Source organism: Accipiter gentilis, chromosome 27 (assembly GCF_929443795.1).
Source record: "Accipiter gentilis chromosome 27, bAccGen1.1, whole genome shotgun sequence".
Lineage (NCBI taxonomy): Eukaryota > Metazoa > Chordata > Aves > Accipitriformes > Accipitridae > Astur > Astur gentilis.
This window is the reverse complement of record NC_064906.1, coordinates 17,960,254-18,248,611: the sequence shown is the minus strand read 5'-3', so window position 1 is coordinate 18,248,611 and position 288,358 is coordinate 17,960,254. Positions and strand designations below refer to the sequence as shown.

General features: G+C 42.3%; 2 protein-coding genes across 5 annotated transcripts; one reads left to right on the top strand and one right to left on the bottom strand.

The window, feature by feature from the left end:
* Positions 1–79,697: 79,697 nt before the first annotated feature.
* GALNT1 (polypeptide N-acetylgalactosaminyltransferase 1) lies at positions 79,698–169,129 on the bottom strand. 4 transcript variants are annotated; one of them, XM_049830397.1, is made up of 14 exons: positions 168,550–169,129; positions 143,616–143,782; positions 140,673–140,719; positions 127,034–127,263; positions 119,632–119,806; positions 105,110–105,276; positions 98,672–98,879; positions 95,559–95,729; positions 94,017–94,134; positions 92,930–93,110; positions 85,283–85,422; positions 84,047–84,145; positions 83,122–83,256; positions 79,698–80,587 (listed from the first exon to the last, which is right to left on the bottom strand). In XM_049830397.1, the coding sequence occupies exons 4-14, from the start codon at positions 127,170–127,172 to the stop codon at positions 80,441–80,443; spliced, it is 1,680 nt and encodes a 559-aa protein (XP_049686354.1). In that variant the 5' UTR covers positions 127,173–127,263; positions 140,673–140,719; positions 143,616–143,782; positions 168,550–169,129; the 3' UTR covers positions 79,698–80,440. The 4 variants fall into 4 exon arrangements, with proteins under 4 accessions (XP_049686354.1, XP_049686353.1, XP_049686352.1 ...); XM_049830396.1 differs by lacking the exon at positions 140,673–140,719; XM_049830395.1 differs by lacking the exon at positions 140,673–140,719 and having other exon boundaries at positions 127,034–127,176.
* A 23,939-nt stretch (positions 169,130–193,068) lies between these two features.
* On the top strand, positions 193,069–224,187 carry INO80C (INO80 complex subunit C). The gene is made up of 5 exons (XM_049830440.1): positions 193,069–193,274; positions 213,756–213,866; positions 216,827–216,938; positions 218,656–218,723; positions 223,411–224,187. The coding sequence occupies exons 1-5, from the start codon at positions 193,140–193,142 to the stop codon at positions 223,540–223,542; spliced, it is 558 nt and encodes a 185-aa protein (XP_049686397.1). The 5' UTR covers positions 193,069–193,139; the 3' UTR covers positions 223,543–224,187.
* The last annotated feature ends 64,171 nt before the right edge of the window (positions 224,188–288,358 follow it).

Here is a 288,358-nt window from a genome sequence, read left to right as displayed (position 1 = left end):
AATAATCGCATTTACCGAGATGTTTCTTGGAAGATGCCTGGGGCATTGGAAAAGGCAAAAAGCTGGAATGCCTCAGCTGCCTTGCACCCAGACTAGCCAAAGCAGGTATGGGGTCAGGGTTGCCGGCACTCCGGTGTATTCCAGAACTGCACAGCCCTTGTAGGAAGAGGTGGAGGTTGCTGACAGTTTTTATTCTTTCCCTGCGAGGTACTGTGAGCTTGTCTTCGTTTAACACACAGATCCTCAGATGCTGTAAATTGCTTGAGACCCTCCGGCTTTCACAGAACAACTCCAGTTTACAGCAAGTGAAAACTGAGATGAGTTTCCACGCTTTTCACAAAAGAGAAAGAAAATCGAGATCAACGGCTTGCCAAGTGGCAGACACTTAAAAAATGATAAAGCTTAGGATGTCTCTCTGTAAACATATTTATCCATCTGCTTTTATAGCTTATGTCGTACCTCTCGAACTATACATCTAGTGTTGTCCGCTAAGGCAGTCCTTGAAATGTCTTCTCCTTCTTGTCAAATCTCTCAGAGAGATGTTGCTCTAAATGTGTTCTACAGCTGTACAAGCTCCGTAACACAGGAGACCCCATCTTACTCAAACAGGTATCGGCGGAGTTGCTCATATTTCAGAAATGGGATCATCTAGTGAATGTAGACACCTTGGTCTTGTTTCCCTTGTTGACAGGTACCCTGACAGTTCATTAATCAGTCACTAATTTCCCTCCTGCCTATTTATAGTCCCAATCCTTAAGGGCATACGCTCTATCGTGTTGTGAGTTTGTCGGCCCTCCTACGCACTTCTTTATAACAAGCAGTAACATATCGGAAAGATCAGCCTGTGTCTGCCGAGTTTACGGTGATGGCTTTGGTATTAGCACGCAAAACGAGCGTTTTATACACAAGAATTATCTCGCACCTACCAGTGATGGGTTGCAATCACCGCATTGCTGTATGCTTCCCCTAGATGAATCCTCCCCAGCGACTTAATAACCAAGGCGATTGCCTCGAGCAATTAAAATCTCCAGGATCTATTCCAAACTCATTCTGTTGCCAAGTTAACAATACAGTAGCGAAAGTAATTTAGAAGTATTAAGTGTTCTTCACTTACTATTTTCCTTTGACTCTCGGGTTTCACAGCACTCTGAGGACACCTTGTCCCAACATAGGAGCTAGGACGACCAGCTGAAGGGAGGGGTGGAAGAGCTTTTCCCTCGTGGAAGCACCGAGGGGGACCCGGTGCCGGTGGGGAGCAGCCGCACGATTCCCTTGGCATCCTTCTGCCCTTTAGGGATGCGGCTTTCCGACTTCACGTTACAAGACTAAAACTAACGTAGCCTCATCCAGGCTCTGAGACTCAATCGGCATTTTTGGCTTGCGCACACAGGAGCTCACCCTTTTTAGGGAAAAATAACATGAATATCTAAAGTGCTTCATAGGTCTAAAGAAGGAAAATCTTCCCTCCAGGCGGGGAAAGTCCCTGTTCTCCTGCAAAACTGGAGCTGCTGACTGACACACAGGACCGTGGCTTCTGAGATATTTTCCCACAGCCTTGGAAGTAAAGCTGGCTTGCAAATAAAAAACGTGCCTCTCCATACAAAAATTCAAAAGGAACTTTTGAAATGGGGTGCAGTAAGAATGGTTTTGTTGAAATTTGCAAAGTTTGGGGGGAGGTTAATCAAAAACTGGGGAAAGTTTCAGTCTTCCTAAGAAATTGCCATCTTGTTTTGAAGTAAGATATCGCTGGGAAACGCATAAAAAAAAATAATTAAGTACGTCTGCATTTAAACACTTGAAAAAGTCACTTTAGTCAGGCAAGTTAACATGGAGACCTGCAAGCTGATTACGAAGGTAAGAATTAGAGGTATTCAGGCTTGCAATTTTTCAATTAAGTTTCCACATCACATGGACAAAAGGAGGACGTTAATTCTTTACATAAACATTATGCCACCTTCAGCCAGCTGTGGAAGCGGCTGGAAAATTCTCAAGCTTTTACAAAACTTTTATACAAAATATCATATTTAATAAGGAAAAAGGATGCACTCTTCTGTAACTCTGAACTTTCCAAGCTTTGCTGAGAAAAAAGCGTGTTCTGAAAGGCCAAATACACAGCTTTGTCAAATCAGTGAAATAAAAAAAAATAAAAATCTCTGAAATGTCTGCCACATCTATAAGTTAATTACATTTTTAACACTACCATGGCCTCCAGCCCTCACCCTTTTCCATCCATCTCACCTTCACCAGGTTTTAAAGGTGGTAAACATCTAGCTGGTCTGATTTAAGCTCAGTACTGTGGCATAGTATTTCCAGAAAAAATAATGACACAGTGAGTTCTGCTCACTTTTGCAAAGCACAGTGCTATTTTATTTTAGGGCAGTAGTAACATAAAGTGGACATGGGACACATATAAATAAAGACATAAGTTCACTTGTTTCTCTGTATTTACCCCCCGCTCTCAGTTTAATTTAATTTCTAAGTCACTATATGGCTTTGTTCTTTAGGCTGTTTGAACCAGAGCAAACAAGCACACATATTTTCCACCAGTGGGGCAAGATACTTGGACCATGCTATAGGAAGATAGGGAATGGGATATTAATTGCCATCCCCAACTCCCCTCCCAGTCATTTAAAAAAAACACAAGCTGTCTATTACACTCCTATAATTGAGATGAGTCTTCACCGAACGTTTCATGCACCAATCTAACACATCACAGTGTAATAGTCTTTGACATTGTCTTGTTTCTGTGGCTTTATGAAGGCTAGATTTACATTAATTTGCAATTAAAGGAAGGCCAACTTCATGCCAAATGTACACTTTTGAACCCCAGTCATGTCAGTTCTACAGCTGTTCAAATAAAGTTAAATATCCCTAATAATTGAAAAAGTGCTTTAAAAATATTCTAATGGCAAAATGTCTTCACTGTTGGCTTGGGACTAGTTAGACTATAAACGAGTTAATTAGTAAAAATCTTTGTAACAGAGAAGCGAAGCTGTGCAGTTGATCGCACAGATCATACATGTGAAACAAAACACCAAGAGCATCAACACTGACAGATTGAGTACTCCAGGGTAGGAACCAGCACTAACGGGATACCTGGATTTCCACGAGCTCAGCCAGCCCTCCACTTTTCCAGAACGCAGGGAGAATAGCTCGGTGAAGGGATACCTACAGCAGAAGAACGACTTGCGTTTGCTGAATGGATGAACAAACTCCCTGTCCAAAAGCAAATATGAAGTCCTGGAGTACTTCTGATACAGAGCCCAGCCTGTGGCTAGAAGAATCAGGGTTCTGATCAGAGAGAAGGGCTTGCTCTGGAGGGGGAGCCAGCATTTGCTGTCATTGCTCAGACCTTCCAGAAATAAGTCAATGTTTCCTCTCACAGAGTCTCCGGCCGAGGCACCCGTTTTTCATGGAGTCTCATGACTTGGAGTACAGCCGTTCTTTGCCTGAAATACCTTAAAGATAGCTTTTCGGTGTGTAGATGCTCAACATTTTTCTGCAGATACCTGTGCCAGAAATCATTAGACATGTTTTAATATCAGGCTAGACATGTTGACTCTTTCAGACCAAAGACTGAAGTGTTCAGAAATTTTTATCCGCATATAAAATATGGAGTAGTATGATGCCATCCACCTACAAAATCACAGCTGAGGACCTGGATGAAGGGCAGTTGCCCTCAGTAGCCAGAGGACAGAAACGAGGCTCAGAGTTATTCAGCTCCCTGGAAAAATAAACAGCCTTGTGCCGGTGTCCCATACACGTGTTAGATAAACATCAGCCAAAATTTAACTTGGGACACCTTCGATGTAGAAGGCTGTTGCGCAACAATGCTGGGAGAAAGAAAAAATTAAAAAAAAAAAAAAAAAAATCCTGAGGCAGTCCACTCAATGCTTCTTTCCTGATGGTTAAGTTTGCCCCACGGCTGCTCCTTACAGGAGTTCATCTCTCTGCCAAATGTTTCTGAAAACCTAGAGACTGCAGGTCATGAATACCTGATCTTTCAGTAAGAAAGGCATGAAAACACTGCTGGCAGCAGAAAGGTATAGGCAAGGACTAAAAGAAAAAAGCCAGTTTAGAGGTTTTCCAATCAGTCTCTCATACTTCATCAATCATCTGCTGAGAGGGCATTTGAGAGAGAGAGAGAGTCTATGTGCCCTTTGCCCTCCAATCCACTACTCAAATCCAGTATTGACATGAGCTGCTACCAAGGTAAGCGTGCACAATAGTTCGTTTAAGAAGAAATCAACCTGTACGGCTTCCTCCTGGCACCAGTCCCCTGCACAGAAATGGCTGCAAGGCACCTTCAATGAGCTCGAAAGATGCAAATGGCAAATAATCTTGGCTTCGGACAAACACTACGGAGACCTACGCGGTGAGCCCTGTGTGACCAATTCTGCCCAGCGCAGAGCCTTGTGTGCTGGGTGTGAGCACCAGCCCTTCCTACCAGAGCAAGAGCAGCGTGCGGCAACAGCTGATCGCAGTTGATATATTTGCTCCATCTACTAAGCACACGTCTGGAGTAAGCTCTTGCTCCATCACTTATGGAAAGAAATAGGATGGATGGTATTCATCTCCAGCACAACCGTACTGACACCAGTCAAGTTACACTGGGATACGCGGCTCCGTGTATTCATTCTTGGCACGAAAGATACCTTAGCAGCGCCAATGGTACCACGTACATAAACAAAAAGGGATGTAATGGAACACAAAGAAAATGTCATTTCCAATACCAGTTCATTTGTCCTGAAGCAGAAAAGAACAGCATAGCTGTGCCTACTCTCTAAGAAGGCAAGAAAGAGCTTCGACAACCAGCCTGAGGAGGAGTCCGTAATAATACATACAGTATTTCAAACAATTTGGCATTCTCTTTAGTGCCCCAAATGTGTCTATGGGTTAGGAATAAGCTACCCGTAAGCTTAAAAAACCCCAAAGCTAAACACAGAAATCTAGAAGGGTAAATTCATGTGGCTTTCCAAAACAGAGTATCAAGGTCAAGAAAAGCAAGACGCTGTTGCAACTTCTGCAGGTGAACGAGGTTTCTACATAACATACAAATTAAATGGGAACATTTAAGCAGATTAATTGAACAGTTCTAATCCAAACGTGTTACCAGGACAGAATCTAGCAAAGCTCCCATTTTGTTCTGTTGATGGCTTTCAAATCTGTACCGCAGAGGTGTGATAAAAAGACAGACAATGTTTTTTGACACCAGGACAAAGGCCACCATCAGCAGTCATCAAGGAAAACCCCTAACAAGGTGCACACTGCAGGCTTTGGCATGTTTTATGCTGTGGAACATTCCTGAAAGGTTAAATCTGCTCAAGCTGTAATGTGCACAGAGGAGCACTATCTGTAGAAGTAATTTACATCATAACACAACCTCAGGTAGATTGCTCACCCACAGAAACACACAGGTTCAAAAGCCTTCGAAGATCAGGACCCAATTCAGAGGTTTGATTACTCACTGAAATGCTAATGCTTGTAAAGAGAGTCTAACTCCAGTGTAACTATGCACTCTTCCCCTCCTGCTTCTCTGCCCCCCCCCCGGCTCCCAACACCTTTCCAGAATTTACAATAATTCTGATAACAGCAAGAGCTAATTTTGTCACTAGTAATTAGCCGTTGCAGAACAGAGAAGGCTGACCCTGAAATAATAATCACTCTTTCTAGCTTTTTTTGTTTAATGCATGCTGTGTTCAGTGTGTAAGCATAGATTTTCCCCTCTCATTTCTTTAATGCTTTAGCCTCGTAATGCTATTTAAACATTGATGTGTGTGAGGAGTCTTCATCACAGAACTCTTTATTGCCATTCAATTCAAATGAGACATTTATTTAACTATCCCCATGCAGTAAAATGGCTTCTGCTACCATTCAGTCAGTGCCGCAACCCCAAACCTGGAATAGTAAGAGAAGACTATGGTTTTACATTTTAATTCTGTCTGTAAAAGGTGCATGAATGCCAGGCTCTAGCATCACTTGAATGGGCCTGAGACACAGAGGCTATTTGTCAAACTTCTTGAAATCGCGAGGGCTACAGTGAAAGGAATACTTAGAAAAGTGTCAGAGGTATTTCTTAAAAGAGCCAAGGAGCGTTTCCATGTTCCTGAACTTGGTAGGTAAAAATCAAAAAAGCTACAGAAGAATGGTTAACCATATTTTGGGCATTGCCATTTTCTTTAAGAATAGAAGTTTTTGAAACTGACTACATCAGAGAAAAGAGATTTCATGCAATTAAGTATGAGTTCTTCAGTTTTTCTGAAGGGAAGGAAAGTAGGGACAAGGCTCTTCAGGAGCAGATCACCAGCGAGTCCTGCAGTACCACCCTGACATTCAGCCAGTCCCCCTCTCCTTTAGGTGATCCACAAAAAACAACAGAAAAAACTGCTCCAGCCTCAAAGGGAGGCATCTGAATAGTGCTTGGAGCAGGCTGGGGACCACTGAAGGACAAAAACTGTCTCAGTGAACATCTCAGCAGGGGATGTTTCATACATAGACGTGTGTTTTTTGGTGCTGACACAGCTTTGCTAGAGGAGGGAAAGAGCTCAGCCCTCACCCTACTCCCCCATCCGTACTCGGAGCAGGGCTGCATCCACCCTGGTGCAAGTGGCCCGTCTTCTGCTCAACAAGATCCAGCTGATCTATTCATGTCTTAAAAGTAAAGGCAGCTGCAGCAGGTCAGGTCTAAAGTCCATTTAGCCTAGTGCTTTATCTCCAACACTGGCCAAAAGCCATCACCTAGAAAAGACTACAGGGACTGGTCCCAAGATTTTCCCTGAGTGCCCTCCCACGCACCATACCTGGTTCTGGAATTTCCTGAGCCAGGCACGTTTCTAGGTGTTTAGATCTTCGTTGTGTCTCCCTGACACCTGTGTACCTTGTCGGCGTTACTCTCTCTTCTCTGTAAAAGAGGAGATCTCCCCCGAGGCAGGTTAGCATAGTTGTGCTGACTGACTTCACTCATTCTCCAGAGGCTGAAATGAGAAAGAACAAGTGCCTTGCTTATCAAATACTGCTCTAGGTTTGCTCCCATTCAAAAAAGAGTTTCCAGGAGTATCTAAAATGGGGGAAAACTGCTTCTCCTTCAAAAGAAGAACTCAAGCGAAGGATAAGGAGTTCCCAAGTGAAATGGCTTGTAAGGTAAACGTGTTAGGTAAATGCGGTGCCAGGTAGGATCAAGACAACCATCGTAGGGTGGGGGGGTTGCAGGAAGGGAAGCGCTGGTGGGAGTGGGAATGACTGCTAGCCATGAGATGGCAAGCAGTTCTGGAAAGAAATAGGTATGAAGTTCAGTTAGTCCTTGCTTACCGTGCTAAGTACTAAAGGGCCGCGCTACGATGAGCTGGAGGAGAGGACATGATATATGGAGTTGAGCTTTTCAACTTCGAAATAAACTAGCTCAGGGTCTTAATGAGCAGTCTGGAGAAGGTGAACAAGGGACAGTTTTTCAATTTCATAATATATCGCAATGAAAGAAGTAGGAGGAAACTGGGGAAATTATCAGGTGGCAGGTTTAAAAAGAGACACAAGAAATTGCTCTTTCACACATGTATACATAAGCTGTGAAACTCACTGATCTGAGACATTGCTGCTGCCAAAAATAAAACTGGGTTAAAAATAAAATGGTTAGACAAATAAAAACATCGGTTCAACAAGGGCTTTTAAACACGTGATGAAAATACATGAAGTCTGTGAACCACAGACCGCCAGAAGGTAGGACAAAATCAGGGGTAATATCACCCCTGTGCTCCCTCCCTTCTCACATGTTTTCCTTAAACCTCTGCCGCTAGGCATTATGGAGAGAAGACACTGAGGGAGATGAACTTTCAGACTGACCCCGAATGGCTGTTCTTATTCCCCAAATTCAATAGAGTTTTTCAGCAACCACTTGTAACAGCATTTGCTTCTGCTGTCACTGTTCTAATGGAGTGTGCCAAGATGTATGGAAATTAATTATCCTTTTTTATTTCTGGAATGTAGGCTGTGGGGATCTGACATTTAATGCATCAAATGCTCTGCATACATTCTATATCTGGTAAGTGCACTTCTCACAACTTCATCAACAAGTTGTGGTTCACAGTCCTGATACGATTATAACATTAATTCCTACTGTCAGAGTGTGTTTACTGCACCAGCTTCATGAAGATGGCTCAGAGCCACCAAGTGCAGAGAATTTCTGGTTCCTCTAATCAGTGACAAACCACAATCTAAACTCGGAGGAGAAAGCCCTACTTTTTCACTATCTCACATGTCAAGGGAAAAAATAACACATTCCTCTGAAATGACTGCGTTTAAGAAATCCTCCATCAGGATTTAATAATGGAAGATGATAATATCTTTATCTTTCTTTTGTGCTCTGGTCCCAAATCATTTGACAAATGTTATCTGGCAGGCTGGCACGATGGGGGAAAGTTGTATTTTTCTGTAGGCCAAGCTCTTTGCAAGCCAAAGCGCATTTGTTCTTCTCAGGGCACGTTTTTGTTCTGTCCCCATCCCCTGCCACTTCAGTGCCCCACAGCCACCCTCCACTGTGACCCCCCCAGGCCCCCCATCACACATGTCCCTTTCTGCCCTGCTCCTCACCGCTTCTCTTACTATTTGCCCATGACCGTGGCCCTTCCCCTGGCTGGGTCCCCTTTGCCCCTGCCCCATGCAAGCATACTTGGGCCACCCCTTCCCACACAAGGCCAGTGGGAGAACTGGGACAGAGCTGAGGTCAGGATGCTCAGGCCAGGCAGTCCAGGACATCATCCAGCACTAGCCACTGCCTCAGTCACAAGTCAACTGCAGCGCGTTACATGGGTTTGGGTGCCAGAGAGGACCAGGCGCGTTGCAAGATGCCTCTCCCTCCGTCAACCGTGGAAAATGCCTACCGTAACCACACCAGCCCGATGTGCCTCCTAAGCCTAGGCTGGACACCTGAATTTGAGCAACATATCAGAGGTTTTCTCTTCTCCCTCCTCCCTCCCTGTTCTATGAGGTTTGTATACCGTTGCCCTGCCTCCCCTTCCTTTTGGGGTATCCTCCAATTCTCTTCCTTTCTCTGCTGATGGCTCTGCAGCCCCCATTTTCCCCTAGCAAAATTATTTTTTCTTTTTGCCCACTGAGAGGGCATGCTATGCGTGTTATGATACATTATTCAATAGATCTTAGATAAGATGGGAGAAGCAGTCCAAGAATGTTAACCTCCCCCTTGTTTTTTGAACTCTGGAACAACTCAAGAGAGGCTTGAAGCAGTGTATGTCCTGAGAGGTTTAACCTCTTCCATTTTTTTTCACTTCGTGGTTTATCAGCCCCCCAAATTCTAGTTCTGCCCCTGAGCACCCAGATTGTCCCTGGAAATCCTGGAGTTAATCAGGTGCAACATTTAAAGCACGTGAGCACCACCACATCTCACAGGCTGGGCCACCTCACCCTAACAAGCCCTCGCTGGGGTGCTCCTAGAAGCAAGGTGCAATGAAAATAAGTCCAAGGGAAAAAAGTCAGTGCTCCATGGGGGCCCTCACTGAAGATGGGAACACAACCTAAAATGTCTTTTTTTCCAGGCCTATACTCAGTAAATGCCACCTGCTCCAGTTATTTTCAAAAGCTGGGCCATTTGCTGATGAAATAGCTACAGACATTTTGTGCACATTTCATATTTATCAGCAGGTTGCTAACAATGCAGAAACGAGCAGAACAGCAATTTGTAGCTGTGCTCTGATACTGCAGCCCTCCTCCTTTTGATTTATGATCTTTTTCTGTATGGATCTGTCTTAATGACACTCATTTATTGACAAAAGTCTGCCTTTTATAGACTTGGAATTATTTAGAGGTCAAAAGAATAATTCTTTTAATAATACAGTTTCTGCTTCCTCAGCAATAGTATTTATGAAACCATCTTTCTTTTGCTAGGTTATTTCCCTATCTTTAGAATAGCCCATTTCCCTTTTGCTCTGTTAGGCATATTTCAGCAGAAGCAAATGGATTATTCCCTCATCACACCTGATCGTTCCTCTTGACCTGATCTCTGAAAATAACAAAGTGATGCGCAAGAAGCCACTTAGAGTTTAACTGATAATCCTTGCTGGAACAACTTAAATGCCTCTATGCAAACACACGTAGCATGGGGAATAAACAAGAGGAGTTGAGACGTGCGCACGCCTGCAGGGGTATGGCCTTATTGGCGTCACAGAGACGTGGTGGGATGGCTGCTAGGACTGGAGGGTTGGAATGGAAGGATACAGGCTCTTTAGGAAGGACAGGCAGGGGAGACGAGGAGGGGGTGTCACCCTCCATGTAAATGACCAGCTGGACCAGCTGGGGATGGAGGAGGAGCTGACCGAGAGCCTATGGGTCAGGATTAAAGCAAGGGCAGGGACAAATGACATAGCAGGGGTCTGCTACAGGCCACCTGACCATGAAGACTGAGCAGATGAGGCCCTTTCAGACAGTTAGGAGCAGTCTCACGTTCACAAGCCCTGGTCCTCATGGGGGACTTCAACCACCCCACTATCTGTTGGAGGGACAACATGGCAGGGCAGAAGCAATCCAGGAGGTTCCTGAAATGCTTTGGTGATAACTTCCTTCTCCAAGTGGTAGAGGAGCCAAGGAGGGGAGGTGCTATGCTGGACCTTGTTCTCACCAACAAGGAGGGGCTGGTGGGGAATGTGAAGCTCAAGGGCAGCCTTGGCTGCAGTGACCATGAAATGGCGGAGTTCAAGATCCTTAGGGCAGCGAGGAGGATGCACAGCAAGCTCACTGCCTTGGGCTTCAGGAGAACAGACTGTAGCCTCTTGGGGGATCTGCATGGTAGTGTACCATGGGATAAAGCCCTGGAGGGAAGAGGGCCCTGAGAAAGCCCCTTCTCAGGGGGTCAATATTCAAGGATCACCTCCTCCAAGGTCAGAAGCAATGCATCTCAATGAAGAAGTCAGGCAAAAAGGCCAGGAGGCCCACGTGGATGAACAAGGAGCTCCTGGACAAACTCAAACACAAAAAGAAAGCCTACAGAAGGTGGAAGCAAGGACAGGTAGCCTGGGAGGAATACAGAGAAATTGTTTGAGCAGCCAGCGATCAGGTTAGGAAAGCTAAAGCCCTGAATTGAATCTGGCCAAGGAGATCAAGGGCAACAAGAAAAGCTTCTATAGGTATGTTGGTGATAAAAGGAAGACTAGGGAAAATGTGGGCCCTCTCCAGAAAGAAATGGGAGACCTGCTTACCTGGGACATGGAGAAGACTGAGGTATTCAACTACTTTTTTGCCTCAGTCTTCACTGGCGAGTGCTCCAGCCAGATTGCCCAAGCTGCAGAAGGCAAGGGCAGGGACTGCGAGAATGAATAGCCACCCACTGTGGGGGAAGATGGGGCTCAAGACCATCTAAGGAACCTGAAGGTGCACAAGTCCACGGGACATGATGAGATAGCGGATGAAGTGGCTCAGCCACTATCTGTCATGTTTGAGAAGTCGTGGCAGTCCAGTGAAGTTCCCAGTGACTGGAAAAGGGGAAACATAACCCCCATTTTTGGAAAGGGAAAAAAGGAAGAACCAGGGGACTACAGGCTAGTCAGTCTTACTTCGGTGCTCAGCAAAATCATGGAGGGGATTCTCCTAGAAACTACACTAAGGCACATGGAAAATAAGGAGGTGATTGGTGACAGCCAACATGGCTTCACTAAGGGGAAATCATGTCTGACAAATCTGGTGGCCTTCTACAACGGGGTTACAGTGTTGGTGGATAAGGGAAGAGCAACTGGTGTCATCTACCTGGACTTGTGCAAAGCGTTTGACACTGACCTGCACGATGTCCTTGTCTCTACATTGGAGAGACATGGATTTGATGGAAGGACCACTCAGTGGATAAGGAATTGGCTGGATGGTCGCACTCAAAGAGATGGTTCCGTGTCCAAGAGGAGAGCAGTGACGAGCGGCATTCCTCAGGGGTCGGTACCGGAACCAGTGCTGCTTAACGTCTTTGTTGGTGACACGGACAGTGGGATTGAGTGCACCCTCAGCAAGTTTGCTGATGACATTAAGGGGCCCCCAACATAAGAAACACATGGACCTGTTGAGGTGAGTCCAGGAAGGCCACAAAGATGATCAGAGGGCTGGAGCACCTCTCCTATGAAGACAGGCTGAGAGAGTTGGGGTTGTTCAGCCTGGAGAAGAGAAGGCTCCAGGGAGACCTTATGGCAGCCCTCTATTCCCAGAGAGGGACTTTTTACAAGGGCATGTAGTGATAGGACAAGGGGCAATGGCTTTAAACTGAAAGAGGGTAGAGTTAGATTAGATGTAAGGAAGAAGTTCTTCACTGTGAGGGTGGTGAGGCACTGGAACAGGTTGCCCAGAGAAGCTGTGGCTGCCCCAACCCTGGCAGTGTCCAAGGCCAGGTTGGATGGGGCTTGGAGCAACCTGGTCTGGTGGGAGGTGTCCCTGCCCATGGCAGGGGGGTTGGAACTAGATGATCTTTAAGGTCCCTTCCAACCAAAACCGTTCTGTGAATGTCATTTTTTACCTGCTCGGGAGCTGGAACGGCTTAGATTTTAAGTAAATCCTCCACAAGCCCTTGAAGACATCTGGAGTGTGCCCATACTGCAGTAAAGCGTTCCCATCTCGGCACAGAGACCTGGGCTGGCTGTCCTCAGAGCTTCAAATTACCAAGGCTGACTGCACCCACACTTGAAGAAAGCTCATTTCAAGCTAGCTCACACCATTATCCTTCAATACACAATACAGGTATGACCCAGAAGCATCAAGGTGAATGCTATCCCATGCCTGAGAAGTAGCAGAAATTTTATGTCAAAACATGTATTTTGTATTCCATGGGGAAAAGTACTTTTCCTTCATTTCAGTCAGTTCAGGTTTCATCTAGTCACTGGGCAGTTCTGGCCTTGGGGCAAGCCCCACGGGATGATAAATGCCGCGCTCAAATGGCACGGCCCAAGGTGAGTTCAGCTGCTGATGCTGACCCACCGCGCTCGCTCCGACCAAGGGCTTCACCTCTCCGGGCTGCCCCTTCCCCTCTCCTGCCTGTCCGCATCATGGACTCTTTGCACGAATACCCCATCCTCTACACGTTCACACTTGCAGGAGCTTGAGCTAGGAAACCTCACACCTAAATTTTATAGCAGCTAATGTCATCCCCATAATATTGTCATATAAAAAATAATACGACTGCCTAATAACAAACACTACATCACACTAAAGAGAATACTTCGATTGCTAGCAGAATAAAAAGAGGAAGGATTCCAAGGAAAATGAAAATCTAAAAAAATGCCAAGAGCCTCCATAAAGTCTAATAACCCAAAAGACAGAACTAGCCATCATGCATGCAGCAAACAAACCACCCCTGAAAATAGCATTTTTATGCCCAGCTTTAGACTAACAAAAACTCTCTCAAGCTATAGGTTATAATAGCTAAATTCTTACCATTCTCTAAGACCCTCATGGCTTCTACACAGACATCATTATTCCATCTGGAAGATTTTAATTTATCAAACAATAATACCTCTTTCAATCCCTATTTCAAGCCTATCGTATCAGAAGATAGACTTATACCAGCAGCCTCCATCTTTCAATAAATGAGCTGCTTAAAATTAAAGCTTTTGCAAAACGTATGTTTTAAAATAATCTGGATTCTTTTTTGGGCAGGTTTCGGGGGTGGCTGTTTTTCAGATAAAAATTTTGGTTTAGAAAAGAGACAGCAAAACAATAGCAGTAGTTAGCTCTCCCGCTCCCTTCCCAACCCAAACCAGTTTCCTTGTCTTCATAATTTCCCCTTTCCTTGGTTTTTGGGGGTTGTTTTTTTTGGTTGGTTGGTTCCAGCCCCCAAGGAAAATGAAAGAAGAAAGAATGGAGAAATCAGGAAAAAGTTGTAGTTGAAGTTTCCATTTGAAAACTTGTGATAAATATACTTGTGAAACAGTGATACGATCAAACTATCTTTCTTTTTGAACTTGCAGAATGAATGACCTCCGCTAAAAAACTGCAGCTTTTTTTTTTTGTTTCCATTTTTTACTATTTCTAACAACAGATTTTACAATAAATTTTAACTACCAGAGAGTCCAAAAACAGTCTGATGCAAGATCAAAATAGACTGCAACCTCTCCAGTTAGCCGCCGCTTTATGTTCACGGCACCCTTCACACCTGATTATTTTCATTTTTGTGCCAGGGCACAGTGCCAGCGGGGCTGCTCTGGGATGGGGGGGCTGAGCCAGGGTGACCCCATCGTGGGGTGCTATTCCCTGGGGTCTGAGCTGGGTGGGCAGAGCTGGGGGCAGGTGATGGGTTTCGGTGACAGCCCCAACACAACCGGGGATGAGCCAGGTCCAGCGGCCGGCCGGGGTCCAGCTAGGAGCCGTAGGAGGTTGGGTTGGAGTTGAAGCCTCCAGCAGCGTGGTCCGATGTCCATCCAGGAGAAATGGTCCAAGACCAGGCTGGAGACAAGGTGCCTACAGTGAGGGTCTGATGTAGGGCAGTGCTGGATGGGGCACCCTGACCTGAGCTGGAGCCCCCAGGCACGTACAGAGGGAGGTGGTTGTCCCCAGGGAGGCTGCCCCGGGGCCACCATGACCTAATTAGTGCCCTCAGGGCGCCTGGCATCTCACCCAAGGTGAGATCATGAAAAGATGTTATGATCCAGCTCATTAGCATGACTCATAGCGTTTCCTTTTGTTGCTTTCGCTGGAGAAAACTGGGGGGGAGAAATCCAAACTGGCTCCACCCTGGCCACAAAATGCAAAGCTTGGGCACGGAGCAAAATCTGGACTCCCCAGGGTTTCAGTACATTAAGACCAGGATTTAGGTTTAGGCCTATTTCTCTTTTATCTGTTGACTTTTCTTCAAGGGCTGTCCTGAGTCAGGAAAAAAAAACCCAAACCTGAAGAAACTCTCTGAAGTTACCTAACCTCAATCTGAATTCAGATCTAGTCACGCTGCTCTCTAATTTTTCTTCTCCATTCTCTGAAAACCCCTTCCTTTCCTCTTAAGGTGAAACAGTCTAACAAATGCATTGTTCGCTGATTCTTTTTTTTCTTTCTGTTAAACTCCACCACTTCACACCTGCCACCCTCTGACTGAATGGCCCTTCTTAGCCTAAAAGGTAGAAAAAGAATCAGAGAAAGAAAAGGACAAGAGGGGGGATGGATCTCAAGCATTACAGTGATGCTAATACAGCATGGAGCACAATCAGGACCTGCCAGGGAAGGGCTGATTAATAATGAGAGGAATATAAGTCTTAATTTCAAAGATGCACGTTATTTCCTGTACAGATTTAAAATTTAGGGCTCAAGGCTGTAGAGCCACAGTTAAGGGAGCAGAACAACCCGTAAAGCAGGCAGAGGTTATAGCTAGTTATTGACAGCACAATCATCGTATGCCATTATAAAGCAACTGAACACAGTCATAAAAACTCATCCGTCACATACCCAAGGCCACAGCCCCTGTGTTAGGATTATATTGAAGGTGAGATATGATGATACCGCAGTGTTTCCAATTTTTATTGACAACCCAGCCTTGAGGATTAGGAGGCGTCAGAATGCATCTGTGTATTCAGAGGAAGACAATGATATCCCCTGCTCTATCGCAGTTGTACTTAACAGCTTACTTGGACCGCGGTGTAGGTGAAAATGAGAAAAGCAAAGGAATGCCACATCAGAGTATCGGCAGCCCAAATAGGACCAGGCAGTCCAGAGTCGTCTGCCAGAGCATGGACCAGAAAACCAATTATTAACTACATGACAGTACGGTACGACCTCAATTCACAGTAGTAGGTACTGCACACGGGTGTAATACAAGCCGGCTTTGACCCACAGGGTTGGAAATACAAATATTAGAGGGCAAACAACAGGTGAACATAAAAGAGGTGGTGGAGTGCAATACAGCAGTAAGATAGCGTGGATCTAAACACTAAGGAGCACCAGAATATTTGCTGCCTGTGGGATTCCTGAGCATCACAAATATCAAAGCAAGGTTTAAGCAATTTCTTAAATGGGACCGAGGAGGAAAGCAGTTGCTCTGAAAGAAGTGGCTCTGGTCCAGATGATGTATCTCTGCTACTAACCGTTATCTACAACTATTCCTAAACCCATTTGATTTTTAGTATTTTTCAATTCTTGGTTCCCTCCAGAAGTATTTGCCATACTCAAAGGCTCATCCTCTGCTGGCATTTACTAGAGTACACCTCCAATAAGCCAGAGAGACCAGAGCCCACATTTACACAGCACCCATTCTCTCCAGAAACCACAACTGTCACATGCCCTTCGCAGAGAAATCAAAATACCGATTTAAATTACTTGCCCACAGCCATTAGCAGCACCGAGCACTGATCGGTGGGTCCTGCCGACCAGTTCAGAGTTAAAATCATTCAACCACACTCCCTCTTGGAGACTGGGGCTCAGCAATTATTTTCTGCTCACAATTACTCCAAGCCTCATGCTTCTTTACACATTATCATGGTCCACGTGGGCAGAGTGAGCTGCGACACTTTTCTCAGGGCTCTCATTGCTGAATAGGTTCGAGTAACACAACTCATTAGTTTTTGTCTGATGTCAGAGCTGATGAATGCCTTTTCCTCTTGAAAAATTGTAATGAGCAGAGAAAGCACAACAACATAAATCTACGGCGGTGACAGTGACTGTGGCCAGAATCAGGAACAGCTCACGATTAATCAAAGTCTGAATGAGCGTTTGGGACTGTTCCTCTGAAACTCGCTGCCCAGTGCTGGTGGAGATCTGTGCACTTCCCAGCTCCCATCACCATCCTCTGGTTATCCAACGAGATGAAAAATAACCTTATTGACTCCAAAGACCTCTCGGTGTCAGCAAAAAAAAAAAAAAAAAAAAAAAAAAAGCAAGTTTAACTGTGCATTGGGACATTAATTTTAAAAAGACTACTTCAAAGGCATGCAAGCACACTGCATGACCCAGAGCAGTCAGTTTTCTTCTGTTCTTTGAGGAAATTGCTAACCCAATTTCAATCCTGCAGATAAAAGTATTTTATGGTTCCAAAAAGTCTCTCTTTCAAGTAGGGTTTAAGCACAATCATGGGAAAGTCTGCATCTTATGTTTGTGACCACCGAATTCAGTCAGTGCCTGTTTCATCTCTAAGTTTGGGGAGAAAGAAAAAAAAAAGGAAAATTATTTAATCTTGTCAGTAACTTCCTTGTTAATCTCAAAATGGAGGCTGAATAAAGTAAATCCCCAATGAAACAAGGCCCTGAGATTTGGACGGAAAAGTCTAGCACAGGAACGAGGAAAGCAGCCGTTTCTGGCTAGAAAGCTGACTGCTGAGGCAACATTTCTGCAACTCTCCTAAAATGAAACAGCCTTCTCACAATAATTGTCTAGTGTGCAGTACATGAAACGCTGTGTTACGCATTAGCGATTTTTGAGGCCAGGTTGCTGCTGTAAGAAATCCACAGGCAGATCTGGGATGGAACAGAGAATGTAAACTAATTTTTTTTTTTTTTTTTCCTAAGGTTTTTGGGGCATTGCCCAGCTCCTGAGCTGGGACAGGGTCTGCCACATAGCAGGGGCAAGGGTGCCCGTTCTCCTCCTTGGAGATGTTCATTCCAGGAGGGAAGGTCAATTTTAGAGCCGCAGGGACAAGCGCGTTCCTGCCTAGATGATTTCCCCCTCCTTTTGTGATCCACAGCTGGCTTCAACCTCTCAGCAAAACGGTTCATGAGCTGGGGCATATCATGTGAACTGCGAAAGGGCACAATCGCTGGGAAAGACTCAATGTAGAGCAGCCCCCGAGGGCAGCAAGGGGTTATTAAAGCCTTGGGCCACACTCCTGGCCCAGATTATATTCTCCTCTGCTCTCGGATAAAGTAAAGCCAAAACTATTCATCCACTTGTCCCTAAGAAAATCTTCCTGGGGAGCAGAGGACAGGGCTGTACAAGCCGCCTTAGCAATCCCAGGGCTTTGCTTGTGTTTGCCACCTCCTTGGTGCAAGAAGCGAGAACCTCCGTAGCCACCAGCCTCTTGGGAAAGCCACACAGCACCAGTCAAGTCATTAGGGATTCTAGTTACTTGCATAATGGTGCGTAGGATTTTAATGTAACCTATTCACTGAGCATCCTGACAGATGGTATGGGATCGTAGCAGAAACTTCAAGAAGAGGTGAAAGCTGAGCAGCCATCCTTGCCCGCAAATGCATCAGTATTTCTATGACAGGTTAGCGGAGGATTCGGAAGGAACCGCTTTGCCTTTAAACCCTTCCCCTTCAAACAAGTGCCAGCTCCGTTTATAAAATTACACGTTGCTGCCTAAACCGGTCTGGACAATTCTGCTGCAATCCCATTATTAACTGGTGTTTCTCATTAGCCACTGCTGATTCACAGCTTTGTGCTGACAAAATAAAACGATCGCTGCGATGTTGATCATCATATTCGGAGTTTTGCTGAGATGGCCACATTGGAGATATTGGCTCCCATCAATACCTTCCTTTGCCTCTAAATTTCAATAGCACAGACTGCAAAGCAGTTGCCTGGAAAAAAACCCTGTTGTCACTATAGATGACTATCTGAAATTAATACTGGTTTTGCCTGGCAGTCAGACTCGCAACGCTCCCTAGGAACTCTCATGTACACATTTGTATGTCTGACAATTACACCAACCATACCATTTTTTAATATTTTTCTGAAGCTTTGTGAGCAAATCAGCCGACGCCAGCTCGAAGCTCTTCTTCCAACTTCTCTTGCCTCTGAAATGGCCAAAATACCTTCTAGAGCCAAAGCAAGTGCATCCCTGGCTCTAGCCTGCCCAGAGCGAACAACTGGGATGCTCTTTTGGAACCCACAGTTCAGAGCTCATCTGCACTTATGGAGGGATTTTGCTTTTTCAGTTTCCCTTTAACAACAGGCCAAATGTTTGCAACACGGGGAGCTTTATTTCCCCTGGGGAATTCACAGGCAAACCATCCAGGTTTGCTTTGTCGCTTGGAAGCAACTGGTTGCCCACGGGGCTACTGGTGAGCGGCCACCACTGCAGCCAGGACAGCCTGGGGGGGACACCACACGCCACCCTCCCCGGCTCCAAACGGCCATGTGGCAGAAAGACCCAGCCTGCGTGCTGTTAGTTCTCCTTTTCTGATGTTTTTCCTCCTTTGTGGACTCCTGTTTGAAACTATACCAAGACGGACCTATCTATAGCCCTGCTCTTCATATGCCATTCCCAGAACCGCCAGCGGACAACCAACTTGAAAAACCTGACTCAGGAAAACTTGGGATGGTGCCACCACATCCCCCACACCTTTATTCCTCAACCGGGTGTTTTCTTTCACTCCAAACGGGTCTTTTCACCCAACTGTCCCCTTCTGCAGAACGCTCCCTCCCTTATTTTCCTGCCCCCATGCCAACATAGCCGCTGGCACCATCCCAGTGCTCACCGTTTGCCCAGAGGCTGGCATCCCAGGGCTGACCGCCCGCATCCCCGCGCTGCCCACGAATACAGCGGGGTGCCACAGCTCGCAGGTGAGAGCGGTTTTTCACTCCGCTTCCCCCCCATTTACCTCGATTCCCTCATCTGTAAAACACAGATAACATTTCTCTAGCTCGCCGGAGACGACGATCGTATTATTTATATCCAGATTCACGTTCAGACTACGCAGCTATAAACACCTAGCAATATTACATAAATGTCATTATTGTAACTACTCACAAGAACGTGGGAGGATTTGTATAAGGGCACAAACAGGGACTTTCGGCGGAGGAGGAATGCATTTCTATTCTGCGTGGATCCGAACACAACATATATGGCAAAAATTAATCCTCGCGTGCCTTTTTTAGGTCCCTCCTGCCAACTATTGCAAGAAATAATTTCTGTTGGAAAGTTTAACGTTTGCGTTAGCCTTTGATTTGAATGAGAGACAGAAACAAGGTAGTGAGGAAGGCAAACGCGGCTCTGGTATTTGCCGCTCCTTGTTCCTAAAGTCTGCTCTAGCTTACAACAGGCAAATAGATGGATTCCCCCCCCCGCCTTCAGAAATCCCCTTCAATCCCTGTAAAACAGCAGCGGTGGCTGGTGAAGGCTTGAATCGCGGACCGACACCTGTCCCCGGTTTTGGGGCTTTCAGAGCTGCTCAGCCAGAGCTGGGTCAATAGAGACACCAGGTCGTGCCCAATTGACTCCAAAGGTTTTCTTCAGAGCCTCCAGAAAGACAGGAGTTGGTCTATTGGATCAACCCAACGGGGCATGCAGTCCAGGATCCCGTTTCCAATGGTGGACAATACCAGATGCTTCAGAGGTTAGATGCCGTTTAAGCCCCAGCGACTTCTTTGTACAACGAACTTGAATGGTGTGGAATTATATTGCAACATGCTGAGAAGAAAATTGAAGATATGGAAATTGCATTTTGTGGCTGAAATGCAATTCAGACCAAAGATATTACAAACTAGAGGGCTGCGAGAAATGGCTTGAAGGGCTGGAAAAGCAGAGCTGTGAAATCCTGTGCGGTAGTGTAGCCATCTAGTGATCATTTCGAGAAATCTCTCTTTTTCTTGGGGAAATGTGATGCAGCACATTGAGAGACAGGGAAGATGATGCTGTTTGAAATGAAGAAGTAACAGCGAAGATCTGAGCATAACAAGAAGCTGTACGTGTGGGGGTAACATTTACAAAGCTGGAAAACAAGATTACAAGAGGTTGGTGATTCTGAAGGATCAAAAGGTTTCGCTGCAGCATGCCTGCCACCTGCGAGAATATTTGCACAATACAAGGAATCGAAAAAACATCATCCAGAGAATGGATGCCAGAAGATATTCAGAAGTGCTTGCAAATTGCAAGTGAGCACCTGAAGAGTGAGACTCTGTAAGAAGGACCAAAATTCTCCACCTGGTTGCTCACGGAATGTCTGTTCAATCTCAGCTGGAAAAAGCACCCAACCAGAAACAAACACCTTTTCCCTGGATCTCAGGTGGAAGACTTTTTTCTTGTAGATGGAAAAAATAAGAGATTCCCCCAAATGCAAACTCTACCAGGGTATCAGGGGAAAAAGGTCTGTGCGTTTGACTGCTGCAGCAGGGATTATCACCATATTGATGCATTCAGGTCTAGGCAAAGCATGGCATAAATGCCGCTGAAATCAAAAGCACTGTGCTGCTTTACACCACGTGAAGAAGCAAAAAACCAGCAAGGCAAGTCCAGAACTAAGAACTGAGGACACTAAACCAGAACCAAGGTGAAATGGTCCCCTGTCTCGGCTCTGGCCGTGGCCTGCACCTTACCCCACCACAGCTTTCCTCCGAGCCATGTCCTGTCCCCGACGGATCTCTGGTAGCTGAAGATTAGTTTAAGCCCCGAAGCGAGAGGCTTAGGAGATCTGTCCACCCCTCAGTGTTTTTAACAATGGTCCTTCCGACCACTCTGGGTGTTCTTGATAGGCAGACATAAGGATATCAAGAGAACGCAGCGCGAGCTGCTGTAATTAGCATAATATAATTCAAACACACAGGCTTAATAAAGTATTTCAGTATCAACCTGTGGCAATCTGCTCCGTAGTTTAATTATAAGCAGGAAGAGAAAGAAAGTACTTTATTTTTTCAGTACTGAACTCCCCTTCCTTAGTCTTATCTTTCTTACTTCATGAAAGACGGAAAACAGAAGTGCTACCCCGTCTTACATCTGGGCCGTCCTTTATTATATTATACTTTTAATAAGTACCCTATTATTCATCTTCTTCCTAAGGGACATGCAGACCCTGTCCCATTTGTGCCAATTCCCCCACACCCTGAGGTCACCGTAAATGCCATTCCTTCTCTTGCTCTGCGCTTCAGTGTAACACACAGAGCAAACTTACCCGGGACTTGCTATCACCAGTTATACTGGTCCTGTACTGGTTACAATGCTGCTATACCAGACCTCTCCCTGTCGAGACAGCATCACTAGTCATCTGTGGGTTATGAGGATGCCCAGGTCCAGCTGCAGCTCTGATTTTTCGTGGCTTATTCCTAGACTACTCTGGGTTCAGGCCACATATAACAAAAGCACCGAAGTGAAAATAATTGTGCAGTTCCCACTGTACAGTCACAACATTCAGAAGATAGCTACAACCCACGGAGGTCTCCGCTGCTCAGCTTGTTGCTGCATCGTTTCTCTTTCTGTCCTGCCTCTAGTTCTTATGTTCTAGTAGAGACTTTGCGAAGGAAACCTCCTCAGCGGGTTGTGACAGGCACCGAAACTCCTGCCGGTTATTTGGGAGGGTTTGGACTTTCCGCTAGTCCGTAGCGGTTATAGCAACATCTGGGCCCAGTCTTACAAAAGAGGAGGAAAGTAGGTATTGCAGACAGAGTCTGGAGATAAAAAGAATAATTGCGTGTACAGTCACGCAGGCTTACTTAGAATTAGAGATAGGGACTGCATTTATCCACTGCTGAACAATAAAGCAGCTAGCGATGTGAAGCCCAAGATTAATTTCCATCCTCCTCCTCTGCCCAAGAGTTACATGAAATATGTGGAGCAAAAAATATGAACTAACAAAAGAAAAAACAATAACTGGGTATAATTCAAGCTTTAAGCCAATCTTTTACTTTTTCTTTGTAAATGCCTCCTGTTTCCTCAGAGTTTTCCTGGAAACATTGCTGTTCACGGACCTCTACAAACTGTCTCGCCAGTCCCGCACATGGCACTAGAAACAGGGAATAGGGCTCTTAATTTTCTCAGGACATATTCAAAAGCAGCTTTCAGCAACAAGATCCCAACAGGGGCCGGTGGGTTATCTACCACATGTCTTCTCTGCAGTTGCTATCTATCAGGAAGCAGCCCCTAATCCTGTAAGCGTGACCGAAATGCTCCACTTCTGGATGCGTGACCTTGAATCTGGCCGCATCAAAAAGGATTTCGCTCAGAAAAGTCCAGCCTTATCAAGTAATTCAGTTCAGCCAGTAGAACTAAACTGTCCTTATTATTTTTCACCTTTATGTCATCCACAAACTTTATTAGCAATGATTTTATACGTTCTTCCAAAAGACTGGGAAAGACGAAAGGAATTGAGCAAGAGGAGATCCCTGGGGGGGGCCTTGTGGGATACGCTTCTTTTGCAAGATGATTTCTCATTTACAATTACTATTGAAGATTTATCAGTAAGCCAGTTTTAATCCATTTGTGTGCTACATTTAGTTTACCCACTGCTAACCTTTAATTAGAATCTTCTGTGGCACCGAGTCCAACACCTTAGAGAAGTACATCACGTGAACATTTGCCATCATGACCCAAATTTGTAATCCCATCAAAAAGCTGTCTAAATTCCACAAGACATGTTTTCCACAAAACAATGTTGAAAAGGCATCAGTTGTCTTCCTGTTTCTCTTCTCTTCTAATTATGTCTAATTCTTTTTGGACCAAATTTAATGCTAGGCAAATCTGCCTTTAGTTACCTGTGGTTTCAAAGCATCTTTTAAAAAAATTAGTATGATTTTTTGTAATCCCAATGCCTCTCAAGTTCATGTATGCACACACACCCTTCTCTGGCGTGTCCTTCACAGTTTGCTCACCACCAATGTGCACTCTTCTTGGCTAAATCTTTTCTGAACTCCTGGGTGTGAGTTACTTGGTCATGTAAATTTTAAGATATTCAATGATAGCAATGGCTCTCTAGCATTTTCATTACCTGCTTTCAAAATGGAATTTCAGTATCACTGTGACTTCCAAATGTATGCTAAAGCACGTTTCCTTATCCATAATGAACACTCATTTAACAGTTCATTTTTTTCTGCGGTAGTACCAATTGTACCAAGTAACGAACCTATGTTTTCTTAAGGGATGGCTTTCGTTTCAGTACCTGAATTCTTATTGTCCTCAACCTTGTTGGCATATGTAGGTAGAAATGTTACTTACTCTGCACCAGTTTTGACTGAGGTGGCTGTATATAATCCAGACAATTCCACAACTGAAGTGAAAATCAAAGTCAAAACATACATGCTTCTTTTCAGCCTTCACAGTCATTTTTGCATTGCACTCAAAATACCTTGTATCCTAGTTATTTTCATTTCAAAGCACTGTATGCACTCCAGATATTTTGCTAGCGTCTCCACAGAAATGATGTCATCCTAGCAGGAAAATTAAGTGTACCTTTGCTATTTTATGGTAAGCAGCAAATTTATTTATTTGATTTGACTCGCTCATGGGAAACATTTTTCATTGAGAATATCCTCTAAGCATTAATTCTACTAAAATAACCATAAGGAACATCTGACACATGGCCCTATAAATAGTTGGGAGTAAATATTCATAGGATCACAGCATTACTCTAGCTAACCTGACAGCTGGGCTTGACTGTCATGCCATCCCCGGACCTTTCCCTTCCCTGCCCCCTGAAATCCCAACTTTACTCCCCAGACTCACCTGCGGATGCTATTAAGATTGACTTTAAACATTGGCATGTATAACCCCACGTTATAAGATGGTATGTACGGCTATCCAACACCCCAGATCGGAGAAGTGAAAACACCAGCAGATGCAGGAGGGCAGCGCAAGCTGATGTCAGCCAAACCGCAGTGAACCAGCGTGGCACAGCCACAGGGAGATGTGATGAGCAGCACAATGCACCGATACTACTTTTTTGGATTAACACTTTGGCTACGGGCAGCACTTTTGCTCCTCAGAGCGCACTAGGGTATGAAAAGGCAACCGACATTGCGTAGGAGTCACGTTATTGCCAACAACGAACTCGGCGAGAACGATTAGATGTGGAAAGTTGGCAAATGCTAATAATAATAATTAACCCCTTCCAATGAGGATCACTTCTTTTCCACTATTTTCTGCATCCTCTAAGGGACATTTTACAGGTTGGGGAACTGAAGGTTGTTTGTGTGTTTCCCAACCTGTTCGCAGATTCCACTGCCTTGAAAGGTAACTCGGGGAAATTCGGGTAACAAACTCCTGGTTACCAGTTTCTGGTCTGAGCCACGCTTCCCTGGTGAGAAATGAGGCACTCTGGTCAGCAAACCCATTTGTCAGTGGTGAGCGACTCAAGGTAATGTTTGTCACGGGCACAACTCTCCCTTTTCATCTCCAGCTTCTGGGCAGAAATATTAATCTCTTCTCTCTTCCCTTGACTGCTTCAAGCCCTTTTCTCAAGCTGTTCACCTTTAATATCTCTGTCTTGCCAGAGTAGGGCATGAAAACCCAAACGGTGCTGAACAGAAAGCATTACTTCTTTACTCCAGCTGCAATGACAGCTCAAAAACCAATCAGATCTGTTACATTGACCACGAGCACATCAATCACTGATTTTGTCAATTTATGATATTCCTTGTCTTGAGCTGCAATATATACAGTCCTGGGGAGCCAGGGTCGTTTGTTGCTGTACTGGGTGCTAGAGGTGGTCCTGAGTGGCAAATTCAGACGCAGACCCCCAGCTCCCCTGCAGCTGCAGGGATTTCGTTTCCAAGTTCTGGTTCAGGCATCTCTCCTATACAGTGGGAGACTAAACCCAGCAGGTTGTTAACAGCCACTCGGCTTTCTATATAATACACAAAATCCTTCCCCATTGCCCCATCAAAAAAGTGAGAAAGAAAAATCAATGTGATAATTTATCTACACTGCCAGAACACTCACTGCAAACACACACCACACGTAACCAAGTGAAGTAAAGACAGAGAGAGAACTTAACAGGGATAGAGAAACCCATATGCAGTTTAGTACGGTCTACGCTCCCGTTTCCCTCTGCTGGGCAAACCAACACGCCAACACCTCAGTCTGGCCATATTTCCTCACGAAGAGTGCTTTCTTTCAGAAAGCCAAACCTTCCTCCCCTCGTCCTCCGCTCTCCCGTTGCATTTGCCTTTCTCTTGATTCTCTGTGAGCTCGCCTGCATTCATTTCTTTCCCTGATTTGCCTTTTTTTAAAAAAGTCAACCTCTGAGCCTATGCGTATCTGTTAATCTAACCCATCTATCAACAGTTTCTGAGCCATCTCTTCAACCTATGCAGCCAGGGATTTTAGCCAGGCTTTTATCATTTTTATGTGCACTGCTGCCGCCCGCTGTCACAAGGTCACCCTTGGAAATGATACTATGCCTCAGTGGGTACTTTTTCACCTAATAAAATATACAGCACACTGTATATCAATCATATCGTCTAGGGACCAAATACTGAACAGTCAAAGAGGGGTAAATGTTTCCCTCCGGATCAATTTTTGACTGCATAGCAAGGGTAACCTCTTTGCCAACGAGACAGACAGAAAGTCCAGCATTAGACTACGGGGAGCCTCTCGAGTCATTTTGGAAGCACAGTCCCTCTTTGCTCTCACAAGTTCAAGGAATCAGACTCAAAGAGGTTACGAACAAAACGCGTGACAGACCCGACCATCCGAGCAAATTTTGCCGCTGTCACTCAGGGGCTATTTGGTTCATCAGCACCCCTTGCACACAGGGCAGCCTTCGGACAGACCCTTGCAGGGTTTGGAGCTGACGTTCACTGAGCTCAGGAGGGAAAATTCACCGAGTAGCACGTACCCGTTGCGACAGCCCACGCCGGGGAAATGCTCGGCGTTTTGGAGCTCCGGCTGCACAGCTCTGGAGTTGGCTCCCGCTTTTCATAAGCAAACAAGCAGCAGCTACGGGCAAACTTGCTTTAGTTGCTCTGTTGGTTGCAGAAACTCCCTGGACACAGAAAAGGCACCTGGTAGATGTACAGTCAGGTTTTCTGGTGACCTCCTTTTCTCCTAATTTAACACCTGTCTCTTCTTTCTTTTTGGCCATAATGCAGCTCTAAAAAGCCATTAAGACAGAAAAGAAAGAATGCCAGGAAGCTTTACCTCCCAGCTGATATAAATCACAGTGATATAAAATCTTTCAGAGTGACAGAATTAAAAAAAAAAAAAAAAAAAAAAAAAGTAGTCCAGGCCTGTGCAGCACTTTTGGTTCAAACTCAAGTGAAGGGCCGCATCAGGAGAAGAGTGGAGCTTTTGCTGCTGCCACTCACGCCATCGCATCACGGCTCACATCAGCATCAAGGACCAGGCAAGCCTGGTAACACGGCGCATTGGGTGAGCAGGTACAAGCCCAGCCCGGGGGTCCCACACAGCTCACCCACACCTGGGCAGCTATTTGTGCTAACCGAGTACACTCTAAATACGAGCCATCTTTCCAGCATCAACTCTGGACGTGTCGCCCAAATGCTGGCTGTGGGTGGTGGGGGCTCTGCTTGCCTGCCTATACCCAGCCCCGTTCAGCACCCACCCCGACCCTCCCATCCCTGCATCTTCACCACGAAGTCAAGAGCAGCTGGGAGTCCACAGACATGACTTCCCCACACACACACACATCACGCGCTCTCGCTGCCACTATTACTTTGCTACTCCAGGAAAGTAATGAGCTCCCTGCCTCCCAGAGCCAGCAGAATTCATTTACCCCCTTCCCAGCAGGACCAGCGCCTGCTAACAGCACGAGATGCTTCTCGCAAGCATTGTCAGCCAGCTCCATGCTGCTTTAAATGAAACACTTCCATTAATGCTACAGGTGGGCTCCAGCTACAAAGTTAGCCTCTGGATCTGAACGTGACTCAAATTTGGGAGCAGCTTGTTACAAAGAAGGGCCCAAGCTAACATGCCTTTCACCTAACTGGACACAAATCCCTTCCTCTCTATTTAAGGGAGAGGAAAGGTCTTTACAAGCAGGGAAGCCAAGTCCAGGTTCATTACAGCATGACTGCTCTGCAGTCAGACCCAGGGATCTCGCTAGCTCGATGTTGCTGAGGACCTTAGTATTCAATAAAGGTCTCTAAAGAGCACATATGGACCCTTCCCTTGGCGTAATCCAAGCAGGAGGTAGCCTAGGGCAGCAGCCTGACGAAGGCTGAAAAATCACTGCCTTAAGCTCAGTCAGCACCAGCAATTTGTTTTTCCATCTCCTTGAGGATGGCGAAATTCAGCCCTGCGAGAGTACGTCTGCTACGTCCCCTCCTCCCTGCTTGGCCCCAGCAATGGTTTGTCACGGTGCTTAGCCAAAACTTACTTACCACCTTCAGCGCTGCCGGCTAAGCAGGGGAGGAAGGAGGATGATCAGCAATTCCTTGCAACCGAGCAGCAGGTCGGAGAGCAGGGGAAGAGGCCTGGAGACTGGACGAGCTCCTGCTCACCACACTTTTCCATCCAGCAGCCTCCGCATCCCGGAGGATGCACAGCCAGGACTGCCGTGGGGAAAAGCCGAGGTCCACCTCATCTCCCTGATCTTCCCTCCACCACCAGAAGCCCACAGGCAGGCAACGTCCAAGGGCTGGACACACAGAGGCGTTGGAGTTGTTCCTCTTCTTCAGGTTGCTCTTAGTCTGGATCAGAAGGAGAAGGAGGTCTGAGTCCAAGTGGGAAACTGAGCAAGCGGCAGATGTTTCTCTCTGTTGAGGTACTAATAGCAAGGATGCAGACAAGAAAAGGCGTTTCTCTGCGCTGAAAAGAAATTACCTGTCTGACCTGCTGGCCAGACACAGCAGGGGTCATCTCCAGGAAACAGCACCGTTTTGCATGTTTCTGGCACAAAGCACAAATCATGACAAAAGTAAGAAAGCAAACAAAAAAGTCAGCCTTTTAGCCAGGCACTCAAGCAAGTAAGTCAGCATAATGCTTCAAATTCACCTCATGCAAGCATAAATTCACTTCTAAGGACAGAGTTAAATGGTTCCCATCTCACCACTGTTCCCCTCCAAATAATTAATTGAGTTTATTCAATGGATTTTCTATGAAAGACTTAAGAGTTATAAACTCTTTGGGGTAAGGAACACAGCTAAGTGTGCAAAGCAGCATGTAAATCCACAGTGCTATAATAAGCTTTCATTAATACAAACAAATCATTTGTCCCTCTCCCCCCAGATCTCACAAGACACAAACTACAGAAATGGCACAGGACAAGGCAGGTCACCTCCCTGGAATTTTATCAGTGTGTACCGAGCACCGCTGACTGATAACTTCAGCCCCTTACACCAGTCATTAGCCATCAGTCTCGTTCCAGTGAGCAGCTCTCCTCCGGCACCAGCACCGTGGCTCTGCATCCCCGAGCTGCAGCTCTCCTCTCCGCTTTCTCTCCTGTGACCCGAAACAAGAGGGGCTGGGACCTTAAATCAGCATCTCCCCTGTTTTTTCTCTCTGCCACCAGATCTTATTCTATCATCCTCTTCATCGCGTTACTTGAAGCGACTGCAGAGATTGCCCTAGCCAGGCATTAGCCAAGGCAAAAACACAGAGGGAAAGAGGTTAGGACCGGTAGACCTCACTCAGAGTTGCACTGGATCTCCATCTCCCAGGGCAGAAGAAACCACTGTAGACTGCATGCAGACCAAATATTTGCTAGTATTACAACATTTAAAATCTCCTGCTTCTCCCTTAAAGACCCTGGGGACCCCTTTGCCCCGCTCCCATACTGGCCCCTAGGAGCACTGTGAAGTGAGATTGAAGATGCTTGGGCGACTCCAAACCTGGTTTGGGGTCTGCCAGACTAGGGGAGGGAACCTGGACCAGGATTCACAGCTTTTCAGGAGAGCAACATCACCAGCACAGTTCTGGGCACTCAGGGGTAAATTTTCCTCATTTTCTCCTCCTGTTGAAATTGATACAATTTCCGCAAAGACTAAAACATTCAATGAGCCAGATCAGTTGTCATCTGGTGAGGGCACTCAGCTCGGAGGAGAAACCCTTATGTTCCAGACTTCATTCCAATAAACATTAAACTGCTTTATAGATCCTGGAAACCATTAACAGGAGAGATGGCATTTCTCCATCCCATGATACTGCCTGATTCATGGTGCTTGCTAGGGGAGTCTCCAGGGACATGAGGATGCAAATGACCTCCCGTGGAAGATGAGGTTAAACTGGGTTCTCCAAGCGCTCCAAGCCCCGGAGGAGGTGACTTCACATTCAGTTACGTGGGCTAGGAGGCAACCATAATCCACAACAGCCTGCAAGATGTGCCCAAACCCTGCATTTGCTGCATTTGCCTTGCTTTTGCCAAGGGATGCTCAGGATGCGCCTCGTACTTAGAACTCATGAGTATTTCTGAACGGTTTTTTAATTTGCATTCCGCAGAAATAGTCACAACTTTCTACTTTTCTTTCCATTTCGAAACAGAAGACATTTTAAACTATCTCCCAAGAGGTGGGATTGCTATAATCCGTAATGCTCTAATAGAAACGTGCCACTAATGCTCTTCACCTCGCGGATTATGATACGCTCTCACTGCCAGGGCGAGGGCGAACGCTCTCGGGGCAGACCGACGGCTGGGACCGATGCCTGTGGACGGGGCAGAGATGGGATCCGCAAGCACGGATCTGCACCCTCTGACAAGAAGGACGTGCTTCCGGGCCGTGGGAAATCATCTCCACGAATTCCCGTGCTGGCTGCCGGCCCCACGGCAAAGCGCGGCCGTAAGATTTGGCGGCTTCATGCGTCCCACGGGAATGATGCCTGCAAGGAGTTCTCCCCACTGCTGGCCCTCCTGCGCTAGTGGAAGCCCACGCCGTTCACGTGAAAGAAGAAGCCTCGCTGTATGGCTTATTTTAAAAGGGAGCCGTACGATGGGGCTATCGCCTGGTTGCTATTTCATTATCCCCCCCCCCCCAAAATGCCCAAACCCAAGAAGTTTCAACAAACTCAACAGAAGCCTCAGCTCTAAACCCTTTTACCAAGCCTTGCTGTGCAGTTACGCTTTCTCCCTCCGCAAAAAGCTAGGACCCTGTGCTACGGCATCACCTAATGCAGCCTAAATGCTTTTCGAGGGCTCGCTTTTTAAAGCACATTAGCCGCTTGCCCAGCCCTTGGCTTCCAGCAGAGGTTCCTCCTGAAGGCCAGCCTGGGATCTTCTGGGATCTGTCTTCAGTCACCCAGAGCTCCCTGATCCCATTAAAAAAAAATAATAACGATAATAATAAAAAAAATCCACTACTCTGTTGACATGTCAGAGGAGCGTCCCCAGTTTGATGTGATTTTCAGTTAAGGCACAGGAATAGGTGCTCAGGCAGCCTCCCCACCCCAAACCAGAGGCAGAGTATTTGTGCAGATGGGGAAAACCCAGCTCCCAGGCCTCCTAATCTCCAGAGGGGACCCACAGTTTCCAGAGAGGATCTGGAGCCTTTGTCTCCTCTCACCCAACTGGACCCAGTGCCACTCCTGCCCAGCCGCTCCTTGTTTTCAAGGCAGATGTTATTTTAATACAAAATCCGCTACAATTGATTTTGTGTCAGGACTGGAGGTATAGCAGGAGGGTGGGCTGTTCTGCTTTGCTTTGTTTCCTAAGAACAGTCTCTAGAATGAGCTGCAAATGGCAAGGATAACGACAACATACGTAGGGAATAGTAATACATACCATTTTCTATGCCCGGTGACGAGACATGAACTGAGAATGCACTGTATTTGCCTCAAATTTCTATTATTTTCAACTTCCCTCTTGACTGCTACTCTGATACTGTTTGTGAAAACTAATAACCAAGCACATGAGTTGATGCCCAAAAGGTTGGGATAGAATCTGGGAAAGGTGATAGTGTGCAGCTGAGACATCTGGCAGAGTAAGAAGGGGTCTAAATGGTGGGGGGTGGAGAAAAAAAAAAGGAAGGGAAAAACGGAATGGCTAGGAAAGAAAACCGCTTCATTTTAAGTAGCTGGCAAACACAGCAAGGGGAAAACAAACAATCAAACATAAGAGGGGATTTGTGGAGAGTTCAAAGTTTTAAAATATTCACCGAGAAGAAAATCACTCTAATTTTATAAGGTGAGACAGGGATTGCTCTCCACCTAAACTGGAAAAGTGGCACGCAAAGGGCTTCCAGTTTCGCCTAAAAATGAATTTTATGCCCCATTTACATTTTCATTATTTATGGAGTTTTTCTGATAAACCCTCCTGCTGGGAAGGAGATGACCACAGTCCCACATCTGTTTACCTTTGTTTACAGCTGGGAACACAGCCACGGATTTGTTCTGCTTCAGCGAGAAGGCAGACTGATTTGATTATTGCTTTCTAACTTACAAAAAGGTTGTTGCTAAGGGTCTCACTTAGGAAAGAAACGTCAGAAAGCTGGTTTTAACAAGTTATGGGAAAGGTGGGGATGAGAAAGCTAAGGGCCAAGATGACTCCTTCACCCTCTGGTCCCCAGGATGCCACCACGGAGCTTGGGCAGCCGAGATGAGACCAGGGCTGCTCTGAACAAGGCTCCGGGTCCCACCACTGCAAAAAAGTTTGCCCTGATTTCAGCAGAGCCGATACCCACACACGTCACTCGACACTCTCTGCGGTGTCTTGCTGCCTGCGGGGATGCTCCAGAGGTACGGCAACCTCTGATGGGAGGCCTTTCGGTGCACCTTTGTCCTTAAACACAGGTCTCTTCTCTAAATTATTCAGTCAGTTACGTGCCGTCCTTGTTTGCTCAGGCCTGTTTCTGTCATCCCGATTTGTGTGGGGTGGTTTCTGTTCCTGAAGGAAGCCCAGCGGCACACCCAGGAGCGACCCCAAACTGGAGCCGAGAAATTACAACTGGGATTTCTTTAGCTTTAAGAACAGTACGTGGTTTTTCCTAATGCGTCTTGGAAGCGACGCAGCCTCTCCAGTGAAGGCTTCTTTGAATAATCAGGAGAGAGAAGAGAGAAATTTCAAACACTCCCAGTTCAGCTGTCATCTGCTACGCTCTTACATCACCTGGACAAGCAGTAGATCAAAACCTGCTAAAGGGTTTCTGACAAACTTTTCAGAAAAGCTCCCGATTACATTGAGAAGCAGAGGCACTGATCCGCATCCCGCAGCTGGGGTTGACCGATTCTCGTCCGCTCCCCCTCCTCCTTGCCCGAGCCCTCTTCCACCCAGCTGTATTTTTCCTCCAGACCCTTGTGAAGGTCACGCATATAATACCAATTTACCGGAGGATGAAACGCTGCACCGGGAAAGGGCAGGTACAACCGGACCAGAGCAATTCCGAAACATCATCAAAGCTCGGTTCAGCTGTAATGGCAATTTTCCTGATGACCAAGTGGCTATGGTTAATTTGCTTTACGTTTGTTCATCTTGGCGTGATACAAGACTAATTTTAAATAGATCGCAGTAACAAGCAGTTTTTCTGTAAAAAATGGGATATTTACAACTCTAGCGGAATGATGCACTGAAAGAGGACTTGAGAGGTGGAGACACGGGAGGTGGTGTAGAGGAGCACAGGCATGGGGTGATAGCGCAAGGGGCACAGGCTGGCCCTGGAGACCCCACGGCTGTAAAAAACTCACCAACGGCCAGTTAAAGAAGTGCAGACCTGGAGCTGGACAAAATTGGTTCTAGGGGTAAGGCAGAGAACAAAGCCACTGTATCTAACAGACGTAAAAGGCAGCATAAATAGTAAATTTCAATGTAACGTGGAGCTGCAGACGATGAGAAAAGAGCAAGGTCTAAAAGGGTGTAGAGTCAAAAAGACAAACCAAACGTGGGGGGGGGGGAGAGAAAGAAGGAAGGAAAGAGGAGTGAGGAAGAAGAAACCATCGGCACCATGTTCCTCCTCGTGAAGGACTCCAGGTGCCGATGAGTGGCCCTGACACCCCCTCCACCACGACCAGAATGGAGCTACCAACCTGGGACCCAGAGGAGAGTTGAAGAATAAGCATAACACCAAGAAAAAGGTATAGAAATTAAGAAGGTATGTAAATAACAACTTGAACTGTATCATTGTTATTACTGAGGCTTTCTCTGTATAGAAGTATTCCTTCTTTTTCTGTAACCAGATCAGCACTAATAATAATTCTTGCATTAGACTGTTCAGATTTCAATTACACTAATAATAAACTCTTGTCTTGCTCTACAAGGTGTATTTGCTTTTCATCCACAAAAATCATGAGAGTGTAACAAGAAGGAGCAAGAATCACATACTAGATGCGGTCCTCACAGGGAGGGAAGACAGTTGAGAAAGACAGACCCACCAAGTCCACGCACCAAAAATATCCCATGCGGCACTTCACTGGCAGCTTGAGCTTTAGAAAGCTATAGGAGGGAAAAGAGAAACAAGAAAAAGAAGTTTTGAGTTCAGAGTAACAGCTGCAGCGATTACAGTACAAGCGTAGCTGTGGGCATGCCTTGGCACCACGTAACTTTGCCCCATGCACTGGGCAAATAAATGTTTTGTTTCTCTCACGATTTATGTCAACAAAACTTGGTGTCCAAATGCTACGTAAGCTAAAAACTTCGAAACTTTTCTGCAAAAAAATATAAACGTCTTTAGACCCTTGCAAAATCCTCAAATTTTGCCAAGTCTGACCCAAATTCACAAAGCAGCTTTGGCTGAACTGAGCCAAAAAGTAGAAAAGAAATGGTCACTAAAAAAACCCTCACATATTAGTCAAAGCTAAGGATAAGACAACCGGTGAGATACTAGGCAAGAGTTTAAAAGTGTGCAGGGCTTTGTCTGGGGATTTGGTATTGGGAGGGGAGATGTTGCTAGGGTTTTTTTGTTTGTTTAGAGAAAGCAGATGCTTTATCTATTTGAGGTTTTGGTTTTTTTTTAAACTAGGTGATGAAGAGCTCATGAGTTCCTCTAGGACATTTACTGTCCTAGAGTCTTACACAGGCTGCTCTGAACACTAAATATCTGCATGAATTCAAGGGGAGAACAAATGAAAAAAAAATCGTTATTAAATACACAGAATTAAATACGTGGTCTAATAAATACATTACTAAAGACACAGAAAACACATCTGGCACTACAACAAAAATGGTTGGAGAGTATTTGGGGGAAATACCTCATACGCTTGCCCTTCGCCGTTGCCTCGTCACCCAGCCGAGGCCATTGCCAGAGGTCATCGCGGGAGATGGGGGTCCTCGCGTCTTTGGTCTGACCCAGGACATCCACCCTTACATCGTACGCAACATCTTCAGCAGACTGGAACGGACCGCTACCCTACCTCACCGAGATGAGGTGCGAGAAATAAGGCCACACGGCAAACCTGTGGTAAACTGGATTACAAACGTCCTGTCCAAAGCCTACCCAAGGACCCACGATATCTTTCCTCTCTCAAAGCAGCACACAAAATGGACTTTGGGAAAGAAGAGTCTCCAGAAACACAGGAGGCACCAAAATCCTTAATGAGAATGAGCCAAGCATCGCTCTTAGAGCTATCCCACTGCAGTTTGTTCGCTCAAAGGTATTTACCGCCAGCCCCACGTCTTTGCACACCAGTTGCTGCTGCTCCTTCAGGCAGTTACTCACTTGTCTGCTCTCCAAACACTATTTATTACTGACTCGTTCCCAAGGTGATTCAATTAAGAAGTCAGAGAAGCAGCCACATTGCTCACAAGGCAGTAAGGAATTTCTTTTACGGTATAGTTTGCCATGTGTTCTTCTCTCCTGTATGTAAAGGGAATAATAGGCTGCAGTAAACTGCACTAGGCAATAAACATCTGTTACAATTATTTAAATGCCTCAGACTGGCTTCATTGTTTAATTGCCTGCAAAGAAAGCCATTCAATGCCCTTACATATTTTTTTCCCTGCCAGAAACACTATCCTTTAAACATAAGATAAAACATTTCAAAACGCAAACATTTCTTACGATCCTGCATTATAACTGCCATGCTGTAAAATATATCCCGGCTTCAGGTTTCCTATATTCAGCATCACTCCCTTTCTGCAGATGCACACAACTCAGCGGCCTTGAAAAGTACGGGGAGAGGAGAAAGAGGGGGAGGTCACCATTGCTTTCTCATCACCCCTTATTCCCTGCAAGAGAAAGAAAGAAATAACATATCATTGTAACAAACCACAGCTGGACAAAGGCAATGCATATAGAGAAAACGACACAAAATAAACAAACCCCCCAACACAAGTGGGATTAAATGGGAGAATCCAGGAACATGAGGTAAGGCCAAACCAAACCAAAACAAAAATCAAAATCAATGCCTTCACTCCGTGCTGACTCGATAGGTTTCATGGTCAGCAAATCCCTGGGTATCACGGAGGCTTCAAAAGCTGGGGAGAGAGCAAGGCTGGCAACCAAAGCATCAGCTATGAAGCTGCTGGCTGTCATTTACGCGGCAGCCTGCTCGAGGACCTGTGTCCATCCAAAGGCAGGGGAGAGGACCCTCGAGTGCCAGGTCACTGGTGGTGGATAAACCTGCGGCAAATCCATGATGCTGGTCCAGAGAGCGCAGGGGTGACAAGAAGAGAAATGGGGGTAGAGAGGAGACGAGTGCCAGGAGAGAAGGGCATGATTTTGTTTAGCGAGCTGTGTCTGTTTTAAAGTAGGATCTGTGCTTTTAATGCGATGTTAAGCTTATTTTATGGAAGTTACTACCATGCCATTACATTATACAACTATGTCTGAAAAGCTACTTATTAAAGCAGAAACTCGGTGACTAAGAAACATCAGAGCTAAAACCACCCACACAGCTTCCTCACTTCAGCTTCAAGTTAAAATACAGCCTTTAATTACATGATTGCGGACTATATTTTTATACAAAGCCCCTGTCTTCCTCAGTGAGTGGCTAAATATTTCTATTTATTTTTACCCTGCTACTATAATATGCATCCCTTACCCTTATTTACTTCACATCATCCAAATCCTGCCTCAGACAAAATTGGTGTTTTCCTCCCAGCTGTTCCCACTGCAGCATCTTATACTCCACAAATACCAAGGATTCCTTACAGTGTGGTTAGGATACCTAGGAATTACTTTCCTCATTTTACCAACAGAGGACCAAGAGATGGGGAAACTTAAGTATAGGCCTAGCAAAAGCATCTCCAAATTTTGAATAATGAGGCCGAGACCGTCGTTTTCCATATGATTGAGCTTTCTTATAGCTCATCATCTAGACAAAGCTGCCACCAACTGCCTCTGCAGTAAGCTCCTCTCTAAAAAAAAAAAAAAAAAAAAAAAAAAAAAAAGAAAAGTCCCATCTGCCTTACCTTGGACATGCAGAAAACAAGCAGCATGCACTTTGTGGTCAAGTTTCCAGTTTAAGAGATAGAAACCAAGGTTGTGGCTGAGCAAGATACAGAAGCTAGTTCTCCACAAAGGCGTCGAGCCTCCCCTCTGAGACCATTTTATGACTTTCTGTAGTATCCTGCCTCATTCATTATGCATTTCCAGACCTCTCCAGCAAGCAAAGCCAGAGTCCTCCAGACAACAAATGCCTTCGCTACACTGTCCTGCTCCGTTTCATTAGCTGCTTCTGCTGTTCTCCTGGGCACCTACTGAGGCAGCCATCTGCAGAAAAAATAACAGAACATGATATTTTAATTAAAGTCTACATTACTGTGCATACAAAGGACCAAGTTATATTATATTGCTCTGTCCTAACTCCCGGGAGTTAATATTTGAGCCCAAAGCATTCTTCCCATCCTCGTTTGTGCACAAGTAGGAGATCCTCAGCTTTTTAAAAAGACAGAAAACCAGGAGTCTGGCTAGGCAGAAACGTATTGGCACATGCGTGACCCCTCAACCTGCATGAAGCTGCTCTGCATAGAAAGGGTTTTGTACCGGAGCTAAGGGGGTACCTCCACCGCTGGACACTGCGTGTATTACCTGGTGTATAAAGAGAAGGAAATCACCCACACGCAGACGTTGGCGGTGGATTCAGATGCATTTGCTGTCAAGCACATGAGTCCAGGCAAGAAATGCCCTCGTGTTCAGGAAACGAGGCATATGCTTATGTATATGTGTAAATACATCTAAATAGATGCAATGATAGTTTTCAAGCGTATTAAAAAAACCTGCAGCGCTGGGCGGCACGGCTGCGTCTTAAATGACTACCACATGTAGTAAATTAAAACCATACGGCCCCGGGACTGCTGTGACCTTCCGTCCAGGTTCAGCGCTGTTGTAACTCTCACTGTTGTTCACATACACAGCTCCGATCCCTGCAGAAGACCTGTTCTTCAGCCATCAAGCTGTTGGCTTGGTTTCCCTATTGTGAACACTTCCATGGGAGAGGGGTGCTATCTGGAATATGCAGAAGGGAAAATGGGTGAAAAAAATTCTCCTGCTTTGATTGACTTTTCTAACAACTAAATTAATCAGAAAACAAACAAACAAACGAAGAGAACAATTCAGATTTTTTGTAAAAGATAAAAGCAATACCCGAACTGTTCTGCGAGCAGAAGAACTAATTAAACTTTATTTCCCATGGATTTGTGATGTGTCCCATAAACTTTCTTCTCCTCCTAGGTGCAATAACTCTTACTGCTTACTCTTGTTTGCCTTTGATAGCACCAAGAAAGGGAAACATCTGTGGCAGCCAATTTGAAAACACCTGTAAGTAGGTCAGCCAGCAAACACGCAGACTGAGGCACTGCCAGTGGCTGACAAGAAGATTCAGTAAGATCTGACACCTTCTTGTCTTTTTCCCATTGGCTGCCCCTAGAACATCAACAGGGACTTTGCTTTTGGGGGACTTTTACGTCCCTTTCAAATGAGATTGAAACCGCCCAACGGAAAGGACAGTTGGTCAGGGACACGCATCACATAAGCCTTGGGAGAACTGGCCAGCGGAGTTCCGTGAACCGTTCCGTCAGTTCAACACCGTATGTGGGTATCCACATGGCATAGCTGGGGAGATCCTTATATTGCAACTATTAACGTCATATAAAATTAATAAACCCAGGTTAATTCCCTTGTCTCCTCTCCTATAAGCTGAGCTCAGCACAACAAGCTTGAAAACAAAAACCCATAATGTTGGATTTGTGCTGTAATTGGAACTCATAATTTAGGACAACAGACCTTTTTCAGCGAGGCGGTCCTCAACATTCCGGATGGAATTGGCACAGGTCCTTTTACGATGCCCCATTTAAATATGCACAAAGGACATAGCATCGCTGTCTAGTCTGACTGCCTTTGCATCTCTCCTAGGCATCAGGATTTGCTTCTTTGCTTAATGGACCTCGTGCTTGTTATCCCATCCTTAAGAAGTCCTGGGCTTTCAAGGGGAACAGAGTAACACAGACTCCCTGCACGTTGCAGGACCTTGGCAGCCATGCAAGGACCATAATCAGAGCTTGTCTGTTGGTGCAATCAATAGCCCAAAAGCACACGTTAGAAACAGATTCAAATCAAAAGGAAAATAACTTGTCAACCAAAGCAAACTCTGTGAAAGCTACCGCTTTCGAAAACACAGAGGAATTACTGCTGTGCTCCCCATCTGGTAGAAACGATGAATCAATAGATATTCAATTTGCCCTGAAAAAGGAAAGAGAAGAGTTTCCAGCATGAACATGTCTATTATTTCATCAGATATTCTGTTTGCACATTTCAGATAGAAACTTGGCCAGAGCAGTCTGGGAGCTCTAAGTACTGTCAGTTTTGCTAGAGTGCATTTAGGCACAAAAAAAAAACCCGACCAAAAAAACAAACAACAAAAAACCCCAACAAAACAACGACAAAAAAACCCCAACAAAACACTGACAAAGCAGGATCCTAGTCAGCTAATTAAAACAGGTTGCCATGTTTAGAATAGCTGCAGTCCCCCAAATGAGCAAAACCTCATTCAGACAGACAGAGGCTCTAGACCAAATGTTGTTTTTCTTTCCCATCTGTTAAAAATAAAACCTGCAGAATGGCATGCCAGTTTATCAAAGTCCATCCCACTAGAATATTAATCAGTGCATTGTATTTGATATTTATCTGCCTATAAACATTGCTTAACATTTTGCCTGTCTTTGTGCATTTTCTGCTGTTGGAGGAACTCTGACTCTGCAGTCTCATCACTTTCTTGCAAAAATTATCTTTGCTACTACCAAACAAACACAGGGCTTTATAGCTTTTAAGCAATATGGTGTCTGCTCCTAGATGGAATACAGTTGAGGTTTCATCGATGTGGTTAAACTGACCATGAAGAGAGGGAAAGAAGGGTAAAAGCAAAAGAAAGCCAGCCACATCATATTCTGGAGAGAGCAAAACAGTTTTGTCTAGATATTCACCGGGAGAAAAGAGGGAAAAAACAACAGGGTGCATCCCGCTGGAGGGCAAAAGAAAAGGGAATTCAGAAAGGATAATACGGATCATTTAGGGAAATAGAATTTACTTACGAAGCAGCAGCAGAAGAAAGATGAGGTGAAAAGCTAGAGACAGCGGAGTGGCAACACGGAGAAGTGGAAGCGAGCTTGAATTTTTGGTAGCAGCGGGGGTCCTCGATGGTGCCAGATGTTGCCAAAGCATTGGGCAAAGACCAGTGTTTGGGGCAATAAATGCCAACTAAGCAAGAAACATAGTGCTCGGATCAATCCAAGCCAGAACAATTGGTGGTGCGAGCGGCACAGGGGACAGAGAGAGAGAGACAGATTGCAGAAACTTGGGAGGAAAAGCAAAACGTCTCAGTGAGGTTCCATGGTGGGTGTCAAATGAGGAACCATTTTTGCTCAGCGTGACCAAAACCTCAGCAATGAGGGGAGCAGATTTATCAGCGGCCACGAGTAGAGACGTCAGAGAAACGTGGAGACACCACGCTATTCCATGTTCATTCAGCCTGCTCCATCAAGTCCTGCTGGAGATGAAATGAAATGGTGGGAGAGGACAGAGTAGAGAGGGATCCAGGCCACACAGTTCTCAATACTTTGGCAGCACAGCTGAGATGGGATTTGTGCAGGATCCCCACCAGATCAGCCCTAACCCCCAGAAAGCTGCTTTTCTTCGAAACACAGCCCCTCCATCTGAGGAGTCTGGCTTAATTGCTGGTTTTCCCACCACATGATCACCTCCTCTAATGTACCTTTAATTAACGTGCTAACAGTTGTATCAAGAGAGCAAACTACAGTTAGGATAAGGACCAAATAGCCCATTTGCCTGCTTTACACACCTCCAAAACCCATGCACTAGAATTTCATATTTACACCATTGTACCATTCTGGGTCATATGCCACCCATAGAAAATTCACGAGGTAAAAGCAAACTAATGACCATCATTGAATTCTTATGAGAGTCAGTCATCTTACCTGAGCTGTTATTTCCTCGGTCAGGCATGGGCTGTCGAACACTCAAAGCTGGCTTGAAACCTGTATAACACCTGTAAATATTCAATCACAAGCATAAGATTCCCCACAACTTCCTCATCACGCTTCTCAAACGTTCATCACATAAATTAGTTGTAAGAAACAGCTGGGTCAGAATTTAAATGAGAAGGAATAAAGAGGCATCAAGTCAATGGTTTAAAAAACAAACAAACAACCCCCCAAAAAAATCAAACCAAAAAACCCCCACAAAACAAACCCCCCACAGCCTGGCTGCAACACAACAGGAAAGGGAAAAGAAAGTCATGGGATGAAACTTTTGGAAATGTCTATGGTTCCTTAACCATTGACAAATTCAGGAAGCCGAAGTTCGTTGTAAATCTGTGGGAGCTGGTCCCGCTAGACCACAGTCTTCCTCAGTGACCCCACTTACCACGCGCAGAGCAACGGTGCCCTTGCTTTGAAATCCAGAGAGACTGGCGAGGGGCTGCTTTTATGGAGAGAGTTTATTAATGAAGACGCGTGCTGCGGGCACCCATCGCCAGCCTGGCTGCTGCAGGTGCGTAAGAGGCGAGTTCTGAGGGGGGGCCGTGAAAGGTACCTAAGGAAAAGCGGTAGGTTTAAACCGAATTTTGCACCTCCCGTGCAAAACGCGCGCGCTCTGCAAACCGGGGAAGGTGGTGAAGCATCGCCGCAGGTCGCTGATGGACGCTTTTGACCTTGCCCAGTTAGGCGTAAAGTCCTGCGTGACTGGAAGGCAGGAGACCGGCATCCAAAGGACGAGCAGGGCAGCAGAGCCGGGTCCCCACGCCGAGCCTCTCCCTTCCCCACCCGTGTAGGGTGGGAGAGGAGGAAAGGAGGGCTCATCTCCACCGACCCACAACTGGGACCGTGCTAGTGCCTCGCTGCCCTGGGCTGCTCATCTCTCTTCTGCACCTCCCCAGGGAGGCATCGGGGTGCTACCGTTGTTGGCACCGTTGTGCTTCTGCCCAGAAAAACCTGAGCCCGATGCGCCGACCCAAGGAGGAAGACACATCTTTGGCCAACGGGTAGTCCCAGGAGGAGTTTGGAGGGTTTATATATAAGTGCTGCGCTAAGACGCACGTGCAGACTGATTAGCTTGCCCAGGGTCCAGCAGCCACGGTGGAGTTCATGGCCAACCCCACTCAGCCCGGGGCCGTGCAGGCACATGGAGCATCTATCAGGGTCAAGTGGGTCTGCAGCTCCACCTCAGCCTCTGAACACTTCTTCATGTTACACCGGCCGTCCTAGGAGCATCCCGCTCTCTTCCAGGGCCGAACGGTCTCAGAGCTTCCCCCAAAAACTGGGGGGAAGCTCATTGTATTTCATAGGGAATTTCAAATGCTGATAACGCTGATGCTCTCACAACACTGAGAGCCGTGACCCCCATTTTGGGCTGCATGGCCCTGCTGAGGGCTGGGAAGAACCTGGCTGAGATTTTGCAAGCGATATGGGGCCAGGAAGAAGGCGAGTTTCACCTGGTTACCTCACAAATGACTTTTTGTCACTAGTATTTAATCAGGATTTGCATACACTGAGCAGGCACATCACAGTACAGCATCTGAACGCCAGATGAGAAAAGCTGTATTTCATATAGCAGCCTTCCCGTTCCCATCAATAGCAACAAGAACGTATTGAAGAAGCCCACTTCAAACAAGTATAACTCTCAAGTTTCCTCTAACAAGAAAACCGTCATGAAAGAAGTGTCTTGTCTGTGAGAGACGGGAGCAAAATTCTGCAGGGATCTCCCTCCTTCTGCACCTCCCCAGGAGAAGGGAGGTCAGAGCTGGGGGTTTTCATAGCTAGATGGAAAGAAATTTGGTGAACCCCTGGGTTAGAGACAAGGTGATGTTTGCCCAGCCCAGCCCGGTCCTGTGTCAGAAGCAGAGCAGCAGCAGTTTTAATAAAAAGCACTAGATGGGAGTAAAACATCAAGCAAAGTCTGCTTGAGGAGCAGAAGGAAGGTTTCTCCTGATAGGGCAAGTGAGCAGAAGGTGCTGCTGTGAAGATGCGTCTTATTCTGATGCAGCTCCAGAGTAGTCTAAGTTAACTTAAAATAAATGTGTCTGGAAGTGCTGCAATAAAGTTTGCTGCACAGACAAATTAGCAGAGCTCCCCTGACATGATGCAGAAAGTTGCCCATCTGTCCAACATAGAGTTGCTGTAATTAGAGGGAAATAGTGGGGCTACTTCATAGACTAAATATTTTCCTTCCTTAGGTAAGCGCCTAGGTGATGGGGGGGCAGGGGTGCTGGTTCCCAAATGCAGGTGGTATCTATCATTTAGCTGGCAGCAGAAATTGTTTACCAGAAGTCATACACCTGGGCCAGGAGGCTAGAAAATCAACAACATAGGAATTTTGTAAGTTTTGCTTTAAAGGAAGAAACAGCATTTACAAAGCAGAGAGATGTTTACACACTTGCGGAATATTAGCAATGCAGCCTCCTCCTCCTCCAAGCCCATTACCAGGAGAGAGCAGCACTTTCTCTACCTAGAGACTAAATCAATTATTTTTTTAATGAATCCTCTCAGTTCCCATTTGCACAGAAGAGGCTGAGCTCATCCCCCAGATATGTAAACGCTGTTTGCAACACCCCCCTCTCTTTCGCCCTTCCTTTCTGCCCGTGTTCAGGAGGAAGGTGTGTTTCCCCAGTGCACGCAGCCGTCGTGAGGATACGAGAGAATGTCACATACCATACACATCACTACATTCAAAATCAGGCACCTGGGCTGAACACAGCAAGTGCTGGCAGGCAGACATTATTTCTGCTTTGATTTTCCCACACACACCTTAAAAAGAAAACCCACAATAACTCTAGGGCTGTTGATGTGACTACAGAGTTGAGGAGAAATACCCAGGACGCAGACCTTAGACAAATAAATCCCCCAAATCACAGCAGCTTAGCACTTCTCTCCATGTAGGTGCTCTTATCCAAACACTGAAGTCAATCAGGAACAAAACCCCACGACTTCTCCAAGCCTTGTACACTTCATGACCCAGGGGGACAAGGCAAAACGTCCTGCGGGTATTTCAGGTTCCTCACCCTTTTTCCTCAACGTTTCAGTGCAGAAAGGCTCTTCCCTGGGGTGCAAGGTTAAGCAGGATCTCCCATTAACGCTCCAGACGGACCCCCCCCTGATGAAAGGCTCCCAGGTCCCACCAGCACGATGTGCAGAGCTGTTCCACCCCTTCGGACACAGCCAGCCCCACCGTTGTTTCCGGAGAAGAAACATGACAGCGTTTACACTCGTGACTGACCCAAGCTGGGTTGCGTACGAACTATCTCAGAGGAAAAGGAGAATCCTCCCTCCGGCCCATCCCCTGCCTTTCAGATCCTCGTGAGCAAAAAAACCCAAGGCTAACCATGGGAGACATCTACAAAAAGCGGACAGAAAAGCAGTTTGGGGAACAGTGTTGTGACCCCACCGTGCACCAAGCCCCGCACAGACCTGGACTAGGACCCCTTGGGGCTCACCTTAAGCCCTGCCTTAGGAAAGACCCAGCTTCAGGGGAGGTGAGGGGCTTTGCCCATCCATGGCCAAGTCCACGTGGGTGCCAGGGTCGGTGCCCCGGTGTAATCCGTGCTGTTGGGAGCATCGAGGTCGTGGAGGATTTTTCCTCCTTCCCTACCTGCTGCCTTCTCTGCTCCTTGTTCCGCTCTCTCCCAGCACGCTCCCATCTCTTCCTCCCCTCCTCTCCGCTGACATTTCTCTTTCTCTCTCGCACCTCGTCTCCTTCCCTGCAGTTTATCCTCTGTAGCATCAGCCTTGGGTTGGCCTGGCAGTGCCATCGCCCCTGGAGAGGGCACCCCGCCGCACATCAAGCGGAGCACGATCCGTCATTGAGAGGCAACGTTGGGCTAAGGAGGGTGTGCGGGGGGAATACGGCAATAACTAACAGGAGGCAGAATTAAAAACGCTGTAATTAAATAAACCTTCAACATCGAAATGACATACGTCAAACAGGGCCAGTATGTTTTTATTAAATCAGAGCCAGCCTTTCCCAAAGAGACGGGCTGGTAGGTAATTCATTCTGGTAGTTTCCTCCGAGTTCAATTGCGTTCCACCAGTATAAAATATTTATTTAATTTCGCTGCGCATAAATGATGGGTCATACTAGCACAAACCAGAGGCACTAAAAGCTATATCCATTAACTGATGCTTTGTGGGGAGGGGGAGAATGCTACCACGTATCTTGCATTATCGTATAACGTAGGAAATAGAGAGGAAATGGCCTTTTCAGTTCTCCAAAGCATCCAATTTGACAATTCTCAGCAGTCTTGTCTCACGCAGAGATTAGAGCTAGGCAAATAAATTAAAGCAGTGTAATCAATGAATGCATTCCTTTTTCCTGTTTGTGAAGAGGGGAGGGAGGCTGGGGTACCGTCAGGCGGTCAGGTTAATGAATGCCTTCGCAGGCCAGAATTACTAAATGAGTATTTGTGCACACACACATACACCAACCTATTGATTACACATAACCCTATTTGCAAAGAAAAAACTCCTCCAAATAGTTTGTAGTTCTTATTAGACATTGGGCCTGTGAGGCTAACTGTGGGGACTGCAGTTAAAAATATCTGTACCAGCCTAACTTACCAAGTTTATTGATTTAACTGCACCACCATACGAACCTCTCTGCTGCAGGATATTGAACGTGCTTTACAGGTTAGTGTTCCTATCATTACATCAGATCAGCTGAACACAGACAACATTGTCCTACCCGTGATCTGCCCGGATGACCCATCTCCACGGATCACTTGAAATCCTAGCTAAAACCACAAGACAGGTCTCGGCTGCAAGACCAAACATTGCAATCAAAAATCATTATAAAAAAAAAAAAACACAGGGGAAAAAAAGCTAATAGGTGGAAATAGGGCTACAACCCAGGCAAAGATCACGGCTGAAGAGATGCTGGCGCGTTTGTAAATAAATTATATTTTGCAGCTTTGGCACCATTGCTTTGGCTTCCTCGATGAACAAGGTGAAATGGGGTTAACACGAACTTGGGTTTAGCGCAAACGTTCTTCCAAAAATAAGGCGATGGGAAGCACTTCTAGATCAGAGACCCAGGGCTGAGACCTTAAAGCTTTCTGCACCGCTCCAGGCTCCCGCAGGAGCAGGGTCTACAGTATCTTCTCATCAGGAACCTCAGAGGAGCACACAGAGCTGCTCAAGGGGCAGATTGCTCCAGCAGCAAAGGCTGTACCTATCCCAAAAACGCACACGTTAACCCAGATAGCCGGCAGACAGATTTCTTGCCGTAGCTGAACTATCTGATCCGGCTAGTCTGCGTGCCTACCGCCTGGGGAGTGCGGATTATCTCCTCTCTAATCTCCTCTCCCCTTTCCTTAACCTGCAGCCTGCTACCTGCAAACACAGAGTGTTTGGTCTAGCCTTAAACTGTTAGCTATTCGCATCAGGGCTTTACCTTTTATTTGCCCGCAAAGCCCCCGGCACATTTTGGCATGACATAAATAAAGGGAGAGTCTGTTCGATTTGCTGCTCCTTGTCGGCCGCAGCTTCCTCAGGTTACCTCTTTGTTTGGGAATAATGGCTCTTTTCATACCTTGGATAAATGCAGTCGATCCTCTTTTAGTATTTTCCCCGTGTCTGCACATTCACTTCATCTGTTTGTCCTGGGACGCTTCCAGCTACTTTCAGTGTCTTTTTTACAGCCGTTCACGGGCACGTCTTTCTTTCCTACGGCAAAACAGTGTAACGCAGAACCCACCGCCCCGGGCTCCCCACCACCACCACACCAGCCGTTTCGACAAGAATATTAAGCTGAATTAATTACCGGGACCATGCAAAGCTTCAATGCGCAAGTATGAACTCTGCTTTTGGGTTTGTAATAGCTTATAGTGTATGGCTAGAGGGAGCCAGTACAGTAGCACTTAAAACGGACCAGTTTTTATCCCAGCAGACACGATGCTCACAGGAACAAAGCTATCGGGAACAGTTTGGTCATGCACCATTTTTTTGGTTTTCCCCCTCTTCCAAACATTACAGCAACATCAAGGGTTATTTGCTATCGGTTGCCAAGCCCTCGGTTGTATTGCCACGCAGCCAGCTAGGAAAGAGTCCCACTGCAGGGTAATATTTGATGGTATGACTTTGTGTAACAGGGAAAAAAAAAAAAAAAAACCACAGTGCTTTTCAAGTGAATTCATAATGTTTGGGGTGAAAAAAATATGCAAGGATAAAGTAAAAAGGAAATCAAAAGCACACCACAGCGTGCAAACTCCTCCATTCAGTCGCTTCGAAACAGCGAGAACAGCTCATATTTGTACGAGTCGGAAAGTAAATTCTGCCAAACCCTTTCCCAGGAAATTATCCCAGGGAACGCTACTGAATTCAGAATAGCCGCAGCGCTGTTATTTAACTTAAACACGGAGCAGGTATTTTAGTTTGATTTTGCCCTTTGCATCTCAGATCAGCCAAAAAGCAGCCATCCCTGCAAGGGAAAGTAACAGAGCTTAGCGACACGGTAGAGAGCCCGGGGAAAACTTTGGTTAACTGTTCACAGACAAAGCTCTGCTCTAGGAAAAAGAGCTGTAAAATACCATTAGACCTTTACGACAGCAGGCAGCCTTTGATTAATAAGGTCTCATCCAAACGAATGTTAACTATTAGACCCATTAATAATTGAGACCGAGGATAAAAGCACAAATACACCCGGGGTCTGTCTCTGTGGGCTCCTTAAGTGGGGGGAGAAAAACAACAGAGACAGAGAATTGTGCGGCTGAAAGAGATACAGACCTACTCAGATAACGACAGCCCAAATCACCTCCCATAATCTGTCCACCCTCCTTCTGTGCTCGAGGGGCACGTGGCGGGGTGCAGGGACCCCTGCCCGGCCCCGCTTTGACACGGCAGCTGGGAATTTCAGCCTGGGCTCGGTCTGGGAATTACAGCCTGGGCTCAACCAAGCCAAGTGCTCTACCAGCCTTGCTTCGAGGCTGTAAGATACTCCGGCTGCTACGTAAACTAAGAGCAGCAGCTGAGAACGGAGTCTCACCCGCCCGTGGTCCTGCGCTTGTGCGCGCATTTTGTGGGAACCGTGCCCCGACACGACCCGATGGGGGGATGCCTTTAGAGATCATGGTTCACTGACTAGGAACAGCACCAAACCAAAAATAAAAAATAAAAAAAATCAAATATACAGTCAAAACCAGAATCGGGAGATATCAGCCAGAAATCTTAAAATCTTACTAAAGGACCTCATTCTCTAGAATTAGCAGCAAGAGAGTGGCTTTACTTTTTTTTTCTTCTTTTAAAGCTGGCAAGTGTCTCCCAGCTCTCTAGCGAAGATGTGTAGGTGAGGGAAAAACACAAGTGGGCTTAGCATTTTGTTGTTTAGCTGTGATGCTCCAGGGCAGGATTTTTCTTATGCTTACTGTGTATGAAGAATTATTTTAAGAAACACGTTGGGAAATTTCCATCAAAATCGCTACAGTTTATGGATAGAAACTGGCATATCTGTTTTATCAGGCCTTTAAAAATGTTTGCTGAGCTGAAGAGTTCCCTATGAAATCCCCTAAACATCACGACAGGCGCGTAACAATGTCTAGATTGTTATTAAAATATAGTATCTATTACTAATATATACATAATGTATTTGAGATTATATGTATAATATGATACTATATATACGTTTTATATATATAGCTATATTTCTGACAACTCCGTGTCTTACTGCAGTGCCTTGAGACACCTTTTCTTTCATATAGCCCCAGCAACTCAACCAAGCAAAACCCATATTACCCTCTTTTTTAAGTTGCTGGTTGCAGCAGATCTGAGGTGAGAAGGAGCACAGTGAGGCCACTGAGAAATTCCGTCTAATTGAAATCAGAGTGCTTTCCTTGTCTTCTTGACGAGTGATTCCTCCCCAGAGCTGTCGTCATCTCCTTTCAAGAGAAAGGAGGATTTTTTCACTTGGGTAAACCTCAAAGCAAATCCGGTCCCAGTCATCCTCCCCTCCCCAAACATACGGTGGGCTCAATGGCTCCTGTGGTCCTTACGTTCCTACGTGCAGAGAGCGATGAGGTGCTTTCAGGATGACTTATTTCCAGAGAAGAATGGCAGACAGGGAATCGGGAGGGGGGAAAAAAAGCAGATATTAGTAAACAACAGCAGAAATGGTGGTCAACGTTTCAAATTTTAGAAAAAAACCCCCCAACATTTGAACTGGGAAATCATTAATGGACGGCTGGACGTGGACAATCAAGTCCGCAGGTCACCAGCAAACAGCATGTAGAAGAAATTCAAGCCTATCTACGAGCCCTGCCAGGACACAGAGCATGTTTCCCCATGCTGGCATGGCTGTTACTTTCCAGGGACGGGACCTGAGCCGCTGCACTCATTTTCTCAGCAGTTATTTTCTTGGAACTCAGCAAAGTATTTCTTCCTTTTTTTTTTTCTTTTTTTTTTTTTTTTTTTTTTTAACTCCCCAACAAAAAAGCATGTGATGTTATTTAATGTGACAAGCCAGCTTTCCCATCATTTTAATTTCTTTCAAGGAGAAGCACCCCACACGGAAACACACAAAGTTACACAATAGTGTGCCAAAGGGTCTAAGTGGGGAGCGGGGAACTCTCAGAGTGTGTCTAAGAGGGTGACACGTAATGCAGGGGTTTTTCATCATTTTCTTTTATTTCCCCCTCTTTGCAAAGCTTCCAGTCAAGTGACATTTTGTTTCATATTCACATCATTTCCCAATTACAGTTCTTCCAAAATTCTTGTGAACAGCTGAATAATTCCTGGCGTGGCTTTGTAACAGCTCATTTCACTGCATTAGCTTCCACTATCTCTCCTCTTTAGAGGCTGAACCCGGAGATGGAGTTCAAACCTCCCTCTCTCTCGCACGCCTCCCTCTCCGCTTTTGCTTTTACCAAAGCAGGTTTCTCTTATATCAACTTCCATTTCACAACATTTCTATTACGACCTCGTTCAGCGTAATTCTCCCAACGTACGACAGCTAAAAAAAAAAGGCTAAACGAGATCCTAGTGATATAATTGCCCCAGCAGTTCGGCACTACTTACCTGATGCATTCCTGAGCAGGCAGGGCACTTACGAACGAGAAGGATCAAGAGCCGAAACGTGCCTGTGCTACGTTCACGACTCTCCAGCGCACTTTCGCAGCTGAAGGAGAGCAGTACATTCCAGGTAGGACATGCAGAAGCAATCAAAAAGGAGCAATCCATCTTTTACGCCTTTGAAAAGATGGATGCTTGTTGAACATCCCTCCTGCAAACATTTGTACTCACCGGCAACTTCATGGGTGTAACACAGCCCATTGAACACCACTGACAGTCCTCTCTCAGGTTAGGCTATTCACACGGGGAAGCTTTTTTCCCCAGGCGGAGCAATATAGAGTTTGTTAGCCCAGACCCATCCTAAATGGATGGTGCAGTCCTGGCTCTGCAGACCAAGTGCTTATCCATCTGGCTTCCCCCCTCTCCCTCCCCCCAAATTAAAATAGCTGTGCAAAAGCAGAGTGGAAACCGACACACACGCAGAGAAGCTCGTGATCGTTAGCGAGTTCACCCACAGTTACACCTGCCGAACACAGGTTTTGGTGGTAGCCAGCCACAAGCCTGAAGGATTTTTTCCACCGCACGTGAAGATCAATTCTGCACGCTGTGACACCATCGACACTCAGTGGGGCTGGAGGGGAGCTTCCTGAAACACCTGAGGCTTATTTAAGATAGCTTAATGCCTAGAAAGAGATCAAGGAAACAGAGATGGGTATTACCTCCACACATAGTCCCTTCATCTTATATCGTTAGTAAGGGATGCTGGGAAAGAGCCTCCTTGGGTATTGTCCCTCACAGCCTCACCTCTGCATCCACAAGCTGGTCTCAGCACTGAGGTTAACACCAGTTTTTTCGCCCTTCCCTTCCTCGCTACGCTCAGGGAACAAACTCCTACGCCCAGAACCCCTGTCCCAGCTCGCATCCGAGCTGAGAGGTTGAGATGTCCTTCCTTCCCCGGCCCAAAAGATGAGCAAAGTTTATCCTAAGGTCACCTTTGCAGCAAGAGGCGTATTTCTGAGAACATTCCTGACCACAGAGTCCCCACCGTGCTTTGCTTCTGCTGCACTGAGCCAAGAGCTTATAGATTTCCTGCTCTTAAAATACATTAACGTAATAAAAGTCAGAATTACGCAGCCTGGTATTTGTGATTTACAGCCCCAGGCCAAACACAACAAGTAAGAAATAAGGACATCCTGTGGCAATTCAAACAATCCAAGTCTGTTGTGCAAGGGGGTGAACTTTTTACCTGCAATGGAGGAAAGAAAGCTATTGTGTCCATTACAGCCAAAATAGGAGTAAGAGAAACGTCTGCAATACTTTTTTTCTGGTTTTTGAGTGAATAGATCAACATTACTAATGACTGGCCTCAGCAGCTGTCCTGTCTAATTACCAGCTGCCCTCGGACATTATCATCTAATATTAATACCACTGGAAACCCTTATTACATTCAGTTTATCATGATGTCACGTCTGGCTTCATGTCGTTCTTCTCCAAGCCTGCATGGTTAACCTAAACCAGTAACACTCCCTGCTTCCAGGCTGACCTGGCATTTTCAGAGCCTCTTCGCTCAGGATGGTTTTAAGAAAAACATCACAGGGCCAGCAAGGCACTGTAAACATTCAGTCTTTGCTCTACAATTAGCTTTATTCTGTCCAGAGTCTCTGTTTTTCCTCATACACATCAGTATTTAATCTTTATGCACAAGCACAACCCCAATGACCAGCTAAGGAAGCTGAATTTTAGTTTTAATGTGTTTTGACCTGAAGAAAAGTGCTTTTACCGGCACTGACTGAAAGACTTAGATGAACAACCAGTGGCACTCCAGCAGCTCACCTGTAGCACCCAAGACGAGCAACCCAGACACAGGACCTTTGTCTTTCAAGCCTACGTATCAGTGGCAGAGCCATGCTTTTCTGTTAGCCTCAACAAGCAAAAAAAAAAAGAGAGAATTGTCTTTTTGCGTTTAAACGAACAACCTTAACAATGCTTCTGAAGGGAGACCGAGGAGCAGTCCAATTCAGGAGAAAACTTAGGCTAAGGATGAGAACGCACTATGTGTTTGGGGTTCTGCAGTACCAAAACACCAGGAAAAAGTGCGTTGGGGTGCTAACTCAGGGTCTGCGTACTCTCCTTAGGCTTTGAATGTCACGTTGAGACCACAGAAAACCCAAATCCTGTACTGTTCTCTAGGTTAAACATGTGGCAGACGACAGGAGCTTGTTTTTTCTTGCTAGCACGCTTCAGCAGCCAGATACCCAGAGGAACACACCTGCAGGGGGAGGGGGGAGCCAGATCTTCCCTTTGAGGTTGAGATGCATTTTGGCTTCCCATTGGTATCAGCTTCTAGGAAATGAGTCCCGTTTCTACAAAGATGGATATAAACTGGGCGTTTTCCATAAGCCAGTTCCATAAGTCACTACTTACAAGCGTTTTCTCCCCTCCTGCCAGACCGCTGGGGAGATGGGCTCCACGTCCCTTCGTCGTGCTGGCAGCAGCTGCTGCGGCATCGCTTCGGAAACCGGCTCCTTCTACACCGGGGGTACAAACTGCGTGACCCCACTCTGTATTAAAGGGCCACATTAGTCACGGAAAGTGCTTCCAGGAAGGCTAATGACAGGAGATGGACCCAGGCACTGATGCTTTGCATATTAAGTGTCTCTTACTGCAAGGATCTTCCCTGCTCTTCAATTAAATAATATTCAGAGGAAGTACTGGTCACAAACCTTCTCCACCACCGTCCTTAATAGCTGGTAAAACAGTTGCTTTGACCCGTTGGTGACGTTGCACGACCGCAAAAGCAGTGGAAGAGCGGATGTGCACCAAGTCAGAAATGACCATGCACGCGAGCTTGAAGTTTTCTCACGGACATCTGCTTTGAGGTCCTTAGCTCCATCACAGTCACCTGCAAGAAAACCAGTAGTTATTACAGTGAAGAGAACCTAACTTGGGAGCCAAAATTATGGTCATGTCGCTAATATATGCAGGTCTCCTCTTACTCCGAAGGAGGGCAGACTCAAGTCCTGAGCCACCACGCACAAATTTGGGTACAAGTCTAATATAAATGAAAACATTGCCTTTTTAGCCTATCATTAAGCATACTAGCAAGCCTGAATCTGAACTAAGTTACCCCAATCTTAAAAGGGAATAACTTATAAGTGAACACTGAAGGATCCTATACTAAGGATGCTTCAAAATCACAAATAGAGTTACTGTACCTGGGACATATATATGCATGCATTCATCCAATGTGTAGCTGATCAACAACTGGAAGACCTTTTCCAACCGTTCCCCGGCTGTAAGTTTTGCTTTTTTCACTAAAATGGGAAAGGAAAGAAGAAAGAATCTGATTTTTCAGCTAGAGCACATGTATTTGTTTTTTCTTTTTCTCTTCAGTGCAAGCGGCAAGAAATAGGCTAATTACAGTTTCAAATATTTACACAGTTTTGATGGTGGTTTTTTTAAGTGGATTAAGCTATATCAGAATATACATGCCACAAGCAAGGAACAGCTGAGCACTTGGGCTAAATAAAGATCAAAGGGCATATGTGCTTCCTCTAACTGTTTTTTCTCGCATAGGATCTGTGTCTATAATATAAACAACATAAAGCATGGGAATTACAGAAAGGAAAGCGGGGAAGACAAATAGAAATTGTTTGATATCAAACCTCACACAGAAAACATAATAATCCTCCAGAAAACAGAAGGTAAGGTTTTTCACAACATTAACCACTATTTTCTGAAGCACGGTACCTAGACAAAAATCGCTGTCTGGCGGCAGAAGAAAACCAAACCGCGAAGCTGGTAGCTGCTGGGCAGTTCAAACCACCAAGTAAGGGTTTGAGTTGGGTGAAACTCAAATGGACTTGAAGAATATAAAGCTGCTGGGTCTCCAGCCAGCGCACGGCAGCAGCGCAGAGCCTGCGCCTGTAACGGGGCTCTCCTGACTCCGGCACGCCAGTTTTCTGCCCTGATTCACTCTCTCTTGCTGGTTGGGGGTCTTCCAAGCATCTCCAAGAGGATATCATAGTGTTTTTAATGTTATCACCTCTTGAATTAGCTGCAGGAGTTGAAGAAAAAAAAAAAATATTATTTTGCTTCTTCCAATGAGGTATGATTTTCTTTAAGTTTCTGAGCTGTGGTGCACGGTGAGGATGACTATTTCTTTTCTTGCAGAGCAAGCAGGAGCCCTAAACATCTCCGCAATTACTTCAGACCCCATTGCTGTTCTTTTACGTTAATTTCAGTCCATCAGAATTTTTTTCAGGTAAATGTTCTTGTTGCCGCCGGGTGCATTTTCTCAGGACCTTTGTGAAAAGCCTCACAGAACTGCGGTGCTCCTCAGCTGGCTGCTTACTCCCTTGGGATGCACGTGTAATGCCTCCCGTCAACAAAGCTGTTCTCGGTCCACTTGTGGAGAGGAATTGTTATTTTCTCATTTGAATGTTGAAGCAACACCAGGTGAGACAACAAAATACGCCAGATGGAGAGATCGAGACGGCACAGTCTCATTTAGAGGACTCCAAACCACATCAGGTTTTTTTGCCTCCTTTGGCTGTACGAGTCCCAGCTGTGTCTCGTTTGCTGGTGACAGAAGATGCCAGCAGTGAGAAGCGGGGCAAGATGCCAGCGGGGATCAGCTCTTTCACCCCCCTCCCCAAACCCAGGTGACTCTGACCAAGGCCAAGGTGGACCCAGCAGGTCTCAGGTGATGAAGAGCAGCAGATCCCTGAAGTCTCAAGCTCTCACCAACTTCCCTTCCCTGTCCCCCAAACCAGAGGGGCAAAGGAAGCACCTCTTCCCCCAAAAAAAACCCTGCAGGCATCTCTTCTGCTGCTATTCACACCACCAGTCCCTCGTATTAGGCCGGGACATGAAACTTCAAATAAGATCATGAAAAGCAGCAGTGTGCGTGCAGCACAGCTAAAGGTCACCGCTGCATGTGAATTCACTTTTAAAAATAATTAATTGAACAACAGCCTGACATTTACCCTGCAAAGGGATTTTTGAAAGTTTGCTTGCTGAAGCCCGATGTTCACAGGCTGCGATGTTTACTGCTGGGGGAGCGAAGGATCATTGTTATTCTAGAACAAATAAAAGAAAATGGATCAAATTCAACTCTGAGTAAAGGGGAAAAAAAAACCCCTATAGGCAAACGTTGCATTAGATTCGCTCAGCTTTGCTCTTTCTCCCTGCTTTGTTTCATGGGACCAGTGAATACCATTAAGGCTGAATAAACACTTCCAATGCAAAAAGTAATTTCCGCTTGCATGTAATGTCTTTCCTCAGGGCTGAAGTTTCACACCTTTTTCTACCTCAGAAATATTTTTATTAATGTTATTTGCAGAAATGAGACTCTGACTAATGGTCAGGCAGTCTTTTCGAAGATATAGAGGAAGAAGGAATAAAAGGAAGGAAATTGTACTATTCTCCTCCTCACATCTTTTTTTTAACTGGTAGCTCAGTTCCAAGCATCTCTTCCCTGTGTTTCACAGCTGGGCTGAGATGGGTGGCCTCATCAGCATTGGTTGTGAGGGGCCAACAACCTAAACCCATTCTTTTTACGCACTTGGCTTCTGCACGCCCACGGGCCGTCAATTTTCTTCTGACTATACGTGCCCTTTTAAGTCCTGGAAGGAAGAGGCCACAGACTCATTATCAATGACGTTGAACACAGTGGTTTGCTCACCCAGAAGCCTGTTCCATACAATTTTCGTTAAGTATTTTGTCTCACAGGGAAGCTAAAATGTGAATTTTCATTGCGGACAGGCTCCATTCCATTTTCAAAGCATCTGAAATTTGAATGGAGCGTATATCAGAGCATCTCATCCTCCCACCAGCTTTCTGTCCATTAAAAAAAAAAAATAATAAATTAAACAGGTCTTTCCTCCAGTCCCACAGCAACTTGGTTTCTTTAGTAGTGCTGTTTGGAAATCCACATACATCCCCTCTCCCGGGCCCTTCTTATCCACATACTTAGTGACACCCCCACGGGACCCAGGAGGCAAGTCGCGTAGGGTTTCCTTTGAAAAAAGGCACGCGGATTGCTTCCCACAGCCTGTGTTTATATCTACCTGCCCAATGCTCATATTCCTTAATATCGGCTCTATCATCCCACCACTGCTGGGAGTCAGACTCACTGCCCTGTGGTTCCCAGGACGCCCTCTAAAGCTTCATTTATAAGGAGAGTTTACAATTAGAGATTTCAACTCTCTGTTAAAGACACAAGCTTTTTATGCGCAACGATACCCATTTTAAGTTTTGGCAATGAAAATCTCATTCTGGTGTCAGTGTGTTCTTCTAGTCACAGCCAAGCCTGTGATTCTTGGCGTTATAAGCAACTGCAAGCAAAAGCTTTATTCTTCTTTACATATCGCATGTCTTGCCTAATCACCTGCTCTTTGTTGACTAACACACAGTTTAAAGGGAATCTCATGCACTAGCACATTGTAGCACCTGGCATTAGAATGCCTATGTAGAGAAAACATGTACATCTCCCAAATCACAATATAAGCTAAACATTTTTCTTTAAACAGTATACATTTTCTAACATACTGCATAATTCGATTTTGTATGACTTATCACATAAATCACAATTACAATCTGCTTTCTGAATACACATCAATATACACAGCATCATACTGCAGACTGTGTGCAATATAAAGATACCCAAGCCAGACTTTCCAGCTCTGCTACTGTATAGGTACTAGGGAAAGTAAGAAACCCGGCTACTGTGTCAGGGTGGTCCCTGCAGTCACATGAGACCGACTGGATAATTTACCTCATTAGTTTACAGCTAGCTCTGAAATTAATGGTGCAGCCCTAACAGGCCAAGCTTAAGAAGCAGGTAGACCTGCAGATTTATTACAAGGGCGTTTAGGTCAATTATTTTTAAAAAATCATTTTAATTTCCTAAAAGTACATTATGAAGCCGGTTAATCTCACGGCTGGCGGGCTGGATGTGGCCTGGCACCTCTTGTACGTCTTGGCTTTGGATCCCAGCTCTCCTATCTACTGGCCAGGGTTATTTACACTTGACCTCTGCGACAAATCTGGGAGCGATATCCAGCCATCAGGGCTGGGGTCCTTTACGGGCCACTTGTTTCTCAAGCGCAGCTCATGCACGGACACGTGCGGCACGTTTCCCAACATCCAGTGCTAACATTTTGCAATTCCTTTATCTACGCACTTCATCGGCAGAGTTCCTTCTGTTTACTAACTCCCATCAGTCAAGTCAAGCAAGTTTTCTGCTGCGTGTTTCTCCCCCCGGGTTGTTCTGCTGGTGCCGTTTCGAACGCCGACCGCATCTCAGCTCAGCAGAACAAAAAGCAGTATTGCTGTTGGGGTGCTCGAAGGGGTTCCCTTTCCAGGAGGGAGTTCACGGGCTCCTTGCAAACAGCGGTGCCAGCCACGTCTCTCCCTCTCTGCCTTAGCTGGGGGGATCCAGAGAACCCAACCAGCACACATTTCCAAAGGCGATGGTCCGTACAGAAGGTTACTAAAGAAAGAGAGCTCACTCGTGATTAGAAAAAAAGGCTCCGGACTAAAAGTAGATGAAGAGGTGGGAAGGAAACAGCAGGCCTTAGCGGTCAGTTTTGAAGACGGAGAAAAGTCAGCAGAGAGGTGTCCCAGAAATCAGTGCTGAGCCTGTTTCTAGCCACCGTCTCCCAGATGGGAGTGGACAGTCAAATATGGTTTTTGCATGATGCTGAGCTCTTTTTTCCTATGTCGATGGCAAAGGATTTCAGACGGAGCTGAGGAGAGCTGAGCAGGCAGAAAGGTGGCAGGTGAGCTTTGGTACCAATGTAAGCAAGAAAATGCACTTAGGGAAAAAGAGCCTACCTGAGCCGACACAATGGGAAGCCTGGAAGAAAAGGGATCTTGGAGTGATCATTGACAGCTCTCAGCAATTACTAACTCGGCATAGAGGAGCAGAAAGGAAGAAAACGCCAACATATGTTAGGCATCATCAGGAAGGGTAATGAGAACAAGACAGAAAGGAACAATTTGACACCGCGTAAGAAGTTGACAATGGTGTCAGCGGTGTGTGGCCTGGCTCTCTGCATCTCAGGAAGGACATAGTGAAATTAAAGAAAGTACAGAGAAGGGTAACTAAAGCGGTTAAGGGGACAGTGCGGTTGCCCAACAAAGAGATTGTAAGGGACTGGGACTCTTCAACTTGCACAGGATAAAGATGAGGAATATCATAAAATGAAATATCAATATAATGACATAATATCAAAGCTGGTGGCCATGCTGAATGGCAAACTGTTGTTCACCAGGTCTCATATTGCAGGAGCTAGAGGACCAGGAAACTGGCTGGCAACCAGCTTAAAAAAAAAGCTACAAGAAAACAATTCCTTATATAGAAGGTAGTGAACTTGTGGGACTTGCTGCCACAGGAGACTGTGGATGTCAGTAGTATCAGACAGTTAAAAAAAGGAATTAAACAAATTCACAGACAATATATAAATGGTTTCTGAAAGGACTGGGGAAAGCTGTATTCTGTATAAATTTTATGACACTGATTGTGGACGCTGGAGAACTACGAAGGGCATGGACCAACCCACATGGCAGGGCTTGCATAATCTCCTTAAGCAGCCCCTCCTGTTGCCATTAAAATCTAGGTAAATTTTGCAATCATCTTCAAATAAGGCCAGTATACCACAGAACCAGCGTAAACTCCCGTATATGATGAATGGGACTTGTTGGTAACCCAGTAGCTAAAGGCCGTGATGGATTAAAGTCTGCTTGGTGAGGGGGCTCACTCTCAGGCTCAGAAACTTCAGAGGACTTCTACAATTTTGACTGGATAAGCCAGTTCCATCATACACGGCACAGAGTGGACCTCATCAGATTTTAAGCAAAATACAAATGCAAACGTTACGACATATTGCTTACCAAAATACAAGAAATATGTTAACACTCCACAATGCACTTCGTTGTAATTGAATACTGCGGAGCCGCACATCTTTCTGTCGACATCCTAAAGATACAGTGTTTTGACCTTCAAATTTTAGGCCACAGACAAAACGACTCATCATTTGTGACAGAGCCATGAACAAACTGGATTCGTTGGGCTGCATCAAGGTTTATCTGAGCTTTTTGTTTTCTTGATTTAGAGGATTGTTTGAGAGCGTACCATAAGGACACTCTCGAGAGCAATGTTCCCATTTATAAGTATCTGCAAAATAACCCCTAACCTCTCTGCCTTTCTATCACATATTTTAAAAGCTGGAAATCCAGAGTACAACAAAAAAAACCTGCACACTCAGCTCTTCCCGCAAAATTCCAAGTCGTGTGATCCCTTATTCATCTGGTTTGAGTTGTGCCTGTCACAGAGAATGAGCAAAACTGAAGGAAGGGGCCATTTATGATGGTTTACTAAATCTCTCCTACGCCAGTTTTCAGTCGGAAGGGTAATAATGGTCGCAGTAAAGAGCCTAAATCATGCCCTGTATGTCAGCTGATAATGTCAAAGATAACACACGAGGGAAACATTGATCCTTGCAGCTAGTGGTGAGACAGAAGTCCCAGGTTACTGATGGGAAAAGGGATGTCTGGCAGCTAAAGGACACCGAGAAACACCGCAGGTAAAACCTCCAAGAACTTCTTGGTAACCCCATACCTAAGGGCCACGGTACGTTACGCTCTGCTCACTAAACTGTCTCAGTCGCAGACACTTAGTAGGCAACTCCGAGTCTTCTATAATTCGGGTAGGTTGACTGGAAACTGCTGGGTTTTGGGTTGCTATCCCAGAGCCTGTGAGAGTTGCAGGAATTTTCTGGGTCTAATTTATGTGTGCCAGCCTTCAACTTGCCACCAACATATGCTTGAAGGAATGTGCATGAGCATTGCATCTCAAAAATCAGAGCTAAAATTATACGCTTAATCCACTTACAAAGCCTGTTTCTCATTGCAACACAAGTACTCACCCCTGTGATTCTGCTAAATTGAGCGGCGTGTCCCAGTTAACATCTTGTACCACCACGTCTGTTTAGATTCCTATAGATTAACTTTAGTTTTGAGAGTTAGAGATAGCAATAGTTAGTTCTCAGCTACCTGAAACACTCATCACAGGTACTGTGTACACATAGAATTGTACTGACATGTGGCTGCAGAAGCAGTAACCTTTTAGCAAGACACACAGACACCTTTTACTCAACATGAACTTGTGACTTCCAAAAAAAACCAAACCCCAACCCCAACAAAATCCTTTGCTTCATTCCAACAATTTTTTTTGCATAAGTTAGTGTTAATGATTGGCTAAAAACCACCTCACCGCCTTACCACAATGATGCATTTGTGTGGGAGCAATATTACCATTCCTCTTTAAAGTTCAGATTACACAAACTCTCCCTTTACTCGGCAGCCAAGATACTTTCTGAGGAATTTCTTCGGAGATGAGTGAAGGAACAGGTCAAAACAAGCTGCTGCCCAGTGCCATCCTAGATAAACCCTGGTGTACGTACTTACCTAGAAACCTAGATAGAGAGGATCATATCGTGTCATCGTGGCTTTTTGATGTGGTTGCGCATTGCAGCATCCTGAACACTCACTCCCTATATTTCAAAGCCTCAGAAGCAGCGAGGCTGAGCCGCGACTTTCTATTCCTTTGATGGAAATTTGGATCCCTGGGTTTTGTTGGGGGTGAGGGGTGGGGGCGAAAGAGTGTGAATTGCTAAATTAAAAGAGAGTTACATCTGTGGTAACAGATATTTTCCATCCGCAAGCCAAGAGTCTTTTCATAATTTTTACTTCCTCGAACAGATTAGCTCTGATGAACAACTGCTTTTTAGAAGCCTGTGTTGCAACATCAACTCCTCCCAGCTTTTTGGTTATTCCTCTCCGCTTCATTTGCAAAACTATGAGCTCGTGTCTGGCGTTCGCTTCTAACCTCTGCTCCCTTCTTGCTCAGAGAAGAGATCCCGAATGCCTTCGTGCCCTCAGAGGTGCCTGGCTGAAGGTCAGCTCCGTAGCACACCTTCTTCCAGCACCAAACTGAGCAAGCTTCAAACTTTACAAAACTTTCTGCCTCTCCATCACACCGTACCAGGGCAGTTAGGTGTTATATATTCTCTTAATGCAATTTTGCCCACGTGAACTCTGAGTCTCTTTCCGATCACTATTTCCACAGATACAGCCTGCGCCTTCAGACACCGCTTACAAGATGGGGTATAAACGGAGAAACATAGTGGATGAAAGGAATAGCCTCCAAGAGCTGAAGGCAAGAAGCAAAGGAGCTGCACACACACAAGCCAACACTGCTCCTGACTTCATGAGTTTGTTTTGCTTTGTTTTTAACAGCAGCTAATCAGTAGAATACAGACACAAAAGATGCACAACGTGTCACTCTGTGTTCTCCTGTGCTCTGCCACCACCCAGCCCTCTGGAGAAACGGGACCCTTCCAAACCAAGTTCTGAACTACTTCAGCCCCAAAAAACCCTAGAATGCACTAATCCCACCCATGTATGACAATGGTCACTTTTACCCATAAACATGAGTGCCAGGCACAGATATCCACGGGATATATGGATACTATATTATTTCCAGTGTGCTGCACAGTACTGGTTTAGAAGACACGAACTTAAAGTCTGGCCTGTTTAAACAAGACTGAACTCAGAGTCTATCACTATACCTGTTCCCGATATATCTGCCCTTTTTTTCTATTCCTACAAGCACTTTTTCCTTGTTTGTTAAGCTTCCTTTCTCCTTTCATGCCTCCCGCCCTCTGAAGGACTTGCCCCAGTACTTGGCAGGCTACACCCAGGTGCATGTCCAGTCAAGTGAAGGAGCACCCAGGCAGGGTGAAGAATCTGCAACTCGCAGATTAAGGTCTGAGAAAGGAGGACAAAAAGAAAAACAGACAAAGAAGTGAGGTTTTTCCCCTGTAACTCACTGTTGCCAACATTCAAAGAACAAAAATAAGATTCATGGAGGCTGTTTGGGGAGGAGGAAAGGAAAGAAAACGTGGGGGCTGCACGTTAGCTAAAAGAAATGCACATTGATGGTCACGTACGTTCATACCCATGGTCTGCACGAAGCAGATGATGTGCGTTTGAGGCAACCACCCGCTTCACCTGTTGACATGTATTGACATGCATATACTCCTACTCGTGGACCTTGCCTTGATGGAGGCAATGTGATACAAACTGCATTTTAATAACACAACTGCACTTTGAAAAAACTATTGATAACTTTGCATGGTGGTGTTATTATTCAAAACGCTTGCCATCTCTGGAGACTTTCATTTAATATGAAACCAGAGCTGATTTTCAATGGAGTTCCTTCTTTTCACGAGGCCAATATGCCTTATCTAGTTAAAAGAAGCTCTACCTCCACAATTAGACATCTGATTTCATTATGACTTTGGAAAGCATCTAATTAAGGATCCTTCCTCTTTCCACATTTCTGCAGTCACACAATATCGAAGACACCAGGCGATGCTCTCATTTTAATTTTGTCCCCAGTAGCTTTCAACAACTGCTTCTTGAGCTGGAAGCCTTTCTGCTGAGCCCTGGCAACACCACCGTAATAATGGCAACGCGATATACGACACGTGGGCTTGTCTCTGGGACGTAACCAGAAAAAGCAAGTGCAGCTCCGGGGCTCCGGGCCACAATATGGAAGAAAAGGCCATCCAGGTCCAGTGCCTACGTCCAGTAGGCAGCACGTCTTCTGAAGTTGTGATATTGATGTAATCGGTCAGGAAAGGCAGCAAGGGAAAGATCTGATTTCAGTTCAATGCAGTAAAGGTCTGAACTTCGACACATGGACAAAGAGAACAAACACCGAGAAACTAATATCTGAACAAACCTCATTTAACCCAGGATTTTGCTCTTCTGATTTTTTAAGGACAAAGTTATAACGCCATTCCTGACTTGGCATTTGTTCCACAAAACAGAGGAAAACAAGAAGCGTTACGAGGTCCAAGACAAGCAAAATGTTAAGCCTGCAGACCATGCCTCCGCCTTCACTCCAGGGTGCTCCCACCTCCTGGCTCCTTAGATCCCACCAACAAACCGATTGCACGGTGGCAGCTGTAAATGCCAGACACCCCCATAGTTATCCCTTGGCAAGGCAACTCATTTACTGCAAGTTGCGCACAACCTAAAACGAAGCTCAGGGAACACAAATAGGAATCCAGCGCTGCAAATAGGTCTGTTTGTCTATAAAATCCTTTATTGTTGCTAGACGCCAGAAGACCCGTCAAGCTCCCCCACCTTTTTTTCTCCTTAGTGTCTCTGTGTAAAATACAGGAGCAGGTTTCCTTTCCAAACAGCGACGGTCTTTCAGAGCTCACCACTGATATCACACTGCCTTAAACTTTGAGAAATTACGTTCCTGCTTTCTATTCCTCAGGTACAACAACCCAAAATTTATTAATCCCTTATCTTCTTGAAAAAACTTAGCTCTATCTGCACAGACAAAAAAACCCAAAACCCAACTATCAAACTTGGTGGATAAATACACTCCTAGAGATAAAGGTCTGTGATGGGCGAGTTTCAGCTGCTGGAAGATACCCGTTGACCAGCGAAGCAGCCCAGACCCCAGGCAGAGAGCTGTTTGCTCCCTGGCCTGGCTGTCCCAGTGGTGCCCAGTTAGACTCCGCAGCACCCAGCTGCTGGTCACAAGCCAGGCCAGCTAGCCACAGAGGACAGCTGGCTCTTCAAAACAACGCACCTCACAGTGCCAAACGCATAAAATGTCACTGCTAAAATGACAGATGAATCAACTAGGCACGGAGCATTGATTAACAGTAAAAGAGCAAAGTAAATGACAAAAAGATTACGCTCGATCTGCTTGCGTGCATGTGTGTGGAGCAGCAGCCAAACATGAAGGTGCCCATTTAATCAGTGTAACATATACAAGAGGACTAATAAAGACCACAACTAAACACGTCAAATGCATTCAGTGAATACCCAGCAGTTTGCCTATTTGGATAGACTTCATTTTGCAGGCCATTTATCTACATCCCTTAAAATAACTTTACTTACAAGCATACAATCAATAAATATGGGCAGTGATTCAATTTTCTTTTTCTAAATGGAAAACACGGTCCACGTGACCCTAATCCCTCTGTAAAATACCCCACCAAAAATACCATATAGCCACACACTAAAATATTGTCATTATTTTTATATGTGCATATAGGCATATTTAATATGCACATAGAAGCTTATACTAAAGAAGTGTTCTCCAACCATTTGCCGCCATAACTACTCGTTAGGCTTTATTGCACACAAAAACAATTTTGGAACTTGCAAAATAAATCACGTTTCCACCATATTCATAGAACGAACCAACTCCTGTTAGAAAGCAGCAGCTGAACCCCTGCCTGGCAGGCAGAAATGCACTTTCTGGTACTTGGGTGCCCTGGGACCTGCTCGCTGGGCACCCAAGACATGTTTCCAAGCACCTTCTGGCCGGTGCAGTTCTCAAACGTCAGACCCTAAGAAGAACTGCTGTTAAGAATAGTTTGGGGTTACGCACACCTGGAAGAGCGAGAGAGTTGAATGCCACAGTATTGAGTATATAGAGTCCCTCTGGAATGGAAATATCTAAGCAGCGTTTCACCCCAATGAAGTGAGAATTTGCTGGCAGCGACGAGGAAGACCTCATTTGGCAAAGTGATGTAACACGGTACGTTTAGCAGCTGTCAGACGAGCCAGGCAGAGGAAGATAATAGCAAGGGTCCCTGATGAGATGGGCGCTACACCGCTGTTTTGAGTTTGTTGCTGATCTTGACCAGCCTCCCTGACACCGTCAGACCCTTAAAAGCAACCAGACTGCAGTGGGCACCCAAAGCAGCAGCCCTAGAGAGACTACCAGGAGACCTGTACTTACTCTTGGGGGTAACTCAAGTCAATTTCTGCAGGTTGCACACACCCTAAACCGACGTTGCAGTCGGGACCGTCTGCCTCCAAAATCCTGCAACAGAAAGTCATGCTGAGCTTAAAACCAGTCAAGCAAGCTGGGGTGCGCTCCACAGGTCAAGACAGTAGTACCACACTGAAGAAAAAAAGAGGCACGTAATGGATTGCCTTATTTTTGGCAAACACACAGTGGACAGAAACAATCGCCTCCAGCACTGCTAGCTAATTGACAATCCGTCCATAGCCTGCTGCAAAGCAAATGAGATTATTAACTTTCAATTGGACACTGTTACATAGTTACAAGTCAGTTGCCAGAATAACAATATTAAATGGAAAAAGAAGTTGCAAGGACTGAAAACTTGTCAGGGAGTCCAGGATTTGTTGTGAGGAGTCTGTCCTGTAAGAGGAGAAAGAAAACTTGACATGCTGGTGAGTGAACCAGCATCGATATTAAGGAAGAAAAAAATATTTCCAGCAGTTCTCAGGAAAAGAGTACCTTACCTTTACTGGATAAAGGATGGGAATACTTGCTCATAGCTGCAGCGCAGAAGCAGAATTCCAAGTGTTTAAGAATATAAACCCTGAAGGCCTGGTTATGACAACTACAAAATTACATCCCACAAAGCTTCACCCTCCAAATACTTACCTCCTAGGATGACCACTTGATTTGGCTGAAAACGTCAGGAAGCATAAAGAGCGACGAGTGGCACCTCAGGAAAAAGCCAAAGCAAACGCAAACCAAGGCAAGTTTCATATAACAGGAACTGTATTAAATATCGAAGCAGCAGCTGAAAATGGACGTTAGGCTGAACTGTGTCTAGTACAGCTAAATTTAGAGCAGACCTACAATATAACACGGTTTTCCGGTTAACAAAGTGGTTTTGTATCAAGAAGGGGGTGGCTGTGATGCCGAAAGCTGATATGACAGGAGATTGGGGTTTATGGATATGTAAGAGGTAGATAAAACTTCATAGAAAGCGCTCCGATTTCTGACTCTAGGTCTCGCCTCCACTTTCTGCAGCACAAACCCAGGTCTGCTGGGGACACCGGTGACTTCAGAGAGCAGCCAGCACACCAGCTTGCCGCTCCAGAGGAACGCGCGTCGGGAGACAAGAGGCAACGCCGGCCCCGGCGTCGGGGCTGAAGGATGCCAAGAGGAGCGGAGGACGTGACTCCCGCTGCCCTGGAAGGCCTCGGGGAACAGCCAAAGCAGATTAAACGAGTGCCTCAGGTCAGAGGAGTGCTTATAATAAACAGATAAGGATGTTTCAGTTGCAAGCCCAGGCAGCCACACGAAGCAGCTCACGACTTAGGTGAACACCAGGAGTAAACCCAGAGGCAGGCTCAGGAGCTGGTGTCCTACCGCAGCAGTCCGCAACGTCGGGTTTACTGGGAAAAAAGATGGATGTACTGGGAAAAGATGGATGTGCTGTGGGGACCACCGTCCTCAGGAGCCTGCCCACCCCTCCTTCAAAGCCCCGAGAGAACAATTTTGCTTACGCCTTACCTTTGCGTTGTACGATATTTTCTTCCTTATAAGAAAACACATGAGAGGGGGCAAGGAAGGAGAAAAGGGCCAGCTAACGCAGCCTGCCTCTTACAAGGAGACAATACTAATATAGTCCCTGCCAAACCCCTCACGCGAAACCGTCCGCAGTGGGATGGAAACATTGCCTGACGGAGCTCAGGAGGCTCACAGGGAGCAAACTGCTGGTATCAGCATAATGCAAATAGGTGAAGGAAAAGTTCACCGAAAGCGCTGCTCGGAAGAACAATACTGCAAGTTTAGTTGGTAGGTGGTGGTCAGGCTTTTACTGGGAAGTTAGCTACTCTGTGAGTGGCTCTTGAGACTGAAATGCCCCAAATATTCCCTTAATTGCTCTCTCTTTCTTTTTAGTCAGAAATAGATGCATAATATTAAAAAAAAAAAAACAAAACACAACAACAAACCAAACCAGAAACACACCCAAATAAGAACACGGCAATTGCACTCTACATTATTTCCATACGAAGCCTTAATTTCAAACAGACGATGATCATTACGTGAAGCAAACAAGAGTAAAAAATACTGAGCAATGGACTCCGAAACGTAATTATTTTCAACAACCTACTTAAATAGTAGCTACCACACTGAACGCACACACGGGTGGTTAAGAAAGCAGGACTGAAGGCTCGTGCTTCCCAACACAGCGTGGAGCGCGCCGGAGGCTGACGGCACGGCGCCTGCTCGGCTCCTGCCCCCTCGCTTTTCCCCTTTGAACTCTGGTCTCACCCAAAAAGCAGCTCGGGAGCTTTCTGCGACGAAAGCCTGATCTAACTTTAAAAAAGTCACCCTCGCGGTCTGAAACAGCTTCCCCACCGTAACTCTTCGACGCATGGCGGAGTTGTCAGAGGATGACATTTAGAGCCCAGAGAAACTTTTCCAGTAGAGCTGTGCGTCGGGAAAGGAGTCCTACTGTGTCATAGTAGAAAACCAATGTTCTCCTCCGAGGGCTTTTAGTCTTAGCTTACAGGTTCAGAGCAGTATTATTATTTCTAAGTTAAAAGCAGACCATGTTATCTTATTCAAATCCTCTTTGACTCTTCTTTCTCTCTCTCTTCAACATTCTTAGTTTATTGGAAGTAATCGAAAACTTACTTGCCTTCTTCAGCTGAGCAATATGAAAGATCAAGGCAGTTCTAGGCCAGTTCTTGACGTACAGCAAAATATAAATTCCCAGGAATGACTACTATTTTCATCCTGAAAAGCAGGGTGCAAATTACATAAGATTCTGTAAATTTCTTATTTAGTTTTAGAACTACCGAGACTTAAACTGCAATAGTGTACAGGACTGAAGTTCAGCTCTATGTAGCAAAACAGAAAAGCAAAGCAGCAGATGACTTTTTTAAAATCACAAGGAAGTTGTAGTTCTTGCATTCCTCCCCTCCCGCCCAAAAATAAAAAAATTAGAAAGACCATCACAGGTACTTTCAATTTACTTACCCAGACGAGCACAGGAGAGACCATTTATCAGCTGTGCAAATTAATAACTGGAGCCACTTCTACTCTTTAAATTAGGGCACTTACTGCCTGTCAAAGCAAAATCTGCAACCTAGATAGAAGTCATGGAGAACTGGCTTGAAAATTTTAACCATCGTGCTCTGCATCAAGATGTGGTGCCAGTTGCAGGCTGGTTTTACATGACCAGCTGGGAACAGTTTCAGTGTCATGCAGAAAGCTGTTTGATATGAGCTCGAAAGATTTGCTTTCTCATTCTTTATATTACTCCATTTTCTTGGAAAGGGACTGGAGCCGAGTAGTTTGGATGGGGGGTAATTCTGTGCTTACTCCAGCACTTTAAGGCAGCTCTGACAAAGTCTGACAGGACAGCTGGTAATTACTGCTAACCCCACAAGACACTAAAATTTCAGATCACAGAACTCACAACGTTATTAGGCACAGGGAAGAGGTTTTTTATTTCTTTCGTACGATGGCTGCCTCCGCTTTTATGGCTGCCTCTGGCCTTGCAGTTATACTCATAGTAACTGATGCTCCTGGCTTTAACAACAAAAAAAGGATTGCCAAAAATCGGCCCAATACAAACACTTCGAATCCGTTTAAAAACAACTGTAGGATGGTTTTCTCTAAGATTTGATCACCTGCTGCTATGCAAAAGATTATGCTTGCAATGCCCAGACGTTTTCGGGAAGGTTTTCATTACACAGGTGAAAAAAAGCGCACATCTCGGGAGAAACTCACAATGCAAGTCGCAAGCGAGGAGATTGCCAAAGCAAAAATCCTGGTGCAGGTTTGCTCTTCGCAGGTACTACTAGCTGGACAAAACCCATGCTGATGGCTAACAGCCACCAGCAAAATCACTAGCATCCTTCACAGCACCAAACCAAAAGGGCGCTTTTTTTAATTTTCTTTTTTTTCCCACCTTTAAAACATTGTCAAAATCAAAATGCTCGCAGGTACTCGATACGCCATCTGAAACCAGAGCCGGCATCAACCTATTTCGTCTTTGCCACCAGCTTTAAGCTGTCACTTTGAAAAGGATTGCACGTTACGGGTGGGTGAAGCAGAAGCCATTTAGGTCCCTCGTGGGAGACGGCGAGGACGGCAGGAGCCGGGGCCGGTGTTAGCACCGGTTTAGCTGTGTCTGCCCCAGCGGTTCAGTCGAAAAGGCAGTCAAATGAAACCACGAATACGGATCTCCCCTCTGAATGGGGCTCTGGCTTTAGATATACGATACTTTCGCAACGGGGAGGGAGAGCAGAGGGGAGATAATGTCAGCGAGATATACCCAGTGTGGGGAAGGTTTTGAAATTTAATGGTGCCTTTGGTCCCTGGTTTGAGATCAGAAAGAGAAGGGTGGGCGGTTGCTCTGATTTGGTGAGAGAAAAACCACATGAAGCAACTCCCCGTAACAGCATCAGCGGCGGGAGGCAGAATTGCAAGAATAATTACAGCCGAGGGAAGCGCAGAGCGATGGAAGGGCAGCAACGCGCCACACCTGCTTACCTTCTGCTCTGCCCCAAGATTAAGCCTCTGGTGTAACTACAGAGTTACATTTTTGGTATTCATGGGGGGAAGGAAGAATGAAAAGACGTGTTGCCGTGCCAGAAAATGGGAGTAGACCCAAAAAGGAAAAAAGGGAGCTCTTTTAGCTGTCATCACCTTCAAAATATTTCGCCAATTCTTTGCAATGCGATGTGTTGCGTATTCTTTAAGGGTAAACATTTCAAAATATTCAGCTATGGAAGTGTTTTGTGTTTTTTTTTTTTCCTTTTAAAAATTGCTTTATGTATTATTTTTTTCTTCCTATGAACTACTCAGGCTGACAGCTGCAGAATCCTGCCTAGCTAGGCTTTCTGTGCAATTCAGTGGAGACATTTAAGACTAAATGCAGTATCTTAGATTCTCTACTTCTCTGTACCTGCACCCTCCCTTCCCACAAAAAGGGAATCTAACCGTTGTTTTTCCTTTGACTGTTAAGCAAACCCTTCTTTTCTTTGAAAACTAACCTATTCTACGCACGAGGGGGAAAAGGGGAGAGAAAAACGAGCACTATCTTTTCCATGAGAAGCGAAGGATCGCTTTTGTGGGCTATCCCTTTTGGGAATGAAAATCAAACAGGGTGTGGAGCAACGACGATGGCCATCCTGACACAACCACCACTGTTGCGCTTCAGAGAAAGCCCCTCTTACCAAAATTCCAGTCCTGGGGCTGGTGCTGCTTTGACCCTTAGAAAGACAATTCCCCAGCCTTGGCATGCCCACCTCTTTTAGGACATCCAGAAATCCCTCGGCCTGCCCACCTCTTTCAGGACATCCAGAAATCCCTCCTGTGAAGCAGACCCAAGCGATGCCACGAGAGCGACAAGAAATCACGGCGAGCCAACCTTCAGCGGGATGCTGCTTCGGTTCACAGCGTTTCATCTTGGTTTCCAGTTTTCATCGCGTTTCAACAGACCTCTCGATAACGTGCCTCGGTGCCTACCACAACACCCTGGAGCCCAGATCCCCGGGCTTTGCTCAGGAGCTGCAGCCCAAAGCAAAAATGCCCCGCACGTCTCTGCGGTGGCAACGCGCAGAGCTGGCCTTTCTCACGGAGGTGACAGGCATCAGTTACCTGCCCGTAAGAACCATGTGAGCTCAGTCACCCGTTTCAGAGGAAGGATCATAAAATAAGAGGTTTAAGTTTAGCTAAAACTTGTGAAGACATCTCTTATCCAGTAGTGATCCAGGTACCATTTTTGGCTCTCCTAACTTAAAAGAAAAAGAATTTGTTTTTCCTAGGACTCAGCTATATGTATTTATTCCAAGTTACTTGAACCAACAGAATGACTCCTGGGAAAGCATAACTTGCCCCTGTGCTGACCCTAACCATTTCCCATTTAGAGTGGTTGCATACGCAGCAAAAACTGGTTAAGACACACTACCTTGGACTTTAAAGGAAAAAATCCTGCTTTCAGAAGCAGTAGAAATTAATCTTTGAGAAATTAATCAGAGAAGTAATGTATTCAATTGTTCATTAGGGGTTTTTTACTATCCCCCTAACTGTGAAAAATTATTAAAGGATAGTATGTTCACTAGCGGGGCTGGCTTTTTTAGCTGGGGTTTTTTTTTTTTTTTTTTAGTTATTTATTTTTTGATGTGCCAGCAAGGAACAATTCTGTTCCAAATCACATTTACCCCATCACCTTTTAATCCAAACCCCATCAGGTAGAATATGAGCTCCTATTCCTTCTCTCCTTGATTATATACAGCTGTATTAGATCTTTTTTAGCTAGTTAACATTCCTAGTCCAGGCACATCCTAAAAACACTAAGCTGAAATTCAGAGTCATCAAGCTACATCCACAGGAAACAGGAACAATCACTTCATTAGCCTTTTGCAACAACTTAATTTTCAATGAGCTTCATGCTCTGAATGATCAAGATAGTCAGATGTCAAGGCTCACTCCATCGGTTTAAAGAAATCACGCACAAGTTTGCATTAAAGCGAGATTACCTCTAATCGGAGTTCTCCGAGTTGCAGTCTACTTGCCTGTTTGCATCTTGGTTATACATATACCACAATTCTTTATCTGTAGTATCCATAGTGGGGAAAGTAACTCTTCGTATTTGGGGTACAGATGTGCCCAGCACCATCTAAGTTCCTTCTCAGCCACTTGACTGATGGCCACAAACTGTAAGGACTCTTACGGAAAGGAGGGAGGAAAATGAGCACAGACATATGAATTAATTCCAGTTGTGGGTTTTTAACTATTCTGTTATCAAAAGAAAGATGCGTGAAGTCACCTATAGTGTTAACATGAAGGGTCCGACACATCGATAACTACTTGTCAGAGGGTTTCTTCTCACAAACAGCAACTTCACAAACACCTTACCGACACCCCCTTAGCCCTAGGTGCTCACATCATCCACTTGAGAAGTGGCAGGCAAAATGCTTACTAGAACCCCAACTGTAGTGAAATACTCTGCGCAGGAGAAGGACACGGTGTATACACAGAAGCGACCATTCCCCTGGCTTTGTCAAGGAATACTACGGACAACCGAGTGGGCTCGTCTAAAGAACCTCAACACCGTTGGCAAAAACAAAACCGTCTGTGGGAATACTGTGAAGCACAGCTTTTGAGGCGAGCAGTTTCATGAAAAACTCAGGTACCTTTATATCACGATTAAAGTGGACCCCAGATTTCTACAGGAAGAAATTTAAGCTGAACTACCATTCTCAAAAAAGCTTGGGTAAAGGTTGGTGCAGGGTAGGGGAGTTATTATCCATAAGTGCTTTTGTTTTCTCTGTGTTTCTGGCAGAATTTGTCCTTCTTGCAGGCATCTTCACAGACAAGTTCCATCAGGGGACAGGTAGGATTCATCTAACTTCCTTATGGAGCTGTAATATTAGGGAATAGTGAACACAGCAAAGGACAGTAAACAGAAAAACCCCAAACCCGCAAAACAAAACCAAAACCCTTTACAACACGGTGTCTGCAAAACTGAAGGACAAACCAGTTTCCTCCAGTTCCCACTGCTCTAACCAGCAATATTAAGGACTGCAAGAACAAGTCTGAGAATCATACGTAGGTATACGCCACGTAATCCTTTTTGACGCAGATGAAAATACATCTCTTTGAAAAATGAAGGAAACTTGTACATCAGCCTTTCCGGTCCTAGAGCCAGAATCACATCTAATGGACCTCTTTTTTAATTTCCCACACATCACTGACAGGATGAGAACAATTAACGTGTCTTGTTGATGTCCAAGTCAAACACACAATTAACAGGCAGACTCAAATGGCCCCATGTCTGGAAGAAAGTCCATTACGCATTCCTTTGATATTTCGTACACAAAATATGGGAACTCGAACCAATTCAGCCTGCGCACCGCAATATTCAGAGTAAGCAGTAAATGAGCCACAAGCAGATCTGCGGCTCAGTGCACCAACATATCAGCGGTCAACTGCTTCTACACCAAACCACAACATTTTGCTGTGTTGTGGATATTATACCAGCTGGTTACATCACATTGTCAGCTGCACGTAACATCCCAGCAGATACCGATGAAACACCATGGAAGAGGCATCGCTTCTGCACTGTTCAGAATAACGTGGCCTCCTCCTCCCTTTACGAGCCAAGAAGCTGGTTCTCCTCTAAGCAAATGCTTTATACGGACGCACTTTTAACTAGCTATCGAGACAAAAAAAAAAAAAAAAAAAAATCAGAGGCTGCCAGCTTACTGAGTATCAAATCAGTTCAACCATCAAAAAAGAAAACATTTCAGTCTGTAGTTCGTGTCCTTCGAAATGAAACCATCCATCCATCCAAGCGGTTGCAAGCCAGGTCTGCAATCCTCACGTACCTGTTGTGGGATTAGGTGAAGGGAGGATGGGATTTTGGGGAACCTGAAGAAAAGAATTCATTTCTTTTTAGTGATGTCAGTGATTACTTAAGATCACTCTGACATTTGTCATAAAACTGACTGCAGGAACTGAGTTCATGAATTATATACTCAAGTGGCCTCTGAAGCTTTCAGGAGGCTGGAAGATCACTGATCCAACTGGACTGAAGCATCGGAGAAACAAAGCACGTCTTGGGGGACTGATCTCGACACATTCAAGAGACCCAGTGTCTGGCAAGTCCTCAGCCAGAAAAAACCCAGACCTTTGGGGTCTGGTTTCTACAAAACCCATGACTCAGAAGAAGATACAATTTCCTCCAAGACGTGTTTCAGCACTGTTGCATGGGGCTGAAACGCATTTTTTCAAGACAAGAGTACGATGCAGAAAAGTGGAAACGGCACACAATGCCTCCCAGCAGTCCAGAGCCATGAAAAGGAACAAGAACAATGAAGGAAGAATTTCATTGCACCAGGGACCTGACCGAACAGGCTTGAGATGGCACCGACTGCATCTCGCGTACCAAACGCGACTAAGCATGCCTACAACAGATAATACAGAAGAAAGTCTCTCAAGTGATAGCGTGGGCACACTCCTGCTGTGGGGCTGAACTTCAGTTACAATTGGTTGAAGTGGTTTAATGTGCTTTGTCTAAACCACTTCACATAAATACGCATATATGCGCAATCTGTAATTAAATAATTCTGTGCTTTTTCTTTTAGCAATTCGCATTCAAGATCATGAAAAATTCAGGCCAGATCAGAAGAATGATTGGCTTTGACTACAAAGGGTAATTTTGAGAGCTACTACATTCAAGCAAGCCATAAATATGGGTAATAGAGAGTTGTTTCCCGTGGTTTTCAGCATCTGGGAATGAGAGAAGGTTTTGGGGTTTGAGACTTCTCTCCAGTTTATTCACCATATTAGCACAGCCACATCTGAATGGAATTACATGTGCAACTTGATCTCACTGCCTCAAGGATACTTTTCGTTTTTCATTTCACATCGGGAGAGGTTCTTTACCCTGGTAATGGAAATGACACTTTCCACTCCCAGCACTTCCCTGACTTAAAAGACTACAGGAAAAATTGCAAGCGAAGGGTTCATTGGCATTCAACAGGCTATCACTTACCATATTACAGCAATCACTATAGTGACAGCTGTTATATCCCAAGATCCTCGAATACCTACCATCAGAATTGGCCATTTGCGCTGTGTCCATCTAACTGGCATAGATCTGAAACTACCGCTTTTGCTAATCTCGTTAGCTACCTGAAAGCATTTTCAGACCAAAAAGATCCATTAGAGACCGGGATACCCTGATCAATCAATTCACGTACATCAAGCCCATGACAGAAGACGGCAGCTAGAAAATTCTTCCCGTTTTCACTGAACTCGAAACAACACTTCTGCTCTGAAACAATCCAGATCTCCTCATCGTGCAGCCAAGGCAACTACAAAACTTATTCTCAAATTCTTTGGTCTGAATATTTCCAATGCTGAAGCCGCCGCAGCAATGAAGGCTGGGCTCCTTTCCCGCTTCCTGTGGGCTGGACACGGACCCAACAGTTTTTCTTGGACCACTTAACAGGATAGGTGCCTCCCTTTGCCAAAGTCAAGTTTGTAGGGAAGGCATATTTCTAGAATTTAGAGGAAGCAGTGGTGAGGTCTCTTAAAACACTGGTTTAACCTCCTTTCTATTAGCAGTTACCTTTCGGTATGCAAGCTACCCGTGGCCAACTGGTTATAGTCCCAGAAACAGGGATGTGACATAGCAGGGTATCTGAACTACGGTAAAGATTTATGATCAACTTTGAAATGCAGAGCGAAGGGATGAGAGGCGACAGACAAGTTGCAGGAAAGGAAGTTCCCATTAGTTACTGGGATGTGTGTGCCTAAGCCTTCACCACGAGAGGTGTCACACACTAACAAGTTGGCCAGAAGGTTGTATCCTTCAGGATACTGAGAACTTGACTGGACAAGGCTCTGAGCAACCCGAGCTAACTTTGAAGTCAGCCCTGCTTTTGCAGGGCTTTGGACCAGATGACCTGCAGAGGTCTGTTCCAACCCGAGAGGAAAGCAAAAGTGGGAATGTCAGAAGCTTGTGACTGAACCAGAATCGTTAAGTACTGAGAAAGAAGCCCAAGTTATTTGAGATACCAAAATAACCAAAGCTAGGTGATTAAACAGCATACAAGGAAAGAAATGAAAAATCTATAAATTCAACTTAATGCAAAATGGAATGAAAAATTAATCTATGGTCCTGTGTTATAAGCAAAATGTTCAGAAGACTAAAATGTCACTGAGGATCACTTCATGAAAACATTTACTTAATGCACTATTAGAATGCATAATGGCTAACACAGAAATAATGCACATCTCTAATGGCAATATATGAACTCATCAGTACCTTAAAGACCATAATCCAATCTTTGCAAGAATGAAAAAATAAAAAGAAGACTCAGAGAAAGGTGATAAATATGAGGCAGAACTCTGCAAGAGGTGAGACAAAAAGCTTTTTTGAAGAATACCAATACAACGCATGAATAATATCAAGGTTATTTGGGAACTCCTAAAGACATCCATCTACTGAAAGAAAGGTAATGCATTTAAAACTGAACAAAAGGAAGTTGTTCTGCATGTCTTACTAGTTGCTTCAGAGGCAGAGGCAAGGAAACCAGTAACGCTCATTTCAGAGGAAGGTTACTATCTACGCCCTGAACCGGCGCTACGGCAATTACTTAGTTTACTGTCTGTCAGAACTAGCAGCTTGCTTTCATCTCTGAGTTCCATTTTGATATGGAGTAGCATCACCTGGCTGAACGGCTCGGCACGGTAAGGATCGGTTGACGCTGCATGAAATGCAAGCAGAATGCTACAAACGCCATCTCCGAGATTCAAAAAGAAAAGAAGCAAACTTAGTTTTCATCCCACTATCACAAATTCTAGTCTCTAGATAACCTATTTAGCTGTGCGCCAATTTTGGTTTGTACCTTACAAACTTTTATTATGCAAAAAGTACTATTTTGTTATTCAAAGTACCGCGCACCATACGCATCACCTTCACGTAACGTCACAACTATGTTCTAGTTGAACAATTCTCAATTATTAGAGTGTTTAGAGTAAGACACAAAGTTGGGACCTATTTGCTTTAAGGTGATGGTAAGAAATGTTCTTACAGATCCGAGAGCAAACAGCACTCTGACATTGCCCAAGTTTGATCCCTTTACACTGACACATTCCTGCCTTACCCTAAATCTCTACTGCTACAATTAAGTTCGGATAAGATGCAAGGCTCCTAAGCTATTAAAATCTATTCTGTAACGCTTAACTTTTCCCACGTTTCTTCTTTTGAAAGCATGGAGGAACTGTTAATGTAGCAAAGGAACCCTTTGAGTAACTATTTCTCAGTCAATTTTCTAAAGCATACTTGCATCTCCTTACTTACCTTGAAGGGGAAATGTAGCAGAATAAATCTGCCAAGGTTTTGCTCATCTCTCTGAATGCGTTATATTACTTGAACAAATAGAGCAATTAAGAGGCATTCTGCAGAGTAAAAATTAGACAGATTATCTTACTTTTGCTGCTAGCTTGTAACGTAGATTCTCTCTTTCGCTTACAGTACATATCTCAGGTTAGGACCACTGCTGTGATAAAATGAAAAGCGACTGCTAAGCCCTTTTGTATAGTACTACCATGAAAATAAAGCTACTAAAACACAACTTGATTTCATACTGATAAAACAAACTGGCAGATTGAAACAAAAACATTCACAGTTGTATGTACACACAGATACAACTGGTTTGAGACTTTCAGTATCTAAACAGACTGGAGATGACCTAATGAGACCTGGCACAGTGTAGTTACCCAAAGTTTGGACCATAATATGTAATACACTTCAACTCAGTTAAAAGGCGCTGGTGTTTCTCAATAAATATCTTTGCACAGGCAAACGAGAAGAGATGGAGACCAGAACGCTGTCTTCAGAGCATGCACAGGAAATTTATGCTAAACACACTGAGCACAGGACCGAAGAAGGATAAAAAGAGTTTACCAATTCTCTTCAAAACACAACTACTGATTTTTTCTTTCCACTTACCCTGTGTCTATTTGCTATCAATGTCAAATAAACCAGCAGTGGACTTCCCCCCCCACACCCCCTTCTGATCTGAACAAAGCAGCCATAAACGCAGCGGCACTGGAGAGCAGAGCGGCATTTCTACCAGAAATCATTCATCTGCCTAACAACACAGGTATGTTACACACTAAGAAAAAACACAAGGGGTTGGGGTTTTTTTTTCAGAACGGGTTAAATGAAAATAGCTGCAGAGGTTCTAAAAATTCCGCCTGAAGACTCCAGCATGAGAAGACAGATTAGATGGAAAGGAATTAAGTATGCCTGCCACTCTGAGAGCATCAACTAATACTCCCGTTGAAAGCTGGGACACGGAAGCACTATGCCTGTAAAGTGGAGGAGCACCACTGGGAGACCACAGCTAAATAGTCACGGGGTCTGCAGGCACGCTCCAGTCCGCTGCTTGCCCGCCCCTATTCAGCAGGGGAAGAGGGCTACCTTTGCAGGTAAGGATCGGGAAGGTACGGGCTGGAAATCAGATTTGCTGCTTCTGAAGCTGACAACCTGCCACGTGCATTTTTAGTTGTGCGAGGATTTTGACTGCAGTTTTACGTGATATAAAATGACTTCTTGAATTAACAAGGGTAAAATGATAGTGACCCTGAGGCCTGCCTACAGGTTCAGTTACATTACAAGCCACGGCACTTAAGTTTTTTTACGGTTATTGCTGTGATATCCTGTTAAGAGTTAAAAATATCAAGTGAAAATGTATTCCTTTTTACGTGTTCAGTGATGTGCCACATATAATTATGAAATCTGAAACACTAAATTAAGAAATTTTGAAAACTTACAGGACTTTTTGCACTGCACTTCTGATGCTCCTGCTTCTCATTCCACAAAAGGTTACTCACCTCCGATTTAGAGCCTCTTTGCTGGCAATGTTTTTAAAGGGATGCATTTTGAGTTTGGGAAATTGTTGCTCAACCAATACATAACCTCATTTTTACACACCACCACTCCCCCAAGAAGTGCTAGTTTGCTAAGGTAAACTAAAGTAATATTCAAACATGACCCAAACCATCATTCACTGGTACACGGCAGAAAACTGGAAAGAGTATTTTGGTGGCTAATATGCAGTATCAGACAACCACAAACTGTACCTCAGAAACAGTATAAAAGCTGGAGGGACCACAGAGTATCTAAGAAGCAAGAAAATCTATCACTTACAAATGATGACACTGTCACCCATCCCATCCTCTTCACTGACCGTACAAAAGGAATAAGTCTTCTCACATAACCACTAAAGCAGGTTTGGTTTTGTTTTGTTTTTTTTTTTTAAAGTCATCTTGGCACACTTCAATATCTTTCTGATAAATGTACCATACCATTACTTTCATAAATCTACTTTGACCTCATGAGGTTTGCAAGGCTATCCCAAAAGAGGGGTCAATGAAAGACAGTTACGTATTTAGATGCTTCATCTGATACTAATCCCACACCATCTCATCCTACGTATTTTTAAAGTAGCAACATCACACAGCAATTTGTTAACATTTCCTCCGCTTTGTCTATGAACATTCTTGTATAGTGCTGCAGAAATAACGGAGATAACACTGGCTAAAGCAACGTGGAAGAGCAAATCTGAAATGGCCATAACAGCCAAATATAATTCCACACAACTTTTGCATGAGTCTAGGTTTAATTTGCTTTACAGGACAGTTGGCCAAACAATGACATTTATCATAAAAATATCCTCTCCATTAAGCAAATCTCATTTTTCTTTCCAAAAGAAAATTCAATGTATACTCTGAGCGTTCAGTGGCTCATTTTCAAGATCAGCCCACACAGATTTTTCTTAACAAAACAAAGCAATTCAGTTAAAAAATGCAGACCAATGTAATGACATAGTCATATTGCTTTTGGCTATGTTAACTTTAAAAACCATGCCAATTTAGCTATTTTTCTTTAGGTTTTATTAGAAAAAAGCAGCAGATCAACATTACAATTCAGAGTCTAATCTAAATATGCACTTGACAATGAAGCACATCTGAATATGAAAAGGATTCCAGAAAACCTTCAGTTTTGCCAATCTCCTGCTACCCAATTCATGTATCTTTTCTTCTGGCTTTCTGATGACTGAAATCAAACAAGGAACAGAAGATTTATTGCTATGAAAACAAAACCGTAGTACAGTAGCATGAGTCTTGGGCGCTAAGTGTATTCCATCAAGTTAACTTAATTTCAAAGTGTACTTAAACCTTTTGTTTGGCCATGAAAGTCCATAAGCTGCCTGACCCAAGAAGAAACTGAAACGGCAGGCCTGGACAAAAAAAAAAAAAAGTTAGACAGCATGTTAACCTCCAGTTTTCAGACAGTAATAAAAAGATACAATTCCAACAGCCAAGAAATTAAAATAAAATTAAAAAAAAAAGAAAAAAGTTGATCTGACATTCAAGAGCTAAGTTTATTCTTATGCTCGTTTTGTTTGCGCCCAAAACAATTTTAGACTCACCAGAAAAAAAGAGTATTTATGGACTATCGCACAATTGAAAAAGAGAAACAATTGCCTTTTGACTTGGTTATTTTCCCCCACTGAGGTATAAAATCTACATATAAATTTGATACTTCACTATAACAAATTGTACTTTTCATAGTTCTGATTTAGTTTCCATTAAACCCTGTTTAATTTTTGTTTTTTAAACCACAGAATTCTTATTTCATGTTACTGAATCTGGTTTCCAGCTCGCACTCTCTCATTTATTTGTGGATCTATAGTAGTCTGGTTACCACCGCTAACCAGGAAAAAAAATTCTTGGAACTTTCTTCATTACAACAGCACTTTCAGCAGAGGTTACTGATGTGCAAGCAAACTACGACGATATGCAGCTCTTCAGAGACTATTTCATTGATTATGTTTCCACTGTCCAAACGTTCTCTAAATTATTTGCCGGAAGAAACTCTTTCGATCTTGTAAACATCAGTGGGCGCAGTTTCACTAGTATGTGTGGTAGTTTCACATCCTTACACAGGAAGGCTGGTTCACAGCTACTGAGAAGCTGCAGGAGTTCTAACAGCTGACAAACCGTGGATTCTGCTGAGCAGAAGTTTCCTCTGTTGCTACTTAACAGCGTAGCCAAAGTATCAGCCGAGGTAGCCCAGTCAATCCTTGCTTTTCTTTAGAACCTCTCAGAATATTTCTGGAAGGGTAACGTTGCGAAGCAGCCACTGCTGCGAGCGGCTGCCGTTGCAGTCTCTGATGCTGGGTACCTGGCTGTCCTCTTCGGTGGCTTTGTCCAGGCACTGGTTACTGTTCACATGCAACAGGGTTAATTTCTTGAAGACAAAATAAAAAGAAGTCAGTTTTACAAAAATCACCAGGCACAAGCTAACCAAGCTAACCAATGGCCGTTTCTAGCGGCCATTAAAATTCTTCCACACGTACGTAGGAACTAGACAAGACCCCTTGGTTACTGACTGCACATCCCAATCCTAAAGAACACTTAAATATGCTATTTGATGCTGTAGATACTAAAAACGTGGCTTCATGAAAAAGAGAACAGGCTGAACTTTTAAATTACGTTCTTTATTAAGCAATATCCACCAATCTTTAAATAGCACTATACATCTAAGGATCTTGAGGAGTTTGATATTAAAGTTTTGTAAGATATACAACTTCAGTTATTAGTTATAATTGTAGTTTTGATCAGATTAGAATGAACACATTGAATATGTATTCAAAAGTACTCTTTTTTCTCAGTTGGGGACACAAAACTGACCTTAGACTATGTTTTTTTTCAATACTATGTTCTTCTAAAAAAAGTACGTTCTTTTTTAAAAAATGGATATGTACAAAATCAAATACATATATATCTTTGCCAATACCTAATAATCTTACTTATGCAACCATACACCGCTCTGCCTACCTCAGCGCTATCCTCATGGAAGAGAGATCTTTGGAAGTTGCATTTCCTGCCACTGTACTATGGATACTCATCAGTGCATCAACTTGGGTCTAAGCAGTCTATGGTACTGACAGGCATTACTATCGGTATTTTTTTCTCTCACTCAGCAGCACAGCCAGGACACTGGACTGATTGACAAGTGGCAGAACAGGCAGGCCTTATGTGCACAAGCAGCAAAGGGTAAAAAAAAAAACCACCAAAACCCCAAGCAAAAACCTGAGCACATCAACCTCCCGCACTCATACAGCAGCTGAAGAATGAAGAAGGGCGTTGGAACAGACGTAAGTAGACAAATAACTAACACAAAGCTTCCCCCCACACACCCCCTCCTTTCTTCTTCTTCCTGGTAGACATTAAAGGAAAGGAGGCTTCTTACATGCCTCCTGGACAGAGGCAGAAGGAAAAAAAACTACAGAAAAGTCACCCAACTGCGTGGGCAGGAGTTCTTGCTAAGTATTCTCTAACTTATTTTTTTGCTTTATTAGCCAGCTTTCAGTAAAGGTCTGAAGATTATACCTAGATTTTCCTCTGACAGAATAATGAGAAAAAACACATACAGCCCAATTTACGGCTAAGGATCGACACAGGGAAGCCTGTTTTACAGTCTGTGGTAATCATTGCAAGACAGACTATTGCAATTAGGTGTCTGAAGATGCAATGTTCTTACCATCGATAAGATAGAAACAAAATAAAAAGCACTTGTGTTTGGTGAATCACTGCATGTAGTAGTATTACTCATCTTAATTTACTTAAGTCAGGTAAACTAACTACATTAAAACCAAGAACGAATGGTTCCCAAGACTCAAACTCAATCATTTCAATTAACATTTAGTCCTGAAAGCCTTCAGCAGCTTTCTTCTGTCTCCTAGCAATGTGCAGAAATCCCAGTAGAGATTCACCATGTTCCACATTAACTGCCATCCTAATCAAAAAATCATCATTCATACACATTTCCTTTTAGTCTTGAAGGTTGTAGGTTTCATTAACACCTCAGCTACTAAAATCTATAGCAAGTCTATTTACTTAGAAATACCCCTCTTTTTTTTTCTTTTTTTTTTTTTAAAAAGAAAAAAAATCAGTGAAATGACTTTTCAGTAGCTAAATATCTACATGTTCTCTTCATAAAATAGTCATCATGATTATGCTGGCAAGATTCTTCTTCCCCAAATTGTCTCGCAACTGTCTTTCACAATAACTGATTTTAAATTAACAAGCTTGAGAACTATTTTTTTCTAACTAGCCATGACATAAGTCAGAGTTCTTGACTGCACTACTCGATGACAAAATTCTTTTTAGAGCTTGCAAATCAAATTAATGATGAATGGATCAACAGTCAATGATTTCTAGATCTGGCAGTTCAACATATGAACTTCAAAACAAATATGAACCTTATGTACAAGAAAGAGAATGATGAAAATAAGAGCAACTCTACCTTAAACATACCACAATCAGAAACGTAAAATCTTCCTTATAATTTTGGGATGCTGATTTTTCTAATTAGAAAAAGTATTTCCTTTTAAACTTGTGCAAGACAAGACACCAGGTGCTGAATTTGTCACAAGATCGTTAGCATTATCTTTTCCTGGTCCAATAGATACCTGGAATACTTTTCCATTGTTGATCTCGTCGTAACACTACACTAGCAGACTATCTTTCTCCAGAGGACCCAGAAGCCCATTGAAATATTCTTCTAAAAGCAACCCCAAAACTCACCAGGTAATTAAACTAATACAGATGCCCATTGAGTGACTACACCATGAATTAATAACAGACGGAACATAATCCTGACTTTGTTTCCTGTTTTGACTGTCAAATAGTGTCTTACACTGAAATATGTTGCTCTGTAGGCTCATATAAAAAATCAAGTTACCACATTTTAATGTCACAAGTCATTAGAAGACATACCACTGGATCATATTCCCAAAGCTGATTTCCTTTTAGATGGTGGCACTTGAGCATCGTTACTGGGCCATTAAGTTTGGATACATCTAAACACAAATCATCTGTTCGAATTTCTTTGTTGGCAGTATATGAGAAAACCTAGACAGAAAAAGAAGAGGAACTGAAAAAAAGAAGTTCAACTAAAAGATTCCTGGGGTGGGGGGTGAAAAGGAAACATTTGTGCATGACTTCATTAATATCCACTAATTTTTTTTTTCTTCTCCCTTCTGCATGTATAGAAAGATATTTTTTTTTGGGGTGGAGGGTGGGGGTGCGTGTGTGGAGGCAGGAATAACTGTAAACACTATATGAACAAGCTCTCCTGTCAAATTGACAATTTTTTTGAATTGCAGACTGCTTCCTGCTTAGAAACAGGAGAATCCCCAACACAGGTAATCTCTGTATATTGGAAAACAATTCATCAAGAATTATTGACAAAGTAGAACAAAAAAATAGATGTAAAAATAAAATTCCAGAACTGACACCCAGAAAAACATACATTCAAACCAGCATGTCAGGTACAGGCACGTGGGGTGGTTTTTTCAGTAACAGTGCCAATCAGGAGGTCTAATCAGAAGACGGTTCCAGAGAACCTACAGGAGGTGAAGTCTAGTCTATAGCAGTCTCCTCCTCCTCTCATTTCATTTTTGACCGGAAAGTTGACCTAAAACTCTATTGCAATCAGGCCTCAAAAACCTACAAATGACAACCCACCAACAAATCTCAGGCACTTCCTCTTACAGGCATCATCTTCAATGAGGGTTTCCTAAGCTTTACAACTGAAGTATATTTTAAAGGTAACTACTGAAAGAATTGAAGAGTTGTTCAATGAGAAGTAGCGTTCCAAATAATTAAATACATTGAGATCATTTTTAAAAAAAATTGTCACCTGGTTGCCACCCATTCCATGGCAGTTAAAGATTCCAACTTTCTCATTTTCTTTTCTTGCCATGTTATCCAGGCATTGATTTGTCTCCACATTTCTTATCTGGGAGTGAAAAAGAACACATCATCAAAGGTTGTTATTTTTAGAAGAGAACTAGGTCCGTATCAAACCACACCGGCATCAGTTCTCTCTGCTATACACCAGAGGTTATGTGAATGAAATGTAAAATATAGAACTGTACTACAATGAGACACCGCTCTCTGAGACTCAAACTCCCAAGGAAATGTCCACGCTACCAGGTTACAGAACTATGTTTGTTTCTTTGCTTTCTTTTGGGGATCTTTCCATCTTGGGGACAATTTTTGCTCAAAGACTCAGCTACCACAGAACGGAGACAATTGAGTCTCCAGCCCAAAACGTTCAGAAGTTTTAAAGGACTCTTCTAGGCACAGTGGCTTTAATTCCCTGTGAAATCACGAGTGACTGGGTTCAATTTCCTCACTTCTTGAGATACAGCCTTAATCCCTGTATTACTATATAGTAAGGAGGCATGAGTACCAAGTCTCCTGGTAGTCATGCAGCAGCACGAATGCCTGCTCCGCTTTATTAAAAGCATTTCTTTTAAAAACAAACAGTACAAAATCACCTTATATCAGGCTCGATATTCAGCTCAACATGACTTGCAGGGGAGAGTATGTGCCTACTTGTTTAGGACAGCATCATCTGTACTCCCTCTATAGTCACTTCAGAACCTTCAACTGAAAACCAGAAAAATGCCCAGCAAGGCTTAGGGATCACTGAAATTTGCTGGTCACTGACGATGGTTCTGGGTGTAAAGGTCAGAACAGTTTTTAGGCAAAGCCCTTGCTTGACCTGATCTAGGTTTTTTTAAGCAAAACTCTGTTCATATTCTACATAGAGGACCTTATACAAAAAGTAGGCATTTCTATAAAATAACTAGGCATTTCTAAAGGAATATTTCTAAAGCCCATCTATGTGACACTTAGTACTGCAGTAAAAAAGGGAAAACATTCAAATTACAGTACTGTATACCAAGGTTCAGTTTTCTGCCCCACTGAGAAGCCAGACATATCCTTTTACAGACGACAGGAACACAGGTGCAAGGTATTTGAACTTTGCTGGCAATAACTTGTTTGGAGTACTCAGTCCAGAATACTAACAACTTACTGTGCAATGTATTTTACATAGGGTAGATAAATACGTAGGATAAAATCTTACCTCTCCCAGAGAAAAGTAATGGCGTGGAATTTGGGAATCAGGATAAACATTCTCCAGGTACCAGGAGAAAGGCTTGCACTGGAGCTTTCGTCTTAGTCCAAGTCGTGATGATATGTCCCCATAATCAACTTTAGTAACTCCTGTAGAAATGAAGTTTTATTCAATGGCTGCTAATAAATGTTACCTAATTCCACTTAATACAAAAATCACCAGTATATATCACACTGCTTGCATGAAAGACTTTCTCTTTAGAAAGTCATCTCTACACAAAGAAATTTTTTCTTTTTTAAATATAGCATTATGCTGTTTATATTCTCAGAGAGTACATGTCAGTCACTACCTGTGACTTCTTTTTCCACATAATTATACAAAAGATGGAATCAGTACATCTGTGCTACACGTGACAATTTCTTACCCGTAGTTTGTGGAACAATTTGAATGCAGTTGCTTACTAAGTTATCAGAGGAGAAAGACTGAAACCGTTATGGTCACTAATGCCATCCTATCCCCAATGGCAACTGGGCTGCATATCTATGCAGCATAACATAGCAGTCTCCTCCTTTGGACCAAGGAGAATTCCATTTTAATTTAATTCTGTAAGCCAGGTACCACCTGCAGGGCCCTTCATCATCTAACTGCACAAAGAAACAGTCGGAAAGCAGCCTTCATACAGGGAACTAATCCTTTAATAATTCAGTATTTGTTCAATATAACTGCAGCATTCGCAGGAAGTACGTTCACCATTAGGCCTGTTATTTTTTTGTGGTATTTTGCTTGCCTTTTTTCTCCTTTGCTCCTCATTTAGCAAAGTGCTTATTCCTCCTGTATCTTCCCACTCCTTTACGGTTGTTTTAATTCCTTCTGAAAATTAATTTGTGCAAGTACCATCTGCAGATGGGTTGAGGAAGGTGCGCATGATCAGTACATATTTTTGCCTCGTCAAAATTAAGCACTACTGTCATTAATGTTCCAATAATATTAATTAATGGTAGGATAATTCCTAGTTTTCAGGCATCACATTCTTTTTGTATTTTCCACACTACACTCCATACCACACAGGCCAAAAGTAACACACTACAAAAAAAAACCCAAACCAAATGAAAACCCAAACCAAAAAAGAACAAAAACAAGTCGTAGCAATTTAAATTCCCCTCACACACCACAAGTATGGCTCAACTGGCCACCACGCTATAGATCTCCAGCTGCATACATTTTTCAGAAATCCTTCCACTTAGAGGACTGTGAATTACCTCTAAAAATTGTTGACCTTTTGAAACCGAGTATGAGACATTTCTAAGCTGGCACACTGTGCTATTAAATCGACCTGCCAGCAGATGGTGTATTCCTACTCAATTAAGACAGCTAACTGCATAATTTCTGCTAAATGTTTGTAAATATCAATAAAAACATTAGTAATTTCAATATTCCAGAAAGAGAAAATGCTAGCCAGAGTTTTAGGCTTTCCCCCCTCCTTGTTTTCAGAGCTAAAGACTTTTTAACAAAGATACCAAAGAACTATACTGGTAAGGCAACGAAAGAAAAGGAAAGCTTGTTTCTTAATGAAATTTTGAATAGTGTGAATGAAATTTAAAAGTCTCTTGGAATAGAAATCCCAGAAAACTTCAGTCTGGGCTTTCCAGTCACAAAAGAAATCCCAAACCCCCCAAAACAGAAGACAAACCACCCCCCCCCCCAAACACTGCCCTTTCTTCACCAAAGCAAATATTTGCTCTACACCAAAAGGAGCACTCTCAAAAGATGGTGAAGAAAGAAGAGAAAGGCTGCACCAACCACAGCTAAGTACAGACTTCTTCATTTTTCAGTGATGAAAAAGCAGCTGATGGATGAAACAGTTATCATGCCATTCTCACCACAACCTTATGATACTCAAAACTCATTCATCAGAGTTTGCTACACTGACCTTCAGAAAACAACACTGTTAACACTTTGTCACATCATTGAACAGCAGTAAGTATTAAAGTTACAACCATAAAGAATGAAATGCAAAGTGATACTTAATAGCATACAAGCCTGCTGGTTTTTAAAGTAGTTTTAAATGTCACTATGTAGAAAGAAAAGTGCCAGCTGATTTTCCCTCTGTTACAATGAAATAAAAGGGGTGTATTATATTCCATTTAACCATTTTTAGTCTGAAAGATTTTTAAAAGAATCCTCTCTGAAGTTAGGTCTGCACCAAACTGGATACTGGCACATAGACTACAGTTAGCATCAGGTTAGCAGATGGACTGAATAGCAGAACTGGTAGAGTTGCCTTAGGGGTGTCCTCAAACAAGGCTGAATTACTCTGTTTCCAAGGTTTCTGGTACCTTACCTATATTACTCAAAACTAGTTTGAGTGTTCCTACACATTTGCACTATACGGTGCAGCGGCAGTAACTTATGGGTAACAGTTCTTTGTGGGGTGGGCGGGGGGAAATGGAAGCAAACTAGGAAAACCGTGAAGTATAAAGCATGTAAAAGATTAAGTACATGTCTAAATCATTATTTCCTCCACAGACTGGTAAAACCTATATCCACACAACAGTGACATATACCTTCCAGTGTTTTTGTACTTGTTTTTAAAGGCTCAGCTAAACAAACAAACAGAAAAGAAACCACAAAACAGAATTAGATCAAATCTTCCTCCGAGGAGACAACTATGCCAGACTCCACAGGTACGTGCACTATGAGGAAGACAATCGTGTCTGCTAGTTGTTCTTTCAAATATTTGGGTTTGGTTCATTAAAAAAAAAAAAAAAAAAAAGAAAGAAAAAACCCCAGAAACAGTATTTATCAGTACTTGCTACTGTTGTCTTCACTTGACCATTCAATATATTTTTTATTTCCTCACCCCCCTGCCTCAAACCCTAATTACATGAAAAGCCTGGACCTCCCTGATGATTCTAGTTGTCACACAGCTTGTGGTTTGCTGCCAGACAATCACATGCTTTTTTTTAACACATACGCTTAAAGATGTACTGAAAAATAAATATTGATAAGGCAAAAAAAAAAAATCATTACACATCAAATCATCCAATCACACCATCACCAGTTCTTTTGTACTAATGTAAGATTTCTTAGCACTTGCTTGTGCTGTCACTCTTCCTGAAGTTTGGTATGCAGTACTAGACTACTCTGATTAGTAATATATAATGGTCTTCCCTTATACCTTTACAAAAACGTACATATAATAATGTCTATCAGTAGAATACTCCTCCTTCAGTTTAGTTTTCTTTGCCACTTTATATTTAAGCTTCCCATCAGTGGTGTTGCAACAGCTCTGCCATCCTCAAAATTTCAAAAGAGTTGAAGATTTGCTTGCCAAGTTCAATGTGTGGCAATATATTTATGCTAAACTGCTTTAAAAAAAAAAAGCAGCATGTTGTTTTCATCATGATTATAAATTGCTCAATCATTTTCAAAAGGACAGTATGAAAACTGTTTCATCTAAAACTAGTCTTCTGTTAAAAATCATAGAACTTGTTTGCATTTAGTGTTATGAAACTCGATAAGCGATAATCATTTAAAACCAATTTGAATAGCTACGTTATTTGCATTCCCAATTAATGCTAATAGGGAATACTAGCTGAAAAGAAGAAAACACGCAATCGCCCAGTACATCTTTAGAACATAGGCATAGCTAAATTGCAAGATGCGGACTCGGTCCCTTCTCTGTCCTCCCTATCAACCATAAATAAAAACGTTATCCATTTCCAGTCTGTACATATTGAACCTTGACTCACCATTCTTGGCTAGAGACCGAGGCAGGCAACGATTAGAAACTAGATCTACCGATCCAGTTTTCAGGATAACAGGTCTATGTCTGTCGAGATGGCTCTTGCTCAGGTAATTCTGCAGTGCTGTCTTCTCAGGCTTTCTGCCTGTTCACTCAGCCCCAGTGCAACGCAAGATACCTTCTGGGGCAAACTTTTGATCAACAATAAAAATTAGTTTCCCTACAAGCTAGACGAGGCTCTACCCCAGCTCGCTGAAGCTGCTTTTCGGGATGCGTGCCGCTCACCAGCTGGGAACGCACACGGTCTGAAAGTATCCATGCTTCACCTTTAGATTAACGACGCCAACAAATTCTGCAACTGTCAGTTTAGCCTTAATTAGTACTGAGGAGAAGGTTAGGGGGAGGCAGCTGCAGTAAGCCAGCCTAATGCTTTGCAGCTGCTGCTGCAGAAAGGGGCAGCTTTCCCTTGCTCAGCTTCAGATTCCTGCTGCACCTCTGGTGGGACACAGGTGCTAACGTAACCAGCGGAGAGCCAGCCCCCAGGACAAATAATCCTGACGAGTTCAGCAAGTTAAAGCAGTTGACACAGGTGAACAATCAACAAATGAAGGGAGGTGAAGCCCTACCGCCTGCCATGAAAAGCAAGGCACTCTCCTCACAGCGAGCTGTTAGGCTGACTTTGCCACCTCGGGAAGCCTCACCTTGGACAATCCAGTCCTAGTATTTTAAACCGGAGAAAGCAATGAAAAGCCATCGCTAGAAATAAAGAAGTGGCAGAGGCCACAGAACACAACGACCGGAGCCAGGAATCAGACGAGTCACCTGCGCATGCCGGATCGGTTTTCTCAGAGCCAAAAAGAAAACGGTCTGGGAAACAGTGCCCTGCTGTAACTCGCAACTGTGAGGAAAACTGGGAGCTAATGAGGAACGACTACAGCTCGTGCCATTACTGCCGTGGAGGATAGCTGGTGCTTGCAATGAGACAGGCTTCATTTTGGCTGAGCAGCAGCTGCTGCAACGCTTTCCTGTCCAAGTTCCATCTGTACCGTAACCACTTCTACGCAGAGAGATGGCTTCTAAAATGCACGAAAGCTTAAAACAGACAAGTAATTTCTACTAGGCTGTACTTACCAAAGAAAAAAGGATTACAGGCTTACTTTTCAAGAGGGCAGCTTTCCATTTAACTACATTACATCAATAGTAAAAAGTCTCTTGAGTTCCTATCATTCAAGCAGTAAAGCCTTCCCCCCCACCTCCCGACAACACAGATTACATGAAGTGGGCAAGCTACCTGAGAATCATCTTAGGTTTGCTTTCCTGGATCAATCCCTCTGCAATTCACTATCTTAGGGGAGCAGAAGAGAAAGGATATAAAGGAGGAAACAATTTCTTGTTAGCTAGGCTCAATGATGCCTGTCAGTATATTACCCTCCTTCAAAATCCAATTTTCTCATCCATGTCAACTAACGAGAAAAAAACCTGGGTGCGCAGAGGACTGCCTGTTTTCCTCACTCATCTGCACCCAGGCTTGCAAACCAGCATCAGCTTAAAAATCCTCACCTTGCAAGAACACGTGGCACTGTCACAGCAATATTGAAAGTACACATTGTACTAGCAAAGACTTTCACAGGCTGCATACTGTACTGTCAGAGGGTCGCTACACCATCATTCTGCAAGAATTAAACATTTAAATTTTTATATTAGAAAGCTACCTGGAAAAGCAGAGTATGGCTAAATGAGCCAACGTAGCAGAGATTCGCCGAGTTCCTAAGACAACTATTGTCCAGAAGGACTTACTGAAATCTACACCGCTGTTATTTGCCATCAACAGGTAAAACCAGGGTCTGCAACACTCATGTAAGATTGGAGATACCCAGAATAACAACAGTAAGCTGTCTGTGAACTTGCCAAAACAGTAATCCTTTCTAGTTAACGCCTACTGGCTCTCACAACTTCCATGGATTTGGGGGGTGAGAGGCATAAGTGGCACCGAGTACATTTATGGGTTTATTCTCTGAACAACAGGTATTACATCATAGCTAAGAACGATCCACAGTACTAACCACTCTCTTCACAGCTCCAGGCACCAAACCAATTTCAGAATAACCCAGCTTATTTAGGTACCGTATAACCCTATTCTTGAAACACTTGGAAATTCTAGTATCAAACTTCAGGGCAGTGCCAGTACAGATTTGGGTACACAAATGAGATCATCTGCCAGTCGGCAGGTGCAGATGCTCTAAGAGGAGCTTGGCAAGAACACATCCCTATCCAACAATCATTCAGGCTATAAGCACACAAACTACGCAGATATGCATCTTCTGAAAGGAAAGAAAATATACAGTGCAGTTGTAGGTAACTGCTTAAGTTACTTCCACCATTTCAAAATTTTTACTGTATCCTATTTTAAATTCTTTCATTCCTTTTCTCCAACAGGAGAATGCATTCATATTCCACAACACTGCAAAGCCATGAAAGACAGACCTATCAAAATAACAATCTTGCAAAATTCAAGCAGTCTAACTCCCTTTGTAGCTCACACTTACCGCATGAAACAGAAGGACTACAGAGATTACAAATAAAGTAACAAGAGCCTTACCATGGTGTTCAGTAATTTACATTTGTTTTTACAAATTTGGTTATTTTTATAGTTAGGTGTTCCAGCTACTTACTAGATTTTAAGATGTAGCTTGACACAGGTGCATAAAAGCAATCTTAACCAAAAACAATTGCACCTATTTATAGACAGCTTTTCTGAATATCTATACGTCATGTTTGAATTCATAATGCTTTATTAGTAACAACACAGGGCTGTAACAACAAACTATTAGCTCTGATTTCACCTAAAAAGTTTTGAGTAGTATCAAGAATTTTTTTCTTAATTAAAAAAAAAAAAATCTTAGTCTTATTTGAGTAATGCATTCTCTTAAGAAAAAAACCACCACAAATCTACAGTCACTTGCTCTCACAAGTATTCTTAAAACCTGTAATCTAAAATTTGACACCGTTCAGACTAATACTACATTGTATTACAGCTTTTAAATTTCAATACTAATGCAGGTTTAATAAGCAAGTCATAAGGAAAAAACTAGTTTTAAAGATAGGTCTTTGGAAAAGCCGAGATGGCATATAGAACTATCACTTAGTATTTAAAGTTGAATGTCTCTAATGTCTTAAGTATTTAGAAAGGATGTCCGTTGCTACCCAAAGTTTGTCTCTGTCTTTTTAAACAACAACAACAAAAATATGCTGTAGTGGAAAGTAATAATTCAGTATTTCCCAAGCTTCCTTTCTTTCCCAGAAATTTTTTTTCAGAAAGTTCGAGTTCATAGGAAATTTGCTCTCATATTTTACATCCTCTTGTTTTGTTAACATCCATTTTAAGAAACATAATAAATACCATCACCGTCAAGTAGAGTGGCAACTTGCCCCTATACTCTGGATAGTGAAGTACAAACTCTACCAAGTCTGAAGATATTAACTTTTGCCACTCCTGCTACAGGGTTGCACTTAAATCTCTTCTGATCTATTCAACCTGGAATGCCTACAACACAGAAGCCAGAGGCCAAACTCCAGCACGTTATGAGATGTATTTGGATGGCTAGTTTTCAGCACTACTGTTGAGCTCTGACATTCCACTGAGCTTTAACTCTATCGTACAGGAAGCTCATTCATAAATCATGTGTGCGTTTTAAAGAAAAGAAAATTAAAAAAAAAAAAGACATCAGGGTACATCTCTGGCTAACAAAATTATTTTTCAATTATGACTTTCCTTTTTGTACATCTTACCTGGGTCTTGTCTTACGAACTTCAAAGCAATAACATCTTTATTTAAATACTCAAGTTCTTTCCCGGTAGTAATAACATTTTAATGCTTAATAGGTATTTCTCATAACCAAAGACCTGCTCACCTGGGGAAATGATGTAAAAGAAGTTTTTAAATTCATCCATCCAGACTTCTGCAAGCCGCCTGTTATTTTTATTGATTATCTGCCCTGTACCTCCTGGAAAAGTGTATGGTGTTGCTTTTCTGAACACATGCCCAACATGTGAACAAGTTACAATTTCCAAAGTGCCACCACACTGCCAGATCTGAAAGTGACAGAACAATTATTGCATAGCTTCAAGTCATTAAAAAAAAAAGTTTAAAAGTGTTAATCGCTTGCTTCTGTCCAAATTGGAGAAACAACATTAGTTGAGGTCTAGAACAAATACATACTGCATGGAAGAGACATGTATGCCTGTTTCCTGCTCAACAGATAAAGATGCTTACAAGGCCAAGTAAGGTAGCGTAAGAAAGAGTACATCAGGCCTCACAGCAGTAATGCATCAGCAGGAGACTGCTTCAGAGAACTGGGCAAGCTGACAGCAAAGGAAAAGGCTCACATGAATCACAGGGAAGTAACAGGTGTGATCTGTCCAAAAAAGTCTATTATAAAATAGAATGTCTATGTAAAAAAACCCCAAAAAAACCCAAAACAAACAACAAAACTCCACATGTACACTTCCCAAGTAAAGTTTCTGAAAATATTTTTTATTTTGGACCTCTGAAAATGGCAGATTCAGAGAGCTGAACTATTTCAGAAGTATCCACCTACATACTCTGAGCTGGTATGCAAAAACGAAAGGAAATATTGCTGTTTGGTGGGAACAAAAGCAAGAACCACACCGGTTAAGTCCACATCCAAATGAACACATGCAATCATTATGTTAGAAAACAGCAAGAAGAGAGAGTTTGTAACAGGTGCTCGCATCTCACTGACACATTAAACCACGCACTGAGGACATCACCCTTAACTTACGCTCCCCAATTAGCTTTTCTACCTGAACTCTTTTTAACACACACGCATTCATTCCTCAGAAGAGGAACCTGACGGGAAGCAAGTGCTAACTACAACAAGAGAGGACACTGATGCAGGCAGCAGATCCGTGTTTTACAGAACTCAAGATGCACCGTCCTGAGTAACAAAACGCTGAAAAGAGAAGAGTTTTACTCACCCTGAAAGAAATTTCTAAGTTTTCTCCACCCCAAATATCCATTCCAGCATCATATGTCCCAATTTCCTGGAAGTAATCTCTGTCTATTGAAAAAAGACCTCCTGCCATTGTAGGTGTCCTGGGGGTGGGAGAAGACAAAAAATAAGCGTCAGTAACTATAAAACCAGATACTTAAATATATTTCACGCTTACGCTGACAAAATGGCTTTTTATTTCCCAAGTTCCTAACATGTTCCTTCTCAGCAGGCTTTCACCCAAATTCAGTTACCATTGATGTACTTACTAGCTCAACATTTTCCAGAGCTGGAACCAGTTAGTGACAGTTCTCCTTATTTTCTTACTTCAAATTGGAGTCTGGATAGAGAAACAACCCCTAGAAAGCTGCTGCCATTCCTGAGAAAGACTTCTGCCTCCAGTGCTCGCAACTTATAAAAGAGTTTCTTACAAGCAATTTATACTTCTAGCAGCTGTTCTTGAAGAAGTTACGGGAGGCCATGAAGTGGCCTGCTTGCTTTCACTATTATCGCTTCATACAAGAAAATTGTACAGTCAGGGTTACATCCAGATTTTCTTTACAAATTCCTTATCGGTAGAAAATATAGAAAAACTGTGCTAGTTTCTCCTAACTTTAGCAACATCTCCCAGATTTCCATTTTTTTAGTCAACAAATACACAATAAGCAAATTATATTAGGCTGACAATACAACTTTGTACTTCATGTATACAAATTGTTTACACTTTTAGCCTAAATGTTTTTCTATCACTAATCATTTTCCTGAAACACTTTGGGCTCCTTCTGAAAGACACATAAAATACACGCTTGGTCACAAATTAGCTAAAAACTTATGTAGCTTTTTTCCCTTAAAAAGGAAACTGGGGTGGGGGTGGGAATAAAATTAGCCACATCCTGAGAAGACCTCTGGATTTCTTAAATGAAAAGCAAACAAAACCCAGTAAAGGCCATATCCTCAACTTTATGGTAAGTAAATATTGCCTACTTTCCTGAACAATAAGGCCAGAAAATGTAAGTTTGCAATTGGTAAAACATACACATTACTCAAGTTATCCGTCTTTCTCCTCACCTTTGTTATAACATCTACATGACATGCAAGTATAAATTCACCTCCCATTCATGCTCTTTGAAGACATTAAATTTATATATGTATCCACACACACAAATATATATACACATATATATGCCACAAATCAATGCATCTTTTCAAAGTATTGTTTACTTTGTTAGAATAAAAGATAAAAATAAGCTTCAATAAAAACCCGTGCATCAGTATAAAAACTAGTTAAAAGCTAGTAATTCACCAGTAATTGACATAAAAATATTTCTAAAGTGACGAGCTGATTGCTTCCTTCATTGCTACCAAAAGTTCCCAACAACCAATCCACGTAAAAACTTTTATGCTGTTCCTTCAACCAGACAAAAATGATACTACAACACAATTCATTAAGTACTTACAAGATTAACCTAAAAAGGATATGAGTAAACATCAGGTGAACATTTCAACCAGTTTACTAATTTCTTATTACCTAACAGGAAGGGTTCGATCGCCTTTCCGTCGATCCATCTCTCTCTGAGGAACAGGATACCAACGAAAATTCAACTTCCAGTTGAATCCACCATAGGTCATGTCAGAACCTGCCATATATTCGAAGGTGTCATCGCTAATTACGTCAATGATGGGACACACTACTGTTCTCCTAGAAAAAGGAAAGAACCAAAGCCTATTAATTAAAGTGTCCAAAAAGGTGTGTGTTTTGCTTTTTTTTTAAATTTTAACACAGTTTAAATTTTCATAATGCCATCTCTTTGACAACAGTAGTCAATAAATTATTACCATGAAACACACTCAAATTCTGTCTTGCTTATTAGAGTAAATTCATCTAAAGGAAATTGTGTTTTTCTGATACAACTTGGCAATACTAGCTCTTTTCTAAATATTTTCTAAAATAGTATTTGCATTATTACGAGTACTCATATTCATCCCTCTGCAGATGGAAAAATTGATCGCAGCTTTCTCAGTGCTACCCAGTGATCGTACAGAAAACAAGAGGTTTCTGTTTCTAGTTATGTGGTTGAAGTGACTTGCATGTTTTGAAACTAAAACTTGCTCATTAGCTCTGGGAAGTATTCCTATAAGCCCTCAGGACTAAGAAATGATAGTCATTGTTAACTAAGTGTAACTACTGCATCAAAGTCGACAGAAAGAGGCCTCCTTGTCCACTGTCCTGACATAATTAAGACATATTCACAGAAACTAATTCTAATCATCTTAAAGACACTTAAGTAACCGCCCTCAAGCAGGCTGCCTCTCACTGACAGCTCTGTAAAAAGATTCAAGGGTTGCAACCAAATTTAAAGGACTTTAGTTGAGCCATTTGCACAACCTGTAACAAATTATGTATCGTAGTCTCACAAAAGTGTATTAATGATAACTTAAAGGTTCGTATTATGTCTTAGCACAGTGCTGAACAAAGATTCTTTATTACTCATAGCTTTTTTTATCGTGTAATGCTATATACAAGCCAGTCCGTCTCACCTGTGTACCCAGCAAGATCATGGAGCAGATCCTCCCAGAAACTATGCTAAGGCACATGGAAAATAAGAAGGTGATTGGTGACAGCCAACATGGCTTCACCGAGGGCAAATCATGCCTGACAAATCTGATGGCCTTCTACAACGGGGTTACAGCGTTGGTGGATAAGGGAAGAGCAACTGGTGTCATCTCCCTGGACTTGTGCAAAGCGTTTGACACTGACCCGCATGACATCCTTGTCTCTACATTGGAGAGATGTGGATTTGAAGGATGGACCACTCGGTGGACAAGGAATTGGCTGGATGGTCGCACTCAAAGAGTTGCGGCCAATGGCTCGATGTCCAAGTGGAGACCAGTGCTGAGTTGTCGGTATTGCGGCTGGCACCATTTAACATCTTTGTTGGCAACACGGACAGTGGGATTGAGTGCACGAAACTCGGCAAGTTTGTCGACGACACCAAGCTGCGTGGTGCGGTCGAAACGCTGGAGGGAAGGGATGCCATCCAGAGGAACCTTGGCAGGCTTGAGAGGTGGAACTGTGCAAACTTCGTGAAGTTCAACAGGGCCAAGTGCAAGGTCCTGCACGTGGGTCAGGGCAATCCCAAGCACGAATACAGGCTGGGCGATGAGTGGATCGAGAGCAGCCCTGCGGAGGACGACTTGGGGGTGTTGGTTGACAAGAAGCTCAGCATGATTTGGCAATGTGCATTTGCAGCCCAGAAGGCATATTCTGGGCTGCATCAAAAGCAGCGTGACCAGCAGGTCGAGGGAGGCGATTCTGCCCCTCTACTCCACTCTGGTGAGACCCCAACTTGCAGTACTGTGTTCGACTCTGGGGCCCTCAAAATAAGAAGGACATGGACCTGTTGAGGCAAATCCAGAGGAGGGCCCCCAAAATGGTCAGGGGGCTGGAGCAGGTCTCCTATGAAAACAAGCTGAGACAGTTGGGTTTGTTCAGCCTGGAAAAGAGAAGGCCCCGGGGAGACCTTATAGCAGCCTGCCAGTACCTAAAGGGGGGCTGCAGGAAAGATGGGGAGGGACTTTTTACAAGGGCATGTAGTGATAGGACAAGGGGCAATGGCTTTAATCTGAAAGAGGGTAGAGTTAGATTAGATGCAAGGAAGTTGTTCTTTACTGTGCGGGTGGTGAGGTGCTGGCAGAGGTTGCCCAGAGAAGTTGTGGCTGCCCCATCCCTGGCAGTGTTCAAGGCCAGGTTGGATGGGGCTTGGAGCAACTTGGTCTAGTGGAAGGTGTCCCTGCCCATGGCAGGGGGGTTGGAACGAGATGATCTTTAAGGTCCCTTCCAACCCAAACCAGTCTGATTCTATGATTTTGTAATGTTAAATTTTAAAAGTGATTTTTATCTATAACCATAAGAACAAACCAGATATCTGTAAATTAATATCTAGTCTATTTAATATGCCATTTACTAACAGACTAGTGTGCAACTACAGAGTTACTGCTCAGACGTATGAATGTTTTATAGAGCAGACCATTCTTTCACTCCCCCCCCCATACAACTTCCATCACACTATCACGGATATGTTGCGAGTATTGACTTATGATAGAAATACAAAGCTATGTTACTGCAGTGTAGATCAGTATGATTCCAGTAACTATTCTAACTTTAGAAAATACACCCCAGAAATCCAAGTCACAGCACAATTTTCCACAATACAAATACATTACGAAATAAAGAAACCACAATGAGAACCTTAAAACAGTAAACCTGACAGCTCTTGCTCACAGTGTTGGCATTACGTGAGATCAGGGCTCCATCTCTTCCTCAAGAATATCTTCCCAAATTCATGAAGGAATGGGCCAGGCTGCAGACGGAAGATCTCAAATTCCACTGCTTTCTCAAATCAACTCATGCTCAGGTCCTCTGCTATTTAACACATTATCCCATACACCCCAATATAAGCTTTACTTTAAACCAAGTTTTCTTTTTTAGAAGTTGTACTGAATTAGCCTTTTATCCTTACACCAATAGGAATTTATCTAGCCCTTCAGAAAGTAGATATTTGCTTGTAGGCTCTATTGTAACACTTGGAGCATTTCTTAATAACCCAAAAAACCAACATGGACCAACAGATGGATAGTTACCTGTCAGCTTTGATCCTTGCCAGCAGAGGTTCAAGCCAGCCTACTGTACATTCACAATGAGCATCTAAGAAGGTGATGACCTGGCCTTTCGAAGCAGCAGCCCCCTTTAATCTGGCTCTAATCAATCCAGAACGCTGTTCCATTCGAATCACATGAACAGGTACTTTTAATTTTTTCACATAATTCTCCAGTGGTCTTTTCAAGAAGTCTGCAAAGAATGATGAAAACCATGGAAACTGTCAGTTACATAGTTCAGCTTTTTTTTTTTTTTTTTTTTTTTGATGAAGAGACTTGAATTAAGAGACATTTCCTCATTTCTTTTCTATCCTTTTCCTACTTTCTCAGTTTCCTCTGCTGCTTATTCTACACTTCACAATATGCTCTTTCAAATCTCCATGTGTTCCACTTGCTAGAGCAGGAAGTTCTTCCTCCTCTTCATTTCTTCACTATGGAAAACAGAAAAATGAAGAGAGTGTAGAATGCTTACACAGAAACAAGTCAGGATAGGCAAGTTTTTATTACGGAGTAGATGTGACTCTTACTTTCAAAAACATATGCATAAGTGCTCTTGGACATAGCACTTCACTACCAAGAAAATACAGAAAATGATCAAACTAGCTGAACATAATGAATTACCTCCTACAGGAACGTAACTTACAGATAACTTCTTTGCAAGCAGTTTAAATCACGATCAAACTCACTTTTCAATTGTGCTTTCTCTAGATTTTTCTGGCTAATATTTTTTTCTATTACATTGTCACTGTAACACCTAAAACCAAAAATAAAGACAAAATCATAAAGGAATATCTGTAACACCAACAAACCTCTGCTTAGCTGAGGAACAAATTATTCAAAACAGAACAGGCATAACTGACTACCATATGCCTAGAGACTAAAAATTACTTGCATTACAAAGAGCTGCCAAATTAACAAATTTCCCATTGCCAGGCACAGTTTTTGTCCATCACGAAAAATTAGACTATGATGGATGACGCCAAAGGCAGAACAAAGAATTGAGGGAGAATGCAATTGACAGTCACAGAAACAGACCTCTGCAATAACTTGCAGATTTCAAATCTGTAAAAAAGGCAAAATAGTCTTATAACACAGCTACGGAATATATTAGATTATACACTCAAAGCACATGGGAGTTGTACTACAACAGCGCAAAGCCTGCAGTAGGATTTAGCGTAAGATAGTAAGTACCTTATACAAGAGTAAGTGTGACTCTGGAAGGGGGAAAAAAAGCACGGCATGAACTCTTAGTGGCTGTTTTGTAAATCTCAAGAGGCAGAGTTGACCTGAGGGTGATTACCATTCCTTACCACTGCTCTGGATGAATAAGTTCTAATTGACTCCTCATTTTTTTTCCTGTGCATTGTTGGACTGTCACTAAAACCCACAGAAATAAGTTCTGACACATCTTGAAAGCTGAACTGTGCTAAAAGAGCCTAAGAGGTTGATAGATCTTAAATAATTGTCTCCAGAGAAACTCAAAGCAAGTTAACTCTTACTTTGCATATTAACAGAGACTCGCATGAATACGTCTTTATTAGAACAAACCAAGTGTACATGTCTGAACATTTTGCAGGCCTTTTGCGGTTGAGCACAGAGATCATTTGGCTGACTGAGTCTGTAGCAAATATAATCTCACCTCTTCACAGTGTAGCTGTCCAAAGCCACTAATTTAAAATAACTAGTATCATGGTAATGTTTATTTTTTAATGTATATGGCTTCTACAGTATACACAAAGAGAATAAAACAGTGAAGCATTTCTTTCTATGCTAACCATCTCATGAGCAAGTCACACAAATCAGCATGTTCCTCTGCACGTTTCGGGTGTAGTACTGATAAGCTTTGAAAGTAGTTCTAACCACTTAAAGCTGAATGAATGTGGGCTGCGACATTGCTCCTTGAATGCACAGTTACATTAACAAAATGGTAAAATACTGCCAGGAGAAAAAGAGAAAGATTTCAACAGTGTAAGTGCAGCCAGTCAAGAACAAGCATAAACCAGAAGGTTGTATTACAGAAAGTCACGGTCAACATATTGCATATAAAAATCTTAAGTCCTACCTACATTTTCTCTGTAAAGTATTTCAAATTTCAGTTTATCTTTTCAAGTTCTTTTAAAATTTTTTTCTCTAAGAAACAATCATAGATGCGTGCAGTGTTTTTACTACGAAGGGAACACGGTTAAGAACAGTCCTTCTCCCATGTTTAACCATGTCCATAAAAATACTCGTGTGAACTACCACCTTGTTCAAAAGGGAGTATTCCCAGAAACAAAACATTGTGCCAGACATTCAGTAACTGTGCCCTTAAAATATTCCTAGAATTTCAGCAAAATAAGCAAAAAGGTAAAGCTTGATGTCTCAGCCCTACAAAAGGCATGGAAATAACTCGGGCATCAAGATTTCTGGTGTTCCTCTGCTACCGGCAGTTAGTGCTAAATGCTCAAATCCAAGCAGCTATTTTCCCCCCAGAGCACTGTCTCTTAGAGCAATACGCATCCCTCCCTTAGTTCAAGTAGCAAGAGTCTAGGGTTTTGGACTAGTCATGCACCCAGAAACTGGTAACAGTTTCTTGGCAAGAAAGAAGTCTCTCAAGGCAAGAACTGCTTTTTGCTTTTAAAAAGAGTATTTGAACAGTCTTTTAATGCATGGAATACATTTTGGCCTACAAGAAAAGCCAGGATCAAGCTGTAGAGATGATTTTCTATACAAACCTATTGGTCATATTTATACTAATTCCTATATTAAACACTCAAATGAAAAGTTTTATGCATCACAGAGTCAGCTATTTACAAGTGACCCAGGATGACAGCTGAGTAAATTTTTAGCATTGCCTCATACACTTCAAACAGAGTGAGATTTTATAATATTAAAAAACCCCCAAACGAACCAACCCAAAACCCAAACAAAACCCCCCCCCCAAATACTTCTACTTGGAAACAATAATAATTCAGGTATTTTCAGAGGTATAACTTTAGTTTCATTTAAGTCTTTCTGCTGGATATTCCTTTCAAACTTTTTCTGTATCAAAAGGGTGCATAATTTTATCTAGCACTATGGACAGTTTAAAGAGCCTCTTCTGTGGCAGTAGCAGAACTAAGAAAGCCAAAAGAGCAAATACATTGAGTTCAAGTCAAGTAAGTTGAAAAATACCTTGCCAATTCTATTACTGAGTCACATTTATATGAATATAAATGAAAAATTAAATTTAAAACTTTTTATTAAACTATAATGAACCAGAGATTTATCACATACAAGCATGCAAACAGTTTTAAGAAATGTGAATCTTTCCTAAGACATTACTGGCTAGAATTTAGTTTTGGTTACATTGCTTTGATCTGTATCTGTATAACTACTCCTGTTAGTGTATTCTATCCTGATGTAATCTGCCTACCACACTTGGCCATTCAGTGCTGACCTAGTTTTAAGTACTGACTAATCCTGATTTCTCCTGGTAACTTTTTGGTTTTTTAAGTTACCAAAGATCAATACTTAAAAACTAAACATGCAATTCTGATCAGTAACTCGAGAACAATGTTACAGATATGTCTTGTTTCTCCAAAGCTCTCCTTTTCAGTGTAAATAAGTGCGTGATATTATGCAAATTCATTCTTCTAAGAGCATGACAGTAGCAGGTACAAAGTGTGCTTCAGGCAGACTGAATGCTTACTTTATTCCAATTTAATTGACTCTGATGCTAGAATTCAAAATACACTACTCAGGCTGAACATTTTCTTTTTCTGGAAAAGTCTGCTGTTTTAGTTCAACACAAACAGAATGCTTAAGTAGCATATGCTAAACCCTTCAAATTTGCAGGGATCATACCCTTCCATTTTGTTTAATGTAAAAGCATGCTTGCTGGAACCGTAACAAGTTTTTGGAAAACAAAACAAAAACACAACTTTCAGTAATTGTTGAAAATAACTACAAACAGAAGATGCCTGAGTGATCTGAAATGAAGATCACAGATTTCAAAACTAAATATTGGAACGGGTTCAATAACAACACCCAAAAAAGTCTGAAATGCTGTATCTTTCAGCCTGGAATTAAGTTCCCTTTTTTTTATTACCCAACTCAAACCCAGGAACAGAAAAGTTATCTAGAGAAAGCCACGTGCTTTTTTAACTGGACTATAATTCTACTTCATAATGAGGACATGGCTATTGCTATGTTAAAATTGATTTTTTTCTAAAACAGAAATTGAAGAGGCAAAACATAAGAAATATTATGTCTACATTATTTTAATATTAGCTTGCTCTTTGTTTCTAGATCATATTGAAAGGTGACCTGTCACAATTAATCACTAGCACTGATTTGAATTAGTGCCAAGGACTGTTTTGACAAATGAAATGGAGCACACCTGTGATAAACCTTGTTTTCCTAGCAAGAGTCTGTGCACAAAAGCTAACCAGCCAAAACAAACATACTACCTCTGTTCCATTAAGGAAGCATATACCTGGACAATAACTTAGTATAGGTACTCAAAATCCAAATATCAACATCCGTGATAAAAAAAGGATTGTTCCCTGGGAACAACTCCAAGAGAGGTGAGGGGTTTCACGTGCACTGGAACCAAAGAAATGTGGAATTTTTCAGAAAGGTTGAAAAACTGCAAGAAATTTAGGGGTGTACTTATAGATTCCCCACATGTCAAAACAGTGAAAATCTGACCTTTTGCCTTTCTAAAAGCAAAAACTAATCCCATCTCTCTCATCTAATCTGGAATACATTTATGTGGTAGCCTTGCCCTTTGCATGGGCATTCCTCCTCTGCTGCCAGAGCATATTTGTATTCAAGACCTCCGTCCCTTCTTCCAAACTGCACCAAAATGGGCTGAAGTTAACCTCGGGTAAGAAAGCAAAAGCAAGTGAGGGTGCCCGAGAGAGGAATGGAACACAGACTGATACAAGTGCAAACACAACCCGAGTGCATGAGCTATGCTTCCTTAGAAAAACAGGTTGGTCAGAGCTCAGTTAGCTGATACGATCTTTCTTTAGCCTACTCAGCTACTCCACAACCAGCTGTACTCTAGATCTGCATAGTTTGGAATAAGTCAGTTAATACGCTAAGGCATCATACACACATGCGATCTGAAGGAAAAAAACCTCATTATACTTTCTACCATGTTAGACATGAAGTGCAAAAATCCACTCCTGAAGTTCTTCAGCTACAAAAACTCCTGTTAAACATTGTAATCCACGCACCATAATGCTACTTAGACCATATGATCTGAAATCTAGTGTCCCTCTTCATACATAGATCTTGTTTGGACAGATCTTGTTGTCTGCACAACAGTCAGCCGTCTTACTCTGCAGTTGGAATTACCATCAACAGGAGAATATGGAATTTGCATCACTTGAATCAGAAGCATCAGGCAGAGATGTCAGCATGGTTGGTGTAAAACCCTTCCACAACCAAAGCACGGGAATTCCTGCTGATACAGATTAACAGCCTACAACTGGTGGCTGCCAAGACTTTTTTTTAGTGGCCTATTTCTAGTGGCTATTAGTCCTAGTGGAAAACTTTCAATATTGAAACACTGGGGGGGGGGGGGGAGGGGGGGAAGAGTGACTTGGTGTAAAAAAAATATAGAAGTATTTTAGATTAAAAAAACCCGTAATAACCTGTCACCTCCATTTACAAACACAAGAAAAATACCCCCAAACATCCCTCAAGTTATACTTTATAACCCATATCACTGAGGAAGATCAAGCAAAGAACAAGCCAAATATCAGCTATTAACCAAAATGAAGTATCAAGTATGGTCTAGAATATTATTTTTATTTCTACTATATTGTAATTTACAAAATATATGAAAAGAGTAAAATCTAAATAAAGTTATTTTATTTTAAGAAAAAAAAATCAGTCTCAGGTTTTGTCTATTAATTTCATTACACATGGAAGGTTTCATTCTGTAGCATGGAGTTTTCATCTGGAGCACTAGTTATTAATAAGTGGAATCTCTTACAACATAGAAACTGAATTTCCACTTCCTATGAACTGAATAATCAAAATTAATCCCTCTGAACACCAAGCTTGATGGCGATAGTGATAGTGAATTTGGATGTGTGTGGGGAACACAGTTGCCTTTGCTATTATTCACAAAGGTGATTCAAGTATTAAATGCCTTCAAACTTTAGGAATGTGTTAAAATCCTAAACACAGAACATGAAAGCTGTAACTGGATAAACCCACTAGCAAACACAAACTCTACACTGTCAACAGAAAAGTAAACAGACAGATAAACTTACATTAGTTTTCAGCGGAGAATGACCCACCTGTATTTCGAAACGGGCATTGCATACTCTGCCTTCCCCTGCCCCAGCTACTGTGTCTCGCTGAGGAGAGCTAAGACTGACTTTCTACAGTCTCAGTTTTTGCAGCAAAAAGAGCAGCAAGCTAAGGCATTGGCGTTCTCATTACCTCTTTCACTGGCATCATCGACGAGGACGATTTCTTCCAGCATGTGTCGTGGTGACCGGTTTATCACACTATGAACAGTTCGTAGAAGAGTGCTCCAAGCCTCATTGTGAAAAACAATGACGACGCTTGTCGTGGGAAGGTTGTCTACATACACCTTTGTTTTACACCTATAAACAAAAATAAGGCACGTATTTGTAAAGGTCAAGGCTTCAGTTAGAACTGCAATTTTGAGGTTTATTTCTGAGCATCAATACTAACATTCATGATATGTCAGCTGCATGCAAAGAATGACAAAGGACCAAATGGTGCACAGATTTATGATTTTTAACTAGAAACCATCCTGACTTTATGTATACCTCTGTGTATTCCATCCTACCACTAAGAAAGGAGAACCTCAATTCAATAACCAATTCTAGAAATGAAAGCGACATCCATACGGCTAACACACAGAGATGGCAACAGATTATTTTATTTCCACTACCACTGTTTTGTGAAGAGTGGCATGTCCAGATACACTAATCCAAGCCCCTAATTTAGGCTTGCACTCCCTCAGAGGGCAAGGGGGAAACCCTAATACTGTAATGGGGGCAGAGAGGGAATAGAAAGACACATACAAGATAAGAAATGGTCAACTTAAACTAGGAAGCAAATGCAAGAAAAAGTATATAATTAACAAAACCAGATGATAACTAAAAGAGGTAAGGAATTCTGGCATGCTACCTATAATACCGGTGAGTTAAGTATTTTTCATAATTTAATGTCTTTATATTACACAAAGAGGGGTTGTTTTTTTTTCCTCCTTATTGTATACATGTTTGGTTCATCAAGTTAAAAGAGAATTATATTCACATTACAAAAGTTTCCACGGAAGACCATAGGTTTAACTCTCCTAACAGCGCATAGAGGACATTTATACAAAATACGACATACACACCAAGTAACCCCACATGTAGCAAATATTTTACACTTCGCAACACTATTTTCAAACAAGTGATATTTCCAGTATCTCCTAGAAAAATCAATACGCTGTACATAAAGTACTCAAACAATTCTGAAAATACAATTCTGCTCTAAAAAATAACCATGCAAATTTAAGTGTTCTCTGCCCAGATCTGTTCCTCCTGCACATTCAAAATGACACACAAAAACTTACATAAGATTTGACACTACTAAATCCTGTAAGAATCAAAAGGTAAAGATATATGCAGACCTCAAGAACAAGGAAAACGTTGAAGCAGAAAAAGAAATATATTCAATGGAGCTTCATTCCAACAAAAAAGCTTTTATTATATTCCTAATTATTGAGTCGATTCACTGTAATGTAACCTGATCTAAATGCTATTAAAATACGTTAACAAGTATTCGTGACTATCAATCATCAGACAGCAGTGCTGTCTGAGGGCTTGAGACATACATAGTGCATATCCTTTACCCTAAACGTATAAAAACAACACTGAAAGAACAGCCTGGAATACAAGACTGTGGTGTCAGCATCTAATCCCACGTAACCAGTGATACCAGGTACGTCAGCCAAAACTGGGTTCCCAACATGAATGTTTTACCTGCTGGATAATTTGGTTAGCCAGAGCTCTTCTAAAAGTGAGAGCAGCTCTCATTGCACGTAGGCATTTCAGCTCTGAGGTGGCGACAAAAGCCCAGTGTGTGCAGAAATCCCAGAAAAGATCAGTAAGTCCAGGTACAATTCAAGAAACATCTGGCAGAGCTTCTGTGGAATCGTGTTTCTTTTGAGAATTGCAGCAGTAGGATCAGATGCTATCTGTCTTCAATATTATACTTACTTACTTACGCAATTATGGCCAAATTTAATTGTTCACCACACTGAAGTGAACATCATAGGGAAAGCAGCCATATATCCCGACGTTTTCCCGTTTAATTCACATGGAAAAAAATACTTGCAAAGCATGCCAACTGATTAAGTTATTTCTGTGATAACACTTGAAAAATTGCTTTTCATAAAAATGCTGTGAATTTCAGATGAAAAATTCAATCATCAGCCAAATAATTCCCCCCCCCCCGTGTTTGTCACTTGTTCAGCCTATTTTGCTACTTTAAAACCAAATTCTTGATGTTTTATTCCTGCTGCTGCACTACTCCCTAGACCAGAAAATAATTGTCTGATTGTAGACCTTCAGCTACAGTAGTAATACAAATCCACCGACTGTTCCTCTACTTTTTGGCAGAATATTTGTAAAAAAGTTGAGAGAAGCCCGTTAGCAGTTTCCTGTGAAAAGCAGTAACATGTCATTCACCAGGAATATCTTGCTGGGGTGGCCACGGGATCTACTATTGTATTATGAAATCTCTCATCTCCAGCCTTGCCTTTCTTTATGGTTTTACAGAAGATTTTATTTTACTGAGCTCAAATTAATGAATTGTTACAATAAAAGCCAGCCAAGTGATCAGGGACCACCATGTTTATAAATCATTACGCTGTCTGAAGTATGATGTATCAAAACATTTAAGATCTGCCTTTGAAGAGGAACTCTTTAGCGCTAAGAGGAAGGCTTACAGGAATTTTTCGGGACAACCTTACCCCCTGCAAAGCATTCCCACTGTCCTGTCCTGCGGAAGGTGAACATCCTCCTTTCCATAACGAGACTTACCTATTCTCACCCCCAGAGATCAAGCCTTTCTGGGATAACAATTGAAGAGCAACCCTACCCTGGCTTGTTTACCAATACGTAAAAGGCTGCCGTGTGAAACACAAGGGTGTTTCATAACAGAACTGGTTTGGAATTTCTGCATGCTGTTCTTCATAAAGTGTTTGGTGTGACGTTATTCTGGGAAGATTCGTTGATGCAGGCAGGATAAAGGAAAGAATCAACAGTACGACATCTGCTTTTTAATACTGCTTTCACCTGCCTTTCTATAGATACCTTTTAGCTGTATTTGTACAAGTTTTTGTGAATATGTACAAATAACCCCCCCATTTTTACTTTTGAAAACACTGACATACACTCTTCCCCCCCAGGAACATATTCCCGCAGAACATAAGACAAATAAAATAGAACAGTTGACGCCTGTGATTAGAGCGTCAGCCTTCTATGTAAACCTCATGTTTTATCCTTATTAACAAACATTTATATTAATAGCTCTTTTTGTCTTTCATTTGAAAACAAATTACGCCAGAAAGGGATTACTATAGAATTTAAAATAAAGCATTAGTTTCAACCAGCAGTTATGCAACATCAGTAGCAGAATATAACCATGAGGGCTATGACACATAGGGTATGAATTAAGGACAATTTGAATTTTAATTAACTACTAATACATTATGTTCCTTTTGTTGGATCATGCCTCAAACAGTTTTAAAATTGAGTGCATAATATTAGGAAGGCATACCATCTCCAGTAATTTAATGAAGTCTCCAAACGGCAGCTGAGAATGGCTACTTCACATGGAATGCATCATCCTTTCCTTAATCTATGGCATTCACCATGCAAACTCTCGGCTAACGTGACTCCACAGATTATTTAGATTGTGGAAACTCCCCCAAAATGTCAGACATTTTAAATGCAAGCAGAGACTTACTGCCCTATTACCTAAAGACACAGAAAAAGAATAGGCCAGATTGTTAAAATACGATCAAGACAAAAAGCCTAATTAGTCTACATTTCTTGATGTACACATTCCAATGCTCAAAACAGTAATGTTCTTTATTTCATAGCAAGTCCCTGGCTCATGCACTGAATGCTGCATTAGCTTTGTACTCTTCCCTAATATTTGATTTCTTGCTTTCATGTAATTAGGAAATAAAATGGAAAATTAATCACAAAATAAAATTAAAATTATCCGTGATCTTTAATGCACCATCAAAATCAGACTGGATAAAAAAAAATAAGTTTACAAGTTATACTTTTAAAAGTTGCTTCACAAAGGAGCCACAGGACTATAAAGACATGACTCTGCTCCGACCTTTGTAAGATGCTCATACACATTCTTCACAGAATTTCACCGTTCTGCAATTTTGCATCATATATTCAGAATACTTTGGCCCAGTTCCTTATAACTACATGGTTACTCCTAGGTCCATATCTCCTCAAGAGCACAAGGCAGTGTAACAGGTCCAAATCCTTTGTAACTTGAATTTAAGTTTAATGGACTAAATGCAAAGGAAGGACGACAGATCCTAACATATGTGTATAGCATCACTAGATATGAACAGTGACAGCAAAACAAATACAAGTTGTTGTGCCCAACACCCTGTAGCCTCATTTCAAAGTTTTAAATCCATTACAAAAGTTTTTAAAACGGAAGGCCAAAAGCAACTATGAGTTGTGTTACGCTTCTCCGTTATCGTGACTTTTTGTGAAGGTGTTAATTGAATCTTATATAGATGCTCTGCACATTTTAGATAGGGAGATGTTCAGAAAAAAAAATGTCAAAGATAATTTTATTCAGTGGATTATGTATAGCCACTTGAAAACTACCCGATTCTACTTCAAATGCACATAAAGAGCCTACGAATAAAGTGCTTTCCTACTTTCTCTTTCGGCCCAGGGTACAACTAATCCACAGGAGACATTACAAAAATAACCAGAGGAGACATCAAGTAAGGCAATGCCGTCCAAATAAAATTAAGCCATTAAGTCTCAGAGTTTAATTGCTGCTTGAGCACAGTCTTGCACGGAAAGAAGACAACTCTTCATTTTGCGCTTCCTACACCACCGCAACCGTACGCTCTCCAGCTCTCCTCCGCATCTGCCAGACCTGGAAGCCTCTTCTCTCACGCCAGTGAACGTATGAGAAAAAAAAATATACTTCACCACTTCAGGGACAGAAGAAATCTACCCGGCAATCTTACAAGATCCTTCATGAGAATTCCTCAGAAGGTGAAGTTCTTCTGATACCCATCTGCTCTGTGCCCGACTCCGAGATCAGCAAAGCTTACCCACTCCAGCCATCGGCACCCAAATTCCTGGCGTCTCTGCATCTCGGGACGCCACCCGTCGCGATGCTAATGCCACCTCGTTCAGTTTACCCTTGGGACTTTCACAAACACTTTAAATATTACCTTACAAAAATGCAGCTGTGCAGCCATCTCATTACAGATTAGCACTTGGCATTTTAGCAATACTATGAAATTGTATTCGTGGATCAATTTACTTAGAAATTATTCCTAAAACCCAAGACTGACTGCTACATGTGAAATATTGTCATGTCTTGAAAGACAAATTTTTACAATGTTAACAAGTGATCTGTTTGCATACCCTTCAAAGTCATGCTAAATCACTTCTGAAAGTAATGTAATAAAATGGGATTTAATATCCTGATAGCTCTTAAATACTTTTCTTTTATAGGCTGAAGAATCACAGCCCCCGAAAAAGCTACAAACAGGGTAGAGATCTTGTAAGAAATCAATTATACACTACCATAACATTTATGTAGTGAGGAAAACCTCATTCACCGAGGCAAAACATGGGGGAAAAAAAGTTCAGGTCATCTTCTAGAAAGATGATGTCATAATTAGATTCTGCATTAGAAATAAATGCTAAATTTCTAAATACTACAGGGCAGATCTCTACCCCGTCTGATGCTGCCAACAGGTTATTCTCCACAGAGGAGCAACGAGAGGGCAAGTAACATAGGAACTTTTTTTTTAAAAAAAATATGGAATTTTCAAAAGGAGCCCACTCATGCTTCCCTAATCACAACAATCAATAGACTCAGACACCACCTGAACCATGATTTGCTACACCTGACACCAATTTTACTCCCAGATTCCACCAGCCTTTCATAGGAACAAGGCATGACCAATAATTTCCAGTGGCTCAAAAACATTTAACAGCAAAACCCCACATGTGCCATCTTTGTTTCCTAGCCAGTGCACACAGACCAGCGCACTCTGATAAAGGACAGAGATGGAACACAAGCAGAAGTGTCTCCTGTGCACTAAGCAGCTCCGTTGGGAAATCCCAGTGGAGCTCAGACCCGAGCTCAGATGTGCAGTATGATAATGTGGTGCCAATGCATTTTTGAAAGCTGTACTAGCAACAGATTGGGGCAGGGAGGGAAACTTATTTCGTCATCTTACAAATTCAGTACAATCTTTTCTCTTGCATACTACAAACAACAGTTACAAATAAAAGCTGCAGTTATAAATAAGCTGCATCCCAGAACTTAAATTGGACAAAGGAATAATCCAAGTCTTGCTGAAAATCAGGTCAGAGCTGAAGTTTTGAGGAAATGGTACACAGCACAGGCCCTGTAATAAACCTGTGTAATATTACTGATGCAGTACAAACAGCATACTCTTTGGTGTTAAAATATATTGGAGTCTCTGGGAAGTAAGCATCAGTATCCTTAGACTTGAAAATATACATTTATTTTCTATTGAGATTACCAAATTTAACGCCAGATCGATAGAGAGGAAAATCAGAAAATCTGAACTGCTCTCATGAAATCTCAGGCTTTAATTACTGATATCTGATGACTATTGCTGCAGTGCCATAAAATGTCAGTACTCCATTGTTTACCTGTCCATTTGCCATGAGTTATAGCCTGCGATACAGTTAACGTAACAAAGCTGAGGCACAGCCATACCCAACGCAAAAACTTCGCTCTACTTAAATCACGGATGAAAACACTTTCAAAATAAGACTCTTGAGAGTCACCCTGAAGCTGCAGAGACTGACCTACATTTCCAACAGAGAATAACGGCCTGCAGCAGGGGTGGCAGAGAAAGTGTCAAAACACTCCGGCAAGAACCACCAACACTCAAGTCAAGTGGTGTGTTTCTGGTAAACACGGACTTAGTCTTTCCTGGATATGAGCAACAGCCTCATGATATCATTATGAATAAGGGTGTTAATAAATCTGCTTCTGACATATATTTTAAGAATACCCCAAGCCCTCAAATTGAAGACAATCGAGCTGGATAAAGATCTAGTTTTCACACAGAAACAACACAGCCAAAAGGGCTAAAAGCAAGACTTCTGAGAAAGATGGAATCACTGACTGTCGTAACATGCCAAACCACTTTTCACTACACAGGCTTTGCATACAACCACAGTTTTAACTTGTGGCCGCGCAGAGAGAAAGCATTGCAGATAAGGTCGCAACAAACCTTCACGCTACCCCTGAAGCTGCTGCTTCCAATGAAATCTGAACAATTCAGTTTAGAAAGAGGTCTTCATTTCTATAATTCACATCACAACTCCAATTAATCCTTCTGAAGAGGTGACCTGAATGCAGGCAAATCCCTTATGCTTATTTAAACGTTTCCGTCCAGCCTGCTTAATGTCTGCCTTCAATAGTATTATGTAATTTACCTGACATCAAGAGTATGAAATTTTCCTTTCTTCTGATCTCAAAGATTTGGATATAAGAAAGGTCGCATTATCTCATGAGTCAAGTAGAAATCTTCTTTAGACCCTGGAAACAAAATCCAAAATGGTCCTTAAAACCATTGTGGTTACAGAATTCAAGCAGAATTTCACAAAAATAATTAGGTGCAATTGACAATTTTCCTTATCCTGAAAGTGATCCCAGGAAAGCATCTCTCGACAGAAGCAAAACCAATTCTGTCCTCAAAGACTGAAATTGAACCTTAAGTTCTCTAGCCAAATTATTTTCCATACTTGACCTATCCATTTGAATAACATTCAGGATATGGCTGCTCATCCAAAATGCAAGACACTCATAACTAAGAATGAGATTGCCAAGTGTTTGTGTGTCTATAAATGACACACACATGTATATATCTTTGCATACATACATCTTTCGCGCTCTCTCTCTAAAACCCCCACAGTTTGCAGGAAGGAAGCTTATTTTTTAAATGACTTTTTCCCCTCTAAACTTTCTCTAGGAAAAAGATTTATAGGTAATTTCTTCCGCCTAACTCATTAAGTCAACATGAACAAGAACATTTCCAAATGTTGATTCTACACTGGGCCAGTAACAAGCTACATGCACCACAAAAGCCAGATGAAAAAACTTTCCTTGCTTGAAAGAATTGTAAAGTCTTTAATACCTCACAGGCTTTCAGACTTCCAGCATGACACTGCTGAAAGTTAGATTGCTGGTCATCAGATCAGCAGATTTCCTTTACAGATGCCAGGATAATTAACAGCCTGCATTTCTAGCTTGTAGCAAAATGTTGAATAAACTTCTGTAGTCTTCCCCCACCTGTGTTGACAATTTTGCTCTTTTTTATCATCTTTTACATCACTATGACCTGAGCTAAATGAATACCAAAAGTTCACAAAGCATATCACAATTTATGGAGCTATTTAAGTCCCCATGACCTCATGGGGATTTCAATACACACTTTCTGCAAGAAAGTTCCCCCCCCCCCCCCCCCGCCCCATTTCACCTAATCTGGTGCAACTGTGGGCTGCTGCCAAAAGCAGTAATTCCACTTTTCACCATTACAGTTTTGTCCCATCCCCTTCTTTGCGCCAGATCCGGTAATCATACAGCTGCTGGGTATGTTGTTTCAGTTTGCTGATTCAACAAAATATACTTTTTTCCCCTTTTTGTTGTGCAATCCTCCACCCAGTCAGTGAACGCCAAGGCCACACAATCGTCAGATCAGTATCAACAGAAAGAGCGAGAAGATTTCTTTTGGTTGCAGTCCACATTTACACCAGATTATATGTAGTATAAAACTACCCCCTTAGCTCTTCTCCTGAATTAAAATACTTAAAAAGAAAAAAAGAGAGCACACCTTCACAACCCTCCCATGGAAGTAAATATTTCAAGTGCTGCCATTAAAAAAACCACACAAAATGGAACTCAAATGTGTGACAAGAGCATGCTCTTGCATGTGTGCCTTTACTAGTTTCACCGTGAATAGGTTTACTCAAACTATTTTCCTCACACAGAGATTGTGTAGATTTTAGGAATGTGTCACATGATGATTCAACTGTAGTATCTTAAAGTATACAGCAAATCAATTTGTTTTGAGAAGTTAAAAATCCAAATTCCAGTGTATTCTCACATGTTTATTTCAGGCTTAAAACCAACAATACGTTTTTAAAGCACACATATGAGAACCAGACTGCAGTCCCATAACTGAAAAGCATTATATTGTATCATATAATTAACAGTGCCTAAATCTAAAGCCTAAATCTAAACATGGTTCTTTCTAAGCAAAGAAATGACAGAATTAGTCACCTGAAGGACTTATTCAGAAAGGAGCCCAGCACAATTGCTATAAACTCCACAACATTCACGTAAGTTAGATGTAGAAGACTGGCTTTTAACCCCAGAAAAAAAATTGTCTACTTCCTATTGTGAAAGTAAGCTTAGCAGCAGGAACTGAGCAGGGTAGCTTGATTCAGCAAAAAAGCTTTAAATAATAAGTTAAACTGACCACATTACTGCACTAGTTGAATATTAAGGTCTTAGTTAGAGATCTGCATCTTATTTTTCTCTTAAGCGGCTAAAGACATAGTTTATATTAATTTAGACCCAGTTCACTCAAATATGTAGGGTCATCTGGCTAAAAACTCTGATTATGCCCTAACACTATCTATACCACTCAAACCCCAACATACTTATTTCCCGAATACAGACAGTTTGCAAAAAGGACAGTTAAAAGATCCCAAATGTTATGCAGAACTGAGGTATAATAAGACGTCCGATACCCTTAATTCTGGCAAAATTATACCAACTAAGGAGCAAAATGACAAGACGGATCTTTTCTGCCAAGTTCTACAGAACCTGCAGCCTTGGAGAAAGGATTGCTGAAGTATCCCAAAGCTATCCACACTCCTCCTTGCTGCAGGTCTCCTTGGGGAAGCCTATCACCTTTCCAAGAAATCTCAACCTGCAAAATATGACAACCTGCAAAATATGACACCCTTCTAGCGCTGCATCATAAATTCCAGCGGGGACCTGAGCTTACGTGAACAACATTATTCTGTCCCAGCTATGCCTCCACTGTTTCCAGCCTTGATCACTCGTGCCTGGAAAAGAAGAGCATTTTAAGATGCTCTTTTCTAGTGTAAAAAAGTCAGAATTGGGTTTAGACTTTCACACCAGGGACCCAAATGCCTCCTTAAATGTTTTATATTCCACAAATTATTAAGTAATGACTACAGGCTGGAAAGCTCAGCCTTAGAACACGGTACTCATTCTTCAGTTTACAAAGCAGCTTCCAAAGTCACCTCAAACAGCATTGAGAGCAAAACCAAGTCATACGATACATACAAATTTCGTGCATTTAACCACACCACTTTCAGCCTGAACACTGGTCTAAGACACATAGGGACAGCTGAACACCTATTTTAGTCACTGACACCTATTTCACTCCCTGCCTCCCTCAACTTCAGCAAAATGAAGGCAAGACTCTAGTGTTCCTAATCACCCATCTTTTTACTCTTTGCTGTCATGTCAAGCCCACAGCTGCATATTTTCCTGGCAACTGTGAATCACCTCCCACTTTGATGACTGATTCACAGACCAGAATAAGACGTGCTTACAAGAATCATTCTATTAACAACTTAAAACCAATCTGCCGTCCCCAGCTGCTTGTTCCCCCGCAAAAACAACCCTCTAGAGGTTGCGGCACTGTCAGTTACATGAGTTAGTTACACTAATGTGCCCCAGTCCAGATTCGGGGAAGTATCCAGGCTAAGAAAATTACTTTTGGTTTAGTTTTTTCTGTTAAGCAAATCATTGAGTTGGGATAACGAGAAGAGCAAGTAGAATAATGTTCCCGATTACAGACACAAAATGACTAGCAACTCAGGCATATGTCAGTGATTTTAAAGGCAGCTCTGTGCCTCAGTGACTTTGTAATTTTATTTTGTAAATAATAAAAATAACTATGAACCTGTTAATACGACTGGGCCAGAGCTCAGCAGAACACAAATTTCAACTTCTGTAGGTGTCTCTTACCGAGGAGCTCCCTGAGCTGGAGAAGTGCCTAGAAGTTATTAAAAGAGCTCATTTTTTTTTTCTTTCTTCTAGTATGGAAACAAAATTTCTTGGCCAAAACATGAAGATGATGCCACACGAGGAGCGGGTCATCTTATAGAGATGAACATACCAGCACAAGGAGGCAGACGTGCGAGACGGAACACGTAACCCATGAAGGTACTCGCTGCCTCGAGGACCGAGCAGGTACACAAATATGCTTGCCTTTGTACAGGTGACGAGGTTTTGGCAGAACCAAAAATTAATAGGAAGGATAACGTAGACTACTTTGAAAACTGCTCTCCAGCTGACAGGTTATGCCATCCCCATTCAATACATGCGGCAAATTGGTCCCGGCACGCTTAATTCCACCAGCTTTGGAATGATTAACTGTTAGGCACAACTTTTACAGACTTCTGTATTTCAGAAGAACTGACGTATAGGACTTGAAATAATCTTCCACACACACCACATTAAAGGAAGCAACCCACAAAACCTGCGAAGAAAATAATTACATGGTTGAACAGCTAAGTGTGCCTTTGAACATATCCCACTTTTTCAAAACCTTGATTGAAAGTGCTACTGGCAGCTTACCACGTAAATGTGGTAAGGAATGATTAGAAATTACCCGTTCACCTTCTCCCAAAACTATTTCCATATTATCAGGGATATATGGATAGAACAAGTGATAGCAGAAGCAACTCCACTAATGCAGCAGAAGGTTCTGACCATGTGAGTGTTTTGACTAATCAGATAAACACTTTCATAAGACATACAGACAACACTGAAGCATATTTATAGTTTTCCCGATGCTGAAAATGGCTACAGTGTTCTTGGGAAGTAACATTAATCCACACACACAGACTAAGATACCGTTGCCTTGTAAACACAGTATTATTCTCAAATTTGCTGCGGAAATGTTAACATGAGTCCCAACTTTTCATCAGTGTGACCTCATAGAGTGCATACTGAAAAGATGACAAAAGAAGGAGCTTTTGGGGAGCTTTTTTTTTTTTCCTCTCTCAAAATCTACTAAAATTACACACAGCAAATAAATTTTAAAATTGTTGGCAGCAATTTACAATAACAGAAAATCCAACTCTTCCCTGAGACCTTACCTAAAATTTTATTCTAAGACTCCATTTTCACACACATAGTATTGTGATAGTATTTGTGTCCACACAAACGGAAAGGAGAAGCAAATGCAACATCACTAAATTTATAATGCATATCTTACTGTGAAACACAATAACTGCAGATCATGGCCAAGTGCATAAGACAAAAAATTCCTATAGCTCAATTTGATTTTACAATTGTTATTTGTCTGCAAAAGCTTGAGTGATGCTTAGGTAACAAATTTTTAATAGTTTATAACAATTTCTCTTTCCATTTTTGGTGAATTCAAAAGTCTAGACTTCACAAAGCTTATGGTTAAGTCAACTTTTTAGATCCACAAATTTATTTTCTTATCTTTGTCCTTGCACTATAAAAATGGTAGAATATATACATGCAAGTTTTCCAATATGAATGCTGATAAACAGATTATGTCATTTAGCTTCCTCCATCCTTCCAGGGTCAGAATGAAAAATTACTCCTGTGTCCCGTCCCAATAACCAACTGTTGTAACTATCATTTCCCCAAACTTTTGTTAATTCCTTCAATTCAGCTCTTCCAGAAAAAACATACAGAAAATCACCCCCAATTAGCATCTCAGCTTTGACAAAAGTCTCTGAAGCAACTAATGATTTTCCTCGCAGCTAAACCAAGTTGAGAATGCTAACTACAAGTTCTTAACCAGTGGTAGTCACCGCTTGTTGTGGTTTAACCCCAGCCAGTAACTAAGCACCACTCAGCCGCTCACTCCCCCTCAGTGGGATGGGGGAGAGAATGGGAAGGAGAAAGGTAAAACTCGTGGGTTGAGATAAGAACAGTTTAGTAGAGCAGAAAGGAAGAATCTACTAATGATAATAATGGCAATAATAATAAAAGGACTGGAATATACAAGTGATGGACAATGCAATTGCTCACCACCCACCGACTGATGCCCAGTTAGTTCCTGAGCAGCGATCCCTTCCAGGCCAACTGCCCCCAGTTTATATACTGGGCATGACGTCCCATGGTCTGGAATACCCCTTTGGCCAGTTGGGGTCAGCTGTCCTGGCTGTGTCCCCTCCCAACTCCTTGTCCCCCTCCAGCCTTCTCGCTGGCTGGGCATCAGAAGCTGAAAAATCCTTGACTTAGTCTAAGCACTACTTAGCAATAACTGAAAACCTCAGTGTGTTATCAACATTCTTCACATACTGAATCCAAAACGCAGCACTATACCAGCTACTAGGAAGACATTTTACGCTGTCCCAGCTGAAACCAGGACACCACAGCGAGGCAATTTCTTATCCTGTAGAGAGTGATAAAAGGGGCAGGCACTACATATGAACCTGCATGAATGCCAAGAGATCCCATTGCCAAGTTACAACCACGATCAGAGCAACAGTGTGAGAGAAAAGGATATACCCCCCCCAAACACGACAGTTTTGAAAGAAAACCCTGCAAGTTCATGATTTGCATTCTTGCACTGTACTGAGAAACAGGCAAGTAGTGACCATAAAATCTGACTAATAATAATATATCTGACAATCAATTGAAAAGTAACATTAATTCAAACTTATGAAATCATATTTTGAAAACTATATGGCTCAATTATTAAGAACACCAGCTCTACCAGGAACTCACTCGCTCCATAGAATCACATTCATTACAACAGATCAAGGTACCTACAAACCAGCTCTTTATCACTCATTAAAAATGAAAAGCAGTCAGAGCTTCATCTCATTCTTCTAATACTGTCTTCTGAGGTAGGAAATGAAAACAAATTAATCCAGCAGCTAGGCCTCGTGTACGCAGAAGCAACAGCGGAGCTTCTGAAGAAATGGGGTTTCTATAATCAGTATCTGATTCTCGCAAGAGAATGCAGAGAATTGATTGGGAAAATCTTGTTTCATGAGCTTTGTCTAACTTGAGAGTCCCTTTCATAAACAAGAGGGGTTGGGGGGGACTCATCAGCTACCCTGCCAGAGTAACCCCAGGAGAGTAAAGCAATCTTAGTTTTACTTAAAACAAGGCTACAATTTTCTTTTTAATTACTTATGACTCAAACAGCTCTTGAAGGATCAATATTTCAGAGGCAAGATCAAAACCAAACCAGATGGATATTAGAAAACATTATAATGCAATCTAAATGAGGCTTTGCACATGTCATTAGGTACGAAATTTTTAAAGTATTTCTATATCATATAATGCAGAATTTTAGTCTGCCTCATTACAAGTAGTGCATGAATTTTTCAAATATGTAATTTTTTCCTGAAACACCAAGTCTTAAGTTAACTTTGTTTTCCTTCAACCAAATTAATTGCTATTCCCCAAACAAGCTTCCTATTTGTAATCAGATTCAAAGCTAAATAACACTGAAGAAAACTGGTTTCTGCTGTTTATTTTACAAATAAGTACCATATATACAGGAAATCCTCCTACTTTTCACTTCAACAGTAATATCTCACAGAACTGAACTCTTGTTTTGGATCACTCTTTGCACATAATTCATTTAAATACAGTACATTTTTAATACAACATAAAGCACTTACCCTTCTAACCTGACGTCAGGTAAAGATCTGTTGAGTGCAATCATTTCACTTGCCATTAAATTAAACTGATTTATTTTAAACATTTCTTTCATTTTTTCTTGCTCCTCTTTCGGAATGACCACAGGCTTCCCCATCTCTCCAGGTCCTTCATGTGGTTTTTGTACGGGTTCTGGAACTAAGAATAAATAAAATGTTGGTAACTACTTTTATCCTTGCTTTTGTTTGTTTATACTTTGTTATACACTGTAGGAGTGTTCCTGTTTAAAATAGAGTTCTGAACCCACCAGGTTTTGGAAGCGAAAACAAATCTTCATATTTGGAAGTTTAACAGAAGTAGTTAAGTGCTACTCTTAGACACCACAAATCATCTGAAAAAACAGTAAGGGTTTATATCTATCCAGCATCATGTTCTAATTGACTTTACTGTTAAAAGTTCTGGAACAACAGACACGTATATCCCACACTGTTCTTGCACACACAAGCTTTTCGGGAAAAGTTGAATTTTCCTTTACAGGAATTTTAGTAAAGATTAAAGTAAAATCGTAACTTTACAGTTATTTCCACATTTTTATTTTGACAGAATAACATTGGCATTTACAATTTAGAAATAATTCCTCTTGTTTTTCTAACATTATTTTTAGTCAACATAATTACATTTTGGAGTTTAATGTTAGTACTCGAAACAGAAAGTAACACTTGACATGATTAAACCAAAGAAATCTTAAATGTCAAATATCTGATCAAACTAATGAGGGAGGGAGAGAGGAGAAAAGGAATTCAGACTCCTGAATCATTTGGGGTTTTAAACAAAAGAAGTAAAAAACCAAAACATTTTAAAAAAGGTTACGTTTTCTTTACAAATACCTCTTTCCTTTTCTCCTGAACTGAAATGTTTTAAATGCTGATTTGAAATATATTACTATTTACAAATTCAGTACAAATTTTAATTTCAAAAAATACTAATTTAAGATCTATGTGGAGGAACAGGAAGTATTTTACAGTAAAGGCACCAAAGCCCTCAGTAATAAGCCTAGCTTAATTTGCATCAGGACAGCACAGCGTAATTAAAGCTTATGCCAAAAGCAAATAGCCATGTAAAGAATAAACTAAAATTAAAAAAAAATATATATATATATAAAGCCCAAGCCTTCCATCCTTGCTGAAACACTAAGACTTGAAATATATACTTACTAATAACTGAAACATTTTGCTAGTTTGCATTTAGCATTAATCGGTTACAAGTGCAATGTGCTCCTTGAGAAACTTTCATTTTCGAGTACCTGAAGCAATTGCACTAGTTGCATTAATGCAGTAACATTCAGCAGACAAAACCCTCCCTCCCACCACAGTGATGCTTTCTTTTTACCCAACTCCCCTTGACTGCCAGCTGAGCTATATAATTCTAGAAGTTGCCACCGAGCCACTCATACACTGAAAATTGATAGAATAAGTATGCCTGAGCAGATCCTGAGCAAATTGGTTTAGGCACTTGTTCTAAGCATGGGCTAAAATAAGCAAGCAGTTTGCTTTGCATCTTTGCCTCCTAAGAAAGTACGGTTCAAAACGCATCAAAACTTGCTGCTTTGCAATTGCATAATCTTTTAAACTAGAATTTGTGCCTTTTGGGGGGTAATTAACATAAAAACAGGGGGTAATTAACATAAAAACATGGCATACTGTAAAGCAATTATTTGGGCTTAATTTTATATATTCAGCTTGTTATTATTACGTGGGCTAGCATAACAATTTTTATTAAGTGTATAGAAATTAGTATATAGGTTCACTTGGTCAGAAAAATGATTAAATGATTGTTCAACATACCTAAAATGATTATACAAAAGCTATCAGAACATAGTTACATTTACCACGTTTTTCTGCATTCTGAAGAGTGAATGTCTTATCCTACCATATTTGCTATTTAGGAAATAAAAAAAAAATTCCTGTTTCATTTACACTTCCAGTTGTTTCTTAACTTTGACTATACCAGTTAAACTAATTAGCTAAATGAACTGAAATCTCATCTTTCACATTTGCAGATCTTGCTGTTAGATGCTAGTTTAGCACATCAGTGAGTTGGGTTCAGGTGTACAAATTACACAAATTCATCAGTTGAATTTTTAAATCTCCTTAGCAAATATATACTACCTGATTACACATTTGACCTAAATAAAGTACTCCCTTCTCCTGCAGAAAAATCCAGCAACTGCTAACTAGATCCACAGATTCTTTATGGAACTCACTAAATGCAAAGACAGGCAAGCTTGGTGTGCGGGCAGAGAGATGACTTTCTAAGAAAAGTTAACCTATCTTCTCTCAGGTTTCTGTATTTATGGTAATCTGTTTTCCCACAAAACCATGTAGTTTTCATATAAACACAAACCAACAACATTCTCCCAAAACGACTAATACACATTGTTAAAAATGCAAACTGCAGCGCTTTTTTGTCTGTTAACTATGAAAAACATATTTCCTTTGAAGGACTGTAGACATGCACTGCTGACATACTTCTAACAAACAGAAATTTAATTTACAGCTACAAGTTTTGGAGCTAAATGAATGATTTATCACCTGATCCAACTGAAAATCTAGTAATGTTTTTCCAGACATTTCTCATTTGTATCAGTAAACCATTGGTTTCAAAGAGAGCTTGATCTCTTCCAGATCTTCATTAAAAATCAGGAACTCTTTGTGTCTATGGGCTACAAATTTCTTTTTACCAGGCAATATGCCCGATGAAAAACAAATACTTTAAAATCTAAGACCATCTAAAGCCTGAAAAAGGGATGGATTCTTCCATGACAAGTCTTTAGGGGCCACAACAACGGTAAACTGACCAAAACAAAGTCCAGCCACCTTTGGAGGAACCACCAATTACAAGAAAGCTGTTTAGACAGGTGGAAGCTCAGAGAAGTTTTGTCTCTTACACACACCTCAGCCTTAACAGAACAAGACTGATTTATGATGAACAGTTCCTATTTTCAAATATTAAATCTGTGGTTTGTATCTTGAAGCTGCTCACTTTTCTTCTTAGGAATTTTTTATGTAGATGAGAATATTCCGAACCAAGTCACAACTTGGAGATTCCATCTTTACTGAAGAGCTCAAAATTCAGAACACAAGGCCTTGACTGGCACTTGATAAAAATGGCTGGTCCTAGTTTGAATTTGTCATTACCCCCAGAAAAAAGTGTAAATAGCAAGTAGCTGAGATCACAAGAGTCTTGCAATACCAATCCTAGGTCTGATTTTTATTTTTTTTTTTTTTGCCGGGCTTCTAATCATTACGCGAGTGGAATGGCCCTTGAGGGGGGGGGGGGGAAGGGGGGGGGGTGGGGGAAGGATGGGTTTGGAAGTTTAATTAAAAACTACATCAAGTGCCAAAGCTGGAAGTTCTTTGCAGTCATGTCTTTAAGAAGCCTATAACTGGGGTAAGGAAGGACTCATTTGATCATCACTTAAGTCAAGACCTCAGAGCTGACATAGAGAACTCTTACAGAAATAAAATGGAGCTACACAAAAAAAAATATTTATTAGTAAAACCACAGTACTACCTGGGCATTTTTTGTTTACAGGAATGGTCCCTTTTTGTATTGTTAGAAAACAGCTTGAACCCTTTAAGTCTAGAACTTGTTTACATTTATCACTAAATTCTATTCCAGGCTGTGAAATCAAAATTGTAATGCCGAATCCCCATCCGTAAACAATAATGCTCAGCTAGCCATCTTATGAATTTCAGGTTTAGAAAAAGCCACTAAGTAACATGAACGACACTTACTAAGGCTCAGTGATTTTGGTTTTTTCCAACATGGTAACAACCTTAAAAATTACAGCAACAGCATTCCATCCACAACAATTACTCCTTGTGAATTTGACTGATGAACCACCAGGAATTACAAAACCAGAACCGCCGTCCACAAGACGTGTCAACAGAGAGAACACCCGCGACAGCCTGCGTAAGGAGCATACGCCATCCCAGTTAGCTCAGGAAGGGTGACACGACCGCAAGGCTGAGCACCGGAGAGAACTCACCCCGACCTACTCCCACCTCTCCGGAGGAGTCGCGGTGGGGAGAAGAGCGAGCGGCAGCATCAGCCAGGACAAGCACAGCCTCCCACAGGTTGACGCCGCCATCGGCACTGCTAGGAGTTCTGGTCCCACTTCAAAGCTACCTACTACTGTCGTCTTCTTCCACGGTGGAAGGGGTGACAGAAGCCTAAGCCTAGGACCAAACCATCTCACACAATTACAGTCATTAGATTCCAACTCTTCCTCCTCCGGCATCACTTCGGTTCCTCAGTCCCGTGCTACCCAGAGCCCCTTTTCCCAAAACATCTCCACCTCAGCTCTCCTACTCACAGCCTGGTAAGTGCCTGTCCCTTTTCCACTTCATCTTTTGTCCCCTCATCTCCACACTCGTATCGTTTCAACTACCAACCCTCAAGCCTCTACGATGGCGGACACAAAGACCTTTATCCCACTCACCTTACAGTTCCCCATAATCGTGTACACAGATTTTTTCCACATTCATATTCCTTTACTATTTCTTATTTTAAGTAATTTGTAAAATAGAACAGCGGTATACACACAATAAATATTAGACACACAACCCAAAGATCGTGATTTAAGATGCTAGTATCTTATGCCGTCAAGGAAAAAGATTTATCCCAAAGGCAAATTAGACCATGGCTCTAAGTCCGACTCTGAAAAAGAAACTCCCCCCGCTTTTTGCATTAAAAACCTAAGGAAAACATCCTTCTAACTTCATGAAAGCCTGAACTGTCCAAAATTATCCTCAAAAACCTTTGCTCCTGCTGAAGTATCTGAAGACTAATTTTTCCAACTAGGCAAACACAGCCTAAAATAAACTTACAAACTCTTCAGAAAAACTTACTCGTATGTCAAGTAGGTTCATTAAATGCCATGGAATTGTTCCATGATTGCAAAGAGAAGCTATATACCAGAGTGACATGGACAAAGAGACTATTAAAATCAGAACACTTATATAATTTGTGCTGAATCAAGAAAGCTAAATCAATTATGGAAATGAATAGGGGGGGAAAAGTGAAGTGAAAAAGCAGATTTTGATAAAAGCTTCACACAAAAAATAGCCTCAATGTTATCTGAGGAGATTCTAGGCCTTCTGGGTAGGAGTAAATTCACTACAGACTCCAAATCAGTAAACTACTGGAACAAGTAAGAATATCTAAGATCAGGTACACAACTAGGTTAAAAGGAAGTGTCACGGTGTCAACGACAACCATGGTTTCTAGAAGACATGTTTCTGCACATACCTTACTACAAGTCAGCTGTTTAAAAAACCCACAAGAAAAACGTACAAAACTACACACAAAGTTTTGGTTGGTTTGGGGGTCGGTTTGTTTGTTTACAAGCCAACTAGAAGACATCAAAAAGATATCAATGATTTTAGCACACACAGGTTAGGGAAAGGCTGGAATGAAGACTGTACTCAACTAAGTGAAACTAATGTTGCCTAGGGAAAGTCATAATACTAATCTTTAAAACCTGCATATTTTCCCCTCACCTGAAGAATCCCCCAATGACTTTATGTGTAAAGTCATCTGAATTTTCAACATCATCAATACATCAAACCAAGTTTGATATATATTGACTTCCATTGCTGTTTGCCAACAGCAAAAAACCAGTTGTTTCCAAGACAGCTCCAAAGAAGCCTAGCATAAGTTATCTGCTTAGTATCGTGTAAAAACTTTGTGGGAATCCAAAAAGTGGGCCCGTCCCTTAACACCACAATATCGGTCATCGTCTTATCCTCAAGAAAATTTCTCAACTTATGAGAGGAAAAAAAAAACCCAAACAAAAAACCCCCTGAATTCTTATAGTGACATACTTTTTACATAAACCTAGTTCAGTTTCTTGTCACTTTCTTTTCTGCTTATGGAAAAAGAAACCCAAAATATGAAATACAAGCAACTGAAAGTTTAAGTCTCTTCTGCAAAACTCGGGTGAACTATAACCTCTCTAAAATGTTTGCATGCAGTTGTGGAAAAAACAGTTCAGAGGTACTAGGCCCAGAAATTCTACATTCCTATACATTGTTATTCTCAATGGAGATTTATTGGCCTGGTTTCGTCAGGGGGGGAACCAAAACAAAACTAGCATTTCCTAAACATCTCCCCAGTGTTATTCTGTAACAGCACAACATTGTTCTTAAAACATTTCAAAAAATTTCCCAGGGAGATCAAAGTTGCCCATACTAGGTGTCAACAGGTCAAAACGTTTTTTTTTTTTTTGTGATGGAAAGCATTCATTAATCTTGAGTACAGTTGGCTGATCGGACTCAACATTGAGCATCACTGCATAAGTTTCCCATAGCAGCAGTAAAACATACAGACGGCCTTTCTGGTGGAGGAGAGACCATGCTACAAAATTAGATGTTTCACGAATGAACTGGAGGCAGTTCTTGGCTGCCTGCAGTTCTAAGTGCCTGTGCTGAGACACTGCAGGCATGAGAATTCACCCCGCACCAACCCTTTCTCCCATGAGATCAACTATGATGACCTCCTTAAAATAAAGTTTTCAACATGAATGGTACTGGCTTTCAAAAAAAACAGTCAGCTCATTTACTGGTTCCCAAAAACTAAGAGGGCAGTAACAAAACTAAGAGCTTATCTGAAGACCTTTAGTATTGAATAATACAGCTCTCACTTCAAAGAAAAAGTTACACACATAAGCGTGTGCATACGTACACATACGAACACACTCTCATTTGCCACTTTTACATCCAAGTTGATTCTAGTTATTTTCACAAATTTATTTTCATTACAACATTCACTGTCCCTTATTGCTATAGTAACTGGCCAAATTTTGGCTTAGATGGGGGCTGAGGGGTTGGGGGAATGTTTTGGTTTTTTGGTTTTGGTTTTTTTGTTTGTTTGTTTGGGCTGGGGTTTGGGGGGGGTGTTGTTTGGTTGGGGTTTTTTTTGTGTGTTTTCTTTCGGTTTGTTTTTGTTTAGGAGCAGGGGGACAAGTAAGCTTGGTTGTGGATTTGGTTTGTTTTACTACCAAGTCTACTGAAGTTAACAGTGCCTTTGCTTCCTCACTGGTGGAAATTTAGAACATGCTTTAGACTATATTAACATAGCTTGCATTCCTGAACTGCTTGTTGCATAGTTTTATTATTTTTCCATATACGCTAGTGCTTCAAATTCTACAACTTAAGCGTTTAAGTCTGCAACATAGATCAGGCAAGAGTCTCAGGCAATGTATTTATTTCCTAGTCATTCAAAGAAACATTGAACATTCCGCAACACCTAAATGCTGATGCAATACTATATTGTTGGGGGAAAAAAAAAAGGCAAATGTTTAAAAGAAGTGCAATTTTAAATGAGCATAATTTAAAGATTACTCAGGCAAAAAAAACTTACCATCTCCAGCAGGCAGGCCTCTTTCTTTTTTCTCGTCACATTTGTTGCATTCACTGAAGTACAGCAATAGAAACATATCCAGAAGGACCCAAACCAAAGAGGTGGCAAGGACCACCTTGCAATATGCAAATTTTTTCATGGCACTTTAAGTCAAATACAAAAATAAAAAAAGTATAAATAAAAATATCAACAGGTTGCTTTAATCCAGTTTGAGAGACCACGTTCTATATCTGGAAAAAAAAAAAAAAGAAAAAGAAAAAAGTCACAAAAAGTTACCTGAGGGCAGCAGCTAAAAGCAGAAACTTTAACTACATTTTAAAGGTAACAATTTAATTACCAGATGCTGTATGTATCAAAATTAATGCTCTATGCATTCCAACGAGATTAAGGGAATGGGGTCAATTAAAGCAGCACTACTCCAGTCCTTTACTATGTTAACATTCATCACCCGAAACACTAAAACAAGTGACCAAAACATCTGCTGAGCCACTGGAGAAGAGGGTAGGCACATCTAATGAAATTAAAAGGAAGTCTGTGGATCCCCTGGAAATTAGAACAAGTGAAATGAATGAAAACCAGGAACATCTCAGGAAGCAGAGCATCAATTTGTGCTGTGTGAAGCCCATGGCTAATATTCCTCCTGCTCCTCCCGCTTAGTACACGTTGACTTTCTGGGCCCATCACTAGGAATGCTAGTCTACAAATGCCTGTATTTTACATGAAGTCTCATGGCACATTACACCATCATCCCAAAAACCAATGCTTTGCTTTCAGCAAACCAAAAATAAACATCCCTTTTGGTAAAGTTAAACAGTAGGCAAAGTGAAGAAAGTACCCACCAGCCACTGCGATCACTTACTAGCCATTCAAAACTAAAGGTATTAAACTAATAATGTTGATGCTTAAAGTGACTTTAATAGTTTAATGCTTGATTATAGAGTAATCTTTTATACAGTTTTTCAACACATATACACCAAAATTTCAGAATGCCAACCTTTGAAATTCTCTGTTGTCCCATTCAAATTACAAGCAAATTTTGTTAAAAGGACTGCTTATTTCCATGACTGACAATTGGGTAGGGCAGAATCAACAGCTTTGAGCTTGTTCACTTCAACTAAAATATGATTTTTATTTATTATTTTTTTTACCAACAGGTTCCCCACCAATGCTGTCGTGTTTCAACACGAAGTACTCCCAAAGTATTTCCCAGTGGCAATAGCTTACCAGTTAAAACCAGAATTGCAGATATTCCTAACTTATAAAATAAATAGAAAATAACACTCTTCAAAAACACACTAGAATTTTAAAATTGACGTACATACAGATTCATTACATGCTTTCAGCCTAAACTGAAGAATTTTTTGGAAAGGAGAACTTTAACCATAAAACATGATTATGCAAAAACCTCAGAAAAACCCTGTACCATTAAGACTACCCTTCCTTTACTATTTCATTGTCATAATTTGATTCCTGCCCCCCCCCCCTTCTTGAGAGAAAATACTACGACATCCCTCTCCTAAACACAGCTTATTTCTTTTTATTGGCAGCAGAGACATTCATGTCTCCAAGCATCCCTATACACTGAAGCGGCAGAGGTTTAGATGGCATCGCAACATAGAAGCCTGAAGCCTTCCACACGTACAAGACTGAAGGGTGTATATCCCTCTGCTTCAGATAGAGAGTGACCCTACAAAAAGATCTATCATCTCTGAAAGGTCATGGTGATCCAGAGAGTTGCCTCAGGATTAGGAAAAAAGCTATCGTCAAGGAGGAAAAGGAAGATCTGGAGAACCATCTGCTAGGCAGTCTCACTTCAGTCCCTGCAAAGATTATGGAATAAATCCTCCTGGAACCTACATCCACACACACCCCCAAAAAACCCAAACAAAAAAAAAAAAACCAAAAAAAACTGAAAGAGAAAAAAACAACCACAAAAAACCACCACAAAAGGGCAACTGGGAACAGACAGTCCAGATTCACCAAGGCCACATCATACTTGACCAACCTGGCAGCTTGCCTTAAGGAGAGGACTGGTTTGGTGGGCAAGGGAAGAGCGTTAAATGCTGTTCACCTTGACTTTAACAGGGACTGTGAGAGTCTTCCGGAGTACTTTGTCAGAACCGAGACAGACATGACCTGAAGAAGTGGGCTACCAGGTGGGTGGATTGCTAGCTGGACCACCAGGCTCTATGGGTTTTGACTAGCAGTACAAAGTCCAGCTGACAGACAGTCACCAGTGGCATCCTTCAGAGGTCAAAACTGGAGCTGATACTGGTTAGCATCTTTACTGAGAACCAGGGGATGGGACCAAATGCACACAGCAAGGTTGCTGGTGACACCCAACAGGGGGGTAGAGCAGGCAGACAATTCCCTGGGATGGCCCTGGGTGGCAGGTTGAAAACCAAGAAGTTCAATAAATACAAGTACAAAATCCCTGTACCCAGTATGGAATAACCTTATTATCCATATAGACTGGGTGTCAACAGGCTAGAAGGCTGCTCTGCAGAAAGAAACCTTTGGAGCCTGATAGCAACTTTAACATGAATCAGTAGTGAGTCCTTACAGCAAAGAAAGTCAACTGCACCTATAATCCCCAAATGAATAGGTTTAATAATTGCCTTTGCTACTGAGTAATGTAATAAAACTGAAGAGTTTTGCAAAACCAGGTAGTTTTCCTCCCTTCAGAATACTGGATAATAGACAACAAAACCTTTACACCATGGAAGTAAAAGGAGTATTAAACACACCCTGGAAAGAGTAGAAGCAGAGGCTGTAACTTACCAAGAATAAAGTAAAAGGAGGAAAAAAAATGGGTACGTTCAAGTCTTGTTACTTCTGAAGGTCAAGTGACTTCCCCCCCCCTCCTCTGACAAAGTCCATTATACACTTGACACTATAGAAAAAGGTCATCTTTAAAATTACTGCTCATATGAAGTGCATTGTTTCACTTTACCACATCTTTTAGCAACACAGTTGCCACGGGAAAGAATGCGTACTCTTTTCAGTACGACACACGACTGTTTAGCCATTTTTACGTTTGGACCAACTCCATGTTTTTTTATACTAGCAATCAGTCCTCAATATGACTTTGTCACAGACTTGGCAAAGGATTTCATTGCCATTATTCAACTAAATAGGATACTACACTGGATGTGACACCTAAACAGACAAAGCTGATGTAAAGTTTGTTTTTCAAACTTTCAGATGTGAATAAACAGAAGCTGGCACAAAGTAAGGGCTCATCAAAATCCTGACACAACATTTGCTATTTCTAAGCTATTAATATCAATTTAAACCAAATGGAAAGTGATTAACTGAACAGCATCTAAGGAAAGATTGATGGCCTACACAAAATTTTCAGCTTCTCAGTCTATTTAGTAATGAGGGAGAAACAACTGGCATGCTCTAGGGTAACATATTAGGCATACGTATGGATTTTTGAGCAAACTTCTAAAAAATTAAGCAAATGCAAACTGTCATATGAGCATTGTCTAAAACTCCATGTATCTGAATTATTTATGGGGCCTATCTAGCTGAGTATGTCTATATTTGAAAACAGAAGTGATGCCGACACTAGCCTCGGGTTTCAGAACTACTTTTGCTACCGTGCTGATGTATTATATTCTTTTTTTCTTTTTACTGGCCCATGCTCTGTTAAATTCATTATAGTGCTTGTTTGCAGAGAGCTCACTACCATCAGCTCATCAGTAAATAGGTCAGTTTGAGGACAAACAAGGCATTACCCAGTTTCAATGCTATAAAAGCATTGGGAATAGGAAAAAACTCATTCAAATCAGAGGGTCAACCCACCACCTGTGGAAAACAGCTGTATTCTGTGTCTTCTTCACAGAAACACAAAACACATCTGGTACATTTCATCAGGCAAAAAGGATATTCAGGAGCTCAAGGACACCAGTACTCTCTTCTGCTCATAAGTTAACACAAGAGAAGTACTCTTCATTGGGCTACACTGGTTTGATGGATTTTGAAACGTTTTAGTATTCACAAGTCATCTGTTCAGTACAATTCAGCAACAGTAAGTTCTGAAGAAGTGATGAGAGGGAACGGATCATACTAGTCTGAGCAGTATGAGAACAATTCATTAAAAGCAAACCTACTCTTCAGAAAAATCTGAGAAATGTAGGTCAGTAAAATCAATTTCTATTCTTCTTGCTCTCTGTAGGAAGACTACACTTCTAATTCATCAGAAGTGAATTTTCAATTCATAAATCAATTTTTTAAATTGACCATTTGAAAAAACGATCAATTATGTTTCTAAAACCAGTAGGCCTTGGGTTGAAGAATAAAACAGAAACATAGGAGTAGCTGACTACACTCGAAAACCAAGGTTGAACTTCATACGCAAAGGCAGAAGTTATTGGTCCATAAAGGCTTTCCTACGGATCAAGTAGACTGCATAAATACGCTTATAAAAGTAGAAGCTCTCGCAAGATGAAAATATGGCTCATCACATAGAAAAGCAATGCCAGAAATGGAACAACAGGTATGTCCTCCATCCACAATTTTGTTAAACTGTTTATAACTGCACGGAACTAAGTCACTGTGCACTTAAACCTCTGATTCTCCTGATTTAAAATCATAGAATAGTTTGGGTTGGAAGGGACCTTCTTAGCTAAGCGGTGTTTACTTAACCTCTAAACTTTTATGATTAGTTCCAATTACTTCTACAGATACATAGTAAGTAAATAACATTTCTAAGCCGAGTAGAAACACTTTAAAAACCAAGCTCTTTTCAGTTACTGCAAGAAAATTAATTTAAAAGACATTGCTATTTTGGTACCTACGCTTTTCAGAAACATAAGTATAATGATTTAACTTCTGAAAACAGTTTATCATTTTGCAAATTAGTGCTTAACAGTTTCTTAAATGATTTTGTAAGCAGCATAGAATCATAGACTATCTCGAGTTGGATGGGACCAAGGATCATCAAGTCCAAATCTCCCCCAGATTTTCCAAGAAATCAAGTAAGCATTTGGTCAACTGTGTCAAGCAGTTTCCACTACTGCACAGTCCTTCCTGATTCTCTTCCTAATCAGTACTATTCAAATAAAAATGATCATTTGCAGATTAATAACGGACTACTATGGCCCAAATATTAATTATGCTAGAAATATAGTTTACCTCCCTTTAATAAAAATGAAATATGTGAAAATTAACTGCAAGAGGGACAAGGACATGGAAATGATCAGACCCAAGATGAAATAAAACCATCTGAGATTACCTACTCTGGTAAAACCAGGATGGCCTGTATAATCCCTTCTGCAGGGCCCAGAAAGAATTGCCATATGAAATTTCGAAGTGTGATAGCAGGAAAGTCTGTTAATTTATTACACATACTACTTGAAACAGGCATAAATGTAAGGATATTCAGAAGGACAGCAAATTGTTCAGACATGTATGGTTAGTTCAATATAATAAAGTATATTAACACTGCATTAACATGGTATACATTAATGTAGTAGTTAATATAGTATATAAAAACGGCAAATGTTTCTAGAACAGACTGAGTGAATGATCAGGGATATAAGTAGATCAGAAGTTAAAAAAAAAGCAATACAATTTTGATGAAATTAGAACAGCGTAAATTTAATTCAATCTATAACTGACTTCAAAGTTACTGCTGTCAGCTACCGCAAACATTTTAAATATAGCTCCCACAAAGAAAATTGTTACTTAAGGTGAGAAACATCAGGATTAATACAAAAAATAAAGTGGATAAACAAGATGATTACAAGAAAGACTGTAAAGCCTTATAAAAAAAACTTAGTAGGCTGATGAGACTGCACCTTCAATAAGCCAGCAACTATTTTCTTCAGTAATCTTGGTGCCAGATGTAGATGGGTGATCTCAAGACCCGTTGCCGTTAAAAAGGAAGGAGTGATAAGGTAGGAAGAAAGGTGGGTTTGTGGACTGGAATAACAGAATAGAGATGACATTTAATAAAATATGTTCAGTAGTATGCATTGGAGTATGTAACTTTGCTACCAGCTGAAGAGTTTCAATAAAGCAAAGGGTGACACTGTGAGCTGCCACTGTCGCCTAGTCATGGAAAAAGGCCAATCAGATTTTTGGATGCATCATTTAAGTATTCTCCTTAGATATAAAACCGGAAACCATTGCATGGTGCACCAGTATCCCACAAGGGAAGGGCAAAGGGAGAGCTATATATTCGGCAAAGAAGATGTTTCAAAGCAGAGCCCTGCGGATTTATGAGAGACGACTGCAAGGGACTGGACACAGTGATCCACGCGGTCCTTTCCGCTCCCACTCTTCCAGCCTGGAATTCATAGAAGAGTAATGAACACAAATGAAAAGGCCTAAAGTAATTGCTTCCAGATCTTTGTCATAAAACTCCACACCAGCTCAGTGTTTGGGGTGGGGTGTGGGGGGGTTGTTTTGGTTTGGTTTTAAGTTGGTCTTTCAGAAGAAAAAAAAGCCAGCCAAAACCAAATATCCACACTCATGGATTCCGCTAATGCCAGATTCTCCCAATAGATTCTTTTGGAGAATAAAATAAAAGATGGTTTACAGAACTCTTCAAAAGAAAGTCTTTGAAAGGCTTTCTTAAGCAGGTTTTTTTTTTCCCCAGCCATAGCCAATACTTTTTAGACTGACTTTAAGAAAGCCCTATCTTGCTTGCAGGACAAAACTGCAATGGGCAAGGTTTCAGAGGACCAGATGAACAATATTTTAATCAAATAATAAAAGTTCAAAATCAATTTAATCCACAGCTTTTGGATTTGCATTCTTTTTTACAATAATCTTTTGCTATACAAGAAAAAGAATAAATTGATCCAGGAGGAAGACAAAATATTCCCTACCAGAGTATCACTGTAAATATTACAAGAGCTCAAGAGGATAGCTAAAATTTTGAAACCAAGAATACAATAAAAGTACAAAGACTACTGCTGTCATATAAACAGCTGAGATTCACTAGACTCCTATTCCATGACTTTAAAGTAGCTTTCAAATGACTGAAGCAACAATTTCATTTTTCTGTCTGCTCTCCAAGTTGAATGAAAATTATCTAAAAATAGACAGACTTGTTCAGGGATCTTTCAGACACTTCCATTCTCTCAACTGCTTTGAGATTTAAAATATACTTCTATTATGCCCAGTGAACAATCAGTGTACATTAGTTAATATTGCCAGTCCTGTACAAAAAAACCCTACACATCTTTTTGCGGTACTGCTTCAAATATTAGGAGTACATCATTACTTCAATTTAATTACAACACATAACAAAATGAATACACGGATATACAGTACCTTGAAGCCAATAGCAGTAAGTTTTTGCGTAGGCATTAAAGTTATTGGGTATTACAGTACTGGCAGGTAAGTTCAAACCACATTATTCAAATCTTTTCCTTCTTGCAGATATGCCTCTCCTGGCAGCTACAGAACAGGCAATCCTTTTAGGAAAGCAGATTTATAAGCCGACAGACAGTTATTTCTTTTCCTGAAGTAACTGCACTCTTAAATTGGGCTACTGACACCTCAGATGCTGACAGAGAGCAAATATTCCCCTTCAAAGCCATAGCTACTTCACATATACACTCTGGGAGGGCTACTGAGTGTGCTTGACTTAGAGTAACAGCCAGCTAGAGAATACAGACAGTATTTTCATCAGTGAGTATCACAGGCAGCATGAAGACAATGAGCTATTCATGAGTGGAAAGCTTTTGTTATTAACAGCAGCAAGAGAGGATTTTAATGTCAGTGCTAGCAATGCACCAAGCTCATAAATCCCCAACGTACAATAATTAATGGCTGAAGACGCATCGGTAAGACCTATTCGAGCATTCTGCTCCCCTTCACAGAGACCTAGAAAGCTGAGGTGGGATTTTCTTTGGTTTTTCTTTTTGGAAGATTCACAGTTGGTGACCCAGCATGTAGCTTTTTCAGTACAGCAACACTCCTGCCAATCAGCATCCCAGAGCTATAAACTGACTCCAATCTTTCATAAATCCCTGAAGAGCTGTGCTAGCTGGTCTTCCAACCCCGCCGCTACAGGACTGGAAGAGGAAAATCCAGGTCACACCAGCACAGGTGTTCCAGGTGAAGACCTCCAATTCCTCAAGAAAAACAATTTTGTCATCTGAGCTACAGACCTTGTAAGTTCACCATTACTCAGAAGAAACAGTTTCTTAAAACTAACTAATTTTAGCTTTCCTATCAGACCTCAATGCTGGTTCCAAGGCTCTTGTAAGAAATAAAAGGCTGAACTACCCAAAATTTATGTTACAACAGGATAGCGTCACAGAGATTAGCCTACTAAAATACTATTTGCTGTCTGCAACAAAAACCTCTAAACACCTCCACATATTTTAAACACTCAGACTTGTGACATGGTGTAACACAGCATGAAGGCTTCTAGCCAAAAGCAGCATCACTTGGCCTTACAAGGCATATGTTCACTAAGACCAAATGCACATAAGCAGTCAACAATTTCTAATAATCAAGAAGTCACACATTCCAAAGACTTTTAAATCATCTGGTAGGTGCAAGATGAGCTGACAAGACTTCTTTTAAAGTTAAAATTCCTGCTGAAAAGAATTAATTTACTATTGCGAGCAATCTTTCCAAAATCATATGCACTAGACTAGACTACGTGGAAGTAAAAAAACAGCAAGCTGTTCCATATTCTCAATGCTCATATTTTCCTTTATAATGTTTCTGCAGAGTCCAGAAAATGAAATTTACTTCCAAAATTTTTTAGAAGTTCTACATTAAAATGTCAAACTGCAAACTCAAGATTTTACCAGCTGAGACTGAACTAAAATGAATACTACCCTTAGCAATAGATCACTCTTCATACAGATGTGTCAAATACTCAATAGCGTTTTCTGCAGATGATACTTTCTTCAGTTTGCACATGTCACCACTTACAAATGCCAGGCAGCATTTGCTTTTGAAGTATTTTGAGGAAGTAAGCAGATTCTTCTTGAAAACACCGATGAACGCAAACAAAAGGGGTTGACATTTACTCTCTATTCTGCTATTAAGATAGAAGTTAGAAGTGAGAAAAACTAGCAACTCAGATGTCAGTATTAAGGAATCACAAATTTCAAGGAGAAACCTTTGACTACTTAGAGGTCAGAAGATTTCACTGTCACCGAGCTACTTACACGTTTTTCATAGACAAAGACCTAAGCACACTACGAACAATCAAGTGAATAAATCTTTTACAAGACATCCTTGAAACCTTTGTCATATGTTAGGAGAAATTGTTAAATCTTGCAAGCTAAGTCTCAAATGTTCTATAATATCCAACCTCCATAAAGCTTCTGATTATTCTTTAGATATGAATCAAAGCCAAAAGCTAGAGTGGAATAAAATTGTTCATTAATTCTTCAAACACTTTTGAAGATGGCAGAAAATTACATAGGCAAATAGTCATCATTAAGGATGAATCACTAATGGGCAAGAATTTGAACTAAAGAAAAGCAGAGTCAACTAATTAGAAAAAGATTATAAAGGAGATTTCTGGAAACATAGGGTAAATTGCACAGAGAACAGATTCAGCCATCCTTATGTTAGTAACTGCAGAAACATCTAATCCTGAAAACTTTCTATCGCAGATTAAAAATCCAGAAGGGAAACTTAAAGAAATACCAAATGCATTCGAAGAACATTTTTTTCTCTGCCTTCAATATATGTGGAAAATATTTAAAAAATTATAAGTGCTCTAGAAGAAAAGCTTTGAAAACAATACAGGTAAAGAAAAATTGATGTTACATGCTAGGGCCATAGGGTGTTTATCCTAGAGAAACTGGCTGAATTCTGCCTAAAGTAACAGCAGAACTTGCTGAAAAATCAAATACAGGCAGATATCAAGTTAAAAACTGGTGAATGGGATAATGTAAGTGACTAAACATAAAGACTTGAAGAATTAGGAAATATAATTTGACAAAATAAGGGTGACTATCATTTAACACATGGTGCGTTATATTATTTCAAGTAAAATGAAGAATGGTTAACAAAACCTCTGAATACTTTACAAGTTCTGCTTCCCACCCCTTTCACAGTGACACTGCAGATGGTTAAAAAAAATAAATTAAAAATACTACACACACCCCACCACATCTAGGGAAACACCAAAATTCTAAGCAAAAATAACTCAGCAGTTTTGCAGGGCTAAACACTTTTTTAAATATACAGAAAACATCAGATCTCCAACCAAAAAACCTAGCACCCCCCCTCCAAAAAAAAAAAAAAAAAAAAAAAAAAAAAAATCAGAACACACGCTTGTTTCTCTTTCTCTAGAAAGAAAAACCTGATCAGATAGGGAGAAAAAAAGAAAAGCTAGCATTGTGCAGTCTCGTGATACATTCATGAAATTATTGCAATGTTACTCACTAAAACTTGTGCCCCTTCGCTATATCCATATGCAAATATAAATTCTACGTAGAAAGCAAATGGCTGTATTTATACAGACAAGCCATATAGCTCCTTCAGCATACATTCACACATGAAGTCTGTCTTCACATCATAAAGCTGTGTGCTCAGCAGGTAACTTCTGCTGCTAACAACTGTTTTGTACTTAATTAACACGCACAGCATTGCACCAAGGATAAGATTCTTCATATCCATCCTTCACTTTCCCTCTTAGACTCACTTGCTTTAGATTTAGTTTTTCTCAATTCTGTCTTCCCAAAGATCTCTGACAACAAAACCTTGAGAAATACTATGCTTTTAAGTTCTTTATTTTCACTGTCAATCCATGTGAACGTACACATGGTATAAAAAGAAGAACCTTGAGATTTTCTTCAAGGACCCATAAATATGTCCATTTCAAGTCTACTTCTAAAGTAGACAATGTTTGTATTTTGAGTTCTACTTTGAATAGCTAAACGAGAAGAAAAGAACTGTCAGATAAAAAGCTAAACAGGCAGAATACTAAAGCAGAGTTCTGGAAATCCTTCAGACCCTGGGACCATCTGCAAGACTGGACAAGGAAAGAAGAAACTGCAAGGGAGAAGTTGCTAGAATAGTTTGCAAACAGCCCCATATAGCAATGGCTCTTCTTCAGGACTAGAGTCCTTGGATACTTTCTTTGTCCCCATGGCATCTTGGTCTTCAGCACTGGTACTGATATTTCCACAGGACCAGAGCTTAAACTCTATAATTCAGACTTCAGGTGAGCTACAGAGGTTTATAAGCTGAAGCACCTGTGATGCCTGACAGTACAAGAGAATTTACAGAAGTATCTGTACTGTCCATTTTGTACAGAAGTATCTGTACTGTCCATTTTGAACTGCTGCAAAGGCTAGTTTCACATTTTGGCACATTCTCACAAAAGAAGCCTACTCTCCCTTTCCTTTCCACTGCATTTTCCCCTTTGATACACGAGCATGTAAACTACCCTTAACTCTCAGGCACCCAGCAGCTCTGCCCAATTCTGTTCTGTGCAAGCAGATGCACTCTCCTTCCCCATTGCTCTTAGATCTACATCTTCTAGGTTGGTACCGTACAAACAAAAACTAAGATAACAGGTGAAGCAGAGACAGGATGAAAAAGGGATCTTCTGTTGCTGCTGGAATCAAGACTATATAACAAAAGGAGGAGGAAGGAGGAGGATGAAAAGTTAAGATCCCACCTGTCCAAGAAATATATGGCTGCCCATATGATTCCAAAAACCTGAAGCACACAGTATTCACCTGTCCACCAAATGTCTTTCTCTAACTGTAAAAGTAGACAATTATAAAAATGGACCCAAGTATAGAAATTTTAATTGACCATGCACATAGGCCTAGCTCATTATAAGTTATCAGCGGGCAGAGCTTCCATATTCCATTAACTGGAAGGGAGAGAACTCAATTTGATCCCTCCAGGTCATATGCCAGTCCTAATGCAAATAAATGAAACCATGTTTACACATTAGCAGTGCCTACAAATATAAATACATGAAAAAGCTAGATTGACGGACAAAAAAAAAAACCAAAAAGCCCAACTGAATAGTCATGAAAGATTGGCAGAAGTTCAATGCCAAACAAAAAAAAAAAACAATATATGGCCAACCAGCAGATTAAAATTACTTTTAATTGCAGAATACTGAGACTATATAGGAAAAAAAAAAAAAGACTAAAAAGGACAAGAAATCCAGTCTATTAATTTCATTGTGAACAGTTTTGTCCTCTCCCCCCTGCCCCAAACCAGATATATTGGATAACCTTATAAAAAAAAAAATTAGAAACCAAGACTTCATTTGCCAGTATTTCCAGAGAAACTAAGCACTGGCTACATTGAAGACTTTTCTTGGATTCATCTCCAATACTACAGTAAATATTTTAAACCTCTTCATATTCACTAGGGTAGTACTTCCAAACAACTAAGGAAAAAAAAAAATCCACTAGTTAAACTTGGTTTGCTGAAACTTAAAAATACAAAGTATGAACACCGAGACCAAGAGCATGTTGCATTTAAATCGAGACAAGCGTGACAAAAATGTTTCGGCTTTATAGTTTTTCAGAATTAATTTTCTTCTGCACTCTGGACATACCATTATAAAAAGTATACCATTATTAATGAGAGAAAATGTAACAAGAAGGAAAAAGGTCTACATCAAACAGGTGGATATAAATTTAAAGAAGCTCTTGGGTAGCCCTACCAAATCACAGTAATCACAGCATTTGTGCAGGATTGGATGCACAGTTTGGATTTCCAAAGGTTAAACAGAACCACTGAGCACTCTTCCCAACTTTCAACTTCACTGAAAAATAAAAAACCTGACATTCAAGTTCACATTTGACCAAAAGCAGTAGTATGGAAAAAATAAGTTGAGTTCTACAGAAAACAATCCTATTTTAACAGCTTCAAAAATCTGTACTTTCTTTAAACAAGAACAAGTCTATCATGTTCTGAGCTTATTTGGGAAAGAAAATGCTAGAACAACAACAACAAAAAAAAAAATCAATAAAACTGCAAAAAATTAGTTTTCACTCAGATCATGGAAAGTATTTAAAGTAATTTTCACAAAATGCTACATTTGCAGCATTCTGTAATAAATGCTTTTCAAATATTGCTGGATTTTATTTCTTAATACTCAAAGAAAAATGGCAGATTCACATATTAAATTTCAAGACTATACTCTTACAGCTAGTGATTCCAAAAAAATGTTTTCCATCTGGCTTAACTTATAAGTTTTCAACCTAATATGAAAAAGGTTTGGCAAACTTAAATAAAATAGCCATATCAAGACTGCATTGCATCAGTGAGGGGAAAAAAGTAAATAAAATTTAGAATTTGTTATTTTTTGCGCTGTGCAGCAGTCCAGAGAACTCTGAAGTGTGATATGTAATTTAAGGCAGAAAGATTGTTTCTTGAAAGACTTCACTGTTTTTTTTCCCCAGATACCTATAAGATTGATGCTAACAATTTTCTGCATAGTTGCATAGAGAAAACCACCAGTAGAATATTAGGTACGCCACAGATGTATTCGACTTCACTAAATTACTTAAGCTTCTTCAAATCCTTAGGTGCTTACTACTATGCCAATTTTTTCCAGAAGTTGTCAGGTACTTTGTAAAAACTGGCTAACGTATTTAATTTGACACATCATTTTTGAAGGTATAAAGCTGGTAGCAACTTAAGCTTTTTTACAATTCAAAATTCATACCTGACTAGAAGCCAAGAGAGAAACAGGTCACCATAAGAAAGGTTAATCTGTCAAAAAAGATTAAAAAAGGGAATATGATGGAACTGTTTTGCAAATTCAGCTATACATTAATTGGAGACCACAGTATTTGAGTAATACAATCATTTTTTTCAAATTTAAATTAAATCAGACACTTTTTTAAAGCCTCTTTTAAAATTCTGTGCTCCACTTCATTTACAATTACTTTCCAGTAACTTTTCTGAAATATTTTCAACTTCTCTGAAAATACTAGACCCTTTACAACAAGAGGGAGTAGACATGCCCGAGAAGCCATACCGCATGGTTAGACCATGGTTAAAGATTCACCAACACACTACTGCATAAGTAGTTGCTACTCCCATCTTCTCTCTCATTCCAACACGCCAGCCTTCTGCTTTGCCAGCAAAAATTTACACAGCAATGAAGAAACTCAATCAGAGAACCGATACAACTGAAAAATAACGAAGAACTGTGTTTTTTCAGCCACATCGGTCTGCCGGTGCAGACCCAGATCAAAGAATGCAGACCAACCAGGTATCACCCGCCCTGCAACAGCAGTTATTTCCACTCCAAACTGTTCCCTCTTTAAACTCGCCATTAGAGTCAACAACCACAGAAGAGGTGGCTGGGCTACAGCGAAAGAAAGAATAGCGGAGCTATAGCTTGAGAGGTCATAAGCAGTAAATCCAGAAATAAAAATTTGCCTTTTTTTTTCTTTTTACCCTGATTTTTCTTTTTTTTATTCTGAATAGCCTCTACTATTATTTAACAGTATTAGGTAGCAATTCTGGATATATTTTTCCCTCTCCCCTAAACTGATGCTTGTTCAAGCTATACTTTTTAAGCACTGAAGAGTACGTGCCAGATTACAATCTTTCAAAGTTGACTGGAAAGGGATCCACTTGGACCTGAAACAGGCTTTTTTCCTTTTCACCCCACTAAACCTGAACTTCAAAGTTAGCCCCAATGAGTTCTTCAGAACTCAGTCTGTGAAAACCAGTCCTATGAAAGGTGCTAGGAGGTTTGCAGGAAAGAAAAAAAATCAACCACAAGATGTCAATACCAAGGATATCAAGTGGAGGACAACATTTAACACGCTAAATATAACTGAACTGGTTAATCTTTTCTGCCAAAGGAAACGGACTTGTCACACTACATCTTTGCTTGTCTGTCCTGTTAAACTTTGGTTCTCCATCTAATTTCAATCAAGCTTAAAAAAAGAACAGTAGCAAGTGGGAGACGCACACAGAGAGAAGGCTTGATAAGAACTTAGTTGTTAAACACCTCGTTGGGCAGCCAGTGGATGCACAGTGGCAGTTTAATAAGTCATCTCTTCTCTGACAAGGATGCTTTAAGGGAACTGTTTACTGTAGAAACACAGAAAATAAAACACAGGCTTGCTTAGTTCAGCTGGATGGAAAATTGATCTGAATACCAGCTCACTGGCCTAGATCATTCTGTTCAAAATGATATACTGAGAGTAAAGGTAAGTTTAGGAGAACTGAAAATGGGGTGCTTTACCCACTTGGATATTTTACTTCCCAATACCCAGAGAAAACGACAGTAACAGATAAATTAGGCTTCTGCTAATATCTAAAGGAATTCTTATGGACACCTGTTTAACAGCTGCAGACAACTGAACTGGTCCACCAGGAAAATATGAAATATGAAACAGAACAGAAGAATATGGAATATGTATGTGGTGGTTTGACCCTGGCTAGATGCCAGGTGCCAACCAAAGCCACTCTCTATCAGTGCCCTCCTCAGCTGGACAGCAGAGAGAAAACAGAATGAAAGGCATGCGGGTTGAGATAAGGACAGGGAGAGATCACTCACCAATTACCATCAGGGGCAAAACAGACTCAGCTCGGGGAAATTAGTTTAATTTGTTACAAATCAAATCAGAGTAAGCCAACGAGAAATAAAACCAGATCTTAAAACACCTTCTCCCCACCCCTCCCTTCTTCCCAGGCACAGCTTCACTCCTGAATTCTCTACCTACCCCCTCCACAGCAGCGCGGGGGGACGGGGAATGGGGGTTGGGGTCAGTTCATCACACCTTGTCTCTGCCGCTCCTTCCTCCTCAGGGGGAGGAGGACTCCGCACTCTTCCCCTGCTCCACCGTGGGCTCCCTCCCACAGGCTGCAGTTCTTCACGAACTGCTCCAGCGTGGGGTCCTTCCCATGGGCTGCAGTCCTTCCGGCACAGACCGCTCCAGCGTGGGTCCCCCGCGGGGTCGCCAGTCCTGCCAGACAACCTGCTCCAGCGCGGGCTCCTCTCTCCACGGGGCCACGGGTCCTGCCAGGAACCTGCTCCAACATGGGTTTCCCGCGGGGTCACAGCCTCCTTCGGGCATCCCCCTGCTCCAGCGTGGGGTCCTCTCTCCCCGGGCTGCCGGTGGAGATCTGCTCCCCCGTGGACCTCCCTGGGCTGCAGGGGGACAGCCTGCCTCACCGTGGTCTTCCCCACGGGCTGCAGGGGAATCTCTGCTCCGGCACCTGGAGCATCTCCTCCCCTCCTTCTGCACTGACCTGGGGGGCTGCAGGGCTGGGGCTCTCATGTTCGCACTCCTCTCTCTGGCTGCAGTTTTTGTTCCACAGCAACTTTTTCCCCTTCTTAAATCTGTTCTCCCAGAGGCACTACCACCATCGCTGATGGGCTCAGCCTTGGCCAGCAGTGGGTCCATCTTGGAGCCGGCTGGCATCGGCTCTGTCGGACACAGGGGAAGCTTCTAAGCAGCTTCTCACAGAAGCCACCCCTGGAACCCGCCTGCAACCAAAACCTTGCCACACAAACCCAATACAATGCAATGACAAAGTGGTAGCATACATGCAGTCTCTAAGCACTCCCTTTGCTCTAAGATAATCCAAAGCAGATAGACCTGACCAAAGTGCCAAAAATTCCTGGATCACATTTTGTACTAACCTCCTCTGCAGGTTTACAGCCATCTGGATGGTCCACTAGCGCCAAAATCCCGATGCATCGCTGTAGAGAGCCTGTGGTAGGAACCATAGAGCAAGACTGGCCTAGGCCATTCTGACATAAATGTAGAAGCAAAATAGGTCTTCCATCCACGAGGTCTTAAGGCTGTCCTAGAACAAGAACAGAGATTCAAATAAGTTCCAGACTCAATTCTGGCAGAGCTCGAGATGGAAGGGGAAGGGGAGGAAAGTTTCCCAGTATTTAAGACTTCAAAATCCAAAATCCTATGCAAGGGAGAAGGAGCCAAAGACTGCTTCTAAAAGAGGCAGGGAACTGAGCCTGTGAGGAAAACAACATATGCAGGGTAGTGTGGAGAGGTGGAACAAGTCATCAAAATTTTTTAGCCTTTCAGATGATATGATTTAAGTGGGAGGACTGCCTGTCCTCCCAAATAAGCAGTTATCTATTTTTGAGTTCTATATATGTCGTCCTCTATCCAATCATGAACACTTAGCACAACAAACTATGAATTGTTCTTGATAAGGCTAGAAAACAACCTCCTCAACAGCACACGTTCACATGAGCAGCTCCCCAGATGATCATTCTTTCGGACTACATTTTTCCCATACATATTCTAGTTTATAGATGTAGGGTTTTTTACAATCTTTCATCTCTCGCCCACAAGTTAAACATTAGCATTTATAATGACAGCGTTTGTAAAAAAAAAAGGTGTTATTAAACTAACACAGATCTGATGCTTAAGAATTAATGTTTTTTCCACTTCTAAAAAAAAAGTGACACCTGAAAAATGAAGCCTGAGCCTTTCCAAGTGTTATCTGTTAACATTTTAGCAATATTGAATGAATTCCTTCAAATCTCTTCCTTTACCCAGTTAATACAGCAATGTCTGAAGGAAATTCTAAGCAGCTGAAAAGTAAACAAAATATCTTAACAGACAAGAAAGCAGATTTTTTCAATTTAGTGCAGTTGTAGCTTGCTTACACTCAAGTAATATTTGCCATATATTATGAGCTTGTGTTGCATTTGCCGTATTATATATGAGCCTACTAAGTTATTCAAGTTTACTGCTCTACCTGTTTAAACCGTTAGCTTCATGTATTGCTTATTCAGGTGAAAAATTATGTACAAGTGAGAAAAAAAATCAGACATTGACACTACGATAACATGACAGTATGGAGGAAATACATGGTAAGGAAAGCTAAGATTGGCAGTGACAGAAAAGATGTTTGTCAACTGCTTATTCTGAAACAAAATTATTACCCCAGTACTGAGGCAGGTGAAGTAAGTACAATACTTGGCAGTTTCCCTTTTTTTTGTTTTCATATCAAAGTAGAAAGGGAAAACATCTCAACTCCTAATTTTGTTCTCCATTTGAGGATAGATTACCAAAATACTGATAGAGCATACTGATAGAATAGAAATAGTAAGCAGTTTTATATCCACAGAAGCAGCTAACAGTCTGAATTTTAAAAGAACTGGCTAAGGAACTCCTGGAAATTATGTCAATTTTTACCAACTCTGGAAAAAATAGGGACGTTTCAAAGGGCCAGAAAAATACAGATTCACAAGATGATCCAAGACATACCCAGCAGGACATCTAGCATAAATCACATGATTGTTACCTTTCTGAGAGTGCTAAATATTAAGAGATCATGACATAAATCTGAAGAGACCCAACTGCCTTTATCAAAGCAATTCACTCACAGCCTTCAAGAATGTTAAACACAGACTTCTATGATATATCTGACTAGGCTCTACACATTGCACTGTAACATGCAATACACACACACACAAAAAGTCAGTGTTGCTTCTGTTACATTAGCTTTTTTTATATCACTTTTTTTCAGTAAAACTCAAGTGCCTTACAGAAGTGGAGAACATGATCCATTTTTACAGATGGGGAAACTACTCCATCACTGGCTAAGCAGCTGGCAAATCTGGGAGCAAGTTTTCTTCTATCTGCTCAAGAGTTTTAACTGACATATCTATCTTTATATCTATCTGGTTAGATGAAGATCCATATTTTAATGATTTTGCCAATTTATGAATTTCTTCAAAGGATCCTAAGACCACAGGCTCTTTGTTCGGTGCTGTCCAGACACTGGACAGAAATAGCTCTTATAAAACACACAAACAAAAAGCGAACAATGAGAGCAGGACACACAGAGAATGGTCCATGTTGCCATTAGTAAGCAAGGCACATCTACCAAGGGCAGATGTTCTCTTTTTTGTAGTGAACTTCCACACACTTAAAGGCTTATAATATCCCTTGATCTTTTCTTTGGGTTACAAAAATGCCAATTCAATCATTCTTTCTGCACATACCATCTTTTCTAAATCACCAGTCATTACCATTACCCTCCAGAGGCAAATTAACCGTGCCTACATCTTTCTTGAAGTACGATGGCCAAAACTGATACAGTACTTTAACCTTACAATACCGAACAGAGCAGAAGATTCAACTCTACATGTCCTCCAGATTATACCACTGTTTATTCATGCCAATATGTACACACACCTCTTCTTTCTGAACAATGCTGCATTGTTAACTCTCATTTTGTAATCCATGGCTTGTCCTAGATCGGGGTGGGGAATGGGGTAGCAGCAACAACTTATACAATTGTTCTCCATCTTTATTTTGATGTTATTTTGACCTAAATATAAAGCATTTCATTTATTCTTCTAAATCACATCCTATTCTTTCAGCCCATCTTTCCAACATTCAAGATTCTTCTGAATTGCCATCCCAGCTTCGTGTATCTGCATTTATTCCCAAACACATCTTGTCTTCAGATTTCATAACCATTTCATTACCCAGTTCATGAACAAGAACAATAAGCTGAAACAACTATGCAAAATCCCATACAATATGCTTTCCCTTGCAGAAAGTGAACTACTGAAAAATAAAATTCTGGCTACTGTTAACCTAATGATTTTACACACATCCTAAAATAGCTTTTTTTATCTAGGCCGTGTTTCCTTAGCTTGCTCTGTAAGAGTAGCACATGTGGCCTTCTCCAGTCCACAAGCTTCCTGTTGCAGAGGATGTTAGATTGGCTTGATTATGCGTTTCTGATCTTCACAATAAGGCTTCCAAATTTGCTTCCCTAAGCTGTATGTTCAAAGACAGGACTGTCTTACCTGTAACTATATCTCTTCGGCATGTTTCTACTCTAGCTGGATTTTCCATTATATCCTGGCAAGGACAAAAATTAACGCACAGTAAGCACACAGAACTGGCTGGTGATTTCATGGTTCCAACTCAAAACAAAAGCCATTTTAGCCAGAAACAGGCAAAGGAAACCAAGGTGAAGATGATGCACTGTGCCCTTTCATTTTCTTGATGTAAATCCAAAGTAACCCAGAAAAAAAGTAACCTACACCCACTGCTGATGTAGACAGGCAAGTGGGTTAGGAGACCTGGCCACCAATAGCAGAATACATAGGTGAATAAAAACAAGAAAGCATCTGCTGCAATAGCAGTTATGAGTACTTAGATTAAGGCTACCAGTAGCCATTAGCTTTCAATGCTCCATACCACGTTACACTGCTACACAATTTAAACTGAAGGCTACTTCTGCTTCAAACTGTGCATACAAGCAGCCTACAGACTTCAAATGAAACTGTTGGAGCTGGGATTTTGGAATTTGGAATCCAAGCAGCTTCCGTTAATAAGAAGTTCTCACATCAACTCCAAGTATTTCACAGGATGAAAGTTAGATGAGGATGATTCTAGGCAGAGATCTCCCTTGCCAATAATTTTTACTGCCCTGTTTTATACTCCATTACCACCAGCTAAATGTTCTGTCATCACAAGCACCAGACCCTCTGCACAGTGGGTGCCTTAGTTTTTGTAAATGGCACCTAACAACGACGAAAGGTTTTTTTTGAAAATTGACTTTTCAGGGGAATCCAATACTCTGAGCTTTTATTTAAACCTAAACAAATTTTAGCCAGTCACTCTGGTATGCTGACCAGATTCACAGCCAGAATGTTTGTAGAGTGCAAAATATAACTGTCTCCTATTCAAAAGTCTATACTGAAGTCTCAATATTTGCATTCCCATTATTCAGAGAACTTCCTTCTGACACATATATTGTTAATAACAGCAACAATCATGCAGAGCTACCTATGCACAATGAAATATTTATTCCTAATTGTCACTCTTTAGCCCCCTTACCACTTTCACCTCTTCCTAAATATAATATGAATTGACAGTATGATTTTTTTTTAGTCATGCATTATCTTCCTAGTCTGTACAGTCAATTTGTGTTTATTCAGTGACACACCTTCCCCCCCTTACCTCCCCAAATCATAGAGCTGCCATAAAGTATGTAGCCAACTCCATTTAATCGGCTTATTTTTCTACCAGCTCAGTCCAGTGGTATGACTCTGCACATCGTCAGAAACATCAGAACCAGGGAGGGAACAGGAAAGCATAAAGAGGAGAGAAAATTATTAGTTTGCCATGAAACTCCAGAGAAAACAGATTTATAAAACTGAGAAAACCACATCTTCTACCCGTTGGCCTTGAAGTGACCAACAATACATAAAAAAAAACCCCAGAGCATACAACAAAACCACCACGGTTTTATTCCATACATCTCCATGGCTTTATCATCTTATACAGAAAGACAGAAGGGAAATAATCATTTGAATAAATCTTTCTTAATGAAAGCAATCCAAAGATTTATTTCCTGCATGCACTTTGTCAGAAAAAAAAAAAAAAGATTCGTAGGCATCATTTATAATACAATCAGCAAAATCATAAACACAGGTATGTGTTTAACAGGTGTAAAGTACACACTGCTATCATACTACCTCCCCTGAACTTATACAAAATTGTCAAGGTAACAGTTCTTTCAATCAGGCTGACATCTAAAGTGTATGCCCTTACTTTTCTTGGCCTTCCCCATAGGCTGTTCACCGACCAAGCAGAGATTCTAGCAAGTACAGCCGTGCAAACCACGCAGCAGCACCTTCCTCTCACGGGCCGCCTCCTGCCTTCTGGGGGCACTGACTCAAAGCAATACAAGCCAACACCAGTGCTGTATGAAAGGGACCACAAGTGATTGAACCCATGGGGGGGGGGGGGGGGTTAAGTAAATCTTATTTTTAGAAGTCAACTGTAAAACGCACCTCTCCCCGCCCCCAAATCAAGAGTACAGCAAAGCTCATTTTCACTTTGCTTGAGAGTACTACGCTGCTGGAAAGCACAAGAAAAAAATAAAAATACAAGACAATCTACTGCTCTCAATAGTAAAGTGTCTACTGTCATATTCAGCATCATTACTAAATCTCTTTGGACTGTAAGAAATACCTCTTTCATAATTCAAACAGTACCTACACAGAATTGCACAACCTGAAAAAGAAAAAAGCTGTGTTTCATAACCTCACAACCGCTCTCCAGAAAGACAAGAAACAATTTATTTGCAAATCAGGAGCAGCACTACAACAGGTCTGTAAAGATGACGGGAGCCTTTCTGAACTACCATGACTCAAAAACATTAGTAAAGCGATCGGCAAAACCAGTTTACTTTGGCAGCGTTAATGTACATCAGCCTTAAGTACGAGCATGGAGCATCAATGGTCCGGGCATGCTTGCCTGCGGTGGGACTGTCAACAAAGAGTTGTGTGTTGACTGCTGCGAGCTGGCAGACACCCTCTGCACCTTCTCTTTAGCCACCGGGAAACACTACCCTCATTGTTTCCCAAGTATGCAAAGCAACCGGCGCAGATTCATATGGAGGATGTGAGCCACAGCGCAAAATGCATTAGACACCTCTCAGCTCCTTCAGTGGACAAAGCGTTCACTATGAAGGAACTCAGAAGCCAAAAAAATAAGATTTAGTGTCAACTACAAGTTTTCTGTTTGTTTTGTTTGTTTATAAAGAGTGGGTAATTTAGTTTTCCGGTAATATTTCTATTGTAATGGGCTATTCAAAACTTAAACACCGAGCTGTACTTCGCTCTCAAAATCTCCACCTTCCCACCCTATTCCGCAGCAGTTTCGGCTCCAGTCTGGTCTTCTCTCCCCCTGCTCACGAGAGCTCAGGTGGGAGCAGGAGCAGACGGACACCCTGACAGTACAGACAACACACTCCCTTGTGCACAGAGCACTGACTTTGGACCTCACGGACAACTCTTCACCACAAGTCACATGAAGCTCAGGAAACCTCAGATCATTATCACTTACCGTAGCAGCTCGAGCAGGCATCTTCCTCAAAAAATGCGAGCACGGCACCAGCCTTAAAGCAAGCAGCAGCAACCAGGCAGAACTATCAAGCCCCTCCAGTATGCCAACTGGCATTAACCCCAGCTACCTATATAGATGTGTACATGTGCATAGGTATGTACAGAAGTGGAGGACTTCATTTAATTTTTACAAATGTGGCTCGACTTCCGCTTTCAGAGTACTGTTCCTTGCTACAAAAAGTGTAAGTGACATTAATGCTGGCACACAACCATAGGATCCCTTCAACTGAGAAAGACAATGCTTTCTGTTTAACCTTTTCTAGTCTTCCCTGACTCATTAGGAAAAAGTACCCAGACCTACTGAGGAAAAAAAATCCTATTTAATTATGAATACAAAATAGTTAAATACATAACTACATTAAAATCAATCACAACTGCCCTTATAAACGTTCACTGAAATTGCATGCCCTATGATGATCAATACTTTACTCAATAGTGAGCAGAGAACTTCAGGAAAGCTGCCTGCTGTATTCTCAGGTACAATACTCAACTGAATAATCTGTAACCTCTAGTTTTCTCATCTATGCAAAAAAACCAAACAGTAGGAAAGCTTATAGGGGGAGGGTGTGCGAGAACAGAGTTTGGGGGGGGGGGGGGGGGGGGGGGGAAGTACCTGAGTTATTGTTATACTCAGTTTCTCCATTACCACTGATAATTTTTAATGGAACTACAGTGAGATAACCACAAATATTTCCCATTACCTGAGAGGTGATCAGAGGGATGCAAAATTACGGACGTTCAAATACGCTGTTTTAATGGTGCTTAAACCTCAGCCTTCCATGGGCCAAGAAATCAGTTTGCAAGTGGCAACAGGCAGCTGTGGGATAATAAAATTACGGCGACTCTGTCCAACACATAGAGAAAGAGAACTACAGAATTGTTCTACTTCTAACCAAAGTCTTAGCTTTTTTGGAGATCTCCCACACATACAGTATTATAGCACGCGCTATAGCATATTACTTAAAGTGAGAAAAGTGGTGGGGAGGGGTATCTAAGCAAGATCCTAAGACCTGCCATTCACAACAGGCAGTACTTGAAATAAATCAACTGGTAAATTTATGAAAGCAAATGTCAAATTTATGCAGTGCTTTTCAACATTTACAAAGGATCTCAATGATACAATATTTTCTCATAAAGATAATAAAGTGCGAAGGGGTAGAATGTCCTCAAAGTAAAACCACTGCTTCATGCATCTAATTATGTCTGTTTAGACACTGAGAAATTATTTCTTCCAGCACTCTGGCATAAGAGACAGTCTAGTGTCTATTCAGCTGTACACCTTCATTACGAAAGAAATACAAATATTAGAGTCCTTACTCTAAACCAAATAATTTATGGCTGTATACAGAACTAAAAAAAGGCTGTTTGTATATTTACTAAGTTAGGAACCAAATGTAACCATAAAAAACCCCTCACAAGTCAAATAGGAAATATTATCTTGCAAGACTAAATTAGCACCTGTTAGTCAAAGAGGAAAATGAGAAAATTGTATTCTTGTCCACAAGCTTTTACAAAGCCCTACATTATCTCACATTACAACATTAGTCCCCCAGTAAAGTCCAAAATAACACACTGCTTATTAGGAGGAGTTCAATTCAGGGAACAGTAAGTTTACAGCACATAAAAGTAAACCTCTAGAAAAAAACTTAGCCTAGAGCACAGAAGTAATATGTAGAACCTCCCCTAGGAAAAAAGTCTGGCCTGGGGACTCAGTTCTTTAGAAATATTAATGCTCTATTTAAAACAAAAATTTTGCGGTGAGGAAAATAAGTGGAAGTGAAGAGGGAATGGTTTGCTGCCTTCTGCCAGATTTAAAGCACTTCAGCAAGACTGTCTGTCAGTGTCAACAGGAGAATACGTACTCTAAAACAACAAACTGCTTGACTGAGCATATGTCTTCATACACAAATACTAACCCTCCCACAGAAATTCTAGTTTCGTATATCTTCATCTGCCTCCAGGCAAAGCTCTGCTGCTTGCAACAGTATCAGAAATTTGGCTGAGCTGACAAATGACTATCATTTCTCATTTGCAAGAGTAGGAAGATTGCTTTAAACAAAAAAATTTCTTCCATTCTTCTAAGTAGAAACAGGCAGGCAAACATTTTCTGGCTTCAGGTGAGATAACGGTCCCTGTTTCAGGAAATTTTGTTTACCATGAAGGAACACAGGAAATGTTAACAAGTTTCCAAAACAATGGATCAGTTAGTAATAGGAATCCTAACTTCTTTCTTGTCCCTTTCTGTAAGATCAGTAACAGGTAGTAGAAACAGAATACTGAGAGCTATTAACACTGTCATAACAAGGATGAGGAAACTGCGACAATAAACCAATGAATTAGCTTTTCTAAAAAAAGCACTGCTGTTTTAATGCAGCCTTTGACAATGCAGCAATCTGGCCTACAGTTTCCCAAATCATGCTGCAAACCTTAAGGTTTCTTCCTAGAAATACCCTGTTTCACTTAGTTTACTAATTGCTGAGTCAGTCAGCCGTTTGCACTGCCTTTCTTTTTACAAGCACAAACCCAGAAGATACTTGGGTATGCAGGAAACAAGGTATGCGGTTTATATATACATCATGCCTAAAATCATGTTTAAAAAAAAAATCAAGAATACTGAAAATCAGCACTGCAGCTCAAGGAATGCATAATAACGTCCCCTAAGCCCTAAGCATTTGCTTCTATCCACACACTTCTTTCTGACAACATCACATTTGGGTACAGGTTAGAGCTAATTTAGCACAGAAAAGTACTGCAATCCAGAAAATTTTGCAATCTCTTTCACAATACATGCCTAAGGAAGGGAAAGAATGGCCAGGAAACGACTGTTTACTTCAGCAGCAGTAGCAGACTGGCATGCTTATGAAGCTAACAACCTAATTCTTAAATTTTGAGACTTGCCATTGCTGTTACACTAAATCTCAACGGGCCTGCTACATGATAATTATGTCTTCTGTTTTTTCTACTTGCTTGGTTTTCAGTTATTCTGTATCTGTTTCCTATCTCAATTTAAGCACCTCTTCAGGAGCTGGACCAGGAACATTGTGAATTACATCATAACATCGTGAGGGAAGGATTATTAATCTGATACCGGGCAGAATGCTTCAGCATCTGAGAAACTTTGACTACTGGAAATCTCCATCAGCTATTCAGATATAAATTCAACCTTTTAGCATTTTCAGTAACTGGAAAGACATCAGCTGCGTAAAGTTTTGCTTCCCTGCAACACCTGGCTGGTTCAAGGTCGAAGAGTATTTCTTGTTTGAATATTCTAGAAAGGGATGAAACAGGAATCTTCCATACAGAAGCTCCTCCTAGCATACATTGAAAGTTAGGCAGCAATACAAAAACATTCAGAATGTTTAAGTTTCTAATGAACCCCTAAAAAAAGTTACTAAAGGTAAAATAGCGTAACAAGTAAGCTAGGTACTTGCTATATTGAAAGGAATATCAGGATATAGAGAGACCATGACTTACAGAAGAATAAAATCTGAACATTTTACTTGATAACAGGAACACTATACTACAGAACATTTCAGCAAGCCCCAAAATGAAAGAAGGCACCTTTTAAAAATACAGTTAAATACGAATGTACTACTTTTGTTCAATCAACACTGAATTATTCTTATTTCTTTAGAAAGGTGGGAAAAATCTTTGGAAGTACAACACTGACTTAAACCACTTATCCCCAGATATTTGACTTGACATCAAGAAAAGCAAGCAGGAAGCTCTCAACACTTTTGCGCATCTCATGATAGGCCAAAACAAAGCCTCCCAACTCATTCAGCTTTCAGCTCAACTGTTTGACAAAGTCACACCCTTAAGCAAACCACTTCTTAACATTGGCTCACGTGGAAAGTATCAACTAACTTTTTTGTATACATTAGGAAATGTACGACGTTTTTTAAAGACTCAAATCCAATTCATCATTAGTAACTAAACCAGAGAAGCAGTGCCAGCTGAAAAAGCATTTTTAAAGACCTTCCTTTGCAACTGAAAACTTGGGGCTTGCAATTACCTCCCTGTGAGGCTCCCACCAAAACACGGAGCATCCATTTGTCAAAATATCTTAGCTGGATTTCCACGGTATGATACATGAACATTTAGCTTCAAATTACTTTGATATAAAATTGATAAGAACCAACTTATAAGCAGCAGCTCAAGTGCTTCATCAGCTTCAAAAGAATAGCAAATGCTGAGAACAGTTATTTGCTTTGCAAGCTGAAGTGTTCTACAGACCAAGTATGCTCAAACCACTGATTTGTCAGCATTGCGCTTAGATTAGCACGAAAAAACGTTCCATGCTTCCAGAAACTAAGTTCTAAATAAACTCTAAATAAAAAGATGATGACTTAAATATGATTCTTTCAGCAAAAGCCCTATCGACCTTCCATATTCATGGAAAATATTATATGCAAAATGGAAATTTCAACTTAATTTTCCACACCATAACAACAATGCTCTGCTTAGTCATCAAGAATGAACACTGCAAAAAAGTTTTAAGAGACTTAAAGTTCAAGCGCTATCTTCAGCAAACGTATGTATGCAGAAGAAAACTACAAGACTTTAGAGAGCATGTAAATTTAACTTCTTATATAACTATCTTGTCTGTCTGGTTTGGACTACTATGTAATTTTTTTTGCTCAAGAGACATCACGTATTATCCAAATACATCAACTGTCTTGTCTACTTCCTCAACAATTATACCAACATACCCCAGGGCTATAGCGGTGTGCCCTATGCTGTAAATGAAAGCAGACGATATGCCTATTTTACATTATACTGGCGTATATAAACCCTTCCCATTTCTCGCAAAGATCCCACTGATATTTTCCTGCTAATTATAGCTTGCCCTCTTTTGCCGGCATTATATCAACATCTTTAGAATTTAAAGCTTTTTTTTTTTTTCCTCCATTTTTATGTTTCCATTTCCAGAAAGCACAAGCAAGCACGAAAAGGAAACTAAGTCCTATGTCAAGAATAAACTTCACTCTTGTCAGTCAAGTGGGGCAGGAAGGAAGAAGGTCAAACTGATTTTTTCCTACCTGAAATGGCTAGACAGGCTAATCACACTAGTCAAGACTTTCACCTGCCAATAGGTAGATTGTCCCCAATCAATGCTTCTACATTCTCGTAAGAGTTCCAGGTTTGCAAACTCTCTTACTCAGCTTGCTACACAACCATAACTGTCACTGTTTGATAAAAGAAATAGTAAGATACTATGTAGCCACTTAAATATTTTTATCTTCCAGAGGAAGAAATTTACAATTTATTCTCTCTTGCCAACTCCCCTGTTCCCGTCTCTTACTGGTTTTCTGTTGCCCAGTTTCTGTCTGCCTATACTTGGAGCCCCCAACGCACACCTTTAGGCAAAGCATTGACTAGGAGACTCTCCAATGCTGTTTGTAGCTGCAGTAAATTAAAAAGTTGAAAAGGGGAGTGTCATTGCTTCCTTCACATTGCTCAGTGCAGTTGTCCAGGAAAGGCTGGAGGTTACAGCTTCAGTCTCATCAACAGGATCTCGTACCAGAGTTCTTATTTCAAAGCTGTTCACATGATACCAAAGCCTGTAATTCTGACCCACCCCCAACTACCTTTAATCGTTAAAAGATACTCGGTAAGATCACTTGCACCACCCAATCCCAATTCTCCTCAAACGTTTGCTCTTTGAAGCAGTCTACTTCTTTTGAAAGAGCCTTCAACAAAGCAATGTCTCATTATCAGATTTTATTTTATTAAGCAGAAGTCTAGCCTTTGACCATTCACAACTTACACACTTACTGAAATAATCACAAGCTGAGGAGCCAACAGTACAGTATTTCAATATTGTGACCCAGTGATTTACTTGTAATTCTTTGAAAAGAATGCCAATGACCCATGAACATTACCAGAATGAAGGGAAGTCCGAGTGTAACAAAGTATTACATGGAATTTGCAAATTTTCGTTAATATGCTAAAAGGGAGGGGGGGAGGGGGGAAAGACAGAGCAATCCCTGTTAGGCAGATCAACGTAAAGACATAATTCAGATACTATTAGCAATAAATGAAAAAATAGTTACAACACACCTTAAGACAACCTATGCTTTTTCTTAGGATTTATTCATTTCATGGCTTGAAGCAACCAAGTCTTTTGATGATTATCCTTTTTTTATGCCAAGAAAGTTGTTATAATGTTACATATTACACATAGAAAAAACCCAGGTGGTTCAGGTAAAAACTGAAGTGAAAGCACAGGTGGCAATAACATTAAAAATATGTCCACACTTATATCAACATTTTACTTCTCAGTGACAGTCAAGTCCTTAAAATCCTATCATTTAGTAGCATTCATTCAGGAAAGTGAGAGAATATTATTATAAACAGTTATACTATTATTTGTATTATAAGGAGTCTTTCCTAATAGATTCTGTGACATTACGGTGTAGAACACATGTCCACCAAAGAAACTAGGTCACAACTAAATATCCAACAACTGAATTTGAAGAAAGTCTGAGCAGACGGTTGCTTTATTTTCTCATGTCACCCTTCTGTGTGTAGCTGTCACAGTTAAGAAATAAGCCTTGTTTTTTCCAATGCGGTAAGGTATCCAGATTAATTTTAGTGTAGAAAATATTAGCATGAAGACAGTGAATTGAGGTTCTTTCATTCCTTCTCCTCATGGTATTCAGAAAGTAAATAAACTAGGTTATCACTCTCCCTAATTACATCAGCTTATGTACTTTACATGTATGAACAATATATTAATCTTCTCATCTTGTCTGAAGTCTGCTCTCCTGTTGTCCTCTTCGGTTTTTCAAGAGGAGAACAGGAGAGGGTATACTTATAAAATAGCCACTTTATGAGCTAATTATCTCCTCTATGAGCAGATTTCAAAATACTCCCATTCAAAAAAAAAAAAATTCAGTAAAACCAGATTGAAAAGTTCATAAGCTAACTGTGGAAACTTTGTGTCGGGGAGAAGAAACATGACCAACTACTCATTAATGCAAGCAAAGTGGTTCAACATTTACCACTATGTTCTTCTAGAAAAACTACCCTGTAGCAGCAGCTGGCTACTTTTTTATAATTTAAAAGAACCAGCTGTGGTAGGAGCAGCAACACACTGAAAAATATCTGATGGAACATCGATGCTCAGAAATAAATTACAGTCTATCTGCAAGCAGCGCTTGCTAAAGCAAGTTATCCTTCCTTGTGGAAAGCGGAACTTGTGGCCCATCTCCCACAGATTTCAGTGACCAGCAATAACCTCAGCACCTTGCTGCTGCCCCCTATGAGTTCTCCTTTACTCCTCCACCCCCAAAACATCCATCCCTCACACGATACTATTACATCGTCCCTATGTCTTTTAATTACCAAATCAGCAAGAGGCATCACATGCTAGGGTTTGTTCCAAAATTTAGGTATGCCATCTGGTCAGTCGAAACCATGGCTCGCTGGTGAACTGGCAGGCTAGAAAAGAACAGGCAACTGTTGAGCTGTCGAGTTGTCTTTCTTCCTCCTCAGCATCAATTTTCTCCAAACGTGTACCAACTGGGGACTTTTGCCCATTGAGTATGGCTAAAAGTGGCCTACAAGTTGGGGGGGGGAGAGGATGCAGGGGAAGAACGATGGAGGGCTGAAGGTGAACAGAGGAGGAGATCAAACTGTCTCAAAAGGCGACTCTTCCTCTCCCGCCAAAGTGATTTTTGTTGACTGGCTGGTACAAGCGTTCGTCTAACAACACTACTAGCTTTTACAAGAAGGACTACGTGTCCCACAGGGCATGACATTCCCATATTTGATGTAGGATGAGAAAACAGACCAGCTGCAGGCAGGGAACAGAAGCCCAGCTGGCGCTGGCGCAGCCAGGGAAATGCCCTTCCCATCACTTCAAGACTGGACATCTGACCCATACAGATGCAGCCAAAGCAAGTGCCTTCAAGTTCTTCCAAATGCCCTTCGAACTTTTTGCGTATTAAAGTCTTGTCTTTAACTTTCCTCTCCCCTGAAAGAGCCATGTAAAAAAAAAAGTTTATTTAGAACTCAATTAAGCTTTCTTTTTGAAGCTGAACAGAAAACAGTATTTCTTCCATAAACCTTCAGTTACAGTAGACACAAAGAGTTTCAGACATATACACAGTTTTAAGATAGAAGTCCCTTAAAATTTCCCTAGTCTATATACAGTTGATTTCATAAGCTTGGAGATTTTTCAGTAATGTTCCTCCATAAGCGTTCAAGCTTTTATAAATAAATAGTTTTGGTTTTTTTTCCTTTTTCCTCCATCTGAAATGAATCCCTTTTGGAAAAGGAAGATAATTCTTCAACAACTGTTTGCTAAGACCAGATAAACTTTCTCCTTCTTGTGTCTGAAAGTGACTGCTCAGCCTACAAGTTTCATGATGCCAAAGCAATAGCAACTCTAGCTGCCACCAAAGAGCCAAACTAATCCCCTTTCCTCCAAACGGCAAGACTCAGATTTGGAAATCTGAACCCGAAGGTTCACTTCCTCTTCGATATACCTGGCTGTAAACAGATTTCAATTTACTTCAAAGATCCCAGTCATCACTTTTCTCTTGAAGAAGTACTGTCTCTCTCTCTCCTGACATATCCCAGTCTACCTTTTATGTAACAATTTAATATATTGTTAAAACACAAAGGAACTCATTAAGTTATTCAAAATACATTGAAATATCTCTAGTAAATTTAATTATGTCAAGAACTCGCATGCAAAGGAAAATACAAGGCTCACGCCTTTTCTGAATACTCTCCAAGCACCAGTACAGTAAAATGAACATTCTCAGTAAGTTGGCTTTGAGGTAATTTTCTTTTTTCCCTGAAATACTTGAGTTACACTAAAAAAAGTGATAATTTTTCTGAAAAAGGTTGAGCTTCGCTTTCAGACAGCCAGGTCTCTAAGACATGTCAAATTAGGTTTCAAAAAGTTACCACTAATTTCTATTATTTTGACTTCTTTCAGACACATTTCTCCACTCCTATTCTTGAATCATTACATCCTTCTGAATAAAAATTAATGATACACCCAACCACTCATTACACACCCAAACAAACGGAAGAAATGGAGAAATCACAAATTATGGAAAACTGTTAAGCTGGTGTGTTTAACACTATTTGATAAGAGCTGCTTTAAACTAAGAGTTAGCCATCATTTTACAAATGACAGATACAGAAGCAAACACAGCCTCTTAGAATAACAAGAAATTGTTCTTGTTTCTGCCCCATAGAAATAGACTGTACAGCTCATCCCTGCAGACGGAAGCGGTAGTGAATCATAATTTCATTAGCCTCCACAACAAAAGATGGTTTGATTATAAGAAAGTTGGTATCAAATATTTTTACAGCCTCGGAGTTGAAAATTTAGCTATGAGGATCCCAAGGTCAAACATTTGATTTGGAAATCGGTGCCTGACTTGCATGCTATTTAAGTCTGGGCTCTTCTGCATAGAAGTGACAATAAAGAAAGCCTGCTCATTTTAAAAACCATCCCATTGTGGATTCTTTGTTCAAAAACACTAGCGATCCAAACCAGTGGATTAGTGCAAACTAGTGACCGCAACTCAGTGCTATTGAACTCTACTGCAAATAACATGAGGTATGCTATAAAAAATAAAAGGCATTGTTTTCCTGGCAGAAGCTGAGATGTTTTATGAAGTTTTCAACAAAGAGGAAAATGTGGTTGAAAAGACTCCTTAGATGTCTTTCAAATATACATAACTCTCATGAAATATAGAGAAACCATTGTTTCAGCTCTAAGAAGTTCTTACTGTGTTTGAGAAAGCACAATGTGGGGGGGGAAAGGAATAGTCATGATAGTCTAAAACTGCGTAAGAAAGCTTTGATATAATCCAAAGCAAGAAAATTACATATTATTGTACTTCTGTGAATCAGATCACAGCTGACACTGGGACAATTGGTTTCTTGTACACAGCAGATTTCAAGCATTAACTGGTTGCAGAAAAGCAATTAGTTTTCCTGGACATGGAAAGACAAAATAAAAGATGCGATTTGACAACTCTGCAAAATCCAAAAGGAACTACGAGAAAGAAACACGAGGAAGAAAGGAAAATTAATAACTTGCAGAAACAAGGGGCTTGGTTTTCTGGTTTTTATAGGGCTTCTTTTTTAAGGATTTAACAAATTCAATATACTAGATTATGTTGTTTCTTTTGGACATTGGTTACCTTCTTTAAAAATTAACTACTGCAGATATAAAGTTTTTATGATTTAGAACTGCAGTGCAAAATTAGATATATAGCCTGACAAGCATGTTTTGACAGAGGAAAAAAGTTTTGCGCTGGGTCTGCATACACAAGGTGAATGTTGCTTTAAAGTGTTTTAACCAGTTCTGGTTACTCACTAGACTCCTAGAATTGTTCATGTATTTTAAACACCCTTTTTCATTTGATGAGATGACACCATAGCAGATTAATGTGAATATTATGAAATAGTACCTGAATTTGTAATACAAAAAAAAAAAAAATAGCCTTCGACTTTTAACAACTGTACCATATGTCTTTTGAATATCTAAGTTAAGATTTTTTTCAGATGCTTTTGTCAGAGTAACTCTGATTCTGCTGTACTGCATTTAGGTCTCTTTCTTCCAACTTCACTTTTACAAGAGTTGATGGATTGCTTAATATTTTCTACAGGAGTCTGTTAGTGTTACTGGACAGTCACGGTACCAAATTTTGCCTCATTCTTTAACATTTTGTACAATACAGTGGTCTTTCAACTACAAACATACAAATTATTTTAGACTTGATGAAATAGTCCTGCAGCTCCCAGCAATTCAATGAATCTATTCACAGCCGAACATCAAATACAGATTTTAGAGCATGTAAAACCTATAATGAACACTATTTTTTCTAAAGCTGTATTACCAATACTTTTTAAGCTCTCAGCACATTACAGTTATTCCGAAGGCTAGATTATTGACCATTTACTTTGGGAACTCTGCACAGCTGAAGCAGTCCTTAAGGCTGATGTTGATCTATACACTTTGAAAATATTTTAGTCCAATGTTCATAAAACCTGTGAAGCCATACGTTAAAACCCATTTGAAGCTGGAAAAAAAAACCCCAAACGCATTTTTGATGAGTATGCCATCTAACATATCAGCAGCTGCCCCATTCTGTTCTGCTTTAGCAGGGAACTTGAGCTTTTACAAAGAATAAAGAATTCCTGTGCATCCTTCCTGTCACATTACTCTCCCTATTCACTTCAGTGCCCAAATAAACCACAGTAGAAGTTGAAGAAAAGGGACCATGGAGCAGCTTGGAGTTGTTTTCCCACAGCTATCTTGGACCACGTTTCCAAAACATTACCAGTCTGTTCTTTACAGAGGCCAGATACTTTGATTACAGCTGTCTCAAGCAAATGCAAGTTTAACTTACTGGACTTTCCTATCCTATCTGTAACCCTTTTTATACACAAACAGCATTGGAAAAAGGAGTAAGTCACGGTAAGTTTCAAAGTTTGTGAGAAGGTACAAAGAGTGGATAATTTTTAATCTGCATTAAGGCTCCTGAAGGTGGTATTGCACTTTCTTACTCCCTATAACTACTGAACTGAACAACTTTGTATTTTTCATGCTGTTTCTGAGACTTTCAGTTCAGGAAAATGAACCACAAAATCAAATATTTAAAAATGTCACCCTGAAAAAGGATTTCAATTTTATAACCTCTCTTTGTAGGCAGAGGGCCTTAAGGGGAAAGTTTCATTTTTCTTGAAATATACATTTCAAATAAACATATTTAAATTGTAGTACCTCTGGTGCACTTTAGGAAGCTTAATATTTGTAGTATTATGTGTACACATCCGCACTATCTCCAGAATTTGAAAACTGAAAACAAAATAGGTTTACTGAACAATTACTAATTTAAGTACCTGTATCTCTTAAACTTCTCATCAGTGAGCCCTGAAGAAAAAAAAATTGCAAGAGTATATTGGGAAAGGGTGAAAAAAGTCACATACTGCTTGCAGGGGTGGGGGTTTTTTGCCTATTCTAAGTATACCTATTATTCCAAGTATCTCTTTGGAACAGGACAGCTCTGGTATGCTGTCTTCAACCATTTTTCAAAGATAACAGACATTCATTTCATTCACATACTATAGACAGTAGATTTTTACACCACAAAGTGGTCTTAAAAAAAAAAGTTCTGTGGAAAGGCATCCTTAACTTCTTTATGACAGTCACTAACTCACAAACTGGACTTTCAAAGTAGTCTTCCAATCAGCAGAAATTGAAGTAATTTCTTACAGAAGTACTGTCTGGAGACAATAGCCAAAGCTGAGTTTCGCATCTAGAATTAGGATTCAACTGCTGTGTCTGAAAAGTGTATCAATCCCAATTACCCTGAGTACACAATGAATAGAAAATTAAATAAATCCATTAGTTTAATTTTAACTTAAATGAGTCCTTAAAGGTACTTAAAAAATGCCCCATCAGTGAATGTATGTTCTCTCTTCAGTGTATTTAATGCAGAAACATCATGAGCAGGATATGCACATAAGAGCCCAGGTTGTTCTTAATGCTAAATTACTCATAATGGTAACCAAATGGATGAATGTCACACAGAGTAAAAGCACAACTCTGACCAATCCTATTTTTTCACTTACAACTAATTTGCACTTGGACCATCTGAAGATTCAGAAGCCTATTGTATTTGTGTGGTTTTTGTGGGTCTGTTGGGTGTTTTTTTGTTGTTGTTTTGTTTGTGTTTGGATTTTTTTTTTCAAAAATAATCACCTAGCAAAGTTAAGAACTGACCATGAAATTACATCCACTTGTCACTCACGTTTGGCTGGGGTGAGAGACAGCTTTATGCTTGGTCTTAGTCCTTGCTCATCCTGGCCACTCCAATTAAACTCGTTTCAGAACACTGTTGTGGAGACATCTGATTAAGACCAGTATTAGATACCTCTTTCTCTTTATAGAGGTCCATGGTCATTGACTGATTTTTCATTCTGCTTTTCAGTCAGCTTCTTCATTCTGATATGTAGTGAGTGATTCCAAACCTCTCTACACACTGACAATTGATTCCAATCCATTACCAATTTTTCCACCCCCTGGTTTGTTCCTCACAGAACCCTCCAAAAAAAAAAAAAAAAACACCAAACCCCAAAACTTGTTTCCCTCTCCTTGGAAGAATCCTGGCATTATCACTTCCCTTTTAATTTTCAGTGTAATTCTGGTTATCGTTCACAATTTGCGCTAAAGCATTGCTAGCATACAGAGTGCAGGCTTAAATGGCATGGAAAAAAAGATAAGATAATGATGACCCCTGGCTATAGAAAAGCAAACAGATTTGGATTCAAGTACTTCAGGGTCTGTTGGCCTTCGTCATATTGTGCCTGTAAAACAAGGCTAGTATTTCTGTCCCCTCAGAACTACTTAACATGAGATATTCATGCACTGTGATATTACCATAATTCCTGTGGCCGATGGGAAGCACCAGCTGAAGCTCTGGACTCTATTCTGATGCTCTGTAAAAAAAAGTCAAAGAACACGACATACCTTCTCACTTGCCTGTAAAAAGTTTTCACAGGCAACTCGGATGTTAAATATCATCCTGATTCAATTGTTCTGCATAACCGGGATGACAAATTTTGTCATATGACTTCACTTAGACACCAGGAAATCTCTTACATGAAGAAATATTGGAACTCAACATGAAAATGGTACTGCACCCCATTACAAAGAAATACTATTTGCACAGAAAATGCTAAGAGTTTATCTACAATAAGAAATCCCACCAAAAAAATTCCCAGAGATTCTACCACTTGCACAGGTTAACTAACATTAGCAGTAGTGAAAATAAAGTAGACTTTCCAAAACATTTACAATATTACACTGGCCTGCAATTTACAGCACAAAGTTTTAAAAAGCCAGATGAGCACTATGGAGCAAAAGAGCAGTTCACACGTTCTGCCTCCAAAGGATGCTAAAGCTCTTTCAGCTAGACAGCACAACACTGAACTGGCTTATCTTTTGGATAAGTTTTCTAACAGAGTAAAGTTTCTGAAAGTTGATACCAGCACCACACAAGAGGGGAAAAAAAAAGAAAAAAAAAAGAGTATGAAAACACTTCCCTCCTTAACTAGGAATGAATTTCACAGCAGCTGTACATCAGCTGGTCCCACAGTCTGAACTTCCACAGCAGCAAACTGCTGCTGCTTTATACTGTTCTTCACTAGCAGTAACTTCTCACAGGAAAGCAAACACAAATGTCTCAAGGACCATCAGATTATGCAGAATAGCAGCCTACAACACAAATAGTGCTCAATATCCCTACCTGTATCTCTCTCTCAAATGCTCGAAAAGATCTGATAATAAAGGAAAAATACATGAGCTGAAACTATCAGTGAGAGTTATGGGGGTCATTAAACCCTGATTCCAGTGAAAAGACACCACTACAAAGCTCTGACTATTGAGGATAACTTTTTGATTCCACAGAAATGAAGCTGACCACTCCAATACCAAAATCAAATACCTTGGGAAAAAAAAAAAAAAAAATTGAAGCCACTTCACAATCAAGTTCCACACCATAGTTAGCTATCACTTAAGGGCAGAAGAGGAAAATAAAATAAAAAAATAAAAATAAAAAAGTTGTGGAGTTTTTTTAAAATCATTGAAAATAAAGCCCTGGATCACAGAAGCAAGCGCGGTAAGTGATATCAAGAGACAATCTAGGGAGACCACCTTGGCAAGGGTAGTTTTTCTTAACTGACCAAGTCTCCGAGCACATTTGTTTTCAGTGACAACCGAGGTTATCAGCTAAACACACCTTTCTATGTTGACTGCTCAGTTCCATTGGCCCTTGTAACAAAGGCACAAGGAATCAAAGTCACATTTCCTACAAGAAACTACAAACCACCACTCAGTACCCTGCATAGTCCGGGGCTTTAGAATTCCAGTTAATTTTCTTCAGTGGATTATAACCAGACCTTTATGTGAACCCGACAGTAAGAACGCCTCAATGAGTTGGGAGTTGCTACAACAGTACATGCGCAAGATATTTATGCGGTGCTCAAAGTCACAAGCTTCTAATTTAGCCGAAAGTAAATGCCCCTTAAGAATCTTCATATTTCATAGTGTAAAACCATATTTAAGTGATCAAAAAGTGAATAATAGAGCAGTTAGCCAGCTCTTTAATACATTAGCTAAAAGTATATCAATTCCATTGATTTTTATGATGGGCTGATTTCACATAATGGATTAAGCTCACTAGAAAGACTATAAAAGGGAAAAAATGCTTCACCAGAATTAGTGGAAGACGGTGTCAAAATGCTTTTACGACAAGCACACAGTTAAAACATTTTATTTGGGGATGTTAAATTTAGAATACTACCGTCAAGAATAGATTTGGTGCTAGAAGTTGAGTAGAAGCCATGATTACAACACTGCAGATATATTTTGCAGATTTCAGTTATATTTTGCTTTAAATATTTTGTTTTATTCCCAGCTAAGAAACAGGAAGCTTGGACTATGAATACGTAGTCCAACTTCAACACGGCGAAAGGTTAACAGCAGGATGCTTGAAGGATCCATAAAGCGAGCAAAGTTTAAAGGCATTAATTAATGACCTGGAAAAGAAAGTAGAAAAGTTAACAGTTACATAGCTTAATCAAGTACAGAAGACCAAAAACGTAACCAGCTAGGAACTAATCAACCATGATGTACAGGTAACACAGTGGCAGATAAAAGTCAACATTAACAGATGCAGAAGAAGCATCACTGAAAATCAAAGACAGAATTATTAGTATGGTCAGGAACCTTCCAAATTAAGCAGACCTAGTATAAACAAGAGGATTACAAGCATCCCTGCAGAACTCAAGGAAGACCTCTGTTCAATACAAGAACAGAGCTGTTGAAAATTAAAAGTATCAGGACTCAAAAGCAGCAGTGGCAAGCGCTTTATAGTAAAGAATCTGCCAATAGTCAAAGATGGGCAGAAAACTGGACTGGGATGAGGAACATCGCGTTTAAGGACAGTCTACTTCTATTAAGCATTGGTGTAAGACCCATACTATAACAGCAGTATTCAACACCTGCCTCCTCTCGCACTTCTTGTATCTGCCACAAGCTATTCACCTAGATGAACTCCAAATAAACTCCACTGCCACAATTACAATGCTAAAATCACCAAGTTGGCCCTACGAGGAAGCTGGGAGGCAGGCACCAAAACCACCGCCTTCCAAACAAACTTTAAAAATCAAGATCCTGAAGAGCAACACCGGAATGCAAAACATAGACTATAACTTGGCCTAAAGGGCAGCACCACAGACTTCCAGATTTTGATTAATAATTTAAGACAAACAAAAGAACTCCACAATTCTTGCTAAAGTGATTGGTTTATAAGCATGAAACAGTGACATTCTCAAAAGCACCACTCCAACTGCTAAAAGGTGTTTTAATGCATCTTATTAAAAAAAAAAAAAAAAAGCTCTATTTCAATTTGTAGGCCAGTCCTTTTCCTTCTAAGCACTGACGGCTCCCAGTACAGGAGCATCTGATGGTTCCTGCACTTCCACATAGACATTTAAAGAAACAGACTAGGGAGGCCTGCAGAGCCAAGGACCATGACATACCATTTTGGTCCTGCGAATCAAACTTTTGTGACAGGTGGATAGTCTGAGACTGACCATGTGCACAAAAGAAAAAAAAAAGAAAAAATATCCCTAAAAATATAAAATGCAAAATCTGTCAAGAATCTCTTGTCCCTTGAACTAAACATAACATAAATTGCATTCCAATGCTTTAAGTATTTGGAAGTACCCTATTTTTAGATGAGTGTCCCCAGAGCTACTTTTTGTTCTCATCCCAAAGACAAACATCACACTCTTTCTGTGCTAAAAGAAAAAAATACTTAACAAGTTTACAGCTAACGTATAGTTTACCAACACATATGCAACAAAGGACAGCAGGGTACTATTTCGCTAAAGCAGCAATTTGGCATTGAAATTTATTCTAAATTACCTCCATTCTTCCTCTGTATAGCTTATTCCTGAACTCGTTTGAACAAATCTAGTTTGAGATGATGGGGGGGGGGGTGGGGGAGGGAGAGGAATAAATCTTTGTATAAAAGTGAAACAGTACCACCTCGCCACTAGGCTATGCAATGACTGTCATGTGGTATTTTTAAAACATTTCCATGACTTTCATTAGTGTCTTTGAATTGCCCTATTCCTACAGGAACCAGGTGTATGAGGAATAAGGTATCCTCATTCACGCAGCTTACAGTTCTGAAACGCCAGGCAGCATCCAATAATAGTCCAACTGTTACCATTATCACCTTGATCTCAAGGGTGGCTTGCCTGTGGTATCCTTGCCAGGTACCATTTGTATCATTTTTCTGAAGATGACCATGCTGCCGCGGTCTCCCTATGGGCAATCATTTGAGGAATATTCCTCTCTGATACGCATTGGTGTTTTACAGATAAGGCAAGCCCGAGAAAATGCAGCAAATTCAAATTCAAAGTGCTAGCAATACCACTTAAGAAAGGCCACCGTCCCAGGAGGACACGGACAAAATTCCAAGTCACAGAAAACGATGAAGCCGGCGCTAGAAAGCGAAATGCTTTCTCCAATATAAGCAATCCTTTGTATTTACAAGAAAAACGAGTTCTGTGGTGTTCCGAGCGTTCAGAGTAGCATGATCTCCACTGCCTTTGCAAAGGAGCGAAGTCGAGGGTAGCAGCGTACAGAAATACATGGTTACTTGCATAGTTTTGGTTTGCACAGCTGTTGGCTATGTTCATTTACAGTTCATGTAGTGCCAACATCATTTATATAAACAGAAGAGGCTGTTTCACTCCTGTTCACCGCCATAAAAGTTATTTCTCTCGGCAGCTGCCGCACAAAAACCAGTTTCTATTTCAGTATCTCGCCCTGTAAGTTTGCAGAGCGGCAGGTTCTAGAGACTGCTAAAACCAAGTAGGACCTAAGGAAACTTGGCCGTACTTACTAATAAACGGGGTGGTGGGGGTGGTGGGGGGGGGAACAGGACGACAACACACACTTCTGCTTTCTCGGAGTGGAAGGAGGTAGTAACCCTCTGGTAACACGGGTAAAGTCACATGAAAACTAAGTTGCTCTAGGCAACTGCTTGGAACGAGAGCCGCGAGTTTTCCCCGACCCTCTTCAGCTTTATGAATTAAAAGGAAATAAAACAAGGCTGATCCGGCTTCCAGCAGATAAGTCTCAAATATGAGTCGAGCGTTACGCAATGAACATTAACCCACAGAACTGGACGCCACAGCGGTGCCGAGGTAGAGCCGGGGATGCCGCCCCGGTCACCCCAACCCCTTCCCCAGGCTCTCCCTCAGCCCCCCCGACCCCGAGCAGCCCCCCGGACCCCTGCAAGAAGCAGCAGGACGTCCCCAGCCCCCCCCTTATCCCCGGCAAGGAGCAACTTATCGCCGTGTGTCGTCCGTCCCCCCCGCCCCGGCTCCGCTTCTCCGTCCGCCCGGCGGGGGAGGAAGCGGCTTCGGGCCGAGGCGGCGTCTCCCCCGGAGAGGAGGGAGAAGCCCGGCGCTGCCTCAACTTGGCGCTTCCCTTTCCCCGACCGGGGAGTTCGAAGCGAAGGAAGGAGTAGGGGAAGGGGAAGGGGAAGGGGGGGGGGGGGGAGAAGCGGAACCCGAGCGGCTCCCGGAGCCCCGCACTCACCTCGGCCCTCTCTGTCGCGGCGGCCGTGGCGGGGAGGCAACGGGAGCCGCCGGCCCCGCCTGTCACCGGTCGCCCGGGGAGGAGAGTCCCGCAGGGTAAATCCTCCGGGCGGCGAGGAGGAGGAGGACGACGACGAGGAGGAGGAGGAGGAGGACGAGCCGCGCACACCGCCCGCCCGCCGCCGCGGCGGCCGCTGCCTCGCACCGACTCTGAGGCGCGGCCGCCGTTGCCGTTGCGCAGCCGGGCGGCCGCTGCCGTTACAGCCTGCGGGGAACCGGCGCCTCGCTCCGCCGCCGGGGGAACGAGCTCCGCGCCGCCGCCGCCGCCGCCGCCGCCTCGGGGCCCCTTCTCTTCCTTTGCGGCTGCCGGCAGCCGCGCTCCGGGGCGCAGCGGCGCGGTCCCAGGGAGCTCCGCGGAGGAACCGCCGCCTCCCTCAGCTCCTCAGAGCCCACCGCCGTTGCCGCATGCCCCGTCCACCGTTGCCCGCCGCCGGTTCCTCTCCTTCCCGCCCGAGCCCGCCTCAGAGCCGCGGCTCCATCACCGGCGGCAGCGCGAAGGGGAGGGGAGGGGAGGGGGGAGGGGGGCGGTACCCCAGCGCCCCACCCCCTGGGCGGAGCCAAAGCGCCTCGCCCCGCCCCGCCGCTCCCCCGGATGTTCCTGGCTGCGCGGCCCTGCGCTGTGGTGGGGACACGCGTGGGGTTCGCTTGCCGTGGGCGGGGGGGGGGGGATCCTGCGGGTCGGGTAACCGGCTCTAGTACGGGGAGGGAAGGGGCTCGCAGTAAGGGAGGAGGTGCGGCGGTCTCCCGCGGGCCCCCCGCCGCCCCCCGCGCGGGGGGCCTGGCCCGTGTGGAGGCGTGGGGAAGAACTGCGTGACAGGGCCAACCGCCCTTCCCGCGCTTTCTGAGGGGGGGGGCAACGGTGGTCCCCGGCTCCTTCGCTAGGCCGCGGGGATGGCCGGCCTTGGCATAGGCCGCGTGCCGCCAACGCGGACGGGACCCACGGACGGGACCCGCGGACGGGACCCACGGACGGGACCCACGGACGGGACCCACGGACGAGACCCACAGACGGAGGACGTGTTGGGTCGGGTCGTTGGACTGTGACAAACCTTCCCCCCCCCAGCCCCAAGCGAGGTCCCGCTGCGGCGTCGGGATGTTAGATGTATGCCCCATGACAGCGTTGGTGTGCTAAGGTTATTTAAAATTACTTCAAACCCCCCCCCCCCCCCCCCCGCCCCCAAGACCTGTTTTGACACTTGGATTCTCAGAAGTGTTTTCTCTTTCCCCACTCATAAATTCGGCTTTTTAAAGTTTATAGATCAAAGTTGGTGTGCCCTTTTTAAAAAGTCTAACTAGCAAAGTGTCGGTGAAGAAAACACCGGGTTTCCTCGACGAGTGAATCTGAGGTCTCTGAAATGATGTATAACTCGAAAGAGGTATTTGTTTACAGAACCCGAAACCCATGCTGTGCTCATTATAAACGTATTTAACAAGTTCCTTGGCAGAAACCCTATATTCTAAAGAGAATTTGAACAGGGTAAGGGAAAAAAAAAAGAAAGAAGGTGTGCAGACAAAGTTAGGTGAGTGTCAAACATTGCCGTACTGATGCCCCACAATTTTGTGGGGAGTTTTGCTGGTGCTTCCATTCATTTCTCCCTTTAAAGATCTTTCTGTTCAGGGACTCGACTCGCTGGTTCTAGTCCTTCACCCAGCACACACTTGCAGCTGCTGCTAGCCCTATGGTATTTTTATTTTGTCTGACCGTAAGATTGATTATTTTTTTTACTCTCTTTGCCACGTAGACCGGTGCTACTTGCTATTGCCTCCCTCAAAAGTAACCTAGGCCTTTTTTAAAGGCACTTAGGTTTCCCAGCCATTCACAGGGGATGCTTTTTTCCTCGGACAAAACCAGTGAGTTCAGAATCCTTCTGTGCCCCCCGCAGATCCATTGAGCACTTAGTTTGCTAGGTAGGGAGCATACAGCATCCTGTTTCTGCAAATGTTTTGATGCATGCACATTCTGACAGCCGTATACTTGCCTACTTTTGCAAGTGTTCAAGAAGATATTTCAGGCCCAGCCTTTTTAAGCAGGAGAGGACAGGCAGCAGCACGGCGGTTGCGCTTGGACTCCATCTGCCTTGTTCTCCCCTCCCTGGGGAGAGTCAAAAGTGGACGATGGATTTCTGAGGAGAGGAGACATCTAGCCAGGGTAAGCTGAGGATTAGGCTACAAGTGGCTTTGACTGATGTTGGCTGAAATAGTTTAAATAAAAAAAAAAAAATCTGAAAAATGCTTAAAATTCTAGTCAGGTGACAGAGTAAGCGTACATGTAAAAATACCAAGGTAGCCAATGCATAAACAGTCGGACAAGGAGGCATTCTTCGCCCAGCGCAGGACTCGCGCATGTGTTCACCTTCCGTGAGCTGAATGGGATTCCTTGTGTGCTTAAACAACTTAAATGTTTGAGCTTTGCTGTACTGCTCAGCTGATACATTCATCAGGGACTGTGTGCTACGACAGGCAGCTTCCCCGTGAGAGGTAATGCACACCACTGCAAGAACTATAGAGCTGCCTTCATTTAGCATTTATAGGCTGGGGATTGAATATGTGTGTGTTTATACACAGGCAGATAATATGAGAGGTATCAGGCTTTCCTATGCCAAAAATGTGTGTTTTCAATTTACACTGAAAAGTTTTAGCAAGAAACATCTATTGTATGCAGGCAGTTTACTGTATGCAAGCAGCTTAACTCTTGTTCCTTTGTGATTGATGATCCCTCTGGTGGAATGTCTTTAGGACACCTCGATTATCTATTCTATTGCATTGCAACCGAGTCCAGGAAACTCACTTAGCAAAAATGGTATCAATTTCATGAAAAGAAGAAGTCAGCATGAGACGTCTAGATACAGCCAAAGACACTTTAAGAAGTGATATGAATTCACTAAACCATGTAGATAAAAAGATGTAATTTTGGAGTAAGTGTGCATTCAGAAATGTAGTCTATAATTTAAGGACTAAGTTTATGGCGTTTGTATTAAGAGAAGTATATTGAGATTCAGGTTTATGGATTGTGGAGCACTACTAAGTCAGCTTTGTAAAATTATTATTGGAGGGAATCTTTTCAAATACGTACATCTCCAAGTCATGAGAACAAATAAATAGATTTTAAAAATCTTCGTGATGGTTTGTAATTATAGTCAACGCCATCCTTCTGATTTCATGAGACGCCCAAGTTACTCTAACATACATCCTGCAGGATGCCTGGAGGGGAGGGGGAAAAAAAAAAAGGACTTTTCTTGCTTTGGTTACATGTTTGTCCAAGCTGTGCCACTCCTCTGGTGTGCCCAGAACCCCACAAAAATGCCAGGTCTGGGGAAAACAGCTAGCACACCGCTGAGGGGAGCCCCCTGTGTCATCTGTACGGCAGCAGGCACTAATGGGCACAGTTGCCTGCATAAGTCTCCGTCCTACGCGGCTGCAGAGAGGTGAAGTGACCAAAGCAAATGCCAAAGCTGCCAGGCTCAGGGCAGATGAGGAACTGAAGTTCAGGCTACCTCCAAGGTAAACAGGGGCACCGGGGGCCAGATCCCACAGAGAGGGCATGTGTAACCGTAATTCATGTCAGCAGCATGGCTTAGCGTCGTGAGGACGACAGCCAGGAGCAGCCTTGCCAAAGAATCCTCACAGAACCGGGATTAAAACGTTCCCCAGCTGAAGGAGGTCACTGTGTCAGCGTTTGGCAGTTTGCTACATCGGAACCTGAAGCAGCAGCATCCCATTTGAACTGAATGCAAACGAGCAGTACCTTAATGGAGGTCATTTTGCACTCATGCAGCATTTAAATGGTGTTTTTAAAAGAAAACCTTAGAAATAAAAAGTATCTTTACAGGCCAGGTACAATCCGCTTTGTAAAAAGAAAGAAATACGTAAATACTGTCTTCGCGTCAACTTTGGGGAAGTGTTTGTCCCACCAGAGCTAATTGCCAATGAAGAAATTGGCGTTTATTGTTGAGGTTGTTACAAAGGGCGTCATAAAGTAACTTTATTATAGCAAATGTTGAACTGTATTTGCATTATTTCCATCGCATTATCTTTGTTTTACAAGCTGTCTGCAATAGCTGTTCTTGGAAGGTCTCCAAGAAAGCATTCTCTTTGGGGCTACTAACTGCAAATAAGATTAAAGCTTAATATGTCTGGTAATCAGTTTTCTTTTAAAGAGTGCAATTTGATTTCTTATGGTCAGCTGGGATCCCACGTATCCTCCTCTCTTCTGATTTTCAACTTGCTGCTCTCAATAACCCAGAAAGGCAATTTGCCAACAGATGTCCTTTCACCGCTTTTCCTGAATTGAAGTGTCATCTGAGAGGTAGCCATACACGATTTTGTACTCCAGAATGCAAGACTTCTGTCTATTAAATGCAACTTCTTTTTTTCCCTCCAGCCTGGGCAAGAACAAAGCGCTTTATATCCTCCATTTTTTCCGGTGACGTGCAATGAATGGAGGTGGGTAAAGCTCCTTTGCTCAGACTGAGCAAAGAGGAGCAGGTAATCACTGTACTCCTTGCCTGTACCACTGATTTGCTCCAAGAGAGCCGCGGCTGTACTGGGTGAATTTTTTCTTGATAACAATAAAAATACCCTCTGGGGCAAATGGCAAGTAAGAAAGAGAGAGTGCCACGAGAACTCGTCTGTCTTTCAGGAATCTCACCTCGCTTGCAAAGGTGGGAGGAGGGAACGGCTGGGATCTGTGCTGGTACCCCAGAGGGGAGGGTAGGCACCTTCTCATCTCCCAGGTACAAGGGGTCCCAGCGCTCTCGCCTCCCGTGGGTGCTCCCCGAGCCCGTGAGCGCGCAGCTCTTGTCCGCTTTGCTGGGGAGGAGTAAGAGGGAGAACGGGTCTCCTTCACCCTGTTCCTTCCCCTGCACTCGTCTGGAACTAGGACGCTGTCCTCTGTCTGAGGAGAAGGTTAAGGACAGAAAAACAGCGAGACTGGACCGGCAAAACTGGACTGGGTAAGCCTAACCCTACAGATATCACGTGAGTTTGACAACCTAATAATTATTGAATCATTTGGTACCACGCGCAAGCTGAATAGCAGCCACGTTGTGCTACTGCCATCTGTGCTGCAATATTGTACCACAGAAGGGTCAGGAGTTGCAGGAGACCGTGAATCATTAAGGAAAGCGACTGATAAAAGAGAATGCTGTCGGCAGCTCTTGCACTGTCTTTTTTCTTCAATATTCCTAAAATTCATCTTGACTGATGCTACACTTTTCCTATTGGGCCTACTGGAGCAAACCACCAAACCGCCAAACATTTTCAGAGTGTTAGTTACTGGTTGGGAGCTAGTTTCTCAAATTTCAGTCCTTATATTTTACTTCTCTTAACTCTGCTGTTGAAAACAAGCTTTAGGACAATATCAGAGCGTATCGGTATATTCATCAGTTTGGTTGTCAGAGGTCCAAGGTGACTTTAAACCAAGTTTGCCAAAGAAGGAGGTTGCTTCTAGATACAGACATATCAAAAAATGTAAACACCCATTTTCAAAATGTTGTTAAAAGGTTTTGTCAGGTATGAAAGTACTTCCATTTCCATCTACATTAAACCTGGAGCATATTCATCATTCTTACACAGCCTGTTGTTATTCCATATGTCTTAATTTGTTTTGATACCTATTTCTAAGTTCTCTTACAGGAAAAAAGAAGAATGCTGTGTTTCCGGGATATTTTTGTCACAGCAATGACGTGTTTCAATATATTACAAAACACTTAATCCAGCAAGAATGTCCACAGCTACAAATTGTGGCTGTTTAAACCACAAAAGAGAAAAAAACCCCACAACAACTATTACACTTCTTTCAAATATACATGTGACCGAAAGGACCGAGGATTTATCACAAACAGCTCTAGCCTTTACAAAGTGAAAGTGACTGGTCCTATTCTGGAAGAAATATGAATGAGCTTTCTCCCAAGAAAAATAGAAGCAGCCTGAGGGCAACATAAAGGTGTAGTAAACCTGTAAAAGATGAAGTCTCTATTTTATTTTTACCAGAGTAGCTTTATGTTATGGATAAACAAAGACAAGATATAATTTTATGTAGCCATTTGAAAGTTCATAAGCCTGGTTAGGGCAACTTTTCTCAAGCAGTCTTAAAAACAACAGTAAAACTAGCAACTAATATGTTTGCCTGATATACTGTCTAACACCATTTGTTCTCCCTGCAGATGGGATCCCAGCGTTCCTATTTCAGCAGGATGTTTTTGTCACCGACTTAAAAACAATAAGTGATTAACGCGAGAACAGATACTGAATGTTTTCACATAAAAGCCTGTCACAGATTTCTCACCCAAATGCTTCCATCTATCCTTCACTATTTACCATCCCTGTTAACACAGTGGGTCAGCGATCTAACTTTTTTTTGCCAAATGTGAAACCAGGCAATTTTGTAGGGGATGCTGGAGGCCACGTGGAAAGCAATTGCTTGAAGGAGGACGTACCTTCTGAAAAGGGACCGTAAAAGTGGCACCCGAGGGCTTCAACTTTGTACCTCGATAGCTTCTCCGATAAATAGGCTCTGTTTATCATAGACAGAAGAGCAAAGGAGTGGAAGCGGGCTTCCCACAGACAGGTCTGCAAAACGAAGGTACCGTCTGCTCCACACATCATAGATTAACCAGAATAAAAAGGCCGAATTCATCAGTGTAGAGATACGCTGCATCATTAAATTATGCCCTCAGTGACAACTGAATAGTCCATTTGCCTTCAGCAGGTTTCTAGTGGAGGCAAGGATTGGAACTTAATAAACAGTTGTGTTAGAAAAGCGCTATTTGTTATATATATGGCTTGTGAAGCACAAGCAGCAGAAGAAAGCGGGATCCTTTCTTTTTAGTTACGAGCGTCAGAAGAAATTACCGGCAGGTAAAGGAAGTGGACTGACGTGATAAAAACACACTACTTAGCCCTCACTTTTCAGGTAGAACAAGTCCTTAATAAGTATTTGGTAGGTTTTCCCATTAGTCTGGTGTTTCTACCCTAAAGTGTGTGTTGATTAGCATTCCAACACGTTATTTCCAGTCAAAGGACTCCACCCATAATCTAGATTACAGTTTTATTGCCCAATTAAGGTTTTAAAATGGCCAACACCCACTGCAATTCAATTTTTAAATTACATTTACCTAAATGACATTGCAAATGAGCTATGCCCGCAGGAATAGACAGTTTGGGTCAGAGCAAAGGTCTGTCTCTGTCTAGCTTTATATCCTCTGACACCCTACAAAGTGCGTACCCAGGAAAAGATTACAAGGGTGGCACCTCCCCTGCTTCCAGCTGAACTTGGGGTTAGTTTCTCTTTTCAATACAAAGGTGATTTGCAGTTCACTCATTTTCTACAACTTGCTGAAGTCTGCAGAGGCAATAATCCTGAAGATCATCCTCAGCTAGGTCTCCCCTGAAGTAAGTGCTTAATTGAAATGTACTGGCAATACTTAATTGCTGCAGGTGAGCTTTGTAGACATGTGAGCTGCTGGCAAAAGCAAAAGGCGGTATCACCTCTGTGTCTTAATTCAGTTTCTTCCTTATGATCTGGCCCACACCATAGGAATTCACATACTTTCCCTGGGGTTTTGATTTCTGGAATCAGTGGATGACATGTGTGGGGGGTCAGATAATTTATCCAAAGTATAAAGAGGCTTTTCTGTAAAACCACTGAATAATCCATCACTCAGACTTCTTTGTTAAAAATTTTCAAGTATTAGGAAATCGTCTAACATTCTTACAGCTCCATTCTTATTCTTAAATCTTTCTACCCCACAATCTCAAAGTATAGGCAAGTATAAAATGTTTTATTCAGGATACATTTGAGTAATAAGGGCATTCTAACAGGTTTTCTTTTGTCTTGCTGTGTGGCAATGATCTTTGATGCTAGGACATACACTGCCTTCCTTCCAGGGTTGCACAGATTTTAGACAAGGTGGATAAAAATCACTCCGTGTGGAGCTGTTTTAATGCTTACTGCCTGATTCCTAAATCTTGCACCAGAACCGAGCACACAGTGGCTGAGCAGGAGCCCAGCATGGAGGGATTAGAGAAAAAAAACAATCCAGCACCTCAAGGTAGTACTTGGCAGCTGCTGTTTCAGCCTTAGAGCTACAGCAGCTGCCAGAGCCAAAGCAGCACTGCTTGGAATGGACAAAATAAGGCAGACCTGCCTGAACTGTTGATCTACTTCTCCCTCCCACCTTGGGGCTTGCCTGCATTTTTTAACTCCTCCTTTATGCCGCGCAAATAATTCTATCTGGAGAGTAATCTTGTGGATGCAGGACAAAGACCATGTTTTCATCCCTACTACGCCATACAGCCACAGAAACCCCTTTCCCCCAGCCCCACCCAAATATTCTGTTTTTAAATGAAAAATAAGCCACATCATTATTTTTTGGATATATGCTCAGAAATCCTAGCACAGGTGGATAGTACAGAAAGATTACTTCATCAAACATAACAAGCACAGAGACTGTGCAAGCAATGAGCTATACACTTAGGAGGAGATGAGAAAAAGATGGTGCATATAGTCTAGAACCAGCACAGCAGCATTAAATTAATGTATTTAATTTTATATGAATCTATTTTCATAGCTTTCACTTCCTCCAGTCTTTTCTAAAAAAAGGTTTAACTCTCCAGAGTGCCATTTCTGAGATGGTTTCCCATAATGCAAAAAGGAAAAGTCTATGAGCTTTCCAGTGTAAGCGAGCAGCAGATGTGTGTGAGTAGAGCTCAGTAAGTAGGTATTTCCAGAGAGCTTAGATAAAGTGCTTAATACAATGCCCAAATACCACAAGTCCCCATGGGATCTTGAAGCTTGCTATGGAAAAGAGACAATGGAAGAAAGTCTAAGACAGCGCAGGAATGTGACGTTTCCTTTTTGAACCCTTCCAAACTCTGAGAACCTTTGTGTGAACCTGCCAGGCTGATGAAGGCAACAGCAAGATGCAGCACGTGGCAGTGGGGATGGAAGGTGATAGAGTACCTGCTCAGGGTACAGCGTTCCAGTTGCCCTGTACTAATTCTGGGACTAATTCTTCCATCAGTCAAGAGTAAGCACAATATCATCATTTCCAAAATACTGTTTTCAAGTTGCACCTTTGCATCTAAACAAAGTCTTGCTTTTTGTCTACTCACCGGAACGTACGCCAGATCTGAGTATTATTAAATACTGGAACACCGGCACTTTGGTTAGTCCAAGTCTTAGGCGAGTGAACGTGTTGTATACCCACCACATTTTTTAACCCGAGGTTCTCACAGCTTTTGCTGATGCAACTGTCTGTCCCATTCCTGTTAGACAAAGAGCTACACTTACACCAAGGCCAGGAGAAACTAAACTTCACGTGACCCCGTAATGCAAGTAAGATTACCCCTGCTTTTTGGGAGGCAAAGTGGGGTCTTGCCTCAGGTTGCAAAGCAAGTCAGTGACATAGTGCCAAAAGGATTGAAGGTCCTACCTCCCCTCCCATTCCTGTGCTCTGTTATTAAGTCATGCTCCTATTTTCTTACAGGCATCTCACTTTTCACTACAGCATATCACTGTTTAGCGCAGTTTTAACAGTATAACAGGCTTTATGATTTGAAATATCCTTCTTTGGATAAAGAGAAGGCTTCGGATAAGGAGAAAAGTGATTTCTTCGAAGATACACTCCTGTCTTGCAAAGTACGTGTTAAATCTCTCTAGCTAAAAGGCTATTTATGGTCTGCACGGTTATTCTTTCTGGGTATGACATCATCCTTAGCACATGCATAGCCCAGAACACAGTAAATTATTCTCCCAGAAAATTCCTTTCATTTCTCTCAGATTGTTAAACATCACATAATGACAAATTGGTAACTGATAGCTGTTGTCTGAAATTGATTTGCATGCTTATTTCTTCTGTTACACACTGGGGTCCCTTACCTTTTGTGTCTACAACAGAACTAAAGATGTAAATATTTTAGGATCCAGGGAATAAATTATGCTAGACTATTTGCTTTTTTCTAAACCTGTATTTATTTACTTTTTAAAACCGGCTTTTTGTATTGCAAACAATACTCACTCACACAGTTACACATCCTCTGGTACTACCTCAGCTGCAAAATACAATTTTCTTCCCAACCTTTGATGTGGGACTTCAGCCTTGCGTGCAGCCAACTTCTGCCCATAGCCACGCTCTCTGACTTTGCAAAGGAGTGACTTTTTGAAGCTAACACTGTTTTATTTGTTCAGTATCACTTCTCCAACTAGTTGAACAGTACTAGTATGATCTGAGGGCTCTGAAAGCAAAAGGTTTAATCAGAGGCCCTCATTTGGTCTTTGGGAGTATTCTTCAGAAAGACAATGCAGGCTTAAAATTGATTTCTTGCAGGACCTCCGAGCGGCTGCTGTAAAGAATAAGGAGACGGCATTGATACGAGTCCCACGAGGACAACCACTTTAACCTGAAGAACGCTGGAAGTCCCAAAAGCTGAATGGCGATGAAAGCAATTACCCGAAAACTGTTTTTGCTGTTGCCTTTTCTTCCCAACTTTTGGAGTTGTTTTTCTCTTAGTTTCAGCAGTAAAGCCAGCATCTGCAGTTTGCTGCTGACTACTCAGCTAAGCAAGTGGCAAGTCTTGCACTTTTGTTATGGTGGCTCAGGCCCTTAATACGAACACTGCTGTCTGTAATGAATCAAATAACCTCCAGGGCATCTCTCTTGTATACGGCACAGTTATTTACTGCCATAAAACTCATGGTTTTTAGGCACAAAGTGCTGTGCTGCTGCTAATGCCCAAACAGCAATGAACTCTTGGTCACATACTCAAACAGAGGAGGAAATGTCTCCCTTTCTAAATTTCTTCTAGCTATGCTGTCAATCAACCACAGTTTATATTTCTATTAAATAGGCAGATTTTCCTTCCCTCATGTGTCCAATGTATTTTTTTTTTTGGTTGGGGTCTCTTAGTTGCTCACCTTGCTACATCCCAAACAACTAACCCTGATGTTCTGAATGGCGCCTTTATTAGGATTGTTGTTCCCGAGGCACTTCCCTGGAAATTTGATTGAATTTTTAGATGAATACAGATACAGAGGTAAAGAAAAGAAATGTACTAACCTGATTATTTTTCTATTTGAAAACTAGTTTTCCTGCTGTTCTAGACAGATGGAGAGGAAAAAGGTGGTACTTAATGAGGTGGGACACATTGTACTTCTTGACAGCACTGCTGAGCGAGAATACCATCTTTTAACATGAAAACCAATGCAGTAGATAATGTGCCTTTCAAACAGTTTTAAAAAGAAAACCAATACACAAGTCGACTCATCTCACCTAATTTTCTCATAGCAATGACAGACTCGTTTGGTTTTATTGCCTACATTTGTATTTATTACTGCTCCCTCTTCCTCCCACTTCCTACCCCGCTCTTTTCTCAAGAGAGAAAATAAACAGATGCTAGCAGAGTAACCCTCAAGATAAAAATACCTAGGAAACCATGGACAATTTCCCATGAATGCTTTCAAAGCATGCTGCTAAAGGAATACAGTCATGCAGTGTAAGCCTCATACTGAGCTCTGGTCAGTGTGGGACATTGTTTTACACCACCAGAACAGAAATGGTGTTCTAACTAAATCAAAAAGCTTGCAAAGTTTATAAACTTACAAAGTTTAGAAATTCTCTGCTGGCAAGGTTAAATTATCCTCTGCTCTGAAACTGAAGATTGAAACCATCTGGGATGGGGGGGGGGGGGGGGGGGGGAAGATGTGTCAATTATCTAAAATGAGCTTGTGATTTACGTTTAGCTTATTAATAAATATATAGTCAGACCACATCAATTCTACTGAGCAAATCCAGCCTGCAGGAAGCTTATTTTAGGCATGTGATTTGGGAAGCATGCAGAAGAGAAGGCTCATCCAGAGCCGGTGCAGACAGTTGGAAGAATGCTGTTAACTGGAATGGATTTCAGAGGACCCCAATGGGTAACAGTCGGATACCTTTGGCTGTCAGCATCGGAGTTAACAAAAGCTGTGGTTTCCTACACTTACTCCCAGCTCCATAGAAGCCAGAGTTACCTTGACTATCAGCGTTCATCAGCAGGTTGGAGTGTTTACCAACCGAGGTCTACAATCCTTCCCCTCTCGAAAATCCCAATGGCTGTAAGACTCTTTTTCCAATTAAGACCGAATCAGAAGACCCCTGCAGCAGCACTCAAAAATGTAGCTTTTGAAATTTCACAAAGGTAACTCAGATTCTTCAAATGTAATTTTGGAATAATTCTAAGTTAATTGTTGTCTTTCGCCTCAGAGTTTTTGTGCCTATGTGTTTGAATTAGCATTCTCAAGCCAAAACCTAAAAGCATTTTGCTGTAAGTAACAGTAGCTGTTAATGTAAAAGCTAATGGAGATTGTGCTTACCACTGAATAAGGCACAAAGGAAAATAAAAGCCCCAAAGAATTTACCATCTAAGGGCTCATTAAATTCAGTGGGACTACTGCCAAAATTAAATGAACACTTCTGGGCTAAGTATTTGTGAGATCAGTTTCATTTTGCAGACATAAGATCCAAAATTGCCCCCTGAGACTGGGAGAATAATTCTGCATAACAGGAGGCATGTACTCGCTCTTACTATACTCAATGGCAAAACTTTAATGATAGTATGAGAGCCCTCTGAAGTGCTTTTTACATACACTCACTCACACACACACTTCTATATATGTATATAGAAGTTTGACCTTTATATATATATGTATGCCTGTCTGTGTATGTGACTTCCAGTCACATACATAAATATTAAAATCTCTCTATATTTTTATATCTATTAAAAGCCAATCTGTCACTGCTGTATAGCATATATTGTAATATGAGAATACGTAAGCTAACAAAGCAATGGGGCGGTTAGAAGACAGAAAGTCTTTCATACAGGTTGCAACTTCATTGTCATAAGACATTAGGGGTCCCAATTCCAATTGTAGAGTCATATAATCTTCTTGAGTATATGAAATAACTCCTCTTTCTGGAGGAATCCTAGCTCCTGCTATGGTCAATGGAGAGTTTTCCTCTGCTTCCCAGAGGAATCAGCCCAGGGCTTGCTTCATCCAAACAGAAATCATTCAGAAAAGACTATGGAGTCCCTGCAGATGCAGGAGTTGCGTCTTGTAGTTATGCATTTTAAAGCACCGGATAATTCATAATCACCAAAGGAAAAAAAAACCCAAACCAAACAAACCAAAAAAACCAGCCATACCCAACCAAACCTATTTCTTATATGGATCGTTTCAGGTGTAGCAAAATTCCCTCTTTCCAACCTATGGTACAATTTTAAACAATCAGACTTTTATGAAAGTGTGGAACTGGATATTGACCACTGCTTTGGGATTATCTGGCAAGACATAAGGAATTAAACCTAAAAATTACAAGGGATTATGATCTGCAGGAAAAACCCTACATCTCACCATGCCGTTCAAACTAGTTTCTGATACTGAGTTCCTAGCAGGTTGGGCTTTTCGTTTGTTTTAACACTAAATTGGGATTTATGCAAACATTCCTGAAATAGGATGAACTTATTATATCTTTTTAAGTAGGAGACTGAAAACTGCCTACACGCCTACGAGATCATCATTGCTCCATCAGTTACAATTACATCCCATATTGCTCTCATTTAATCAAAAGCCAATCTTCTTAAGTTATTAAAAAGAACTGGCTTCTTGACATTAGCTAATACCAACATTAAACAAACAAACAAACAAAAGAATAGCTCATCCAAAAATTAAGGCAAGTGTGAAAAGGAAAAAAATATTTTAATATAATTGGAGTAGACTCATTTCTCCAAGAAATAAAAAGAAAATATTGGCAATTTTCAATAAGCATTGGCAGAATGCACATTAAGAAAATCACTTACAATTTCATCATGGTAAAAGTAAGATAGCATCAATATTTTAGATTTTGTAACATCTGTTTACAGTCAAGATTTTTTTTCTGAAGTACTATAAATTGGCAATTGTTTATCTACAGTAATGGACTCAATTACTGCTTCCCCAGATTATGCAATGAGCATATTCAGTAACTGAGATAATTAAGCAATAAACATATACTTTGAGATACAGCAAAGCCTTGCCAGCATTAATTCTGCCAAATCAGAAGAGACGCACACATTGCAATGTCATTTATTTGCACTTCATTTTTCAGTACTTTGTCCTTCACTGTTCACTTCTGTAATGCTAATGTACTACTGCTTTGAAAATAATTGAAATTATGGTCTGACCACATGCAGTTCAAAGAAATTAGTGCGTGACCTTCAACACTACACAGAAACACATACATGCCAGATAACAAGGTTATGCAGCATTAGAGAAACCATTACATGCAGACTTACACACATTATAAATCGCAATATGCTAACCAAAATTTTGAAAGACGGAGTTTGATTGCACAAAGATGCATATACTAGCGGCTTACATTACAGAGATATAATTTTTAAAAAAGTCTCCCTCAAAATCGCAATTTAACCACCATCATTTGTCCCCAGCCTTTACATCTGTCTGGAATATTCTTTATTTCCATTAATTTTTCACACTTTTTTTTTTTTGTAGGCCCAACCCTTAAGTTGCTGATGGTTGTATTTGAAGGCCTAAACCTCCTTAACTTTACTAAATCCATGGGAGAACAAAAATGCTTCATACCATCAAACTTGCAGTACCTAACATCTCTTAGCACTCGCTAATTGGGAGAGACAGAATGTCACTGCAGATTAACGCACCTTCTTTCTCTTCAAGCACCTGAGTTGAATCTAATCTGCACAAAAGTGACTAAAAATCAATCTAATCCGACAGTGGTGAAATTATTAGGTATAATTATATGCATTCTCAGATCTTTAGCTGGAGAAGACAGATTCCTTGGAACCTTTCAAGAGAGGAATTTGAATGATAGTTGCAGGGTTTTTTTAAATTCAAAAATCATGCAGAAAACGTTTGCTTTCAATCATAAAAGATGAAAGGTGATCAAGACAATATCTTCTATTCATATCAGCCCTTAATATTTGCTACAGGAAACAACACACCCCCACGCCAGAAGCGTGATGGAGGAAGGAAGGAATTGGGGGAAGGGAAAAACCTTGAAAAGTATTCAGATGCACCATTTTTAATTACTCGAAAACGTGCATTACATTTTTAATGATGGGCTCCTCTCCATTAAAGGAGCAGAGATCTTAGCTTGCTCATACAATGAAACAATTAGCAAAAATTCCTCATTTGCAAAGGGCTGTGTATATCCGTCTAATGCAAGCAAGTAAACTCAGCCCTTTTGCCAAACTCCGAGCAACGGATGTGACCAGGAGAGCATAACCCTGACTTGAAGCTACTTTTTCTTTTTCCTCTCACTCAAGTTTGCTAAGCCATATTCAACTACAAACTAGGAAATAAAAAAGACACTACGACAGGCTGACACACCTATTTTTTGTCAATAATCTTAGCAATAACAGAACATTAAAAAGTGCTGAAAAAAAATCTAGTTTGTTTATATACTAATCATGCCTATTGAGAAGATTCAAATGGACTTGCAAATTTTTTACTGTATAACATGACAGACTCAACAGCACACAGTTAACAATGTTCTTCATCAAAATCTTTCTTCAAGTGGTAAAATGCATCCATTTATAATTCCAGTATTCCAAAAATGAAGACACAGATGATGAAATCATTGTATTCTGAGCATTAAAAAGCACAGCAAGTCTATGCGTCAGAACTAGGAATGTAATAGCGTGACTTAACTAACAAATTTGTATTTGGTGAAAAGAATAGTTTCTCTTGTAAAAGAGAATCACATTGTTTGCTACTACTGTTGTATTTTTATGCCCGCAAGCACATGGACAGTGGAAATCCAGTTGATACAACCTCTCTGGATTTCCAGAAGGCTTAAGGAACCCAAGCACCTACCAAAAAAAAAAAAAAAAAAAAAAAGGTTCTTGCACAGACAAAGAACTTGTCAAAAAATAGAATATAATCACCTAAAAGAGTTAAGGAAGTAAATAGTCCTCACAGAGATCTGTCCTAGGATTTGTGTTACTCATTGTATTTATAAGCAAGCCAGAAAAGGGGTGTACCAAGGTGGCAAAAGTTGCTGATGCTACTTCATTATTTAGGGTAGTGAAGGTGAGGGCTCATAATAAAGAACTACATACAGACCTTATGTGACTCAGTAATTAGGCAATAAACCGGCACAGGAAATTCAATATAGATAAACATAAAAAGATACACAGGAGAATAAAGCTGTCCAAATTTCAAATACACAATGAGTCGACTAGTATTACTCCGGAAGAGAGACCTTGAGGTCAGGACAGACAGCTTATAGAAACATAAGCTTAGGGTTCAACAACAATCAAAAAAAGAAAATCACTTATTTGAAAAGGAATTGAGAATAAAACAGAGAACATCTCTTTGCTACCTATAGAGAACCTGCATCTTATATACTGTACGCAGTTTTTTCCCTCCATCTGAAAGGTTGCAGAGCTGAAGATGTTCCAAACAAAATAGCTAAGTAAGCTAGAACTCTTGATTCTAGAAACAGAAATGTTTAAGACTGAATAAGGTCAAGGTCTATAAAGTCTTTAGCGGCAATGGAGAGGGTGGGTGTTTAATGTTTCTCCAAAAAACAAGAGCCAAAAAGCACCAAATGAAGCTAGAAGAGAGTCAGGTTAAAAACCAAGAGAAAGAGGTGGGTCTTCACACACGTGATTCAGCAGCAAGTGCTTCTGGTTGTGGGATACCATGAACACTAGCAGCTCAGGCTTGTTCAAGCTGCACCGGACAAATTCATAGAGCTGGAATTTACCAAGAGCTACTAAATACACTGAAACCATCTACAGAACAGGTATCGTCCTGTGCAGTTGCCCCTTTTGTACAGTCTTCCCTGCACATTTGCTTTCAGCTCCCGCTGAGGATGGTGTACTGGGTTAAACAGTCTGACCCCATACAGCCAGCCTCACATTCTCACTTCTCTGTGTGAAAGCACATGCCTTTTACGAATAACGATGGAATTGACAGAATCAGAGAACACAGAACTGGAAAAATTCTTGAGAGGTCATCTAATCTACTCTCCTGTCTCTTGGTAGAATCAGTTGTGCGTGACTTTTTGTGGCAGATGTCTAACCTGTTTTTCAAAAACCTTCAAAAGCAAGCTATTCTAGTGCAAAGCTGGCCTTCTCTGAAAAAAAGCTCTTTGTAATATAACCTGAATCTTCCTTGCTGCAAAGTTAATCCCTTTATTTCTTCATTGTTACAGACACAGAGATGGTCCCTCCCGCCTTGCATATGCCTTTCATATCCTTGGACTCATCTACCAAAACCTAGAAAGAAAACCCAAGCCCTCTCAAATTGTAGCCAACTAATCATTGAAAGAAAAAAGACAAACACCAGCCCCCAAATACCAAACTTCTTCTACATATTACCCACTTGAGTGCATCACAGAAAGTAACAAAACAGATTCTTCTAGTAGGATGATTACTAGCACAAAAAAACCCAAACGTGTGGAGCGTGGTTAGTGTATAAAAAATGGACTGTATTGCTCGGTAAATTGAGTCCATCTACAATGGGCACAGAGAACAGTTCTTCCTTTTCTGCAGAAATCTCCTCCAGCCCCCTTCTCTTCCTTACGCCACACATGTAACCCAAATTCTCAATCGCTCTTCACAGATGACGTTTCCTAGACCTCAGAGCATCCTCTTATTCTCTTCAAGAAAGACAAGAAAGATTTGGAGAGTGTCCAGAAGTGTAATGCCCAAAGCTAGACATAGCATTCAAATTGAGCTTAACCAAAGCTTTGACAAGTGAAAGGATTACAGCGTGTGCCTTGCAGGCTTCCTGCTTGTGTGACGTGTACGTTTCAAGGTGCACGCTGCAATACCGCTGATTCACACTCAGCTCATAATTCACCCAGGCTCTGCGATGCCTTCTACTGCATCTGGTATCTACTCGTTTTTACCCCAGCCCATGACTTATGTAGTTCCAACTGTTTTCATATTTTTTGCTCTTGTAGAACACTTTTTATTCAACAAGAGATGATCTTTTTTAGAAATGTCATAGAAATTACTCTGATGCTGAGCAGTATCGATTTGCTTCTCTTGGTCACCTCACATGGACCCTAGGGATTTCCCAGGATCAGCAGACAAGACTCTTAAAAATCACTGGCTGCAGAAATAAAGTATGAATTTGTGCTTGTCTGTGGTGGTTTATTTATACACATTTTTTTAAAAAACCACAAACAAACCAACCTTTTCTCTATATTCTAATCTTATGCTCCAACTACAGTCTCCTCTTGGCTTGGTATCATCTGCAAATTTAGTCAGGTTTGTTGTTTTTTTTTGTCTATCCCATCATCTGGTTTGCACAGTAGCAACTCAGCAGAGCAGAGACCTTGGCTAAGACACTGGGTGGAGTCTGACTAGCTCAGCACCCACTGGAGTAGTTTATCTAGCACTTGAATTCCTAGTTTGCATTTAAAAAAAAAAAAAAAAGTGCGACTGACAAATAACCACCAAAGTCAAGATGTTATCAAGCAGATGACACATATTGGTTGCACTCTGCATCTTCATCTTTTGGGTTTTTTTGCATCAAGAAAATAATAGTGAGCAAAGCAGATAACATTCACAGATGGCCCACTAACACTTAGAGATACTGTTGGCAGTATTAACTTACTCAAATTTATATCCTAATTGCAATAAAAATATCACAGCCTTAATCTACAGGCAAATGCAAAATTACTATAGAACTAAAAGTGCTATAGCACTAGAAGACTTGTTCTAACAAGCAGAGATGCATGAGCTAATAATCCCTGTGAGCAATTTATTCAGTGACTTCAACCCCTGTTCTGTTAATGAATTCAATGGGACATTTTTATTTCTGTGAATTTATTCTTTATTTAGAATTATTAATAAATTAATTATATGACCATGCTCAGTCTCCAGATTGCTTGCGAACTATTTCCCAGCCCACCAAGATCTTATCTTCATAAATCAGATTACTTACTCAGCTAATCCACATTTTTTTCAGTCTACAAATCTACAGCATTTTCAAGGTGGTTACTGCATTAAAGATTATGCAAATGAGTACCATGACATTTTTATCTTTCTCAGCTGAGCATTTCAGAAATCAAGAACTTGTTCACATGAATAACTGCAGAAAACATTCATCAGAATGTGAATGCAAACTAAATAAGGAAGTTCTTAACCCATTTTCATTTTCAAAAAGATAAGATTAAATCTAATATGATAAATTAATTCATAAATCTTCTGAGACAGTGGGTAAATATGTTAAGTATTGCATAATAAATAATTATCCAGGATATAGAGAATACAGGGTTCCATTAACTGCACAGTGGACAGTTTCTTTCTTTCACAGTGTACGCAAACAGAACAATGTTTAAAATCAAAGTCAAATACTACATGTCAATTTTTTTTCCCAGTGTAGAACTCTATTTTACCATAGCGAAATCTGCATTTAACATAACCTTTTGGGTTAGATTTCTCTTGCCTACACAGTATTTTGGTTAAACCTTCCAGACACAAATGCATACAATTTTTTGTCAGAAGTCCACACAACACTGATAAATGGCAAGTGTGCTGTCAACATAACTTTACTGAGTTAGTAGCAAAAAATTCAAATAAAGTACAACTAAACTGCAAACAGAACAGCACTTTGACTCTTCTCCTACTGCTCATTTCGGATGTGTCAAATTCATCACATTTTAAAATAAACTTCGGGAAGGAGAGGCTACTAGGAAAATGGCACAAAAGGCATTTATAAAGACCTTGCTTCTCTTTTTGTGTTCCTAAGAACATAGAAATGGCTTTTTCAAAACTTCTAACAGGAAGATTGCATTGCAAGTTAGATATTTGATGTGTGCAGTAAAAAGGCCTTTAATATTACAAAAGTAGTCTCCTTAATCCAAAGTTCAAATACCTATTTTAAAGGCATTCGGCATTATATTTAAACAAAGCTAGTGCAGTGCCTGCAGCTGCAAATTGCAGGGAACAAATGCAAATCACAAGAGTTCACACTGCAGGCTCTGAAAAGTCATCAAAGCCTCCAAGTACTTTTAAAGAATAATGTACAAAATGCCATCAGACCTCACAAGCTACCCTGCAGGAAACCATTGCTTTTTACCTGATAGAGCGGTGAAGCTAAGAACTTCAATCCTTTCTTTTTCCAGAGCCTCTATAAAAATGCAAATGACAACCAGTAGACACATACACAACTAAAAAGAAGAAAAAAAAAAAAAAAAAAAAAAGCTGGTTTTTTTTTTAAGTAAAACTTAAGTCTTTTTAAAGAGTTATAAGCTTACAAATTATAGCACAAATTGCATCTGTGCAATGCTGCTAAAGATGGATAAATTAACAGGAAAGTTGTCTGTATTGCCAGGAAATTGTAATGGTACAAATTACTATGTAACCATCGCTAGGAGACACTTCTCAACTGCCACAACTTCCTACATCGAGTTCAACCTGTCATCTAGTAAAAAGTTATCCCCGCTTTCTACATACGAAAAAAATGCAGAAAGAGGTTATATAAGAATTTTAGAACCTTCATTTTAATTCTGTGGTATACAGAGTGATTATGCATATTCCTGCGCACCATTTTAGACACCTAATAATCCTATAAACTGCAATATGGCCAATGACTGAAGCCACAGAAAATTTCATTTTTAACCCGCCCATTTTTCTGGTAGTACAGAAGTAAGAATAGTAGGAATATTAAAAGCTAAACAGCCAGGTGGGATGTAAATTAGATACTGAGAGAGATTTAACGACAAAGCTTGGAACAGAATAAACTCACAGTCGCAGAGACTGGCCTTTTCCTTCTGATGGAGCAGAAGAGTACCCATGCATTTGGTCCAAAAGCATCCAAGGTGTTTGCTCCCACACAGCCCGGACGTGGCAGTCGGAGGCCGTCCCACCACAGCCAGCCACTCCGCTGGGCCAGTTCACCAGTACCGGTAGGAAGGGAGCTGGCACAACTCTCTACTCGCTAGGAAGCCACTCCTGGGGCTGGGGCAGGGAGCAGATCTGACAAAGTGTATGCTGCCCCAACTGTTTCTGCCTGTGGATCTTCTCCATCAGCTGTCCCTGCACTTCCACATACACATTACTGACGTTCATGACGGTAGGCCATCCTCCTCCATTTCAGGTCAGTCCTTGCTGTCCCAGTGACTGATGTCACACCTCGCAGCCCACAGCAGAGCCACCAGCACGGCAGAGCCCTCCCACGACCCCCGCGGCTCACGGATGCAGCCTGTGCAGGGGCAGAGCGTGGCTGCTGGGGGACCTCGCTCTCTCCACTCTGCTTTATCCTAACTCATGCTAAAGATCCTTCTGCTGGTTTTCCAAACACTTTCTTCTCTCATCGCTTTCTGCCTTCATCAAGGAAAAAAAAATAAATTAATCTTAAATTATCCTAACCATGAGGCACCCACCACCCTTCATATCCCTCAACAGCTTCACACTGGAGTAATCCCCTCTGCATGATGAGAAAACTATCGTTAGTGTTCAATTTTCATCCAGTCAAAGGGTAGGGAAAAAAACCCCAAACAACAAAACCAAAATCCCACCTCATAAACCTGGGATAGGAGCCTGAGATCTTCTTCCCTAATTCAGGAGGAAGAAAAATACTAGGAGCCTTCCAGTTCACTGTTACTAACAGGCAGGTGGGTGACTGCTCACATCAAAGAGCACGCAGGGTTATTGCTGAGCTGTATTTAATTTTCTTATTAGCGAGGCAGCATATAAAAAATAGACCTCGCAGTACTAGCGAAGGAAACTGTGTTCACCTGGAGCCAGGTTCAAAATGAACAGCAGGAAGAGCCATGTCACACCAAGCCAGACTAGCAACTGCAATTTGCACTTCTTCAGGTGAGCCCTTGTCCGTATCACAAAGCAACCGCCCGTTTAAGTGTGTAACAGGAACCTAGCGAGACAGATATTGCACTTATTCACCAGAACACCACCTCTTAATTTGCAGCAGGGCTGGGTGTGGACAGCCACTCAAGGAGTGGGGAGAAGGCAGCCTTGCAACTCCACAGCCCTTCCCACATCCTTAATTCTATTACTCATCCCCTGCAGACACTCTTGCCGTTTACATTGCCATTATTGCTATTTTCCAAGGAGTTGTAGGCCTTCTGGGATTGTAAAGCATTTGGTACCTTGTAAAATTGCACTGTACTTAATATTGCTGCAATACACATGGGCCTTGTGATTTTGTTTTTAGTAAACTGATTGATAAAAATGGGTACAGATAAGAAAATGCCTAGCTAAGTGCTATTTAAAAACTTTCATTGATGCAGCACATTAATTCTCTGCAAGATCCACATGCAACATCCACTCTGCAGCAGCATTAAAGATGCTCCTCTCAGTAAAAGCGTTCCTATGATAAGGTATGCTTTCTCTTTAATTGGGCATGCCTGGGAGCTGAACACACAGCATGTGCGTGGGAAAGAGATGGGACCCAGCCCTGGGAACGAAAAAAGGCTGACTAAGACAAGATCAACGCTTTGAGCAGACAGCAAAGCAGATTTGGCTTTGTCAGGGGACACAACTCCCCTGCAATTCCCAGTGCCCCTGCTAATTTCAAACTCAGGTCACCATCTTGAGCGTGCAACCGGACGCTGTCATCTGAGGCGAGAAGAAACACATACTGCATAGCACACATCAACTAAAACAATCACTAAGGGCAAATGCGATCGTGTTTACCAGCCTGCTCTGCAGCGCTGCTGGCAGCCTGCACGCTCAGACAGAACGACAGCAACTACAGTTGGGAAGGAGAAGATGGGGCTTGGATGTTTGTGCAAGGCCTCACTTATGCCCCTGGAAAGCAAATCTCATCCTGCTGTTCTGCTATATACACAGGTGCCTGGAACGAAGCCTGGAAGTCCAGGCTTTTGTCTTCAACTCTCTTTCAGGCCACCTTCAAAGCTTTTGTTTTACATAGCACTGCCTGGCACCCCTACTGTGACCAAGCTCAGTCCTCATTACAGCACCGTCTATAAACGTGACCCAATTTTTATGCCTGAATATCAACTTCTTGGACCTCTGACTCCCCCCAAGGCACGCACTGGGTCAGGTTCTCATACAGCTGCACCTAGAAACCTAGTAGTCAAGCATTGCATAGAGTCAGCTCAAACAAATATGGTAGTAAGTTGGCCAGTATGTTGAATGCAGCTGCATGCAAGCATAAAGAAGCTAAAACCACTTTTATCAGCCATCAAGCAGCTTGAGAACTGTCTGCAACCCCGTATTATCACCAGCCAGTTCTCCGGGACAGGGTATGAAACAGCACAGACAGCAAGAGGACTGTGAAAAGACTTTGGAGCAAAGTCCGAATCACTGGAAATCTATTCTGATACGTTGCTCTGGTGCAAAATTACTCCAGACTCCAACAAGAGGAAAAAAATGCTGGACCAGCTCACTAACCATGTCAAAACAGGGTGGAAGCAACCAAATCTGTAACTGTATGAACTGCCCAGAAAGACATTCACTATCAGCTATCTGTAGTCATATTTCGAAATCTTTAATGACAACCGTAATTACTTGCAACTTATATTTAAAAAGTTTATACAGTTTAAGTGTGGACAATAACATAGAACATCAATTGGTAGGCTTCTTGGAGCTCATGATCTTAGAGCCGAAGGAAACAATTAAAACCCGCTGCATGTTTTATCAAGGCAACTGGACTCACTGCCCCTTCACTGGTCTGAAAGCATCTTGCATAAACTTTACCTCACTTTGGGCAGGCTTAAGACAGCAATTGCCTGCATACCCAGCAGCGTACCCCAGTGCTCACGCCGTGCAACGGGCTAGGTCCTCCATCTCCCAAACTACAGCTTGTATTCAGCCGAGCTTTTTATTTTACACTTTGCAAATGACTGCACGCTGCAGGCCTCTGCGATATACGGGCCTGCGTGGCAGCGAGCGCCCTTTCCACCCTTGCACACTTACAAGCTCCTACGGCTAGCAAACCCCAAACTTGCCACATTTTGTCACCTCCCACGCACATCATGCGCCAGGCCGAGCCCGGGCCCGCACAGCCAGGCGAAATGAGGTGAGCTCCCCCGGGGGAGGGGGGGTAGGGTGGCTCTACCGCCACAGCCAGGCTTCCGCGAAGGGGCCCGGGCTACTACAGGCCCGGGAAGAGGAGGGGGAAACCATAAGGAAGCAGGTTGCTTCCTACAAGGTTCACCCCACCTGCTAAAGCACCGGGGGCTGACGGGCCCGCTGTGGAAACCCTCACAAGCGGAGATCAAACCGCCATGACCTTCCCCTCACAGAGCCCGGCGGGGCGGGGGGCGGGGGGAGAGGGGGGAGAAAGACGGGAAAGGGCGGGAAGCCGCGCCGCTGCTACTGCGCATGCCCCGGCGCCGCGCCACACCGAGGCCGGCCGGCCCGCGCGGCCACTGCGCATGCGCCCACGCTGCCTCGCGCCCCGGGCGCGTGTGGGGGGTGGGGTGGGGTGAGCGCGCTCTCCCGGTTCCGCCCCACCGACGTGCTCAGCCCGGGCACGAAGGGGAGGGAGTGGAGGGGGGGCGGCGTGAGTGTGTGTGTGTGTGTGGAGAAATGGCGAGTCTGATCCCCGCGGCGGCCTCTTCTCCCGCCGGCGCTCCATCCCGTAGCAAGAAGCGCCCGGCGAGCCCCGGTACCGGCAGCGGCCCCGCCAAGAAAAAGAAAACGACGGCGCCGGGCGGCTCGCAGGTAACGGAGGGAGGGCCGGGCGGGCGGCGCGCATGCGCGGGAGCTTCTTCCCCCCCCCCATTCCGCGCATGCTCACGGCGGGGCGGGGCGGGGCGGCCGTTACCTCAGGCGGGCTCGGCGGGAGTCGCGTCTCCCCCGGCGGGGACCGTCGTCTCTCTCTGTGTTCCCCGGCAGCCCCGGGGCCGGCTCCTTGCCTGGCTTCCCCCCCCCGGCTCCCCTTCCTCTTCCTCCTCGCCCGTGGAAGCCGCCGAGCTCCGGGGAAGGACTGGCCGCCGGGTGCCGCTGGGCCGGGGGGGGTCGGTGTTCCCCCGCCCCGGGCTGGCGGTTTCTTTCCAGGCGTTGGACCCCCGAGTTCCAGGCCTTTAGTTATCACTTTGCTGTCGGCGTTGTGTGTGGTGACGCTTTCTGATCAAACCGTCTTGCAGTCGTTCGTTTCTTTCCGTGCTTGCCTTCAGTAGCTTTGTACCTGACGTTATGCCATACCTGAGCTCTCTAGGTACACCCACATAAACCTCTGATCGCGCACGATGATGATTTTAATTTGAGGTAGTTGGTCTGTCACGGAGGAGGGACTAGCGCTCGAACGAGCACAGTTTTTAACACCTGCTATTTCTGGTGGGTGCAGCTCACATACAATACGGCCTTCTCGGTTGAGCTAAGTGGACCTAAGAGTTAAATGTGAAATGAAGGTGTAACCTCAGAGCCTGAGTTTTGGGGAACACGGTCAGGCGAGGGAGAAGGGCTGCTGATGTGAGTTCCTCCTACCCCTAGTCACAGCGGGTAGGGCGGCCTCTATTTCTGCGTCATGCAGCTCCACAGAGCCATCCCCAGCTGATGACATCTGCCCCTTGACCATGAGGTAGCGTCTCGTGCTCCAAAACTAAGTCCCAGAAGAGGTTCAGAGTCAGTCTGTGTATGATGTATGTATAGGGACCGCAGATGTGGTATGTCTTGGATTACTTCTTTTAGAAAGATCTCAGTAGCTGAGGTGGTCAAAAAAGGCATGGAAAAAATGCTTGTCTTCCCTCCCCTCCCCAAAATGATTATTCTCAGTAGTACTTCATGAACTGTAACAGTAGCATAGCTACAAAGTATGCCCTACTGCCAGTTAGGTTGCTTCTTTTCACATGAGCCGTCATATCAAGGGAATGTTTCTGCATTTTTCAGCAGATCTTCTCTCCAGACAATTAAAAGCCATCGTGCACACCAAAGCACAGACACAAACCCTTCCTCATTCTGAGCGGTGCTCTTGTAATGCTTGTTTTCACCTTGTGGCAGTTACATAGTTTCTTTTCCTTTTCTGATGGGATTATCCCTAGGAGAGGGAGTAGGAACCATAGTGCTTAATGTAGCTAACAAACTGCACTGCAACTGTGAAAAATTACTGCCTGGCATGATAACGTTTGACAACTTTTTCAAGGTCTGCTAGAGATAACAGTCTGGATTTTCCAGCATGGAGAGAGGACTGCTCTGTGCATGCGTGCACGTGCGTGTGTATGCAGATATAAAACATTATATACTTACATATGATTTAAATGCGTATAAAATCTTTTCTATTAAAAAACTTCCCCCAACCCTTCAGCCTCTAAAACTGTTTTCTGAAGTTCACACCAAACTTAAGCCTGTGGACATCTTCCAGTATTAGGAGACAATCCATGATTTCTTACTCAGGCTGTGTTTCGATAGTGTGTGATAAACAGTTTTTGCAATTCTTCTCACAAGTGATTTCAGTGGAGAAAGGAGTAATTTCTCAACATTATGTCCAAGTCGGCGTATGCGTTCACTGACTTCAGCAGTGCAGATCAATCCCATAAGGAAAAGAAAAAAATGAGTCTCAGAAAATGTGTAACCTCGGGAATGGGACAAGAAACAGCTCGTTGATCTTCTAGCAATCACGTTAAATGTTGCTGACTAGCTCTGGAGCAAGCCAGCTCAAACAGAAATGAAATGGGGGCTTTGCATTTTTTGACTTAGAAACATTGATCATTGGACACTTTCTTCTGCAGTACCTTATTTAATCTTAATCTCCAGAAGTCCTTATAAAGTCCTTAGTTAATTGTTGAGTAATGTATGTTTTCTGCATAAGGAAACCTGTGACACAATGAAACAATAATTCTAGTCTGCTGAGCTATTCAGAATACAGCCAGTCAACAAGCACTGAATGCTCGCTCTGGTTTACAACTTATCTAATCTTTAAGTGGCTCAGCCAATTAGGTCATCCATGAATTTTAAATACTTTTTCTGAATATAGTCTGTACCGAGTACCCAATCATTGTGGGATTTTTATTTTAATTTTTTAACTCCAAACAAGTAACGTTCATCTGGCAGTCTTGATAGGTACACACCTTTAATAAACATCACTTACAGCATGGGTTTAGAGGTAGCGCTTGTTACTCCTGTGACCGTTCACTTTCCTAATTAACCCCTTTGATATTTTCTAACAGCCTTTTCAGCCTTTCAGAAGCCAAATACATCGTGCCATAGCTCAGCACGAAACAGTTTCTATTTTAAGTAAACTGACATTGTGAAACAGATAGAGAAATAGTGAATTATTTCCTTGGTTAACTAGCAAACTATAGGTAAGAGGATCCCAACTGAGAGGTTTGTAACTACTTGCAGGGGTCAGCTTAGGATCTGGGGACTCCCCGCGATATTAACTGGTAACTTCTCCTGAGAACCTCGTGCCTGGCGTACATGAAAATTCACTTCACACTGTGCCAACTGTGAACTTACCCACATCTGTGATTCCGTCACTGTGAAATTAAACAAAAAATGGGTTTTTGCAAGTTCCCCAAATCACATAGTTTGTTTTTCTTTCGTGTGCTTTATGTCACAAGTAGCTATCACAGTGGTCGCGCTGAAAGACACGCTGGTCTGGTAAAACCGTAGATTTCAAAAATGTGTTTATTTTTTTATATAACAAATTTCCTTAAGTATAGCAATGTAATCAACTAGTTTTGAGTAACTGTGTGTATCCTACAAGAAGGCACAATTATCACACAGCATACAGATTTTTATAAACCCAATTTTCATTATGTTTCTCCAACATATGAATCGCTACTTTTGCTAAGATAGACTTTAGGAACATTACCAAAAAACATTCCTCATCGTTTGTATGAGTTACTGACCCAAAGGTATTGAGTCATGTTTGTTTTGGAAGCACATTGCACATAGGGCTTGTCAGTCATGTCTACAGAAGGAGACACATGCTTTTTGGATATAATGCCTGTATTTACCAAATGGGAAATTAAGAGCGAGTTTACAGGAAAGCATGACTGCAAATTGATTACATCACTTTCATTAGCATTACACAATTATTCCTCCCATGCAGTTGTGCCACTGAAAAATACCTCGGTCTTCGCTGCAGCAGGAGATTTTAAATGTTGAGGATTATCATGCATATTAAATGGTAACAGGCATGCGTAAAAACCAATGCTGTTTATTGGTTTACATAGCACCGTTCAGTTAGCTGTCCTTGGCCAATGATTCCCCATAGCTGCCGTGCTGGTTCAGCTCCATCGCTGGCTCTTGTGCAGACTTGTCTCCAGGTCTCCCGTCTTTTTAATTACTATCACTTAACCTGGGATAGAATCTTTGACACTGATCTTAAAATGCCACCAGTTCCTCTATCTTAATGTTCACACCATTATTTTTATAGATTATACAGCAACAGGAAGGTTTTAAAAGAGTATATTTTACATCAAGATGTTATTGATGAAACAAAACGTGTGCCCGTGACAGCTAGCAAGCTTTAAAGATAAAATTTGCAGTGATATAGGAGAATGATTTGGAAGAAGAAAGTATCTGATTTTGTCCTCTGACAATTAAAGAGAAAAAATATGCTAAATATTATGGTAAATGTATATTTGCTTACATTATTTGTGAAACAACTTCAGACTTATGTGATGAAGTATAGGAAATGCCTTACTTCGAGAATGGCATGTTTCATCTTACATTTTGAATTGATGTAAACTGCCCTGTAAACTACAGAAATACACAAAGAATGCTTTTTGCTTTCTTCCTCTCCATTGCTGTAGCAACAGCAGGTCTTGGTACCATTTAGAAAATAAAGACTGAACTTCCTTTTCTGCAATGGTATTTAAGAGTTAAATTATTAAATATATTGATTTTTATCTCTAACTGTGAATATTGGAGCAGTACTACTGGCAACCTTCCTTTTATGTAACTAGCTCTCATATGTATACTTAACACTTCCTGTATTTCTTGTTCTATGCTTAAAACCAGAAGCTATACAACAATATTAGAAAACAAAGTCAAAACAGTTTAAAGTTACCATCCTCTTAAATAAGCTCCTCTCATGCACAACATGAAAATAAAAGGAGCAACTCTAACATATGCTTAGAACTCCATTTTTATTTTAAATGTGACTGAACAATGATGTTTTATATTGTAAACTGAAGATCATCAGATCAGAGTTCTGACAGACAGCTCTAAGTTCAACAAGGAGATTTACATATTAACATGGTTACTGTTATGTACTCAGAAGCTGTCCACTGGACAGAGAGCTTACCCTAGTACATAAATAGCATGGAGCTGGACTCTAAACCATCAGTAAATTTAATCAATTCTCCCGTTATGCTATTTTACCAAGGCTATCACTGTAAGTAGGGAACCATCAAATCCATTTTAAAATAACTTTGTTTTAAAGAGCCCGTTTGACCTGGCTGTAATTTCCTGAAAAATGAGGTACAGGAGAATGAGTTTAACCACAGAATTGGTGAGTACCACTGCAACTAGTGAGCTAAACTGCTGCTCTGACCATGTTCTGGGACAAGTACCTCCTCTAGCGTGTCACAGTATCATAACTTTCTGATCTGAAGTTAAAAATTACCTACTTAAGAATTCAGACCTTGTTTACTCCAATCAGTAAAACACTAAACTTATTCTAATTATTATAACAGTATTCCATATAAGACTTTGTGTCACAGAAAAGGATGGCTTTCCTTTGTAGATGAAAATTTAATGAACAAGTTGCATTTCTCACCAATCCACCTGCCCTGAAAGAGACAGCAGGACCCTGATACAGCATGATAGTAGGGCAATGTTAGTACATATGTATTTGCCAGTTTATTAAAAAGCTATCACGTCATTATGCTCTAGACTACACTGTTTTGTTTTTTTTTTTTAAATCATCTCTCAGCCCTTAAGGTTATGACAGTAACTGAAAATACATTAATATAACAAATGAAGCAGTGCCAGTCTAAAACTACTGCTTGCCTGGAACGATATCTTTAAAAGATGTAATGTGCTCCCAGGAGACGTTAACTCAAACCTAATTAAATTGACTTAAATGACACTTTCATTGGATAAAGCATAGATATCACGATAACGGTGCAGTCGATTGCTAGTTACTGATAGGAACTGCTGAGGTGAGCTCTTCAAGTTCAGCCACTTGCACACTTATTCACAACCCTACCCAAGAGTCTTGGCTCTTACAAAACTAGCAGCCAGTTTAAAACAAATTGCCATGTCTTAACAAGAGTTTTAGCAGGTAGTTTTTAAATTGGGAGAGCTATCCCACAGAGAGGTAACATACTCTGGCATCACACTGCATGTCACCAGACCACAGAGCACTGAAAATGCCCCAAATTTGCAGCTCTCTGTCTGAAGCACTCGGAGGGTCACTGCTTACACCTCCTAATCCTTTCAAACCTGTGACCATAAAGATACTTTCTGCAACAAAGCAGACAGTGAACAGCTGAAATATTACGCGTCTCTTCTCCCATGGGGTTTTTGTACTCTTACCCAGAACCAGCTTATTTTCAGGCAGTCCGCTAATGAGAGGCAGGATTATCCTGAGGTACCAGTTTTTGTCACTTGCACATTTGAAGTCAAATCTGTTAAAGAATCAGAATCCCTCCAGTCCCTGATGGGGAAAAATGATAATTAAAAGACAATTAGCAGATTTTCTAGGGAAATCTGGCAAAAGTTATGTGTGTTTTAAGTTTAGCTTTACTAAAAAACAGGGAATTGCTTTTATAGAGCAATCTAGATTAAAAGGGAAACTGTCAAAACTGAGAGTTAAGAATTGACTTTGCTTGACATTTATCACATATTGAAGGCTTTAGATGATCTGTAATCATAAAAGTATGTGAATTTCCAAACCAGACTGTGCCAGTCTCAGAGAATTACCAACCCCCCAACCAAATGTGATTAGATTTTGGATTTAGAGTAAACACAGATGTGTTATGTTGTAGAAAAGCAAAAGCATATGTGTATTGACTTTTAGTATGGGCGTCAGTATGCTGGTGTCATGGTTTTTTTTACCCTTCTCCCCTTATCCTAGTAGAGAATTTTCATTTTTCCTTTAGCTAACAGAAAATGGAGAGTCTTTCTATGATCACACTTAACTTCAGGATTCACAATAAACATGCAAGAAACTGAGGAGAGATAATAAAGATGGTTCACTGCTTCTATCATAAGGAGATGAAATAGGATGGGTTATTTTTTGAAGGAGAAAGAGCAATCTAAAACACTGCATGCATGCACTTCAGCGTGACATTTTGTCTGAGTGGTAGTGGTCCTGAAAAGCGATCTCAGAATCCAGTTAGTGCATTAAAAGGTTCAGATTAACAAAAGAAAACTTGGAATAACTTAACTGCCTAGATATGGCAGATCTGAAGAGGTGTCAGACTGGTTTTCACATTTTTGTAAAGTGCAATGCTTTTGTTAGGTAATAACTTCGGTTCTTGCTTTAGCAAGGCATTACTAGTTGTATTTAGAAAGGCTAATAGAAATATTGATTTGGTAGCCTGGGAGGGTTTTGAACACATTTTTTAAGCATTCCAAGAAAACAGAATGGAGACATTGGCTATTTATTTAGACCTGCAGAAAGCCATAAAAGTTGTGACGCTCCGTGTTGTGAAATGTACGTGGCCCTCACAGCAGAGTTCATATCCATGAACAGCGTGTCTTACTGCAAGGCACACCTGCAATTCAAGAGGCTCCTTTAGGCTTATCTCTTAGCTTCTCCTGATCAAAAAGGAAGGAGTCCCAGTCTCCTCCTATCTTCCTCACTCCTACCCCCCTCCACACGCCCCAGCTGCCTGCTCCTGCTGCCCGCATCACGCCACCTTTGGTACCCACCAGACCTGCTCACCCACTGACGGAGGTCAGCAGTCAGAAGACAAACTGACCGAACCTTCCCCCTCTCCCAGGAACCTGCATTGTCTCCTGCCGCACTGGTGAACGAACGGGTCTGATTCACAGGGAGGTTTGATTCGTGAGTAGATCCAAGTGTCCCTGCCTGGGGGAAGGCCTGGAGAGTAACAGCTTCATCTGTCATACTGCTTGTCTGTCAGGCTCTTAAGTTCCTTAACTGATTCTACAAACTCCAGCAAGCTCTGTGAGATGCCACCAAAATAAGCTAGCAGGAAATACTGTGGACTAGTCCCAATTCTCCTTCTCCCTGAAGATTTAGGCAACTCTTTCTACTTGGGATTCAGAACCATGAACAACTACCTTTGTGAAAGCAGATATTAAATCCTTTCTTTCAAAAGTAGAACAGAAGTCACACTTACAGCACCGATACTTGCTTTTTATAATCATGTGTCCTTACAAGTGCTTGCTGTGTCCTCCGCTTGAAGTTAGTCCTGTTCCTGCAACTGCCGGAGGGGATTCAAACCCTCCTTTTCCCCACGCACCCCCTAACCACCAGGCTGGAAAGCCAGTCTGGTGTGGTGGGAGCGGAGCGTGGAAATGTTTTCTCCCCTACAGCCGAGGATAGAGGTTCTGTCTGTTCCAGAGAGAACGACTCGGTAGTCTGGTATTGAACACAGTTGTCAGAATAGGTCTGCTTATGCATTTCAGGTATTTGTTTCTGTTATATGTTTTGTCTAATGATAATTTTAATGCAAAATACACAGTTGTGCAAACAGGGATCAGAAATCTTTTCCTTCCAAAACTCTAGCCAAAAAGCTACGTAGTCATGCCGTCTAATAACAGACGTTAATGTTGTAATAAAAATGCATCACTGTTAATTCAAGAAACAAATTTGAAATGGGTAGAAGGAAACTATTTTGTGAGTAATATGTAATTAAACCGTAGCAGAGTCCATCATTCTGGGAGGGGTGAATATCAGTAGTTACATGGTTTGTAATCATCCTGCCCCAGGATCTAAGTGCTGGCTGACTCAGGAAGAAAGATAGTCCTTGCTAATTATAAGACCCTGCTGTGGATAAGGAACATTTTGGGGAATTCAAAGAAAAATCCTTCTGTAAAGCTTTGCAGGCCATTGCTAGGATTTACCACATGAAGAGAGACTTCGGGTATTGTATCTATCCTTTTTATCATTTATTAAACAGAGAAAAATGATTTGTTATATGTCATATGTCCTTAATTTTCATTAAACGGACAAAATATCGCACTTCCAAGTGCTTCTGTGCACAACCTGCCTAATATGTGAATTACATAAAATCTGACATAGTTTAAAAAGATACCTCATTTTGCAAACATCCACAGGCCTAGAGGTGAAACCTTCTACGTAGTTTTAAGCAAGTTAACTTTTTTACTTTTCTGCCCTTACAGTGTTGGCATGCTTGTAGTACTACTTACCCCTATGTTCACAAGGATGCAATGTGCTTATCACGACTGCCTTATTTACTGCTTCCTCAGATTTACGCTTTTCTGAGTTAGCGAAAGAAGAGAAAAAGGGCAGAAAAGGCTGAGACACCTATGATAGTTTCTGCGTAAATTAGACAAGGTATGGATAGTGTCACTTAAGTGGTACAGCTGGAAAAGGCGAATAAGCTTTCAAGCATGCAAGTCTTTTTTCAAATCTGAAAATGAAACAGCAACTTCCCAAGCTGAATACAGAACAAGTGCTTAGAGTTTGTTTAGGTATGTATCAAGCAGGCCATCTTTGAAGAAAAGGTTAGTGGCATCCCAGGAGTACAGGGGATGTTAATCAGGGAAGGGAGAGAGTATTATGAAAATAAAATACTCATCATCCAGGAGAGAGGAGGAGGGAGTTAAAACCCTGTAGGAAACAGCGTGAAAGTTATGTGGCATAAAACCAGTCTTTCTATTGAGTCAGTGGTGTATTGGTATGCAGTCCATCCAGAAGCTTGTCTTAATTTTCCAGATAAACAGGTACCTTTAATAAAAGATGACCACTCTGCCTAGAAACTTTGTTACATTTATGCCCTGAAACCATCAGGACTACAGCAAAATACTGCTGAAATGGAACATGTAGAAATTAGGGCAGTAATTAACGTGAGTTATGTGACTGCTCGTGACCAAAAGAGCTTTTTGTTAATAAAACCAGTATTTTCTATTTTATAGGATATTGATTTCTTACTAGGGAGATGGAGAGTTGCCCAGAGAGCTGTGGAATCTCTGTCCTTGGAGGTGTTCAAGACCTGCTGGGACAGAGCCCAAAGCAGCCTGGACCAAGGTCAGTTTTGACCCTGCCTTGAGCAGGAGGTGGGCCAGTGGCCTCCCGAGACCCCTTCCAGCCTCCGTGATTCGATGTTACCATGTCTCATTTCAGATGTCTGATTTATGCGATTAAGATGAGTGCATCCTGACGAGCAGTCGTACGCTCCTTCCATAGGCAGGTCGGGGTATCTCAGCTGGGTACTTTTCCCCACAGTGTATGAATGAAGCCCAAAACTCGGTGACTACGTTTAGACAGTATTAATTATCCCCACACTGTAACAACGGTTATGTTATAGTAGAACTGCTTTTCCCTGGGAGGAACAGCACAGTGTTCTTACAGCAAAATTAACTCTTAAAATCAACAAACTGGAATAGAAGGCCATTTTTCTTTGACATATGCACAGTGTGTTCAGGCTTCTCAAAACAAAGTAGTTAGCTGGAAAGTCCTTATTCCTTAAGTTGATTATCTCTTTTTACATAGTCTAGAACTAGCAATGCTAGTTGAGTCTCGCATTAACAACCTTAAATTTTCTCAGGTAAAAAATTCCATTTTCTCCTTAATTTTTGTTAAACCTATTTGTTGCAGCCAGAATTGCCTTTTGTTGCAGCCACAGAATTGCCCTTTTTATCCTCCTCCTTTCCGTCTGTCCAAAAGGTATTTTTTAATTTGCTAAATCATTCATTGTGGGAAATTTCTTAAAATATCCTGTTAAACCCATCACAAAATATTAATTACTATGTTTCCCTCTCACATACGATCGTGGATATGATACCAAAACTTCACTAATTCTAATGCAGTGGAAAAGTCTTGTAATAGTTCTGTTCTGTTTCAAGTCCAGCAGAAAAGGCAGTCGGGATACAAGTTTATATGCAAATACTGAACTGTCTGGCACTTTTCAGTTGTGCTGCAGTTCCTCAATTTCAATATATAGTATCAGGGTGAAGTGTACGACCACAGAACTTACATAGTTGAGTAAACAACCGCCTACGCGTACAAATGTTTCTGCAGAAATATTTCAGAAATTTGCCTTGAAATTAGCATCACTATACAACTCTCTCCTCCCTTTTCCTCCTGAGCAGCCTAAAAATAGTCAACAATAGATACTTATATTACCTTATTTTCATCTAAATTAGAATTTGCCGTATGTTTATTTTGGTTCAGTCATCAGGTTCTTTTCATTATCCAGTTAAATGTAGGTATCCGTAGGATAATGCACCTACAGTTTTGCTGAGTACAGGAGACCTGGTGTGCTATTCAAAGCAGGAATGATTGGTGTTGAGTTTGCTACATGAAGGAAAGTGGATGTAGTATTCAGGGCATGTACACCCAGATTTTTTTTTGTCCCATAATATGAGACAGACAATAAAGATGACATCTGTAATCTGAAGATTTTTAAAAACTGAGGTATAATTTCTTGTCATCTTTTAAAGAAAGACCTTTGGAACATCTGATACAGTTACTGCTCTCTGATACATTATGCCTTTGATAACTTTTTGAAGGTTTGTAGAAAGATATTTTTATTCTCAGTTGCTGTAGAAGTGGAATGTTCCATACGTAGGTGTACCTAACATTTGTCTTTCTGACATTGTGTTTGGGTATGACAGTCTTAAGTACACGTACCCAAACGGAAAAACCTTCTTCTGTGTAACTTTAGACTGCAGTGCTAAGCCTTTGCAGTATAACTGCTAGTATTTACTAATGCATCATGGCAGCAGTAGGTGTAGTTAGCAGAAATGTAATAGAAATAGAATTTTTATCAACTTAAAGTGACAATTAATTAAGACAGACAGGAGGAAATGCTAAAACACGCAAAAAATAGGGAAGATGCAAAAGTAAGGTTTTGTCTTCTGTATTGGTTTACCAGTTAGTCCATAACATCTGAATGTAAAATTTGGCTATGCTAATTCAGGTCTATTTTTCATAAGAAAAAGAGGTAGAATAGGAGCTCTGGAAGAAAAATACACCCTGTCTTTACTCAAAACTAATTAATTGCCTTTGCTTGAAGAAATGTTTTCTTGGTTTTGTTTGTTACTCAAAACATTGTTCCCTGTCAAAATGGGTAATATTTTACAGAATAAACTAGAATCAGGAAACTGAGTATTTTTTTTCAGAATGGAATTGCATTCCCATCAGCCATAGGAGCCGCTATCTTTTCACTTTCCTTGCCCCTGGTTCAATCACATGCAGATGAATGGACTTGGATCCTTCTACCTTGGGTGAAGCCTGTTATTTGACAGAGGGATTTTGATGTGCTCCCTGAGCAGCCTTACAGTGTTAACAGCACATGAGCATATTGTAATCCTCCAGTCTTTCCTCCAGAAATACTTTGACCTTAACTGTTCTATATCAAATGATGTATTTTAAACTTTAAGAAGCCGTTCGGCCAAAGTCCTTGACTGAACTGAATGTTTCTGATAGAGAAAGGAACGTATTGGCAGTTTTTATAAAAATTCAATTGTGATTTACTCTAGTCTTTTTTGCTAGTATGTTTCCATCCATTTTCAGTCTTAAGGCCCATCACAGTTTAGAAGACTTTTTTTTCTCCTGGGGAATCAAAATATTCTGTTAGCTGGGCTCAGTTTTACCCTTGGTGGAAGTAGGAACTAACACGTGCTTTTTCATTCCATATATACTGAAATTTTTAGCTCTAGAGCTGCTTCAGCATGCCATTCAGCTCATGAATTTGTCCAAGTTACAATTTCCTTAATAAAGAAAACTGTCAAATGTTATAAACAAGGAATAGTCCCAATCCACCAAATGAAATCTAAAAGTGAGAGATCCTTTGCAATTATTTAAGCCGAAGGGAGCTTTGTGGCAAATGCAAATTAAACCAAGCTTTTCTGGGATAGTGTGAAGCTCTTCACAGTTGCGTCCCAATTACATTTTATTTGAGGCTTTTCCCCATAGAAAATAGTAAATTTTTTTTTCCTTGAAATATCTGTAAGTTATAAAACTTTGTCTATCATAGTGCTTGAAAGTTTTTAAATGGAAAAACATGTTTGGCTTCAGAAATCTCTTGAGAAGAAATCAAAGCTTTTTACTGAAGCTTGTTAGTCTCTTTCTGTGTTTGAAAGTTTAGTAATTTTGAAGAGAACAAAGTAAACTTGAATTTTTCTGGATTTTTTTTTTTTTTCTTAAGTGAGCAGTACCAGTAAGAATGGAGTTCTTGTGTCATAAAATTGCTAAGTCTTTTTCCCCTAGGTTTTCAAGAAATGTTTGAGAGGTGGGGAATGTAATTAAAATCTTATTCTCCCTTTGGCTGCATTTTTAATTCGGAATTCAAACCCTCACACAGCGTAATAGAGCTTTGCTTTAGGGTGTTTTATACCTCTATCAAAGTGACTAAAGTAATTAGTATTTTATACATTTTGGTAAGTATTTTGTCACTGGAAGCACCCGTGCAGGTGAATGATAATGGTTTGAAGCTCAGGCAGTGACGGGATCCTAAATGAGAATGTCGCCTTTTAATCAAGAGCACTTGGAGTCTATGGTATTGAAATGCCCTACAGAGAACATAGAAAAGCCATCCATCACGTTGTGACAGTCCAATCTTTTAGCGCATGAGTAAAATTTTATTCAGCCTTTCTAAGGCAGTTGGAATGTAAGATGTTTTAACTCACCTCAGAACAGCAGTGTAAAAGTTTGAAAGCATCATGTACAGATTGCTTTCTGGACAGCATATGCATCTTTATGTATTATCTTTATTTATTTAGATTGCAATTGAAACGTTTTCCATGTCCTGCTTCAGACACCTTCCCCTCACCCCCATACACCCAACAGGCGAGCTTATTTCTAAATTTCAGTCATATGTTTGGAGTTAATTTGCATAGTTGATTAACTCTGCATGCTCAGCAGAAATGCTCAGCAAGTTAAAGAACTGCTGCTTTAGGAAGGGCAGATTTTGTAAGTCTCACACAGAAAAGTAGTTTGACACGTGACCCAGAAGTCCTCTGGGGGATGCTTAGAAGGAGCTGAAGTACATTTAGTGACACATACTTCAAATTATAAACTATTATAATAATTCAACAATCTAATTTCAAGCTTTGTGTTATGTTTGTTTTTAACAACCCTCCCTCAGCTTGCTTTGTAAGTGAAAGCAGCAGCAGCAGCATCTGAGGACAATGTTGTAATTTAAACAAAAATATTTTTGTTGTCGGGCATTTGAGAGGTTTACTTTTGGTGTCAATGGAAGCAGAAACCTGTACCAGGAACCTTGCCTTTATAAGATGAGTTAGCAATGATGAAACCCATTGACTTAAATAGATTTACTCCCAATTTACAATGTATGCACGACTGTCTTGCCCAACCTACTTGCTGCTTGAAAATCAAGGACATTGATCAGCACTGTACTTAATACCTGTTTTCAGCTGGCTACTACTCAGGTTTTTTGTTTACTAAATTGAATTTTTCAGTACCCTGTGGAACAAAATTTGCTGTGAATATGCAAGATTAAGTTTTTTCCTTCCTGGCATTTGAACATTTTCAAGCTGAAATATTTTTTTTTCCTACACCAAAATAAGGTAGGACCTTCTGTAAAGGGAGAATGTTCCTAAAATACTACCATGTACCAGCATGCTGAGAGACAAAAGGCTGGGGAAATTGTATTGGGCTTCTTTTTAGTGAGTGGAAAGGAAGAGGGAAAGTTTTTCCTGCTGAATCCAAGAAGTAGTAAAATGCAGCCAGATGGGGAAGACATGTTTATACATGTTACTGAATAAGTCTTCCCTTGCTGTTCCCTGACAGCAAACTTTTTTCTGTCACAGACATGGAGAGAGTTAATCTTGTTCAAGAGAGTGCTGTTTCTTCAGTCTTACATTCTTACTGAGTCTTAAGTGAGTTTGCTTTCAGAAATACACTATGCTAATAAAGTTGGTGATGAGAAATTTTTTAGCCATCATTTTAACTTGAGCTTAAGCATGTCTAATTCTGACACCTTTCTCTGTGAATTGTATTTTTGTCTGCCAGAGTGTACATGTTCAAGTTTTAACGGCTCCTGTCATGTCATCGTGCAAAGTTAAATGAATTAAATATTCAGAATGTGCAAGAGCCTGTGCCAGGCTTGTTATACAGTGAAAGCTAATATATTAATCAAACAGCTTAAGATGTGTTCCAGTGTGAGCAGTATTACTGGGGACTCTGTTAAATAGCTGACATTCAAAGTCTACTCCCAATTTTGAAAAGTCTGCTTCTATCATTGCTGCTGTCATCTAGTGACATTCGTGCTCTGTTTCCACCTGGCATTCTCACTCACTGTAATTGGCTGCTAGTGAAAATACAGGTATTATCCATCTATTTTATAAATTACCGTTTTCTTCCCTGGCTGCATGCCACAGCTTCGTCAGGATGTCACAGAACTTAGACACAGCTAAAAGCTGAGAAAGTTGCTACAAGTTGGATATTGCTGCTTTAGAAGTAACCTACTACAGGAATAATTAGACACATACCATTATAGAGGTTGAGTTAAAACAACTGTGTCAATGGAATTAAGAATGTCAGTGTAGTATTATCGTGATTATGAAAATCAACTGCCAAAAGTAAGTAAAAATAATTTAAACTATTTATTGAACTTCACGTAAAAAGGTTGGAGACAAGTGGGTTCCTCATCATGCCAAACTGGGTGCTTGGGGCAAAGTTATCACCAAGTGTGAGGGCTTGATTTAGAACCAGACCCCTCTTATTCCTTATTTTTCAGTAGTGACATACAATCCCCTAGCCATCACTGTAAGACAAAGCCAGAGTATCAGAAATACTGAACGCAAAAGCAAAACCAACTCAAAAAACTGCATATGCAATCACCTTCATCTACAATTGCTGTACTCAATATAGTGTTAAGGCTAACAAATGAATGATTTGCAGAAAACAAAACTGAGAAAAATCAATGTTTGCAGTATTGTTTTTGCTCTGTTAAACTAGAAACTCCCTCTCCTGTTCTTATGGAATTTATTTATGCATTTAAGTTTCGCTTTACTAACACACCGTTCAGTTTACTTTCTATTTTTAAATTCTGTTTTACCATGTAAAATTGTAACATCTAGCAAAAATGGCCACTGATGATTGGCCATCAATGGCCTTCAGTGATGTGCCAGCCCATTTTTTTTCTAAGCCGTGACACGCATGGTATGCAGTGCTAGGATGCCAGAAATGCACAAATTTATGTCTTTGACTTTTATGCTTCATAATTTTTTAATATTTTTTTATACTTTGTAAAATCATGTTAGTCTAAAATAATGAAAAAATATTATAGAATATAATCCAAGAATAAATAGGTAAGAAATGATACTTCAGCATATATCAGTTATTCTGTTACGCAGTTTTAATCCTTGCTGGGGGAAAAAAAAAAAAAAAAAAAAAAAGAAAAGGAATGATGATTCAGACAAGCACTTTCATAATAAGCTAATTCCACCTGGTATTTAGTCCCATCACAGACACCCATCCCAAACCCCACAATGCTGATTCCACCTGGAAATAGCCAAAATAAAGAATTCAGCTTCCATGATCTACAAGCTTTGCTTGTCTTCTCCCTAAATAAAACCAGACAGATGGAGCAATCTTTGGAAATCATGTGAAACCCAATACATCTGCGGTAGGGAATTTGGAACAGAATATATTGAAAAAATTAATAGAGCTACCAAAACCTAAGATTGAGAATAGTATGTGAATAGGCAGCCTCCCAGCGTGTGTTTTCTCCCAGTACAGACAGCATATACAGTGGGGTCCAAACTAGGCTCATTCCTGGGGTTTGGCTTTATTCAAAAGAAACCAGTGTTAAGGTAGCAAAGCTTAGCTCAGGTCTCTTCCCAGACTTGGCTGCTCTTACAACAAACCTCTCAGGACTCCCAAGTGTTTGCTGCAGGTCTTCGCTCGCTCTTGAATTTGTGCCGTCTCCTGACCAAGTGAAGTCCTCAGCCACCTTCCTCCCTTGGGGACTGTCACCCAGCCCTAGTCCGTAACGGGGAGGACAGCGTCCCACCCAGCTGGGATGCACCGAATGCTCGATAGATGGTCTCATGAAAAGAAATGCAAAAAAGAAGCAGCACCCCTCACTCTTGCTCCCGTCTATCCCAGGAGGGATAGAGGTTGCCAACCTGTCATGCTGTGGTTGTAGTTAAAATTCAGCTAAAGCACATAAACACGACTTTATAGAGGGAATGAAATTGCACAAGTGGTCCTATACGAAGCCTTTGACCCCCGTCTGCAAGTTTTAAAACACGCAGTTCCAGTCAAGGTTGCTCTACTGTGGCTGGATACTGGGAGGAGGAGGAGAAGAGAGGGAGGTAACAAGAGAAGCGGTGTCAGCATGGACTTCTGTGGAGGTTACGAGCCAGAGGAAGAGTTGAGGGGAAAGGATGAACATGGTTACTGATGGCTTAGCTGCAGTCTTTGCTGTAGTGTTTTTATTGTTATTTGCGATAAAACTAGTATAAGCGTGTTCATCCGTACTGGAATCACACCTTCATTTGCCAGTGCAGATGTACCCTGCGAACGTAAAGCCACTCCAAAGTTCTTGTGGTTATAATCTTCAACAGCCTATAGAGAAAAACATACGCTGCGTCGTGACTATTGTAGCACAAATTCCCTGTTGCCCAAGTTACATAAACCACCATTTAAAAGGCACAATGTAGTTACAAAGTGCACATCAAAAGCTGCTTCGCTGTCGCTCTTCTTGAAGTGTATACTGAGCTCCCCATAAAGGATGTTTACATTACGAGATCAGTTTAGAAAGAAGCTTTAAAGAAGCTGATCTGCTCACGAGACCGCCATCGCTTCGCGGGGCTACGAAGGGGATTTGAAGTCATTCCTGTGCGTTTGACCCACCACGTGACAGTGAGGAATGAACTGTCTTCCAAACTAAGTGACCAAGCAAACAAGCGCATTTGGGAGAGATTAGTTTAACTAATGTTACAAGTAAAAGATTACTTTTCCTGTACATGAATTGTTCACCGGGGAATCTTTCAGGCTGTAAATATTGTTTTGTATTATCGCTGTATTATTCACTTTCAGGAAATACGGGTTTTACAGTACAAAGGTAGATCAGTATTGGTTAAAATTCATTTGGCATCTCCCCCCCACCTTTAAGAAACCTCTCAAAAAACAAACGTGAAACATTAAATGATGTTTCTTGCGCTTTAAATCCTGGCATTTTAAAACATAGGCCAGATAGATCTGTAGATTGTTGAGACACTTTCAGTTTGTGGCTATAAAACGGCAGAGGATATCAGCTGAGACTTCTGCAGGCTGCGCGGAAAGAGCATTTCAAAGTGCTGTACTTGCTGGAGTTCACTCCTCTGTGCAGTAGCACATTATTCTGGAAGCATTGCTTCTACTCAAGTCTTTAATGTTTTTCCAGGAAGAAAAGCACATTAGCTGAGCATCTCTATTCCATAGTGCTACTGCTACTGCTAAAAAAATCAGTTTTCATACAAGCAACGCTGAGTGAGGGAACCGGCATGCCTCTATAGTATGTCTTTATCTCAGTTCCCAGCATTTAACTGGGATCATAGTACTCGGTCTTATTTGCTTCCCAGTCTTATCACAGGTCTCTGAAATCATGCTATCAGTTGCATACCACTATGGTACGCAAGCTGCTTTACAGTCCTGCACCCTTTGCCTCGGAGAGGAGACCGCTGCTCTCAAATTGTCCATGACAGACCCAGAAGCTGCTGCTGGCACTGTGTCTCCGTGGGACCTGGAGGAGGACTTGGGTGTCCACGTGGCCCAGAAAAGCAGCAGCTGCTGCTCCTCCGGATCCTGCTGCCTCTGCCACCGTGCAAGGGATACCGGCACAACCAAAATTAATATCTGGCCTGTAACACGAGTTATCCTGACTCTTGGCAGCGGTTATACCTGAAATCCCTTAAGGCTTGGCCCGGAAAAGAAAAGATGTGTAGAATTTACATTCAGGAATTGTCCCACCGGGAGCAGTTCCTTACTTTCCTTCCCAATATGCCAGCAAGATGAGCACTGAGTCTGCACAGAAAATCCCACGGAAGACAGTGAGTGTAATATGTAAGTGTACCCAGCTGCAGAAATTAAGGAATATATATATATAAGGAAGCTTCTTCCCCTTTACTGTTTAATCATTTTTATTTGCTCTGCCTCAAAATACTAGATACTGTTTTGAGATATTGTTGAAATGCTACTCAAAACCTGTTTCATAAACAACAGAATACTTAGGAGATCATCAGTGAAGGGGCAAAAGTGATAAAGTAATTAATAAAAAACTGTAGGACTGGATTTAAAACTGACCAAAAGGTACCAAATAAAAGGCAAGAACGCTTTGAAGAATAACCGTGAATGCTGATCCCTCCACTTAGAGAATTTACACTGATAATGAGCAGTATCAGAGATAGTTTATTCATCAAAAATAATCTTGTATGTCAAGCCTTGTCTTTCTCAAGATGGACTTCAATGTTTGCTGCTGAAATCCAAAGTGCTGGAAGCGCGCATGTGCAAGAATATGGTTTGAAACCTAGCAAATCATTGTATAAAGCCACTTTACTCAGGATTGCTGAAGATGTTTTCTCTGCTCGCTGTCACATAATGCACATGTTTCTAAACATCCATCTGCATTTCTTCTGTTTCTCTGACAGTCACTGCCTTTTAATGCTGTCCTCAGCAAGGGGAGAATTAAGTTTAAGCTACAGAATTCAATGTTGCTTTCATTGATGTTACTATGGCAGTATCCCCTCTACTAGGAGCTTGCAGAGGACACTATTGTTTCGAAAATAGATCATCTCTATTCATATATTTTATTTTAATAAGACACTAGAAACATGCCTGTTTTACTTGAATGCTCCTTTATACCATACTTTGAATATTTAAGACCTCTCTTTGCTACGTTAAGAACAGGCATTCTTGAATAACCCATGTATTTCCCCAAAGAAGAGTTCAACTTGCCTAGTTCCTAATCCTGTAATTATTCATGCATGTAGTTAAGAACACAAACACTTCCCTTGTAATCACATGGAGAACGTTATGCTGAATCATGGCCTTTGCTATATAGTCTCAGGTTCTAGAGGTACTCTCATAATTCACTAATAATAATGATCCTTGTTTCTCCTACTTAAAAGAGTATTGTATCAACACAGAAGGTTTTGCCATGCAGGTTTTCACAGGAAAGTATTTTTTTGTTCTAAGTATTATCTGTCTGAAGGTAGAGTAAAGAAACATTTTAACCACCCGTTCAGTAAATATTGATTTAGCTTTTAACCAAGCTTTTTGTTCTTCAGGAAAAAAAGCATCAAGGTATGAAATCCTATTGACTGACCTGCCAAACTCAATGACAAAATTCTCATTGGCTTCAGTATAGATCAGGATTTCACGAGCAACATTTATGTATGTAGCATAGGCTAGTTCTGGTAGTGTGGAGACTTGCAGGGCACTCACAAACTAAAAAACAACATAAACTCAGCCATGCAGAACTGTCAGAAATTGGTTGGACTGCCACACAACTTTTTTAGCTTTCCAATCACACACACCTTCTCCAACTGCTCTTCCTGCTAAATAAATAAAGCATAAAGAAAAGCCTAGAAAACACCAACTAGTACCCATGTAGGTTTTGTGAGGCTTGCATATATAGATAGTATAGATAATAAAATACTTTTTCCTCTCAGTCCTCACTCAGGCATGATTGAAGCCGAGGATGGAGAATGAACTGATTAATCAGTTTTTCTTTAGAACCTCGAAAAACCCCCCTTTTAATAAATTTTATATATTCCTGTTAATGCTCTAGTATGGAACATTCTGAAATAGATCCAATGTACATTTCTGCTGGTTTGGGTTTCACACGCTGTCTTGCACTTTATAGAGATGGCTTTCATTAATACTGAAATAAACCTGATGCTGCATTTACTCAGTAGGCTTCGGCCACTCTATTCCCCTCCTCCCCTTTATGTGTCAGTTGTAAATTGCTTGACAAATATTCTGTTTCATGCTTCCCCACTGCTGGCATGCAGCATCATCAAAGATTCAAAAGAGATAGGAAGGCTAAAAAAGCAACAGGTAGGTAATACGGCAGACAGCTCTGTCTCTGGTTAAACTTGCTCAGAGTAACAAGCAGTAAAATTGTATTTTTTCTTCAGGGTGCAGGTGGAGAGGCCATGAATGAAAACAAATTTCTGAACACAGACTCCAGCACAGGATCGGTGGAAACAACCGTCAAGCCGTTACCATTTAAAGATCCAAACTTCATCGTAAGTGTGTTATTTTAACAACCTGAAATTCTAAACTCTTCAAATAAAACATTAACTAGGATTCTTTTTAACCATACTGCTAAGGTAAATATTAAGAAAGTCAGCTTAACAGCCAAATAAAAGGTCGACAATTTTTAAGAAATTCACCTCAAGTCCATGCCACGCTATGGTCCAAAGTGCACACTATATTATAGCATGAAAATGGCACTAGTCCAGAGGCAGAACTATTATATTAAATTCTGGAACAGAGTCAGAAAACCTGCTTGGTCAAGGTAAGTGCAGAAGTTTTACGGTGTGCTATCTCACAAACTACCACAGCTAGAGAGGAACAATTAATACCAGTGTGAACGTAGGAACCCCATCTCCCACTTCCTAGCCAAGGCAGGCTGCAAAGCAATTGAAATAGAAAACAGCCAGAGAGTCATTAGCAAGTGGCATTTTGCTCCTCTCCCGGTCCCTGAAACTCTTCGCAGACCTGTGGTGTCTGTTCTTCCAGTAATTGCTAGATGTAGAAGCAAACGCGCCGTGCTCCCCAGAAGGCTGGCCTGCCAGCATTCAGAAGTCGCGTAAACTCTGACAGCTGATGAAATACAGGCTGCTAAAACACTCTGAGGTTTATACGGGGCGAGAAGGTGAAGGAAGACTACAGCTAGTAATGTTGTCACTGTTGGGTTTGTTTTTAATATCTTTTTATCTTGCTGTGCTAGGGCCAACTCATTGGCACACTGTACAAATGCTTTCTAGACAAGCAGACTTCTCAGTCTGCTGGTGCTAAGCCAGTACTTAGAAAGAAGGATTTCATCCCAGATTTCATTCTGTATGAATAAGATACAATATCCCACAGCATAAAACCTGAGTAATTGGGCATCACACAGCTCGCTAAGTGTAGGTTTGGCAGGGGGCATAAAATTCATCTCTGACTTGCAAGTTGCTCTATGTCTGCTTTGCAGGTGACTTCTGTCACGAGAAGGGCATTCAAACAACGGTATACGTTGCTCATGCTAATCCTCCAGTGACCACCAGCCTGTTTGAGAAATGGGGCTTATTGGAAAAGCTCCATTTGCACCCAGAGGCATGCCGTGTAGCTTCCATATAGGATTTAAATAGCCAGGAGGCCTTGTGCTGATCCTTCGGTTCTTAGAGGGACACCACCATTTCCAGAGAGGCAATACTAATGTCTGCATGCTTGAAATGATAATGAACAGGGCCTTTGGCAACTGCTGCAGAAATAATAGGCAGTTACAATAAAAAGATGAAATTGTCCTCCCCAGTACAGTAACTAATTTGAGAAGAAATGTATTGAGTTTTAACTAGTTTTTTGTTGGTATGAACTGGTAGTAACAATTTGGATACTTTTTACATCCTTCCAGCCTAATTTGCCATAAAAGGAAGAAAATAAGTCTATCTCTCATAAATATGCCCAACTTTGAACCATTAGCTCACTGCAGAGGATAGACTTAAAAGCAGAGAAGAAGGAAGAAATTACCTTTTTCTCAACTTCCTGAAAGGAATTTGCATTCCTTGGCAATGGGGAAGGGGAAGAAGACCTTCTGACAGTTGTGTAAAGCAATGAATAGTTCCACCTGTCCCAGCTCCAGCTTTCCCTGAACTTCACTAGTGCAGAGGCATCTTGGTTCATTTGCATTTGGCAGTCATTGCCTTTTGATTGTAGGTATGTGAGGTGATACTCAGCCCCATTCCTAGGAGGCATGAGTTCCTATAAACCCAATAGTTGCTTTTGAGAAACCAGATTACTGAAAAAAATATCATTATGCAATGATTTGGGGGAAAATTCGTGCAATGAATTTGAATTAGTAATGTGGTAGTACATCTAATTTCATCTCATATTCCAGCAGTCTCTATTTTACAACGATCTCTAGATTCGTAAGGTGTTATCCTCAGAGCAAATGTTTGCATGTACTTTCTGTATTGGATATCCATTGCCAAAACCCGATACATCATCAGTTCATGAGCATCTTTTCTGAATATATCTTATGTCTACAGAAAAAAAGCTTTCTCGCTGAATCCTTCCTCCTATCACTCTCAGCAATTTAACAGGCTAATTTATAAACCAATCACAACAGAAGTGTATTTGCAGAACTTTGCTGAGTTTTGATGAGACTGATGTGGCAGGTAGTAATTATCGACAGAAATAACAACACCTCCCCAATTGTAAGAACATTTTCTTTTCTGAAGTAAAGCTGTAAATCTGTGTCCTTTGATCATTTAGAAGTAGTATTGTATGTTATGCAGCTTCTGTCTCTGGAGGGACATAAATAAATTACTCTGCAGCAATCACGTTTGATAACTGAAACTACCATTATAGTACCTGTGGCAAGCCTTCCATTAGTGTACCTTTCAAAATGCAAAATTTTCTTGGCAGCCAACATTCTATTTATTACTCTTTTTCTATTCTTCTGTCTCCTATCCTTTGAAAGAAAAATAAAATTTCCAGAAAGTTTCTCATAGTATTCGTTATGTTTTGCAGGATCAGTTATGTTTTCTACAGTCATGGATAATCTGTAGAAGAGCTAGAGCTGCACCTGTAATATGCCATATAAAGGAGAGAGACAATTTAGCCGTGTAATCACAATTTTAGACACAACTTCATAGTAATAAGTTCTAATACGATGGGAAATACATACAGAATCCTGTAATCGCAGGCTAAACCTAACCACACTGATTTTCTATTTCCATGTAAAAAGCAGTAAAAAGCAGATTTTCATTTCCTTCAGTTAATCATAAACATAGTAGCTTTGACAGTGTTCGAAAAGCTTTGTTTTTCTTGCAGCCAAGATTAAAGCGTACAGTATATTAGTGTGCTGATGAAATAAGTGAGGATAATGAATGGTTCATGACAAGATGAGACGTATCAGAAAGACTATGAAATAGAAGTGTCACGCTCTGAAATAGTATTCTTTCTTTATTTTTTTCCCTAAACACCATGTTTTTAATTCTAGCACTCCGGCATTGGTGGAGCAGCAGCTGGCAAGAAGAACAGAACTTGGAAGAACCTAAAACAAATTCTTGCTTCTGAAAGGGCATTGCCATGGCAACTAAATGATCCTAGCTGTAAGCTGCTTAGACGCTTTGCATGTATTTATAAATAATAAAATCCACACAAATAACTTTCTTTAAAACAAACCTAAATTATTTCATCAGTGCATGCAGTATCCTGCTTGAACAGGGGTCCAGTAGGCCATTTAAGACTAGTCCAATCACACTCGCCAGCCCTAAGTGGGACGTAAGGGGAAGCAAATAATTTGAAGTATCATGACAAAGTTCAAATACATTTGGGGAGAGACTTTAGTAAAGGAAATGTATTTATCCAAACCACATCAGAAACTCCTTATTCCCACCAGGTTTTTGTCACCTCTGCACTGCTGAGGAGCTGCCTCCTCTGCGTACAGCCCAGATGTCTTCTGACAGGTGGCTGCTGCTTGATTAGCTACATTTGAACTATTTTCAGATAGATTCTGCTAAGCCACGTACCTGCCGTAGCTTAGACCTCAGCCCAAGCTTCCTATCCAGCTCCTTATCCTAGATTCTTGGGAGAATTAAATCCTACAGCCTCTACTTAGAGCAGCACAGCTGAAACTACACTCACTATTAGCAGTCCTGATTAGCAGTCCTAGCTGGTGTACATCTACAAGAGCAGAGTTACAGCCATGGTCTTAATCTAGATATACTTCAAGTCTTCTCGTAAAGCAGGATACTATTGAGCGTAGCTGGAGGCAGAATGTGATCCTCAGATTTTACTTAAGCAAGTGGAGGCACTGCAGAATTGAGCATATGCATATACTTTTTGTCAGACTTGGTGCTTTATCCAAAAATAGCTTGCCATTTTTTGAAGTGTTTTAGACGCAACTGTTAGAGAAAAATGCAGACTACTGTGTGTTCCTGGCTATTGTAACTGACAATCTGCTGATATTGCTATTTCTATTATGTTCTGTTTGCAACTGTAAATTTACAGGATTATTTTAAGAAGGTGGGAAAAGAAATTCAGTTGCATATTTAAAACCAGCTGTCTGTGGCATTAGTGTCTTTTGAATTAAGAGGTGGTGAGTTAGAAATTTGATATGGATGGAGCATTTGAATTGATCATAGCATCTGAATGAGGTGCAAGGGAGATCAGGAAGGAAGAAAGAAATGAGTCAGGTACAAGATATTTTTGTAAACATCCAAAATTGGGGATTTAACTACTTAAACATACCAACCGTATCTTAAAAATGTTTATGAATCTGAATTGATATCCAAAGGGCACAAAAGAACAGCAATTTCTGTCACTTAATTTAAACTTTCAGACAATTTTCTAGGTCATTGACTGGGCTTAAAGTGGTACATGCTTAAAGATTGAACTGGTTTAAAAGATTACTTTGCTTTTCTGGATTACAGTATTTCAGAGCTGCAATCTTGAGCAACGTTTTGTGGTCTTAACATACAGCATGCATATGATAACGGCTATTCTTTGCAAATAACTGACTGCAAGGGAATTCATTAAGACTTGGAAGAAATCAACATATTTCAGATAGCTCTAACGTTTTTCCTTTTGGGGAGGGCAGTTCTGCTTACTGAACTTGTATGAGAGAGGTGAGCAGAATCAGGCTATTGTTTACAGTGCTGACAGGCTCAATGTTTTCAGAGGTAATTCTGCTGCTTATTTCTTTGCATTAGTGTTGCTAGTTAATAGAGACCTCAGAAACTCAAGGCAGCGCTTTAAATAAGTATTGTTACCTATTTACATTTTGGGCGTATAGCACACTGAATTTATCCCTTTGTTTATCTCTAGATTTTAGTATTGATGCTCCTCCTTCCTTTAAGCCTGCCAAGAAATATTCAGACATTTCAGGACTTCCGGTAAGTATTTTATTTTTTTCTCTTCAGAATTGGCATCTCACTTTCCACAATGAAATAAACCTGGTGCGTGCTTTTGTAAAAGATGTACTTGCTGAGGTTCCTATTCAGCCTTGTGCTTAACAGTTGTCCCGTGATTTAGGGCCAAACCCCAAATACTGTCGCTACCCCACAAAATCCTTAGGTTGTTAATGTATGTCAGGACAGATTAAATACCTGGTTCTGCTAGGTGGCTCCTATCACACCGCTTTCCCAGCTGTGGAGTCTGCATTGGTCCCCATCATTTCTGATTCTTTAGATTGTTACAGTGGGAGCTGGTAGCCCACAGTCTCCATGACTGCTAACTTTGCCAAGCTTTAACCACACAGACTGAAACCTTCCATGCTGAGTGTTTGCCTGAGGCCGATTTATTTCATTATATCTTTTAGAGAAATTTTTAAAAAGATGGCTTAGCAATTTCCGAGAATGAGATTAGGCAAAATTATATTGATTGGCCCAGGTTAAAAAACCCAACTTGTTATCATTGCTCTCAAACTTTCCCTCCAACAAATCAGCCTGAGACAGACACTTGGCACGGACTTTTGAGAATTTCAAATACCCCCATGCTTCAGAGCTGGAACGTGGAGTTTGGCAGATGTATAGCCTGTGTGTCACAGATGGGCTCTTTTACATGGTTTTGTTAAAGAAAAAAGAAAAAGAAAAGGGAAAAAAACTTCCCACATTTGACTTAGATACGGTTTGCCCATGCTCCAAAAAGTCTCAGTAGTTACAATTTGGCACCTGAATTCCCCAAAGATTCTGTAGGCACAAACCAGGAGTAAAGTCATTGAATTCTGCCCAACAAAAATTTTGTATCTGCTGCTGACACTGTTCTTATGTGACATGAATAATTTTACTTAAAACAAAACAGGTGTTAGTAACAGCATATCTTTTTACCCGTGATTTATTTTGCAGAAGCCTATGCATTTATTACAGTTGAAATGAATGGGAATGTTGTATTTCGGATTATAAAAAGGATTAAGTAATGGTTACACTAAGTAACTACAATAATGAAAACTTTGTAACATCAAATAGCCTTAGACAGAATTTCTGGGTCCCTTCCCCCAGTTTAACCTGTTTCTCATCTATAAGACACTAACCCACCTCACAGGCTCAGTATCACCTCACAGAGATGCCTGTAAATATACACATTTGTTATCTTGATGCAGGTTAACACAGCACCTCGGAGTCTGTACACTGAATTAGGTGAAAGTCCCCATTGGGAAAAAAAAAACGGGTGAGCGCTTAATTAAGGACTGCCTTATAGTGGATACAGTGCAAGGCATCAAAGAATAGCTGTAGTGCCAGCTGTAATCCTGCACATCCTAACGTCCGAGTTCTTGATATGGTAGCGTATGTTTTCGTTGACTTTTTTATTTTTTAAGAAGTAACACATTTAAATAAGGCACCTAGGAGGTGGCATGTTTCCAGCCTGTGCCTTTGAGCATGATTTGGAAATGGAGTGGGTTGCTCGGATCGAGGCTGGTAACCCTTGGTGTTCAAGAGGGAACGGGAAAGTAACATCTCCCTCGCAGATGAACTGGCAGACAGCAAATGGAAGAGACTGCTCACAAACCCAGGGAAAATAATTCCCTCCAGCCAGGCAGACTTACAGTCTTGTACTCGATATAATAGCAGCTTGTTTTCAGACAAGGAGCAGGGGCCACTTGAATAAGGAACTTTGCATAAGTGCCTCTAGTCTATATAAAGCAGCAGTGGATGGGGGGAGGGAGGATAGGTGGACATGTGATATAATAATGCATAGGTTTCACCAAAATAGCAAAAATTCCCTACTGGCTCGCTTAATGGTGTTCATCTGTTTCCTCCCCTCTCCCCTTAGAGCTACTTTGCAAGTATTAGTAGCTTTCACACCAGGTGTTATTAGCATTGCTGCCACATCTCTGACCTGTGAGGGGCTTATGTGGGGCAGAAGGCGTAAGGGCGTAAGTCCCTTTCACTGCCCCGTCTCCAAGGAAGCAAATAATGCTTTCCAGCACCGGCCTTTGATGCATTTCAGAACTGGTCAGTTGTTGCACCTGTAGCGAGATGATGATGCAGGTTATAGATGTGAGTGAAGACCATGTCCCTACCAGCTAAAGGTCAGTTTAGCCATAGCAATTAAGAGTCTTCCTCTCGGTTCCTCGGTTTTTCTCTACCAGCTCTTCCTTTCCATCAGTGATTTATGTACTTTAACTATTCTAGCTCAGTATAAATACTCTCCTTTCTGTATGAATCCATTCAGTGCTGCTTTTGTTTCCCTTTTTTCTCTTTCCACTTTTTTCTTTTTCTTAATTTTCCATCCTTTAATTGCATCGTGAGTCAGGTTTCCTATTTTACCTGGCCTGGAAGGTTTCTCCAGACTATGATAAAAATACCATGTTTAAAAAAATCTTTTTTATTAAGGTAACTGAGACGGCGTGTCCTTTAAATTGCTAAGCTAGAAATGTTTCATAAGAAGCACTAAATATATTTTCAAGATCATTTCCTAGTAGGAATGTATGTGGGGTAATAGAATATTTTAGAAATCTAGTATAAAAAAAAAGTCCCTGTATTTTCTGTGTAAAATCTGAAAGCATTTGTGTAAGAGTATATTTTCTATGGGAATGCTGGATTCCCTATGGGGAGGGAGGGGGGAGTAAAATAAATAAATTCCTTAGCATTACCCATTTAGGGACAAATTAAATGGTCTAGCAGGTACAAAAAAAAAAGAGAAATACATTAAACCACTCTCATCAGTATACCTGCAATTATATTAAAAGCCACAATTAAATTCTACTGATCCTGTTCTTTTTCACACAAATGGAATTAAATTTACCAATGGTCTAAGCAGAGCAGCCTATTTATATTTGTAAGGCAGCCTAGAATTCAAAAGCTATTATCTACTATATTGACACTGCAAAATGAAACTATTATTTCCAAACTTGCAAGATGAGTATTTAGATATTTTAACATGCAAAACAGAGTAATTTATTGTAAAGCAGATTAAAAAAAATCCCAAACCTTCAAATGTTTTTATTTCTGTTCCTTTTCTGAAAATGGATCAGCCTTGCTACTATAAAAACAGATTGAGGTAACTAATTTATTGTATTTGAAGAGCATGTATCTGTGGCCTTTGATTTAGTTTCTAAACATGACAGAACTTTTTCTTTGCAAAATTACCTGACTTCACTTTTCTAATCTGTTTAAAGTATTGCTGAAGTAGTGGTTAAGTTTGTTTTCAGACTGAAGTCATGACATAAATGACTAGATACCATACATTAGTGTGTGCAAAGAGTACAGCCCAATACAGAATATCAGAAGAGTGAAGAACTGCCATAATATTTTCAACCTGGATTGGTGTGCAATACAAATTGCAGATATTGCTTGGCTAGTTTATTACAGAATCATGCGTGTTTGGAAAGCATTCTACTTGGTTAGCTTTTTCTTACATGAGGCCAGATTTAAAGTGTGAAATAAAAATAAATGCATACCTGCTCTAACTGCAAAGTTACTACCAGGGATAAATTTACACCTAGTGTCAGAACTTTGCCATTTGTTTGAACATGAAATGATGGCTTGACTGTTAGCTGACTACATTTAATTAACCTCGTGGCATTTCTTTGTAAAGAAACAAGCTACAGATAACACTTCATTTTCTGCTAAGTCTTATCAGGCCAGACGATTAACTGCATTGTTCCCATGGCCAACAGATCCTTTCCAACACAAAAATGGTAGAGGGCTCTGCGCTTTGACAGTACGGATGGGGGGAATGCTCCAACTCTTCCTGGCCTTTTCTTTTTTCGCAGCAATGTCTTAAGGGACCTCAGCTGCCTGTGCCTCTCAGCCTGCCAGCATCTCCTGTTAAAGAAAGGTAGAGAAGACGCTTTCAGAGCCTTGGCAGGCAGTTGGTAATTCAGCGCTGAACAGGCACTGACTGTCCTGGAGGCTGAAGGTGGAGAGGCGATCCCCCGAGCTCATCCGAGCTCAAGGTTTCTGTAGCAACGGGGAAGGGGAGAGGATGGAAGGAAACTGGCACCGCTCCCAGGCACCCAGGGTCCAGATATAGCAGAGGATACAAGCGTAGCCCAGGGTGAGCTGGCCAGGCTGCTATCCTGAAAGCAGGCATCTGTAGCAGAGCACAACGCTGAGTTCAAATTTCTTATCAGTTCAGTCACAGAACCATAAGCTGAGACTCCCTTGCTTTAACAACCACTTTAAAGTAAATTAAAAGCTAAGTTGTATGCAGGAAGAGAAAATCAGTCCAAAGCTATCAGAGCACCCATAATTCAGCCTCTTTGTGGGTAATTTATTGGCAGCAGCCTGACTCTTTGGAGAGCTGCCTTGAGAGAGACTGCACGAGGCACAGAGTTGCTAGGGTGAGTTTAGAGAGTTGAGGAATTTCTTTTGCACTGTGTTTTGTACGAAACTATTTCAGCCCTCTGTTATGTTTAATGCATTTCTAATGTGATTTTATAGGGGTCTGTTAACTTCTCATAAGTTCTGACTCAAGGAGAAGGAAAAAAGTATAAACTTTTGGTCACATGGTAGCACAGCAGTGCTGTTGCTGGGAAAAGAATCTCACTATTTTGTGGTCTTGTAATTAGACACTTTTTTTAACATCCTCTTTCGAGATTTTATTTGAGTAGTGTCTCTGCCATTGTTTCTTTTTCAGGCGAACTACACAGATCCTCAGAGCAAGCTAAGATTTAGTACTATTGAAGAATTTGCCTATATTCGGATGCTCCCTTCAGATGTGGTTACAGGATACCTAGCTCTAAGAAAAGCAACAAGTATTGTTTCCTGAAGAGACCAAATATTGTTGTGCACCGCTTGTGAACAGTGCTAATTTTGAGAATCATGATGGAAACTGACTGCGGGACTGAGGTTCCTTAAAACTATCCACGGATTTTTACATCTGGAAGTAGTTGATGATACATGGATTTGAAGAACATATGGATTTAATTTTGATAAATGCTGATATTTGTTAGTTTGCCAATTTGTAAGCAATTTGATTTGGTGAACAGAGTAACTTAGACCTTAAGGATATGTATCTGTACCATAATGTCTGAGTTATATTAATTTCTCTAGAGACAGGATTTCATCTCCACCCTGTATATTTTATGTACTGCTCTGGCTCAGCAGAAACAGTCCTTTGAATTAAGGAAAAGGTACCAAGATATCCTAGCTTCTAAACCTGCCTTGCCAGATGCGCTCGCCACTTGGCTATGAAGAAGTTTGTCCCGTCTATAAAATGAAGCTAAAATACCTAGCAAGTGCTGCTGTTGTGATGACTCTTTATGGTACTGAGCACTGTGGAAATGAACAGCTTCACACAAATATTTGCAATGAAGAGCTGTCAGCATAAATAAAGTTGGACTCAAACTTGTTTTTAAAATATCCCAATGAATGTACATACCAGGATCCAATCCAATCACCAGGTAACTCTTAATCATGACACTTTGTAGTTTTTGAGTGTTTCATTTCACAACCTGACTATTCTTCTACCTTTCCTAGTTAGTACAATATTAGTACCAATTAGTACAGAAAAGCAGGAATTCCACTGTCCAGTGGCGTTCTGACACCCAGATGGTGTCACTTCAGCAAGGTGAGGCCTCCTGTGTCAGGACACTGACCTTTGCACCGTGAGGTACCAGAAGAATAACCGATAGCAACTGAACGTTGTCACCCTTTAGAGGAAGGAGACAGAAGGAGAGTTTGGACTCTTGCTGGGGGGAGGGGGGGGTGCTGACGAGTACATGCCAATGTTCAGAATGACCATGATTTCCTGAAATTTAAGTCTAGGGGCAAGGGGGCAGAGGGTTTTCTGCCTATTCTTTCTTTTTGTCCTCTTCCTTCTGACAAGCTGCTGATCTGTCATCTTGCCACTTCTGCACGTTTATCCCAGCCTTAGACTCTTGTCAAGTATTAATCTGGACTCCCAAGTTCAGGCTTAGCCATTCCTAGCCTCCAACCACACAGCCTGGGTGTCCATGCTGCACCGACTGCCCTGTAGCTGTGGCACTTGTCTCCCTTATCTCTCTGAACCGGTGGGTGTTAGCTAGAAAGGTGGCTAAGCAACTTACCACTTGCTGTGGGAATTCTCTCTTCCCGTGGGCAAAACTGCCAACTGGAAGACTTGTCCCATAGCTTTTTAGTCCTGGACTGCCCAGGACTCACTAAGGACGTGAGACACGGATCACAGGACGGCAGTCCTGTCTCACCCAAGCTCCATCGTGGACACTGGGATCTTGTGCAAGGCACCTCTTCTCTCTGGCTGCACAACTGTCCTGGTTTCAGCTGGGATAGAGTTAACCGTCTTCCTAGTAGCTGGTACAGTGCTGTGTTTTGAGTTCAGCATGTGAAGAATGTTGATAACACTGATGTTTGCAGTTGTTGCTCAGTAGTGTTTAGACTATAGTCAAGGATTTTTCAGCTTCTCATGCCCAGCCAGGGCTCAAGAAGTTGGCCCAGGACACAGCCAGGGCACCTGACCCAAAGTGGCCAACGGTGTATTCCATACCATGGGACGTCCCATCTAGTTTAGGAACTGGGAAGTGGGGGCAGGGAATCACCGCTCGGGGACTGGCGGGGTGTCAGTCGGCGGGTGGTGAGCAATTGCCCTGCGCATCATTTGTACATTCCGATCCTTTTATTACTACTGTTGTCATTTTATTAGTTATCATTATCATTAATAGTTTCTTCTTTTCTGTTCTATTAAACCGTTCCTATCTCAACCCAGGAGTTTTGCTTCTTTTTTCCCCGATTTTCTCCCCCATCCCACTGGATGGGGGAAGTGAGTGAGCGGCTGCGTGGTACTTAGTTGCTGGCTGGGGTTAAACCACGACAACAAGCAGCACACAATGGTGATTAGTTAGTGTCTAAGCTGCACCTTGAATGCACATTTCTATAGACATGGTAATTATTAGACCAGATTTTTTTTTTTTTCCCCTCATTGAAGGAATAAGTATATGGAGTGTTACTAATACTCATTTAATTTCAACTCCAAAACAGGAAAAACGCTAGTGGTTCACATTGTTTAATGAAAGTCTGTGGGACTCATTCCTCGGTTTTTGTGATCTAATATTTACAAAACCAAAGTAATTTAAAAAGTCTTTGACATGCTTACAATAGATCCTTCAAAGCCCTGGATACCAGATAATGCTACAACTGTATGACAGAACAAAAAAGAATAGGACAGGATATCTCTCTTCATGCCAGTAAGCATCCAAGCCACATTCTCTTTGTATCCGAGTTTTAGAATGGATGTTTTTAACTTACTTTATGTACTGAAGATGTGTTTATAAGATAAGCTTAACATTGATATGAAAAGAAAACACATAGAACTGCTGTAAGACCATTTATACTTTAAATAAGCAGACAGCAGCTCAGAAAATTGTATTTCACCAGCTTGTTCTCTCCCACAAATACTTCTGACATTCTTTGGGAATGACTGTTTAGGAACCCAGGCTCCCTCACCATCAGAAGTGCTCCACGCACTCCTGTGCTGTATATTAAGGTGTTGCTTCTCAGCTCATTTCTCCTGCGCAGCACTTACGCATTCCGTTTTCAAAACCGAAGTGTCTTACTGAATAAACTGGCATCAGAAAAGTAAGTACAGCTTAGATTTGACAAAAATGTTAGTGACCCTTCTCTCAGTGCTCTCTATCCATATGATGGCTGCTAGGTTCCCTTTGCTTTCCTTCCTTGTTTTTTCCTTTGTTAGCTGCTGGCCCTTTTTTCTTAGTCGGTAGTACCTCACTTCTACTCATTAGGCTGTGCAGTAGTCAAGCCAAGAGTGATGAGTCGGCCACCAGCACCATTCAGCCTTACACTGATCAACAACAGTTTACTATGTGGAACAATCAAAACGAATTTGTTTTAGCAGGAAGCTGAGGACAGGAAAGATCTAGCGGCCAACATGTACGACATCGTTCAGTCTGGCTAGGTTCTTTTTGGGAACAGCATGTCGACCTGCTGCTCTCATCAGCGCCTTCTATGACAGAACCGAGCAATACCTCCCTTGGTGTATATAAGAGAAAATGCGGGTAAGTGAAGAGCTCATCTGTGCCACAGAGTAGTTTTAAAGTACGTTTTACTGACAGCTTTAGAAAAAATGAAAATTGACAAGTACATTTATATTTAAAAGCACGGATGGGGCGTTATCTAGATAAACGTAAACTAGTTGAATTTAAATTGAAAAGAGGACAAAAGAAAGGCATTTGAAAAAAAGAAGCGGTGACAATACCATTTCAGACTTGGGGGAGAATGTATTTTGACTAATAGACATCTGTAAAGCAGGAGGCCAGCAGTCAGGGAGAGGACTAATTTGTTCAAGTACAACCATTGCTATCAGTGAGGTATCACCTGAGTGCGTTAATTAATACAGACCACAGATGGCTTCAGCTTCCCATGCATTTGCATTAACGTGTTCGCCCATCATCCCCTCCGTCACCCCTGTAACAGCTTACAGCACACCAGTTGCTGAGCTCCCACACAAATCCCACTGACGCGAATGGGAAGTGAGCTCGTTCGGCAACTCGCAAGGTACGGCCCAACTGGCAAAGCTTTACCCTTCGTCTTTTTGAAGGGTGGAAAGCGTATTTTCCTTGCCTCGTTCGTCCTATCCCTCAGAAGGAACGAGGATGTGCACAGAGGCCGAGCTCCTGTTTTCCCGTGCGGCGACCTGCCTCGCACACTGGTCCAGCAAATGCTGGAGGTGGGGGGGGTTCTGGTTGGTTTTTGGTTTTGTTTTTTTTTTTTTTTTAAGACTGCAGTAGCTTGTATTTACCCCTTGCTTTGGGTGGATCTGCTTGCTCTGGAAGGCCTGGGCCTCTTACAATCTCTAACAAGGTACGTGCTTTACATACTCGAGACAAAATAGCACATAGTTTTTTCCTTCTGAATCGCTTCAGGGAAGAAGACTTCCACAGACCTGATGTCAGGTTCTGGGAAAAACCACCTGACTTGGTGCTCTTTGAAGCAAGAGGGGTCAAGCGGTATCTGTATTGTTACTGAACGCTTCAGTCACACTAAGATGATGATACCACTAATATTAGAATTCACAGAAATCCCTTCATATTTGTCTTGGTTTTGTACACATCCCCAGTGAAAAACCACTTTGCCTGTTGGAGAGTGGATGGGTGGGACCTAATAAAATAATACATCTTCAAGTAAAAAAAACATGTTGTTTAAGTCCATTTGGTATCTCGAAGTATTGCTTGATTTGGTTTCGTATTATCTGAGAAGCTTAACAAATCCCATCTTTTCAGACGATTACACTGGTGTATATCACAACCTACAGCGAGCAATAGCAGCAATCTCTTGGGAGAGGAAATAGCAACAACTATCAAACGCTGTTTAAACTGCTGGTAAGTAGTGCTTGTGTAATTGCACAGTTTATGACCTAGGAGATCACACGCGTTAAGTACAGAACATCGCTTTCTGAACACCACCCTAGCCTAAAATCAATAATCTTTACACAGAACCCGTAGTACTAGTGGACTAGACAGTAAGTTGGTTCGGGGACTGGCTGCGGTTACTGTTTGCCAGCGTGTTCTCCTCTGGGCCAGAGCTCCCGGCAGCTGCTTGCATGCTGACTGCTGTGGCTCTAGTATTTGGCTCCCATACGCCCAGCACAGCACCCCAGGGAACCACATCTGGTTCATGGACTGTCTAAAGTCTTCTCCAACGTCCCAAATTTGGGATGCAAAAATTGCCCTTCTCTCAAGTGAAGAGATCGTTTACAAGCCGCTAACCGCACACAGCACATGTGAGCAGCGTCCCTTTTCTCTGTGAGTTTCGAATCCAAAGCACGGTTTGTGTTAAAGGAGAATAAATAGGTGCCCCTCGAGTGCGTGCTTCTGTTTCAACACCGGTCACACACAAGCAAGTTCTCAGCATCGGGTTTTAGAATTTCTGAAAACAGCTGCCTACCCATGCATGGGAAGAAAATGTTTCCTGCCTCATCCTATCAAAATAAATTGGTATCCGTGCGCATTCAGTGCCTCCGTATAGATCTGGTAAATCTACTTAAATAAACCCTTATAAGCAAAGATGCGGGCCTGGTCTGCTTGGTCAATACTTGGTGGGTGTTGGGCACTGGCTAAGCAAGGGTAATAGGGAATGTTTGAATTTTGGCTGCGATCCTGTTTATATCCCAAGGGGCAGCCGATTTACGAGACAGGTTCTCTTGGTTCTCTTCTCCTAGAAGGAGGAGATACCTCTAAAAGGACACCACGAACACACACACATTGCCCACGTACTCCGTCAGGTCATTAGTTTCCTGCCTAACGCGTCAAGGTGACATAGAGGGGACAGAATTAAGGATCATTTCATACAACCGACGGTGGAGGGCTGGCTCTACAGCGTGTGCCTCCCCTCTCCTGTGTCTACAGCTGCATCCTTCACCAGCTGGCTAGGCGAACACGGTGGGGACGAATCCACGCAGGCAATCTCATGGGGGGAATCTGCCCTCCAGCTCAGGACCAAAATGCAGGCCCCCGCTTTGGAACAACTGGAAAAAGCCAGCAGCCTCTTAAGAGCGTGCCTGAATAGCAGTTCTGGCATGGGGGATAACGGAGGCAATGCGGGCTCTGATAATAACCTTCATATAAGAGGCAATCTCAGGAATTTCAACAAGAGCTGGGCTTAGACTAAGGTGAGAGGACTGGAAGTGGGACCGCAGAAGCAATTGCCCTGACAATATAAGGCGATGCTAAAGAGAGGTCATTTATAAAACACTCCGTGGGTGATTCTTAATCCTCTGAAATAACACATATGGCATTAAGGTGGGTTTATATTTGGAATAAAGAACATAAATAGAGCATAACTCACTGCTTCAAATGGTGCCTTTCTGGAAGGTATGTCATAGCGGGTGATGCGGAGTCAATAGCTGCCATCAGTCTCGTGTGTACCAGTGACAGCAGCTAATAGGCACAAGCCTTGTTCTCCTCATATTAAACGGGCTTTTGTTACTGAAGCTGATGGCGAAGCACAATCAACCAAATATTTTTGGCCTCTAACAACCAAGAATTTGTTTGTCACGCTTCATGTCTTGTACCAGGCTGTACAAAATCAGAGAGCTAAGAAATAAGTACCAGCAACTCCTCCCCAGTGTTATGTGAGCCCTTCCCATGAGCTTTGTAAATTGAGAATTATTACCACCATTTTAACGAAGTACGAGATGTTCCATGTCAGTACCCTGGGTTGGCCCCCTGCTTTCTGAACCCTTGGGAAATGGCACACCGAACACCCCCCCCGTGCAAACGGTTTGTTTCAGCAGCTGTCACCACGTTCTTATAATTTCCCCAATAATGAATTGGAAGCCAAATTCTCCGTGGACCTTGAGCTGTCCTTCTGAAGGATCACACTGGGACAGAGAGCGGAAAAGCAATTCTTCCCCTACATTTCGGGTATACAGCGCCGCTGGGACACGCAGACCTCTCCAGAGCCTTTGGGCAGCGAGACTCCCCCCAAAGATCTGTTTATATCTTTCATAAAAAATACGCATAAGCCACATGGATGATTTTTTGGAAAAAGCAGCGGAATCCTGCTCTTCCACCTTTCACGCGCACGCCCTCTGCTCGCTGCGCTTAACAGTCTCTCGATTAATCCCTCCAACTCTACGAACCATGGGATCGCACCCGCTGCAAAACAGTTATCCAGCCCTGATAGCTCAGACACTCTCCAGAGAATGGGAGAGGTGATTTGAACCTGTTTAGATGAAGGAGGAGACCGAGCCCGCATCAAAGAGCCGGGGGGAAGCATCTTCACCCTGGGCGGCTGGATAAGGAGAGCAGGAACCACAGCAGCATCCCTGTACTGGCTGTATTTCAGAAAAAGGCAATAGCCTTTACAACAGCCTTTTTGCAGAACGTGATCTGGAAGGGCACTGCATCTGCTGCCGCAGGACGGAACGTGGGCAGGAGGCTGGCACCGAGCTGCTCGGCTTTTGTTGAGGCTGACGTGGCCCTGAGCACACTCAAAGGCAGAGCTTCAGATGTCCGCGTAACCATCCAGGATCCAGCCGGCAGCTGTGTTGAGGATACAGAGGACTGTAGGGTTTGGGCATAGACGGTCTAAACTCAGTCCAGATCCCTTTTGGGGATCTGCTCCTCTCTGGAGACTTGGGAATGAGTCTAACCAACTCGGTGGATTTTGACTCGACACCCATTATTTTCTGGCTGGCTCACATAGCACGCGCTTCTTGTCACCAGAAGTACCTGCTGTTGCTCCCAGTACTGGATCTGAAGTGGTGAAAGCATGAGCATTTAGAGGAGGAGGAGAAAAAAAAAAAGAAAAAAAAAAGAAAAAAAGGGCAGACAGGGGCCCTCTTATTCTCCCAAAACTTCTCTGCCTTTCAGGCTACTTCTTTACAACCTTCGTGACCTATTTAGCACTACCAGCTTTACCAAACTTGGAAAAGACACCGGACAAGGTTAAAAAATCCTGTCCTACAACATACATTTCTAAGCAGTTCTCAAAAGACATAACCAGAATCCAGCAGTAATAGGTGTCCTAAAAGTCCTCCTTTGCACCTCTGTAGCATGATAAGTGGCAACGTTTCGGTAGGAGGGGGGGCTGCAGGGGTGGCCTCTGTGGGAGGAGGTTCGGGCGCTGATGCAGTTTTCTGACCCCCTAAAAATGAATATTTGAAGTAACAGCTTAGGTTTTGGGTCATACAGAAAGAGAGGCTTTATTTTGTCCTAAATAGCACATACAAGTTTGATCAAGTAGTAATTATATCTGAGCCACTAAGAAATAATCTCCAAGGTATAATTAGTAACAGCACCTTCCCTGGGAGATGCGATTCCCTCCACCTCCCACTTCTTCCCTTCCCTGCTCCAAAAAACCCAAGTGCCAACCAACCCAAAAGCCTCAAACCACCAGAGCCCGGTGACATTCATCTTAAAAATGAGGACTGCAAAATAAATGACCAAGTTAATGAAAGGAAGGTGTTTCTATAAAATCAGTAGAATTCACCTGCAGATCTGCAGAAACCGCTTACTGACAACAGAAAAGAAGCACTAGAAGAAGAAAAATCCCAAGTGGAAAAGCAAGATGAAAAGCCGAAACCACAAGAGGAAAGCTAACGGCCCATGGTGCCAAAAAGGCAGCCTTCTGCAAAGGATAATCAAAATGCCAGGGTGGGCCAAAGCCAGAAGCATCCTCTACAGCAGTCCTTCTGTCAAAAGGGCCCTTGAAGCAAAGCTTAAAATGGAATGAGTTCACCAGAAAAATCAAAAACGCCTTGCCATGGAGCCAGCCAGCTATCGTAATATAGAAAGCGTTTTTCATCAGCAAGCGTGTTTCTGTTTCTCGCGCTGTACGGCTACCCAAGGCTCGCAGTTACCGCTTAGGAGACTTGCGGCAACTTAAGTAAATGAAGAAGACACACGCACACACCGAGACCTTCCAGACTTCACTCAAGCAGGCACGTGGGCACTTCTGTTCTTAATACTGTCTCTTTCCTGCCAACTTGTCTAGATTAGGGCTATTTGTCACGCTGGAACTCTAGCTACAAACCCTGAGCGTAAATATATGTAATGAACCCTTAAAATAAATATATGCATTGGAAAGATTTTGCCAGGAACTTAGAGCGCGTCAGAACTTCAGGCTTATCTCTGGGTGATGGCTTCCATTTGATTCGGCTAACGCAAATTCTCGGCTCCCGTGGGAAGCAGCGCTGGGGATGGCACGGCGATCACCGACACAGGAGTGCCAGGGTTCACTGGGACATTTCTTTATTTCTCTTGGCTCAGACTTTATATACATCTCTATACAGAACACCCCCCCCGCCCCATGCCTGTTTTGAATGGTACTCTGTTATGAAAACAGCACGACTAGAAAAACTATTGCACCTGCATACATGCGGGGGTGCGCCTTATAAATCATTTATTGTAGTTAAGCGAAAGCTAAGGGATAACTTCAATTTTGTTTGCTAAAATATAAAACCTAAAATTGTTTATAAGCCCCTAAGAGCTATCCAACAGATTGTCTGTTACAGAAAATCTTGCCACGACACTCAAGCGGTTTATGGCCATCTCGGGTATCTGGGGAAGAGCGAAGTGGGTCTAATGTTTTTGAAGTTTTCGTGGGGTTTTGAGAAATCCAGACATCTGCATTTTAATCTTTGGAAAATCCTGAGATCAGCAAGACTATCGTCTGCAGGATTTAACCACAAGTTGGACCCACCTCTTAGCAAGTCTAAAAGTCTTATGATTGCTGTAAAAAAACCCCAAACAACCCCCCCCACCACCCACTTTTTTTTTTTATAATATGTACACATAATGATGGGGTTTGTGCTGTAAAACATTTGTCTTTAAATGACAGGGTAAGAATATGATAATTCATGGTCTCTGCGTAACCAAGTTCACTGGATGTGTCTCAGCGACTGATTTAAATAACTGCAGCTTTTCACCTGCTGCTTTGTCTGCAATATGTTTATTGCAGCTGTGCGCGTCAGCAACACAAAGAGGGGTAAGAGCAGCTCTGAGGCAAGACTCGAAGGCTTGCAAAGCGCTCCTCCTGCCTTTCAGATGGTTTCGTTACCCACCTACTGTCACCTCTACCTTTCACGTGGAGGGATTTTTTTAAAACTGCGTACGCACGCCAGCGCTTTTTGCCGACAGGCACGCTTTTTAAAGTTTCATTTTTCCTCTCTCGTTACTTGTTCTTCCCCGTTTGAGAGTCAGGAAAGATCTGAATGCAGGCCCAACTCCTCACCATATTTGAGATGTTGAGTGGGACATTGAAATAGCTCCGCGGCCGTCAGCAGGGACCGCCAACTAAAAACATGGTAACGCAATGCCTTCCCTTTCGATGTAAAATCCATCATGTCAAGCGCTTGGATTTACACATCCCTGCATATGTACTAATGTACGCCACCACCTTAACTGCTTTACACATTTCTAGTATTTACTTTGGCTTCCTACACCCTCTGTTAATCAAGTCTTATTTTTCCGTGACCCAGGCAGCTATCCTGAACTTTTCTAGAAGCTGATTTGACACGCTCCCCTCTGGACAATGCCATAAAGCATGGGTGCACACCCAATGCAATATCTACAGTAATTAGAGTCACCGCTCCTTAAAAAGTGAAAATAGATGGATCGTGCTGTACAGCGCACCAGCGCTGTGGCAGCAGTACTGCATTGCTCCATAAACAAGAGGAAAAAAACCCAACGTTAAAGCCATTTGTGGCACTTGTCTCCAACAAGGACGCCAATTCCAGGTATTTGGAACAAAGAACACAGTGTATTTTACTCTTTTTTTCATCTTTCTGCTTCTAGACTGGGCAAATTAACATTGTTTTCTTACCACAAACCTCTGGAGACACCACGGTTTAAGAATGTTTTTCTGAACACTCGCACTAAAATAAAAAAAACAATCAGCCAGCTACTGAGCTGTGGAGGAAGGAGGTGGCATCTCTACTCACACCCCTTCAAAACAAGTTATCCTGCAGGGAGCCCGGCTGGGTGAAGAGAGGGTAGGCAGAAGTACTGCAAAACCTTCTCCCTTGCACCCAGAGCCAGGGTAGCTCCTTAAAGCCAGTATTTCGCACACGCCATAGCGGTGATCTTGGATGAAAAGGCTTACACGCTTCTTCCGCGTGCCTTATCACTATCGATCACCACCTATATGCTGATTTGAAGTAGAAAGGCACGTTGTCCCTCCTAAAGCCAGCTCCTGTCCCAGAGAGCTCATCTGCTGCCGGCTGTCCCAGCCCAGCGCTGCGTGACGGAGGTTGCCTAAAACTGCAAGGGATGGGAACCCCCCCAGAAGAAACGTGTGCACGCTGCTAGGAAGGAGAAATATAGAAAAAGGAAAGAAGCGTGACTGTCATCCAATCTGCAACATATTTCTATAGAGAAAATGCATTTTATTGTATCAACCGTTAGATTTCTGTACCTTTTTTCCCCGTGGCGGCCAAGTTTTAGTGGAGCAAAGCTTTAGTTAGTTTCTGAGAAAGGAACCAGAGGTTTGGTGCCTCGGCAGGGGGGGTGGGGAAGGGGGAAGAGCTGAGAAAATAACTTTTTAACTGTTGCAACAGGCTCACGCTGAACTGTCCGCCAAACTCACCCCAAGCCAAGCAGCTGGGGAGCCCAGGGGCCGAATCAGCGGTGTAACACATCTTCCCAGGACGCACAGATGCTGGGCTTGATATCTGCCAGACAGATAGGTTTCCGGGGAAAAAAAAACAAAACTGTGTTGTCGTCGTCATCCCCCCAACGCTTCCGTGCCTGCCTCTCCTCCCGTCAAGTCGAGGAATGAGCCATCTGCTGCCATTAGGAGCAGCGCCTACATCCGAGCCGGTCACAGCGTGCGCTCTCCGTAGCGTTCTCCGCTTTCCGCTCCAAGCCGTGACGCACCGTGACATTCCCCTCCGGCCGGGACTCCAGGAAACGAGTTGTTTGATTTGGACGAGGGCACAGGGACACGGACACAGGTGGCTCCAGCTTTTGTGACACGGGGGTCAAGCCTGCTGCAAAAGGGTCCTGCTTTCCCCTTGCTTTTTCCCTGGGGACCAGGAAATGGGATGAAAAGCAGGGCCCTGGCTGGAATTCAATTATATTAAAGTTCACTCCGTGAGTACCTGCGCGGCACCCTGGCATTTCTTGGTAAATCAGCCCAGGCCTCAACAGCAGGGAGAGTTGCGAAAAATCTCACTTCTGTACCTTATTTGGGGAAAAATGACGACCCTGACGTGCGTTTCCACCGCAGCCTTGGCCAAAATCCCCCTCCCGGCTAACTCCAGTTGCAGGACCTTTGGGTTTGGTGCAGAACTGGACCGGTACCTGTCCTCTGCTGTAGGAAGTCGCTTCCGAAGTAGCTGGCCGAAAGACGCACTCACTAGGATAAGGGACGTCTCGGGATGTGCGCAGTTTTGATTTTTAAACTCCTCTTCCTCCGCTGTTTTTTTCACCTCTTGTTGATTTTTGCTGTAACAGCCATTTTAATGTGTTTGCTGCCATCTTTTACCCAGGGGCGTTTTGCTCCAGTGGGGGAAAGGGTCAATATTTTAAATATACTTGAAGGAAAAAGAAAGACCAAGAGTCAAACTCTCTCTCAATGACAGGGGCTCCTTTTCTGGACAGCCTACACACACTTCATTGCCGTTAATCTTTTTTTCCTGAATAAAATTCGATGTAGACCTCTACCTGCCAGGCCCGAGGCAAGCAATCCGCTGGACGACTTGGCCAGCACGACGCTCTTACCACTGACTCTGCAGCGACAGCACCGTTTGCTTAGGATGCAGGAGGGAGATGCTCCAATTAACGACAGCGAACGCCGTATGAGAAGGTGTATCTCGGAGAAGGCGACAAAAAAACCGCAGTTCTTCCTAGCAGGGAGCAGGGGAGGTGAGGCTGTAGAGCTCAGCTTCAGCGGTCAGTTCCCTCCCCTTTCTGTCTGCGGACTCCTTGGCCAACACGAGTGGTGATTCACAACTTGGAGCTCGTGTCCTCCTCACCCCCTCTCTTTTTCATCACTGGTCTGGCGGTGGAAAGGCTTCCCACACGATCCCCGAGCCAAATCCTGCTGGAACTGCAGTTGTCTCGTGGTGCTTTCATCCCAAATAGCTCAGCTGCTATGCTGGCTTCTGCAGTTAGGAGCTGCTTAAATTTTCTGCTGCCTCAATAGAATATATTTCTTCGTTAGCGTAGTGAATCTGAGGCCGGGAGCAGGACTATGGCGTGAGGAACAGAAAGCCCAGTATTGCACAACTGGTTCGCATCTCTGCTAAAGATTTCATCTGCAGTGCTCTTTTGGGGTTAAAGCAAATTCACTGCCAAGTACAGTTACTGAAGTATTCAGTAAGAGTAATTTCTTGTACTTGATACTTCTTCTGAGCACAAACGGATAACTTTTTTTTACAGTCTTTTCTTATAACCATGTAGTCAAGAGGTTCAATAAAAGCAATTCTTGCCTATGGGTTGCTGAACGGTACCACTATCTGCAAGCATTTTTGTTCAGGATTCAAATATGCTGTGTGACTGGTCACCCATGTTAAACAGTACGGTTTCTGTTCCCTAACCAGATTCTTACAGAGGCCAGGACTATCTGGAAAAAAATCAAGGCAGCATTGAAAGGGGATATAGGGAGAGAGGCAAATTTAGAAAATTCAGCCATATTTTCCCTCTTCCAAAAGAAAGTACCTACTATAAGGCTGTACATGAGTAGTTCAGCCTTTAAAATACCCGTGTTCTTTCTCCACTTGCAGATCCACCTGTCTAGATGGTGTTTTACTCAGCACGTCTACTCCACGTCTACTCTACTACTTGCGCACGTATGCTTTGAGTTTTTTATCGCAAAAGGTGCGGACAGGTCTCGGTTTGGCTCAGTTTACTGCTTTCAAATCTGAATGCCAACTTGAAAGTTCACAGAGATGCTTACTTTCATATGGCACGTACCTCGTGTTATTTCACATACATACTGGTTCTATGAATGGGTCAGCTCTGCTTTATATCGTGGTTCAGCACAGCACTCCAGCTGTGTAAAGGGCACAAGATGGTCCAGGAGCCTGTGGATCTTCTAGATTCCTGGGAATTTCAGGCCTCGCCTCCCTAGAAGTCCTCCTCCATCACCCGCTCTTTGCCACCACAGAGAACCACGACGCGATGGAAGCGATCGAGGGCCTTTGATGTTGTGCCCAGGGAGAAGTCTCCAGACTGGTGAGAAAGCCAAACGGGGGACCTGTGCCAGGCACGCTGGTTTCTCCTGAGGTTTCTGTCCTCGGTGTTTCGCTACTGAAGAACGTGTGTTTAATGCTCGAGGGAGAGGAGACATACCACGTGCTTTTAGGCAGAGGACCCCTCTTTTTCTCCTCCACCGCCACAACCCCTCATCCTGCTTTTGTACAGCCTGGTACTCAGGCTAACGAGTTTTAAACCACATTTTAAGCTGTATCCACTAGATAGCAAGATTGATGCCCAAATTCAAGCGATAGCAATGTCAATGAACTAAACTGTCAGCCCGCCCCCAAAATCTTATCAAAACAAACTGCTTGCTGTCTGTGGCTTGAGGCAACTTTATATTTCATTTTGTAATATAAGCTCTGTGACTTCTCATGCTAGAGACCGCCTAGGATATTTAAACGCGCAGCTTCCATTAGTATAAGTGTTACATCTAAATCCACCGGTCAACTTAAAAAAAAAAAAAAAAAAAAAAGGCAAAAAAAAAAGCACCTGTCTTTCAAACATTAAGGCCTGCCCTCTGCATTTATGACTGGTGAACGCGTTGTTTCTTAACCTTGATGTAATATAACTGTTTGGCTTTCACAGAGATATAACACAGGTTCCAAAGTACTTGAAAAGTTCGGCAGCATGTGCATAAACAGCGAGCACTGCTATATCGGGTAAACTTTTCCTTAACTTCACAGAACAGATAAGGAACAGTTCATTTTAATATAACCCCTAGAAACACAGTACTGTTGTTACTGGTCTTTAAATGGTAGTTGGCTCTGAGTGCTGACTATCTACAGTAATACCGTGTCAAGCTCAGTGAGTACAGATAATGTTTAAAAGTCTATGTTTCATTTCTTTAAACTTGCATAAGCATGCTTAAGAAAAGTATATTGGGCTCTTATTTTCGCCACTCTTAGCTTTATATTTTTTATAGTGAAAACACATTTACACTTCTCATGTATATTTCCCTCAAAATGTACGTGCTGCTGCGGCACTTCAGCAAGAAGGATGATACGCATAACCCCTCGGAAAGCGAGGCAAATGAGAAAATACGCAGCGCAGAGTCAAGTACTGCAAAACAGAACCTCGCCAAACCTCGACTTACGTAACCAGCTGTTTGAGAGCACTTCATGTGTTGAAAAGAGACTGAATAACAAAAGCTGAATCCTGGCTGCCTCTGCTACTTATACAGGTAATCTTCTGCTGGGGGGGGGCTCAGACAACTTAAATACTGTGTTACATAAACGCAACTGGAAGTTTAAACACCCTACGTGGGTTTCAAACCCTCCATCACAACCTCTGCAACGTTCTAAATGGTTTCTCAGATAAATCATATGGTTGTCCTAGAATATTGTATCATGAAAAATTACACATTTTACATGAGGATTTGGTTAAAAACCCCAACAAAATTGCTTCTGCATATCGGGTAATAGAGTACATAAATTAAACTCTTTAAAAGTTGTGAAAGAAGAAACTAGTAAGACTGCACATTATCTGTGCAACAAATTCAATGACAATACAAAGTGTAATATGAATGGAAACTATTAGCAAAATATGTTTACTGGGCACCAAAGCAGAAAATATGTTATCATTTACTGGAACCAGCCCAAATAAATATCTGCCAAAGAATAAAACAATTTACAAGGAGACCTTCCTGTGTCTAATGGGGCTATGTGTTTAACGCTTTTTTCCTTCATATTGGTGTTTGAACTGGGTCACATACATTCCTCTTAAGATGACATTTTAGAACCTATTTATAGAAACCCCTCCTGTCTGCCACATCTTGTTTCAATTAAAATTTGATCTTGAAAAAAGACAGAAGGATGGAAGTGTGTGGGGGAACCTGTGGTACCAGCTACTGATAAACTATTAAAAGTTTACGCTGCACTTTGAACTGAAGGGAAGGCTTGCAGGAAAACACCAGCACAGAAACACTGCCCCCAAAACCTGCAAAACCTCCTTCTGCAGCAGCAGCAGAACAGTCCCAGACCCCCCCTCCCATGCCACTGGCACGCTGCGCTCCCCCGAGCCTTTTTGGAGCTGCTTTCAGCTCTGCCGGCCCTGCTGTTCGCACACCTTTTGTCTTTTTATGCGATGCTTCTTGCTCCTCTTCTCGATTTTTTTTCGGAGCGCAAGACCGCTGTCTAGTTTAGAACAAGCTTTTGCGTTTCAGGCTTTCATTTAAGCAAAGGTCTTTGCGGAGTTCTGTTTCAAATATGCTTCTGGGACACGGGTAGGTTCTTCCAAGAGTCGCTGATCTTGGGAATCCTGGCTGGTTTGGGATATTTAATCAACTTCTGCGTCCCTCCCTGCCACCCCAGTGACTCCAGTCCATCTATCCCATCCCTGGTGACCTCAGCTTTCACAGTATTCGCTGCCACTTCTCCTTTCCTGCAACATTACCTCTGGCTGCCTCCCAAGTCCCCAGGTCCCCCCCCGAGGAGGACCGAGCTCTCTCCCACATTTCTGGCTGGCTGAGGGCGATGCGTGTGGACGTGAGCAGGGTAAGAGAAAAATCAGGGACCAAAGACAGATAGAAAGGTCGAAAGGCCTAAAGAGATAATCTGTAAATTTATAGCTGTTGCACCCCCCTTGCAAAACAAAGTGCCTTACTTTAGGCTGCATATGGCGCAGTTCAGACTTTAAAGTAGCTGTGCTCTTTTGAGAAAGGCAGAGAGATCTGCCTCGGGGCGGCTGGAAACTCCCTCTGGTCGCCCTCCATTTCCACACAACTAGACAGTACCTTAATATCTAGCGACCCTCTGCCCTCTCTAGTGAGACTGAAATCAGCCAGCTGGTTCAAAAACCCACTGGAGAAGCGGCGAGGAAAACTTGCACCGTACCTATGTAAAATAAAACCGCCAACACCGTAGCAGCTGCCGGTGCCCTCGCCCAGCATTGAGGGTGGGAAGCGAGACGATTCGGGAGCGTTGCCCCAGGGCTCCCAGAGCACAAGCCTGGTCTTGAAACCGCAGCTGCGCCTCATCACAACGGGCACTCAGAGCTGCCAAAACACAAATTTCATCCCTGGCCTGAAGAACGGAGAGACGCTTGGGCATCTCCACCCTCGCTCCTGGCATTCCCAAGTGCCCTGGACCCACCACCTCTCCTTGGCTCGTCCTACCCTCCAAGGTGACAGCATTCCCCAGTTGTCCGCCCTGCTCCTGCATCTCCCATGGACGTGGTCTCCCCATCCTGACCCTCCTCGGCAATCGAGCCCATCCGTGCGCCGACCCGAGCCCCCCGCTCTCCCCCTTCTGCCTCTTACAATACCCCAGACTGCTGTATTCCCTCCTGCGGGCACGCACACACGCTCTCCCGTTTCCTTCCTCCGTTCTTCTGTCTCTGAAGTTAGACCGTTTTAATGTTTTTATGTTAATTGCTTTTGAGTAACAGCCTTTCTGGAAAACAAAAGGTTTCCCAGACTACTGGTTTCTTTGGAAATGTTCCCATGGCCAACTACAAGCTGAAATAATAACAATAATAGGAAAATTTCCACATAAGCATATAAGGCTTTTTTTATTTTTTTTCAACAACCGGTGAAAAAGTTGTGGGGTTCTCAAAAGCGGTTTGGGTTTTGACATTTTCCGGCCAGTTTTCCCTTCTAGTCTCCCAATCCCCCGCTCCCTCCACGAGAAAGGCAAAAAGCGAATATCGAGAGCACCTTTGGTGCATACAAGCGAGGAGCTGCGCGGAAAGGCTGCCTGCCTTGGCTGGCATTCCTCTGTTGATAAAGAGCGCAGGAAACGATGGACTTTTCTAAATCGGAAAAATTTGCAAGCCAGCTTCAGCTTAACCACAAGAAACTAAAGCACGCGGCAGGAATCACAAGGTTCATGGCAGAAGGGGAAAAGCTGACAACTTTTGATTCATGGGCTGTTAAAGGTTATGATGCTGCCATATAATGTTATGGAAATGAAACCACAGTTTTAAACACTAAGCAGGTAGCTGCTTCAGCAAATAAACCCAGGGTTTGCTCTTTTTCATGTATTTGTATGTGAGGCGGTGGTGAAATTGGGCTGCTCTCAAAGAGGCAGTGACACTTTGGGCTGGGGGAAAGGGGTTGTGAGGGCCAACTCACACGTGGAGCCCTACAACCCTGGAGCCAAGCCATTTGGAATACAAGCCTGCTAAAGTCTGCCTTAATCTGGCTCCCATCTCCCTGATCCGGGGCTTTCTAATGTCCCTTTCCACCTTTAGAAAACGAGGGTCCAACGACAGTATCCGGGCAGTAGCGAAAACTGAGCCGACAGTTACCTTACAGCCAGTGCAAGCGGGTGAAAGATTAACAACCGCACAGATGCACTCCTACCTTTTTGCTCTGATGGCCACAAACTCAAAGATTTTCCTCTCTGTTGTTTCTTCTCAGCTTGTCCCGTCTTCCTCTGTTATGCTCCAGCCCCACAGGCTTCTTAAAAAAAGAAAATACATTTAAAAGGTACTGTAAAGGCAGGCATACGTTACACACTATCTCATGGCAGCGTAGGCTTTTTCTCACAGCACGCACATGATGTTTGTTAACTACGAAAATATCACAAAAAGTACCGCCATCTCGTACGTTGAGTTGGCAGAAAGAGAGGAAAAGCAAATCAAAAGCTCGCTTCCACCGGTGACTGGCACACTTTGGGGCTTGGCAAGGAAAGCCGCTGCCAAAGCATCTTCTGCCAGCGCAGAGATTTCCCCTGCGGTGGTACCGGCACAGCCGTGCCTGGGGATTTCTGCACGTGGGGCTGCCGGCAAAGAGCTGGGAAGGGGAAGGAAGTTTTGCTCGTGGGCCAACCTTCGTACCAATGGCCCCATGGCAGGTGTGGGGTGGAGGAAGATAAAGCAGAGGAGCACGGTAGGATTTGGTGCTTTACAAATCTTTACCTGCTGACAGGGCTAAAGGGCTTCACAAAGGTTTCCCAGGATGCTGCCACGCAAAGAGGTGCTGGGAAAAAAGTTGCTGGGGTCCTCCACCCAACTTTTCTCATGACCAATTCTTTTAAATTGCAGAGGGTGTGAAAAGAGAGGAAGAAAGGAGTTCAAAGTAACCTCAAGGGGGGAAAAAAGAAAGGAATGCTTGCAGATTAGAAGAGCAAGAGCCCCAGTAAACAGCAGCTGTTACAAATAAGCCCCAAAAGGTTGCAGGTGCTCGTTTCCTCCAGGTTTAAAGCAACAACTTGCAGCGAGACTGCAGGAGTCATTGGTTAGTCTCGGCCTAGGCTAGCATCTTGAGCACAAAACCCAGAAGATATGTTTTTACTCCTTTCAGAAAAATATTTTCTGTGTTCAGTGATAGCCTTGCTCTGCCTGCTAAGTAAAATTTTGTGATGTTTGTGAAGCTGCCTGTCTTGATTCCACCTGCAGTGGTAAAGCAGCCTTCCCTGTGAGCCAGGTGAAAATATGGTTCCTAAAATGGGGATCTGTACAAACAGTATTTTCAGACTGAGACGGTTACCAGCAAGGAGTTTCTCTTTTCTTAGACACACAGTGCTTGCACTATGTCAAAAAGGAGATGGCTCACTGTGAGCCTGCAGTGCTTGTTTGATACCCGCTGCCTGTATGCGCGTGTGGAGTTGAGCTGCCGAAAGGATGGTAAGACCCAGAAGGATCACGGCACCTGCGGCTTGAAATTGTGTTATGTCAGTTCAGGCCCTGTTCTCTTCTAATAGGTGGAGCTCTGCATCCAAAACCGGCCTCCAAAAGCCCTCAGTGAAAAATTCCTTGCCCAGATCCACTGACGTGTGTAGCCTCTGCTTATTCCAGTAGAAACTGGGCATGGATAGACAGACAGAGATGCCGTAGACCCTGGTACTGGTATTGCAGCAGACCATTTAAACAGACACCGGGTTCATAATCCCAAAGGTATTTGGGCATTTTGTACGTGTTGTGGTCACAGGGGTCAGCTTCTTCACTGCTGTGGGCCCCTATTCCTGTAGTAGCTTTCTCCTTTCAGACCCCAGCAAACAGGGGGCTGGTATCAACATATTTCTTAATTTTATGCCTCTGAGTAGCGTGTAAAGGTAGATCTCCAAGGTGTGCAACAGGTAAGTGGAAGCTGGAGGGAAGAGCAAACTGAAAAAGCAAATATCGGTGAGCCTGCAGGTGCTGAGAGAAAAATATTTATTTATTCAGAGATGGGAAAATAAACAGAAAAATCGATATGCTATCCCTCTATGCTGCACATACCCAGGTGAAAATAATTGAAATGCATCTCACTGCCTGTCGTGCAGACCTAACAAAGCATAAATGCTCTGTGCTCCTCGACTACTCTGGAGGCCTGGAGGAGGGACATTCGAATTGATGTCAGACACTGAAACGGGTGAAGTAGCCGCTTTGGCTTTGCAACCTAGCACGAAGCAGCGTGAGACACCCACCAGCCACGTGCAAGCACCACTGCAGAGCACACACTGGCTCTTGGCAGAGCCAAGGTCCAACGTCAAGAAAGCACAGAAGGACAGGCTGCTCCTGCAGATGGATCTGCACAGCCGCAATGTACGTTTACCGCAAGGCAGGGAAACGTGGAAAGCGGCGATCGTGCCTGAAGATGCGCGGAGATCGACAGCAGAGAGAGACTTCGGTGTAACGATCTTCATCACCGTAGGATTCTGCTCTTAATCTCCCCCACTTGCCAAGAGAAGCTATAACCATCTCACGTTATTTCAGTTGGGGCTGTCTAGATGCTGTCAGCAAACTGTTTGAAGTTCTTGCAATTGAGGGATAAGCAGCTTTTATGCAGAAAAAGCTGGCACTTCAAAATTTTTAAAACTAAATTCAAACAGCAAGCAAGGAAGTCTTTAAAAACTGCCACTGATGTAGATTTTGTATAAAGAATGACTGCTTTTCCCTCAAATGGCAGAAAGGTAAAGAAATGGCACTCTCCCCTCCCAGCGTGCTGAAAGCAGCTATGGGCTAAACCTGCCAATTCATACTCAGTTTGAAAAAGAAACGGAATGTAAATGCAAAAACTACAAAAATGTGCTGGATGACATACATGAAAAAAAAAAAGTTGGCAATACTTTCTGCTAATTACTATTATATATGGCAAATAAGGAATGCACAGCTCTCTGAGACTGCATTGCTGGATCGTCTTCGTGGTTGCATCACCTTCTTTCCTTTACGTTTCTTTTCTTTATCTTTTCTTTCTGTTTGTTGCCCCTCGTCATTGCACTGTACACGCAGCAGCGAGCTCCCCACGGCAGCGACAGCACCTGGCAGCGCACGAGGTCTAGCCCGCCTGAGGGCCGTTATAAACCAAAAAAAAAAAGATTGCGTTAATCCTTCATGCCGGTTATTTTGTTGGGGACAGCGCTGGACATCCACACAGCAGTGTTTTATTAACTGTTTGTTACAGACGGCTCGAAGAGTGCCACAGTGCCTGTAACCCTGACCAGCTCTCCTGCACGCTCTCGAATGCGGCAAGCGTCGAGTGTTGTAAATGGTGTCTGCTGTGCACAGTTACGTTGCTGTACCTAAACTAGAAATCAATCCTTTATTGACCCGGGGAAAAACCAAACCCTTTCAAGGACACACGTGAATCATGCTCCACCCGTGTGCTACGTATGCATGCCGGTGTTTAATTTACCACACTTTCACTTAGTATCACCAGCATTCACATATTGCAAACAGGAAAACTGAGGCAGGAAGCTTGGGAACTTCTTTTATCTCACAGACTTTTAAAAAAACCCCTTAAACAGCATACCAGTTACCATATTGAACAATAGACTAATAAATTCTAGTATTGCATATGCTATATAATAAAAGTTAACAATCCCTTATCCTTTAGATTAAGTGTGTTCTCTCACAAAGCACTCCCTGAAGGCCTCAGCAACAATATTTTTATCATCTATCTAGGTACTTACACGGCTCCCATCACTGCTGTACCTGCTTTTATGGTAGCTGTGAAATAGAGAGCCACAGAATCTAATACAGAATCAGAACCAGGAAATGTTGTTTGTCCAACTACTATATAAGTCAACAAAGGAAACGAAACAAGAATCCCAATGAGCTCCAAGCTTTTTTTATGGTGCCGAATCACTCGACTTCTAATTTATCGATCACAAATTGCTATTGTTAAGTATGAGCATCACATGGGAGACAGCCACCACTTCCCGAGAGGCTGTGATGTGAGCTACAGAGAGGAAGGGAAGAGTGCGATTCCCATTTCTTCTCTTATGAAACCCTCAAAACAGAGAATATTTGTCTTGCCGACAACAATCAATTGGCGTGAGTGACTCTTAACTTCGCTTCTGTAAGAAAACAGGAAAGAAGAAATGAGAAGCACACAAAAGAAAGTAAGTGCACATACATCCCATCTGTTATGACCTGCCTCTCAGAACAAACTGGTATTATCTCCTCAGGGAAGACCCACTTCATTTTGGTCCCACAGTCATTAGCATCGTCACAAAGCAAATACAAGAGACAGCACTGGGCATCATTTTGCACTCTCTGCAGGGATACGATTGATGGTACGAGACAGTTTACTGCGGAAGAATCAAGACCGTGAAAACATAAAGCTTTTATACGCCTTTTTTTCTTGCGAACGTGGCTTACTTTTAGTAACGAACATGCTCTGGTATTTGGAGATGAGGCAGAAGCAGGAGCGGGGTTTTGACTTCTGAGGAAAGAACCGGAGGAGAGCACGGATCCCGAGTTGGGAGACCTAGTGCCCAACAGGACAAGCACCCTTCAGAGCCGAGGACAAACTGGATGAGCGGTAAAGCGGGCTGGTGTTCCGCAGGCCGTCCTTTGGGAACGGGGTTGCGTCGGGAGCAGTATGTGCCAGAGGGGAGAGAGGTTGGGTGGAACGTGGACACCAGAGAAAATTAGCTCAGGAACACTCCGATTGCCTAGAGGAGAACAGCTGCCATGCATATGGAGATGCATTAAGACTTTCCCCCAGGAAAAATCCCTCAGGAACCTCTACAGCAGGAAGGCTGCAGCTGGCAACCATCTTACCAGTAGGTCAATGGAAACACAGCGAGTTCCCCTTCCAGTTTCATCTCACTCAGCTACAGACAAGTCCCACCATGGGGATCCCCCAGATCCCGTTACTTTGCCAGGGACCTGCCTCGGCTTTCGTGAGAGTCTCAGACAAACTCTTCATCTGCAGGACACGAGAAGTCTACCCAGCAAGACAGTGGCAGAGCCACCTACCAGAGAAGAGGCGAGGTCTCGGCCAGGAGATGCTTAGCAGGGCAGCATCACGGCTGGCCAGAAACACGAGCGCAAGCGAACGTGGGGCTCCAGACAGAAACAGCGTTCGTGAAGTCACTGCCGGGTTTAGGTCTCTATTTCAGACAAGAAAGCTCTCATACGCTGTAGCGAGCTCCAGGGTGACCAGCCTGTACCTGAAATCTGCGTTACTTGATTGAAGTAAACTTCTGAGTTCGTCCACGGAAATGTCAAGGAGCAAGCGGAAAAGGAGGTGTTTCTTCACAGAAAAGACATCTCTCTGAGGCTGCCGCTTCAAAGACGTCAAAGCGACACAGGGAAAACACCCGCAGCAGTGTCTGTTCTCTGTTTCTGAGGCAGGGGCAGAGGGGAAGAGAAGGGGTTGCCAGACGCCGTTTTGAAAGCGGCTTTTTCGTCTCCGGTGTTCCAGACTCACAGGGCTCTGGGCCACCCTTGGCTGTAGGTGATGCTCATGCCGACAGACCTTGCCGAAGGGTGAAGCCAGGGAAAGGAGGCACGGGGGCTGCAGCACTCGGCATCACCCAGCATCATGCCCTCAGGGTAGGGGAGCATGTCAGAAGAAGTCCAGTAGGACAGCAGGAGCCCTGGGTCTTTCTCCTGCCATCTGATGCCGGCTCCTCTCCTCCCTGGAGAATTCAGGAAGGAAAAAAAAAATCAAGATAGTCTGGCTAAGCCTGTGTGTCGTTTTACCGCAAACACCTTCTGTTCTGGCCTATGCAGTTGCTTTCACAGCTGGAAAGGGAATATTTTTTTGCCTAAAAAAAAATAATTAAAAAAATGGCAGGACTCTTTTCAGTGTGCTCTGGGGAGCTTCACGAAGCCACATAAAACTAAAATGCTCTCTGTCACACCTCTGGCACCTCTCCACAGCTCCCCGGGTGTCACTGCGAATTAAGTTATGTTGGCTACACTTACAATTTTTTGCTGAACATAAGTCATCAAAGGTAAACACACGGAAAACCTCTGGCTTTGGTAGCAATTAACGGAGACGTCTTGATGACGAAACCACGTGTTCCTGCAGGGCTGGCCTTAGGCGTTCTCTGTTAGCGCGCCTGCACCGGGATCCGAATTTTGAAGTGCCCCTCGAAAGGCACTTTCTACTACCTGCCTCAAAGGCTGGACGAGAAGATCCAAGGGGAAATTAAACCTGTTGCAACAGGGGTTCTGCTTTTATAGCAGGAGACAGCAGGCTCAGACCCCATGCAAGGACTAGGCACAGGCAGGAGGCAACAGAAAGCCGGTTCCCATTCTCCATAAAACATTCCTCAGCTATTGAATGTTTCCCATCACGTTCTCCCGCCGGAGCAGCTAATCCCTCCAGCAACCTGGGTGACCAGCACAGTCCTTCCAGCCAGCTTCTCCTCACTGGCTCTTCCCATATGAAGCCAGCCCCTCGGTCTGCCTTCCTTCAGAAGCGGTGGCCAGAAAAGTTCATTTGGGTTTTGTTTTCCTTCAACACGGGCATGGCAATAACTCGCTCTCGTGCCTCGAGCCACCCCAGCCCCAGGAGCAGCCTGGGCGAGAGCGGGCGCGGGACCCCTTGGCGAGGACTAAACGCTGCGCGGAGGGGCTCCGAAGAAATGATGTGGCTTATTCCTGGCGTAATGGCGAAGACGGGAGAGATGTGGCCACGGCTGTTCTCCTCCGACGTGAGTGTGGAGATTCGAACAGAGAAGGTTTCCTTCCCCACGCAGGTGGGCAGATAGGGGTGGTTAATACGGCTTGCAGTAAGTGAGGGCTGGGGGACTGAGCACCTTACGTTTTTTCCTTATTTTCCCTTGTTTTTGAGAGAACTGTTTAATATACCAGGGCTGACTGTGACCTTAAACCAGTACAACTTAGACTTCATTGATGTGCATTTCTATTTATACTGGACAAAGGAAAACCAGAATCAGTTTCTACCCATAGCAGCACTACAGAGATGAGAAGAAAGAGGACTGGGAGTGCTATAAGACCAAGTTGTCATAGCAGCATAATTACATTTGAGTCTACTTCGTACGAAAGCAGACTGCCAGAACCTCATTTTGGAGGGAGAATCACTGTCAGGAGAAAATGGGAGCGCTGCGCCGCTCTGCCTGAATTGTATTAGACAGCAAACAGCAAACTGGATCTGCATCTCCCTGCAAATGAACCTCCTTGTACGAAACCAAGCAGGCCATTTTCGTCTGTTGTGAATTCAGAAAGAGATCACGTGAAACACTTCTTCACAGAGTTTGAGGAAAGTATATAAAATTGTAGACTACGCTGCATAACAACCTATTAATTATAGATGCGAACAGTGTTTTCCTGAGGTTACGTTTTCACTGAATTAAAATTTAAACAATGATGAATTGGTTAGGTCGCCTTCCTGTTGAATAAGTAATTTCAGTAATCACGTAAATACAGCTTCATCGACCATCAGCATACAATCCCTTGTAGATGCACCGATTGCGTAAAACACCCCCAAACAGAATATCCAGAAAAAGACAAATCAAAACAAAACGCACCTTATTTGCTTATTCTCTGATATGCAGACGGGCTAGCCGCTCGGTTCACGTTTTCATGGCATACCTCAAAGCGGCATTTCTTGTGGACGCCAGCTCCGCCACCGCTGTACACCGCATTCCTCCTTGGCAAACTATCCTAAGGAGAGATACTTTCCCATTGCGACACGGCCGTACTCACGCCATCTTTACAGCGTCTCATAGCCATTAGGAGTCTAAGTTTCCTCCGCACACCTGGAACGAGCATCTCGAAACCCTCCGGCGGTGGCTGCTGGGGTGGAGGTCACAGGCAGCGCATCCCCTTTTCTTCCCAGAACCTCACAGCCTCCTGCACTGGTGAGCAGCCCTGATGCAGCAGGACGATGCATACTGGCTGCTGGCAGGGCAATTTCTTTCAACAGCTTCGCATAAGTTTATGTTTTGTATGGCTAACTTGTACATTGTTTTTTATAAAGAAACAGGCAGTAAGAAATGCAAAAAATAAACAGTGAAGGTGCTCCAGATGGCACAGGATTACTAACCAGAAACAGGCAGGCACACAATTTCTGCAACAACCTGCAGAAGCTGCAGAACAAGGCAAAAATGTACAAAGTTTTAGGTTGAGGGTCAGAGAAGTAAAATAGGGGAGACGGTATCAGCAGGAAAGCAGAGGGAAGATACTTGCTAGCAAGGCATTTATTATAGCTAACCAAAACTTTCACCCAGAGTAAAATAAAACTCCTCAGTAAACTACCCTCCCCTCCCCCCCCCCCTTCATTTGACACTGTTATTTCTTTTTCGGAATACAAGGATGGTTTTTTTGGTTGATGGTTTCTGTAAGTCTTTATGCTTTTGCCTGTGAGGAAAATCTTTATCGTGAAAAAGGGTGTAATTGATGTGGTGTCTGAAAACTGCACCCATCATATGCTGAAATAATATTTCTGAATCATAAACAGCTTCATTCATCTCCAGAAGATACTCACACTGAAGCTTCACTGTGACCATCTGAGTGTCAACATCGTTAAATATTTTGCAGCCACTCAAAGCTCACACTGAAGAAAGGAGAAGTTTCCGACACATCTTTCTTCCTATATTGATGGCTGTAGCTATATTTCTGAACAGTCAATAGCGTCTGTGCTATATTTTATTTTCATGGTATAAGTAAACACTAGATAAAAAGAAAACGCTATTAGTTATCTCTTGAATTTTACCAGTCTGGGAAAATACTCTGTCACAGACAGATTTCCTGTAAGATCCTGACATACTTTCCAGATAAACACTCACATTATAATACATCTTACGGGCTCCTGCTTTGTTATTCATGTAATTGTGCAATCATTATCTACCTCTGAGTGAAACTTCCTCTTCTTCTTGGGAGTGACATTAAAAAAAAACTTTAAAAGCCAAGCCTTAGCTCTATCTTTTCTGTTGTTTTTTTTGTTGTTTGTTTTTTTTTTTTTTTTTTACAAAACATGGAGCTGGAGCTTCCTGATTATTGGGTTGGATGTTGCGCCGGGTTGGGGCAGGGTGACATTAAGAGGACGACACTGGCAGAGCACTGGGGGCACAGGGGAGGTGGTGGCACCCCATCAGACCTTAAATCCAGAGACAAACTCCTCTCTAGGTGGAAGCCTTTGCTCACACCTGTCCCAAAGGCCATTCCTATTCCTTCCTCACATTTTCAAACCCTTTCTCTGACCATCTCCCCCCTCTCTCCTGTTTCGCAGCCTAAGAAAACACACCGAAACCAACAGCTGCGTGCCCCAGCAAGAAACAGCAGCTCCCCAGCAAAAAAGCCGCTGGCCACAGCCGGGAGCCACGGCACGGCCTCCTCCCTCGCAGGAACCCTAAATGCATCTAATTCCCCCAGCCCCCAGCTGCGAGTGCCAGGCGGAGACAAGGAGATGTTATTTAGAGACCCTAATTGTGATCACCGCCTCTCCGTTCGTAGCCACGGCTGCTCCGAAGACCTCGCGTCCCAGTGTGCAGCTATTATTGGGTTTCCCAACGAGATCTGCGTCTGCTCGCAGAGCTGCTGCGGGAGAGTCCCGTCTCGTCCCGGGATGAGCCAGAGCTGTCGCAATGCCCTACTTTCTCCCCTGGCCTAGATCTGCTTCCAGCTCCAAGGACGCAGCTCAACCCGCACGTCTTCACGTTCACTTTGTCCTCTTCTCCAGCGATCTTGTTCTTGCCCCTGCGCTGCGTTCTGCCTGTCACTGTATTTTCGCAGCAGCTCAGCGCACCAGATTTGGAAACCAGTTCAGCTGGGAGAAAAACACAGTATGTTTTCCTGGTTGTTTTTCAGCTGGATCGGTTTCCCAACTTGGTCCGCTGGATGGCCACTGAAGTACTTCTGCTAGCATTAGCGTGGGGCTAGCCTGGGGTCAGGAACAAGCAGCCGGGGGCCAGTGATTTGTTTTGAGAGAGATCAGCTCCTTGAAGCAGGTCTCGGGACGTCTGTCTCTGCACCAGTGCCTGCACAGCAGAGGAAGAAGGAATACGAGGTGGGGGGAAGCGGGCCTCGCCAGCAGCCTGGGCTTGGATTGACTTAATCGAACCAACTTCAATTACTAAGGGAAAAGAATAAAAAAGAGGCCTATCGGTTGCTTACATTTATTCTGTTCTCCAGAAAAATAACTTAAAAAGATTGGGTAGCCGGACACCCTCCCATGAACATGAACTTACAAACCTTTTGGGGTTTTCTTGCTGTTGCTTTGTCAAACCAGATAAACATCCCAAGGCTTGTCTACCTTTTCCATTCGCATCACCTGATGCAACAGAAGATATTACACCTTCATATAAAAGTGGTCTCTGTGTTACTATTCACACTGACGAAGAACACGGCGAGCCCGGTTGTGCCCATGGGCCGAAAGGCAGTTCCTGGCTTAAGGGATTCAGGACCTAAATAGACTGGGAGAGAGGAGGTCAGGAAAATTATTCTGGATATCGAACTCCAGAGAACAGCAACAGCAATTAAAGCCATAAGTGAAAAGCGGTCAGAGTACCATCCAAAGCTGTAACTGCTCATCTTTTGGCTAGTTTAACGATAGAGGTTTGACAGACAGATGACGGGCAGAGAGGTGCTGCCCAGGGCACCTTTAGCTAAACGCACGATGTCAGGGCTAGCTACGGCGTGCTACTGCCACAGCACACGATCCACAGCGTGGGAATGGCAGAGTCCAAACACAGCGGCGTCCCAAACACCGATCGTTAGTGGGTCTCAAACAGGGAGGAACGGACAGAGGAACGGCCATTCTTCCAGAGCTTGCTTAGAGCCCCAGGGAAAACTGATCCTTATTTGTCGCAATCTGAATTGGATCTTGGAATAACTAAAATATACCCAGTTTACCAAATGACCTCTATTAATGTAGCGAATTCTGAATCTCGTGGCTTTTTCCAAGTCAAACACACTCCGACATCTGCTCGCAATAAAAGCAGATGACAGTGCTTCGACACGTACAGCACAAGCTGACTCCCCGTTAAAATAAAAGCACTCCCCTGTCCATTAGAGTGTAACTTTTCGCTTGCTTGTTACGTACAACAGTGGATGTAACTTGGAGGGTTTGAGGTCTGAAACAAAACAGACCGAAGATGATCTTTTAATAGCCTGTGCTATTAAAAGTGGGGCTCTTGGCTGCGATGCCTAAGTACTCAGGTGGGTATCGCTGCACGGAAAAACGTGCCCTGCTCCACAGCAGACAAACCCACCCAACGGTGAGGAAGGATTCAAGCGCCGTGAGTCGTACAGAGCGGGGAGCAAAGTGATTACCAGCCAGCTTCAGCCTGCCCGATGATGAGTTAACGTGTCATTTTCCCTGTGCTGTCAAAGCCTTTGTCACGGTAATAGCCCGTTTCCTCTTTTTGTTAATATCTCTGTCAAGAGAATGAAGCAGCAGAATTGAAAGTGCCATGGTGTGTGATAGCACTGTTCTGCTCAGGCTGCGCTGGCAGCCTGCTGTGTTTTGATTAACTGGATGTCCCTCTAAAATTTGTATGAAATTATTTTTCCGTGGAAGCGCGGCGTGATGGAGGAGGAAAGAGCCACCGGGCCAGAGGTCGCTCGGGAGCGGGCAGGACCGCTTGGACTGCGGCTCCTCGTGTCTCCCGCTGCCTTGGCCGCGACCTGGGCTCTGGCGAGGAGAAACTGCTCTTGTCCTCGCAAGTCACTTCCAGTTTCGGCTCAGCTCTCCCAAGAAAAGCCTGTCGATAAATGCAAATTGTGCCCTGAGATACGCGAAAGGTAATTTGGAAGGAAGCCCAGAAGCCTTGAAGTTTTACAAAAACTTTAGATACCTGGCAAGCAAACTTAGTGTATCAGCCTGTACCTATAGCGACCGTCACCCCCCCCTACAGAAGCCCCACAGTACGGGGCGGGGGGAGGATGTGCTGACTTTCAGCCTTACTCTGCAAATTTCTCCAGCGTCCCCAGGTCTCGCTCAGGTCAGTGCGATGCCGCTTGCACGGCCTGCCTCTCTTCTGCCCCTTCTGCCAGTAAGGCCAGCAAGGTGGGGCTTCGATCTCCTTGCATGTCTGGTTGGGCTATACAGCACAAACCAAAAGAGAACAATTTCACTTTGCCTTCTCTTGGTCCCCATAAGTGAATGGGACAAAGCTGATGAACAGGGAACTCTAATTTTATTTCCCAGGGCACCTCACGTCTCTGGAAATAGGGATCCAGAGTCAGGGATCCCATTTCCAAGATTAAGCACAGTTCACAGGCAACATGTAATGAATCTGAATGTCTGGTGTCGAAACTGCCGGCGTATCACACCCTGTGTTAGCCACTGCAGCCCTAAGAAGTGGACAGATAATCCAAACTGTGACATTTTCATTCTGGTTTAGCACCAGTGCAAATGACACAGGATGCAAGGTAGCTGGGACTCAGTCATTCCTTTCGCTTATCTCTGGTTTTACTGCTTAACTAAAGTTGCAGAGGGCTTGTGTGTTACAAACGATCTGTTTTCTGCTCACAATTCATTAGTAAAACAGTTCTGGCAAGTACAACGTCCATATTACTCCTGTTGACTTACATCTACAGACTTTGTAACACCGTTGCTCTGCAATCAGTTGCAAGCTGGTACAAAATTAACTTTCCTACGACTTACAAACTCAAGCTCATAAATATTTTACATAATATTCCAAAGTTTTTCTAATGAGTTGGTTTGACTTTTTCATCTGCACAATTATCGCAACCCTCTCAAAACATTGTCTGTATTAATGAACAAAATTAGAATGAATTTGTGATGACACATCCCTCCCTTTTCTTCTCTCCCCCTCCCCTTACTTATTACGCATGCTTGAAAGACTCTACGTACTCCAGCAGCTTGGTAACGCATATAAAAAGTTTGAGGCATGGGTTTTGTTCTGGTAACTTATAGAACTATATCAATAAATGTAAAGAAATAGAGAGGATTGGAGAGACACCAATGAAACCTGATGTCTGACTACCCCAAGAGAGCGTGCCACTCCACTTAGGCAACTCCCAGTCCAGTATGGACAGTCCTCCCGCACCCTTCCCCGTGCAGAGGATGCTGAACATGGCTTAGACCTCTGCATCTCACCATAACAGGGACAATGATTTCAGCCACCAACTCCCTTTTTCTTGCCTAACTCAATTCAAAGGAAAGCACTCCTGCAAAAAACTTCATATCCTAAAGCAGACATTACAAGTTGTTGCACTGTATGAGGTTCGACTACCGCTCGCTTGCATTAAACTCACTGAGAGCTGGTTTTGGTTTCCTTTGGAGGTTTTTTTTGTGTTGTTGTTTTTGTTTCTTTTTAATGGACAACAAATACTAGCATGGAATGGAAAAGCAGCGTTCCATTTATATGACATATTCTACTATAAGGACTTTTACCAGAATATTGAGACATACTGCCTAATGGAAGACAGTGCCTGGAAATCCAACCATTTCTTAGTCAGATAATACGGGCATTTAGCTGAATCTTTACTGTAATGCTTGCAAACCACTGTCTCTTACTAAAGATCATGTGGACAAAGACAGAAGTGGGGAATGTATTGAACGAGACCGCAATGTAAAAATAAGACAAATAGCACATGGCGTCTGGAAGAGACATGAACCATGGGTATTTCAGAAATGAAATATGGCAAAGAAAACATAGGAAATGAGGACTTACAAATATTAAATCCAACAGAGGTGCAGCAGAAGAGAAAAAGAAAGAAAGGTTTATAAGCAATGGGTTGTTTTTGTTTTTCAGAACACCGGATAATGGTGCTGGATAAGAGGAAACAAAAAAAAAAAAAACATGGAAAAGATGTGGGAAAATGATGAAGGAAGTTTTGCAAGAGGAAACTGCCTTGGCAGGGAATGTGGATAGGCTAATGTGTGTATATGGAATATAATAGTTAACTGCCATAAAGCATCCACTGCTCATAGCCAAAAGCAGCAAAGTATCACGGCCAGGCTAGAACGCGTGAGTATTTCGGGTCACAGCAGGAAACACCACACGCTGTATTTTGTTGGGCTGCTGCAGTGTTTTGCAAACATGGGGAGCGGGGGGAAGGGGGTTTGTAGATATGAAAAGGCAAGGCAGGTTGTTTCATTTGTTTTTCCTGAAAATAAATAGCTTTTGAAAATATGACCGAGGCAGTAAAGAGTATGAAACACAAGCCTCAATTTGTTATGATTTAGGAAGTAAGAAGCAGAGAGAGGTAAAATCCATGCAACGAACGCACACGATAGCTTCCATAATCCCACTCAGCCCACAGAAGTGCTTTCAAGAGCTCATGCTGGTATTGTTCTAAGAAGACCGGCTTGCTTCAAAGTCCAGCAAAAATAGGTAGGTTTTTGTAAAAGAAGCAAGTGCCCCTGCCCAAGCCCAGGCAGAGCACGCACCCCAAGAAGAAACAACGCGTGGCGTGACGCCAAAGGAGTTCACTGGTAGGAAACCTCTGGCAGCGCGTCATGTCACGAAATAAAAACGAGAGCACGCTTGGGGACCGCAAAGCCCTGTCAACTGCCCGCTCCCTGGTCTTAAGCTTTGTACTGGCTTAAGAGCATAATTCTCAAGTTATTGTTTCTGGTATCACCATAGCTTTACCTAATCTCACAGAGTTACTCCACCTGACCTCCAAGTGGCAGAGCTGGGATAATCTCAAGACATAAGCAAGGCAAAACTCACGGAGAGAGATAGTATCTTTTATTAGTCTAACCGGCCGAGCTGAAGAAACCTGCCAACTGTGGACAGAGCCTATATTCATTAGAAGCAGATACGGCCATTTCTAGCTTTGTGTGCTGCAGGAATGCTGAGACTGCAGTTTATATGGGTCACGGGCCAGCAAGCCAGCTCAAGCATCACACCCAACCTAGCTGATTCCTCACGGAGCTTCGGCAGCCAAGGTTTGAACGGCTCGATTGCTGCAAATGCTAAGCTGGGTAGGTCAAGGCTAATCCGCGTGTTACGCTTACTGCGAAGGGAGACTGGAGTGTTTTTGCCACAGAACAGCAGCAACAGCCTCATGTGGTGACGGGGTCCTGCCCAGCCCAGACTCCCCTCGTTCCAGCCCCACGTACCAGCAGGACTGTATCGAGACCGGGGCAGGGGTTCGCTTTAGCAGGGCTGTTTCTCTGAAATCGCTCGGCTGTTTCCTTTCTATTTGCGCATCCTTCAAAAGCTCCGTAAAGGTACTCGGCTCATTTCACAGCGCCTAGTGGTTGGTAACAACGTGAGGCTGGAAGTTCAGGTTGCGGTGGTCTCTTTTCCCAGAGGATGAGGGTGGTGGAGGCTCTCTAAGAGTTACCTCTTGAGATAACACCATTAAGAAATGAGGACTTACTAGAAGAAGAAAAAGCTACATAAACTTTTTATTAATCGAAGCCTTTGAAAAACTCCAGAGCTAGTTTTTGAGCTGAGACTAAGAGAACTTTGCAGCATTTTTTATTTCTTTTCTTTAATGTATTTTTGACTTTGAGGTGGTGATAACGTGAAAGCTAGGTGTTATGGTCTCTTTACAGTTTATTATCTGAAGTCCACAGACCTTCATGCTTTCAGCACCCTTTGGTGCAAATATACGTGTACAAAATTACATATATGTATACCTATAAAGTAAAATACATTTCAAGAACAAACACATGATATTACACAAAGGGATGAGTCCTGAGAGACTTAGGACACTAAAGGTTTCTGTCTGTCCTTTGAAGTACGAGCTTTAAGGCACAAAGTGCCACCAACTGCCTTTTTTCTTTATCTTTAGAAAGCACAGACCTTAAGGTATGGCTGCCTAGAACTGCCTCTGGTACTCCTAGGAAAACGACTTCTTGCAGGTACACAAATTCCGTAGATGAAATCACATCTCTCATATATTAATTTGATGACAGACTCAAGCCAGGATCTTCTCACTAGGGTCCCATAAAAAGGGATGAAGAATTTCCCACAAAGTGCTTTTGAGTAGTGATTGTATGTTTGAAAGGAGGAAATGCAAGTGCTCAGTGCTACCAAGCTTCAACTTTAAAAGACTGAATTCTCTGTTTAAGCTCCGTTACACCAGTAAATGACTAAATTGTCCTCAGACTATGGGAAGCAACCTGCAGCTTCCAGTAGACGAGTCTCACCGACATAAATGCAACGGAGTAAAAGCAAAAGGGGGGAACACCATGTTCAGAATGACGAGCTCACGTTAATTTCAGTTTATAAAATCTTAGCTCTACAGAGGTCAGCCTAGGGAGCAGATGCGTTGGTTATCACTGTCGTTCTGAATATGATAGTGAGAGCACCCTCCAGAATACGAGCTCGTGAAAGAGTGGTTTTGACGCCGTAAAGCCTTCTCCCAGCTCGTGGCGCTTGCTCTGTAGGTGTTTGGCTATTGATTGCTTTTTCCCATAATGAAGATAGGGTCAGCTGCAGTCACTCAGAGAGACTGTAGCTTTACCTTTTTGGAAATCCTGGCCTTTGGGGGATTGAGTCTGGATAAGCAAATTTTTGAATTTGTAAAAGGTGAAAAGTAGAATTACGGTCAACCCACCAGAAACATACATATCTATAACCCCAGGACAGGCAATGCTGGCATGACTTTTTTTCTGATTGTTTACCTATTTTATTATTGTTAGCACTGTAACTCTAGCTGTGTTAATATAATGAAAGCTAACACTGCAATAATAATTATAAGCCTCCCTCCTCCCTTTTAATATTCTTGTTAATATCTTTTTTTTAGATTAAATAATGCAAACTGTTCACTGGAACATGGCCATAAATTATAAATTGCAAGCCAGGCTTAATTTTAAGACCAAAGAACTATGGAAGGTAAAATGTATGTTTTTGGCTCCGTCCGTGTAAGACCAAGTTCCTGTTTTAAACATGAGAATATGATCTCAACTCTCTCGCCACTCCACCACCCAGTGATGTAGATAGGTGCTTGTATCAACACCTCATCCTCCACAGAGTGACACATCACCATTTGTGTTGTTTTGCAGGAGGAAGGGAAAAAAAAAAAAAAGTTTTTCTCCTAGGCTCTTACAACAACAAGCCTTTCCTACCCTTTAAGCGGACTGAAGGAGCAGACCCCTGTGACTATCACTGAGGGTCACGGAGGTCACAAATGAGGTCAGTTCTTCCCTTGAAAGCTTTTTCAGAACAACACACTAACGAGTTTGCATCCCAAGGGCTAAGCAAAGCAACCGTGGACCAGCTTTTTCTTGTCTTATCATCCCTCTTCTTCCTTTCTTGACATTTTAATGAACAATCAGAGGCTGCCTGACTCACAGTCTGTAGTTTTAGTGGCAGCATTCAGAAGCACCTGGTGTGTAGTTTTAAAAACATGCTTATTTTTTTCTTTTAAACAAGACTCCTTACTTGTTGATCATGTGAATGAATTTCAGCGTCCTTACAACAGAGGTTTGGTACCATACCTATCATCAAGCGAGTTGTCTCTAAATAAAATTTTCAGTTTGTTTATTTGTAGGGATGGCTGTATTTATAAATCTGTAATCCACGCCAGTGTTGACCTCCCCAAACTCACACAAGCACAGGTCTTTCGATGTGCAACGTGACTTCATTGATGAACGTATATGGAGCAGAAAAAAGCGACCTCCAGTCAGGAGGAGGTTGTTCACAATATACCCTTGTCCCTAACATTTTATTGGGTTTAGTTATTAACCAGACCCAGCTGAGAAATGGCCTCTCTAGTTTCCAGGTACAAGCACGTACACATGCTTCTTCCACCCACTGTGTTTCTCAGCCTAAAATATGCTAGAAAGTCAAGTCCGCTACATTCTCCTCTTCAGCTACATAGGCATAGGAAGAACATGTTGAAATAAAAAAACCCTTAAAATAAATCTCGTAAAATGGCTGTTAAATGATAATGCCTGGTTTTGAATTAAGCAAAAAACCCCTTATTAAATGTCTGTTACTGGTATACCATGCTTAGAAAGAAGTCCTACTGTTTGTGGTCACCCTCCTGGAGCAGACATAACGGCTTTATGATTAGATGTGTCTGCTTTCATTCACCATGGTGGCATCGTAGCTGTCACTCTAAGCAGTCGCTGTGAACAGTATCTGGAATTGCCAGTCATACGGTGTCTGGAAACAGTTAAAACCCTACCCAGGTCTTCCCTCCCTTGTTGCCCTTATCTGTTACCACATCTTTGCAATGGGATTCTGCAGCTGACAGAAAATTAAAGACAGCTATTCTCGCCAGCCTCCCCGCTCGTTAAAATGAGTTTGTGCTACCAGAACCCGTAACAAAACGGATGAGCTTTCAAGTTGTCAAGATGTTGTCGTCCTGGCATTTGCCCTAATAAAAGCAGAATTTTTACCTTCAGGAAGTACGGTGAAAAACAATGGCAACACTAATCTGTTAGGAATGTAAAGTTAAAAGAAATTTTCAAAAAGGTGCCAAAACCGAAAAGGTCACAGAACAGGTTTTTTTATAAAGCCCAGGCAGAAGCGGTACAAGCAGGGCTGAGGTGCTGGAGGACCCTGAAGCAGAAGCTGTGAGAACCCCGGCAGGCAGCCCACGATCTAGCTAAGCCGTGTTTGAGCGCTGCACCGTGAGATGAAGGCAAACATCACTTTAATCTATCTGCATGACTTATCATTTACGCTGCTTAGAGCTCAGCTGCGCTCTGTGCCCTTCTTCTAGCCGTGGCCCGTTAGTGAGAGACAGGAGCTAACACCCGGCTTCTGCACTCGCCCTATTTGATGAAGGGACTTTCCCTGCATGGAAGCCCTCAGCACAGACTAAGGAGGACTATTTGGGACAAAGTGACTGAGCCAAGACCTTGAGAGACCAACACCCACTTTTTCAGTTTTGTATTATGGGCAACACCACAGTGTGTTACAGAAAAACATGTGAACGATATGAATTTGGGGGGATCAATAACTGATCACCAGATGTACAAGTGTTTGGTTGACACGTTCAAAAGGCTCAAGACTTTCTGAAGTATGGACCACGGGATAAGCGGACCGGCACACTGAGTGAAAGCCTACAGAAGGTAGGAGTTCTGGCAGGTGAGCGTCACTACTCAGGAAGCCTCGGTGTCTCTGTGAGATAGCTTTCTTGGGGAGAAGGTTTGACATTTTGAGGAGAAAACCAACTAAGATGACTTGGCTCTAAGAGTACTGAAAGACAGACAAAGAGCTCCAATGAAAGCCCCCTTTTCTTGACCAGACGATCCTGCCCCCCGCTCCTTTCCCTTGCTTACCCCAAGCTCCCACATCTAAGTTCATCGGTGTCCTCCCTCTCCCACCGTCACGAACCACACTGCTCTTCCCTTTCAGTCCACTCACTACTCTCCCTCATAGAAGGCCAACGCTCAGGACAGCTGCCCACTGCTCTCTCTTGCCCTTTTGCTGCCCGCTGTCTATTCTGGCAGCACGTGGGCTACCTGGCCAGAACCTCTCTCCCAACAGCAATCCTCATTCGTGCTCCTCCAAGAGGAGTAACAGGAGCCACGGAAATGATTTGGCCCTCCAGAAACTGAGGTACTTTGATGCCTGCAGGCATTACTTTCCTCTCCCCTCTCAAAACAAACTGAAGGAAACCAAGCTGATGAGGGATAAATGAGAAAACGAGCAAGAACTCTCGCTCGGACAACTGCTGGATTCTTTCCAGCGGTAACAGCAATAGGGTTTTGTAGGTTAAAAGAAAGAATCAAAAGCGTTTCCAAAAATCCTAACTTGTTGAAGTTTAGTTTAGTTACGGTTATAACTTTATGTGATACGCGAAAAACGAGGCTGGCTCCAGAGGAACCCATTTGCAGCTCTTGGCAGAGGTGATGCGTGCCAGCCGCTCCCTTGAGCCAGGGTCATGCAAAGTGTCAGTCTCTGCTCTTGGGTTTCACTCCTTCCTTCTCCAAGGCCGGTCGTGAGCTCTGTGTAATACCTTTCTGGGTTATGAAGGACTGGAAAAGCTCAGCACGGCTTTGTTGGCTGACAGGGCTGAAAATGAAACGCTTTCATTTCAGATCCAGCACGTTACACACCTGACTCCAAAGCTGTCTGACAAGCATTTATATTCTTTTCGTTGGCAAAAGAAATGTCCTAATAGTGGCTTTGAAGGCTGTTAAATGTACAACTGGCATCATCATGTTTTAAACGCCGTGGGATTAGCTGTTATTGTGATCACTGACAGCAAAATACACAGACAAAAGTATCCCCTTTCACCTCTCAAAAGCACATTTTGGAGAACAGATGGAAGCAGGGAGGTCAGGAATGGTGGAGAAATGCCAGTAGCAGACCTAGAAGCCTCAGAGGGCTGCCTGTGAACTATTTTGCCCCCATGACAAAAGGATGGTTTAGCGGAGACCTTCTCGGTAACCATGAAGCCCACCTTACTCGTGAATGTGCCCAAGAGAAGGCTTGAAACTGCTAAATATGCCTGTTCTCCAGCGCGTGCCGTGCCAGAGAGGTCAGTTAGCTTGCACAGCCACCTCCAAAGAGGAGGGAAAATCTTAAAGGAAAAACTGTGTAAACTTCTGTTGCCTCTAACTACAAAGCAAACTGTCCTTCTCCCCCCTTTTGGAGAAACGACTGACCCTTCAAGCCCTCCCTATTCAGGCAGATGTTTTCCTAGCACACCCCTGTCTCCTGCCTCCTTCCAACACACACCAAAAAAAGCTGAAAAACAGGTTATGAGGACATGTCTTTCCAAAGGCTTTATGCAGTTTACAAGAAGAGGCGCTTAATTGTTGGCAGGTGGAAAACCTGGCTGAGGGTGACCTGGCCCCATGACAGTGCAGGGGGAATACCAGGTGTGGCTGTTTTGCTCAGTAACGCATCTCTGTTTGCCATTTGTTTAAAGATAAAGAATTAAATTTTTAACTGAAATAAGTCCAATTAATATTGCTTCACGTCAGAAGGATTTTGGTACTGTACAAGTATGACTATCTTGCTTTTATCTCATATAAAGTAACTGCATGCAATTGTTTCTTTCCAGTAAGCTTTGTGCATCTATCCACATCTCATCCTTCATACCAGCTCACTTGGTACTATTTAAGCCAAAATCCAACCCCATGTAACCAAGCCCTCTTCTTTAAATGGAAATATTTTTTTTCCTTTCTGCTTTTAATGGGTTTATTTTCTAGACAAGTCTTTATTGGTCCAAAACACCTTAAAGCACAGCCCTCACAGTGCTGTGAATTCATACTGGAAAAAGTATGCCGCTGTCCATGTTTAAGCCCAAACTTAAAAGTTAAATACTTTAAGACTCTAAAAGAATGGCACAGCAGTTTAATTGATCCCAAGCACAGTAACAGTTGCAAAAATCTGTGGCACTTTACTAGGGAAGTAATGGGTTGTGAATAATTTATTTTTTATTCCTCACTCACAGGTGACAGGGATTAACCTGGCTATTTCAAATGAATTTTAGATTATTTCAGAGTGCTGAATAATATCCTGTTTGAAGGCAGCTATTATATGTCAACAAGTCAATGTTTGTGGAGTAGGTCATTCAGAAGTGAGAGGAAATTCTGACCACATACTCAGAGTTCAAGTGCTGGATATTTTATGGACGTTGCCTGTAATATAGGGAATAAACTCAAAGTGCTTTTCTTCCTCCCAACTCTCTCCTCTCCTAATTCCCCTTTCTTCTACGCCTTTAACACTCTAGTGTCACACTGGGCGCTCCTCTCTGGAAACACAAAAATACCTGTATCACCCCTGTTCCAGCCAGTGCCGCTGAACTTCCAACTCGGAAGCATTCCTCCATGAAATTAAACGTCGCTGCCACTAAATAAATTTCAGTGCCTGATGGTTACAGCTACAAAAATGCTCGCTAATGACCAGGTGTAGCTGATAGCAGAAGCAGCTGTCCCTGCTCACAGAAGAACAGTGCTTCCAAGTCACAGCTGGGCCCATGCCATGGAGCTGATGGAACCAGGTGTGCTTCCAGTATAGCTTCTACAAGGTCAGCGCGTGGAACAGAGCGCATCTAAGGGAGTCCTTTGCAGAGGTCTAAATAGTCATGAAAACAATTTTCCTGGTGGTTTTCACATATCTGGCAGTGTCGTTCATCACCCTGCTTAGCTCACGTTAGGGGTCGACACTTCTAAGCTCGCCTCCTTGCAAGGAACTGCTGAATGTCAAATCAGTTACCTGAGCAGCAACGAGTGGGACAACAGTTTCTGCAGTGCAGTCTGGCCACAAAAATTTTGCTGGCACTAGTGGCATTAGTAATCTAAACCATCTCTCCCCCATTTGCCAAAACAAAGTCTCTAGAAGGGTCTCTGCAGAGCTTTTCGGGCACATTTCAATGCGTGAAGCTCAGCTTGCTTTCGGATCGAGTGACCTACAGCAGCTTAGATCTCCATTCGACATAGCATTGTCGCTTGCATTGGGTTTGTTTTTGCTCCTAGTGTGTGTGTGTATTAGGACCATTCAGAGTCGGACTGCTCCTCCTCATTAGCTAAACAGATAGGAATGAGTAAGCAACACTGTGCGCACCACCCTTAAAGGCAACTGCTATTGAAAGAGAAAGTGGTTCTTCTTACCGGGTGTTAACAGGAAGACAAGCAATAACGCTACTTCACCCAGAATGATTTTCTCACAAAGAGACACCGTGCAGACAGATCCAAACTCCCTTTTTGGCCACCGCAAAGCGTCAACGTAGCTCACCGAGTCCGGTTCCCCTGAAATTGTGTATTTCTAGGCAACCTGGAACCTATTCCGGGCTTTGCTAGCCTATACTGTGAGTGATGCAGTTCTGCAGTGATATTAATAGAAGTATTTGCTCCTGTTTTCTGAGCATTGGGCTGGTACCTGAGAAGAGGCGGAAGGCAAGGCAGAAGGTACGTCCTGGAGCTGCATGCAGCGAACTGTTAGAAACAAAAAATCGTCCCTTCGCCAATGGATTTGGCGTAAGGTGTGACACGCAAGTGCTCATCGAAACAAGGCTTCCCAGCCTGTATCCCACCGTTTGTGGGCCACTGTCCCCATTCCCTGAACTCCAAGAGGACTGAAAGAGCCCTGGGGAGCAGTGAAAAGGTAATTTCACCAGTATCGGCTTGTCTGAAGAAGGCTTCATCCATCAAAAAGCCTGTTTATTTTTCCAAATGCTTTAAATGCTTTCAGTGCTTTAAAATTAATACAGAAGCATGTATATTTGTATCTAGATATCATGTATATGTATACACACACACACATTTAACCTGTTCTTATAAATCCTGTCTGTGGGTGTAAGAGCGGTAAATCAGTTCAAAATGAACCAGTTACTTTTCATAAGTTATTAAATGTACTGTAAACCATTTTGTTTTAAATAGGTACTAGACCTACTAGGGACTATTTGTAGGATGACACAACATTTTCAAAAGGTTTTTAGTCCCCGAGTGCAAATCAGACCCAGCTACAAGCTACCAAATAGAGGAAATTAAAAATACTGTATAGCCATACACAAATGAAAATCAGAAGGGGACGTTTCAGACATCGCCATTACAGAAACAAAAGATGTACTTAGAACACTTCTTCATAGGTACTGAAAAGCAAAACCTTAACAAAATGCAAAGCAAACCAAAAATAAATGTTACGCTGCAGCCCATCCCTTCAAACTTGGGATTCGGACAACCTCATCATTCCACAGGGGAGATGGAGATTTTGCAAACAGCCACGGTCACAGGCAGTGCCAACGGCAGAGGAAAGAAGACGTATTTCATACCGAGGAGGGAAAGACAAACATACAGCCCCCCCTCCTCTGCCTGCCTCCTTCCCTGGCAGAGGCCCAGGTCAGCTGTGTCGGTGAACAGCAACAGCATTCCTGGTCTTCAGAAACCTCTGGAAAGAATCCAGAGCCGTACGTATATGTCTTGGCTCTCTCCCTTTTCCTGGTGTAAACTTGGTTGTGTTTTAACTACCTGACTGCTTTCTTGGATTTCTGCTTGTCCTTTCTCATTTTTTTTTTTTTGCTGCTTCTCTCCCCACAACTGACGGAGATCCAGAGGGAAGGGTAAAGCGGAGAAATAACGACCCACTGACTCCCAGAGCAAATCTTGGACAAAAACCACTCATGGCATTCTCATTCATGGCAAGCGAGTTCTTCCTCGACTGTTGCTGCGCATCATTCAAAAGCACCCACGGCACCAACAAACTAGTCAAAACAATTTACCAGCTCATCGATATTCAGCACTCTAAAAATGCTTTCCCCAAGACCTTTGTAGTTCTCCTTCCCAAACCCGGGAAAACCACACCCAGAAAATGAGCTGTCAGCTATGTTGAGGGCTTCGGAGTGAATTTCAAAACACAGCAAGGATCTCGGGCCGACCGCTCCATGCAGACTGTTCCTCACAGCCTGAAAACCAGCCTCACGGAGTCACGACCGATTACATCAAGGCTTGCATTTCTACCGGTCGCATCAGGGGCTGCGGCTGCTGATGCTCGCAGTGATTACGCTGAGTGAAGAGGAGTAATCCATTACCTTTATCACAACGCTTTTGATCATGACAGACAGAAGTGCTTTAAACATAGTGCATGATTTATTTGCAGCGCTTTCTAATTTAGCCACTGAGACAAGTTAGTTACTGAGACTGAATATCAAGGATATCTTACAGTGATAGGCCAGCCTAGAGAAAGCAATTTTAATTTCTAGAAGGTAAAGCTTTGGGGGAAAAAAAAAAAAAATCGGTGACAATTAAGTCTCTGTTCACTACTTTGCTACTCTACCCAGCCATCAAGAGAATTCTGCTAATACAGCATCACATCAGGGACTCCTGCTGCCTAGTACCACTGTGGTCCTACCTATCCAGACAGAACAATTCAGGAGCTGTTCACGTATAATCACCTAATTTGTAAATAATGGTTTGTAAGTTTGTTGTGGTTTTTTTTGTCTTCCACAGCTTTTATGGGGAAATGACACTTCTTGAGAGAGAGAAGAGACTGGATGTATAGGTTCGGAATATACATGTCACTGATACAAGGAATTTTCCTTGAATTCCTCCTTCAAAATCTGACTAAAATCCCAAAGCTAAGCTCCCCTGCTGGTCCCTTGTTTAAACCATGTGCAGTGGTATTTACAATGTATATTTGCCACATACGTATACGTGTGTATATATATGTATATACAATAGGCATACACACATGTATATATAAACACACAGAGATGTTGCTGCATCTGAAAATTTTAGCCCAAGTCTGAGTTCTTAAAGGTGACTTCAAACTAAGGCTAAATGCCAAACAACATTTGAAGAATGATACATCACATGTTTATAAACCCCTTAAGTGCTTTCAGCAATTTTATCTGGTGTCTAAAGATTTGGCTTCGGTAGGGCTTTATCAGATTTCAGCAGTTATAGCTTCATACCAGAAAAATGCTAGTAATTGCTGCATGGCTGTAAACGTGTGTTAACTAAGCACTACATGTGTTATTACATCAATAGTCTATTCTGCTGCGAAATGTCTTATAATTCTCCCTCAAGGAATAAAAGAAAAGAAAAAAAAAAAAAGAAGGCAAAAAAGAAAAAAAAAAAGAAGGAAAGAGAAGAAAAGACCTATTTCTTCAAATCTAGTGGGAATACACTGAGTAAAAGGGCAATCAGACTCCCAACAGCAAATAGCAGTTACGTCAATGACTTTGTGGCTGAAAGAAATTATTCTCTTTCTTTCCCCCAGTTTCATTTTAAAAAACATTTTCTATACTTGTACTTTTTTATTACATATCAATATATTATTCAGTGTCTTGGAAAATTTTGAAACTATGAGACTGAGGTTGACCTTCAGATTCTAAAGTAACTACACCTGACTTTAGGGACTTCAATGAAAACACTTAGCAGAGCGGGCTACATTTACTTTGGAAATAATTGCTATAAAGCATAAAATACAATTTCCTTTTTTTTTTTTTTTACCACATTACATAATATAAAAAGGGCAAAGGAGGTGGCTAACATTTCAAATTGCCAACAATTTTGTTTGACTTCATTTGAACTTCCATTCTCCATAAAATACTAATGTCTACTGAGGAAACACATGTAATCGATGCAAATCCACAGACAGGCATTCTCTCCCTCGGAAATATGAAAGCCTAAGATGGGTCATCAGAATTCAACAGCAAAGTTGCCTATTAATTCACCAGTTCAGGTCACTCTTCTGTATAAGAGGAAGGTAACCTCCGTCCAACTAAAATTACGCCTCTCTTATTGTACAGTTGCATGGAAGGTATTTTTCTTAATTTTCCTTCCCAGAAGTGAAGTTTATAACCCAGAATTTGATGTTTGATATTAGTCATATAATTTGTCTGCTGTAAAGCTGTTAATGGCAGCAGAATGATCTAATCCTTTAGATCTTGCAAACTTTACTTTTTATGACATGCTGTTAGCACTGAATTCTGCAGAATTATTTCCTTTCATTTATTTTAAGGATATTTAAATTGCTGTGACTACAGCTTTCATCTTCTTGGAACCGAAAGCAGGACTTTCTCGGTGCTCCGTTTGCCTGGGTGAAGCAGGCTGAGCTGCTGTCAATAACCACTCCTAGATCTCTGCTTCTGAAGGAAAACTTCCTTGTTTAGATTCATTACCCTCTGTGAAAAAAAATAGGTTTTTTCTTCCTATTGTACGTGAGTCTGTGTGTATACAAGTTAAATTGTACCTACTATTTGGTTCACTGAAGTAAGTCTTTCCAGATTTTGTGTGCTCTTCTAGTTTTTCCTAACATGGATAGTGACATGTAATGACCACATCTTCAACTCGGTCTTAAAATCACCAACAAAACTGTACAAGAGCAATCCCAGCACAGATCTTTGCATGCCACTGTTAGGTCACTTACACCTTGAAAAACAGCCAGTACTTAAAATATTTGATGCATAGCCAGTATTTAATTAGGGACAAAAATTTACCTGTCTTGCAGATCATAAAATCCCTTTTTCTTACAAACATCATCAAAACCTCTTAAAGACCTGGACGATAGATGCCAGATTTTCCTTCCCAATAGTTTAAAGAAAAGTCTTCAAATAACTTCAAAGACCAGCTGAGGACTTTAAGCAGAAACTGTGCTGTTGCTCAGATGATGTAATTCTGTTTTTTCTAAGTATATGTTTCCATTCTGACTACTGTGAAATGCTTCCCCTCTATGTAGGATATTGCGCATTCACCTGCAACTCCCAAGGTCGCTCTTCGTTGCGTTTTGGAAGTGGCACTCCCCGGTGACACTTTTACAGCAACCAGGAAGAACTCCTATTTTAAGGGATATATTGCATGTTTGTCAGGAGCTTTCCAGTTTTGGAGCTGAGATCTCGCACAGCTTGAGATGAGCACCATCTGGTCCTGGCAGTTCACTAGAATTAAGATTCCCAAGTTGTTCTGTGAACTCCTCCCTTGAGATTTCTCCCCTTCTTAACAGCATACTAAGGACAAAGATTTCCCTTGGGTGAAATCTCCTTGGGATGAGAATTTCAACAACGGACATATTTAACCTTGTTTAACTGCTTCAGGCAATTAGCTTTTCTTTAGTCACATCATCTGTCTTTAAACTTCCTTTTCCCATTGATCTCTCTCATACCTAGAGGTCCATGGAAACAAGTGCAATCCTTCTGCCTCAGACACACGTTAATACTTCTCGTGCGGTAGCAGTATCCGTCTCTTTACCATAATTGAGAAAAATTCTTTACTTATAAGCTTAGAAGTTAGAGTGGAATTTTTTATCAGGCTGGGAGATAGGAGACATTTTGCAACTGGAAAAACACATTGATACACTTTGTACAGATATGTGAAATCTAAGAGGCTAAAAGAACCAGAAAGGGCCACTGTGATCAGCTGATTTAACTCCTTTGCAGCACAAGCTGGGCTGCTTTCTGCTGCCTGAGTTTCCTTCTGAATCCATGTTTGGGTTAGGATAGAGCCAGAAAACTGCCCTGCAGGATGCTCCCTTCTAGCCACAAACTTTGCCCCCTAGAGTAAAGGGGCAGCTTACAGCAATGTGGGTATTATAGAAGATAAACATGCCTCATGCACATCCAGTAGCACAACAAAATGAAAATGAAAAGGCTGGAAGGAAAGAGGCAGAATCTGGAGAGAGCCAGCATTGCAAAGAGAAGAACATGGCTGACCAGCGGATGCATATAAAAAAATCCTTTCGGTTAAACACGACAAAAATTTTGGTGCTGAGGCCAGAAGGAAGGGAGCTGGAGGAGGTTAATCAAAGCGTGAACAAGGGCACGTGTAGAAGGCTAGAGAGGCAGAGACACACTTTGGCCACATTGGTCAGCATGCAAGATAGCCGGCAAGGTGCAGTGGTTACCCAACTTCAGACAAAATACACTACATCTCCTTCAAAGATGAGGAAACCCTCGCTAGGAACTTTAGAGCGGGCTTTGCCCTAGGAAAAGGAAATTTGGAGTACTCTGGTTTATCTTCTTGCAGGGATATGAGCATGAACCCTGATAAGCTCCAGCTGGCTCTACTGGCTTCCCCAGTTTCTGAACGCTGCGGTTGTGGGAGCCTGTGAGCAAGACTTGCTGGCTATCAGGGAAGCTGCCTTCTTGCTTGTCTTGAAAGTCAAGTCAGGGATCAGACCAATTTTCTTTAATGACAAGAAGCCTTCTGCCAAGTCCAGCTGCTCCCATAAGTGACCTTGTTGGACTCGGAGGTGACAAAGCGGACTCTACTGGCCTCTGTTTTTGCAGACACCCTGAGCACTGGTGTCCTGTTCCAGGAGCCCCTGGGTTGCTGCATGTAGATGGGTGCGTCCGTCCCCCCTTTCACATTTAACAACTCTGTTTTTCTCTTCCACACTCACTCCTTTTCATCCTTTTCCCTTCGGTACAGTGACTCATACACAATAGTCAGAATGATTTTCAAAGCTGCTGAGTTAAATGAACAGTCCACAGTTTACCAAAACCCTGACAGAGAAATTAGAGGCAAGATGATAAAATCAAAGACACATACCAAAGGTGTAATGGAAACAAAGAACCCTTTGTGTGAAAGTACTTTTGAATAAAGAAGGCGTTTCAGGAAAAAGATAAACTGCTCTCCTGACAGTGGATGGTCTTTTCTACTCTTCAGCTTTTTCTTCAATACACCTGAATTAAATCCACTTAGAGCACACACAAAGCTCTCCTCTTCTTTGAACACCAATGGGACAAAACTACAAGCAGCTCTGAATTGCAGTTCACATGTGGCACTGACAGAGCCGTGCACTTCCCAGAAAGCCCTATTAATACTTGTATTGCACACACCACCAAGGATATTAATGGGCTCTAACTAGCAGCATTTAATTCAGCCTCACAATACCCTTTAAACCCAAGATTAGGTGCCTCCTATCAAATCCACATCAGTATTTGACTCCAGATCCCCAGAACACGGTTTTCAGGGATGTCAAGCACTTGCAAAGTTGGCACAGGTCATTTTAGAGCTGGTGTTCTGAGAGCTGAACAACCCAGAAAAACAGGTCATATGCTCCTGGAGGCTGGAGCTGAAATCAACGGATGCTTCGTTTTGTTGTTTTGTTTGGGTTTTTTGTAACCTAGGGTGCAAAGCAAAATCAAAGGCAGGTTCACGGAGTCCTCAGCAGAGAAAGGTAATCTTGTGTTCTTCCCTCTGTGTACTGCATAACATGTTCTGCTTCTTACCCACACCCACAGCCCGGGGGCCAAGGCAGTTGTTTTGGTCACGTGCCACTAAAATCAGCTTGTTCCAAAGTGACCTGCCAGAGGACAAAATTACAGTCTCCAGAAGCCAAGGACAAGGATCCTCATTTCAGATTAAGCCACAAGACCATGTTTCTTTTCTACACGTGACTATCTCATAGAAGCATGTCTCCTCTCGGAGACACTACACTCAGTAGTTTCACAGCTGAGATGGTGCTAAATGCTCTTTAAGCAATAGGGTTTCAATTAAAGTAGCGACGGAGTTTTTGGCTCTTGGAGCAGCACCACCTCCGTAAGTCCAAGGACTCCAGATGTTTACCCAAAGAAATGTCATGGCAACAGCCTCTCTGACACAGCCTCTCTGTGCTGCAGCATGCTTCAGGGGTTGTCGTCATGATCTTCTTATTGCTGCCACGCCTCTCCACTCCAGGCCCTAGAGGTTTGCAGCTCTGGCTGACTTAGCCTCTTCTCAGTACTTCTGAGACTTCATCACAACTCCTTCAGTACTCCTGCTGCCCTGCTCCAGGGCTCTGGATTGTCGCAGACCACATTTCAGATAACGACGAACGGTCTTCAACACCTCGCTACAAGCTTCCTGGGGAGTAGATGCTTTTAACTGGAAAGTTGGGCTGCCAAAGATTTTCATCACCTCAGAAGACCCTTTGCTCACTGGGGCAAATGGAACTGCTCAGCTGCCACTTAAATAGGAGGATGCTCCCTTGCTCTGATTTATGTAGTTTCTCACCCCCCTGACTACTCTTGAATAGGTCGCAAAGTCCAGATCGTAGGCCTGCATCAACTCTTACATCAGAGTGCTCAAAGCCAAAGGGACTTGATGCCATCTGTTATGAAGATGAGAGGCTGGGCTAAGCAAGGAAATGTTTTCCACATCTCTTCTGAATGATCTAACAACCCAACAATATGTCTAAAATGCTGGTTCATGCCCATTTACCACATAAAACTGTGTTACTGCTAACAGACAAAGAACAGAATAGAGTAGAATAGAATAGAGCAGAGTAGAATAGAACAGAACAGAATAGAATATTCAGGTGGAAGGGACCTACAGTGATCATCTAGTCCTACTGCCTGACCGATTCAGGGCTGACCAAAAGTTAAAGCATGTTATTAAGGACATTATCCATATGACTCAAACACCGACAGGTGAAGGACTATAAGAATCCTATTAGGGGCAAGCTACCATGAATGGGAGCTGGAGCAACTTGCTAGAAGAGTCTGAATAATTAGTTGGAGGCATACTGTTTATTCTGGTGGTTTAGTCTCACATTTTGTTTTCAGGGTGGCCTATTTTAGCTATAAGCAGTTCATTTTCTCTAAACGGGTCAGAGTTTTGCGATCCCATGATTTCCTACTGTTGCTCATGCATCAGTGGCTCACTGATTGCCCAGTGAGACCTCAGAGGCACAAATACACGATTCGGACCAGAAAGTGTAACTTCCAGTAACAGTAACCCATCCACCCTTTGAGCAAACATTTCTTCGGCGAGACTTGGGAATCAGACTTGCAGCAGCTACAGTAATGGATGCCGTGTCCTTGGGCACTATTGATGAGGTACTGTGTTTCTTCTGCAATCTCACAATTTATTCATCTTGTCAAATAAAACATTTTGGGGCAGCTTTTTACACTCGCTTTCACTCCTCTGGCTCAAACTGGTATCAAACTGGGGGTAAGGGGTGGGGAGGGGGGATAGCGGGAGGGAATTAACCCGCTGATTGTGTCTTGTATCTCTCTGGTCTGAAACCAGACATCGCTTTTCCCATCTAATGAGCCTGCAACAAGACCCTTCAGGCGCTGCCCTCCAGAACGTTTCCAGTATCACGTAGCTGAGAGCACCCAGAGACTTAACGTGCTGCTGGGGCACGTTTCTGTGGACTTCCCACAGCCTGCCTGTGAAACAGCCATGTGGGCAGGAGGAAAAATCACTGACCCCAAGGCCTCCTCGCCAGCAATTCTCACAGGACACAACCATTTTGGCTGTAAGCTCTCCCATAGCCATTTCAAGCAAGCTTTTTCAAACAACAAGGAAATTTGCTTCTTAGCCACAAAATGCCTGTTCCTCAGCAGCTCCGCTCCCTTCTGTCAGTTTTCCACACAGCCCCGAGGTGGTGCTGGCTACTACAGCTGGTGTTAACGGGGTGACACAATGTAAGAGGTCGGTTAATGGACAAAATACATACGAGATGCACAAATAGCACATTCTAGGTGATAAAAACCGCACAGCTTGGCCCCTAATTTGGATCCGCTTGCAGAAGAATCAGCTGATGCGCGAGCGGGAGAATCTCAAAATGCCCCGTACCGCTGATTAACAACCACAGTGTGATAGCTAAAATATGCAAACGTCAGCTAAAACCAGCACAGCTTCTCTGCAAGGAAGGAGGGTACCTACTTTTCGACTATTCCACTGGAAGCTTAATATAACCTCTACCAAGCCCATATTACAAACCCCCCAAATTAAACCATCATCCAGCAAAACAAACACCTGGAGGACAAATGGCTCGAACCGACAACCGAGGCTCGATACTTTAGCAATGGCAAATGCCTTCAGCTCCTACCTGACTTCTCGTGGATGGCGGTTTTGCAGCTCAGAAACGAGGGGCTCAGGAAGACCAGTAGAATAAGGCCAAATGCAGTGCTCAGCTTCTAGGGAAGCTGGTGGGATACCACCGATGGGGATGAGATGGACTGTCAGCCTTCTGCACAAGCTGAAGGAAGGGACTGCAAGCGTCAGAAAAGAAACTGTTTCTTCTCTTACTTGCTTTCATAGACATAGTCTTTAAATCCAGGGCATCTTCTTAGGGAATAGACAGAAATGTACAGTTAATGGCTCCAAGGACACTTCAGGCTATTACTTCTTTTTATAGTTAGCTGCTATCCATAAATCTGAACTAGTTAAAATAAAGGGATGTGTTAAATATTTTGAATAACAACAGAAATACGAGATTTTAAAAAATGCTTGTTTGGAAAAGAGATTAAATGATCTCATTCATTTCCCAGCCGCCCTGCAAACTCTATTTGCAGCTCCTCTTAACTCACCCACCCCACTTACCTACCCAAACACGAGAGACATATCAGCTCTCCATCATACTTTGTAAAAAGACAGTATTTTCACATTAACTCTTAAAGAGTATCAGTTTCCTGCAAGTTATGCTAATTCCTCCAGGCTTCTTAAAATATGCTAGAAACATCACTGTTTTATCTTAATTACTATCTCAGCTAGAGTCACCAAGCTGCTATCTTCTTTGATTTTGTTGTCTCTGCAAATACAAATAAAACTATACTTCGCTGATTCTCTGCGACAAACTAGACAATACATGCGTCTACCTCTTACACAAAGGAAGAATTAGCAGACACAGTATTCAGAAAGTATTACTTTGCCAGAAATCGGAGTGGTGGGGAAGAATGACAACGATACACAGAACTGCACCTACACTCATGGGATTGTACAAAATTTGCTGCAATATGAAAAAAGTTAAGGTCACTGTGTGGAACAAATTGACTCACTCCATATTACTGTGAATGACAGGAACATTTTAGTAAGTGCTTTTTTAAAGTTATATAAATTTTCAGATTTATCTCAATTTGGCTTCATGAAAACTGAAACTTGCAGAGCAACAATAATTTTAAAAAGCTTCATTTCTCCCTTTGACATGAAAAAAGCTTAAAGACCACGTAAGAACCTGGGGCTTCTTCAAGGTGTGACTCCATTTTTCACCTTACCTAATATATACTGTTTCTTCACTATGCCAGGCTTTCACCTCCACTGCATAATAAAGCCTTACTAATGTTGTTTCTGTTTGTGAGTTTTATACCGCTTCCCCAAAACGGATGAAACAACTATTTTTTGTTGCGATGGACATCAAAATCAATGTCCTTCATCACCTCTGGAGGCTTGCTGACAGGGAATGCTTGGTCCTCAGCTCTCATGCAATTCCTCCTACCTTTTGTGGTTCGCTCCATCCATCCCCAGTGGTGGGAAGTTCTTCCAGGAGCACGTGGACTGTTATTAATTTTTTGATATAGCTGAGGCTTTGCTGCTTTGAAAGGCTTGGCTTATCTTTCTTTCTCCTTTCCTCTTCATTCCCAAGCTTAAACTTAAAACATAAACTCATACGGGGTGAAAAAAATCCCCAAGCCCAACATCCCACAGTCCCCTACTCTCAGGTCCATCAATCTACAAATGCACACAACCCTATATTTTTAAGATCCAGGTTGTAACTGATACTATTCAAATCACACAGGTGCCGTCAAGGCTGCAGGGCCTTGCCAGCACTCCCTGCTCACAAAGTTGACAGGTAAATGGAAAATGAGGATGTCTTCTAATGTTTTCCCATATTTATTTCATATGTTCATTTTAGATACTTAGCGAAAACTATCAGACGGTCCTTACGCTTTTTGGCTGACTATCCCAGAATGCTGTGTGCACCTTTGTTATTCAAGGGCCATCTCAAAACTTTTTGTCTATCTGCTTTTTAGCCTGCTTTCATGAGGAAAAAAGCTTCTTCAGTCACCTTGTTTGTAAGTCCCTTCTCCTAACAATTGTTTTGGCCCACTGGTCAATATCAGTCAGATCGGAAAGACGAGCAAGTTCCTGAAGATGCGAAAATTCTGCAAGTTCCGTGAAACTCAGAGGTATTTGTGTCCCTAATAAGTTTAAGACTGGCAAAATTCAGCACTTTACAGAATTAATCAACATACACAGATTCATACAGTAAAACATGTAGGAACATGGGAAAGGACTACTGTTTGCATGTGTACCCGCACAGAAGGTCTGGAGAAAAAGAGATTAATGGGTAAGATGGAAAACAGGGGTATTGCAGAAAGTGGCATTCAGGAGGCTACAAACTGTAGCAGCGAGACATGGCCATGAAGCCCCAAAGGTGACTAGAGGTTACTCTGGAGGGCAGAGGGTTGTATGATACTCAGGACACAAACCTATAGCACATCAAGCTTCATGGAGATCCACTTCATGAAGTGACAGAAACCCTGTCCATTCTCCACGTGTTAGCGCTATTTCTGACATGCTCCTGTTATCAAAGCATCGCTGAGTGGCGTTAAGTGACCAAACATCTGGATTGTGCTATCTGTAGTGTTAGATCCTGTGCACTTCATTCACAGGCCAAATACTTGGTCAGCTGGTGTCTCTGTGGCTTGAGCAGGCATCCATCCAGGACAAACATCATCTTGGTATAACTGTCCCCTAGTGCCAGGGACACTTGTGAGAACTTCCCACTTTCTTTCCTGGTAGGGTCTGAAGTAAAAGCAGTAGGGCAAATCACTGGGGGGGGGGGGGGGGGGGGGTGTGTGCGGAAAAGGCTTCCTTAAGCTGAGGACCTGCAAAAGTGTAAAACTGGTAGGAAACACTACAAAAGCAGAATGGTAAGTCAGCCCACTTTGACCAAATGTCGGTGGCTGCAAAAGGTCCTTTTGTTTTCAGGGGCCCGGGAAATGGCCCTTTTCGGATACCTTTGTGTGGTTACCCTAGTACATACAGTGTGCAGTTTTCAGGCCACCTAAAATCCTACAAATGCACCAGATCCATTTTCCCAGCTATTGATAGTACTATTCTTTCCTGCCAGTCAGAGGAATTTATGTTTTTGTTTGGTAGAGAGTGAAATGTTAATCACTTTCACTATTACGCTGTCACTGAAGTTGATTGGAATTATTACAGAATGATAAATTGGAGGTAAAATATTTTTTTGCTTGGATAGTATTTGCTTCAAATACTCTTGCCAGAGCCAGTTTAAGGAATCCACAAATTTCAAGGGAGACTTGCCAAAACAGATTTTGTCTTTCTGATAATTTGCTCACTGGAGCCTTTCTCCCTTCAGTGTTATCAGGATAATGACTATGACCTGGATTTCACAGAAGGAAGGTTTGCAAGGAGAGGTAGTACCTTACTAGACAGTGATGTGGCTGAAGATAGGAGATGAGGTTTCAGGGGTACAACCCTGATATCAAACCCAATTTCACAATGCTGCTTCTGCAATCTGAGAGGAAAACTCTCCTGCCACAGACAGGCAGGGACGTGGGACAGACGCACAGGTTCTCTTAAGAAGTCAGCAGAAATTGTAATCCCCACCATGGTAGATACCAGTGCCTGAACACGCTTTCCTTCTTCTTACAGAGGGAAGGAGCTGGGGCCCTACAAAAAAATCTCAGGTCTTCCACTCAGGCATGTTCTCAGCCAGCCTGTTTGTACTTCAATTTGCCTTTCAAAGAGCCGCAAAATTAGAGAACGCCCCTCCTTCCAGTAGCTTGGTATGGACCTACAAGCCAGCACCAGTAGTGCTCTGTCATACTCACCTCTTTTTATCTTAACTACCCACTTCCCACAGAAATCCATGAAAGCAGCCTTTCATGAGCCAGCCGTGTCTGACGATCTGCACGGTGGCCTGTCTCTTTAGCCTGATGTACTGTAAACCTGCCGCTTTCACATTCTGGGCCCTGTTGTTGACTCAACTCTAACACCGCTGGTTCTCCCAGTCATTAGCGTGCAGTTCCTTAATGAGCGAGTAAACAATTTTGTCACATTAACAACATTTTTACGGCATACGCAGCTTGTAAAAGCGCTAGCATTGAAGGAAACAGCCTTCTATCAACCCAATGTTTTCCACAAAAACCAAACTCTGTGGGTTTATTAGAAAGATTTGCAGTACCTTATGTAAGGATTGGTAATTTCAAACTAAGCTCGAGACCTGAATCAAAACTTCAAGCTATAATTCTCAGTAACGGTATAAAATACATCACGCTTTTCAACAAAGCTCAGCTGCAAGGTAGGAGATGAGATTTCCTCACCAAATTTAACGCAGGTTCTTTAATTATGGGTGAGTATTAACAATTCAGCTTCTGACCTTTGCTATAAACGTGTATTTCTGTAGCTTCAATTAGTCCACACTTGTCTGAACGGCAAAGTGAAGGTCCACTCATACTCCCGTTTCAATCAACAGGGGAAAATGCAGGCTTGCTTCCACCTTATTAAGTTTAAACTTTGAATTCTGTGGACAGACGGACAGAAACGTAATTTCAACGGGTCAAGGGGATTTTCACGGTGCTGTAAAACTTGAGCAATGCTTTCTCATAGCATAAGGAAAACCCTCATTTTGGGGATAATCTTTTTTGGTCCACTGCGAGAGCTATCGTTTTTTCTCCTGCCTAGCGAATTCTAAGCTGGTCAAGCCCTTTCTCATCAGGCATCTGCACATTTCCTTGCTCAGAAAACCTCATATCTTTTTGGTTCTGTCCCTGGCTTTGTTATGGCAGATGCATCCATGATAATGACTACTCTGCTAGCCTTGCATTATCCTAATTTTGAGACTGTGAAAGATGCGGGGAATAAAAGTCATGGTTTAAAATTCCATAATTAAAAAATACCTAAATAAAGAATAATGATTTCGATGCTTGTGGCAGATAAGGAAATGGCAACTCTGAAATCCAGGCTACGTGCTTTCCTGCAAAGATCTTTCAAAGATGTTTTAATTTTTAATGAGGAAGATTGAAGCATATCACTCAACACTTCTGTTCATAGCAGAAAACTGATCTACTGAACTTGATTTGCTACTGATGATGATCAAGATTCAATTAAAATGCTAAAGGAACACCTTCACTACATTGTGGATTTGCAGTGAATTTCCCTTTTCTGGCTTCCACAGGGTCAGATGTACAATTTCAGGGAAAAAAAGTCTCAGTGACATTAAAGTTCATATTTAGCCCCAGCTAAGTCTCTTTCAGACTGGAGGATTTCTTTTTCTGCCTTTTCTAAGCTATTCCTTCCCTCTAGCTACAGCAGCTATTTATTTGTGAGTTACTTTAAATCTCTTCCATTTTATAAGGCACTTCACTTTTGACAGCACTGGAAAAAATGCAGCTTTGCCTTCTAAATTTAGTAGAAGGAGAAATAAAAAAACCCAGATTGTTTGCTGGTCTCTGCTTCTATTCTTCTGTTCCAAACTATTCTCCATAAGTTCCTGTCTATCGCCTTTTGTAAATAACATCTGCTTTTCAAACTCCCTGTCTGCTAATTAGTTTGAATCGGTTGTAAGAGTGCAGTACTTATTTAGAAATGTACAAATCAAATGCTAATGGTAGTAACAAGAACTTCCCACTCACTCAGCATCTACATCAATTTGCATATTAGAACTATGCAAAAAAAAGTCAAAAAAACAAACCTAGAAAATTTGCTGGGGCAAAAAAACCTGTTTCAAAATTATGCATTTGGGTTGACACTGCCAAACACATTCAATCTTGAGAGAAAGATTTTTCCGGTGATATTAATTAATTAATTGTTCTCCTTATCTCTTTTCTAATATATCAACTGTTTGGGGATATCTCCCCTTTGCTATGGAGAGCTTCAACCCACATCCTTTCTTCCTCACGGGAATGTCTCAACTCCAGGCTACAAAGTCATCCCCACTCCGTTGCTTTCTGTCTCCGTGACTGTTTAGAAATTTCATACAAGACAAAATAGCTCGGACCAGCTCCATCAATAGAGACCGAAGGAAGGAAGTCTTGAAGTACTTATTAACTGATTATTAAGGACTTGCTATTAAGAAATGGGAGACAAATATAAATGTACTTCGCCTATGGCAAAATATGGCTTTGAACCAACAATGTCTACCTTCCCAACCTAAACTTCCTAAACTCCAGGAGGCCGGTGATAAACCCTAAGATCTGATAAATCCAGTCCTAATGACCTTTTATCAGTAAGTTTGTTAGCCGAATTAAGCATGCTGAAGGACAAACCAGAAAAATTAACGTGCTACTTTGATTAATGCCTGACTAAGTAAAGTTCTCAAGAGCCAGCTGGAAACAGAACCATGAGCCAGAGCCATGTCAGAGGGGATTCCGCACAGCTTTGCTCTGGGATGTATGTTTTTTAATGTGTTTTATGAATGATCTGGAGAAACATGTGAGTGCTATCTGTGGAAAAAAACCCAAACAAAACCCCAAATCTGGCTGTACACCACTTGTTAACAGCCACCGAATCATTGCCAGAACAACCAGGCTACTGGATCCCCTCTGAAATCTTAGGGAGACAGTCGGTATTTTAGGCAAACCCTTGAAAGCTGGAACTAACATAAACACCCTGGTTCTGGTCCCTCAGGTGCATCGGTGTGTCTTGTGGAAATATATTATCTTGCTGAATCTCACCCTTCTGGCTTACAGTTTAATTGCTCGAAAGGCACATAAGCAGTCGTGCCAGACACCTACAGAGGCCAGCAATAGACAAAGGCTTTGCAAAATATTTGAAAACAACACCTCTAATGCTCCTTTGGAAAGGAGGAGTCCTTGGGGTAAAAAAAGAAAGGTTGCTAGGTTTGGGGAGACACGGAATTCTCATTCCTCACCTTTGGCAACTGAAAACGGCTGAAAAGACCCAAATACCTCCATTGCTGACGCTTTATGACTAGCCAGGCCCTCTGACAGGTAATTTCACTGCTAGGGGGTTCCCTTGCTACCAAAGCAGAAGAACGGCCATAAGAGTTCAGGCCAAGAGTCCATTTAACCCAGCATCCTAACTCTGACACTTATGGCCACCAGTGGCCACCAAGGGAAGGAAAAGACCGGGGTAGGCATATATGCTCCTTTTCCTTGAGTGTTTTCCCAACTTTCAGCTCTTACTAGTTCAGAAGATTTCCTGAACCTAATGTGGTCTGTCTACTTTTTAATCCCCAAAAGGTTTGAAGTGGAATACTCTTTCAAGCATCCACCAAGTTCACTTGAAACCCGTGGAAGCTCTGGGCATTTACGACCACCTTCACCAAATTCTCCAGGTCTGCTACGAATCACTTCCCTGAGATGGGAATGCAATGCAATGCAAACACGTCAGAGCCCGCTTTAAACCCGTTAGCGTAGGTGCTGACAGAAGTCCAGCCACAGCCTGGGTTGACCATTTCATTATTTGCAGAGCTTCCCCAGTGAGTTTGCAGCTCCTTTGAAGCTCTACAGTGCCACAGGGACACTGCAGCCAGATCGCAGGTCAGTGGCACTGTGCTGCAGTTATACTGACTGCAAATACAGTTCTTGTCTCCAACAGCTTACTCCTACCAAAAATTGGTGAAGAATCACAGATTTCCTACTGGGGCACGCTCCATGGTGGTGGCAATCCCACACTGACATAACAGGGAGCAAGAGTGATCTGCTAACACTGTTGTCCTGAAGCACTTAATGAGCAAGGACCAAGAGCTAAATTCCTGTCCCGTCCTCCCCAGCTACCGGTGGCACGTTCGAGAGCAAAGTTTGTCACAGAATTAGAAACCATCCAACGTAGCAGAGTAGCAGTCTGCTCTTTCTTATGGATCCCATTTTGCATCTTTCTCAGTCAGCACAGCTTGAGCTCGGATCATCTCCCCGCTCACAAAAGTTTCTAGCTGAGTCACTTATCAATTTCACCCAAACTGTGCTGTTTCCATCTCCATTTGTCATGTTTATGGTAACATGTTTACTACTTAACGCTCATACAAAGCTTGGAGGGTAGAAAGTGCTGTCTAACTGTTAAACGCAGTCATTTATACAGTTGCTAAAATCTCCGAGGCAGAAAACACGCAGACACAGGAGGCGGCAGCTTGCAACGCCTGTCTTCCAGTACACTAGCCCCAGGGGCAGTTACACAGGGGCAACTGCCGTGGCTAGCTAACGTAGTCAAAGGCAGGGTCGCATCCCATACCTACTGCTTTTTTATGGCTACGTTAGGCAGTCCTTTACCGAAAGCCGTGCCTCCCGCAGGCAGGAGGGCAGCTCCCAGTCCCTGCAGGCTCCCACCTCCCTGGGAGAACACCTCTGGCACCTGAGCCAGAGCCGTTTGGCACATGGAGCTTGTATTTATGGTGCCATATAAATGATTCTTTATAGTGCCTTATAAATGATTCATAGGAACACATACTTTATTAGTTCAAGAAAGAATGAAGGATTTCTGTGCACTGTGGTCTGTTAAGTAATAGTAATGGATCTCAATTACTTGAAAGACCTCTAATTAATGTCTATATTGGCAATGCCTGAGTTAAGAGGTCAGGCAAGAGATTAACTCCTGTTCCCTCAGTGTTGCTCAGCCTTTCAGTACCAACTTCCATGAGCCAGGCAATGCTACAGAAATCAAAAACCTAAAGAGAAAAAAAATACTATCTATTCTTATTACCACCTCCTCCTTCCCTCACTAGTTGACAATGGATACCGTAATGCAGAAGACTAATGGGGGAGAAAAAAGGGGTTGCTGTCTAAAGGATACCTTCCTCGCTCTGACATAATCCTCCTGGATCTATATAAATTGCTTCCCTCCTTAGCCTCCCTCACTAGTTTGGCTGCTCATTCATTCTGAATTTCCTTCTGAACCGTTCTCCTCCTCTGCTGCTGACTGAAGAGTTCTAAGTCATACTCATGAGTTAGATATTTCCTGATACTCCTTTGCCGAAACCCAACTTTTCCTCTAGTTTTCTGAAAAATCTAATCTGCTGTCAGCTGCCAAGCTTGGACTACAAGGCAAGCTGTACACTGAACCCCTTTGTATGCACTTTTTATTACAGAGGCATACATCAGCCCAGGGATGACAAGTGAAGCAGTTTCAGCTGGCACATTTTCATTCTACATTACTGAAGTACTTACATCCTGCTTCTAAGTATATATTACTCTATACAGGGTATGTCTATAATATACACTTACAGTGTAAGCACCAGGACTATAATTTTTAAACAACGGTTGAAATCCTCAGTCACTGATATGGCTTTGGCAACATACTGCCTTTCATTTATCATATCACTAACTCTGTTTGACTTATATGCTTTCAATTTTAAAAACTGTTTTCGCACGAGTTCAATAGTTACATCTCAGACATCTCCTGCACCATCTAAATTGAAGTATGAAATCTCACCAAGATCCAGGAAATCTGTCTAAACGCACGATGTAATAATGAGACTTAAAAACTGGTCAGCTAATAGAAACAGATAGGCTGAGAGTTACATTAAGCTCAGGCTTCCCCGTTCCTAATTGAACCTTTGACTGCAGTGAAGGTCTGCTACCTGCTGCCACAAAATGTTCCTTAAAGGACAACTCAGGAACGTGGCAACAATAAATAGCTAAACTTTCTAAACTAAGGCTGCCATTACTCGGTTTCTAAGTCCGCTCTGACCTCATAAGATACAGACTAGCAACCCCACGGCTTCCAACAGATCGTTTCCTTGGAATAGTCTTCGATTTTGCAAATACCTCTTGAGAGGAGCTCAGCCTAGACCAAAGACCCCAGCTTGTAAGCAGTCTCAAGGGACACAAGCCTCGCTGGGCACAAAGCACAGGCACGCTTTGGTCACCAGGTTCAGGAGACGTAACCACCTCCCTTCTCCATATCCCAGCTGCTGCGTTAGGATTTCCATCTTCTTTGTCATTCAGCTTAGCCTCACCTCCTACATCTTTGCTTTGCAAAAGCAATGCACTGAAAACAAATGACCCAAACCAGTGAGCTGGTTAATAGGGTCTTGACTGGTGCATGTGAACAAGTCAATGCCGGGGCTTTATTATAAAGTCTAAATTTAGTGTACTGTACAAGTGGTATTGCTTGCTGGCTTAGAACATTTGGCTTCTTATATTCCAAAGCTTTGTATTTTAAAGAGAGAAAAGGGATAACTTCATATCTCTTCTGGCCAAGTTTGAAGGTTGGGTCTTTTTTTAAGTCACTGCAGTACAGAGCTTGACTGTGAAAACAGAATTTAAGGAAAACAACCTCTGAAAAGGTTTTCTAAGGCAGAATCAAGAATAACAAAAATCTACTCAGTTGTTGTTCTTAATGGGGTGCTTAGTAAGTCAGCGCACTTAGAAGTCCTTCTAGGTTACAGCAGCTTGTCTACTTTTATGTTTCGATCCTACTTTGATTCCGCTTTCTTTAGATATAAATACTGTAAACTTGAAAGTCAGCTTGAGGTCAAGCTCTGATAACAGCAGCGTATACATATGAAAGAATAATGAAGTCCTGTGTTACAATACTGTGAGACATAAGCTGAGGGTTTAGATGGTCATGTTCCTGCTCCTCGTGCCTCCTTGAAGGCTAATAAAAGGGCAAGACCTCGCGGAACAGAAGTCACAGCTCCGAACTGAGAGCTGATAAAAGCACAATGTGGAAAGCAGAATAAAAATCTATTACCCCTACTAAAAAGTTCAATAAGGAGTTGTAACTCAAGGAACCAGAAACACTATTTTTGGAATGACAAAACCTAATAAACTTCAACAGGAGGGAAGATTCTTAAAACAAACTGAACAGTCATTTCTTGCCCTGCAAATATTAGAAAGGAAATCAGATCCATTCATTTGGAAGCAACTACTACTGTAAAGGAGCTGGTTTTTTTTTTTTTTTTCGAGAACCCGAGCCACTCTAATCAATCCCAGCTATGATACAGAAAAAAATTATGTGAAACTCTTTCCATATGGTTCTCTCTGTAAACAGCAATATTTTTGAAGCAAATTTTGTATGAAGAATTCCAGAGAGTAAGCAGAATGATCTGAAGTTAGTTTCTAAAAAGGACTTTTCAGAATTATTTAAAACATATGGAAGAGCTGGTCTTTCGGTTAAACAAGATTCTTGAATCTGACATTCAGTTTTATGCCTGAAATGGTTCTTGGTAGATTTTCAAATAATTTTACTTTGCCTGCTTCACCATTTCTGACTCTGAGTTACAGGCCCTTAGAACACATTTTTTTCTTCAAGACTAACCATAGCTGGAGCAGACAATGTAAAATTCCCAGTTCTGAAATGTCTCAGGAAGCAGAGAGTTCAAAACAGTTTTAATGGCCTAAAGGGTACATTTATAGTTTGGCCATTACATAAAGTAGTCAGAATCTGAGTATCATTCTTATTTGTTCAGACAAAATTTGTAGCTGACATTAAACTACAACTGATATAAACAAGCTTGCCTGACACCAGCAGTATTTAAAAGTGTGCTTAATACCCAGTCACATACACCATATCTACAAGTCCTCCCTGATAAGACTTCCAGAATTTTGCACGTACGTTCTGCAGTCAAAGGAAAATATCTATATGGCAATTATTCAATGACCTTAAGTGACAGGGCTCAGGTATGGAAAGCTTTGAGGTTTGAGTCCTTCCTGCTTCAGGAATTAAACTCTTCTGTGAGTTCGTAAGTAACTAAGGTAGCCAGCAGGTTTATGCAATATTTATCTTACTTAAACTCACCAGAAGGTACAATTTCTTTCAAGTCTGCCTATTTCCCCGTGCTGCCAGTCTGACAGCAAACAGGTTTGCCTCCCTCACGCTTGTGTGCACAGTTCAGGAGACCGCTGCGCGAAGCAGAACCTCTCAAAGCAGGCTCTGTGGACCAAGTGGAGACAGATCCCCCGGACCAGCTGGCTGGCTCTGCTCTTTGTCTGTGGCTGCTGCCCGTGAATTGAAAGATCAGAGACACTTTCGTACTGCTATTCCAGGTAGGCCATTGCTGTAATTGCCATCAGGGAAATGTTGTAATCTCATGTGGGAGAGGCTATAAATAATCTTGAATGGGTCGTGAAGTCTCCAGGACACAATTCGTCTATTAAGACATGAGCTCGCTGTGAGCCACACGTAAGCAAATCTTGTTTGGTTGCTTATGAACCATTAAGGATTTTTCTTACTCTTAAAGGTGATACCATCACTAAGAATAGACTAGGTTACCTCTTTTTATATCAGGCTGTATAATAGCTAATCTGCTTATACCAAAGGGCAGATTCTTCACCATGCTGGGCAACCTGTCCCAGTCCAGATTCAAAAGCTCAAGATCTAAATACAGTCTAAGGCCTGTAAGTGGTAATGTTTAAGGTTTGCCACATTTCAAAAGCTTGCTTTCTTCTGTTTGTCTTCTTATACAATTCGTGTTCAAACAGCCTGTATCCGATGTAGAGTTTACCGGAGTTACTGTGCCACCATTAGGAGCAACCAAGACAATCTGAGCACTATGCTGGCTTGAGACTGAGAGGTCCATTACTTCTGGCATCCAAAGAGCCTCTCAAAAGCAGTTGAGGGGCCCATACTCATTCTGTCAGGGCTCTGCGTGCAGGTACAGGGAGTACAGGCAGTAGGAAAGACTCAGGAAGATCCCAGGACGGGTCTAGGAGAAGTGCAGCAGCCATGGAGGCACTGAAAGAACCAGCAGCCGGTTGCCACAGACTGCGCTAACTCAGGACCGCAGGAAAAGGATGAGCAGGAGACCAAGATACAACAAAGTTCTTGCACAATCACTGCTCTGAAAGGAAGGTAAAAGTCAGGGTGAATACAGAAGGACCCAAACCAGGCTGAGCCTCCCTGGGCAAATTTTGCAGGGTCATAAGTTGTCCCTCGCACCTCACCAGACACTGTATCAACATGCATAGCTTTCCTTCCCCCTTTTCTCCCCAGTCAAGTGACCAAAGTTAAGCACTGTTTTCTCCTATCACTGTATTAAGAAATGTAGCAGACAGAAACGGAAAACAGCCTCAGCTGCAAAATTCCCTCCTTAGTCATAGGTATGAGAAAATGCTTCACTTGTAGACAGGAAAAGTGAACACCCATTCTCCTCCCTTTCACCTCCTCCTGGGACACTGGGTTCAGTTAATGGAAATACCAGGGGAGTGTCTTCTTAGAATTTAAATGGCATGTTATTACAGGAAATTGGGAAAAAAAGATTGCATAAATTTTCTCACTGCTAGTATTGTTTTAACTTCTGGTTGCAACATGTATGCATTTGTGGTGGGTCGACGCTGGCTGGGCACCAGGTGCCCACCAAAACCGCTCTATCACTCCCCTCCTCAGCTGGGCAGGGGAGAGAAAATAGAACAAAAGGCTCGTGGGTTGAGATAAGGACAGAGAGAGATCACTCACCAATTACTGTCAGGGGCAAAACCAGACTTGACTTGGGGAAAATTAACTTAATTTATTACCAATTGACCAGAATAGGGTAATGAGAAATAAAACCAAATCTCAAAATACCTTCCCCTCACCCCTCCATTCTTCTTGGGCACAGCTTCACTCCCGAATTCTCTACCTACCCGCTCCAGCGGCGCAGGGGGAGGGGGAATGGGGGTTGGGTCCAGTTCATCACACCTTGTCTCTGCTGCTCCTTCCTCCTCAGGGGGAGGACTCTGCACTCTTCTCCCACTCCAGTGTGGGGTCCCTCCCACGGGAGACAGTCCTCCACGAACTCCTCTAACGTGAGTCCTTCCCATGGGCTGCAGTCCTTCACAAACTTCTTCAGCGTGGGTCCCTTCCCCGGGCTGCAGTCCTTCAGGCACAGACTGCTCCAGCGTGGGTCCCCCGCGGGGTCACCAGTCCTGCCAGAAAACCTGCTCCAGCGTGGGCTTCCCACAGGGTCCCAGCCTCCTTCGGGCATCCCCCTGCTCCAGCGTGGGGTCCTCTCTCCCCGGGCTGCCGGTGGAGATCTGCTCCCCCGTGGACCTCCCTGGGCTGCAGGGGGACAGCCTGCCTCACCGTGGTCTTCCCCACGGGCTGCAGGGGAATCTCTGCTCCGGCACCTGGAGCATCTCCTCCCCTCCTTCTGCACTGACCTGGGGGGCTGCAGGGCTGGGGCTCTCATGTTCGCACTCCTCTCTCTGGCTGCAGTTTTTGTTCCACAGCAACTTTTTCCCCTTCTTAAATCTGTTCTCCCAGAGGCACTACCACCATCGCTGATGGGCTCAGCCTTGGCCAGCAGTGGGTCCATCTTGGAGCCGGCTGGCATCGGCTCTGTCGCACACAGGGGAAGTTTCTAGCACCTTCTCACCGAAGCCACCCCTGTAGCCCCCAGCTACCAAAACCTTGCCACACAAACCCAATACAGCACTCCATAGCTCTAAGGAGGTACATAGTATATCCAGTACCCTGAAGCGCTAATTATATCAATACTGTACGCTCCCAGCATCTCTGTATTTGTACATAAAACCAAATTAGCAATATCCACCGGGCCAAATTCTTCCCTTGTTCATGCTGGTACAACTGTTCCTGTCTTAAAAGTGCCTGGGATCCATGTTCAATTTGCTCTGCCTTCATGTAAAGTTTTATGTCTTTCTTAAGCACACATTTTATTACTAGGTCTCTTATTTCCATCTGCTCATACTGACTCACACAAAAAAGTCTCTCTTTAGGGCATTCTATAAACAAACTAATGAGATGAATGCAAATTTCAGCAGCCATTCCTTGTACCACAGCCTTCTCAATGCAAAGGCCTGCATGTGCAGAAGGGATATGTGGACTTGTTTCCAAATGGGAGCTGCAGATTTTGTTGGTTTAAATAAAACATTCACGTTTCTTCCAAGGGATGC

Excerpts from the sequence above, each read along its gene's own strand:
- GALNT1 (XM_049830395.1), bottom strand. The coding sequence starts at position 143,638 with ATGGCTGTAAACCTGCAGAGGAG. Across the intron at positions 95,730-98,671 it reads GCAAGGATCAAAGCTGACAG|GAGAACAGTAGTGTGTCCCA; the intron begins GTAACTATCCAT and ends TCCTTTTTCTAG. Across the intron at positions 94,135-95,558 it reads GATCGAACCCTTCCTGTTAG|GACACCTACAATGGCAGGAG; the intron begins GTAATAAGAAAT and ends TCCCACCCCCAG.
- INO80C (XM_049830440.1), top strand. The coding sequence starts at position 193,140 with ATGGCGAGTCTGATCCCCGCGGCGGCCTCTTCTCCCGCCGGCGCTCCA. Across the intron at positions 213,867-216,826 it reads TTAAAGATCCAAACTTCATC|CACTCCGGCATTGGTGGAGC; the intron begins GTAAGTGTGTTA and ends TTTTAATTCTAG. Across the intron at positions 218,724-223,410 it reads CAGACATTTCAGGACTTCCG|GCGAACTACACAGATCCTCA; the intron begins GTAAGTATTTTA and ends TTTCTTTTTCAG.